The sequence below is a fragment of the Molothrus aeneus genome, chromosome 4 (genome assembly GCF_037042795.1).
Source record: "Molothrus aeneus isolate 106 chromosome 4, BPBGC_Maene_1.0, whole genome shotgun sequence".
Taxonomy (NCBI): Eukaryota; Metazoa; Chordata; class Aves; order Passeriformes; family Icteridae; genus Molothrus; species Molothrus aeneus.
In genome coordinates this window covers 8,166,172-8,454,529 of record NC_089649.1, presented here as the reverse complement: position 1 = coordinate 8,454,529, position 288,358 = coordinate 8,166,172, and the positions used below count along the sequence as shown (strand labels likewise).

General features: G+C 41.9%; 1 protein-coding gene and 1 pseudogene across 1 annotated transcript; one reads left to right on the top strand and one right to left on the bottom strand.

Annotated features, from left to right (window-relative positions):
• Positions 1 to 140,859: 140,859 nt before the first annotated feature.
• LOC136555902 (cyclin-A1 pseudogene) lies at positions 140,860 to 143,221 on the top strand (annotated as a pseudogene).
• A 1,809-nt stretch (positions 143,222 to 145,030) lies between these two features.
• On the bottom strand, positions 145,031 to 272,480 carry FAT4 (FAT atypical cadherin 4). Its single transcript, XM_066548874.1, has 17 exons — positions 267,204 to 272,480; positions 204,202 to 204,333; positions 201,263 to 201,524; positions 199,275 to 199,625; positions 194,297 to 195,219; positions 193,412 to 193,586; positions 179,422 to 179,602; positions 175,880 to 176,130; positions 169,173 to 173,522; positions 164,070 to 164,174; positions 162,195 to 162,502; positions 158,025 to 158,110; positions 156,823 to 157,002; positions 155,726 to 155,850; positions 154,430 to 154,635; positions 149,493 to 149,754; positions 145,031 to 147,443 (listed from the first exon to the last, which is right to left on the bottom strand). The coding sequence occupies exons 1-17, from the start codon at positions 272,478 to 272,480 to the stop codon at positions 145,564 to 145,566; spliced, it is 15,054 nt and encodes a 5,017-aa protein (XP_066404971.1). The 3' UTR covers positions 145,031 to 145,563.
• Positions 272,481 to 288,358: the final 15,878 nt, after the last annotated feature.

Here is a 288,358-nt window from a genome sequence, read left to right as displayed (position 1 = left end):
AATGCCTTTATCCTCACATTTTCAGAAGGAAAATTTGGAGGTCTCTCAATCCTCAAATGGAATTAAATTGATGATTGAAAAACAGAGTTTTCTTTTTAGGGAAGAAGTATTCAGTTTTCTAACCATACACCTATTGGAAACTAAAACTGGAAAAGGCCTCCTATATGTGAGCCTCCTCTTTGGTGCAAAAAGAGAGGCAGCCAAGCTGTGGCCATGGCCTGCCCCTTGGCATCCTGCTGGCTGGCTTTGCAGTGGTGCTTTTGGAAGAGACTGATCATTGCCTGGTGTCTGCCCTGGGGCTCTGTGCTGCCTCAGGCTGCGCATGGGGGATGAATCAAAGTTAAACAGAGCGTCTAGCAGGAGGCAGACCCCACAGTGGAGCTGCTCCTGGCCACCAGTCCCTGCAGTGTGACAGCAGGAGCAGAGGAAGCTTGGGAAGCTGTGAACTGCCCCTCAGAGACCCAAAAACACCTTTATAATAGCTCTGGTTTTCTACCATCCCCTGCTGTGCAGGCTAATGGAGGCTGCTCAAACAAACAGAAATATTTTTATGGGCTGTGAAGTTAGACTTGTGCTACAAGGAGGAGAAATGGGGGAATATTCCAGAAATGGGGAGGTTTCAAGAAGCTGCAGCTGATTATCTGTTCATTATCACATTTTCCAGCGGTTTCTCTCCATAAGTGTGAAAATGTCTGAAGGGTTGTGGTTCTTCCAGCTCCTAGATACTGAAGCTCATGATAAACTGCATGGCTTCTCCCTCACTTTCCCAAATTTTCTCTCCACATTTACACCAGCCAATTTGAGGGCCATTCTTTGTTTGCAGCAAAGACTCTAAAGCTCCAGGTTATGTTTGTGGAGTGCAGCCAGGAATAGAGAGCAAGGAAAGACAACATTCATGCCTGGGAGTTTTTTGCTGTCGAAGTCTTACACAGGCACAAAAATTAAAGTACTGATAGATATTTAATTTTTTTTTTAAAGATGCTGTAAGCATACCAATGGCATTTTATCATCAAAACACAAAGATGTATGTTGCAGCAGTGATATAAAAATGCTGACATATGTAAGAAATCCTTTACTGTTTGTACCAATCCAAAAGTCAAAACTTTTGAAGTTTCTTTATGTTAATACTTAGAGTAGTTGAAATTCAACAGGTTCAGTCACACCAGTGAAAGTGCCGGGTGATTTCTCTTATGCAATTCTAAAACTGATTATTGGAATATAACTAAGCCTCAAAGTGTAGAATGTCTGAGCAGTTGGAGTACATAATGCAGGGTGTGTATATATATAGTCTTTGGCTATATCACTACAGCTTTTTGCAGTTCTGAGATGACAGAAGGAAAAGACTCTGTAAAGCAACCACTGATGAAAAGTCTACATTAACATTACTTGGAACAAATACACAAAAAAAAGAATTTTTAAAAGTGATATGAAGGAGAAGTTAATGCATTTTTTTTTTCCAAGCTAATACATTTTTTTTCCATATACACAACTCTGAGGGATGTCTTTGCTAATCAAAGCTCCTTCCCACTTCTCTCACACACAAAATTCCACTCCTATAACCCTTCATTTGGGCCAGATTGACACTAGATGAATGCAGAATTATCTCTTGAATTTACTGAGAGACAGCAGAACTTGCTGACGGATTGAATCATCTTCACCCAGTCTCGCACCTCTGCGTGGCAGATACTGCTGCAAACTCAAAAATGTTCCTCAGGGTATCCCTTGTGCAAGATGCTGTGCTAAAGGAGCTGAGGAATTAGCACAGGGTGTGTTAGGCAGTACATGGTTGGTGTAGCACACATTTTTCAGACTCTCAGTACTTTTCCCTGTGAGCCTCATGCCACATTACTCGTGTGCTCCTGCTGAGACAGACAGGCTGGGGGATTTTTCCCTCCTCCACCCCCTACCTGGCAAGATATTCTTTGCTGAGCTTTGTGTCATGTGGCATTAGGAGAGCTTTGTTCTCAGAGCTTAATTCTCTTTCTCCAAGTCTGCACTGGGGTGACATTTACAAGCTAATGCACTTGCCCTTTAGGTAGCCCCCAACAGACATCTCACGTCCAGCAGGAATTACAGATCATTTTGCTCTGAGAAGGAGCTTCAGCTGGGCTCAAGGAAATTCAGGAATAAACATGCACCACAAGACTTAGTCCCTTTTTCAGGGAGAGCTGAATCCTTTTTTCAGCAACAGCTTTCTCCATGTATGCAACAGTTCACCTCTTCCTACTAATGTGTATGTTCAACATAGAATTTAGACTTTAGCTGAGGAGTAAAGGGTTTTTTCTGTCTTCTAGTTACAGATTGTGTTTAAAAAGTTTTATAATAAAATTGATAAGATATTTCTGTATGTCAAGGCCAACAACAGGCTCATCCAATCAAGCTTCTGTAAAAAATATTTTAATTTCACTACTAACAACCACTCACTTTCCCCACCTGAGTTCTTTTATACTTCTCTGAACAACATGGTTATAACATGCTACTGGTATTTATTTTGTTTGTACCAGTGTAACTTCCTATTTAAAACAAGAGCCCTTAAATAGCAGTAATTAATGAAAAAATTTCTCACACAAACTTTCACTTGGCTATTCTGACGATATTACTTACATGTATGACATAATGCTTTGTGTCATTAGAAATTAAGAAATGAAAGGGTGAAGCATGTACAATACCATAGCCAGAGAGAAATTCCTAACACTGTTCCCTTCCACATAATGTCATTCCCATAACTAGAAAAACAAAAAAGAAAGAAGTGTTTTATTTTAAAAATATACAGAAATAGGATAGAGGAGTGAATCATTGTACAAACAAATGGAAATGCTTCTTGGGAAATTAAACACTCTGGCTGCATTTGAAACCTGATTGTTTGAAAGAAGAAGCAAACTGTGTTTAACAAATGTTTATCCACAAAGCCATGGTGAGTCTCCTCAAACATGATATTAAATAGCAGGACAGCTATTAAAGATTGATAAATTGCTGTAAGTACATTTTTTTCATTTGAGAGTTTGGATTTATTCCTCCTTGTAAATGTCTCCTAGAGAGATCACTGTAGAATAAGTAGTTTATATCTGATTCTTATAACCCACAATGCACAATGACGACTTGTGATACAACTTACAAGTAACCTCCATATGGAAATCTTCCTTTGATGTTTTCCACTGATTTTTTGCTGAAAAAGCAATTGGAATTTTTTTCCTCTTTTCTGCTGTTACAGTAGAAACTCGACAATAGGTAACTACAGAGATTTTTCCTGCTGTGGAAAATGCACAGCTTCAAAAGAAAATAACAAAGGTCTCATAAAAGTGGTCTGTTCAAATAAATCACTAGATCAAGACCCCATAGCATTTCTAGGTCATTTGTGAATAGCAATGTTAATCAAGCAATATTGAAAAAAAAATAAATTGTTCAACTTAAAGAGAGCCTCCCCAAATACTGGTGCCTCCAGCAGAAAAGACCTGCTACTTCCAGAGCTGTTATGACATTAAAATCCCCTTCCATGATTTGTTGTAGCCACCTATGAGTGGAGTTAGACTGCTGAGGCACAAAGCTGAGCCCTGTCCCGTGACAGATCACTGGTGTAAAGAGGCTCTCTGGCCATGCAGGGATGGATGGCAGCTCACAGCTGAAAATGGACAGCTTGGACAGAGGCACAGCTACTGTGGGAGGAGGACAGGGCTCAGCTGAGCTGCTGGTTAAGATTTAAACACCTAAAAGTTGAACCAGCATGTGCCACATCAGCCTGAGTGTCCCTGAGGCTGGAGTTGCTGTCACCATGCCTGGGAATGTGACTCTGGTTTGCTGAGACCAGGCTCCTGTGAGCAGAGAGGGAGGCAGTGAATGGGGATCTAGGGCTGCTCAGTTTGGTTTATTTTTGTTGGTACCCCGACCTTCCTGAGGTTCTCCTTGCATCTGTGTTTGCTGCTGCTTTTATCAGAGGGTTTAATGTCACAGACTAAGTCAGGAGTAGGCTGCCCAGGGAAATGCTGAAATTGCCATCCCTGGAAATGTTCAAAGGTCCTGTGGATGTGGCACTTTGAGACAGGGTCAGTGGTGAGCACACTGGTGATGAGTGAATGATTGCAATCAATGATCACAGAGGTCTTTAATAACCTTAGTAACTCAATGATTCTGTATTTGTGCATGCTTGGTTTTATAAAGGTGCATTTTTCAATGGAGGTAAGAACTTCTAGTCATGACACAGAGAGTGCTAAAAGTAGCATTAAAGATCTGCTCAGTGTTTACCTCTCAATACTGTCACCTTTGCTAAATTTCTAAATATTTTTCTTTACTGCTGTGTCCAATTCTTTTTCTGGTTCAGTCCTGGTGACCCCAATGGGAAAGAGAACAGGGACAATGTAAGAAAACCTTGTACCCTGACTCAGTTATTCTGATTTATACTCTGTGAAAATGAGTAAGGGATGCAGAACCCTCAAAGGGTGTCATGATGCTTTTGGTGTGACTTTTGGAGAAAGAGGAGACCTAAAGCACAGTACTGATGCGGGTGTTATTTAATGTTGCAAGTATGAGTTTCTGATCAGTTTTATTTGTTTCTATAAAGACAAAAACCCCAGTAACTTCCTAATAATTAGCATTCACTAATTATTTCCTCCATATAAATATAGTGTCCTTCAGAAAGTCTCTGCTCCCACGCTTGAGATGATGACTATTTTCCGCTCTGATAACGCTGCTTCCATTCTCTCACTCATTCATATGCACATGCCATTTGGTATCAGTTTTCCATTTGATGGCACAATAAAAGTCACCTAATTAGGTAACAACAACTTAATGTATTAACTACATCCTTGTAAAACCACGAGAAATTTGCAGGACAGGTTTACTGCTGATGTTTTACTACCGTGTGCTCCCATTTCCTTCAGTTGTGTTTTGACCCTGAGCAGCACTAAAGGTGAAACTCTGATCCACTGTGGAAATCAGTTGTGAACCTGAAATGAATTTAAGAGCCTTGGGATTTCTCATCCAGATCTCCCCAGGGCCATAACAGGAGTAGTTCTCATGAGAAAGCCTGGCTAAAGCAGCCCTCTGTGGGCAGTAATATTTTATACACAGGATGTGTGGATACACTCCTCTTTTAAACAAATTTGGAAGAACAATAGCAGCCTAACTCAAGGACTCAGAATATGGGAAATGCCAGAAAGGAGATTCTCCATATAACTTCATTTCAGCCCCCTGTTATGCTTTGGTAGTCAAACCTGTTGGCTCCTGGGATATTTTTGTTTTCCCTCAGACCTCAGTGAATCACAGGAACTCTGACAGAATGGCAAGTTGTTCAGTATATCACTGAGTGGACTCCAGTGTCCCTCCCATCTCTAATGCTATTTAAACACAGTTGAGAGAACTATTTCTTTCCTCAGATATTGTATCATGGCACTAGTCATTTTTTTCAGTGTATTTATTCTCACAGGACCCATTATTCTCAATTTGCTCTCAGAAGCTGGACACGCAGAATTAAGAATGTCAGGGGTGATAATTTAGGGCGTAGGCTCTGAAATACCTATTCCAAGATATCAAGAGCCTGGTTATTAGAGTTCAACAGCACATGGCAAAAAAAACCCAAAACAACCCAAAACCAAACCAAAACAAAAACAAACAAAACCCCAACAAAACAACAACAAAACCAACCAACCCCCCCCCCAAAAAAAAAAACCAACAAAACCAACCAACCAAAAACCCACCAGCTCTCAATTAACATGTTCAGTGACTTCTGATGTGAATAAGGTCCCTGATACTCTACACTGTATAGCTGAGCTCAGTTGAAATAATTAATATCATACTAGAAGCCAGTTAAAGTAGGATAGAGTGCAGCAGCTGCTGTGTTATTCTTAGTAAATTTTACAATCTGTCTTTTGAGTAAAATGGCAGAAATGAAAGTTTTGTGCAAGCAGATCTGTAGAACCAGACACCTTGTAAATATGTCCTTATAGAGACAGTAATTCTTGAGGAAGAATGAAGCATCAGTAGGAGAGAAAAACCCTCTCAAGAGTTCTCAGTAATTCTTGTGACTCATTATGTCTTCTTGTGGGGATGTTTTGACTCTCTAGAGTGCCTCTCTAGCAATTAGAATGTGTTTCCCTTACCCATCCATTTGTCAAGCTGTTGCGCTTGATGAATATCAGACATGGCATTGGCTGGATATGTGATGGATATCTAAGTGTTGGCAGGTCCTCCTCCAGCACACTGGGATGTGGAGATGGCAACAAAAGTGTTCTATTTGCCTTGGGAGAGGTCAGAGGGGTCAGCCAGGATGCTGATGGGGAAGGACAGTTCTGTGTGAGCTCAGTGTCCTGAGGATGTTCAGCCTTAAATGTGCCTTTTGTGAAGATCCAAGAGCATTTCAGACACCTGCAATGGATACTCTCAGGTCCTAATGTAGGACCACAAGAAAAGATGGATTTTCTAAGGGGTATTGCCTATAAATATCTCTGGTATTTCACATACAATGATATATTTAACATTTAAATGTAAAGTTGTGGGATTTTTTTTTATTTTCTATAAACATTGCAGTGAAGTTTTGGAATGAAAGATCTACAGCAAGAACCGAAAATAAAACAAAATGAACTTTAGTAAAGTACTTTCCCGAGTAATAAAGCCAAGTGAATTACAGAGAATAAACATGTCATAAGTAGCATGAAGTAAATTAGATTATAATAGGATTACTGATATCATTTATGAACAAGAAAAGATTTTTTTTTTATGTTTACCAGAAATACAAGGAAAAGGAATGCAAGAATGAAGACCAAAACCCCAGTCACTGTATAAATATAGTTTAACATTCATTTAACTCTCACACAACTGGATGGTCCCTTGGTTTGCCATTTGGTTTCAGGTCTTCAGCACATCTGAATGCTATTTAGTTGAATGCTGTGCAAGGGTGGGAAGGAGGAGGATTTCAAGGCACTTATAATGAATATGATCTTCATGTTAAAAGAGTTCACTTAAGGGCAGATTGAGTGGGAACCTGAGTCCATTCCCACAGAAATCTCAGCCTACATCCCTCTGACATTAGGAGCAAAGAAGTGACCTGGTAGCCATCCTGCAGAAGTCAAATATACCTGTACACCTTGGATCCTGTTTATCATAACCTCTTTTTATTTTGGGTTACCAGCTCTCCACTTTCTCAGATCTGACATTCTCAGCACAAAGGATGGCATCATAAGGCCTGAAGATGCTGAAGACAGAGTAGCTTCCTTAAAACATAGTTTATCACAGAGGCCTTCAACATGTTACCCCTTCAATCTACTGATAAATTCCTACTGAGTTTTCCCTGAACCTTGAATGTAGTCTGGCCACTCATTTCAGGCATCTGGGTAAAATAAATCTTAAATTGAAAGTTGACCTCATCAGCAAATGTCATTTGTTTACATTGGATCCCATCCGTTCAAGTGGCCTCTCTGTACGTATTAGAGGATGAACAATTAAAGCCTTTGGTTCAGGGAAAGGAAGGGCATTGGAGGTCTCCAGCACTGTGTATCAGATTTTAGCCAAGAAAACTTCTTTAAGCATGTTATTAAATCACAAAAATTACAGATTAATGCTCCACTAAGCAGGCAAAAAAAAAAATGCTGAGCTTGCTTCTGGACTGTTCTCTGATGCAGGGGAAGTAAGGCTGGAGAATGGAGACAATTAATCTTGGGAGTGAAATTTAAGGGAAAATATTTATGTGAAGGACCCTTAAGACACATTTCTCTAGGTCTTTTTTTAACTCCTCCAGAAGTTCTTGTAATACTCAGAAAAGTCTTTAAAAATCATCTTTCTTGTCTTATACAGCTGTAAAATTATTTTGTTCCTCTTGGACTGCATAGAGGAAAAGTGTCTTCAGCATCAATAAGAATTTGATTACAGGGCTATTGTATAAAATTGCCCTTCCCAAACTTCTTTCCATTCAGTGAATTCTCTAATCTTTAGGGAGAAAATAATGCAGATAATCTTACAGGGTACTATTTCTGCTCAGTAGATGAGCTGCAGGATTGGGGTGGTGAATGACCAACACATTTGACAATTACACTGAACGTTTTTTCCACACTGTCACAAGTGAAGTTCCAAAAACCTTAGGACAAGCCTTGGAGCCATGAGGAACTGGCTCCCAACTCAGCCTACAGGTACTCAAACCACTGGGTGGGAATAAATGTCTGCTTGCAGCATTTGGACTTTTATTTGCTGCTGACCATGGCTGAGGAGGCCACCTGTGGAGCTCCTGGAACACGCTGCTGTGGGTAGAAAATGTTAACTGAGCATGGTGATGAGCATGGTTTCACAGCTCACTGGCATTCTGCATTATGAAAATGAAAGAAATTAACATCCCACCAGTCAGAAGTCAAACTTCACAGGGAACAAGTGGGCATGCTGCCTCAGGACACAAGAGACTCTGCTGTAAGACATATGTGATGTCTCTTGAGGACTGGAGAATGACCTTTACACATCAATGAGTTGTGCAAAGAGACATATCCTAGGGGTAGGGCTCATTAGCAGAACAAGGAATTGAACCCAAATCTGATTTGTCTTGCTTTTGATGACTTGCTACGCACAGAAAGCCAACAGAAAAGGGAAGGCTGGAAAATTTAGCTGATTTTCAACCACAAGGACTTGTTCTTCAGGACCATAATGATGGTAAACTTGGCCTCATGTGAGTAGATTTAAACAGCTAAGTACTCACCTCTGAGCTGTCATAAGCTGTTTTGCTTCTGAGCCTCTTCATCTTTGTCATATATAAGTCAGAGAGGTTGTGCAACTATTTCACTACAGGAAAAATAGACATATTCAGATAATCCTATCAAATAATATTGAGAACACCGTTTTTCCTGAAGGCCCTTCTTGTTGTTCTATTATTTCTAGAGTTCCATATTATTGTTCTATCAGATTTCTAAAGTCCATACCTCCTTGGTGTATTCTCATGGCTGCAGATCTTCACAGCACAGACTCCTTCTGCATGCTGTTCTCTCTCAGGTCAGGGCTCATCCAAGGCTCTCCCTGCCTGGCTAACCCGCCCCCTTTTATCCCAGTTATCGTCATTGGTCACAGCTGCAGCCCAATGAAGGATATCGCAGCTGCAGCCCATCAAGGACAACCGGGACCTCTGGGGCAAAGCCTCTATACAGATATTCAAATACATTTCCTCTACTATATTTCCCCCTTTTCTTTTACATGAGTTAACAGTTGTACAGATGTTCAATTACAATACATACATTTCCCCATGGCTCACAGGCCATGTACAACCCCCATATTTTCCCATGACTCACGGGCCATGCACAACCCCCATAGATGCTTGCTCAAAGGCCATAGTCTTTCACAGCTCCCTGACCCAAAGGCTATGTTCTGTCACAGCTTTCAGCTGTCTTATCTTCCACCAAATATCACTACAGCTCTTGGCTGTCTCATCTTCTGCTAACTATCACATCGGGATCACCAATTGTTGTCATTCTATTATTTCTAGAGTCCCATATTGTTGTTATCAGATTTCTAAAGTCCATACCTCCTCAGTGTGTTCTCATGGCTGCAGATCTTGACAGCACAGACTCCTTCTTCTGCATGTTGTTCTCTCTCAGGTCAGGGCTCCTCCAAGGCCTTCCCTGGCTGGCTAACCCACCCCCTTTTATCCCAGTTATCCTCATTGGTCACAGCTAATTAGCAGCCCAATTAGGACATCACAGCTGCAGCCCATCAAAGACAACCAGGACCTCCCAGGGCAAAGCCTCTATACAGATATTCAAATACAATACATTTCCTCTACTACACCTTCTGGTACTGGAATACTTTTGATAGACAATATATTAGTTTATTGTGTAGCCCTGTTAGTCCTTTTAGGCACTGTGGCAGCGAAACAGCTTACTTTCTAAACTTGAAAAAGTGTGTTAAAAAAATTTTATACTTGGTGAAAATGATCACTCAGAACCTGAGTGCAGAGACTGTGCCTTCAGTTTATGTAAGTCACCAGCTACTAAACCATTCTCTTCCCTGTCCAAATGTGCAAGGTCTTCAATAAATAATAACAACTTGCTCTTTGTTCTTCCTAGACTGGTAAAAAAAATTAAAAAAAAAAAATCTTCCAGTCTTTATAAAATAGACACATTGCTGGCAGAAATCCTGACTGTCTTATACTGAACTCTGCTCTAGGACCTAACCTTAAAATGATAAAAAAATAGGAGAAAAAAAGATTTAAAGGTTTCTTTATATCAACTTAAACAAACAAATCCTCATAACTGACTTGTGGAGGAATATGTAAAGGACTCCTGTGCATGTCAACTAGACACAAAATTGCTGTCAGCACTAGACAATCTCCTGGACTTTATACATAATGATGTAGATGTACATGAAAGCCACTTGAAAATCGAAGGAGTTTGAGAACGGTACAGTTTGTCCATATAAATGTAGCTGATGTGAAGCTAAAGCTGAGAATGTACTTTTGGACTGAATCTGTGCTCAAGCTTTCGAAGAAAACAAAAAAAAGCAGTGAAGAGCTTCAGAGAATTATTGTAGTTATTCAAGGCTTGAAGCCAACTCATCTTTAAAGTGGCCTAAAACCTGATCTGTCTCTCATGAGATAAGAGTTTTCAGAACTCTGCTGTGGCTTTTAGATGACATGAAGTCAACTTTTTTAACAGTGAAAGGAATTACCAGGCTGATTACATCTCTAATTAGGACCCAGCACATGGAGGTACCACATGGGATCTCTCTGTCCCTGCACAACCAATTTAATGCACTTAACTGAGCCCCAGTGTGTACCAAACCAAAGAGGAATACAGAATTTAGTGGCTGCAGATTGTCCACAACATTTGTATAATGGCCAGAATTAAGCAGCAAATAACTAAGGCATTATGTGTGTTAAAGCTGCCACAGGCAGATCCTATTTCAGTTTAAGCACTGCTCACATCTCACATGAGCAGGTCTGAGTGTTCTGTGGAAAACTGAAGGTGTGGAGTCCTGGCCCCACAGACACACTGGGAAATTTGCCATTGCTTTAGTGGAGCCTTTATCTCGCCCCAGATCTTGAAAGCATTTGCTAGACACTGTATTTCCCAATGTGTTCTTTGGGGCCAGGCAGCACACTGAAACATTCCACAGCTTTAGCAGGAATAGATAGCTCTTGTGGGGCAGCTGCTCCTTCAGACTCACTGGAACAGCCTGAAGCTCCACCAGAATGGAGCTACAAATGGCTGCTCTGGTAATGGGCAAGATCCATTTTCTGGTGATAAAGATCCATTTTTACCAGGCAGAGTGTACCATACTCTCATGCTTCTCATGTTTTGACTGCTATGAAGAGAGCACTCAGAATGATGATGCAGCTACATGGTTGTAGCTTAAAGGAGGAATGAGTGAGAAATGCCACTTTCTCCTTCACAGAATATCAGAATGGTTTGGGTTAGAAGGGACCTTGAAGATCATGCAGTTCCAAGCCCCCTGCCATGGGCAGGAACACCTCATATGTCTCTACTGGGATAAAGGGGGGCATTCATTTGGTTTTTCTCCTTTTACTCCAAAGGTAGCAATTTATAAATCACAGTTCTTAGCTGAATAACTTATTTTCCTGAATTCTTATAAATAACGTATGAATCGATATGAACAGATAAGTAAAGCAAAAGGAGAATGTAAACCTTACTTCCTCCTTGGCAATTTAGATTTTACAGCTATTTTTACTTAACAATGTGCAGTTCCCTATTTTAACATTGACTGGCATATCCCATTCATCATCAGAACTTTATTACAAACAACACAAATGTCCCTGGATACCTGGGAAAAGTTGTGATCTGTTGGTCCCTTCAGTTCTCCAGCATGAGCAAAAATATACCAAACTCCTCCAATGCTCATGGCAGTGGCTCTTGGAGCAGCTGTTAAACAGCACTTAATTAAAACAAAATACTAACTCTGCTCATCCCCCAACCCTCCATGCCCCTTTTCCCCCTTAGGAAAATTCAGTTAACAGGACAATCAGACACATGAAAAAACTGCCATGCAAAAGCAGCTGCAGCTGCAGAAGGGAATGTAAGTGTGCCTTGCCTGTCAGTCCTGCACAGCCTCAGACTCGATTTATGCACTGACCCTCTGAGTATTATCCAGAGAATCCTACTTTTTTGGGCATCCAGCCTTGATTTCACTTGATTGACAGAATATAGATTTCCAAGATATTCCTGGATCCATGGAGGATCTGTGGCTGCAGCATGTGCAGAGGGAGGGGGAGGTATGAGGTAATTAGAGACAGGGAAAGCCACTTTCTCCTTCCTCATGCCTGTGATGGGATCAGTGAGCACAGCACTGAGATGTTTCTTGTTTCTCCCAAAGCTTCAACTTTCCCCCTCTGTGCATGGGTGTGCATCAGGATTTATGGGTGTCCATGGAGCTCTGCTCCTCTAGAGGAACATGAATTCCCTATTTTTTCTGTCTGCTCAATGTGCACATCTGGGAAGCTTGAGTTTTCTGAGCTGGTGGCTAAGAATGGAAGCAGAGACCAAGGAAATAATGTTAGGAATTGGGAGTGGATTTAAGGAAACACAGACTTGATCTGCTGTGCTCCCACATACCAGTAGTGAGAGAGAGAAATGTGAGAATTATTTGTTGAAAGGAAAAGAGCAGTTTTTAACTATAATTTATTCATTTAAGTCTAATCGTTTTCTGGGTCAGAACACATGCCTTGAGGAAAGTGGGCAAGTTCACACATCTCATGGAGCAATCTTCCAAAGTGCTGGGCAATTCTCTCCTGGGGGTTTCTGCAAGATAAACGTGGGGAAGTTATCAAATCCCTGCCTGGAGACATTTTGAGGCAGGACACCTCAAGAAAAACCCATCATTCTTAAGGTGCACACATGCTGCCAGCGAATTCACTGCTGGAGAAAAGGTCTTAACCCAAATCTCAAAACAGGCCTGAAGGTTTGTCCAACACTTACTCAGGATAACAAATGACTCCTCTGGGAGGGAAATGCTTATCGTAGAATCAAACTCACAGTGTTGTGTGCCAGATTTACTGATCAGCCCTTCTGCTCTCTCAGGTACAGAGGGAAAAGTGTGTGTGAAAGTCTGTTTATAGCCAAACTTGGGAATGCAAGAGATACCACAAGGAAAGTGCTTGATAATGAGATTCATTCTGATAATGAGGTTGTAAATTCAATATATATTTTCTTAATTCACTCTTCATTCCAAAGGAGTCAACTGACCATTCAGAGTTAAAACAACAAACTAGGGGAAAAAATCCCATGATTTTTCATTCAGCATGGCTTAAGACTATTGTTTGAGTTAAAATTTGTGATTTGGGCTGGGTTTTCATTTCTTAATTTCCAACAGGAAGCTGAAAACAACCTCACCCCCATATTGTTACTTTGGCTATGTAACAAACAAAGGACTTGAATTGCTCCATCTTGGTGCTGAAAAATGGGTGTAGGCTCTGATGTTACCACAGGCATCATTTTCAATACTTTCAAAGAAAACAGATCTGGATTTTAGTTGAAACTTGGGTCAATCTGACAAAAGACAGGTAATCTTTGTGGCTTTAATACATACCTTTGGCCTACATTTCAAACAAATATGAGGCAGCTCAAGGTTTGCATTTAAGTGGTTTCATATGTCTCTCAAGTGCAGGTCATTTTCCTCAAATTTCAGTTGAGAGTCTGAGTTTTCTCAATTCTGAAAGTCAAAGTTAAATTTAGGGGTGTGAACCCATCTGGACTAAAACCGAAGGAAATATTGGCACAAAACCTCAGCAAAATGAAACTGCCAAAATTGAAACATCTCTGATATATACATATATATATATATATATATACACACTCAGAAAGAGTTTTTAAAAAGTCAGTGGTTTGTCAGAATAATAATCAATTTAATCTGGTTTATTCAATTTTTGAAGCAAAGGAAGTAAATATAAGTTGCTTGTGGCTTTAGGAATACTTCAACAAATTTAAGGAAAGCAGAAATTAAAAAATTTAAATTTTTGCTAAGGTTTCCTATGCACTAATCAACCTCAGATGAGGTCAGGGAAAATTAAGAAGCATTTGCTCAGGGAATAGAAAGCAGAGAGAAGAGAGGAGAGGAAAGAAAAGGACAAAAGACAGAGGAAAGAAGAAAAGAAGCCTAACTTTAAACAGACTTTCAAATCCATTAAAATACAGGTCATGAATGTCTGAACTGGAAGAATTTTGATGGGCATTGTTAAGTTTGAAGGAATTTTATGTCTTGCATAGGTTAATTTGCTTGTCATTTGAACTGTGAGCTCAACCCATGGAAAACATGAGACCGAACTGGGTTATTAATGTCACGAATTCTTTCTATTTCAAATTTCTTTGTAGGGGTTAGGGAGCATTACCCATAATATAATAATGCATTAAATAATACTATTTATCAACCAATAGTGCTATTTATCAACAACACAGTGGTTGATAAAGTGATCTAAATAACTGTTTAAAACTAAAATGGATTGCAGAGACTGAATAGACTGTCTGATAAAGCAGTGTAGGTAACAAACAGCTCTAACTGAGCTTTTTTACCCAAAAAACCCCCCACCATCCTCCTTGCAGAAATGTCTGTGTTATAATGTGATCATTGTTTCTCTGGCTAATTACTGCTGTCTATGCCAGTGGGAAGCCTTGCTGTAAAGCAGCAGGAGCATGCACCTCCCATCTGCACTGACTATTTAGAGATTGTAGAACAAAAAAAAAAAAAAAAAAAAAAAAAAAAAAAAAAAAAAAAAAAAAAAAAAGCAGGGAAAAAATACCAAACCAACAAATGAAAACAGAGGTCTAAGTTTATTTTTCTAGGAAAAAAAAATCAGTGGAGTACACTGATTTTTTTCTGTGTGCGTGTTGAGTTGCAGTGACACACGAGTCACTGATCATGGGCAGCAGTGCCCATGTGATAACCAATGTGCCTGGTGCCACTCAAAATAGCCCCTCTGAACCCTGGGCCATTTCCAGAATGCTCAAACACAAACATGTTGTAACTCAGGCCATTTTCATCCTATGCTTTAAAAGTTTTGTTCCATTTCAGAGCTGAGCCAGTCACATGAAGTTTACAGATAGGTAGAGGAGAAAGTGAGCAAAACCTCAATGAAGCACAAAGAAAAAATACACACGGGGAAAAATTCAATTCACATCACTGGAAACAGGAATATTTTAGAGATTTAAATGTGTTTGTTAGAACTTGGAAAGATATTTCCACATAGCAACAGAAAGATCACACACTTCTTGCTCTTCAAGCAGCAGCAGAGCTTTCCAATTTTACCTTTGGTATATTTATGGTGTTTGCTCTCTACTGCAGCTCTACAATAGCACTGGCAAAATGGCAAAAATAACTCCTCAGAATGAGCATTTCCCTGAATAGGCTTCATTGCAGTTGGAATTTGAGAGAAACTTTCCATGGAAAAATAGGGGGTGAGACTGAATCCTTTTAAAATGCAAACCCCACAGCAGTGAAATAAAACAAGCTTTAAAGGCTTTAAAATGAAAATGACAGAAAAGCCTGATCATTGAAATATAAACCCTGTTTTTATGTTACTTGTATTCATTAAATTATGTATGAAATATAATTTTGAGGGGAAAACCAAGAAGTTAATAATATTACAAGACCATAGATTCCAAAAGCTGCCAATTAGGGGAGACACAAATCATCAGCTTTACCAATTTATTTTGATCCCTTCCTGCTGACATCAACATAAATGTTGACATAAACTCTGCTGGGAAAAGGAATAGGACACACACAGAAGTACAGAAGTTTAGCAAAATTCCTGAAGACCACAGAACATATTTGTTTTAGAACTTAGCACATTTTTCTTGAGCATGCATTAAAAACATATTTTATAGTTCATTATTAATTCAATCAGCTCACTATTTATTTTTGCAATGGAATCTTCTGCAGTGCTCTTTGTCATAAACTCTACAATTTTCCTGCTTTTTGCTCCATAAGGAAAATGTTACTTTTGAAAAAGTGCTGCAAGTTAATAACAACTAAAAAATCTCTTCAAAGTTTAAAAGTGCTACTTCAAACCTGCTAAAACTTTAAGCAAATCAAGTTTAGCAACCTAGTGATGTTGATAAGAGAAGGGCTGGTTGATTTGATTCTCAGAGGATCATCTTTGAAATCCCACTGTAGGCAAACTTAGAAAAAATTGCCCCATTTTTTTCATTACAATCCCCTAGCTAAAAGCTTAACGTAAATTTTAATGAAATAATTTGTAAAGGCAGAGATAAAGAGAAAATTTGTCCAAGACACTTAGTAATTTGGGCCTTGGTATATTTTTTTCCCCAAAAGTAAGCTATCCTTATTTCATCCCAAGCAGTAAGAAGGAATAACCCTCACAACACTATTTTTTATGATTATCACAGCAGTGAAGAATTGTCATGAATATATATCCTCTTATAAAAAGTCCACTTGCCAGAAGATTAGCACCAGTTTTTGGAATTTAATGCCTGGTCACCCTGCACTAGCAGCATTTTTCAAGGCCAAAATATTTGTCCAACAATTATGGTGTACATAAGCCATACAAGATGACATGTTCCCTGAATATAAGTTCCCTGTTTAAGGGATGAATCAGAATGCAATCAATAAATCAGTTTCCTGTGTAGCTTGGTGAGGTTGGATTAACAGAAGACAATTTTGAAAAGGTAACGGAAAGAGCTGTAGTCCAATACTTGGTGTATGAAGGAGTTTCTAAAGCACAGCAGAAGAAAAAATAGAATAAAAAAGATGGAGAGGAGATGAAATACATATTTATAGCAAAGTGACAAAGAAGAAATTAGATAATTACCAAACAAGAGAAGAACTTGAGAGCCTTGAGAGGCAAGAGTAACAATAGGAAAACTGTAGGAAAGAAAGAAGAAAGTGAAAAATCAGAGTTGGGTTTTTTTTTACTGAAATGCAGAGTGAAAATTGCAGTCCATCTAAATAGAAGAGTACTAAATGTGGCAATAATTCTGATAACAATGAATAAATACCACAGCCACAAGTGTAATTGTCTGTCAGACCCCTGCTGTCGTGCTCAGCCTAGGTTAGATGTCTCAGAAAACTCTTTAAAGCCATGTGAAACTCTATTTGCAGTTAATATACTGATATAGATGTGTGTTTATTTTAAACTGATCAAAAATGCCCTTAAAAAGAAAAGTATCTTTTTAACCTCAGTGCCTGGCTGGCAATGGCACTGTTGTAGCACACGGTGGTGTCTGCTGGTTGCTTTCTCTCCAGCACTAGCAGAAATTATTTCAGGAGTAAGGGCTCTGATCATGCAGTTCCCAGCCTTTCTCCTCTGGCATGGCCCAGAATAATCTAAAAGCTCTAATCCAAACAGCCTGACCACTCAAAGCAAGTGTGCATTTCAGCTCACACTCAAGGAATAGCAGAAATCCATCCATTCACTGCTGGAGGCTTTCAAACACTTTGGGGTGTCCCCCCAGAGATTCTGTAAATAAGCCCTGGAGCTGTGTTTTACATGGAAAATATTATGGAGACTTGCTTTTCACACCAAAGGAAAGAGGCTGGGCTTTATGGGCTCCTGTGGCAGTTGAATTTTACTGAAACACACACATGAATAAAGATATGAAATCTTTAATAAGTCTAATACCCTTAAAATATACTTTTTTCTTCCTTGGTATTTTACTTTCTGCATGTCTTCACAATGGGCAGAAATTATCTCATCCTTAAAACTCTTGTTTGTTTGTGTATGAAAATATTTTAGGCCTATTCCAACAGTATCTCAGCATGTAAAACTGCAAATAAAATCATGTATACCATTTAAATTTGATCAAAAGTGGGAACAGTGTGCTTGAGGATGTGCTGAAAACCTAAATCAACACCAGGCTTTGCCATATTTCTTCTCATTATTTTTAAACCATTTTGCCCCTTTTTCATTTATGATTTTATAAACCATCAGCTCAGATATATGATCAGTTATGGAATTAACCCCAAATCCACTGGTGTGCTTAGCAAAACTGTGTAATTTGAATTAATTTAAGTGGTATTGTAACTCAGTAAGGGTGCAACTAATATTTGTGTCAATTTCTGTGGCTACTGGTAATATAAACCTTGTCATCTTTGTTGGTAGATTATGCTGTTGTATACACAAAAGGAAAGGGAAATACAAATTTTCCCCAAGGGAGCACAAGTAAATCCCCCCTATTTCTGTGTTTTGTTTTTCAAGGTGTTTCTTTAGATGGAGAATATGTTCATTTTCTCAAACCATAATAAGGAAAGTGGGGGGGGAGAAATATACATTTATTATTATTATTATTATTATTATTATTATTATTATTATTATTATTATTATTATTATTATTATTATTATTATTATTATTATTTATTTATTTATTTATTTATTTATTTATATAAATAGGTATAACTGATTTTTAAGAAAGGTATCAAGTATTTATGGCTGACATTCATACACCAAGGCAAAAAAAACCCCACAATAACAACAAAATCAACCCACACCAGTGGCAGATCTCAAATAAGCATTGTACATGAAGATTACCATGTATTTCTAGATTAATCCTCTTGTTTCACTGTGTTTTTGTCCCATGTCCTTTAATCATTCAGGGAATGTAATGCTAAGATTTTTAGGCATCATATTGTTGACATAATCAGATGAAATTATGCTCAAAAATATTAGTGACCTTTCCTTCTTTGATACAAAGAAGATGCTTTTAACAGTTGCATAGGAAGGTGGAATAACTGACAAATAATTGCTGAGAAATGAAATTCAAAGAATACAGAGTTTACAAATCTCCTGCTGAGCTCTCTCTGGGCATCCCAGGGCAGCAACTATAGCAACTTTAAACCATATATTTAATGATATGCAGGAATTTTGGCTGATTTAACCAAGGTAGCTTATTCCATTTTATTTTCTTCTCTAGTGTTGCTTTGTTATCCCACATGCAATGTGTATTTTTCTTCTCCTCCAGCATTTGATATTCCACTTAAAATGAAAAATAAATTAATTCCCACTGTGCCTAATTTTCAAAATGAAATTGAAGAAAAGTGCTCTCATTCCACACCCCCATCACACTAATGGTGACGTTGGGGAATCGCCACAGCAAAAGTTGGGAAGTTTGTGTGGAAAACAGCAAATCCCTTGCCAAGTGTGTGGGGTATGAAGGAATGCTCACAGGTGAGAAGAGCTGAGCAGAGATAACAACTATTTTTCACTGAAGGGATTCTTGCTGCTCCTTCAGCAGGAGAGGATGATCAGCTTAGGTATGGGAAAGCAGGGAGTGGAAAAGTATCTCATATAGCATTCAAACCTAGGCACTTCCTCTTCTTCCCCATCTGTTCTTTTCCACAAGAGGATTCCATTCTCAATTACGAAAAGCAGCTAATATCCAGAAACTGAGCATCTTGATAGAACTCATTAATGTACAGACTTCTATCACACACCCCTGCTTTGTTTCCTCTTTCTCAGCAGAATTCCATTTCAACTGTTTTCCTCTGAATATTATTCATTTTGGTTAGAACCTAGTTACCTTACAAAACTTTCTTTTGTGGAAGACATTTTTGGGTTTGGTCATAGCTGTTATCTTCTTTATGCCTTCCTAGCTTTACTAGAGCATTTTGGACATAGGATTCCAGAGCCTGAAGTTTCACGCTTAAATTCATTCATAAATTTTATTCATGTTTTGGCTTTTTTTTTTTATTTCCTTTTCATAATTTAAAAAATAATTTTTTCCTCACATTTTCCTTTCAGAAAAAAGTATAAAGGATATCTTTGAGCATCTGAGAACCTCTAGAAAATCAGCTTTTATAGCAAGGTGACATCCAAAAAAGCTTTACCTTTTCTATGACTTCTTCCCTCATTCTTGTATTTGCTGGTTTCAATGGATCAACTCTTTCTGCCCCCACAACCTGGGAAAAATATAGACATCAAGTCTCTTCATTGGTTAAAATAGTTCTTCAGGTGGGTCTGTTTTTTGGAGACTCAGCCAAGTGGCATGAATTTAGCAGATTTTCTTCCTAACTTGTAGTGTAATTCCATTTTAAGGAAGTTGTACAGGAAAATTCAGTTGACATCTGCTTTATTAGTACAGCAAAAGAGTTTCAGCTACAGCACTATTAATCCTCACTATCAGGATTAATTTAAGTAATTCCATTAGTTCCTCTATCAAGATACAACTGAAGAGAGACAGAAGCAAAGCATTCATTTTTCCAAGTTTTAAACTGAAGCTTTTTACTGCTGTGATCTTAGCCACTGATCTGACAGCTGCTGATAACCAGCCTGTCATTGAAGCATGCAAAAATTCTGATCTAAATCACAAAATCACAGAAGGGATCAGGCTGGAAGGGAGCCCAGGATGTCCCTGGCCTTCCTGGCCACCAGGGCACTGCTGGCCTAAAAATGGTTGACTAAACCACATATGTGTTGAAAAGTAGCAACTTTTCAACATATAGAAATAGAAATCATTTTTCTGTAAGTAGAAAAATTAGAAATGAAGTAACCTGGAGTTTATCGCTTTTTTTGGGCTGGATTTGAATTTGGAATCCAGATCAGGGAATAATTCAATCTGAGTTTCATTTCATTTGAGCAAAAGTTTCAAGATCAGGAGACAAGATAAACATCTTATGGTTTTTGCCCATCCCTATGTAGTGAAAGATAGCAAACAAACAAAAAAAAAAAAAACCAAACACAAGACAGAACCCCAAGGTCCCCCTTTTAGTTGTCAGATTGCACATTCCAGAATTGTTGGCCCTGTCTGAATTGATCCAGTTGCTTTTTAATGCATCATATTCAAAAGAAATGAGAGAAAAATGGATCTCCCTGCCTTGATAAAATCTCAGAGGCCATTTGTGCCAACTACTGAAGTGCATCTCATCAGGTTTAAATTATTTTATTTTAATCTCTCCAGCTCAGCTTCACAAATAAATCTCTGATTCTTTTATTCTAAAGAAGGAATTGAAAAAAAAAATAAAGAATAGGGGGAAAAAAACCCCAACAACAAAGAATCTCAACAATTCATCCCATAAGGCTCTTTGTCAAAGCTTCTGTGTCCTGTAAACTTATGTAAGAATGGTACACAGTCATCAATTCATAGTCCAGAAGCAAAAAATTAAAAAAAAAACCCAAACCTTGGGAAGGTTTGGAAAAAGACATAATAAACTTAGGACAAAGGAAAAAAAACAACAACTCATGCTAAGTTAAGGGCATTAAAAACCTTTTACTTGATATGATAACTAAATCATGTTATAATTACTATCAGTTAAAGCCTCACATGGTATTTTATCTTCCATGGAGAAAAGTATTCTTTCATTTTATGCTCCCTTTCTTTTTTTTTTAATTTATTTTAATCTCCAAACCATGATCAAAAGCTGTGTATCTGTCAACTTCAAACCATATCTATGAATTAGAATAAGAGAATAGAAGTCATCACCCCTGGGAGTTTTTCAATGAGAAAGAGCAGATCAGAGAAGTAAGATGGGAATACATGCACATACTTTCCAGGATCTCTGGCTTTAAATCTGCATGATAATTTAAATTATTAAATGCACAGAGAGTATTAAATCATGGTGGTTTACTTAGGAGTGTTTTTAACTTTGAATTCATGGGAATACAAGGCCTGATACCTTCGTTTATCTGCAGATGCTGATAATTCTCAAGATGTGCAAGGAAAATGGAATAATTGTTTGATTTTAAAAGAGTCTTTAGCAGTCCATCCTAGTAAATCAATTCTGTGCAGTGAGAGGAAAATGACAGCACTTGAATTTACTTCCCAAATATTCCATTCCAGCTTGGTATCTCAGAAGGGAGGATATTTCAGTGTGGCTTTGCAGATGTAAGTTACTCACATTTTTCATATGTACTTTGTTTGTGGTTGGAAACTTCCTTCCCTAGGAATGGCTAGAAAAGGCCATAAAGAGTTTTCACTGGAAGCTAGACATCCCTAATGTAGCTCTGTGGCTACAAAGAGAACAGAACTTTTTTCTTCAAAAGTTGCCACGTAGATAAAAAGATTTTATGGTAGGTTTTGCTCTTTGGAAAGGTGTGACTGATTTTGAACCTTCCCTTAGGATGTTCAGCACTGAGATTCAACACCCCAGGTTGATTCCCTGGGCAGATTGATTGTGCAGAGGAAAAAAATACCTCTAAAAAGGTTTTCCTCTTCCTTAAAACCAAATCCCAGTTACACCTTAATTCTAATATATCTTCCTGTTTATTATGAGTTAAATTTATGAGAGTAAGAAAATAACAGAGGATTTTCTCTTTTTTTCCTCACAATTTACCCCTATTAAAGCTAAAACCTCCTGATTTTTCACACCTTCTGAAGGAGCTTGATTTAACAGACAGATTGCTATAAAATTTTTTGAACCCAGTAATTCCTCCAAGTAACAGAAGTGATCTTTGAATTATTTTGAGTAGAAAGGTTGAGGCTTGACCACGGACACAGTGAGGGTGGTAGATGGTTTTTTCATTAAATGATAAAAAGTGAAATGCATAAGGAACAGTACTGAAATGCTCCAACATCAGGTAACACTGATATTGTTTTGAAGAAACACAAAGAGGGTTAACAAGCATGTGGCAAAGATATGCGGATTTTTATAAAATTTTTATAAAGAAATCAGGAAAAAATGCTGCAACATTTAAAAAAATTAAACCAATGAATCTTTACAGACAACTGAACCAAACCCTGCCTGCCCATTGTAAAATATAAAATATATATTCATGTTTTAGCAAATTCATGTCTACACTTGCATGCATTATCTGTAGCAGATGTTGCCCGTGTGACTGACCATACTGCTGGTATTTGGCTGGAGTGAACATTCACAAAAGTTTCCTTGTGCCACGTCAGAAATGCCATACATGCACATTTTGAGCTACTCAGAGTAGACAATCAGGGTAATCATGAAATTAAGGTAGAAGGCAGGAAAAAAGTAGTGACTGGGAGAGAAATGTGGGTAATTAAAATGTGGTTATCACTGCAGAGGCCTCCCAGTCAAGCATCTCAAATGTGATCAGATGATGGCTTAGAACTTGCATTGGGTTCATGTTTGCCACCTTCCTTGGGTTGGTGGCTCGTTCAGATCCCTGCCTCTTACAAGGAGTGCATAACTTAAAATGGTATCTCAGTGACAACAGGCTGTGGGCTCAGTAAAAAGCCAAGTGGTAACAGGAGTCTCCTCCAAGCAGTGTCAGGGAAGAACCAAACTCTGGGTGATATCTGGACCAAATATCACTGACTTTGTAAAATAAAAGAGCAGACAAGAAACCAAGTGTGTTGTTCTGAAGTGATGCAGTTGCCTGTAAAAGAGTTACAAGTTTTTCATTATCACGCAGTCATCATCAAAATATGTGCCTTGGCTTGGAAAAGCAGCCCACCAGCAAAATAAATTTTAAAAAAAGGGAAGGGGAGAAAAAAACCCTCTCCATTCCTCAAATTCAGTGTCTTTGTGGTTGTGTCCCTGGCTGTCAACACTTTCCTTCCCTATTGAAAGGCGATTAGAAAAGCAGTGTTCTGCCAGTGCCAGTGGCCTCAAGAGCCTCATTATAGCACAAGGATAACCCCAGGGTGAGCAGAAAGCCTCAGCACAGAGTGGCCATTGAGTCCTTCATAGCCAGGCTAGGCACACATGCTCCAGCCAGGCTTACCAGCAGATGAAGCTCACGTAGCAGCACACAGGCAGAATTAAGAAAAGAATAAGAAATTTGGCAGCTTTAATCAGTTTCTCTACAAAAACAAAGCTGAGCGCAGGCAGCAGAAAGGATCTGGACCCAAATTCACTCCCTGTGTTCCCTTTTTCTTCTGGAAGGGGGGAATTGAGACCCATGAGAGGTGAAAAATGGGAATGAGGATGGACTCACTGGAAGCTTTCCTCATGAGATAATGAAAGGTCTTGTGGTCGTATCTTAACCCCATCCCTTTGGAGGAAAAAAGCTTAGAATGCTTTTATGGTTTTTTACTCTTGGACTAAAAGACTACAGCTGTTTTGAAGCCTGACATAGTTCTAGCATATAATTAATACCATTTCCATTTAACTCACCAGCTAAATCTTAAACAGAAAGCACAAGCTGTGACATATTACTGAAAAGAAGCAATGCACATTGGACAATTGACTTGGTGGTGGCCTTTAATGCTGTGCCCCGTTGGTGGGGTGTCTGTGGTTATCATTTTTCATTGGAGAAATGTCAAACAGTTCATGGGCCTGGCAAACATAACTATCACAGGCAGTCCTGCCTCTGCTGGCTTTCATCTTGTGAAGCAGTTGCATTTCCTGGCAGAGCATCCATGGATTTATAGGCATACATGCAACTTACACTCTGCATACATCCATATCTATTTTTATAGAAATATACATTAGGATATAGATCAGGTCTGGGATATCACAGAACCATGGAATGGTTGGGATTGGAAGGGACCTTAAAGAGGATCCCATTCCAACTCCTCTGCAGTAGGCAGGGACATCTTCCCCTAGACCAGGTTGCTCAGAGCCCCATCCAACCTGGCCTTGGACGCTCCAGGGATTTGTAGTTTATCCCTACTAGACAGCCAAAAAAGAAGTGAATTAGTGTGCTCCAAAACCAGTTATTTTTTACCTCCCTTGGCTACCTGCATTACTGGAAGTCACTGCAGCGTTGCCACACTCTACAAGTGACAGATTCATTGTGAGCACTGGTTCACAAATGTGCAACTTTATGTCTTACACAAATCCGTCTCTATTTGGCAAAATTGTTTCTGTGATCACTTCTGTCTCTCAGTTGTTTGGGGGTTTTTTTGTGTATTAATGGCAAACAGTCATGAAAAGCAAAACAAGCATAAGGAAAATGTTGAGTAAATAGTGCAACTTTTGGGGTTTGTTGTTTCCACAACTCTAGACTACCAAATTTACTGTAAATTGCCCTATGTATTTGAATCACAATTAAGGTTTCTCCAGTGAAAGCTGCTCCTTGCAGAATTCCTGGTTGGTGCAGGTTAGAAGTACCACTTAATGTCATTAATCAATTCTCACTAACACCAAGCAAACAGCTGGCACAGCCTATATCACTGGTAGACAAATTTGTAACTCCTGTGCTGAAAGCAGCAGCAAACCAGAACCTCCCAGGCAAAACAGGAGGGATGAAAAATGCATCAGCAATACCTTCCACCACAGGGAAACCTTAAGAAACCTAATGAGGAAAGTTTGTTGATTCCCACTGTTTCTTTTGGCACTTTTTATTGTGAGTGTACTGTTTGAGAGAGCTTTTCCTCTCCCCAAACCTTTGATGGGGGTATGTCAGCGACTGGAATGGAATCAGCGTGCAAGTGCTGCTCTGAGCCACTGTAACCACATTATGCTCCCCTTATGTTCTTTCCATCAGCCTGCTGCAGTGTGGCTGCTTGGCTTTCAATTGGGATTATTAGTTTTGAAAGCCTTGAAGGTGTTGGGCCTGGCTGGGTTTTAGACAGGGGGTAACACAATACCTGCTCTTTCAAGAATCTGCTATCACTTCTGAAATTGGCAGGTGATGGTATTTATAACTGGGGGGGCACTACAATCCCCCTAAAAACTGATTTTACTTATTCCCTTCTAACTTTCTAAAACCTACCTCTACATCTTTTCTTTAATTTCCAAAGGTGTTCTCAGATTGACTACTGTTGGCTCTACATTATTACTCCCCTCTCCAATAGTTTTTTATTATTTTTCTTACTGGATCTCACACTGTTTTTCATGTTTCTGTCTGGAGAACCTGGCATTATATTTTCCTTTTACTGTTTATAAATTTATACGATTTTTGTTCTGTTGTGCACTATCACGAGGGCTGAGTAAATGTGGTATGCTGAAAATAATGTTGGGATTAGGTAATTAGGGACTTTCCAATATTACCTTCTCTGTTGGGTTCCAATATAAATCTATGTATTGTTTCAAACATGAATTATTTAACATATCCAGACACAAATCCATGTGTAGGGGCTTGAGAATTGTCCCTCTTTACCTCTATGCTGCCACAGCCAGAAAATGCCTCTCTGAACAACCCAGTCCACATAACTGCATTATTTTAAATGTTTATTGGTCTTTAGTGTGAGGCCAATACTGAAACAATGACAAATGTCCTTCAATCTGTTTATGCATGCCTGTTGCACACAACAGAGCTGGCACTGCTGGCTTTGTTTTTTAAGTGGTTGAACTCCTGAGCTCCAAGTGGATGGTTTTGGTTGGTTCTGGGTGCAAGCTGGAGTAGGATTTGAAACAAATGGTTTCCCACAAAGAAATGAATTGAGAAAAGCAGTGTTTGTCAAGGAAGCCCCAACATCTGGGAAAATACACACTGGTTTGCTAGTTTTACTTGAAATGGGGAATTCATAGCTTTTGGGGCTTTTCTCCCTTTGGCAGAAGGCCCAATCACAATTTTTGTGTTGAGAAGTTTCTTATTACATGATAAAAATGTTCAAATTCAGCATAAAATTAATGTGTCATAGAAATATTGCTCGGAAGGGACTTCTGGTCACCATCTACTCCAGCCTTCTCTCCTAAACAGGATTAAAACCAACCTTAAACTGAGTCAGTGGTGGCTTTGTCCAGAAAAGCCTTGTAAACCTCAGAGGAAAGGGTGTGTGTGAGCAGCCACGAGTGGGGACAGGAGATATCACCCACAAAAAAAAACCCCAAAAAAACCCCAAAACCCAACTCAAAACCACCCAACAACTTATAGAACACTATGAGAAAATCAGCCCTTTCCTACAACCTTGTTCTCTCCACCCCCTCAGCCTCTGGGAAATGCTTTTTCTACTGAAAACCACAGATTTTTTCTTCTGGTGTGCCACCATTTTGCCACCAAGAAAAGAATGCAGCAGCAGCACAAAGTGGTTACTACTGTTTTATTAAATAGAGATCTTCATAAATTCCAGCTGCTGACCATGTGTTCCATCTTTTTATGCCCAAACTCACACTCATTTTAAGAAATTCTGAGCACTCATGTGAGTAAATGCTCTTGCAAGGCCCCAGGCTTGATACCTGTGTTGCACATAAACCCTCAATGTGTGGCTTTAGCTTGAAAAGTCTGTTTAGATCTGTTGAACATGCCCCTTCCACTTCATAATTGCTCTATGTTTTTTTTCTCTGAGGATGAATCTGACTTTAGAAACTGATCATTAGACTATTTTACCCAAGCTTTATCTGGCATGGATAATCTGTGGAGATAAAATGAGGAGCTAGAGATTTCAGCCTGTAATCATAGCAATTTGAAGGGGAAGGGATTTTGCCCTGACATCTGTGGCAGTGCAGGATTGGAACTCAGAGGGAATGGTGGAGGGAAAGTAGGGCTTTGTTAAGAAAAGCCATCAAGCTTTTCACAGGGCTTGTGGAGTGATGGTTAAAACCCAGCAGGCATGGCATTAAACCTAATATCTAGCTAGTATTGCTTGTGAATGCTAACAACTGTTATCCCTCAGGAGTCACACAGGAATTTTTTTCCTAGTTAACTTCAGTGGAATTTGGAGGAGATCTTTTGTAAGGGGATTTGATTCATTTATTAGTTTAACATTTCTAAATCCACCTAAAGTCACAAAATCCCGTATTTGGATATTGCCTCCCCCGTGAGAACAGGGAGAGCACTTTGGGAGTTGTGTTGTTTTGACTCCTGTGTTGATATTGGGCTGTAGACAACTGTGATATCTTAAAGGCAACCTGGAGGAAGTGGCAATGAACAACTGAGGTATGAGAGCCTCAGTCTGAGGAGCTGGACTGCAATTCAGAGAAATTGTTGAATCAGAGTGAAACAGATTAAATCAGAGAAACTGTTCATTTTATTCCTCCACCTATTGCTAGGAAAAGAAAGCTTGCTTCAATCTTATCCTTGCACTCACTCAGAGAAGTCATGTGTGTTAGAGGACATCAAAGAAAGAAGGGAGACACTGAGATAGGGAATCATCTGCAGGCCTCCATGGCTGGAGCAGACACAGCCACAAGCAGCTCCAATGCCAAAATAAACTGCTGCTTTTAGTACCCCAAAGAATACAGATGGAATATGAGTGTGTATAAGGAAGGGAAAATGTTGCAACTCTTGTGTAAGCCATTAAATTATTGCTTGCCAGCTTTCTAATTCAGTATCAAACAACCCATATGATCAGAACATGATTAAACCAGACACTCAGTACTAGCAGGGCTTCTAAAAGAAGGGAGATAAAATTAGACTTCTCCTGGGAATAGACAAAAAATTTAGAAAGAAAGCTACATTCATATAAGTGACAACCTGACAGAGAGAATTTGCTGTTTGTCTCATGAAAATTATTTAAAAGTAAGGGCAGTGTTCTTCTTGAAAGTTGCAATACTGACATTGAGAAAGTGTTGGATAGTAAAATGCAGCAAATTTCTCCAGAAAGCTATTTAAAGATCTGCTCCTGTACTACTGATACCTTGTTTATATCCCAAAGACCAAGGCATTGTGGTTAAATTGACCTCTACAAAAGAAATATTGAAATACTTCAGACTGCATAACTTTCAACAGGACTTATTTAGGATAAGGTGGAGTGTTGGTTCTTACAAGGAAAATATATTTCAAGAAGAAAAAAAGAGGTAGAGACACCCTTCTGATTAATACTAGTAGAACTGAAGCTAGGCCAAAGTTCTGTCATTCTGTGATAGTAGCAGGGTTAGACAGGATTGAAATACAATCTTTTCTGAGGAGAAAAACAAAACATTTATACAAAAAGCTGGTTTTGGTTTTCAGTCTTAGAGTGGGGTTTCAAGCAAGGGTATTTTCTGTGCAGCATGACCCTGTTGGTTGTTGGACCCCCAAGGGACAATGTTGTGGGACCCAGGATATTTCTCATTTCTTGTGGAAAGGTGTATCCACCAGCCCTTTTTTGACTCCTAACTGTAGTGGGGCAAGGTCAGCAGTACACAGGGAGCAGGAGAGCAGCACAAAGGCCTGAAGGGAGTGGATTAGGGCATGTCCCAGCCACTCCACGGGGACCAGCTACACTGGGGACTCACCAGTCCTGCTCAATGTACCCAAAGCTTTAAGCAAACTTAGCTCTTAACACTTGCGGAGTAGAAATATTTTAATTAATACTTGAAGGAATTAAATATTCCTTCATTCATTAATTAATTAATGCCTGAAGGAATAGGTAAGATCCCACATAGTGACCAGCCTAGGTGAGGTCAGCTTTGGATAAGGGGTAACAAAGTCCAGCCATTTAAAGCAGCTCCTTCTGCTCCATCCTGAATTATTGCTCTGTTCTGGAAAGGGAGGTGATTTTCTGGCTCTTCAGAGTGGCGAGGTCAGAAGTACAAGGAAAAGAAACAATATCTAACTGCAGTGTAAACTTTTGGCATGTAAACCAGAGCTGAAATAATTTAACGCGGATGCGATGCGAGGGCTTTTCTTCTTCTCATTATTTGCCAGAGAGATTTGTACAATCTGTGACTCTTTGTCTGCCAAAACCATGTGCATCTGTGACAGAAATCACATTGTGTTGTGCCTTTCACATGGACTCACAAATATAACCTTCCTCATTGCTTTTTCCATAATAAAAAATTAAGTTGATCAGTATTTTTTAAAAACCTGAGACAGCCCCATATCTGTTTTCATATTAAAAAAAAAATTGCAGACAGATTTTTTTTTTACAAATGTATTTTTTACTTCTCACCAATTATGTGTGATTTCACTAATTAGCTCTTATTTTTACAGAAGTGCAAAGGAAGCCTCAGTAACTTCTACACCTGTGCTGACTTTTAAGCATGGTTATTTCTGTCCTTTAACTTATAAGCTGAGGTAAATATTTTTGTTTAAAAAAGAGGAGAATCTTAGACAATTTCTAAAATTTTAAGTGTAAATTTCCTAGAGAAATCTATGTCTGAAAAACATACAACTCAACCAAATAGTTTTGGTTTTTTTTAATCAATGAAATAAAGAAACAAAACTAATATGAGGGGATTCCCTTTTCCATATTTCTCCTTTCAAATATGGTTGGACAACAAAACATTACTGTCCTACTTTGCTCCTGTTAAACTAAATCAGAGTTCAGGCTTGTTATCTCTTTGCTTTTATTTCTCTTAAAAACATGAAAGTTTTCAACAACTTGCTTTGGAGACTGAGGTATCTTTTGCATTAATTTTTCAATCTTGAGGCATTGTAAGCATGAGCACCACTGGCATTTGTTTCTCAGACTGAGCTCCCCTTACAGATTTGTGCAAACTTGTTTAGCCTTGAAATGGGAGTGCTAATTTAGCCTGAGTGCTAATTCCTTTTGCTTTCCTGATATGCCCTGAAGAAGAGCCTGATTAATGAACAATTCCTTAGGTCTCTAGAAGGGAAATCCCTCTAAAACAGATCATATCAGAAAACACAGCTAGAACTGCTGTTAACCCCCAGCAAATTCCCCGAGACTTGGCTGACATCCTCACATTCCAAAAATCTTTAAGAAATTTGTTCTCTCTTCCCCTGCAGAGTACTAACTTGTTTAGGAGACCCCTCATATGAACCAGAATAATAAAAACAATAGACAGATCTTTATTTACTGGAAAAACTGAAAAACACAGGAAAAGAGGTGCCAATATAAAAGAAAGCTTAGAAAACATGAAAAAAAAAATTGAAATAAATGTGCATCCTGTTAACCCTCCCTTGTTCTAGAATAACATGATTTCCCTTTGTAGGAATTTTGCTGAGAAAGAAAAGGTTAGTATAGCACAGCTGGGCACTGTATAGGGTTGTGAAGGCTCAGGACTCAGGATGTTTTTAGCTGAACTTAGAACAGGTAATTTCCAAACAGTGATCAGTAAATAATATTAATAAGTACATAAAAACATAGCTTGTTTTATGTATAGTTTAATAAAAACATAGCTTGCATGTGTGTGTTGCTACCAGGGCAGCTTCTAAAATTTTGGGGTTGTCACATATTCTGATTACTGAAGCAAACCCATCATGTCCATGGATCTTTTTGTAAGAAATGACATCTCTGTACAGGGGTTGTTTTTCATCAAAGCTGCACTTTTGTATTGCCATCAATAATGGTACAATTGACTTCAGAATTTCAGGAGACCTTGAAGTGAGGGTTCCTATCTTGCCTCAAAATGGAAATCTCACTCCAGTTACTGAGATTTGGTTTAAAGTTTTGAGAAGATCACCTGGACATCCAAAAGATGCAACAAAATGTGGCTTGACAAGAAAGAGGGAAAGTGTATGAAAACACACACATGTAATTTATACTGGGAGAGGAAATATTCCTGTAGTGCACATAAGACATCTGATTGCATCTTTCAAACTTATTGCACTATCTTAATTTCCAAGATTCTAGCTTGAAGAAACTGGGAGAGGTATCATCATCTTTTTTTATTTATTACTTCTTTAATTGGGAACCACTTCTCTGTTCCTTTTTTAAAGTGATTTAGTGCTCAAATGACAGCAGAGACTAAGCACAGTCTTGAAGAGAAAAGTACTGACAATCAGTTGTTGTTGGCATCATTCTTCCTGCTGTACAGGAGTTTAACTAATGAATCCAGTTCTCCTGCTCTTGGAATAACAAATTCAACTTGAAAAAATTACTGGGGGAACTTACGAGCCAGAGTTACAACATACAAGGCAAAAGACTAGGAGGAATCTAAATGAAGATGGTAATCATTAAATGATCCCTTCTTTGAGGGTTTACATTGGAAAGCCTTAACTGGCTCAGATATTTGAGCCAAGCCCCTTCAGCATAAAACTCTCTGGTGGCTGTGAGGAAGCTGCTGTTTTATCCTGGAGTCCCTTGAGAGAAAGTAGAATGTAAAGCAAAGTGGTTTTTGGTTTGGTTTTTTTTTTTAAATATTCCTGAAGTAAGTTCCATAACAGACCTGAAGAGGTAGCAAAGTTATTGTTCCCACTTGGCAGATTTGGAACCTAAACCACTAAGCAATGAGATCATTTGTGTGAGATCAGGCTGCAAGCAACAGCCCTTGCCATCTTACCGTGGAGCCCTAGCAAACAACTTCAACCCCACAATTATTCTTCAAGGCAAGATGATATCATCCCCTGCTTTATAGCCGGAGAACCCATGCCCAAAAGACTTAGCAGCTTGTTGGAGATAGTACAAAAGTTCTTTGACAGGTTTGGAAACTGAAACCAGATCTGCCAAGCCTCAGTCTGATACCTTAAACACCTGCCCATCCTGGTTCCTGCCCCTTTGTCTGTTACTTGGGCCAACTTTGCCTGATTTGACTCTAAAATATTGACATGCAGAACACAGTCTGTTTCTTGCATTCATTTTAAGGTAAGGAGCAGTAATGTGGCTGGATGGATAGCAGCAGCAAAGGCTGTGACAGTCCAGGGCACAGTTGGCATGAAGAAGCAGAATTTTGGAAGAGGCATGAGATTCCACCAAAGGCGTGTGCTATATACAGCTTCTCTTATCAGACAAGCCTGATTGCTGCTGCAAAAGTGAAAAGGACTTTTGATGTCAAAGAAAATCTCTGTAGCACACCTTGTAGATCTCATCCTACAAGCAAACAAACAAGAAAATCCAGCAAACAAACAAAAAGCCAGAAAGGGGTTCTTGGGTTTGGTTTGTGTGTCTGTCACAGTGAAACAACATGCTGGAGGAAACAATCTCTTTTTCTCCCTCTGCCCACCCTGTCCTCACCCCAGCTTCTCAAAGGTTTTCTGGGAACTTGCCTTCATCGACCAGTCAACAAATGTAGAAAATCATAAAGAAGTTTTAATTGAAAAAAATAAATTATTCACAGCCACTCTGGACTATCTCAATCGAAACAGCAAAGCAGTTCAGTTTATTTAGGGAAGATGGATTGGTGGAGAAAATTGTTATCAAACCACAAAATGACAAACTAGGGACATCCCTGCTAAGAGATTTACTTTCCTAACACAATGGCCTGCACTGCTTGTTCTGGTCTTTATGCTCACAGACCAGTGTGAGAGAGGGTGTGCAAAGTTAGGATAAGGCACTTAAATTCCCTTATAATTCTGGTGCCCGTCAAGTCATCCTTTGTGTATTGCCAGGGAGCTCTCTGCATATTCCCTGTGCCACTGCAGCACCCAGGCTGACCGAGGAGTCGGAATTCTCTGGGCACACCTCCTCCTTTCCTGGTCACATTCCTGGTACTGTAGCAGTGATGAAAAACATCTGCTGAGATTGTTTCCCTAAGACCAGAAAAGACCCACTGAACCATGGCTGAGCTGGATGAATAAACCCTGTTTGTGCAATTGTTTTATAAACTTTCAAAAGCAGTGAAGGATTTTTTTTTTTTGTCGTCTTGCTTAAAAACTGGCAAAACCAAAAGAAAACAAAACAAAAGGAACAAGAAGTGGGTACAAGTGGATGTAATCAGAAATCCCTCTGACTTTTTGATGTGCACCTTTTCTTGCTTTCTGAGATCAGTGAATAGCTATTATTCTGCAAAAAAAGAATACAGTCCCTGGAGGAATGATTTTGGAACTCACTTTATTCTTTTATGGTTTCACATCTGGAATTTGGTGGCCAGCATTTCTTACCAATAAATGAAATGCAACTAATCTTATGAAATGCTGCGGAATTATCATTTTTATTTACTGAATAGTCTCAGTAAAATACTGTGAGTAACAAAATAAAACCTGGGAAAAATTATGTAATTTGAATAGAGCCTATATTGCAATCTGTGGTAAATTCACATCAAGCCTTAATCGAACTTGCAGATTCATTACCAGTTCATCATGGAAAAATACCCCCAAACTCTACAAAGATGTGCTGTCCTTTTACTGCACTTCACAAAATATGTGATGAAAAGCACAGGGTAAAAATATGTTTATGAAACTGCTCCACTTAATCCACATGAGCAACTAATACAAGTATCCATAAAAATGAAGGTCAGAAGAGAATTGTTTCCCAGAGTAATTTGTCTGGCATGAACTGATCCAGGACAACAGATGACTATTCAGTGTGCTGCTTCATGTAAAATTCAACTATTTCCCAAAACATGAGAGGAAAAAAAAAAAAATAAAAACAATATGAGGAAGCAATTGATATTATCATTCCCCCATTGTTCTCTACCCTGCAAACCAAAATAACTCCAAGGACAGTATGAAATGCCCTGATAAAATATCAAGAAGACACAAGCCTCCAAGAAGCATTTTGCTACAAAAAGATAAAAACTAGAAAACATCCAGACTACCACACAGTTTATTTTCCCAGAGACAATTCTGGCACTTAGGAGAATGCCTTTGGTGGCAAGCTTCATTTCATACACTGGCTGTATCAAAAACACACAGGCAAGAAGGAATTCTTCTAAGCCCAGCTGGGCTCTGAACTTACATCAGGATGAGATTTGCCCACAAATATTTCTTCTTTGCCTGTGCCTTGCCTTCCCTGGGAAGGAAACCCAGGAATGCAGGAGGGAGGTGTGGAGCTGGGGTTAGACCTCTAGCATCAGGCAAGACCTCAGGACATCAAGGGACAGGTACCCAGCACGTGCTCCGAATTTGGCACCAGCCTCTCAAAAACAGTCACAGTTGACTCACAAAAACAGAGGATTAGACCATCTTGCTGTAGCACCTCCTTTGGCCCTCAGTTTACCCCTGAAATAATGAACTTTTTGGTCTCTAAAGGGAAAATTAAACAGGTTCCAGGGCAGCTGGGGGAGAGCCAAACCCGAACCTTAAATAGGCACGTGTGATGCCCTCGGTGCAGCAAAGGGTGCGGATGCGCTACGGCCAAAACCACAGAGCCTGCATCCTGCCAGGGCAAGCAGGATTTCTGACAAGATTTATCATTTCTTCTGCTATGATCTAGTCCTGGAGGCATTTCATTTTAATACAAAGTAAGCACTTGTGATGATTAAGGGAAACGTGGAGTTGGATGGCTTTGTTGTTCAGTGGCCAGTCATAACACAAAATCTGCTGCTCAGTGCAGAAATTCCGTGTTCCAGGCTATGTGTGGTTACCGTCTGCTCCAGCATCTGGGCTGATGCAGGGAGCTCTTTGACACAGACCAACAGAGCTGCTCTCTGCCTTCATCAGCTCCCTTCTTGCTGCTGCCACCAGCTCTGCACGTTTCTCTCACAGAAGGGGTTTATTTGCTGGAAGGAAACCAAGAGTTTATCGAGAAAGTTCACATGGGTCACTCCTTGTCTCGGGATCTCTCGCTGGTCAGAGTGACCCAAAGAGATGTTGAAAGTCTCTTTTCCCAGCCCAGTGCTCGAAGAAGGCGTCAGGGCTCTTCAGTTCTCAGTCTCAAGGTTGTTTATTGTTCCTTATCTATAAAATATTTTCTCCTGTCCAGCTGAGGTCCACTCAGCAAGACAGTCCAGGGCACTCTGCCTGCCCCCGGGGCAGTGTTATGTCTTTATACTAAAAACTATGTGTACAATGTTTACAATTGCTTCCCAATACCCATCACCTGTGTTAGACAGTGAGCTTCTACTCTAAACCCATCTAAAAGTGCCAACATCACAGCAGAAGATGGAGGCCAAGAAGAAGAAGGAGGAAGGCTGGACATGCCCAGATCCCTTCATCTTGCCTCCTGAACCCCCATACCAGAAACCCCAAAATCTAATTTTTCACCCCGTGATAACTTCACTATTATTCTACCTAAACTGCTGTGGCTTGCTGTTCTTCACATAAGGTTGGTAATTTGCTCCACGGGTCATAATCAAACCCACAGGTGTTGTGGGCTCTGTGCCAGGGCTTCTGAGCCCCCTGGCAGGGGTCTTGGCCTCTCTGGACAGCCAGAGAGATGTCCTGGGTTCCAACAACTCCTGTCTGTTCAGGGCACAAACTCCTTCAGACGCTGCAGTGGGATTTCACACCTGAGCTCTCTCCAATCTGACCATAAAAATCCTTGCTCCTGCCCTTTTGAGGCTGGTATCCATACATGAAGGGCTCTGTGCTGCTTGTTTAGCCTTCCCCCTAGAGCCGAGGCAAGCTGCAGGACCCACAGTACAGACATCTGATTTAAATAAGAGTCCAGAAAGGAGGCTGGAAAACTGGCACAGCCGTGCACACAACAGCGAGCTCCTCCTAGGCAGGAGACAGGCAATGGCAGTGGTTTCAGCCTGTGCTGCCTAATCAAAAGCAGGGAACAGGGAACGGGAGCGAGCGCTGCTCTGCACGCTGTCCTCTGCACCCCCTCTGCTCCTTTCTGAGCTGGTGCCAGTGGCATGCCCAAACCCACTTAACCAGCAACACTGCCCTGAGCAGTGACATCCCAGTGACTTTTTTCCAGAACAAGTCGGCCCTTGGCTTGTTTCACAACCTCCTAATGACACGTAAATGGCTCCTCTGGCTGTTTCCATTTGTGATGCAGCTGGCAAGAAAAGCCCAGCACAGCACTTGAACAGGGAAGAGGATGATGAAAGGAAACATTTCCCCTTAGCAGTGTAATTAATACCTAATTGGATTCAGAGCTATAATTTCCCTTTGTATAGATGAAAATAAATAAATAAATAAATTAATTAATTAATAATACTTGGGAGCACGTAGGTAGACAGAGGGGAAAAAGAAAGATTTGAGAGGCACTTAAAAAGTAACTTTTAACACTTCTGGGAATTCAAATAGGAATTCACTTCTGGAAAAACAATAGGAGGGATTCCTACAGCTCACAGTTGACAAATGGATTTTTTAGACTGAATTAATGCTCTGCTTTTCTATTCACTGCGTCCGCAGCCTCCAGGAAAAATACAAAAAGGACAGAACTCCAAATTCTGCTATGATAACCCCAACATGATTCTTCTGTTTTTCCCCTGCTTTCCCTTTTATATTTTTAAGGGCTTTTTCATTGTTATTGCTCTGATCTTCCTGCTCTTGGTTTGGATCCCACTCCACAGTTCTTCCTCTTATTTCCCTTCCTGGCATTTTCAATGAAAACACACTCGTTTCTCTGCTGCCACTTTGAAATTAGGAGAGCTGGTTTGGGTTAGCCTGAAATACAGGTGCTCCTGTAAATACAGAATGAAATCCCCCTGAGGTGTTTCAGTCCTTAATTATGCTCCTACCTCCTGCTATCTTCTCCTTACAGGTATTCCTGGGTATGACAAAAAATTCCTACAATACCTGGCAGCGCTGTAATGCAAAAAGGCAACCGATTCCTCAGCTGCCCTGTGGCTGGGTGAAGGTGTTAGGTGCTACCCATGTGCAATAAATGTGAAGTAGTTTGGATAGATCAAATGCACACCATCTGATTTTCCTCTCTGTGGCTGGTGAAGTGATTTAAGCCTTATGTAACACCTTGTTTCATTGAAACGGGAGCTAACACTTTGAGATGGTGATAGATGATAACCTTATACATGTAAATGTACACTTAAAAATAAAACCCCAAACTGTGTGTTTTTATACCATTTCCCCCATGGGAAGAGTTTTCTCTCAGTAAAAGCTTTTCTTATTGAAAAAAAAAAAATTAAAAAGGTATTTGGAAAGCATTGGGTCATTTTTACTTTAGAAATACCTGGCCAGTGAAGGTGTTGATGATGCCCAGGAGTTAAGAAGTATGTGTTAATATCACTGAACTTGCAAGATCCTGCAAGGTACTTTTGTGAGCAGGAGAGGAGCTCAGATTTAAGAAGCAGACAGCCCTGTGTGGGCAGCACTTGGCTGAGATTCATGATGGCGTGGCAGCACCAAGGAACCCCCCTTTTTCCTTCCTGAGTGTGTCCAAATAAACTGTAGGGCTTTGGTTCTCATCTGGCACCGTTAGGGATAGATTTGTCCTTTCTTCTCATTCTTGGAAGCCAAGCTAACACAGACAGGCTGAAGAGATTTCCAGGTTCACTAATGACCTCACAGGAATTGAATAATGAAATCATATCTGCCTCTTTGCTGAAGAGAGACAGCCCAAGCTTACACAGATCTAATTATTGTATTTCTTGAAGATAAATTGCAGCCTTGAAGGCGTCTTGCAATCAGTTATCAGGCAGAGCTCCATGGGCACCAACTTTCATTTTTCTCCAGTACAGTGATGTACTGCCAGTATTTAACAAGGGGCTCCCACTAAAATTTCCCTATTAATGTGTTCTGTACCCTTGTGTCCCTGAGGCACACATTCTTGCAGGGAAAGAAAATAGTAATGAAGAAAATCTATTCATTTATTTTTACATTGCTATTTAAACATTTTCTGAGAGTCACAGCCAAGGAGGAAAATAAAACCACTTGGCAAACAAACCTCTATTATATGTACTTTTGCAGGAAATGTTTATACTTCACATCATTCCTGTTTAAGGGAAGAAAAAAAAAGAAGGAAAATGAAAAAAAAAAAAAAAGCTGGAGCACTTATAAAGTAGTGTTTGACTTGTGGTATCAGAGTTGGTAGCAGCAAAGATATGCAGTTACCTTTCTGTGAAAACTCAGGAGAAGCACTCCTTGAGAAGCACTCTGAGAACTCAGGAAAAGCACCCTTTTAAAAAGTCTGAAAAGCAACAAAACTGGTGTTCTCAAGTGTGGCAAGAACGGCAATTGGCTGGGTGGAGGGGAAAAGGCTCTTCAGGCAACAAAGCAGTCAACACCTGACTGTGCTGAGCAATTCCATCCATTCCAGTGGAGTGGAGCAGCATAGAACCAAGAAACAATAAAAGACTCTGGACCAGTCTGTATTTTTAAATGAAAATAATTCTGCTCTTGATTTCGTACCCGGGCTGGTCGCTAGATAATATAGTTACAAGAGGATGAAAAGAAATAAACTGATTTAACAAGTACCTAAGGGGTGCCACAGCTCCAGTAGTGCTAGAAAACCGCCCCAATATTCCTTTCAGTTTGGCTGCAAAGCCTTAACAAGGCTCTCAAGGAACACCAGGGATTTGCTCCAATGATGTTCACTTTTCTCCTGTTTTTGAACCAAATCTCACTGTGTTTTCAAATTGGCTAATCTTTTCCTTGTATTTGCCTTAACAAGTGACTAGAGATATGTTTTTAAGTTTTAACAGATTGATTCCAAATGTGAAACAATTGCTACTTTATTTTTATTGTTGCTGTAACTGGTAGAAGTGTTAATGTCCTTATACAGATTATGCAGGAAAAAGAAATTTTAATTCTTTTGCGATTAAAAGAAAGATTTCTTTTCTTACTCAGAAGTGAAAAAATACTTATTTCACTTGAAAGTTCAGAGCTTGCATGAACTTTCTTGTTTTTGTTCACGTCTTAATTGACTTTTTCAAAGAACTGATGTGAAAAATATTGGGATGACGTGAGTACTCATCCCAATAATGAGCCCACCTTCCCCACCCCAATAATTAACAAGTAGCCACCCGTTATTAAGCAGACCAAATATTTCAATAAAAGGTCCTGCTGAGCTGTGTCTGCTCTGAAACAGATTTCACATGAAAATTGCAATAATGAGGTTCCCCATAACTGATAAGCAGCCCAATCAAGCCCACTGCACTGGGTTCATAAATCTTAAGCAGAATTTAATTACGAGCAGAGTTTTCCTGACAGAGCCAATAATGGGGCCTTTTCCTCTCGCCTGCTGACTGGTTGTGGTTCCCATGATTCCAGTAAATCTCTGTAGACCTGCCTGCAAGGAAAACAGTTTGAAGTTTAGACATCACTTGAAAGGGAATTTGAGGGAGCTGCAAAAACAATGCCCTGATGATGATGGCTGTTGAACACTGGGGACAGACAGCTGAAAATAAAACACCCAAGCAAGTAATTAGCAAGACCAAATCACTTCCAATTAGGCATCTCAACACCAATTTTATGTGGTCTCAGAGGGCCATTCCCTTTGGAAGAAGATCACCTCTAAAAATGTACCCTTCCCCTCACCCAGAGGAAAATTTGAGCAAGTGGAAGGGTGTAGGAAGAGCAAACTGTGATAAGGTCTTTTCCAGCCTTAACCATTCTATGATTCTGTGTTCTCCTGATCCCATCTGGGGATACTAAGAGCAAGATTTAGTATGTGAGAGAAAAAGTCATGCTGAAATAAATGGGATTAGCCAGTATTTCTTCTTAGCAAAATCATAACTCTGACTGAGTTGGCACTTCTGTATGACTGCTCAAACACAGCAGTGAATTGGCTTCAAAACTTTTGGACTAGGGAGACTGGTAACTGAAGCACTTTGTGGATCAGAAAAAACTCAGAAATGTAGAAATTCAAGTCAGACAACCACTCAATGCTGAGGTCTTTGCCTCTTCTTCTCTGTTAAGTAGGAAATAATGTTGGATGTTACTGATGTCTAACTGAAAAATCCTACACCTACTATCACAGCCAAACCATTAAGTTGTTCCCATGCTATTCAAAGGGAAAAAAACCCCAAGAGACAAGTTCTTCTAAAAGAATTCAGACCCAACAAACCATTTAAATACAGTTTACAGTGAGATACAGCAGAGGTTTTGCTCTTTTCTGTCCTATCACCATGGTTTTAGAGCTACGGGAGTCTGGAAAACAAAGCTCAATGAAAGCAGTAGAAATGCAGCTAAAGATATCTGAAGACTTTGGAAGTTTTACTGTGTATTAGGTTGAAGACTTAAGATTAATCTGTGCCTCTTACAAAAAACAAATATGGTACATTCCATTTTAGCAGCCAGCATATTAGATTTTAGCTGATTTATTGTTGTGCTGCATGGATTTGAGGGAAATCGCTGTGCTGTGGTGTTTCACAGATCAGGCAGGGCACAAGCCAAAATACTTGTTATGAAAGCAATCCTTTGCTAAATTTGCAAATCTTTATAGGCCCTTTGTTGGCAAAAAGCAAATTCAGCCCTACTGGAAGCATTCCTGCTGTACACAAAGGGGCTGGAGCACAAAGGTGCACGCTCTGAACGATGAGCCTTGCACCACAGACCTTCAGCACTCAAAGCTGGTGCATGTCTGACACATACCAAACTCATTTTGGGAACTCATGTTTTACTGGGTGGGATTCCAGTGACCTCAAATGAGCCGTGAAAAAAAAAGCAAACATTATGGAAAGGCTTCCAGTTTCACTAGGAATGTAAATTGTTTACATCTTCCCTTTCAGATCTCCTGACTAACCTATTTGTTTAATAACCAAGCCCCCAATTTTAGCCTCTGTTTGTACTCTCAGAATATGAGTCTCTTTCTTCCCGAAAGCATTAGGACTCTTGTCAATAATTTGAGTATGAATAAGAACAGTGAGGATGCTGGGAGGAAGTTCATGTCATGTGTGTGTGGCTTGGTCTCCACTTTGTAAATTTTACAAAGAATTTTAGTTTCATTTTAATTTCCACAAGCCATTTCCAGGTTATTCCTGAATATGAGGAAAAAGTTATTTTGTATGTCCATTTCAAACTTTTAAAATGTCCCTGGAGTGCTTACCAAGGTGTGGTATGTGCTTGTGCAACCTTCCTACCTTTCATTTTAAGAGCAACTCAAATTCTCTTCAAGATTTTTGTATGGAATAAACATGAAATACAGAAGGAAGGGTTTGTCTTAATGGCTCTTGACAGTTGGCTAAAGGGGAGGCATGTGTTGAATCCATCCACTCATACACCTTTCATCTCCAATGAGACAAACAGAATTTTTTCTAGCAACACCGAACGTTATTAAGATTTCTCCAAAACTTTTGTTGATGGCACAAATTAAAAAAATCCATTGTGAGTTTACTGAGTGTCCTCTCAGCAGTGGAAAAGAAGTCCTGCTGTCTGTGATTTCTGTGGTGGCTATGAATCTGCAGCAATATCTTTGTGCTTTCTGAAGACTAAATGTGCCTTTGGTTTGAGACCGTACTCAAGCCTGAAGCTCTCTGACTTTTGGTGAAAGATGAACATGTAAAGGGAAGAGCATGAAGGACCCAGCTTTTGATAAGAGGGTAAAAAAGGGTTGTGTTGGGCATGTTAAGAGAACATCCAGAGTAAAACTCTCCCAACTTTGTATTTAAATCCTCCAATGTGCACAGGAATGAAAGCATTAACCAATCTACCTTGTGCGATGTTTAACATAAAAATTAACTGCAAAAAGGACCCAAACTCATTGGTGATTGCCATCTTAGACCACAAGCCAGAGCATGCAGCAGCAGGGTGGTATTCCAGCACTCCAGAATGGCATCTCTGGCTCTGCCTTCCCCAGAAAAGGCCACCAAGCTGCCCTCAGTCACACTCTGTGACCAGGCTGGTGTTTGCACACACACGCTCTGCTGCCCCTCTGAGCGTAATGGCAGCAGACAGGCTTAGCTGCTTAATGCCAGCAGATAATTTAGCTGTGTTCATTATTTTGATGTGGTGTTCCAAGTTGTGAAAAGCTCATGACCATCAGAAGGAAATCTCACGACATCAGGAAGAAATTTATGAAGTAAAATGAATTTTAGCACCTGAGCCAAGAAATCAAAATATTAAAACTCTGCACTAAGCAAAACTGTTTTTCTTTTCCCCTAAACAAAAGTATTTTCAGCGTAGCTGTAGGTATTGCAAAAAAAAAAAAAGTGAAAAGGATATGAAATAAATCTGATATGTCATTTTGCAATTTCTTCTAGTTTTGACTGCACAATGAAAAAAATTCCTCTGTCACTTGCCCCATTACATTCATGTGATATCAGAGCCACCTTAAATCATATCTAACACCTGAATTTCCCATAAAGTATAACACTTATATATATGCAAAGGATTTCCTCATCTTTACTTAATTCTGGCCAGCTAGCCATGTTTTCTTCCATGATGAAAACATTTAATCTGTCACAGAGTCATCCAGTTGAATTATAAATGTTTTCTTAAATGGCAGTTCTGTCTTCTTCTTGCTGCTTTGCAAACCACAAATATTTGCAATATGATTCAGAAGCTTTATTTTTTAGTCAGCTTCTGCTACAGTGTTTAACTTTGCCGTTTGCTTTTCAAACATTGTGCCATTATCAGTATGTAAAGCCTCACTGCCATCCTGGCATAATAGGGAATAAAGAATGGACAATCTGATTAATCCAGGCTAAATTCTGTGCAGATTGCAGAAAGCAGTGGTGCAGTAGCTGGCACAAGTGGACATCAGTCTCAGAGGAGATCTCCCCAAGATGTGGTGCATCACTTAACAGGAGGCAACCTGAGACTCATTTGGCAGGGGAAAGCTTATACCAACACTCTCCTGACCCCTCAGCAGATGAAGGAAGACCTTGAGATGTTCACAGCACTGCTTGAGTTCACCTTATAAAGCAAACTCCTCAGGAGCTGAGTCTGGAAATCGACACCCTCCTTCACAGGAGCTTTCCCAGAGCACAGAGAAGTGGTAATAAATTAAAGATGTAACATAGTTTTAAAAGAGAGAGGGAGTTTTAGCTGACAAAGCACAGCATTTTGACCATACAGCTTTGCCTACAGTCACTTGGCACACCACTTAAGTGGGGCAGCACAGCATTTAATTTAAAAAAAAAGCAAGGAGAGAGAGCCACAACCACAATTCTCCGTGCCTGGATGATGCAAATTATTTATATATTCTTTTGTGGAACCTGACATCCTCAGCCTGCAAAGAGAACACTTAACTGACTTGATTTGTTGAAACAGTGTAGTGTTAGTAGAGCATTACATAAATATGAAGCAAGTAGCTCTCCTAAACTGAGTGTATCTTGAAAGAGAGAATTAAACTGAGGATTGCCAATTCCCAGCTGAACTGCAAACCATTTCTCACTTCAGCTGATGAAGTTCAGTTCCATTCCTTACTGTTTCAACCCAGCAGGAAAGAAATGTAATTTCAGACAATAGGAACAAATTCACAGTTGAGGAAAATAAGTATGCAGCATCATGGATGCTCTGCTCTGCCTTTCTAAGTATCCACTAAGATGTGTTGTTCTAAATACAGTGGAACAAATAAAGAGCCCTTCTTGCTTTCTGCCTTCTGAACAGTGGAAGGTCTGGCTTCCACATGTTCCTGTATCACAGTCCACTGGGAAAAACTGTAGGTTGTTTTGTTTGTAGTTTTTGGGTTTTTTTGTGGGACAAAAACTGCACTCCAAAAAGAGTGCTTCAGAAACAGTTATTGTCTCTGTCTGTCTCGAAGAGGTCCAAAAGATGAAATAAAACTTCCATGAGGTGAGCAAGAGCACCTTTTTATTATTGCTCTTGGCAAATTGCCTCTTCCAACCCAACTTGCTGTTTCAAGCATGGGTCCTGCAGACCCTTCCTGAGCTGTGAGCCCTCCCAGTGAGGGTGTTCCCTGCAGCTCTCTGGAAAGCTGGAGTCCTTATAACTGAGAGGAAAAGGCTGTGCCTGCTCAGCCTGCCATTTCACAGGATGCTTTCTGAGTAACGTGTTGGAAGCAGCCCCACAGAGGGAACCCCATTCCCATTGTGCAGGTGAAATCCTTCCCATTTTCCCCCCTCCTCTGATTACACATTTTCTGTCCTGTATCCCTTCTACAACGTCAAGCCCATCCTCCTTACTAAAACCACTCCTCTGATCCTCAGCAAGCTCTGTCATTACCAAATCAATCTTCCTAATCCAAAATAGTTTTCCCAAGCTCATTTTGTGTATCCACAGAATGCTTCCTGATCTCTGCAAAAAGCTGATTTAAAGAACACACAGAGAACAGAGGCATTTTTTCATGAGAAAATTTTGACCATACTTCAAAACCTAAGAAATTTGTTGCCTGACCTTAAGCAATGTCCCTTCCATTACTCACACAGGTTTAGTTTAACAATTCCCAACACTCACCATGACTTTCTCCGTCAAGACTATTTGATTTTGCCCCAGCTGATCATAAGGAGGACTTTGGTGTTTAGTGTCATAGCCTTTGAATTTTCAAGGACGCCTCAGTGTTATTAGCAATTCTGAAGAAATACCTTTTTAGGCAGCAATTTTCTTTGCAGTGTTTCTTAATTTGCTTTATTGGCACCTCTGGTAACTTTATTTCAATTTCTGAACAATGATTTGTGCCACTTCTGGACAATGATTTGTGTAACTTATTTGAGCATTAGATCTCACCCCTAATAAAATGAAAACAATAATTAATTTAATTATTAAATAATTAATGCTAATTAAATAATTATTAATTATTTAATAATTAAATAATTATTTATTTTATTTTATTAGGGGTGAGATCTAATGCTCTCACCTAAATAAAATGCAAATAGAAACATTCCAAGAAATGTTTCTATTTGAAGTGTTGTACATACTGTCTCCATATTAAAAATAAAGAAAGTATTACAAGAAATATTAATTCTTCAAATAAGATTTTGGAAGCCTTAAGAGCATTTAAGAAGTTCAGGGCTCTTAACTGCAGGAAGAATAATTTCAGTTTTATCTCTCCATTCTTTCTAAAGAATGCTGTTTAATTTTTAAGCCTGGGATGCTTCCAAGCATTGGTACCCATTCATTTTGCTGAACTTCCTTCTATGCAGTGTATTCTTTCAGTGGAGACTATGTCAACAGATTTCTGTTGTCCTTACTTTATCCTGCAGAACAGGAAATACTATTTTTTTCCTCTTTTGTATTCTATTCTGAAGGTTTCAGCATTTTAAGCACAGCTTCAATGTTCAATGTGCTGAACCAGTAACAAAGGAGAGATGTTAACATTTTAAATACTGCAGGTTGGGTACAGGAAGATAAAGAGGCTATCAGAGTTTGCAGTGCCTGGTGGACTAAGAGTAATGACTACAACTACAAAAGATAAATTGGGCTCTGTCATAAATGGCCTTGAAATCTGGGGCTGTACACAACTGGTCAAAAGTAATTTCAGGGGGTTGGTGGTTTAAATGCATTAGCAGAATATTCAATGCTGGTTATTTTCTTTATATTTACTGTTCAGTACAGCTAATGCAAAACACTGCTAGAGTCACAGTGGGGGGATTTGGCAGCCAGAGAAACTTGGAGAGTCCAGCAATTACAGCTTAGGAATGTGCCATGCACACAAAAAGAAAAAATGCTGTCCTGTATACACATACAGGAGCATGAACCCAATCAAGAATTACTATTCCATCACCCCCATCTGCTCTGAGCCAGTGTGTTTGTGTTCTAGAGACAGCAGCACTTACTGGATAGTTGGATAGTCTGATAATATTTCCAGCTGATAACCAACACAAAGCTGAACTCTATTCCCTAAATTTCCCAGGTGAATCTATTTTCCATACATCCACCTCTGCCATTCACACAGACCTCATTTCCCATGTCAGTTGAAGACCATCCAGGTGCAGAATTTGCTTGAGTATCAGTACAGGTAATATTTCAGTAAAGTTTTAGGAATTTCCAAGCTAAGTCAAGCTATGCTTGGGTAACAAGGATTGGGCACAAGGTACTTCTGATATTTAGCATCTTTATAAGAAGTGAATGAAAGAAGAAGGTAAAAAATGAGAAAAAGCCCACATATTCTACCTATCATTTGATGGGTATAAAATCTGAATGTCTCCCACAGTTTCTTGAGACCACAGTTTCTTTCAGGAACAGATACTTCACAAGGCGAATAACAACATGAATAAAATTCAAAAAGTCATTTTCCCAGCAGGGAGTGGAAGAACACAATCCAGGAAAGATATTGGCTGTTGAATGATGGCAATGACAGTGATGGTGAAAGCCCTGGATATTGGTACCAGCCTAGAAAAGCATGTGGCACTCACAGCACATTTTGAAAAGAAAACAAAAAATAAATAAATCCAGATAGCAGTGCTGTGAAGGCATGGCCATTTGAAGGATTACCTGTTTGCTGTTAACTTCACAAGCTCAGTGAATCACAGATACATTTTGGGAGTAAGCTCTGCTGCTCTGTCCCACACTTCATCACACCAGTGATGAGAATTTCTTCACTGGCAGCTCTGTGGTACCACCAAAAAAGACATGAGCAATTCAGGATGCCTGAGGACAGTGGTAACAGTTGGGTTGGTGAGACCTGGAGAGGTCATGACTCCCAAAGGGCCTGAGCTTTAACCTCTGACCTTTTTTTTTAATTTTGTATATCTATTCCATCTAGTTGGATGAAAGCACAGCTTGGAACTGCATAGACATTATTTTGGGAATTTTATGCACAGAAGTGGAGAAGCCAAAAAAGAGGGGAAAAGAGCCTAAAAGGGATTTTAACATTTACCAGCATCACACTTTTAAAAGAAATTGTCTGAGTCAATAAAATACATAGATAACCCATGGAAGACAAATAGTTTCCCTGTGGAAGGGGACTTCATTGGCAAGATCATTCTGTGAAAATGCACTAAGAAAAAAATAAACTAAGATACAAAATCTCAACGGGATTACATTAGAAGAGAGCATAATTTACAATTTGCCAGCTGGTAACTGCATGTATGATTTGAAAGATGGTTTCTTATTTGGGAAGTCAGGGCTGCAGAGAATCCATGTATTTATTTAATGCAGAGCCCTCCCCTTTACCTGACCTGCAAGACATGAGACTGCTCAAGGCCCTTCCACCAAAAAAAAAAAAAAAAAATTCTTCTATGAAGTGACACAGAGAACCCAGTTTCTTTTGGATATCATATACCATTCATGTTTCCTGAGCTTTACACTTGGAAATGCTCTCATACAAAAATCACTCACCCTTGAGTGACTGCATGGTGCTGCATGGTGGGGGCTGCTGTAAACCCTGTTCTGTGTCACAGACAAAGCCCACACAGATAAGGGAAAGAGTGCTAATTGTGGAACACTTTGTCTAAATAGCCTGAGAAGTTCCTTTCTCCCTTTCTCATGCACAGCTTTGTCCCCAGTGCATAAGTGCTGATGATTCAATGGATTCTGCATAGTAACTTTGCCACACTCAGAGCAGTGGCAAGAAACACAGGATCAATTTTAATACTTACTGGAAATGCACACTTCACACATTCATTGATTGAAGGATCATAAAGTCTTACAAGAAAAAAAAAATACCCAAACCAGGCTTCTGCTTGTTTTTGCTGGTTTTTTAAAATTGTGCTCAGAAAGTCATCCTTTATTTTAAATTTCAGGTGTATCTTGAGTATATGGGCCAAGATTTGTGCCATTTAACCATGCCTTTAACTATAGGAGGGAAAGTCTGTTGTATAACAGAATAAAGAAGTTGTGTCTTCTCCTCAGGGAAAACGGTGGATGAGCCTGTTCTTGCTGTTCATAAAGTGAGCACAAGACACTGATCTATCTGTGAACAGCTGATTTGGCTGAGAAGGACAGAGAGGATCAAGTAATGTTTTAGATCAGGCTTTCAGGCACTTGGAGAAGGTAACAGGAGGGTTTATTCACTCAGAGAAATCTGTGCTTATTCAAGTAACCGAAAGCATTTAAGGCAGGAATGCCACACAAAAGAGGAACATTAATTAGGCCGATCATAGCACTGTAGATCTATTTTTACAAAGCCCAAACACATTTATACATAGCTGTTCCTTTGAAGCATTTGAAGGCACCATTCCTTTCTTCCTTATCAGTGTAATTGACGTCTTCATTCAACCCCAGCCAGCTGTTGTGCGAATTTTTAATCATTTGATTTCTTTCGGGGAAAGGCTTAGTCTTTTGAACTCTAGGAATAATTATTATTGCAAAGCAGTTTTCCCTTTCCAAAGGGACTGCTTTGGGGTCACCACAGCTTCCAGGCTCTCTGGGCAGGAGAACAATGAGGCTTTGTTGGTGCTGGAACGCTGTCCCTTCCAAGGGGGCTGGCGCTCTTTCTCTCCGCATGTTGAAATGAGTTGTGCCAAATCAAAAGGCTTTAAATTAGCACTTCACTGCTGGCAAAGTGTCTGGAAGTTAATGCTGAATCCTAGGGGGCTAAGAACCTTTTCTATGCCCTTATGCCCAGGTATACCCTTCAGAGTGTAAGGTGGCTTAGGAACCTGAACAATGCACTTATGGTTATTTTCTCTCCTCATTAAACAAAATTTTTAAAAAGAATAGTTTGCAACTTTCAGCTAATCACCAAAAATATTATGTATTATTGCACTTTGTGAGAGAAGAGCAGCTATATTTCTGTGTGGGAAAAGGCTAATTTCCAATGACAGGACCAAGGATTATTATGGAAGAGGGATGGAAACTGCAGGAAAAAAAAGGGAAGTGCTGCTGCCTGTAGTAATCTTGCCAGTAAATGATCCTACTGACTCTCAGACATGTAAATAGATTTAGCAAACCCAAAAAATTCTATAAGCCTGACAATTAGCATAAAAAAATAGGTTTTTAACTTTGTATCTCCATTGCAGGTTCAAAAGCTTGGCATGTAATCTTAAATCATACAGAATCTCTCTTTATCCAATCTCTTAGTAGAAACAATAATTAATTAAAACTTAGAGTTTAAAAGACTCTTCTTGACTCAGTAAACAAGGAAATTTTGTTTTAAAAGTTAGAGGAATCGTATTTTCATGATTTAACTTCACATGAAGATGTGTTTTTACATGACACTTTTATACAAAGCCAGGCAGAATCTGCTTGCAAGAGACCAGAATTGACACCTGCTTTGCTGTGCCCTTTTCTGCTGTAGATTGGAGAACAAATATAGATTAGGGCAGCCTTGAGACTCACTCCTAATTTCAATCCTAGCTCTGATGAGCAGAATTGGCTCACCCAGTGACTGCAGCAGGGCATTTCAGAGCAGAACTTCTAGGATGAGTGACCTCCTCTGATCGGCCAACACCCAGGTCAAAACCTGTTTCATAAGGGTCTGAGTGAGGAGTGAGTGCTGCTCACATCTCTGAAGATCAGCAGAGGTTCCCACACCATGGACAGCTATAGGTAATTGAGAGTGGGGCTGCAGCTGAGCCCATCCCCAATGGGCTGCAGGTGTGAGCAGCATTGAAGGTAAGGAGTGCCCAGGGGCACTGAGCAAGCACCAAAGGGAGCAGAGGGCACACAGGTGCAGGACATCAACAGGAGGGGATAAAAGGCTGGGCTGAAGGACACGAAGGGCAGATGGTTGTAGCTTTCTGAAATGGTGTGGTGTTACTCTGTGTGGGTTGAAGCCTTCTGCAATTGTATGGTCATGCTCAGTGTATCGTGGCCATCTATACTGCAACATGTACTGCAGCAGACAACACCAGCTAAGTCCTAGTCAGCAACACTGGAAAGGAGCCTTGTGGTTTTCTTACTGGTACAGAAGACCTTGTGAAACACATAAATCATGTTTGCATCCCCAGCTGTGCCTTTAAAGGATATGAATAGTGAGCGTGATAACACGGTGGGGTGGAAGGAATGGCTGAGAGGCAGCATCAGAGAAAACACTGCAAGGAGCAACAAAAGGTCACAGAAACCACACGATTCCTTGTGCTCCACAGCTGTCTAGGGAACACATAAGTAGGCTCCTAGAAACTAATTAAATTCAGAAGTGCAGTTTGAAGAACATGGTGTTGGGCCAGAGACAGAGACACTGCTCTCATTCATCAGCGCCCAGCCCAGCCCTGTAAACGTGACTTCAGTGGGGAATTCTGCCATGTCCAGGCACAGATGTCTCTATTTTCCCCTTGGTCAGTTTACCTGACAGTCACAGCTGGTGAAAGGAAGCCCAGTCAAATGCTAATTCCAGTCAGACCCTAGGGAATATGAAGTTGGTGGGATTGCTGGATTGTTGGCTTCTCCACTCTTTTCTGAGTAGAGGGCAGTTACCATTCTCGGGATTCCTCTTCTGTCTTGTAGCACTTTTTTTGTTGTTGTTTGGTTTTTTCTGAAAAGCCTGACCTGCTCTTGTCCTCAACAGCTTCTTGGAGAATGCTATAAACCCCCAGTTACACATCTCCTCTGTGCAGGAATGATAATAACTGCTGTTAAATTTTGCTACCCCGCTGCACAAAACACACCAGCCCTGATGAACTGCAGACATAAAAGTAACTCTCACAATCCCAGAGCTGGACACAAGCAAAAGAACAAAATGGGGTTTTAAAGGGTGAAAGCACTCCCTTGCCTCAGGCTGTGGATTTGTGGAAGCTGGAAGCCCAGGCAAAACTGAGCAGCAGGAGATGGTCTGAGGTGCCTCAGCTGTGGGAGCCAATGTGTTCCTGCTTGTGTGCCTGATCAAGGTTTTTGTGGCCAGACTGCTAATTCATTAGATATTCCTAATTAAAGCTACATATAAATTGACAAAACACAGCATGATTCAAATAAGTCTTTTCCAATGTTTTTTTCCGAGACAAGAGGGTTAAGCCTAAAATACAAGGTAAATTCAGTTCAAAATTTTTTGTAATTTTAAGAGTATTCAAGACCAAAGTTTAAGGTTAGATAATTAATATCATTTTTCAATTTTTTTTTCTGACAAGAATAAAATGGAAAAAAATGGGTTTTGAGCACCTTGGTCAAGTGGAAGGTGTGCCTGCACATGACAGGAGAGTTGGAAAGACATAATCTTTAAGGTTCCTTCCAATTTAAACCATGATTCTATGATAAAAAAGTTTAAACTATGAGTGAGACCTACTATAAAGAAAGACCCAAAACTTCTTCCATGTAAAAACAGCAGCATGTGGACAAATATGGATTTCTCTGCAGGCAGGTTAAAAAGATTATAAAACATTACAGTTATTTTTAGTCAAATAGGGTCCAGGTTTGAGAGACACAAACCCAGCATGACACTGGTTTTATCTCTTGGGCAAGACTCCCTGTACTGACAAATCTTTCTGGCTCCCAGCTGGTTTCTAGGTACCTTCACAGTAGGAGATGGGAATGTGAGCACCCAATTTTTCTTACCAATTCAACAATGATTGATGCTCAAAATAAGCTGTAGGTGCATGGCACATTGTTGTGGTATTTGGTTGGTTTTGGGATGGTTTGAATCCTTAGTGCAGGAGTCACTTGCCTCTCAACTAGGTTCTCAATCTGCACCCTTGAAAGTGGGTACAATCCAAATTTTTGAGAAGAGTCCTAATTTTAAGTAGGTAGGTGAAAAGTGGGAAGGAAATGCTAAATGTCAATGAAATCCAATACCCTGCAAACTGTCTAAAGTAGCACTGATGTACATGTGACATGCTCTAAGGAAAAAAACAATTAAAGGAGAGCAAAGAGGGTGACCCACTAAGGCTCATTTTTATAACCATTGTATAAGATTTCTGTTTGAGACTGAAAGTACATTAAACAGTCATGGTCTGTCAGTGACCTTATATTTAAGAGCAGAGAGGTAATATGGGATTATTGGTAACACATTATTTTACAGGGCATCAATAACCATGTGTAAGAAATTACCATAGAATTACAATGTTATTACATGGTTATTTGTGGCTTTGCCAAATGCAATGTTACTTGATCATCCTTGGATTAATGGGGTGTTGATCGGGTTTGGCCATTTACCTCCATCCTGGGTCATAAACCTGATGTTAGCTGAACTAAGCTCCCAGGCCAGCAGTCCTAGCATTTAACATTTCTTTCCCTCTGCAAAAAAAAAAGTTGCTGTTGGGAGGTCAAATCACAAAAAACTCTGGTACTTAAATGCAGAGGCTTTCAAAAAGGCTTCATCAAGGCCTTTTCAATAAATACATGTTATTTTATATTCCCCACAGTCTGCTAACAGATCTCAAAGTTTGGAGATTCGTATTTTCCCAAACTGTTTGGATTTCTCCGTCAAGAAAGAGCTGCTTGCCACCAACTTTCTCTGCATTGTAAATGGCCCACAGACTCAGAGAATAGAACTGGAGAGGTTTGAAACAACCCTGAAGATCATGGAGTCAAACTAACCCAGCACTGCCAAACCCACAACTAAAGCATGTCCCCAGCATGATGAACGCTTCCAGGGATGGCCATTCCACCATTTCTCTGTTCCATTGCCTGACCACCCTTCCACTGAAGAATTTTTTTTCCTAATATCCAATCTAAACCTCCCCAGCACAGCTTGTAGCTGTTTCCTCTCACCCTGTCCCTTGTTACCTGAGAGGCTGCACCCTCCCTGCAGGTGCATGCAGAGAGTGAGAACATTCCCCTGAGTCTCCTCCAGGCTAAACACCCCCGGGTCCCTCAGCTGCTCTTCACCAGACCTGTGCTCCAGACCCTCCATTTGCTGGTGGATGCTATAAGAAACTGTAGGTGACCCAAAAATTTAGACCAATGCACTGCCTTTGTCTGTTTAGAATTTTTTGAAATAAAATACAATCTGTGGATGTGAGGATTGGGCAGAGAGGCTGACTGTAACCTCTGCACTTTCAATACTGACAGCAACAGGCTTTTCCCTCACTGCATTTCTGTTTTCCTAGTCTTCCTCCTAAGGTTAAGGCACCAGCTATTTCCTTCTCTTTAAATGTAGAGATTAGCTGCAGAGCCCTTTGCTGACCAAGCTTGAGAGAAGCCTAATAGTATCCTACAACAGTCTAGAAAGTTCACTTTGGTGTGGGCTTTCTGTTCCTTATGAGTGAGAGTTTCAAGGAAATTTAAATATTTTAGGGTAGAGGCAGAGCTGAAATTCCTATGTGCTTAGACTGGCTTTATTGCTATCTCTCACAGCAGCAATAAAAATAAAACAATTTCTAAAAAAATGACTGCAATTCTAAAAGCCTGACCTTGTCTTCCACCTCTTTGAGTAATAAGAGAACATATTGTGGTCACAGTGCCTTATGCTCACTTTGTACTCACTGTACAAAGTTGTAAATTGAATATATTGCACAGTCATGGTCATTCATAGCCCTTGTCTGCTGGTCAGCAAGAGTCACCCCATGCCTCACATGACCCTTACTGCAGTCTGACTTGTGAGAAAGCTGTTTTTTGTTTGTTTTTTTTTTAAATCAGAGATGTGCTGTGAAAGAATAAGAAAGGATAAGCAGCAAGAGTTCAGGAACACGGGCACAGTCCTCACAGCTCTGCCACTGATTCCCCCTGCCATCTTGAACAAACTAACTCATAGGTATCTCAATCTTCCCCAAATCCCAAATGCAATAATGGTGCTTCCTGTCTCCATAAGTGACAGAGGGAATTTGTTAATATCTTCAAGCCATTTCAGCCTCTCAGCTGAAAAGTGCTATTCATGCTCAGATTATTATATTTGGAGCTGGGGATAATGGGGATATTCAGCTGTCTGTAACTCAGGTACTTTTTTATTCCTTGCTTGAAATGTAGAGCTCTGAGCTAACTGAACACCTTCCATCAAAGTGACTGTCACTTCTCATATTGATGCAGCTGTAATTCATCATTTCTTTTCCATAATCCTACAAGGAGCCAGAGGGGGTAGAGGAATACCCACAGCCTCCTTCCCTGCTTGCTGCTGTCTCCTCAGCCAGGAGGCTGCTGTGGAGGGCAGGAGCTCTGGTAGGACTGGCAGTGAAAGCTCTCATCACCAGCTCTTGATCAAGCCCTCCTGTAAGGGGACTGTCTGTCAGCAGCTCTGGCAATCCAGTGCCGAAAGTGCTCCTTGCTCTGCAGCCTAATTCAGGAAACAGCTCTTCTTTGGGAGTGTTAACATTGGCATCCACTGCCTCATTCCAGCTCAGACTTTAGCAAATAATTTCTCTTTCCTTTCACCAAATTCATCCACAGTGGAAATTAGAAATATATATTGCCATACTCTTGAAAATTCCTGAATAAATCAAGGGCTGGGTGATTTGAATTTATAACAGCGCTATCCATCACTCCTTGAACTGCATAACACTTATATGTAAATGCTCTGTCTTTCTTCCATCTGAAAGTAGCCTTGGGGATTAAGTACTACTGGGTATAAAATCACCTCACCTTTCCTACCAAAACTATTCACAACATGACAATTTCACCTGCATGAATTTGTCATTCCAGACACAGAATATTTCTACCCATTATTTGCATTGTGCAGATTTTGAGACTGTAACACAAAAGAAAATATGCAGTTTCCACAGCCTCTCACTCCTCCCAGAATTCCCTGTCTTAACGATTTTGGTTTTGAAATTGCAAACCTCAAAATGTTAAGGCACTGATTACTGAAGTCACCTGAGTAAAAGGCACGGGGATTGGAATGTGACCCACGAAGATTTAAACCCCAAATGCAGAAAGTGTTTGATTTTGTATCGCAATTAAAAACAGGAAAAAAATTAAAATAAAAAAAGAAAACAATAGTTTTGTAGTAGAATTCTATCTTGATAATTAGCTGTCAAATATAAAAATTTAAAAAGAAAGGGAAAAAGGCTAAGAGCTTTTTTTTTTGAGATCAAGTAAAATAAAATTTTTTAAAACTGAAACCCTAAATTGTTAGTGTTTAACCAAGCTCCTTAAACATAAATGTGGCCATAAACAACAAAAAAACCTGTTATTCTCCCAGACCCCCTGTGAGGGAAGGACCACCTGCTCTTTGCCATGGTGTAAACTCTAAAATGGCCTCAAAATGGCTCAGCAGACCCTAATTTATATTTAATAATAGCCATGTATTGAGTGCAAAATTCACCAATATTATTGTCAGTAAAACTATAAGCAGAATTATATGCAGAATTAGGGCTCCAGCCTGGATGAAGTCTGTTGAAGTCTCTGCTTATGTTATTTTCTTTTTTGGGGCAAAATCTTCGTCTGGAAAAGGAATTAAAAACTTCATGTCTTGTAATGTAAAAATGGAATAAACATCAGAACATAAGAGGAAATTAAGCAAGAGGAATGCACAGAACTTTGAGTTTTTCATGGAATTCCCTGTAACTTCACATAACAATAATTATACTTCATAATTTTGTAAAGTGATAAATAAATATTTTCCCCAGAAAAAGCAAATATTATCATTTCTTGAACTCTATGCAAAAGAAAGAGGGAAATATCCAAAATGAAAGCCAGACATATTTTATGTTGATTGCAGTAATAAAATCTCAACCTCTGCAACCATCAGAATCAATGTTACTGTAGGGGTCTGACCCAGAATTCACTGGAGTCTAGGGAGAGATTTGTCCTGACTTCAATGGGCTTTGGATTAGGTTCTGCAAGAACAGCCAAACCCTGCAAAAAATTTGTCCTGCCAAGTTCAAAACCAGATCTTTGAATACAAATAAAACTGAACCTCAATATCATCTCTTCTTGCAATAAATTCTTCTAAGTTCATTGGGTAGAAGGAGCTGAGATTTCACAATACCTAAAAGCTCAGTTTCCCACATTCCAGCAGAAATAAAGAAACCTGATGGGGCTTTACTGGTTCCATCTTTTCTGTTCTCCAGGGAATGCTGAAGACAAGGCTCCTCACTGGTTGGTGGAACTCGCTCTCCATTCCCACGTGAAAGTGGGGAGGAACCTCCACCACAATTGCAGTTCTCAGGGTGGGAGAGGGATGAAAAATGCATCCTTCTCTTATTTGGTTTCCTCAGAGATTATGGATATAAATCCCATGCCCAGATGGAAGGGATGCCTTTCCTTTTTTTCTTTTTACCCTCTCCACAACTTCTTGGCTCCCATCTCTGACTTGGAAGTCACTTTTATTTATTTGGGGGAAGGTGTAGGCTGGACAGTTGCAGTCATATTTCATGACTTGAATTGCTCCGGTTTTTTTCCACTCATCATTTCCCTACTGCATCCACTCGTCATTGCAAAGCCAATAAATCCTAAAATTATTCCCTTGGCTCTGTAGCACATTGAATGCACTCAGAGTCCTCCAGGAGAGGACTGGCCAGCCATCACACCTCCCTGACTGCTTGCTCGGCTTCATTCCCATCTGGCATTTGCAGCCCTAGTGCTGCACTGATGGTGCCTTGTGAAGGCTGACCTAGAACAGAGGCTGGATGGAGTTAAAGAATAAAGCAGGGATTAATTAAAAGGCCTTAAGGAATCCACCTTGGGCTGTGCAAGAGCCCAGCCAGGGCTACACCCAAGATGAACCCAAAATGGTCACACAAAATGGAAGAGCAGTCACAGGGTCTCACACTTTTAGAAGTTCTGGTCCATTTGCATATTGGAGTTAATTGTCTAATTATAGCTCTAGCCCAGGAAGTTCCATCCTTCTTGTTTTGCTCTCTTCAGTCCACATTGTTTATGCTCTTAGGCCTGAGATTTGGATCAGTTGCCCTTGGTCCCCAGCTAGAGAAGGAATTGTTTTGTCTACCTGCTCTGTGAAGAGAGCTCACCATCCCTTAATACAGAGCTCAGACCCACACACTAAAACAGCACAGAATCTGAAAAATATAAAAGCTAAAACCTGAGGTATCACTGACACAGCCATGGAGATGGGCTCTGGCATGGCTGGCAGGCCTTCAAATGCAGGCATATTTAAATATTACAGCCCTGATCAATAATGTGGGCCAAGGGATTCTCTGGGGTTTCTTGCTGGTCTCTCTGTTGCTGCTGGTGCAAGGTTTAGGGCTGGGTTGGAAAAATAGTGACCTTCAGCTTTTAATAGCTTTCTCATTAGTTGAAGGCTAATAAATATCATTGCACCACGTAGCTTCTTCTAAACAGCTTTTCCTGTGGTATTCCTCAACCAATAATACTTTAAATTAAATAACATCATGAGAAGTCTGACACCTGGCTCACCATGATATGCAAACAGTTTTCTTTAACCAAAATAGAGATTTCTTCCGTTCCATGTGCCACAGTTAAGCCTGAGCATCATCTGTTCTCTTATCACATATGAAAACCTCTGCAAAGCAGCAAACTGCAACAAAATCTTTCTGTTTTCAGGAGAACCCAATACTCACTTTTCTCCACTTATATCTAACAACATAATGTTTTGATTGTCTCTAAAAATTTAAATATGTGAAGAAATTATGGAAAAGCAACGCTTGGTTTCTTCCCCCTCCTCTTCATTCATTAGACATAGCTAAGACTCATAGCTCACATTCATTCGGAATAAATTCTTTTTTGGGGAAAAAAATGTGTGAGCAGGAGATGATCTAGATAAGGTTTGTGCATCATTTGGTAACAGAAATATGTCAGGAGCATGACAAGTCAGTTTTTGTGGGAAAACCCACTGTCATGATTATTATTTTAGTTGACTTCAGAACCATGTATAAAAAAAAATCCCACACAGGTTCTCTTAAATTTATGTATTGCTGCAGGTCCATAAACCAATAAGATACCTGAATTTAGCAGTCATAATCCCTACATATTTTTCTATGTAATATATGCATATAAATACATACACACATGATTTGGCTGTTATAAACACAGGCCATATTTAAGCTTCCTTTTTGTGTTTCAAGACAGATGGGTTTAAGTCACAGCAACACTAAATATAATGTAAATATAATGCAAATATGATGTAAATATAATGCAAATATAATGTAAATATAATATATAATGTTTCTGTCTGGTTAACATGAACAAATATCTCTGCGTGCAACGTTCATGAGTTGACTTCAATACACTCAGCAGAGCAGCTCAACAATTTTACCAGCTCTGATGTAACACAAATTTAAAATATATGGCCACTTGCTAAAGAGCTACAGAACAGATGACTCTCCCCAGCTAATGTATTCACTGTCAGCTTCCTCCAGTTTAGTTGCCAGCTAGTTTCTCCTATCCATCAAAGATGTTTTCATTACAAATGATTAGCTGCTGAAAACAGAGTGAAAGGGGACATCAATGGTTTTTATTCTAAAATTAGCTGATTTTTTATTTCCACTTATGTGTCATGTGTGTGATTTCACTCACAACTCTTTACTTCCATTTCAAAAGCAGAACCTAGCTATTATGTATAAGCCAAAAAAGGTGGAAATAGTGGGAGAAGAATTCTGATTATGGGCATAGCTCTTTACTTTCCCAATACATCTGTAGTAAATTTCTGTTGCTTCCAAATTGTAATTAAGAACTTTTTCTCCCAAGACCTACACATCTATTAGCAAGCATTAAAAAGCACTGGAGAGTTTTTATATTTTTTTTTTCTGGGCAAATCATTCTTAGGAGAATATATAACCATCAGTTTGAAGACGCTTTTCAGACAATGTTCAGGAGAACACTGAGGTACCCAGGCCTGCTCCTGGCTAAAGCTGCCAATGGTCACTGCCTGAACCCTTGCTCTTCCCTCATTGACTTGCAGACAATTCCTGCAATAGAAAGAAGATAATTTCTACAGGAAAAGCCATTTATTTGGTTAAATTATGCTGTTTGGGGGTGAGTAAGTGGCAGGGAAGTGTTGCACTTTTCAGAAACTCAAGCTTTTTTGTTCAAACAGCCAGAGAAGAGGATCCTCTTGACAGCAGCTTGCTGCTTCCCTGTCTGTGTCAGGCTGGTGCAGTTCTGGTCTATCCTGGCTGCAGCTGCTGCTCAGCACTGCCTCTGACACATGGAAGTAGCTCCATGCAGTAATTTGCACAGAATTAGAAAGGGGAAACTCAAAAAGACAAAGCAGACAGAGATGATGTCCAAATGTTTGGAGAAAGAGAGCTTCTTGTGGGGATTGAACTTTCTGTAACTTGGTTTGCTGCGAAGATTGCTGATTCACTGACTTTTATTATTTTAATATGTCTCTGTAAAACTAACAATTTATTGGGAGCCAAATCTGCTGATAAATTGTCTGATTTATCAGCCTACCTTCATGACACCCTTTTTGCTCTGGCCTTTAGTATTAAATCCCACTTCAGCCTCACCAGCAAAAGCCTTTCCCAAGTTTAAGTGCTGGAGGTACAGAGAGGAAAAGCTTTTTCCTGTTGTTGCTGATACTGCTCAGAGGCTTAGCATGGATTTTTCAGGCTAAGGATTTAATTGCAATGTCTAATCTGGGTTGTCTTTAAGACTTGGATGCTGTTCATTAGACAGATATTTTCTGCTTCTTTTTCCCCAAAACTTAAGCATCACAAAAACAAGGCTGTATAAGGCTGGAGCCTCGAAAACCCTCTCTAGGCAGCTCAGGGGGACACAGCTGCTCCTAGAGGGGACCTTTAAAACCTGAAAACAGGATTGCCAAAGCACTTTGGAACTTCTTCCTGCAATTGTGACAAACAGGAGGATGTGACTGAAAGAGATTGAGAAATTAAAGTTTCAGAACATGAGATGCTTTTACCCCAAACAGCCTGACCAATTAGCAAAGTATAAAACAGTTAAAACTGGTTAAAACAGTTTTGTCTCTATTTCACTCCTTTTTATGCTTCAAATACTTATAAAAAGTGGGAGCAATAATGCTTATAAAAAATGTGACCATTATTGTACATAAAAAAAATGTTGCCTAACACATAAGAGGGCAATTGCATTATTCTGTATGAAGGTGTATTTGGAATTTCCTCCATTTCTTTTAATCATTATTTTATATAACAAAATGCAATAAAACATCTGTTTATTTTTAATTATTTTTTTAATAACAAGAAAAAATTAACTTGATAAACTTATTTCTCTGTCTGGACTGGGAAACTGCATATATTCAAGAATTATTTGGCAGCCAGTAAAATCCCTTGCAGAAAATCACATTTTTTTCTAATTTGCTTCAAAAATCTGATATCAAGTTCTTTCCATAGTTGTTTTATGCAGAGGAACACATCACTAATTCCAGATGAGTCTCACAGGTATTTGTGGCATACTGAGTGTACTTTTAATCAATGGGTATGTACTGAGGTATTTGACATTTCAAATTATCCAAAACACAGGCTTTATTTCCTAACTTTTTTCCAACATAAAGCCCTTTACATCTCTCTTTTGGTGCCCTTTCCCTGACATTTTTCCTCCCACAGTTTCATAGTTTTTTGAAGATGGTGTATCTCTCTGCATTTGAGAGAAAATCACAATTCCTGTGGATTTACTGTGGTATAAATGGTGGGAATGTCAGGTTTAGAGCATCACCATCTCTTCTCAAGCTATTGCCCTTCATCCTCCCTAATACTTTGGAAATTATACTATTTTCTGTGGTTAAGTCCTATCCATGTTCCCTTTTGAGGCAGAAACAAACAAACCCCAGATATCTCTGGTGAAACCTCACAAATTACAACCTTCCAGCCCAAAATGATAACTTAATCTTGCAGGAAACAGCACAGACAGACAGCATTTAAGCTTTGGGGAAATAGTAGCTCGCTGTGGCATGTGAAGCCAGAGCTTCACCCCTTCACATGTCCTGGACCAAAAGATATGGGAAGGGACACAAGGGCTGAATCATTTTGCTTCTGATTTTCACATTGATTGGCACAGAGGGGTCTCAATGCATCTGGCCTCAGATTTTCAGTCTTGAAGAACTCTCTGACATGGAGGTGGGGTTATTTTTCCACTTCCAGTGCAATAAGGATGTTGGATTATAAGAGTGGTGAAGCAGGTGTTGGTAGCAGCTCGAAGAGGCTGCAGCGGGGATCTGTTTGTTCCTATGCCGTGGAGGAGCAGCTTTCTGGTCCTGTTCCTCTGGCTGTTCAAAAACAATGCATCCCAGACCTGAGGGAGGGAAATTGCAGGCATTCAGCCGGCCCTCCCTGGTGCACAATGGCAGGAAGGCGCTGCTATGGTTTCTTTGAGGCCTGCATGACCTGATAGAATTGTGCCAAAGAAATACAGCGAGCGCGCGAGGCAAATCCACATTCAGTACGTGAGCTCTGTGTTAAAGGACACATCATGCTGGAAACATCAGCAGCTGTGCTGTGAAAATGTCTTAAATACTGGTACTAAATGCTGATTAATCCTCACCATCTTCATGCATGAAAGCCATTTACCTTTAGCAAATGACCATTAGTCTTAGGTATTGGTGATTTTTTCTTCCATCATCTGTCATCATACTGAACTACTCTGCCTGCTTCTGAGAGAGCACACACCATGGGCTAAGAGAGATGGGTGTGGTAATCCTGGAGAGGAGAAGGCTCCAGGGAAACCTTCTCCTTGGAGTTCTTGGAGAGGGACTTTTTACAAGGGCCTGGATTGGCAGGACAAAGGGGAATGGCTTTAACCTGACAGACAGCAGGTGTAGATTGGATATTAAGAAGAAATTCTTCATTGTGAGGATGGTGAGGCCCTGGCACAGGCTGCCCAGACAAGATGCCCCATCCCTGGGAACATTCAAGGGCAGGTTGGATGGGGCTCTGAGCAACCTGGTCTAGTGGAAGGGGTCCCTGCCCATGGCAGGGGGTTGGAACTAAACAATCCCTAATGTCCCTCCCTGTAGCCATGATATTTTCTGAAAAATCCCTTTGCCAGGATTTTTTCTCCTGAAAAGCTGAGAGACCTTAGGAACAAAATGTAAACAATGATTATCTGCTGCTGTGGAATTCAACAGGTGCATCTGTGATTGGTCTCATGTGGTTGTTTCTAATTAGTGGCCAATCACAGTCCAGCTGTTTTCGGACTGTCTCAGTCAGTCGCAGGATTTTGTTATCATTCTTTTTCTATTCTTAGCTAGCCTTCTGATGAAATCCTTTCTTCTATTCTTTTAGTATAGTTTTAGTGTATCATTATAATATAATATATATCACAAAATAATAAATCGGCCTTCTGAAACATGGAATCAGATTCTTGTCTCTTCCCATGTCGGTACTGCCTGCAAACTTCCACACCTCCCAGCCCAAACCATCCTATGATTCGTGCTGTCCATTTGAGAGCTCATAACACTTCAGATAACAGATGCAAGAGATTTTGGGGACAGTCAAAAAACATCACTGAAACACCCAGAACAAGACAAATTATTCCAAATCCTTTCAAGTCTCAGCCCCCTGCTCTTTCTGACACTCAGAGACAAATAGTATGTGGTCCTGTAATTAAAATTACTGCAGAGACAAAGCAAACAAAGCCCGGAGCAGATTAAAAACATCTAATCACGACAGAAAAATTGCACCACAGAAGTATGCTAAACAAAACACTTATTATGAATACCTCAAAAAACAATGACAAATGCAAGATTGCAAAGATCAACAATAAAAATTAAATGTAAAAAAACCCTCAAAACAAATGTCTCCTAAATTAATGACAATATTTATAGAACAGATCTAAGCACAGACCTAATATTTAGCTTTATTTAAAATTTGGCTCCCAAGAGAATTAAAAAACCAGCTGGTATTGTTGATCTAATAGCGCCATGTCGTCCCAAGCAGACGGTGTAAGGACTGTGTGAGGTTCAGTGTCAACAAGCCATAGACCCAGAAAGATTGAGCTTACTATTTTATTTTATGTTTAAATGTTGTGCTGCAGCGCGAGTGGAATTAGATGAAATTCTAGAGCAAATATACAGTTTGAACCCTAATTCATTTAGTCAGCTTAAGGAAAGGGAGAAATAAATATCAGCCCACTCAGTACAGCAGGCTGAACTGTACAGTTCAACATCCACAGAGAGCATCAGCTGGCTGGGGAACCCTATCCTGTGGAGTTCACTTTGGTTTTCAGAAGGGACGAAATTAAGAGCAACACAGCAATCCTGATTCAGGTCTCTGTTAGTTACCTAGAGGGCTGAAGCAGTTTGTTGTTTGATTTTTGAAAACCTGACAAAAATCGGGCTGTCTAGGTGTTTGTTTGTGGATTACAATGTCTAACGTGTGGCAATGGAAATATCACTTGGGATCCTTTCTCTTCTAAATAAACATAATTCATCAACAAAAAACAAACTCAGGAAGGCATTTTGACCTGCTGCTGTTGGCCAAAATGATGATTATCTCCAGGGTGACAGCATGCTCTATGAAAGAGGCTGCTCAGTCACAGCCTTGCACTATCTTTGCTGTACATTTATTCAGTGGTCCTGAGGAAATTGTTCTGAGAAAATATCTGGGGCTTGTTCAGCATGAAAAGACCTGGGTGAGAGCAATCTGATCTAGCTGGAGATGTCCCTGCTTATTCCAGTGGGGTAGGACTAGATGACCTCCAGTGGTTCCTTCCAACCCAAACCATTCTGTGGTCAGAGAGAGAACAAATGAGGACTCTGCAATTGCCTGAGGCAGCTTCACAAACTGCCAATACATCCTTATATTTCTAAATTTATTTCTAAATTTACACGCATGCATGTATTAACATGATGCTGCTGACAAACTAAAACCTATTTGTTGCTGCCCAAGCTGATTCCATACTGCACGTACAGAGTTACACAAACCACTCACACATCCAGGAGTCAATGTGGAATGTGTAGGAAGGCAGGAGAGCAGCCAGCTCCCACACCCAGCCCAGCACACATGCAAAAAACACCCAAGGGACTCTTTGATTTGCACATTGCCCAGGCAACAAATACTGAATTAGGGTGACAAATGGGATGAGTGGGTCTGAGTTGTCCCCCCTCCTTCTCATGTTAGGGGAACAAAGCAAAGCACAGCGAGGGCAGCCTCTGCACCACCCCAAATGCCTCCTGCCTGGAAGGATGTTTCTTCCCTCCAGATTTTCCAGCCTGGCCCTTTTCCATCTCACGTGGAACAAATGTCAGAATAATCCTTACACGGAAATCTCTTAACCATGCTCTAAAAATCTGTCTGCACATGGGTGCAAATATCCGATACATGCATCAATCTGGGTGTTCCCTAATCGACAGAAATCTGTGTGTCAATGCTCTTCCCTGCCAAGAGTGCCCAGCCCAACCCTTTGCTACTGCTGTGACACTCTGCCTGCTATCAAAATCTGCCTAACATGCCCCTTTTCCCTCTTTATATTTATTCATACTGAGAGCCCATAATCTTTTACTAAGAAGAATTTTTGTAAGAAATAACAGAAAAGTGCTTCCTAAGCCCATTTTATAGGGAAACTTACTTTTTTGTTTCCAATCATTGCATATCTTTATCCCCTCTGGAATGATTTCTCAGTGATATATGGTGCTAGATGCTCTTTACCATCAGTTTCTTGGCATAGAATTGCACTCAGTCTAGTTCCTGACACATCCGGTTGAACAATAAAGTTTTTGGAAAAATTTGAGCCCTGACACACAGGAGCTGTACATAAATTTCCTTTAAAGTTCCTAATGGTATCTTTTGCATTCAGGAGACCATATAATATCAACAGACTTTTTTTTTACTCTTCTGCCTTCTCCTTTTTTGGACCAGGTCAGCAAGAGGAGCAGAAAACATGGAAAATCTCTAGGTTACATTTCCTATTACCCTTGCAAACCAAAAACTTAAGTTTTTTTGTTATCTGAATGGGGAAATGACCTCTAAAATAGCTTAGAAACCTGGGTTTAGCCTTCATCCTTCAGCTTAAATGTCATGGATTTAGTTCTATTTTAGGAACAGTTGCTGATTCATATAACCTTGGGAATGACTTGAAATTTCACTCTAAGTTATTTTTTCAGGTCTTGTAATAATTTCAGTGTACCTCTATCTAGAATCTGCCATATTTGCTGAAATATGACAGAGAAATTAATTAGGGTAACCCAAGCACTTGACCTTACAGCCCAGGGCAAGCCTCTGAGCCAGATCCAGCTCCCACCTGGAATCATGGAAGACATTCCCACATGACATTTTGCTCTTCTCTGGACAGCTGGCACCATGCCTGTCCCCTGCACACTGAATATTTTTAACATCAAAGGTCTCCTCCTCCTCCTTGTGTTGGACCACGCAGAAGCCTCCATTTGCTACGCACACTTCCAATGCATAATTTAAAAAGGATAAGCTAGCATGTTGCCCCTGAGCTGTAATTAAATCAGCAATTCCTTGTGGAGTTTTCATTAACTAGTAACAGTAGGAACAGTCATAGCCTGAGGTAGTCCTTCCTGCCTGCAGTTTTATTTTGTTTTTCTGCACATCTGCTTCCTATTGTGCTTTTTAGTACTAACACCTTGAGCATGAATGGTTCCCCTAGGCTTTCTGGCTGGCCACCTTGCAATTGTTTTCCTCTTTTAAAAAATAATAGTGAAAAAAAAAAAAAAAAAAGTCCCCTGACCTAAATGATTCAGTTCTCCACAGAGCACTACTGTCTTCACTGAATCTCTTTGATAGGTCATATTTACATAGCTAATCCTTAATGATGGACTTCAGTGTTTTACTTGTGGGTATTGCTGCACATCACACAAGAAATACAACACAAGATTTTACTTTTTTTGATGTATAAACTATAAATTTTCTTGTCTGAGGTCCTCAGTGTGTATAAAGGCAGGAAGGCCCAGCCCTATAAGCTGATTTCCAGAGATCCAGGCTCAGTTCTCTGCCCCAACACAGATTTTACAGGAAAGCAGAATGGTAGAATTTGCCTTTTTCATATGTTTAGGTCTGTATTTCCTGGGAAGGGCTAACCTGAGTTTTGTCACCGGTGACTCAGCAAAGAGAAGATGGAGAGTTTGGTGCTTCCCAGGGCATGCACAGGACCCATCCCTTGGGGCTGGCCAAGAAGGAGATGATGAGCAAGGACACACCTGAGCAGCTTCCTCCAACACTGGTGTCTGCACTGGACTGCAGGGAGGTGTTCAATGTGTTAAATCAATTTCTATCAGAGATTCCCAACCTACTTGACCACCCACACTCTTCAGCAATGTGTAAGAAAATAGTTCTGAATGAAGGTGGGAACATTTCAAGGCAAAACCCTCAGCAATTGCCCAGCAGGAAGATCCTCTGGCTGTCCAAGCTCTTATCAGATGTCCAAATGTTTTTTCTAGCACCAATAAATTGGCTGCTGGGCTTTCTTCATCTTGCTGTTGAGCAGTTTTTCATCATAAGACAGGTTTGTACCCAGGAAAGAGAGTAAGACTTAATAGGGCCTCCAAGCACACTCACTGAACAGTAGTTGTCACCCTAAGAAGTGTTTACATTTTAACTGAGCATTTAATGGAAAAATACAGTGACCTTGTTTAAGTGCTTCTGCACCCATGTGCTGGGAAAAAAAAATATGGCAACTTTGTATGTCCTATCCCTTCTGCAGGCATTTATGGCTTCCTTGTTAAGAAAAAAAAATTAAAATTATCTCAGGTCCCTCCTTACATTTCTAACTTTGGCGGAGTCTGCACTACAGACAGAGAACTTTCAGAACCTGCATAGAGCATTTTATATCACCAACCAAAGCCAAAAATGCTTTGGACTGTTCAGAAACTATTTCTATTTTACAGATATGGTTTTCACACACTTACTACTTAATTGCATTATAAAAGGATTCCTCTTCTGTCAGGGCTGGTTGAAAAGCAGGCAGCACCCAGATGTTCTGCTCTCTGCCAGACTGTGAGTGAAGCAGAGAAGCACTTCACTTCCAGACAGGCACAAATTGCATCTGTCTTGTCTTTGTTTTTATGAGGTCTGCTATATCAAACAGGATATGTCAGAGGCCCCAATTCAAGTACACAACTCACTTTATGCAAATGTTTATGAGCATGACTGAATAGGAATGGCTTTGCTATATTAGGAGCTAGGAAAAGGGAATAGTTCGAAAAGTATATGTCCAAAATAATGAAGATTTAACTGCAGATGGCTCAGCAAAACTCTTGAAAGGAAAACAAAAGTGCAGATAGGAGCAACGTTGTTTATCGATAAAGTTCATGAACTCATTTGTCCTTTAAAGGGAAGCAAAAGAAAAAAAAGGGTCAAAATATATTTATAAGGGGTAGAAAGGGGAAAGCCTTTCACTTTAAGAGCACAGTTGTCAGATTATGTGAAGTTTAACAAACTATGCTCACTCAAAAATGCTTTTCATAAAAGGATGGAGTCTTTCTGACAAAGTGTCTCCTGTAGTAGCTTGTTTCTTTTTCTGTCATAAATTCCTGGTAAATTTAAGGAGGAAAGATCTTACAGATAGTGTGGCTGCCCAATACCAAGGCTTTCAAAATGATGCCAAACCTGCACAGCTTTCAAGGCTCCATTTCCCCTTTGTTTGCCACTTCCTGCACCACTGTCCTCTTCCATCTCCACCAGGTGCCAGAGCTTTGTGCATTCCATGCCAGCAATGCTGTGAGGAGATGGATAAAGCACAGACCCATGGAAGCAGCTCTCAGCTGTTTTATAACTTTTTTGTGGGAAACATTACTTGGTCAAGAAAGAACTTTTCCTTAGCTAAACAGAGAAGGACGACAGGCTGTAAAACAGAATTCAAAATACACCTCACTTTCTAAAAGAATATCTTCTGCTGGTCCCTCCTTCTGTCCAAGGAACAGACAAAGTGCCAAGATTATGAAACCTTTGTTCAGAACACCTTGAGTCTGGCTGGTTTCCATTTGCAAATCACAATAATCTTGCAAAAAAGAAAGGGCTAACAGGCTGAAAATTAGAGCTGGAACCTGCCAGGCAGGGAGTTCTGGTCCCAGTGCTTTGTGAGCACTGATTCAATAGTTCTTCCTTTACTTTCTACTCCATTCCCAATTGCTTACTGCTTCCTCCCATCTGTTTAGCTTTGAAAATTAAACATCACCCATCATGTCTACCAATTTAGCCCTCAACACTTTCTGCCTAACAGGCCATTCCTCAAATTCTCCATGCTTTTGCAAATTCTCCAAAGTTCTTTATCTGACCAACTATTCCAGATTCTTACAAAATATCTTCTAAGAGATATTTGGCCTCTTAAATGCTGCCAGATCTTGTTTATCTGAAGCTATTTTATTTAGTTTGATTTCCAATGCACTTCTTGAAAGCTTTTAGTTACAGAGAGCTCAGAGCTTTTCCCATTATGTTTGGTATTCGAGCCCCCAGGCCTGCAAATAAAAACAATACATGAAGACATATTCAGATGTTTCCAGACTTAAATTCTTGTACAATTTCCTTCAGTTTAGAGCAAAATATTATTTTAAATAGTTTTCTTCCCTAATTTCTTGTATCAACAGCCTGGCTACTCTCTGTTTCCCAACAGTCTAATTTGCTTCATCACTTAAACTTGGTGAGTTACTCATATAATTCTCTATGAAATTAAGTAAAAAGAAACCTGCTCTGTAAATATGGCCCATAATGTGCACCTTGTTCTTCAGGAATCTCACAAACATTAATTATTCTGCATGGACCATACCACGCTGGAGAAACAAAAACATTGTTCCAAGACTTTATTCCCAAGGCTTTCTGATTTTTTTTTGGCATACACAAATCATGTGACAGCTCTGAAGTCCTTCAAAGTCTCTCAAAAAGACATGTTAAAAGAACTGTAAAAAGTGAGGCTTCAGAAAACATCTCATTCCATGTCTTTTCATTTCACTCCTTATTCTTCAACTGAGCATGACATCCTTAAAGGATAAAAACTGAAGATCAACCCCTTTTTCTTCCTCAGACTCTTTTCCAAAAACAGTGTTATAGTGTAAGCAATTTGGGGATGTTGCACATGCTTTCCTTACACTTTCTGCCAGAAAATAAATTTAGAAGTTATAAATAGCACATGTGTATATGAAAAGGAGTTTACCCTATGGGCTTCATGTTATGTACAATTTCAGTCGTTTTCTGTGTTTTGTGTGGGGTAGAAAGCAAGTTCCACACAGCTTATGGTTGATATTCTCAGTTCTGATAATGCATGAGGAAACAGCACTAAATCATTTTTATTTGCTGAAATATCAAAAGGGCCCTAGCTGACATAACATCAGGGAAGAAATGTCGCTCTCTTTTTTTTTCTAAGCCTTCTGATGTTTACATTCTTGTAATGAATTTTCTCACACACTTTATGTGAATAACTTATTGTTTTGAATTCTTTTATAGAGAAGGAAGAATTTGATGGACTGTTGGTTTGTCCAGTGTCATTGGAGAGGTGGCACTGTCACCCTCCAATCCACTGGCACTTTTGGAAATCTATAAACGTTGGAGTCAGAAATTAAACACCCTCTTTTTTACCTTGGAAAGTCCAAGGTAAAAGTCTGCATCGTTTTATTTCATGTCCTAGAATGACAAAGAAAGGCTGTGACTCTCAGTGAGCTGAAAGGTGCCATTTTCATGGAAGGATGGCAGAGATGAGAAACCCTTTGCCTCCCTCACACCGCTTTCATTTCCCTCAGCTGCCTGACAAGGCGCTTTTGTTCAGCTGGATGTGGACGGGGAAAACTTGCAGGCTTGCAAGCTTTCAGCAGGGATCAAGCAGCAGCCAGTGCTCAGCAGCACACACGACTGGATGCTGACCTCAATCGAGCTGCCTCTTCACAGGCAGCCCCCAGAATTTGGCAAGCCCTGCTCGCAGGCGCTAATTAAAAAGGAGCCGAGCCAAATGTGTTTGCACAAATGTCACGGTCACACTTCTGTCTTCACGCTCGTTATGTGATCAGCATCAGAGCTGCTCATTAGAAAGGCTTCTCCAAATGCTCCAGGAACCAGCCCAGTTCTGTTCTGGCAGTTTGGGTGACAGCTACTTCAGCTGTCTGTGCAATTAGGGGATGCACAAACGAGTGGGCGGCTGATTAATTTTCTCCATGCCTGTGGAAGCAACGTTAGCCAGGCACATAAGGGATGCTGAAGGAAAGGGACACTCTCTGTTTATGTATTTCTGTCAGAATGACAGATAACACTTCACAACTGCCATGACAGCTCTTGTCTTGAAAATCAGTCCTTAATTATGTTCCTGGTGCTACAAACAACCTCAGATTGAGGCAATGTGCTGTACAAGAAGAGATCCTTCATGGGGAAGGTATTGAAGATGTTGCTTCAATACCTACCTTGTGAAGACTTGATAGGGGTTAAGGCCCAGCAGGAATGGTCTTGGCTATGCTAAATATGCACACCAGTAAAAGAAAATGCCTCTGGATCTGGTTTAGTAGCAGAAGAGTGGAGGTTCAGGTTGTAAGAAAGGTTTCTTAGGTCCCCCTGCCTGCCCCAGGTAATTTCACCTAACAGATGCAGCGTGAAATAAATGCCTAAATTATAAAGGGCATTATAAAATGCCACATCATTCTTATTTTCAGAATGATTATGACTGGACTTGAATTTTAGTCACAGAAATAATGAATTTCACTTACATTTCTTTACTAGTGTCTGCAACTTCTGCCTTTGTGCAGGGTATGTTGAGCAATTCCATTTTAAAAAAGGTATTTCTGTGAATCACAAAAATCAAACCTTTGTGACAGGCTTGTAAAGAGCTGACACCAAGCTGTGTGAGGAGGCTTGAAACAAGCTCACTTCTTGCCACTGAAAAATGTGGAAAGGTGGATGGGTGACTGGTTGTCCAGTCCCATCTGACACCTCTTACATTAAAGCACATTGCAAGCAAAAACTGTCTTTGGTACCAAGATTTAAAAGCTGAAGGTCAATGTGTTGTACTTTAATCTGTGGGAGATCAGGTCCCAGTTACACCCTGTTTAGAGGAAGCTTGATACACAACCCAAAACTGGAAGCAATACTCATATATGTTAGTATTTAAAAAAAAGAGAGAGAGAGAGAGAGAGAAAACTACATGATAAATGCTTATTTTTGTTACACTAACAGTGCAGACAGTTTCCTGATGGTCCTTGGTCCTTCCAAAGGGGAAAAATTGACTTCTACAACTCATCAATTCTAATTAAGAAACAATTAGGACACTGACCACCAGATAGCTTCAGGAAGAACAAACACACCATCCATCCATCCTTGCATTTAGAACTGCTTATTATTACACCATCAGAGATGGATAATTGACAATTGGAAATAATGGGGGAGACCATAAAGATATGAGTGATGAAAAGACAAAACAGCTCAAGGTTTTGAATTCCTTGCAGTGAATTTTGTGATTCTGTGTATCTCCTGGGCAAAAAAAAATTACTTTGATCTTCACCTGAACCCCATACTTTTGAATAGCCAGATTTTTGAAAAGCTTTCCAGTAAGAGTTTCTGTTGTCTCAAAGTAACCTCAGAATGGATACTTTATGCACCAAAAATGCTTTCTGGTAGAATCTGTGAAGCTACCCTGAAGAGTAGACATCCACAAGGAGTTTGTACAAACTGGCTGAAACAACTGCCAGTAAAACTGAAAGCAAATGAGATCACTCTGCCTTCTGTATATGGCACTTCTTTTATAGAACCCTTATTTTGGATGCTCCTTGGAGACTCAAAATACATTTTATAGGCTCCTGCTCTCCATCCTTCTTTTGTGAAGTCCTGCACCACAAAACCACATGAACAGGCTTCAGAAAAACACGCAGAGCCGACATGAACAAGCCTCCTTTCCAAGAAGCGCTCAGTAATTAGGAGTGCACGGACCATGGGAACGATGACTGAGATTGCAAAGGACCATCATGGAGAGACCCAAACGGTGTGGATGGGAACCAGGTCAGGATGTAACACATTCCTAGCACTGAAAGCAATGGCTTGTTGGATCTGAAACCTGTAATAAACCCAGCGCCGACTGTTGCAGCAGACTCCAATCTGGAGCAATACATTTATCTTAAATAAATACCTTGTGTGGGAGGGGGCAATTCATGTGTTTTGCTTATTTTTCCAAGGCAGCTGTTGTTAGACAGAGACTCACAGTGCCCTGAGAAGTATCCTGGTGCAAAAATATTTTGTAGGTGAAGAGGTCAAAAGTGGGGTGCCCTTTAACAGAGGAGGGCTCAGTTTATCAAGTGACCCTGCAATTTGTCAAAGTGACATCGTTACCCCACTACATCTGTTTAAAACCCTGTCATACTGCATATAACACATCTACATGCAGTGATTTTTTCCCCCAGTATTTTGTACTGTATGTCCATGTTTATAAACTTAAAGACAGACTCACAAGGAGGACTCTGCTCTTTTCCTGTTTCATTCTCTATAATCCCTTTCATCAAGCACACAACAGGCACCGGCAATGTTTGTGTATATATCCAGCTGGAACATCAAGAAATTAAGTAAATTGATTGTTATTTCACAGTATTCTTAGATTGCCTGAGGCCATACACGTTTCTCCTGGTTTGTATTAAAGCATCTGTGTCCACAAGCATAACTGGAACTGAGATTCTCCTTTTGGTTCTTTGTTTCAGGCCTCCAAGACTGAGAAGCCAATTTTCTCCATAAAATATCTCAGATCATCACAGAATGGGTTGAAAGGGACCTTGAAGATCACCTAGTTCCAACCCCCTTGCCATGGGCAGAGACACCTTCTGCTGGACCAGGTTGCTCAGAGCTCCATCCAATTTTGCCTTAAACACTTCCAGGATGTGCAGTTGTGGATTGATAATGCCAGTTTAACCCCAGGACATTCCAAGAGATGGAATTTTGAGAGGAAAATGGGTGCTCCTCTTCCAGCTCTTAATCATTATTCTGACTTGCTGAATGTGCTTTTCTTTTACAAAGCAATTGGACAATAATGATAAGAAAATACCAGATGCCACTGAGTCATATAAAACCCACTAACCCAAAGAAACATTGGAAGACATTATTTTCATTCCATCTGATTAAAGGGTGAACTTTTAGATGTGATCTGCACAGAGAAATGTCGTCGCTGCCCAGACTATCATAGACAAATGTGATAGTTTGCTTCAGAAATCTGAACCAAGCAGAGCTCTCTGAGAGGACATTTTGGCCTTTAAATAAATGTAATTTTTGTATTGATGATAACTAGGCCCAGTACTGACATGAGCTCCCAGACACTGCTAGACAATAGGAAAGTACAGGAAATCCGTAAGTCGGATCTCTCTCCTTGGGGGATACACTTTGTCTGACCTGGAAACCACACACTCAGCCCTGTCCAAAAAGGAAAATATTAGTCACTGGTAGGTGGGCTCTGAACCCTACCTTGCAGGAGCCTGATGACAGCCTGTCAAGGATGGCTCCTTGTCTAGAGGGACTTGGCTTCAAAACAAAATATTACAGTGGGAACATTACCATTTGATCTCCCTCATACTTTCTGTCTAAAAGCAAGACCACATACTCAGGCAGGACGCAGAACTGGCATCAGTGGAAGCAACATTCCCCCCTTTAACCATTAGTATGTGACTGCAAATTTGATGATCCTCTTAGTAATCTATATCTCATCACATTCTCATTAACATTGAACCTGAGAAATCAGGAAATAATAACTGGCCATGAAATTACTGTGAACTCCTAAGTGCTTTGCATTTGTAGTGTCTACTTTGTCTCTTCCAAGCTTCCTCTTAATGGAGAAGAAAATCCATCAATACATTAACTGGATCAGCACAGTCCCCAGATTTTTTCACTTTGACTGTGTTTGGGTAACATCATTTGGAGTTAATAAAAATAGTTATTCTCTAAATTTCTGGTTATCTCTGTATGCTGGGTACATACCAGCGGCCTCAAGAACTTCCAGTATCACTGCTTGAGTTTCATTGTGCAAAAGAAGCACTCAAACTATTTTTAAGTAGTTTTTTTCACTGCACAAGGTTTCTCAGCTCCTCACCTATATTTCCCAGCTATTCCCTCTGCTCATACACATTCTCCATCCCACAGCAGAGTAGTCCCAACTCTGCATAGCCAAGCAAACAGGCCATTGGGGTCAGAATAATGTGCAAGAGAATTGAATTGCAGAGACAGCAGTGAAAGCTCCAGCACAAAGGAGCTGTGACAAGCAGTGCTGTCTCCTGTGACACCCCTCCTTCTGAGGTCACTCACCCATGACCTACCTGTGTGGCATCCAAAGGCATGGATAAAATAAAGTTATATAAGTTAATAAAGTTAATTACCAGCCCATGTCCCCGTACAAGTGGCTCCTTATCCAAAATTCTCTCATCGAGCAGGGTTAAGACAACTACTGAGACCTTAAAATGGCAACTTGGGTTTCTCCTCTGAGATGTTCATGGATTTTATAGCAGTTTTCAGCCACCACTTCTCCTTTACTGGAGCTTTCCTGTTTCTCACTGCTGGCTTTCACACTTTCTCCTGTGCTTTGGCCCACGAGCTCTTTTAAAGGGACTGAATAACGTTTCCCACATGACAAATTGGCAGCACTGGATCATTATTATTCTTTAGGTTAAACAAACAGTTTGGGTAGGGAACAGGTCTAGGTTAGCCGAGGTAACAAGAGGAAGGAACAGAGCTGCTGCTGAGCCCAGACACTTGGTGGGTGGCATTTGCTTGATTCCCTGTTGCTGCCCCAAATTGCACGGAATTGGCAACCCAAGTGTTTTGCAATCAGGAATCAGGACCAAAATTCTGTGCAGTTTTGGCACCAAGGCCACAAGTTAGAGTTTGGTTTGTTGGTTTTTTGTGTTTGTTTTGGTTTTTTTTATTGCTTTCCTCCTTAGATAGGACATCTAGCAATTTACTGTTGCTTTTTACTTTTCTTTCTTAAGCGGATCTGCTTTTCCCACAAACATTTGGCTTTGCAAGTCAAGGCCTGGGTAGAAACACCCAGTGCAGAGGACCTGTGATGCCACCAAATGTCTCAAGCTGCTCTGAAGGGGACTTTCCACTTGCACCTTGGATAGATCTCCATGGAAAGATGAGGCATTGGCTTGTTTTCAGGACTGCTCTGATCTCACCATCTGCTTTATTGGGGGAATCTCACAGGATTTATCCCAGTTATTGCTTTGCACAGGGACAAGCTAATAAAAGGTACAGCTTTCATATTAAGCAAATCTTGGTGTGTGGTATGAGACCTGCTGCAGTGTCTGGACCAGAAGGCAAAATTTCACCATAGTCAAGTTTTTCCAAGCGACAGGTAAGTCCCTTGGTGACTGCAAGGAGGAATGGTTGAATTTCATTGTTTGTACAGAAGCCCATACCCACACTTTCAAAGTAAACCAACCTAGATCTCCACAGGGTCTCTCAGACTATTTACTTTTAAACTCCTGGAAAATTTGGGGTGGTAGTTTAATTGACTTGTTACCTTACTCTCCTGGCAGCTCCTTCAGTACCTTGCTCACCTTTGCAGCACTATAGTGCTGCAAAAAGGAAAACTGGAAAGAAAAGAGGAAAAAAAAAGAAAAATTAAAATCCCATAAAGATAACACAATAAATGTTGCATCAGCAGTTTTCTGAAAGGATTTTGTTGTTATCAAAACTGGCAGACATTAAACAGACAGTCTCAGAATAATTGATATGGGCAAGGGGGTGAGCATTTAGTCTCCCGTTAGGCCAGCCACCTGTGCAAACAGCACTTCCAACTTCTATTTCAGCTGCTGGCTCCTGAACAGTCAATTATTTAGGGCTTTCCTGAGATTTCAGTGGTGGAGAAAAAAAATATCCAGGCCTGTGTTTGAAAGGTAGCTTTATCAGCATAGCTCAGTGGTGCAGTTCCAGCCGGCCTTTGTTCCTCTGTAGGTGACCGCAGGTTGCAGCCAGACCACTCTCTTTTGTTTAACTTTTGGGGAGCAGTGATAGCACCATTCATAATGTTCCCATGTTCCTCCTGCCCTGCACAGGCCTTTCTACCTGCAGGAGAACAGGATGGATTCAGTGAGACACAGAGAGTTCTATCCCTTCCTTTCCTCCCAAGAAGAGATAAAACATTCCTGAATAACTTATGGGTGGTTTCAGCGATGACTAAATACCATAGAAAATAAACTACTTGGAAAGACCTTTTCCTGTAGCTGAAGCTTTCCTGAGCCATCCTTCAACAATGCACAATTAAAGAGTGAAAAAAGATGAACAGGTTTATCTCGCTCATCTGGATTAGACATTGGTGTACATTATAAATATTTTTAGGTAAGGCTAATAATAACAAAAATAATAAGGAAAAAAAGACAGACTAAAAGGAGCTATATTGTCTCCTGTTTTGGAGAGAAGTAGATTTAGTAACTGCTAAATTATACATTGGTTAACCTGGTTGATGATTTCCTAAGTGTCTGTTGTAAGGTTTCTTGTACACATGGTAAAGGAGCATATTTGATTTCAGAAACCTTTGATGATCTACATCATGCCTTGTTCTGCACTCCCATGGGGATTTCAGAAGAAACTGTGCTACTTTTATTTAATGAAATGAACCCTTTTGCACAAACATAAAATAATTCATGTGGGAAAACACATTCCTAGAGTGATGTATAAAATGTTTGGCTCTGATCTGCTCATTAACACCCAGGAACAAGGTTTAACAGTCAGTGCTGACAGCTCAGTTTTCAGTAGCGCTCAGGAGATGAAACATCAAATCATCAAATACTCTCATGCAGGCAAATATTTTTCCCTCTGTATTCTTCTCCTTCAAGGATTGTTTACAAGTCATGTATTTGTAATTCTACCTTCACATTTTTATTTGTGAGCTGCTCCAAATTCTTCAAGCTGTTCAAACACTGATGCCCGGGACCCACCAGTGCTTGTTTCCTTCCCATTTTATTTGCCCAGTAAGGCGCATGCACAGCCCCTTTATGTCCTACAAGGTTAATATTTTCTTGCCAAGTTTTTGACTGCAATCTCAAGGTTGCCTTAATGAGTGTTTTGGGATCAAAATTGATGCCAGTTTTGACCAGCCAGCATCCTATTACCTTTCCACTATATTCCTTAGCAGATTATTCGCAGCTCACTTAACAAAACAGATTTATCATTTTGTCTTTCTGTTAGGCTCCATATCCTATTCCTTATTTCATCCTGCTATTCCCAGTTACATTTCTGTAAAAGGGCTATGTGCCATGTTCTTCTGGCAATGGGGCATTTACAAGTTTGGTTTTAAGCATCTCCTGTTATCCCCAATGAAAGAGATTGCACTGCATTGTGCAAGCACAGAGTTTAAACAATAATGCAAAGTTTAAGCATCTTTTAGCCACCTGAAATTTGCTTGGTTTTCTTCACTGAAGTGTTTTCCCTTTGAAGCACTGAATCCCTGCCAGCCTAAGGAGGTTTCTGCACCCACAGCACCCTGGGTGCATTTCCCAGTCTCCAGGAGTCCCACCCAGAGCTCTGCTGGGATGTCCTCCTCACTCCTGGAGATCTTACAGATTCCTACATAAACAGTGCACACAAAAGCTGTGTAGTTCTCCAGCTTTCCAAACTGTTCCCCCCTTCAGGAGGTCTGTGCTTCCCACTGTGGCTGCTCTTCCTGAGGCCATCAGGCCCAAGTGAAGTGCTGATGGACACACAGCCCGGCCAAAGAGCTGTGAAACACCACCAGGGAGTTCAGCTCTGCCTTTCTGCTTAAAGTCAGCACAGTTGTTTTCAATAGGCAAGGAAAACATCAGCTGAAATATCTGTTTTCTGCTAAGAGAGTAAACTAAGATAAAACTTTGCCAGCAAAACTAACCATTATCCACAAAGGTAAAGGGAGGTCAAAGAACACTGCTTTTGTTTGCTTCATATGTCTTTTTTGGGGGGGGGAATTGGAACATCAGGAAAATGCTAAAATATCCACAAAGCCCAGTGTTAATAGGCATTTGGCATTCATCCTGCATCAGCTGGACTTGTAATCACCAAAGAGATTTACATGGGCCAATCTGCCTTGCTTTGGTCATCATCAATCTTAATACAGGGTGCTGGTTTCTAAAAAGTGTCACTCATCCCTAAAGTCCATGGTTCTAGGAAAAATCACTGTAAGATGAAGATTGGAAATGCTAATTTAAAAAAAAAATCACCACAGCAATGAGATTCAGGCTCATTTCTATTCTTCATCTCATCACTGCTATTGCCCCTCATAAAAGAAGAGATATTTTAATCACTTTATTGCTAATGTTTCTGCGGTGCTTTGAGTTTGTCTGGTGGGTAAACAAGTACTCCCCTGTTCACTCCCTGATGTTTTTGTGAGGGCCTTTTTATACACTGATGTATGTTGTAAACTTAACACAGCCTGGCCCATTCTAAACTGTATAGTGAAAATACCATGGGCCCATTTCAGAGGTTACCAAGTGGAAAGTACAGCTTTACAGCAGATTTTATCTTACACTCTACCTCTTTTTTTTTACCCTCTCTTAAAATTTTATTTTAATTTCTAGCCTTTGTGTCCCTTTATTGATTTTAGAAGGCATGGTGTGTCTACACCTCCCTCTCACTCAAAACTCACTTTCATGAAGGTCCAAAATAATGTTTGCCATCATACAGTTTTGTTTTCCTTTCTACCACCAAAACAATTACAAAAAAAAAATAAAATTAAAGCCTGATGAGCCAGCTTTGCATCTGCCTTGTCAACGGCAAAACCGGGAAATTTGTATCAGTGATTCATACAATTTTCCTATTACTGGAAAATAAAATGGTCAAAAGGATGAGAAAGAAGGTTCACATGTGGAAAGATTAATTTCTATATGTACCAAAGTGTTTGATTACACAAAATTGCAGATATGCTGCTCCATATAACACTGGCAGATGATAAAAGCTTGTGTTTGATGCAGTAAATGGGACCCTTCATCTCAGGTGTACAAGACTTCCAGCCCTTTTTCCAAAAAATGGAATGGAGGACCTTAAAGGACCTTTGGGATATTTGCTCTCAAGCTCTTCATGTCTTATGTGAATGCTGACTGGGAACTAATGTTCCCAATTCAATCAGAGTCCTCCTCAGAGGACTCCAAGTGCATGTGCAGAAGCCTTTGTGTCTCCAATAATTATACAGAGAGACCAGGCATTTAAATTAGACTCTGAGAATAAGACTTCATGGAAATCCTTAGCTCCCAGATAAATATCACAAAAGAAACAGATTTCTACCCACCTCCCCCACCACCCCAGCTGCAAAATTTGTTAATTCATCTTCTTCCATTTGTGAGGCAGGACTCACTCTTCCAGCCTCACACACATTCCTCTGCCACATCAAGAGAAAAAGACATTAGAAGCAATGTTCTGTCATGATTTCCTGTGAAAGATATTTTAATTGGATTGAATTGTCACAGTGTATTTGCTGTGTCCCCACTCTGCAATGGGGTAGCTAGAGTTAATAAAATAAGCAATCATTTTCTGCATCCTCATCTGCCATCTGGGCATTGCTAGGGTCAGTAATTCCCTGTACCAGTGGAAGCACAGATGGATTTGGGGAATTAGGGCTTCACACAGATTGTGATGTAGATTCCCTGGAAATGGGAGCTTTTGTTTTTAAACAAATTAAGTACCTCCTCCTCTGCTTGGTTACAAAGGCCCTTTCCCAATATCCAATCACATATCCCTGTAATCCTTTTGTTATTGCAGCCTCAGTAACTACCTCACAGGGAGAAATTAAAGCCAACCTCTGCCTAGAAATGGGGGGCAGCTTCACCAGCTCACCCAGACACAGGCTGGGAGCCTTTTGTGCACTGTCTCACTTGACACAAGACTCCCTAAAGGATCACAGATGCAGAATTTGCACTATTTTTGCCTTTCTCCCATTACTTCCTCATCATTTGCCCCACTTTGCCTCCTTCCCTGAGTCTCTGGAAAGCGCTCACGCCTGGGAAGGGCTTTTGGAGCAAGGTAACCACGACAGAAAAGGAATCCTTTGCCAACCCTCCAGCAGGCAGCTGTTTGTGCCATCAGTCCTGCTTGGACACCAAACTCCTTCCAATGGGCTTTTCCTCCATGTCTCTTTACCATGGAGCTCCTGAGTCCAGGGAATGTCACAGGGCACGTTGTGTTTTTAAGGAGCTGACTTCAGCCAGTGTGTGATGTTTGCATGGTGGTTTCCAGAAAACACATGGAACAGAAAATTAGCCATATTTATCCTGATGATTTAGAGTTGCTATTAAATTCTACTTCCATTCTAATGAATGCTGAAAAAAAAGGTCAGCTTTTTTTTTTTTTCCTAATTGTTATTTATGACATCCATGGAACAGAAAGTAAGCCCACTAGACCAGAAACAATCTCATAGTCTTCATTCAAGTTACATGCTTAATAGCCAAAATGTATTAAAGCCATTAGAAAGCTCAGTAAACTGTTTTTACAGTAAGCTAAAAAAGGTTACAGTCCCCAAAGTTTGTCTTGTTTAAACTACATTCATCACCAGTTTGGAGACAAACATGCATTTAGACACTTTGTCTGGCTGCAGAAGTATTTTCCAGCATCTATTATTTTCTGTCAGCTGACAGCACTGAATCTTCCAAGTATTGAATTTAATGCTGAAAGTAGAAACACTATTCCTGCTTTGCTTTTGCTGTCCCAGGGCACCCTCCAGGCTCCAGCCTTGCTGCTAATCCTGGTCTGGGATTCCAGCTGGTGTCCTGGGCAGTGCTGGGGCCCCAGGGAAGGGAAGGTGGCCACCTCACATGGTTCCCTCCACCCCTGCTTTTCTAAATAACACTGGTCTACTGCCCCAGCTGGTTCCTCCATTGGCATAAAAGTAAATTTAATTTTCACCAGGCCCCAGTGAGGCAAGGAGGTGAGCAAAGAGGTCACCTGAGATGTTCTGGCCTTGAGCTCTGCTGGCATTCAGATCTGGGTGAACATTGTTATGGTGATCCAATTGCAACTGATGGAAGTTAAAGGCTGCAAATTATTTAACCCTACTGCTTGATCTATTCCTAGAAATCTTATTCAGTATTCTGGGAAGCAGGTTTGGGGTTTTTGTTTTCCCTTTTATGCTTTTCCATTACCTGCTGAGTAAGGAAAGCATTACAGTAATGTCAAATTCCTTGCATTCTTTCTATTGCAGAAGGCTCAGAGAAAAGTCACCAAAGGTTTTTAAGAAAAGAATCCTGAAAAATACCTGTAAAGCAGAACTCCAATCTTCAGCAATGGGAAAAGAAAATTTTTTGTTACTGCTGCTATATTTGAAATGTTTTTGTGTAACTGAAAGCCCTTGATTGAGAATGCAAGGCTGAAATTCTGGTTATCCTGACAGACATCCCCTTTAAGAGGTGGGGAAGCATACCTATACAGGCATTCCCAAAGAGGGGTGTTTAAGGTGATGGCAAACTGGAAATTTAAAGCATGGTACCTCTCTTGTTTGTGCAGCAACTGTGACTGAATCTTCTTCATGAGAGCTCCCTGCTGAGGCTGAGAACTGTTTTTACTTGAGAAATGAGCCTGCTTTGTCCTTCCTTGCCCAGCAGCAGGAGATGAGGTGTGGGGCCCAGGGGACAGGGTGCCCTGCCATCACAGACGAATCCCCTGGCTCCACATTCAGCGCCTCTTTCTCAGGACCCCACCTGTTTGGGGGTGGCATTCACATTTCTCTGAACAGAGACAGACATCATTCTCTCTCACAGGATTTTTCCTGGAGAAGCACAGAGAGAAGAAGATAAAACAATTCTTATCTCTCCTTGCTGCTCCTGTTGTTTTTGCACATGTAAAATGTGTTAGGAAGATTGTTTACCTGAAGTGATTTTCAATTGGATTCTACTAAGGATTGTTTTATTTCCTTAGCCAGTTGGGTCAAAGCTGAGACCTGACTGTCTGGAGACAGTCATGGATTTTGCTTTAGTAAGTATCTTTTGTACAGTGTAATATTAATGTAATATAATGTAGTTTTAATAAAGCACTTGCTCAGCATTCTGAATCAACAGAGACAGATACCAATCATTCCCTGCATCAGGGGCTCCCTGCATGCTATACTTGGGGCAGAAGGAACTTTCCCACCAGACATGGGGAAAGATTTCTGGCTTTTGGGTTTCTCTACAGCACAAGGGTGGAAGAAAACCCTGCAGAGGATCCCTGTAGCCACCCAGTCACCCTCCCTGCGGGCCTTTGCCTGCAGAGTCACGTTTTGCACTTTGGGCACTAACATACAGGCTGACTGAAGTCTGTAGTCTTGACACAGAATATTTGACAGATGCACAATGGTGTGTTTTACAAGCCTGTGCAAGGTGATCTTTTGATCTCTCCTTAGCCTAAGGAGCAAATATTTAGGTATGAAAACCCACTGACTCCTCAACCATACCACCTCCAGCAACCTAATGCTGTGAGCACAAATACCCCAGGCACTTACCCTTCATGAGCCTTGGAGCAATTTGAAAACATCACCTACACAGTTTTTCCAATTTTCACAAAGAGTTTGAACCCAAAAAAAGAGGCCAGGGGATCGTTACTAAAAACTAGAACAGGCGGCGCTTTATGTAATGGCAAGGTAAACGGCGCCTCTGCTCTTCAGCTGCAGGGTAACTGCTGCCTGCTCAGGCTCAGGAGAAATGTTTAAAGCCAACTTGCATGAACATCTCGTGGTTTTAAAAGGCACACATGCAGTACTTTCATTTGCTCTACAGCAACATGGCTGTTTTAGCATGATCTCCTGTGCTTCAGTGGCAACCCCAGCGGAGAAGCACTGCAGGTTTAAAAACAGTCTTCAATGTGGAAGGCAAATTCACATGGAATCCGTTTCAAACACCGAAATAGGATGCCTTTTACACTTTTTTGTGTGGAAGGAATTTTGATTCTAAGGGATTAGGGTGCAGCAAATATATTAATCAACTCAACCATTTGATTGGGCTCCTCACATGATCACCAAGTGTGCTTTCTCTATGAATAATAACAGAAAAAAAACTTTTAAAGTGAACAGTGTATCTAGCATAGACCTCAGGATATGAAGTCTGTTTCCCCAGTTTTAAGGTGCAATGAATTTCCCTTTTCTCTTTGGAAATTTTTTAATAATTTGTCTTTCCCCCTCTCCCACTAAGTTAACTTGATTTGAAAACTCCTAATATCCTCTCTTTTTTCACAATGATGCCCAAAAAATTGCAGGAGTTATTCCTAACTACTCAGAGCCCTCAAATGATTTCTATTTGATTCCTGTAAGCAGTTTCAGCTCACATTTTTTACTGTGTAAATATTATTTACTTTATTATATCACATTATTTACTGTGTAAATATCCACCCTTTCAGTCAGAGCAGAGGGAAAACAGTGCAAGTAGAAATTATGTTTGAGGACTGTATGGTTTTCTCTACTACCAAAGGAGCAAAGAGAAACAAGAACTGCAACTTTTTGATGCTCATGGATCATTCAAATGCTTCAATATTTTGTTTCAGACCAGGTTCACTACACGCTGATCCAGTCTAACAATGAACTGGAAAAGGAAGGCATATTAATCATATGCCTTGTTTCAGCTTAAAAACTACTTGATTTAATATGAAAAATCCACAGAGAGAGGCCCATGCTTTCAGAAACAGCATCTAATTTTAGATTTACATGGGTATAATTTAGCAGATTTTAACCAGGAATTGTAGCATTTGAATGCAGAGTCACAATTCATTTACCTCCTCTATGCCCACAAACACTCTTTGTCTGCTACAAACACTTGATTTTTGACCTAAGTGTAGAGGCAGGATGGTGTTTGGGAGGTGAACTGATAATTTTTTCAGTCTTTTCACCCAGCTGACGTGGGTAACATTTCAAGATGATACAGATGACCTCTTCAGTGAACTGCGGGAAGTTTTTTTTCAGGTTAGGTTTCAGATACTGTGTGAAATGCTGGTCTGGAGCCATTTTCTGTATCTGACACAGCTCAAGCCCATGAAGAAAGGTCAAGTAACTTGCCCTAAAGTGACAGAGTGACTGAGTGGCTCCTAGACCTCTGCTCCCAGCTCCTAGACCTCCCGTGCTCCTCAGCCACCTCACACAGAAATTGAACAGCCTCCACCTAAAGTGTTACTGCCTCAAGTCATGTCTTGCTGAAACCATGTCTGGAGGGGGAATCAGTATCTGAAGGTGTAGAAAAGCATGACTTTTGCCCTCATCAACAAGCCTGCAAATGCCTGGTTTCCCCCTCTTTTCCTGCTGTCCCACCTGGTCCAACATCCACCAGTGCATCTCCCCTCGCTGGCAGCCTGCCCCTGCATCAGCACCTTTCCAAAGAGGGCAGATTGCAAAACACACTTCTGCTGAGGGGCTTATTTATTTCTCCTCAGCCATAACCCCCTGGCTCATTTAATAGCCCAAGTATCTGGGATGGAGCCCAAATCTTTGTGGCTGGATTCTGTTCTCTGTCCCTTAGGGCAATTCAGTCCTCCCAGCAGTGTGAGCTTGAGACCCCTCTGTAGTGTTCCCTGCTTGATCCAAGCAAGGACACTGAAAATGAAAGAAAAAACCCAGTCTGTCTAACCTAGCTTGTGTTCCCAGCAAAATATTGCTGCTTTGTTTTTAAAAATGCTCTTAAAAGACCTGCAGATATAAAATAAAGCAGTGAGCTATGCAGCCCCAGACTTGAAGTGTGTTAGACAGGTTGGCCACAGGGCTCCCATCGACTTTAATGGGAGTTTTGATATAAGATCTATTTGCAGGGTATTGGTAATCTGTACATTCACTGCCACTAGAGAAAGTTTTAGAGAAGTAAAATGTCTTGGGGGGGTTCAAGCTAATGGAAAAACTCTGTGATGTCATGACAGCATGGCTCAGATCTTATTTTACTCTTGAGTGTCTGAGTGGATTGGTGATGCCATGATTCCAGAGCTCTGGTATGAAGTTTTACATGCTGTCTTATTTCCACATGTCTGAAGAGTCCTGAAGTTTCCCCCTGCAGTATATCACAAGTCTTTGTAAATATGAGGATACAAGAGAAAAATTTTTTCTTCTTTCTGAAGGTAAAATGCTATACTCACTTTTTAAATTAAAGCTTTCTTTGAGGGGATTTTAACTTTTAATACTGGATTGCCACACATAGATAGAGGCTGTTATTTTTCTAACCCCACTGAATATTTAGCATTCCACCAGAGGTATTTTTTTTTATTGGCTTGTGCCATAAATCTCAGTGTCATGGGTCTTTTGTGCATACTAAAAAGTTAAAGAGGTTCACCAACTCAGCAAAACCATGCATAACTGCAAAGCTACAAAAACAGATTGTTTCTGAGATTTTAGGAAGAAAAATTAATGCCCAGAACTGTGGCTTGATGGGATAAATCTGCAAGGAAACAACTGCATTAGCAGTGAATATTTATAAGTGATTGGGTATGCCTGTTAGAATGATCCTTTGGAAGCCAAATACATTGCAGTACATGTCTTTTTCTCTCAAGGGATTTGTATCTTAATTTTGGACTGGACACTTCAGTGTGTGAGTGGATCAGCTCAAAGAGCACGTCACTTCTCTCACTGAGAACATTTCAGCAGCACCACTGCTCTTCCTAGTGCCCTCACTGCCTCTGATTTTGGAGATGCTACAAAAGCAGTAAGTTTTTCTGCCAGTACCCTTAAAAGAGAGGGGAATCAGCGAGTGAACTGAATTTAGAAATCACTTCAAGCAGTCTGTCACTCCCAGATGATTATGAAGAGGTTGCTGTACAAGGAAGGCAGGCAGCTATACCATGTCAGTCTAGATTGCATAAGAGACAACAGAGGTAGCTGAAATCTGATAGTGTGTGAAAAAAGAGCTGCTAGATTTATTCAAAATGTGGAGCAAAGTGGCTACACAAAAGTAGGGAGAATAATTTTAACAGATGGTTCTTCAGGAAGGCTCAGAAAAGAGAAGGTCACAAATACCAGAGTGGGAGATGCCCGAGAGATAAACAGATTAAATGGAAAGAGAATATGGATTTTGCTGCTCTATATAAAAAGCAGTGACAAAATATTCTGTGTCATGCAGGAGGGGTGAACAAAAAAAAGGCAGATGTCAAAAGGGATCAGCTGGGGAGAGCAGAGTCTGTTCTAAACACTTGAGAGAAAATAAAAACCAATAATTTTGGTTTATATGTCTGTGTCTAAACTGATATAAGGAGCAGACTTCTCCAAGATTCTGTTCACTGATTATCTGGACAGGAGACCCGGCCAACATGTACTGCGCTGAGGCTCCTTTTTGGCCAGCACTCCTGCACTTAGTTCCATGGAAACTATGGAACGGACAGGTAGGAGGAAAAGACCTCAAGTGCACATCCAGATCCCATCCCAGCAGAGATCTGGGATGTGTCCAGGAGCTGCACTTGGAGCCAGAAGCTGGGGAGCACTGACTGCCAAATCCCCCAATGTTCGCATCGCCTTAGCAGAGCGCGGGAGGATCGTGAAACCATCACTGTGCTGCAGCTGTGAGAGAGGAAAATGCTCTCCTGGGATGGAGCAGGGCAGGGATTTCCAGTGGAGATAAGGAAGCATTAATGCCTTAGAAGGCCCTTGTCTGGCACAGTGTGCTTAGTGTCCTCCACTTTGGAGGAAAACTGGCTTGTGCAGGAAGATGTGGAGTCAGGAGCTGCCTGGGGAAAGGAGAGACTCACAGTGAATAAATCAGGGAAAGACAGAGCTGGGTGGTTTAGTTTCCCCATAAAGGAGAAATAATCACTATATTTTGACACTTGGGGACATAAATGGCAGCTAATTCCCATCCACTTACTCCTCAGAGCTTTCCACCTTTGCCCATCTGGAGGGTGACAGCATCACCATCAGTGCCACAGCTGCTGCTAAGGTGGAGGAAAACTTTAAGTTTTCCCCAGGTGGAAGCATTGCTGTTTGTCCAGAATAGCTGTGCTGTTCAGGCCCATGTTGCTTGCTCTCTCCATAAATTCAGCTACTTGACTGTGGTTTTGGTTTTAATTTTTTTTCTGGCACATGGCATTTGGTCCCACAACACACCCAGTGGCTCAGGCCAAGAATGACACTTAATTTTCGAGCAGCCTTATTGATGGTATCATAGCTAATATAAATTATACTGAAATATTTAAAATAGTTCATTCTTTTGCCCAAAAATAGTACATGAAGGACTCTGTATTTTCTTTTAATCATTTTCATTCAACAGATAAACACTTTGCAAACAATTGTTTCTAATGCAAAGTCAAGGCAGGTATTAGATAGCAGGGGTTATTAAATATTTGAGTTTGGGAACACTGAAACACCAAGAAATGCTATTTTTTCACTCAAAAAAAAAAAAAAAAGAGGCAAACTAGCCAAAACCACCCCTCTCTAATGAGCCTGACAAGAGGTAGACACTTTTGAGAAGGAGGCACATCTGGGGCAAGATCATCAACTTGGGCACCCAGCCCAGACTCACTCGGGGGCCACCAAATTTGCCCATCTGCGCATACGCTCTGTGAAGCATTTGCTCTGCACAGAGAGCCTCCAGCACAGAAACCACCATCCAAATTCCACTTAAATCCTCAAAACACAGCCCAAAAACACACTTAAGTGACACAGATCCATGTGCAAACCCTTTGTGGGGGAGTAAACTGGGTCGTTTTTCAAGCATTGACACCTGTGTGCGCAGCTGATAGATTCTCACACCTGGCTAAACAGATGATTGGACTTGCACCTGGAAAATCCATTTTAGAAATGATTTTTGCATGTATAAACTGATGTTACAGCCTCTATAGGAGTTTCAGCTTAGAAAAGACCATGTGCAAGGCTGATAATTGAGGTAAACGTTGCCTCTCAATGCAGAGAACAAAAGAGAAAAAAAATGGGGATAAGAAGGAGAACTCTTATCCTGTGCTCCTCAACTATTATTTAAAAAAATAACCACCTGGAAGCATGTTTTCCCTCCTTAATTCCATCAATACTTGAAAACCACTTAAGGCTACAGCCTAGCACAGGAATGTATTAACTTCTCTGTCTTTTCCAGGCTTTGCCAAACTTTTTAAAGTCTTTGCACCCTACAGTTTTGTATCTCAGGTTTCTCAGTCTGAGTGGAGCAGACAAAGTTACAAGCACTCTGGTCCCTTGCATCCTTCCTCTGACTGAGCAGCCCCAATTCTCCCCCCCCCAGATCAATGAGCAAAAGTCAAAAGGAGGGCTAGGCAGCAGCCCTGAGGCTTGCCTTCCCTGCTGCTGCTGGCAGCAGAGGGCTGTGATGGGATACACAGGCACATCCCCAAAGGGGCTGAGCTGCTGGGATGGAAAATTAATCTCACAAACACCAATCCCAAAGATCCTAACTTAACAATTATCATCCATGTGCTGTGCCCATGGGCCCCTGGTGAGGAGCTATGCCTGCTCCAAACTTGGATCAGAGCAGACAGAAAATCCTCCTCCTATTTTGGAGCCATTTTTTGTCACGGGCATATTTTATGAAAAATCCTTCTGCTAGGATGTTGTCTTACATATCAAGGATTTTCTTATCATTATAGTGCAAGGAATCCATATCACCAGAGTTTCATACCTCTTTAATGTTTCTCACAGGCAGCTCCTCTAAGCACTGACTGTCCCTGGTCCTTGCAGCAGCCAACTGACTCCAGCTCCCACCAATCCACTCTTTTATAGCACTGTTCTTATTGGCTACAGGTGTGGCTCCAGAGCCCACCAATCCACTCTTTTATAGCACTGCTCTTATTGGCTGCAGGTGTGGCTCCAGAGCCCACCAATCCACTCTTTTATAGCACTGCTCTTATTGGCTGCAGGTGTGGCTCCAGAGCCCACCAATCCACTCTTTTATAGCACTGCTCTTATTGGCTACAGGTGTGGCTCCAGAGCCCACCAATCCACTCTTTTATACCACTGCTCTTATTGGCTACAGGTGTGTGGCCTGTTAACATCACACCTGCTCCTGATCTTCAGTAATTGGTTCAGCTGCAACTCTTTGGGGGATAAGATTACATTCTATACCACCTTCATTTACCCATACTGTATCCCCCTGCATTAGGATCTTTTCTCCTGAGAAGCTGAGAGACCTCAGAAACAAAATGCAAACAATAATTATCTGCTGCTGTGGAATGAAACAGGTGCATCCTTGATTGGTCTCATTAGTTGTTTTTAATTAATGGCCAATCACAGTCCAGCTGTCTCAGACTCTGGTCAAACACAAGATTTTATTATCATTCCTTTCCTTTCAAGCCTCCTGATGAAATTCTTTCTTCTATTCTTTTGGTATACTTTTAGTATATAATTTTCTTTTGTTATAGTACATATTATAAAATAATAAATCAGCCTTCTGAAACACGTAGTCAAGATTGTCATCTCTTCCCTCATCCTGGGCTCCCTGTGAACACCACCACAATTCTTTTCCTCACCTTCAATATAAATTTAATTTATATTTTCATCTGTCAACAATACAGTGCAGATAATACCACAGGCCTCCAGGTCTTGCACTGAGTAACTTTTGATCTTGAAAACACTACCCAAAACGTGCTGCTGGAGCAATGCCTGGAAACAGCCCATGCAGGAGGTCCTTCTTCCAAATAAAGAAGAAAGAAGGAAAGTCAGAAGAAAGACTCTATGTGTTTCTGCCATTGCTGTAAGAACAGCAGGAATTAAACAGAAATGAAACAGAGCAGTCAAAGGCTATGGGAGAGGAGAATAAATAGGCAAAGGAGGCATAGGAGGAGAATAAATAAAACAGACAAGGAGCACCGGGATTGCCTGGAAAGGCGGCAAGAAGCGCCAAGAATAATTGGTGAGTGAGACTATGCCACACTGGAGAGCCATCAGCATCCAGCACCTTGCTCAGCAAGCTAGGAAATGCCTGGGTGCAGGCATCAGTTTGGAAATGCTGATGGAATTTTGCTCCAGCAAGACAAACCAGGAGTGACCCGTTAGGTGTGAGAATTGGCAGCCCAGGCGCACGGAAAATGCGGAGCTGGTGGAGGCCGCGCATGGAACAGAAGTTTCTCTGCAGCGCCAATCAATCATTTCACACCTTTGTCACTTTGTGCTGCCCACAGAGCTTTGGTGGGATATTCCAGCTAAATATACATTTACAGGAAAATGTGATGCCACGTTCAGCGATGGCTCACTTGGGTCGGAATAGGTCCCGCGTTTCCAAGCTCTTCCATCCAGTTACTTCCCAAAATAACTGATCACAACAAGGGATGAAATAGCAGAGTAGCTGGTAGAAGTGAAAGAACACAGAAGAAGAAAAAGAAACATCCTTTGTCATTTCTCTGTCCAGGAAAATGGATAGAGCCACACCTGTGAGCCTGATGTCCAGATTCTTAGAGGCAGCAAGAAGTACAGTGAAAGACTGCAAGAAAGAGATGGAAAGGAGTTTGATTCCTTTCATTTCACTACCTGAAATCATTGTACAGATCTGTGGTTTGAAGAAAAGCAGGAAAACAAAGGAACCACCATATCCAGGTCTGATACAAAAACAAAATATGTATTGCTCTGAAAAGGAGTAATGCTAATTGTGTGTCATGCAAGTAAGCATTGCACTCAAAACTACCTATCTGCCATTCATTACTGTGTCAAAATTGCTGATTTCTGGAGCAGTGCTTCCTGTCAGTCCTGAGATGCATCCAGAAATTTCAAAGTAAAGCTGAGTTTATTTTCTCTAGTGAGTGCAGCAGACTAAATTAAGTCTCCAGTGGATTTGCAGGAGAATAGCTTACTCAACATCTGTAAGTGGCTTTGCTGGTATTCAGAAGAATTAGAATCATCTCCTCTGCTTTTCAGCAAAATCCACAAGGCTATAGGGGAATAAATGTCACACCTCCCTCCCCCAAAAGCCAGCAGCAGACTTTGAGCAAAACCCAGGAGCAAATCTGCTGACAAAAATCTCAATAAAGCTCAGGATGTTTACATTTGTAACCAGATTTTTGTCTGAAAACAGTAGTTACACTTCACTGAGGTGCACTCTCCATGCCCTATCCCATGGACACTGAGCTTTCCACACGAGAGCTGCACCACATCTGCATCAACTCAGACCTGATTCCTCTCTGGGGCAGGGGAGACCATCACAGTCTTGCCCAAACAGCCCCTCATTCTGAGGGATTTTATGACTCCATAGTCTCAGTGTTTGCTTTATGTAAAGAGAGGAGCAGCACTGGCTTTGCCAATGACACCAGGCAGGAGGCTGGGAACATTTTTCTCCCACCCTTTTTTACCCTTCCCCAGTACCTCACTGGGTTTTGGCATCAGAGAATCAAACTGCATCATCAGCTTATTCCACCTGACCCCTTGAGTTCTAAAAGTTCACAAACACAGAGGGCTGCTGAAGTTTTCCCAGCTTAGCATCTGTGCCCATCAGCTCCTGTGTTTCTCTGTCATAAAGTTATTAAAACTGTGTGTTTTGGTTCTGTGGATATATTACTTGGATGTTTTTCAAAGCCTTAATCTTGGGGGTTTTTTTTGAGACCTTAAAATGTTAGAGAGTTTGGGTTAATCTTTTTGCTTTTCATATTCTCATCATTTTGGTGCACTAAAAACAAAGTATAAATAACTGGCTTTACTCCTATCTGCTCTGCCTAAAGTTTTGATAACTTAAATGCAGGCAAATTCTTCTTTGAAGCCAATTAAACTAAAGACATTTGTAAAGAACAGGACGTGAAGTGGAAAAAACCAGATATCATATATAAAATAATGTAGGATTCCATTCCTTTTACCACAATAATACCCTTGAAGGGTTTGCTTTCACAAATAATTCAAGTCCAGTGAAAGTGATCTAAGTCAGCTGAAATCAGAGGAGCAGCCCTGAACTTTGATTCACTGTTTTGCTCAAGTAGTTTAAACTTTCAGCGACGTGTGATTTAATAAAGACAAAATGGAACTGTCTACCCTAGCTGCTACCAAGTAATTTAATACACCCTCTTCTCAGCTGCAGATAAACAGAAAATACCATGACAGGGCTACATCAGCTATGGAAATATTCACTTGAGAAGGAAACTGATCTTGGAAGTCCTTCTAAAACAAAGTGAGTGCTGTAGCTGCCATGAGCTCATCCTGAGCAGCTGCAGGGCCAGGAGGAGGTGCAGGATCAGCAGTGGGGACCTGGGGACACCGCCAGGACACAGTGGCAGTGCCAGGACACTGAGCTGTGTGACAGGGCTGGCATGCCAGCCAGGAGGGTGCCACCACTTCCACTGGAAGGGTCTATGGCTTAAGCATGCAGCTCAAAACATAGGAGGAGAATAAATAAAACAGTATAAGAGCTGAAGGAGCTGAAATAGTAATATTTAGATATTTCTGAATTATTGATATGCAGCTTATCCCTCTGTGTTTATTTGAAGCTCAGCAGGCTGCTAAAGAGCAAACTGACATGCCTTATTCCCAGGTTATATACCCAAGGCTGGCTTACATGGCAGATGTGGTGCCTCTCAGTCCTTCTGCCCAGTCAGCTACAGGCTGGCCTGGAATAAATACAATTTTTCCTTCTTCAGTGCTGGTATGGCTTTCAGAGGTGCACAACAGTTATTTCTGTGCCTTTTCCATGACTGCCACTTCAGGGAGTTATAAGTTTATATTTGATATTCTAGGTATAAAACACTGCCTTCTTGCCTACCCACTGTTAGAAATCAGACCTTAGGTGTTAATAATAAAAGAGCCAACACCTTGGGGCAAAGCAGACATTAACAGGAATAAGACATGAACTTTCTAGGAATTTTCAATTTGAAAATGCCAGCAGTAACAGAGGGACTGTTAAATACACCACACTTTCTCCCTTGCTGCTGCTTTTACTCAAAGAGAAATTCTAGAGGAATATGGAGAAATGACATTTATTTTTAGCTTTTGAAAATTAAATTTGCATGCTAGTTATAAAAATGTGCATACACAGGCATTTTGGTCAGCAACTCCAATGATCAGTCATTTTATATTTCATTCAAAAGCATACCTTCCATATCAGAAATATTAAAAGCAAGAAATAAATTATTATTTTTATTCTGGACTCAGTGAAATTAATTGATTGATTCTGATGGACTTATGGTTGGTACAGGAAACATCAGAATCAACCATTAATTTTTATTTCTTTTTCAGAATATACCTTTATTGAACAGAACAGAATTTACCTTTATTGGCAAAACTACATATCTATAGTCATTTATTAAAAAATGTCAGAACTCATGAGGCAATTCCTAGGAAATAGCATAGGAGAGATGAGAGCTCTTCAAAGGATGGCTAAAAATAGCAAGTGAGCAATCCCAACTTAAAAATTGTACAGAAGATTCTTCAAAGGACAGCGTTATGAAAGGTTTCTCCTAAATGACCAGAAGCAAGACCTGGCCATTAAGATTGCAGTTATTAGTGCTGAGATAATTAGCTCCTAGAAAACTTCTTGGAGTGTATGTAACTTCCTTTCTTCTAAGGAGAAATAACATTATTTCCTCTCAGAAATTAACTTCATTTGCCTTCTTTACATGAGGGCCAAAGTAAATATACAGGAAACCTTGGGGCCGAATAATATTTCATATTTCAAAAGAATACAAAAGCAAAAAAGGACCCCTATACTTTAATGGGCTTTTTTTACATTTAAGACCATGCAATTCATCATGTTCTCCTTGTGGAGGAAGAGGTTCCAGCTAAGCAGAGGGGGTAGAAGTTGCAGAACCATATTTACTATTGCTTCTTCTAGAAGACATATTCAAAGATATTCTTCAGCCCTGAGGTTAAATTAAAACCTCCCTTTCATTAAAGGGCTGAGTCAGCAAGAAAGAAAAGAAGTTTTACTTGGTTATTAGGACAGTACCTGGGATAGAGAAATTCCTGCTCAGCCTCAATCCCTATTTTAAGTTCAGTTTGTCCCTTTTACCCACGAAATGTGGAAGATATGTTGGCACATATTTGCACACCCAATCAGGCACGATAATTTAAGGAAACGAGGTTGCAAATACTTGCAAGGTGAAATCAGAACAGCAGCCTCTAAAACCAAAGTACATCTGGATTGCAGAGGTTTAAAGGACTGTTGAGCAGTCAAGTCTGCTTTTGGAAGGCTGGGATTTCAGGATTGGCTACTAAGGCATGGTTTTATCTGGATGCACACATCTCTCTACCTGGAAATGATACTTCAGCACCTAGGTGTTAAGCTGGCACTCAAACCTTAAGAGAGACATTGTATTTGAGTCCTTTATTTAATTCTCCTTCTGTGAGGATATTTCTGCATTTCAATCCCTCTAGGGCTGGCTCACCCAGAGTTTATTTATTATTGCCCTCTAATATCTCTGCCTGGAGAAGGTTGTCCAAGTCCCTGTCTCTGGCACACCCCACTTCCCTGCAGTTCAGGAGGCTGAAATCAGGGAGAAACTTTTTGCCTGGATGTCACCAGAGAACAAGTGAAAAATGATGTAGCTGTCAAGGAGGAGGAAAGGCAAAAACACTGTGGGAAGAGGAGCTGATTCAAACTTCAGAGTGGTGAGCAATGCAAGGCAATCAGCCTGGCCACTCTGCTTTTCCTATGGTGAGCCCCACATGGTGCTTGAGACTCTTCAGAGCAAGAACAAGCCTCAGTTTGTCCTTAATTTTCATTTCTCACCTCTCTCATATCTTTTAAAATCTATATTTATAATGTTTTTGTAAAGGGTGAGAGCAAGGAATAGGCAACCAATTGATCATTAATCTCCCATCTTAGTGTCAGGAAGGAAAACAGTCTTTTGACAGAGTTAATTTAATTATTTTTATGGGAGATTTAAATATTATTAAGAGCATTATTTAGTAACAGGAAATCCCCAGGAGTGGAGGCACTGCAAGGCAAAACTAAGACTTTTTTCACATGAACATTCCTGACCCTATCTGAACAGGACTTGCACAGCCATTGCCCTTCACTTCCAGGGACAAAAACCACACCAATATGAAGGAAAAGAGAATGGAAAAGTGCTTGGAAACAAAGCAGCAGAAAGTGGACCATGTTACAAGTTTTTCTGCCTGAAATTAAGTTAATTTGCTTCAGCTGGGTGAATGCATGGGCTCGTTTGTGTGGGTCTTCCAGGTGCTACAACTCCTGTCCAAAAGCTCAGGTGCCTGTTGAGGTTCACCTGTGTGCTGAAGACAACAAAGAATCTGCAAATTCTGGGTTTCTGGGAGTCCTGGAAATGCAGAAGCGATGACATCCTCCAGTCTGCCAAGGGAGTCTTGCCATGGACACCCATACCTACATCCTCTGGACATTTGGACAGTGAGGATGAAGAGTGTGGGGAAGGCACGAGGGCAGTGGGGAGGCACATCTGCATCCTGTGAGGATCTGGTGGCCAAGCACTGAAAAGCAGAGCCATAAAACAGGGAGTAACGTGCATGAACAAACCCTTCTGGAGGAACAAAGAAACCTCTGCCTGGAATCTGGCCCTTCTGACAAATCTTTAATCCATAATGCTTGCCTCAGCCCCGTTCCAGAGCTGGGTTTATTGACCTCAAATTCTAGGCACATGCGAGAGCGTTTAAGAGAGGCATGTGCTTCATGTCACACTTATCTTTCAGAGCAGGAAAAGGAGGACAATTGGTTTTCCTCCATGGTTCAGTTTCAGCCAAAACCTGAAAGGAATAACAGGCTAGTCTCGAGGTCTGCGCCTTTAGGCAGCTTTTACGCTAGATAAAATTCAAACCAGAAACTGTCCTACCATAGAAACAAATGCAGAAAGATAAAAACTTTGTAGCTGAAGGTGGAAAATGAGGGTAATATACTGGATTTTCCTGTAGCTGTTTGAGTATCAGTAGGAAAGACATGAACAGAAAGAAATTGAGCTGTAACATTTGGATCTGGATCGGCTGCACTGAAAGTTTTGATTTGGGCCCTGAAATTCTGAGTTGTTAATAAAGGATGTTTTGAGACTGAGAAAATCTCACACTGAAAGAATGTGAGATCAGGTCAGTGGGGGAACATTTCCTCACATGGCACAAAAGGTTGAATCTGGAGGCATTAACCAGTTCAAACACAGAGCTGAAGTGGGGCTGCAGTAACATCAAAGCCAAATGTGTCCCCTTCAAAACCAGTTGCCCTGCAGAAGCTTTCTGTTTGCTATTTTAATATGAAGAAACTGAGCTGAAATCCAGAGCTGTGATGTTTGGTTTATCAATTTTCTCTGCTTTACTCAACCTCATATGTCAGGAATCTCAGAGCATCACCAGGAGTACAGATGTCAGCAGTTGGCAGCCAGTGATTTCTGGCTGCTCAGAGGTCATTTTTCTCTTGGATTCCCCCTGTGAAAGGTTTCAAATTCACCATTAAACAATATCACATTTCATGCCTGCTTGCTACTTCAGGTCCAGGAACTAAATTTCTTCTGAACAGTGTAACAGTAAAAGCCAGTTCTTTTTTTGATGTTGGATGTTTCTAGCTATGACTGCAGTGCCATAAACTGTTTGTACCTGTGATCACATCACACATTGTAAAATAGCCAACACACACTTCTATCCACAAATGCATCAGAAAAAGGAAAAAAAATGCAACAACATGGTTAATTTCTTATCAAAATAGGAGAAAAATTAAAAAATATTTACTGATTTTAGGTTTCATTTCACCACAGTGTTTTGTGGTGATTTTATTTTTGCTAGCAAACACAGAGGGTTGCTGGATATTCTCAACGAAATATTTTTCATCCCTGTATTATCACTTCATTACATTTATGTACTTGGAGCTTAGCTTGATGGGCAGGATTGAAGAGCAATAATGGTACTCTCTGCTCCACATCTCAACTTAGCTATAAAGTTGGGACATTCTGGATTTGAAGGGAGTGAATCTGGTCTTTGAGAAAAAAAACAAAAGGAAAGTTGGGCCAAAAAAATAGTTATTTTGCTACACATTGACTAATTTGCAAAAGATGAGCAGTTCATGCCAAAGACATGGAAAGAAAAATCCCTCAGAAAGTTGAAAGGTCTTGCTTGTGCTGCTTTAAGGCAAGAACATGTACAAAAATTGTTAAAATTTGTTTTACAAAGGAAAAAGTAAATCATGCTTCTAGCAGAAGATCTACTGCCTTTCCTAAAGCACTGCTACTGGAAAATCCAACCTTTTTTGAGAAGATGCATGTCAGTACCACAAAACCAAGAAATATAAAATAAAAATATATACATTAAGATACACATTAAGTAGGTGTGTGTGTCTAAATATCAGGAATGACCCTCAGCTCCTGATATAAAGTTCTTTTCACTCTGAAAATTAACTCTGAAATTGGTAACTGTGTTAACAAACATGCATTGAGTGTACCAGAGGTCTGTGATGTCACCCAGACAGAAATGGAATGGACACTTTTCATCTGTTCTGGAGGCATGTTGTAAAAGAGCCACATAATAATTGTTAATTTTTTAATTTTTTTTCAAAAGGTGGGATAACCCACAGTCACTTCTCTGACATTTAACCAATGAGTTCACCATGCAGCTGAACTTGATAGTATGGGTCGAAGAGCTGATCATCTGAGTTATTATTGCTGATGAGCATATTCTGCAATCAACAGTAATTAATCAGTTTCATTAAGAGAGTTAGTATACAGTTAGTTAGTATACAGTGGGTTTCACCTCCAATAAATCAAGCTGTATGAAAGCATAAACAGGCAAGAGAATGTTTACAGATGGAAACTCTGACCTAAGGCTTTAAACAGCCTCAGACCACCGGGGTTTTGTCCTCTTGGGGCTCACGTGCCCCATGCAAAGAGTTCCCTGCATGGCACTTGGGACTCCAAAGGCAAATCCCAGGCAGAGCCCCTCGGGTCAGGAATCTCTAGCCAGGAGGATGACATTCCACCTGGCAATCATGTGCCTCATGTCAGCAATGAGCAAAATTTTGGACTCCAAAGGGCCGTGATGCTCAGTAGGTGCAGCGGTTACACAGACAATGCCCACAATTCATTTCTCAGCAGCAGCACTCATGCCAGCAAATGTTTTCAACTGAAACAACGACAAAAAAAGCAATGGAGCATTTTTTCCTACAGCTATTTTTTGGGTATTAGGGATGAATGGAGGAGGAAAATTAGGGTAAGGCCTGTAGCAATCAGCTAAACTGAGCTGCTGAAGTCAGAATAGACATTATTGCAGTGGGGAAAGAGCTTCCATCCAAGCAACACAAAACCAGTTTGCAATTTAAGGAACACAAAATGCACAAAAGAGCAACAAAATGTGATGATTTACACTATTATTTGTTTCCTCAACTTCCTTTGCAGGGGAACAATTAATCCCCCTGCAGGAAATGACAAGCTCAGCATATCAGACCTTAAACATTGCATTAATGGGAAGAGAGAGGGAAGAAGAGGTGAGGCAAAGATGATGTGTCCATTTGCAACTTTACTTCAATATGCCACCAGTGCATTTTAAGAAGGTATATATTTGCATTTCTCACTGGAGAATGGCTCATGCAGCAAGTTTCAAGACACAGTACCATCACGACAAATCAAATATACAAATACATAAGTGTAAAATAAAATAAAACAAAATAAAATGAACTATATATTTCAAATATTGTCAGAAAGAAAAGGAATGGAAATTCCACAGATAACAGGCTCTCTCATGGCAAAGTGAAAGTATTCTATATTCATTCATGACGTAGTGAGTGATTCTATATGATCTTATGTTTTCTCAATGGGCCTTCTAACATAATCTGTATTACACAGGCTTTCTAATAATCATCTATATTATCATATACTCTAATAATAATGTATGGGCTTTCTAATAATCACCTGTTTTATTAATTCATTGTAGAATCATTCCATGATTCCATAATATGTTTTCTCAATGGGCCTTTCAGCCCGTTAATGCAAATTTTCACATCAAGCGTCTCACCGCGCTGCCGAGTTCACAAAAACCATTCCCACCAATTTTGGCTTAGGGTGGAAGCTGACCCAGGCTTGTTGGATGAGCAGCACTCCAGGAGGGCATGGCTGCATCCAGGGGAGCCTCCATGGGCTCTTGGAGCAGAGTGACACCAGCCATCACCTCCCTGCCTGCCCACACACACCTGGCTGCAGTGCCAGAGGCTGTCCAAATCACCAGCTAATTATTTTCCCCCTGGCCCATTTGTAGAAACATAGATAGGTGATTACAGGGCCAGTTAAAGCTGTTTGTATGGCTTTCATGACTTTGGTTTTTGATGGAAATGGTATATTCTGTCGTTTCGGCCGAGAAAGCTCAAACATTTACTTTGGACAGAAATCATAAAGAGTCAGAGCTGCCTCTGAAATGCAACAAAGATAAACATTATTTTATGGTAATTAATTGATAAGGCAGATTAAAAAAAGTTTAAAACAAAACAAAAAACAAAAGTCTTGCAAGCCTGAGGTAATTTTTACTCATTTCTCTGCCATGAATTACCTCTTTATCCTTTGCACAGAGAGAGAGAAAAAGGATTCTTTTTGGTCTCTGGCACAACACACATGTTATAAACACTACTTTTTTATAGTCTCTTTAGCTCATTAAGGTATCAGAAGTCTCCCTCAGCTTCCTTCTGTGTAGGATGCTGGGCACTGTTGGACATGGGGTGCTTGGCAGAGGATTCAAGTGTTTTACTTGCCAAACCTCCAGTGCCAAGTTTGCCTTTGAAGTCTTTGCCTACTTGCCCAAGGACCACTCTGTCCCGTGGTAATCCCATTTCCAACCAAAAAGCTTAACCATGAAAAGGTTCTTTGACCCATCTAATTCTTGGAGGCAGAGATTTTGTAGGGATATGTCAAGGAAAAATAGTCCCCAACAAGTTTTTGATTAATCTGATACCTGTGTCGGGGAATGGGTGGGTTGCAGCTCTTCCAGCAGCTGTGGAAAACAGTTCTAAATCAGTCACTGACATGAATTCCTTTGCTCCTGCTGATCTGAAAAAGGAGAGAGAGCCAGGCTCAGAGCTACACCCTAGAAAAATCTAGCAAGACATCCATCATAGGGAGGCATCTTTCTGCAGTCATGACAGAGCATTGAAATGATGATCTTGTGATCACGCTCAGTGGACAAATACGGATTAAAATTTCGAAATTTATTTTTTCTCTTTTTCAAGAAAAATCTTTTATGTTAACAACAAATATTTGAATACTAGAAATGAGTAGTGGTGCTTCATACTTTGTCAAAAGCTGGGGGAAAGCAGTTGGTCTTTGCATGTACTGTGAAGACATCCAGGAAGACAAGGCTCTTGAAAAGGTTTGTGCTTGAAACTCAACAGGAAACCCTTTGGTGATCTGTACTAGGGACTAAAACACCAAAATGTTGCCTGAACAAAGCTCACATGCCAGCTCATTCCAAGGAAATTCATGTCAGGTGTGTCTACTGACTCACCCACGTTAAGAATGGGTTGGTTTGTGCTGGAGATCTGGGTCACTGCTCATGTCAGACCCAAGGGATTGCAGTCTAGGAAGAGTAGACTGCAGTTATCCAAGGGAAAAGAAAGAAATTGCTATCCTGTGGGACCATCTGAAAGCCCTTAAACAGCATAATTGAACTTTTAACTAAAAACTGTTAAACTGAATTTATGAACTGATTATTCCTTCTCTATTCTGGCCTTCCACAGAAATTTTACCTGTTCTCCTTTAATCATCTCTACTTCTTTTTTCTATTGACCCCCTTTCAATTCCTTATAAAGCCATTTCATTCTTTTTTTTTTTAATTTTTCCAAATGCTTTAGAGCCCATTCTTTCTGCAACATACAAGCCTGGTTTGATTTACTGAATATGAATATCCACTTATTTTTATGCTTCTGGATAATCTCATGCTGAAGCTTACTAAGATCCACCCTGTTGCTGTGCGAGATTGTTGCACCTTTATTTATGATTTTTACTTTCACAGGATTTGAAGGCCAAAAAATCACATTTGTAAGAAAAAGGAGTTATTCAGAATTCCTGAACAATGGAGGGTAAAGGTTCCACTGTTTCAAATCAGGAGATTTCCCTTGAATAAGCAATGTGCACTGCACCTCGAGAGAGTTTGCCATGATTTTTTCCCCCAGGTGTTGAGTGTGGAGCCTTTGGGTATTTGCTTTTTGAACATACTCTGCCTCTAAAAATTTCTCTTTTAAAGACTGAAACCTAAAGCTCCTGCTGTCCTGACCACTGTCTTTCAGAACAGAGCAAGCATTAGCAAACTTCTCTTTAAAGTTTTATGTCAGTGAAACCTGAAGACATTGATTTAAATCATATTCATGGGAAAGACGTATTGCAAAAGGAATTTCACCAAATTAAAGGCCAAACGTTAATAAAAGTCACATGAAACTGCATGAATTGAGAACATTTTGTTCTCCCATTCATAGATGGGATAACAGAAAGAAATTTTCAATAATAATAGAAAAATAAAGGTTAAAATAAAAAAGTCAGATGTTTTGTTTGCTCCAACATTTGTGCATAGATTGATGCACACATTTATATGAAAGCATGACTACCTATGTATATACATCTATATATATCTATACATAGTGTCCTTAAAAGCTATGGGGAAGCTGCACTATAATAATTATGTTTCTCATGTAGCAGTTAACCTTTTTGTGTTTCACAGACAGTTAAACATGCAGTTACTTCTCAGTCATCACATTAACATCACTGTTCCTTCAGAGCTTTTTCTCTGGCTCCATACACTTCATGCTCTAGATACTGCAGCTCCCAGTACTTACAAATGATTTACACAGATTACACACTGCTTCATTTATGTATAAAAATTATACAAATGCACTGGAGTACGAATTGGCAAAACAGAGTCAGCTTTATGCAGTACATTTTCCAGTTTCCATCGTATTTTCCTAATTCTGTCAAGTTAATTCATGAAATGTTAGACACTTGACTTTAAAACAGGCTCTGATTGTTGCTTCAAGAGCATTACAATGAATGTTATTTGTTCCCCTTCATTATTATGCATTTGTAAACTCCAATAGTCATGTTCCACCACAGGAAAATAGTTCCCTACCATAGGAGAACCCTGGTTCTTCCCCTCAAATCTGTTTGTTTTCCTTCATGAAGACAAGCCTCATAAAACTTAACCATAAGATGGCACCAAGACATACCATGGAATTTCTGACACTGATCCCGATACACCTATTTGTTCTCCAGTCAAATGTTTTGTACCAATCCTTCCCTACTTTTCCATTTCACCCCCTACCAGACTGGGTTTTATATTGCTGCCAGATGGTATTTCAGTTTAAATCACTGAACTAGCCAAAGATTTGACCATCCAGGTCATGCTGAAAAATACTGGAGGCTTTGGTTTGCTGGGATAAATAATCACTGAGAGCTGCACCCCAGAATGCAAAGCAACAACCAGCAAAGGCCTTGGCAGCTGCCAGCCCTGAAAAGAAAAAAAAAAAAAAAATTGGAAGCCTATCCAAACTATTGTTAACAGAATCTGAATATTTTCCAGCTTTTCCTGAGCAATTATAATAAAACTGAATGTTCTCCTGAGTGATTATTATAGAACTGACACGTCCCTGGGTATTTCTACCCCCTCTTTCTCCTCTGGTACAGCCAGGAGCAGCAGGATGCTCACCTGGCCACCAAAGCACCACACCTGAACACCATCAGGACCAGAATATTCCTCTTTTCTCCAAAAGTTTGGCATTTCCTGGCTGCTAAAGACCAGTGAAGCTCAGGGCTGGCGGTTTCACTGCAGCTTTTGCCCCTTTTTGTCATTAGCTGCCCTCTCCATTGGTCATTACCCCTTAATGATGTGCAGTGGCTCCATCTGTGAAAAGCACCCTGGGTGCATTTTAAAGCACTACAGGAGTATTTCAATGAAAACATTAACAATGACCTTTCTTTCTCTCCCTCTCTAATGGGTGCTGTATGCTATTTGCACTTTTAGAGCAAAGGCTATTTCAACTTTTTTCCATTATATAATTCTCCCCCCGCCCCCCCTGCCAATGGTTTATAACTATGCAATAAAAATTCACTCAGTTTGAATCTTGGCAAACAAGGTTTTAAGTTGGAAAAAATGTCACTAAAGCCAAGTTGGAGTTTAAAGAGTGTAAAATATGAAGGGGACTGAATTTTCTTAAATACATTTTTGTGCTTACACAAATGAAAAACAGACTAATTTTTTATATTTATTGAACTTTGATTGCCATACACAATCAAAGGGTTGTGTTGTTGAGGGTGTTTTGGTCCAAAAATACAGGCATGTTAGGTACATTATTTATTGTCAGGCTATGAAAAGGAGAAAGGTGGTACCTAGGAAAGAAAAATAATCATATGAATAATTAACTTAAGCTTGAAATAAAGCTCATAACATGAGGATTGTCTACTTACTTAAGTAATGAGGCAAAGCATTCATTTAAATGAAATGCAAACTATCTACCAGTCTCAAAAACTCTGGGGCCCATTTTAATGCACCATGGATGATGCATCATATTTTTATCTGATTTTTATTCATCACTAGGATGCCTTCAAGGAATCTACTGGAAGAAAATGCACTTTTGAGAGTGGTGACACAGATTGAAAACCTCCAAGAGCTCAGGATGAGTGCAGCAGAACAGTCAGAACAGCGCTGTGACTAAAAGGAAACCTGAAATACTACATGCTGCTCACAAAACCTTCCTTTGTTGTGACTAAACAAACCCCTTATCGATGCCATGAAAGGCAGATTAATTATTTTCTCATTTTGGTCTCAGTGAGGGAAGGTGCTGTTACCAGAAAAGCATCTCAGAGTGCCCAGAATTTTGTCATTCAGCTGTGTGAAACAGGTGAAGGATGTTTTCAAAGCCAAGTAGATAAAAAAGAGTCTCGCCAGTTTGAAAGCACATGAAAGGTGTCTCATTTGATGTCCTTACACAGTGTTCTATGGACTTTTCTTGTTTCAGCACAAGGAGCTATGAGCTCTGGAATCATACCTGAAAGGATTTTAGCAGCAATCATTGTAAAAAAAGTGCCAGAGCAAGGCTTCATTAGAGATGAAAAAATTATAAAGTGTTTATTTCTATTAATAACCTTCATATACGGAAATAAACGTGCCTGAGAAGGAAGATGAGGAGGAAGGAAACAGGAGCAGAAAGCCAAGATCCAATAGTGAAAGGTCCCATACTGAGCTCCAGAAATATTTCTCTTGTGAAAGATGCTCTGACCTCTCCTCTGAGTGCAACAAATTCTCCTCTGCCCAGTCAAATGCCAAAGACATAAAAGATTCCTCACCAATTTCTTGCCTTTATCAACTAGTTCTATATGGATATGGTAATTATATGATCCCTTCAATCAAAATACCTCAGACTTGGGAAGCTGAAAAAGACTTCCTCAATGCAGTTTTATTATGTATTTCCTCCCCAAACCAGTGTCCTTGTAGAATTGAAAACTAGTGCTTAATGGTTAGAATAAAGGTCCAAGAGTCACAGTTTCTGATTTTTATTGCTAATGATTCCACACAGTTGTTCTCTGGCTTTGGCAAGTCATTTAATTAGCTTCTCCTGATTTCTAACATTACATTGATGTAAGATGTATGATATATCTAATATATATTATGAAGCATGTATTATACACTTTAATAGCATAAACAAACACACAAGGTAGACACTGTAAAAAATGCTGAAGACCTTTAGTAGAAGTGCATAAATGACATATTTAACAGCCATAATTTCAATAGCTCATCCCTGTATTTAAATGCATTTTGTGCCATGGAGAACAGAGAATTAAAGGAGTACAGTAACATTTCTCAAGAGCTGTAATCTCACCTAGAGATCTCATAGGTTTGGTTTAGTGTTGCACCAAGAATAAACTGGTGGAATAGTCTGTGCTTCTCTTCAGAGATTAATATTCATGAGAAACTAAGAAATGTATTCCATTTTGTGCTGTTTCCCACAACAGTCTGACACAAAATATATTAGGAGAACTTTGGCAGGCATCTGATATAATAAAATATTTGGTTTACAAAGCAGAAAGTGTGCCCTGCGCTCTTCCATAAATCTACTATAATAGGCACTTGTGGCAAAAAATACATTTCTGAACACACAGAAAACACAGATTACAGCATAATCATGATGTAATTGGTTGAAAGCCACCAGGGCTGTTTTCTGCTGCGAGCCATATAAAAGCTTTCTGACTATTTTAAGTTCAGGGCAGAATGAAGTGAGAGGAAGCCTCCGCAGATTTGACTTTGCTGGAAGTCACATGAGCAAATGAAATGAGATCAACTTGTAAAGCACAGGCAAGCTGTGGCTGGAAAGATTTCCTCATGGCTGCTGTGTTTGTAAGCTCAGAGGAGAGCTAAAGTCATGTAGACCATTGCTGTGGAGTCAGTGAGCACACCCTCCTTGTTTTCTACCACGTTTTCTACCCTTACATCAAGTCAATGAGGTATACATGGGGCTCCTTCACTCACCAGCACAGCAAAGGTCAGCCTGAAATGTCCAAAATGCCAATGCACGAGTTCCCAACGAGTTCCTGCACATCTGGCTGTTTCTGTGAGCAAACAGGGGGATTTTTTTTCCAGGAAGAAGTATTGGAAATCACTCACAAATGTGCTGCATTGATCCAAAACATTTATAATCATTTGACTTTGGGTTTTGGGCACATGATTCACATTTGCACTTGCACACAGGCAGACAGATCCTCCCCGTCTCTCTCTCTCTCATGCTTCCCTATAAAAGCAGTTGCTATTTCCTGACTGGCTTCCTTCCAAATTTGTGAACTAATTTAATTTGGCACCTTTTAACTCGTTCCATTATGCCCACCACAAACCTTGCCTAGGAAAAAAAAGAGAGAGAAAAAACCCATGGGATCAAAGAAAGGAGGTGGACAGGGAAGAAAACTGAATGACCAGGGAACTGAATGACTCTTGGCTAAGAGTGTCAATGCTGGTGTATAAAACAGATGGAACCACCACCAAAATTGGGCATCCTCTGTGCCAGGTGCTTCTGTGAAGCCAAAGGTGAGCTGGGAGTGATAAACTCTGCAAGTTTCCCAGTCTGAGCCCAATGTGACATTACTGATTTAGAGCCCCAAATCAGCATCTGCACAAAAGTTTCTCCAGAGCTGCCTCCAACCTGTCCAAGCAGGTTAATGTGGGGTGGATAAATCCCCAGCAGGACACTGCACATGCCATTGCAGGATACTGCCAGACTCCTGCGTGAATGGGTGGGAAACCCTGGGACTTCCTGGAGATTTCCCAGGTGCTGTGGGGAGGCAGAGGCACCCCCAGCTCTCTGCCAGGTGACAGCATCTCCCCTGGGAGCAGTGAGGAAAGGACAAGCAAAGTGTGACTGTCACAGCTGGGCTCTGGTGCTGGTGTGGAGTCAGCACAGCTGTGTGTGCTCCCCTCCCCACAGCCCAGCTGGGGAGTGAAATGTCCCAGCACCACCAGCATCAGGAAATGTGTGTGTTCCTGCACTGAGCAGACACTGTGCTCCTTCCCCAGGAGCTCTCAGAGCAGTCCTTCAAAAGGTGTAAGACATTTGGTAACTGGTATGAACAGTACCGTTTTTTTCCCCCTGCTACCAGGAGGAAAATAACTCAGCTTCTAAGTCTGGACCGTGTAAAAGCACCTCAAGAGAAAGACTCAGAATTCCTAAATTAGATCAACCCAACTGCATCCTCTCCAGCTAGTGAAGGATCATGCAGCAGATGTACAGTTTCTGTGGCACATCCAGAGATCCATTAATCACCTCCAGGGCTGCTGACACCAGCTCCTTCCCTGGGCAGCCTGTTCCAATGCTTGGCAACCCTTTCAGTGAAGAGGTTTTCCCTAATATCCAATCTCAACCTTCCTGGTGCAGTTAGAGGCTGTTTCCTCTTGTCACTTGTTACTTGGAGGAAGAGCCTGGTCCTCTCCTCCTCTCAGAGAAGTCTGGATCCTAATTAAAAGGACCATATTTGATTTCTCAGAGCTACCAGAGCTCTGCACTGAGTCTTCTGCACAGTTAATGATTTTGGGGTCAGGAGTGGTGTTACTTTAGGGTGCCACATGACAAATTCAGGATTTTCAGCTGAAGTGGCAAAAGTAACTGATCCACCCAGCAGAAAGTGAGGCTCACATGAAATTAATCACCAGGACGAGGCTGGGAAGGTGTGCATGGCTGCAGAGGGGGTAACAAGTGCTCTGGTGTCCTGCAATGAGATTATCTTGTGTAAACATTCACTTGGGATTCCTCTCTGCATGTTATCACTGTTAGTCCTGTCAGAAGCAGTGTCTGAGCCACTACAGTGATGTTACACAGGACTTGCACATTTTCACAGTTCCAAAAATCCCCCTTTTTCCCACAAGGACAACTCCCAAAGGAACTGAGATTGTTGTCACAGTAGACCAGTAAGAACCCTAAACCAAACTCCCCAAATTGCTGCTGCCTTGTAACCAGAATTTCCCAGCATTGCCTATCAACATTGGGGATGGAAAAACATGAAAGTTTTTTTTTTCTTTTTCTTCTCCATATGGTGCTAAAGAAAGCTGGGAATGGTCCCACCTCACCTGCTGAGCATACAGCCATCTCACCTCCCATCTGCATCAGCCTGACAAGCCTGTTTATCCTTCTTAAAATGAGGTTCTGTGCTGTGAATTATTTTTATGAATTCAGACTAACAGACAGGAGAGGCAAAACGTCTCAGGAAAGACAAGGCAGCCTATCTGAGAACATATTTTCCTGTTCAGAATATTGGAGAGTTGGAGCACTTTAGTGACAGTAGGAGTACAGGAAAATAGTTTTCCACTCAGGAGAAAATAAATGAAGCTGCCAGTCAAATACAATACTGACACCACAATAACTAAAAGCTAAAGCTTTGCTAATTGTCGACTGTATTTTTTCAAAATCTTGATTAAGCTTTATTCTCAGATCATCATCCACTGAATCCTAAGCCTGTGTAGGTTGTATAAGAAGGGAATTTCATACCCACTTGCAGGAAAACAAAAACAAGTGGAAATCTCACGACATGTGGGCTGCCTCACTAACAAAGATGTACAAATCATATCTTTTTCATTGTCTATCTGTAAATTTTAAACTCACTTAAAAGAGATCCTCTTTAGGGAAGTCATCTGAAGCTTGCATAATTCTCTGATTTGCTTTCATCTGGAATGCCTGTCTGGAAAACAGACTAAATAGAAGCTCAGTAGAACCTCTAAATAATGTGTTGGTTGGATACACTTGTTGGATAACTTTGCTAATTAACCTCACTGACACTTTTGTCAGAAGAGTTATCTCTTTCTTACCTACACTGAAATCCCTCTGCTTTAGCACCATTCTTAAACTTGGAAAAGAAACCCCAATTCTAAAATTTCTCTTCAATAAAGCAAAACCCACATATGTCTTAGGCATCTTTTCTAGTCACCAGCTCACCGTTGTCTGAATCCACTGTAACCAAATATTTCCATTAACCCAGTGGTCCTAGTTTAAGTGTCATTATTAGGAAAACTCTGATTTTTGTCCTTGGGAGGAAATTTTAGAAACTAAATAATTACAAAAAATATACTGTTAAATATGTTACTACAGCACTATCACCTAAAAATTTCAAATTGTATCTTGCACAGCTGTGATATATAGAGGCACCTCCTGATAAATTTGTTAGAGGTTATTAATAATCATAACTGAATGCCCATCTGTACTGAAGTACACAAGCCAGACAACATTCTCCTTTCCCTCCACTTGCCAATGCCTTTTCCATACCTTGTCTCCAAAGGAAAGCCTCCACACACAGTATCTTCGTATTGCTGTGTGACTAATGAACCCTTTCTGCCAATGTTCACATGTAAATAAATCTAAACTAGATTTCACACATGTATGTCTCTCTTTGAAATGAAAACTGAAATTTATTCCTCTCCACTTTATGTTAAAACTGGCTTATTTTTTTTAATTTTTTTTGTTGTGTCTAGAAACATCTCTGCTTGAAACATTCAAAGCACAAGGCTGTTTTCAATAGATTGACAGAGGCTTTGGGGGGAAGTCTCTGCCTTTGCTGAAGCCTGGTAGGGCTGGCAAAAGAAATTAGGAGCAGCTGCAAAAACTACTAATGCAAAAACAGGCAAACATCCTAAAATATAAGTCCAATACCCCCTCAACTTGTTGAAGTTGAGAAGAGGCAGGAATTTACCCTCACCTCCTCCAGACCAGCTCTGAGAAAGGTGTGAGGGCATCACAGTCACACAGACACAAGGGAGATGGGATTCAGGAGGTTATAAAAGGGAAGCATGATCACTTTTCTCTCTAGCCTGAGCACAGTCTCAAGGTGTTTGGTTACAGCAAAAAACGTGCCAAATCATCACAGGGAACAGACTATGATGAGAGCCATAAATCTATTTAGATTAACTGAGTTTTTCACCATTTGGCTTCAAGTAGAAGAGCTAAATATTTTTTTGCAACTAATCTGTTTTGACTCTATGAAAAACATTTTCATTGCAATGAAGTTATTAAAGTCTTAGCACTTACTGTTTTGTAGTTAATATAGGAACTTTTTTCTACCTGCCTGCTAGTTTCTCTGCAATAAATTTCTCTGCACAGGTTGGCTCTTCACTCTACTTCTCTTATTACTTCATTTAAGAGAATGATTTATTTTAAACCCCAAACCAAACACAGGATCGAAGAGTAGAGGTTAAGAAATGAAATAAAAAGAAAACAGACCTTCACCTTTCATTATGCTTGTCTTAAGTATCCGCTTTATTAAACTTACTCAGTGTTTAAGTCTGGTTTATTAAAAACCATCAATGTTTAGCTTATGCTATTTTTGAAGCAGTCTGCACTGTGTAGTGTTTAATAGGCTGCCCCAAATCAGATTTTTTTGCTGTTGTTGTTTGAAAAGCAAACACAGAATGCTCCAAGATATCCATTTGTAAATGCAGTTAGCAGTCACAAAAGCTTGACCAATATCATATCATTAATTTTATAAACCAAAACCTGAAGTGTGTTTATTACATCTTGTAGGGCTACTCATTAAAGATATAATCTGATTCCCTATTGGAAATCTCAGCACAGATTGACACATCAGTGTTTAACCAGGCTCTTTACCCATATGAAAATCTCTTTACACTCTCAAGAACATGCAAAGAATCACTTGTCAATAGGAACCTGATTTTGTGTTCCACCCCTCAAATCTCAGCTGATGCATCAAGAATCACTTAGAATCAGCTGCACTTTACTATTTATAATATATATAAAATATAATTATGTATTTATTGTACCTGGTGCAATCAGTAGGAGCCCTGTTAAGGATTTAGATGAGAGGACAGTTGATATTTAGATTATCGATATCTAGTGAATTTAGAAGCAGGATCCAGTTGAAGACACTACATTTAAAATGTTACCTCTGAGCCATTGCACCCATGATGTCCCCAGGGAATTCTGTCAAAATAAGGGACGAGATTTTGCTTATCAAGTGTTATTAGCAGTGTAATTGTATCATCTGCATTGTACCATCATCAGAAACTGAGAATTTGGTATGAATCATGTGCATGTCTTCTCTGGTATTTTTTTTCCCTCTATTTCTTTGTATGACACAGTTTGGAAAGCTACAGCAAGAAACATCTCCATCCAGCTGGGAAAGTCCCATTTTCTCTGGTCCTTTTTAAATTGAGAAGACTGCTTAACACATGATAAGAGCAGCTCTGTATGATACAAGCAAAGTCAGTCACAGCTGAAACCTGTACCAGCTCCTCCTGCCCTGACACAAGTCCCTCTTCAGCCACAAGAGAGGGCCACCAGTGTCACCAAGGACAGCATGGTCCATGTCCAGGCAAGGCCATGATGCCCTGTCCTTTCCTGTAAGGAATGAAGCACATTGAAAGCACATTTCCACGCTGAAAGGCCGTTTCCAGCACCCTGTAAAAATATATCGGCGTTTGGCGAAAGCAAACAAAAAGCCCCAAACTTTGCTCCGTGTCAGAATGAAAAGTGGACATTTTTAAATTCCCAGTAGATAAGGCCGTGTTTGAGCAAACCCAAATTGCTGGACCTCACAAGTTGCCACACAGCAGAGCTGTTGTTGCCCTTCAGTCAGCTCTAATTTTGAATTAATTGAATGAGTTTTTGCCACAGACGTTTCTGCGAACAGCCTCGAACTACAGAGTCACAGCCAAACATCTTCATTTAAAAAGCTGCTCCTGCCTCTAAACTCAGACATATTGCACACTCCTTTGGAATGCCCTGGAAAGCAGGTAAATAACTCAAAATTTGTCTAGCACCTTATAGAAATAACAGTGAAGGGAAATAAATGCAAGAGAGAGAGAGAAGACATAAAACAAAGCTAGAGGAGGTTCCCATATAAGGTCACCAGAAGAGTTGAGAGGGTTGTTTTTCTTCTCCCTAATAGAGGAGCCTAAATTTAATTTCTCTTCTCATTTTCTACTTTACTCTGCTCTTTTCCTCACAATCTCCATCCTACTCCTCCTCCTTTCTTCTCCTCCAGTCTGAAATTCCATTCCCAGCCATATGTTTCTCATTGTGATCCACCTTCCATTTTTGGTCATACAGCAGAATGTGGTTTGAAGATCCAAGAAAGTCAGAGCGTGTTGACACAAGGACATTGGATTCTAGGTTTTGTCAACACTGAGCTGAAGAGCTTTGGGCCTTGAATCAATTTTAGCCTCCTTGACCAAGGAAACCCTGCAGAGAGTCAGACAAAGATCAACGAGAACAGATTTCCGAGTGAACAGAGCCATATAAGTATATCTTGCATTACAGGGGAGTGGTTTTTATTTTCCTTATGATCTGCCCTTGCTCCAATATTAAAGTCAAACACTACTCAATTTTGCTTGGCATGCAGCTTTTTTTGCAGTGAGACCTAAAGTTTTCTTGTAGGTGATATCCAGTAATGAGAATCCTAAGACAAACTTGAATTTCAAACATCAGATGAATTCCTTCTAGAAACTGAGATAAATAATAAACCCAAAACTACTCCAAGGTCTCACTGTGATCTATTCCAAAAGCAAGTGATGAAGAGTCACAGTCTTTTCCCAGATGACCTGGGGGATTTCCTGCTAAATTGCTGTGCTCCCAGACGTCTGGGCACGTGAAGTGGGTCCACCAGCTAAAAGTCCGTTCCCGACCTTGGGCTTCAACTAAAAACATGTGTATAAGGCTGGGTAATGGAAGAGAGCGTAAGGGAAGGAGAATTAAACTGATGTTGACATTATTTGAAATGTGCTTTAATTCATGCTCTGCCAGATAGCTGAAGATTAATCTCAAACTGTTTATTTTAATGTATCATATTTCTGACTTGCAGCTAGCTATCAGCTGGTGTAATATAAGCTTTAATTTTGGCACCATCGAGTCGTCATTGTGTTTACATTTTCACTCACACTTTCTTTGGTTATATCATAAGCAATTTCATGATTTAATGGCACTTACTTTCCTGAATAAGAACTGGTTTAGCTAATTTTTTGGTGATGGAAGAGAGACTTTTTACAAACTACCTATTTTCTTTGTGTAGTTGCTTGTAACAACGAGGTCTTGAAAGATCCCTTAGTTACACTGCCATTTCTGAGGGAAAATGAAAATGAAACAGAGGAGAATCTGTTTTTAAATTCTGGATTGAAGATCAGGCTGATCTGGAAAATCAGAAAAGTTTTAGTCATTTTTCTAGCTACCACTCCAAACTCCACATTGAAAATATCACTGCTTCACTGAGCTCAAACAGAGCTATATTGTAATCCAGAAATAACCAGGGAAATGCTGTCAATATAAAATCATAGGAACTAGAAAAAACAACTAGGTATTTTGCTGAGCAGAGTTACTCTAGCACAACCCAGTCTGGGAAAGAGCTTGGATTAATTGATTGGATCCAAATATTTTTAACCACTTAAAAATGTGGCTTCTTTAAATTAATGTAAAGTTGGACAGGCAGACACTTGCAGATCCTGTTGGCCATGGACAGGAAGTGCTCCCTGGATGTGCAGTCAAGAGCTGCATCCCCATCTTCCTCAGGACAGGACTGGGTTCTTGCTCCTGCCAAAGGACAAGCCCAGCTCCATACTAAATTTACAGCTGCTAGTCTGGTTTTAGGATCTGTGGCAGGTTTCCAAGATGACATAGTGGGGTGCTCAGATGCCTCCAATGAGCAGCAGTGACATGTCTGAGAGGAATTTTTATAAAACACATGGATGTAAAGCTCAGGGATTCATGTTTTACACGAAGCAGCGCTGTCTGAAGAGTCAGCCTTTATAATTGAGTAATGCCAAACAGTCCCAAGTTATGCTCCAAGCATTACAACTTGCAAAACACTGCAGGACCTCACAAGTGTGGAGACACACAAGCAGGAGGCAAAATACATCATGACTTCTAGCCAGATTTCTTGGCTTGGGAAAATTTCCCAGCGACAGAAAGTTGCTCTGATTCTGGACCACGCTAGAGAAATTCAAGTAGGAACCATACATCTCAAAGAGGCATAAAACTGTGAAAGCAAAGACAAGATTTTTGCACCTATATCTGCAGATTTTGTCCTCCTGGGATTTGCATATAGCCTCTCTGGGAGAAAATGAACTGTGGAGGGGTAGCAAAAACAGAGAATGAGAAATTATAAAGAAGGCAATAAAAAGAGAAGAATAGGAGACGACTCCTAGACCTCACACAGCCTCTGTTAAACAATGGGGAGCAAATCTTCCAGGAATTCAGTAAGACCTGAGAAGAAATAGAGGGACTGCTGGAACAAATGGCTGCTGGCTCCAGTTCCACTCAATGACCTTGACTGTGCACATTAGAGCTAGCTGTTACATCAGGCACTGAAATAGAGAACAGACCATAAAAAACTCTGAACATTTCCTCCCATAAGATTCCTTTGTTATAGGACTCTTTTGTAGCATTTAGTAATAATTTCCTCTCTGACAAATGTTCTTGTGCAAATTATAATGCCATTATGCTCTGATGTGAGCTTTTCCCTCGTTTCTTAGTTAATTTGTCTTTATGGAAGTTCTTCAGCTGCCAGCCAGTACTGGAAAGTTATTAATTCCAAGTGACTTTAATAATGCATGGGAGCTGACGAGAAGTTTAGCAAACTCCCCAAATATTTCTTTACCAACATTTAACTGAATATTCTATTTGCCCTCTAATTTCTTCACCTGGATCTCTGCCATGGCTCATGGTTTTATTCAGCTCTGACAAAGGTGGGTTGCCAGTATGAAGCACAGGAAAGATGGGGAGCAAATCATCTCTCTATCCCCCCTTTACATGGTAGGTTGATCATGGAGTTTCTGTAAAACCTCCTCTCTGTTCCTTTCTGCAGAAAATGCAAATTTTGTTGCACACAGAGCAGAGCCAGGAGGTCAGACAGGGCAAGTGAGAAACAGAGTTGCTCTGACTATTCCTTCCTGAGTGGCTTTTCCACCAAGGCAAAGGTGCTTCAAGGCAGCATGGACTTATTGCTCAACCATTAATCCTCTTCTGACTGTCCACATTTTCTTCCCCTACACTCAGGCATGTCCAGAAGCTCTAACACACCCCCTAAGCTGCACTTTAGTGGTGCCTAAACCTTCATAAATTATTATTCTCTCTGCTCCCCTAGCAAGTTAGCTTCACTGACTTGTGCTCAGTCCCATTAAAAACTTGGCAAAAGATGGAAAATGACTGATGCACCAGAAAGATTGACCTTGGGAACTCATCTAATGCTCACACAAAAAGGTGGTAAAAAGATGTTTATAAAGTAATTTGTAGGAAACTCAGATTGCAGGAGGAGGCACATTTTTGCTTTAGTGACATTCAGTACCTGGCAGCCACTCCAGTGATCAAGAAGAAAGATACTCTCTTGTCCTGAGCAACCTCAGAGGAACCCCACAAATGGGAGCTTACTCATACTAAAGAATTTTTCTGGGGAAGGGAATCTTTCAACCTTTTGTAAGTTTCCAAAAGGATTCTTCTGACTGGCTGTGAAAATCAGCATGATCTCTCTTCTGTTTAGCTTTGTTCAAGTTTAACACAAACAGCTTAAATTCTGTGTGGTTACTGGAACAAAATATACTGCCAAGGACTGAAACTATTAAATCTTTTCTTTTATCTGTTCCTCATGGATATCACATGCCCAGACAAATTAGATTGTTCATAACAGTCTGAGCTTAATAATATTTTCCCCATTAAAAGGGAAATCCTTGTGATAACATATGCAGAGATGAACCTCTCCAAAGTGATTTTATAGGGTTGGGTTTTTTTTTTTTTCTCAATGAGGCTCATGAAACAGATTCATAAAGCTGAATACTTTCAGTGCTGCAAGACACAGGCATTTGCAGTGATGCTGTGTTTGGAAACTTGCTCATGGGCTTCATGATGTATCTTCTTTTTAAGAAGCTAATTACACCATTGGGACAGTTTTGGTAAAATTCAGGTAAAAATACAGTATCTAAATGATGAGTTTTGATGAGGAAACCAGGAAGGAAGAGGGAGGAAACTGAAATGAGAAAGTTTGAAATAAAACTGGTGCAAGCCACTGAAAAACATTACGAGAAGTTCATATGGAATACCAAAAGCTCAAAGTTTGCCTCTCAGCTGAATTACAGCTCAGCCTGACTGACTAAAGACACCTTCTGCACACAATTACTCCTTGACTACTGTTTGTAAGACATTAACACATCTTGAAAACATAAAGGAAAAATAATTGCCTTTAACTTTATTTTTCTATTAAACAAGCTTACTATTCAGATTCTTTTTAATACCCATCACCCCGGCCAAGCAGCTTGTTTGTTTTTGCTGTGTTATTTGTGCAGACATGAAAGCCATCATACAGCCTCACAAAAAGCTATTGCCCTTGACCATGTCACACCACAGCTGAGTAAGAGCCTGACACACTGATCTCTTCATTCCTTGCTCCAAACTGTGATAAGAAAGGAACATCTTGCTGTTTCTCTTTTTGTCCCAGAAAAAAGTCCTGCCATCTAACCTGCTCTCTGTTGGCAACCCAAGAGTGGGACAGACATCTTCCTAGCAGGAGAGCTGTCTTTTTTAACAATGAACAATCAAAGTGCAAATCTGACTGCTCTGAACCCCCAGCCAAACAGAAAGTCTGTCTATGCTATTTTCTGTGTTAATAAGAGAATTCAGGCAAAGCTCAAATGTATTTGCAAGTAGCCTGAAACCTTGTGTCACCCAAGGCTTGCCTGTCATAGTGGTGTCAGCTCTTGTGCTTGGGTTCCTCTGAATTTTATCATGTCATTGCAGTGCCAGAAAATCATTCCAGCATGCTGAGCCATCCCTCCATGAGGTCAGGGCAAAAAAAAAAAAAAAATTGGGTTTGGCCACCCAGATGAGGGAGGGATGCAGCAAATCTGCTGATGGGGAAGAGACAAAACAGCCCCATCTTACCCCAAATCACACCAGCATCTGGAGCCCTGCCTGTGCTAAACATATTTTGACACATTTTGAAAACCTGAGCTCTTTGATATTTTGAAAACCTGCATTTCAATGGTGAAGCTGCTGACTTGGATCATCTTAGACTGAGCTTTAGGATATGTGGAGCAGAGAGAATATCTGCTGCCCTTGTTTAATTTTGTAGCATTTGGGTTTTTTGTATTAAAGCTTTAACTTTATAGAGCTTAACATTTATAACTTGATATTTATAGGGTGTTTCTTTAACATTTCTTAAAGGCCACCTAGATTTGCTTGCATAAATTAGTATGAAACTCATTAGCCTTTCTTAAAATGGTGAAAAAAATCAAAGAGTTAAATTGCATGAAATAACAATTTAAGTTACTACCCTCCCACAGAATTACACTTTCCTAAAGAAAAGGAATTTCCTAATTCCTTTTGAGAAAAACTAGTAAGAACAGCAAAAGATATTGATGTAAATAGTTCAACAGCAGCAGTATTGTTGCAGCTGTAAGAGTCCAAAGGCACAGGAATCACTAGTAAGAAGATGCAATATTTTTTATTAGACTGACTGACACAGCTTGAAAACACTGGAGAACAATGGGCAAAGCTGAGAAGAAAAGGAAACCCCAGAAATGCCGTAAATCAAACATGGATGTCCCCATGCCACACCTTCAGACAGAGCTCCACTGGGGCTTCCAACACCATAAGGTTTCACCCCTGCTGGGTTCAGACACTGCACAGAACATGGGACAGCAGCTAAATACAGCTGTACCTGGGCATGCTTATCAGCTGGAAAGAAACATATTGGCATGTCTGTCAGAGGAGGTTATACATCACCAGAGGCAGGACAATGAGCTCCAGGGAACAGGCTAAGAGATGCCACTCAACGTGATTTGTTCTCCTGGAATTTTATTTATGACTGCTGCACTTAAAAGCACACTGAAGTGCTGGCCAAAGCAAGACTTAAATTTAAATTTGGATTAACCCTGACTGAAGTTTATCCTGAAGAGGATGAATTTGTATTTATATCCAAGGCTCAAGTAAACTGTTTTCTCTCTCATCCTATTACTGCACTTGAGCCACGTGGAAAAAAAAAATGACATTTACTCCCCTACTAAGGAAGGAAAAAGATTTGCAATGATTTACAATCAGAAAGTCCTGTAAACTTGTAATGAAATGTAGGTGCTTATTACTGACATAAAATTTAAAACCTGAAACTGAGATAAAAAACAGTTATGGGCATATCCAACAGCTCAAGCAGTTTGTACATTAAATCAAGTTGGCATGCTGCAAAACAGTGGCCAAAATCAGGATTCACTGTGGAAGAAAAATGTGATGAGGGACCCCTAGTCCATCAATTCTGTCTAACATTACAAAGAATCTATCTTTGAGCTCAGTTGGCCTTTCCTTCCTATGCATGACTCCAGCAGGACTCAGCTTCCAGCTCCCAGGAGTTTTCCAGTCAGTTCCACATATGTAAACCTAACCACTTACAGGATCAAATCAGAAGAGTGTAAACATAAAAACCCCGTTTTTCAGTCAGTCACATATTCAAAAAATCTGTTCATTTCACTGTCTCTACATGTATACACAGACTCAAAAACCCTGCCCCACTCAACAAAATGATACAGGCACAGATCCACTGGAGCTTCTATATCCCTGCCTTTAGTTCTGGCAAAGATGACAGAAGAAACAGAAGAAGATAAAAGAGCATTCTCCTTTCCAAGAGCCAAATGAAAGAAATACCTCTGAATTCCAGGATTAATTTAACCCTAATTGTTTGAAATGCTCTTCCCAAGCATCACGTTGTCCCCAGAGAAACAAAGGGAATTGGGATGCTGCCCTGAAGCACAATTGTTTTTCAGTTTACAAAACCAGAAGTTATTGAATGCAATTGAATGTGTAACTGGTCACCAGGAAGACAATGGAAACCTAAAACCAGGCTAGAAATGGGGGATTCAGCTGGGAATTCACCAACCACCCATTTCCATACAAGAAGGGTGGCTTCAGAAAGGCTTTTACTAGAATATAGGCTGGATTTGGCCTCAGTGTAAAGAATTCTTTTAAAAACATATTCCTACACTTCTTGTTGAATCTGTGAAGACTGTGTTGAATAAGAGCAGTGCTCAGGAATTTACCATACCTTTAGGAATACCAGGTGCTAAAAAGTATTAAGACCAAGGCATCTTTTCAGACTATTTTACACCATGAGTGCTGAGAAATGGTAGAATATTAAGTTTCTGATTCTTTTTATAGTTTTGGTTTTGTTTGTGGGTTTTTTTGTGTTTTTTTGAGCTGAACAGAGAGAATAGAAAAAAATATTGTTAGAGATGAAAATAAAACATTTCCCTCTGACCAAGAATATTCAAGCAGCAAATCTGATTGAAGAATTTAGATTCACATTTATTTTGTGTGTTGCAGTGGCCACTCCATGGAAGAAAAATGAGTTTTGTGTTTTGTCAGATCATCACAAGTTTTGAAATTCTTCTCAAAAAGGAGCGTGTCACAATAAGAAATTTTGTTCTTTTCTCTCCCTTGTCTTAAAAACCTTAAGTAAATCACAAATTTTCTTCTTTTATTATAGCCTTCCCCTATGTCAAGGGAGGGAAAACAACAAAGTATAAACAAAAAAAATCTTTTTGTAGACACAGGTGGGTTTATGTTTCAGCTGCAATAGACATTAATGTAGTTTCTGTGGAGCCACATATTAGCAGAACTTTTTTAGCAGTCTTTTCTGTCAAATAGCTACAGCTGTAGCAACTTCAGGTTTTATTGTTCATGACTATGCAAAATATGACTGACCATCCGATAAATCTTCCCTTCTAAACTTGTGAGTTACAAAAGAAATGGTTTAACTCTGTTACCTTCCTCTGTCCTACTGAATGTGTTGTAAAATGCTTAAAAATGAATTACTGTGTAAATTCTCAAGCTGAAGTTTTTATGTAAATAGTCCACACACAATTTATAGCATTCTTGTTTGTGTAACATTCTAGCTTATTGGCATTTGTCCTATGAATATACTGTTTTGGAAATTAGGCACTAGGGTTATAAAACATTGTTTTCCCAATACACCATTTCAAGAAAAAAGAAATAATAAAAATCAGCCTTGAAAGGCTTGTCTGGTAAAATATTTTAAATTTAAAGATCAGGGTGAATATGTACTTTCATGAGGTAAGGACAGAGTAGCTCATTATTAGAATACAGACCTCTGCAATTGTTCACGTGGCTTTGGGACAGGAATGGATATCACTTATACCACAGAGACCTTGGAAGTGCTGACCAGCTCATACTGACAGCAAGAATAGCCATGGCCTGAATAAACAGATTCCAAGGCAGAAAAATGGGTGGTATTGAAGGAAGCATCCTCAGGGTGCTCTCTGTGAGAAGCAAAAAGCTTCTTCATTTGACATAATGACAATTTTTTTGTTTGTTGTTTAATCCCTCAATCATTCTTTCTTTGTGTTCCCTCAAGTGTATCCCAGGCCCCAGAGAGATGGAAAATACCAGCAGACAGCCACACCTTCACTCAGGAGGAGAAAGTTGAAAGGGGGAAAAAAAAGAGAAGTGCTTATACTAACTCAAACCTGGACAAAAAGTGATAAGAATGAAATAATTCCATATACACAGAATAACAGGGACTCCTTTTTGTTCTGTAAGGTTGAGATTTGGCCACAGACTCCAACTGGACTGACAAGAGGTAATGTTTTATCTTCCCAGTATATTAAAAACACATGTATCAGACTTAAAAGCACACAAATCAACTCCAAAAACAAGCTAAATAATGGATGAAAAAGAAGTAAATGAAGGAGAACAGTACAACAAAGGCTAAAATAATTTTACAGTAATTATAAGGGTCATGGCTATATAAAAATAATTTTTCAAAGTCATATCAATCTCATGATTATGAATACAAAGTTTAAAAATATCAATGATGTAGTATCTATAATTTCCATTTGTTGGCTGTTTATTATCTTGCTTTTGACTTCTGCTTTAAGAGCTCAGTATAGTCTTGATCATGCAGCAACAACAGCAAAATAAGCAGAGAGGCTTTCTCATTCTTTGCTGGTTCCCTCCCATCTCTGCCCTCCACTGGAGATGGAAGATGACAATTTGGATAAGGTGTTTTCCCCCAGAGAATATAAACTTCACCACAACACCAGAGAACCCTATCAAACAATGAAACCATTTTCCAGATCCTCACTGATGCCACGGAACTTAAACAACCCAGGCAGAACCTGAGTGCTGCCTCAAGAGGGTTCCTAAACCCCTTTGGCTCCACCACCATCTGCACGAGGCTGGGAGGGGGCAGGGTTCAATCAGGAGTGCAGCAGCCATGGGGCTGGCATTGCAAAGGCATCCAGGCCCCAGGCTTCCTTCAATCACCTTTTCCCCCTCCAAATCTAAGCCTTGTGTCTTGAACTTCCCAAGTCCTGACACTGCATTTTCCACATCCCATGGCCTGCTGTGGGCTCTTCACACAATTGCTTACCTGGGGTTGGTGAGGGAGAGCTGCCAGCAGGAATTCTCCCAAAAGAGAATTCCATGATCTTGTAATGAATTAATGGATTATTACAGACAGGCATAGCAGGGAGAGTGGGGTTTAGATCATTACCCCAGAATAGCAATTTGTGTTTCCTCCCAGGTTTCACACTGCAGTTGAGAAAGAAAACCTTGAAAACACCAACAGATTACACGTAAACAAGGAAGACTTGGAAAATCAAGTTGACTCCCCTTGACAGAATAACAGCCTGCTTCTGATCCCAATAGTGAGGGAAAAATGTTTCTTCTTGCACCCCAAATCAGCATTTCTTTGGGATTAGGTCTGCAGTTTAGGGAAGAACTTTCAGTTTTGATCCCAGCCTAGCCTAGCCTGCTGCATCCATTTGCTGCATTCAAAATGGATGGTACTTGGTGCTCTTAAACATTTTCTCAGACTTCTCCAGTTTCTATTGGTCAACCATTTAATGCATCATTACTGGCTGGGATTTGGCATCCATCTGATATTTTGAGTGGTGAAACATTAACTCTACCTCCTGAGCAAACCAGAGCCATCAGTGTCCCCAGCACTAAATTACTCTAGGAAGTCAATTTAAAGTATCACCATCAGATCCCTTTTTGCAGTCTACCATATCCATAAATTCCCATTCATCCCTGGATCTCCTGGATTTCCTCCTACACTGTGACCATCACTTCCCACCACTTTCAGGGTGGCCCTGTGCCTGTAGCATGGAGCAATTGCCATGGAGGATTCATCCCTGGATCTCCTAGATTTTGTCTTACACTGTGACCATCACTTCCCACCACTTTCAGTGTGCCTGTAGCATGGAGTAATTGGCATGGAGCATTCATCCCTGGATTTTCTCCTACACTGTGACCATCACCTCCCACCACTTTCAGTGTGGCCCTGTGCCTGTAGCAAGGAGCAATCGGCTCTCAGCTTTGGGAAGAAATTATCTCCTGCTCTGAGATAATCCTCACCTTGAGCTAAGCCTGACCTACTGTGGCCTGACTTTCTTGTTTCTGCCTTCACCTTCCTGAGTAAAACACATTCTTCAGCTCTACAATACTCTTTATAATTATCAAGAAATGAATATCTTTATAAATATCTTTATATTTAGAATGGTTTGGGTTGGAAGGGACCTTAAAGGTCGTCTCATTGCACATCCCTGCCCTGGGCAGGGATACCAGGCCAGGTTCCACAGGGCCCCATCCAGCCTGGCCTTGGATACTGCCAGGGCTGGGGCATGCACAGCTTCTCTGGGCATTCTTTCAGTTGTGCACTTGGAAGAAGGACTGGCTTTACAAACCCCTCCTCAGCAGGCTGAGGATGAGGCAGGGGAGGAAGGCAGGCATGGCACAGCACAGCTTTCTGCTCCCCTGTTACAGACAGCTGCTCAAAGGCTCCAGCCTGAAAAAGAGAGCCACAAATTGGTTTTTCTCTCTATCAAAGTCAGCTGTTCTCACTGAATCCAGACTGCATGGCCTTATGCTCTTGGTGAGTTTTCTGACTGATGTGATGAGGCAATGGGGTGCCTTCTCTGTTCACCTCTCAGAGCCTCACGTCTGAATAAGCAAACTGAAGGCGGCTTCATTCTTCCCAGACATCAGACAAAATGATATCACCTCCAGCCCATGGATAAACAGATTTCTTCCATCTTCTCAGAAATTAATCAGCATCAGCAAACACTTAATTTCCTTCCTCTAGAAAAGCCCTCTATCTCAGACTATGCTATTTGCAAGAGGAAAGGCAGCCAAACATTTTCTTGGGTTTAGTTTTTTGTGCTATTTTGGCTGCCCAAAGGGTATCTGGATGGTTTGCTCTCTCCCAGCTCAGGAGCAGCAGCTCTGGCAAGCAGCACAGCCCTCAGCAGCAGATTAGACACAGCCAGTGCTCCTGCTACAGCAGCACTTTGCTGCCTCCCTGGCCTGATTCCTCAAGGTGATGGCTTTGGGGACAGTGTCTGATGGGCTCCTAAACCCCTGCCCCAGAGATTCCAGTGCAGAGCCTCATCAGCACCTCTGTTTGAGTTGATAAAGACACACCAACCTTGATTAAAAACAACCTTAGCTTACTTAAGTCAGACACCATGAAAGATGACATTTATGCTCCCCTTCAAATACCCCCATGTCCAAGTTACAGAGGTAAAACTGCTCTTATCTTAGGCTGCTATTAAAAAAAAATTTAAAAAACAAAAAAAAAAACCCACAAAAACACAAACCTGCAAAAAAAAAGAAGCCAAAAGGAATTCTTGAAGAGAAGAAAGAAATGAGGAGCAAAAGTGCTGGAGTTCAAGAAAATCCCTAAAGTAGAAATAAGCAAGAGACAAATATACATAAGGAAGAAATAATAATAATAATTTAGCAGTGATAATAATAATAATAACATTATAAGGCCTCATTCTTTATAAAACCTTAAGCATGAGGACCTTTCTAGGTCCTCCTGGCTCAGCTTCAGCATTTCCATGGAGGTGCAGCTTTTTGACACTTCTCAGAAGAGCCACTGTCCTTCATCCCCCCCTCCCCTCCCATGCTGATGGGCTGCAGGTGGCTCTTCTCCCTGCAACAGGCTCTTGTCCAAGGGGAATCTTCCTGGGAAGCACTCATTTTTTAACCCTCCCATTGCCAGATCCTTCTGCAAAGGAATTTTTACCCACCACTTTCCTTAGAAGCCACGTACAGCACTTAAAGGGGAGGCAGAAACTGCAGTCAAGCACTTTTCTGTGTTTGTGCTGCTCTCCTCAGCAGCTAGGCCAGAAAATGATAAAATTACCAAAAAGAATTGGCTTTTAGCTGAAAGGGGGTGGGTTTAGATTAGATATTAGGAAGAAATTGTTTATTGTGAGGTGCTGGAACAGTTTGTCCAGAGAAGCTGGGGATGCCTCACCCCTGGAAGCATTCAAAGCCAAGGTTAGAACAGCAGGGTCTGCTCCCTTGGGACACTCAGGGATGGCAGGGTCCAGCTGCTGGAGGTGTCAGCAGGAGTTATTTCTGCCCACCCCTAACCTTATGGACTGGTGAGAAATTGAGCCATGCCACGTATCACCATCACTTGGGCATATCTGAGCAGGGCTCAGAACCCTTTATTCCTTAAGGTGCAAAGCTGTTTCCATCCTGTTACAATTCCTAGGTTTGGGCTGGCTCCTACAGGGGTGAATAAAGCCAAGGTATTTTTAATTTAGAGAAATAAGGCAGCTGTGCCCACTTTCCCTTTCCTTAATTAACTGAGGAGCTCCCATCCAGCTTATGAAACACCTAGACAAATTTATTCTTCTCCTTTCCTGATTCTGGAAACAGCCTTTTTGGTAACACCCAGCACTTCAAATGTGGTTCCTCACAGTCAGCAGCAATGGTACAATTGATGACAAGTAATCAAGAGTCAGCTGAACATGTACATCACCAGGCATCTCAGGTCATGCACCCCAACATTCTTCCCATAAATTCAGCAGCAAAAGCTTATCTGACAGCAGTGCTATCACACTGAGCCACTGGAAATCAGAATAGAACAAGGCCCTTCTGCTTTAAATGAAATTAATTATACCACCAGAGGATGGAGTGCAGCTCCACAAGGAGGAGAGAAAAGGCAATTCAATCCTGTAAGCCAGTGATTTTTAAATTTTTTTTTCATATTATTCAAAATTCATAGGGAGAACTATGCTGAAACAGCAGTTCCTGACTGGACATAAGAGAAAATCAGTGTGTGTTCTTTAGGACTGGAGCTGACTGGTCATGCTTGTGAGCATCATTTCAAATATATTTGGAATTTAGGCCTGGAGTCTTGGCTAAGTACAAACCAATGCAATTTACAGTCTCTGAAAATCAAATGAAATTTTCAAAACTCTACTCAGGGTGGGTTAATATTGTCTTCTATATCAAGAGTTCTATCATCATTATAGTGCAAGGAATCCATATCACCAGAGTTCCATACCTCCTCCATGTTTCTCACAGGCAGCTCCTCTAAGCACTGACTGCTCCTGGTCCTTGCAGCAGCCAACTGACTCCAGCTGCCACCAATCCACTCTTTTATAGCACTGCTCTTATTGGCTACAGGTGTGGCTCCAGAGCCCACCAATCCACTCTTTTATAGCACTGCTCTTATTGGCTACAGGTGTGGCTCCAGAGCCCACCAATCCACTCTTTTATAGCACTGCTCTTATTGGCTACAGGTGTGTGGCCTGTTAACATCACACCTGCTCCTGATCTTCAGTAATTGGTTCAGCTGCAACTCATTGGGGGATACAATTACATTCTATACCACCTTCATTTACCCATACTGTATCCCCCTACAGGTTCAAAGTCCACAGTGATTTTTTTTTAAATAAAAGAAGTGTTTGCTTTTACAGAAGCGGGCTCTTGGCAATGGTATTTCTCTGCAGGTTTGGCATGTGTTTAGTCTGAAGTAATTTCGGGGATCATGCAGCCCACAGCAAAGTCCCTGTCACTTGTTTGCACCTTTGCTGTGCTGTACAAGTGCTCCAGGGCAAATGCAGAAGGAGGGTTCATGAAAATCAGTGTTTCTTTGAGGGGTCTGCTCAGGCTGTGGCATTCATTCCTAATAAAAACCCCAATGCCTTTGAAATTTTAGGGAATGACACCAAACTCTGGGAACTTTGGCTAGAGCTGATTCTTCGTGTAGATTCCTCCCACTCTTGTCCAAATCTGGAGAGTGGGAGAAACATCTGAAATATAAGCAGAGAAATTTCCACATTCATTCAGAGTAGTGATCCACTTTATCCTTTCTCTCAGAAGAGAGATCTCAAAAGGAGAATAAAAGTGGAAAAAAGGTCCCCATGGAAAACACTGTGAATAGCTGGTTTGTCTCACAAAGCATGAAGATCTCTTGCTCTTTTTCTCCTTTCATTCCCACAGCACAGTTTAATCCTGCACATTACAGATAGGAATTTAAATAAATGTCTCAGTTCCTGTTAGATCCTTTATGTTGGGTAATGACTTCTGAGAATGACATTCACACATTTCTTACAACCTGCCAATACACATAAGAGTGTGCTTGTGTGTGCATATTTTCTAAGTTTTTAAAGTGCTGTCATTGTGTTCTGTAGATTCTGTCAAATAAGCCAAGAGAAACAGAAATAGCAGCAACCAACTATTTAAGGACAGAATAAGAAAATACACCATTGATATATAAATCTGGGAAAAGGGGGGAAAGGATTTCTAGTTTTATGCTGCCATTTTCAGAGCCATACACCTTGGAGGGAATATAAATATTAATACCATTCTTTCAGCAGTAAAGTATCTCTACCATTGCTCTGGTGACTGATCAGCCACCCCTTCTCCCTGCACTCTTTTAAAACTTGGGTACAGTTTTGGACACAGCCAGAGCTACAGAAAATTACCTGCATTTACTTTTCACCTCTCAAATTCTGAAGAAGAGGAGTAGAAATTTAGCTGGGTTCTTTCTCAACACCCAGATCTCTATTTCTGAATAGATATCCCTGGCTGGAGAGAATTCTTGCCTGCTATTCCTGAGCAGTGGCACATCAGCATATTATCACTTTTAAAGTATTTCAAGGCCTACTTTCTCTAAGGCTTTTGGGGGATTGTGACTGAAAAATCCTTTGCCAGGTTAAATATTTGTGTTTGGCTTTGTGAGGCCAGAGACCCAATTTGCTAATGTTTTATACTGATCCAACTCCCATAATCAAACAGAGATTAGATTAGGACACTCTCACAGAAATATCACAAAAATTTTCTGGTGCTCTATTTTCTTCTGTTATCTTCTGTTATCTTTGAGGATCACTTTTCCCATACAAATGAGAGCTACCAAAAAAAAAAAAAAAAAAAAAAAAAAAAGAAAACCCAAAACCACCCCACTTGAATTTGATGTGCTTGAATAATTCCTATAGAATGAGCATCTATCAGAGAGCTCTGATGGGACTGGCAACAGTCACTGCTCTCCTCCCACTGGGAAGTTAATGCCAGATGAAAACTTCTCCTTATCCAAAACTCAGATGTTCAGTTAAATCATTACATATGTACTTTATATTACCTATTACACACGACACAAAATATTCGCCTGATTTTAATTAGACCGACGTTATTTGACCATCAGGGGGGAAGCAGAATGAGATCAGAGGACAAAAAAAGAACAGGTAGCATTTGAGCAATATCAGAGTGGGGCTGTGCTGTGGCTAAACTGTCTGTCACACTGTAAAGGTGCACCCTTCATATTTGCCAGTAATTTTTACATTAAATTTACTTGCTATAAAGAAGCAACAGTTTAAAAAAAGAAAAAAAAAAAAACAAAAAACCCAAAAACCAAACTACTAAAATGGAGCTGGACATGCTCCATAAAGATATATTGATAACCCAACCTTATGACAGCCCATCCCACAGTGTGGGGAGGTCCCATGGCCTGGCTTTGCCAAAATCAATGGGCTTACTAAAGTCACAGCAGGGGAAAAATTTGCCACATCCTTTTTCTAATTGCCAGGTGTTCAAACCATCCAGCAGCAACTTTGTTTCTGGAATCAGGCAGTGGTTATTGAAATTTATTAAGATATTTTTATGTTGTGAATTAATTACTTTTTCAGTGTCTTCCATGAGGGAAGAACCTTTCTTTTTGTTTGCACTGCTCCAGTGCCTTGTCTTCCAAACCAGGAGGACACAGCTAGGATGAATTTACTTGACAGTAAGCAATTTTCAGTGGAATCTCAGCCTATTCTGAAGTTGACAAGCACAGAGACTTTCATCCAACGATTGCCAAATTTATCTCACGCAATAATTGCAAAATTCTGATTTTCAATTTCCAGAAAAATATGTTCCCAGATCTTCCTGTGTACTTCAGTGATTCCTCCTAGACTGGATGTAGGATGTGTAGGAAGTGCTTTCCTTTTTCCCTACAGGTCACAGTCACTTTTATTCTGTTTAAAATTGAAGTGATGACCTGCAATTAAGTGCTAAACAATAAAGGATTATTTTTGTTGGGCTTGAGATCCACAGATAATTGTTTTACACCAATCTGTGGAAAGCCTTAATGGAAGATGAGCTGACTGGGAAGGAAGTGCATCAGCATGAGGAGAATTTGGGCTGTTGACAGCTTTCGTCTCTTCTCCCCTCCTTTCTCACTCCTCTTCCACTTGCTTTAAAGCTCCTTCTGCAGAAGATCATTAACTGATGTTAATGGGTTGGGTCACAATTTAAAAAAAACCCTGAAAACTTCACTTTGTCTGTTTGTTTAGTTGGTTTTTCTTCTCAGAAGAGTGCTCAGCTGAAAATGCATTCGACACTATTAGCAGAAATTCCATCTGCCTTCCTAGCAAATCCACTTTATTATTTGTGAAATGGCCCCCAAACACCTCATTACACAATATCCTTGATCCCATTGCAAAGTAGGTATTCAAAAGCAGGGACTCTCCACAGGATTAAAGTAATATTGGAGACATAAGGAGTTGGTATCCAAATCCATCTGTAACCCTCCAGCACCAGAGCCCCTCCGCCAGGGACAGCCAGACCAAACCCTAGCTCCGATTTCCTGCCTTTGTTTCTTCACTCCTTTTTAGGCTGTAAGTCATCAGGTGATGTTTCTCATGCCTAATTTTGATGGACAAAGCCAAGAAAAAAGGCTCTTCTTTCCTATTCTGGAAAGAGAAACAGAGCAGGGAGAGCACTCGGGGCTGTAGAATTTGCAGGGCAGCCCCAACGAAGGGGAGAGAAAGATGCATCTGGCTCCATCTTACCAGAAGGCTAATTAATTACTTGATTACACCATATTATTCTATACTATATTACACTGTATTACATTGCATCTAAACTGAACCTTCCAAGCACTCAGCTCTGCACACACCTGCCCAGAATCTCACGACTCTCAGCCCACAGTCCCGACACACACACACACAAAACCCCATCACTGCGGGTAAACAGTCTCCACCTTGCATTCTACTTTGGCACAACAAATAAGATAAGAATTGTCTTTCCCTTCTCTGATGTTCAGAGAATGTGAAACCCCAGCAATATTCTCGGGAAGATCTGTGCCTTGCTTTCCTCTGTGAGGAGAAACGTGGCGGCACGAGGTCATGGCGCGTACGGGGAGCAGCTGGATCGCACACGCTAAGGGCAGGCTGAGAGTGAGCTCATGCAGCTGAGCCCGGGGAAAGGCAGCTCTGAGGCTGCCCAAAATGCCACTGCAAATAAACCCTCCTCTCCAGGCCCAGCTGAAGCACAGCTGTGTGCATGGAGAACTGCGGCAGAAATACAGGAATACAAGGGAAAGCACCAAAATGGGTGAGTTTGGTCCTGAAATCACCGCAGCACCTCTGCATTCCCCCTCTGGGGCAAGGCAGCTCAGCACTGCATCCAGATCTATTGCACATAAAACCAAATAGCTGTACATTTACCTATGGGTAAAACCTTCCAGTGATTTGTCAAAGGTTTAGGGTTTACATTTGTTTATAGAAATGGGTAAATGCTGGGAAGTTGGAAATTCTTTCCAGTCTTATCTGAAACATCATGAACTTCCTTAAAAGGTAAGTTTGGGACTATACTTTCATGATGGATTCCTGGGACTCTGAAGATCTTATTCTGCTTGGAAAGGTCCAACAGCCTTCAGGCTTTACTGAAACATAGCTTTTCTCATTGTATTTAGAACTATTTTCAGTAAGTTCAAGTAATTTCAAGTAATGCTGTCGTGCCAGAATCTTAAATAACTGCAAATGGTCAAGAAGTAAACCCATGCTTGTTCAGTGTAAATGTACAGGTCATTCATAGGTAAATGTACAGTTATTTGGTTTTATAACATGTCTGCCTATTTAGCAAAAGCAGATTTTCAAAATAAAATAATAACTTTTGGTATTCTGATTTTCAAACATCTGTCACTTCTTATTTCCTTCAAATTACCTGTTTTCTTCTGATGACATTGAATGAGCACAAATTGAATGAGCAAAACAGCACAAATTTTACCTGTAGCCTAACGAAAGGTTTTTGAATTACAGCCATAGCTCCACTGCTGTAACTCTATTTTTATTTCACTCATAATTTTTAGATCAGATTCTGCTCCTGAGCATGTCTGAGATAGCACAGCCTGAGATAGAACTACAGAGGAACAGATTTAAACCCAGGAAAGCCCACACTGAAAATCTGGCTGCCAGCTGAGAGATTTTGGAGCTGCCAGGCTTGCTGTGACACACTGACTCTATCAGGTTACAGTTCTTCTGCCTCCTCAGATTCTGCTGATTTTCTCTCTGATTAAAATGCAATCAGTGTAACTGAGGTATCAGAAAAAAAACAAGAAAAAAAATAAGGAATGGCAAAACCTCAGTAATGTTTGGTCATGTTTAGCTGGAACTGACTGAGAGGAGTCAATGCATCACTGCAGTGTAAATGCTGTAGGGAGAAAGAAACATTGTAGGGAGAAACTGAGCTTCTGTCACTTTAAATGTAATTAATGATGAGCCCAAGCTTGGCTGCTGAGTGAAGGTGCCATTTGGAGGAATGGCAGGAAGGGCTTGCAGAAGCAGCAGAGCAGTTTGTGCAGGACAGATCGACTGAAACAAGTACAAACAACCACGGCAGTGCTGGCCTTCAGCACCTTCATCACAAACTATTCAGCAGCAAACTGCATTTCGCTGAATGAGCAGCTTTTCTGGTGGGTAGAAGACCTCTCCAAGGACGGATGAATTCTGCTGATGGACCTTCCTCACCTCTGTGGAAAAGGCATTGTGTGCTTGATGGTGATGCCCAGCAAACCAGGGGGGTTTGGGATGATGCAAAATGTGTGAGTGGGCAGGGTACCATGGTGGTGCTGGATGGTGCTGCCAGGCAGCCCAGCAGAGCACAGCATTTTCCAGGCTGTTTTCACAGGATGCCACACAACTGTACCCAAAAAAAAAGGTTTCAATACCTCTTGCATCTGATTCTGAGCTCAGCTATCTGAGCCTCAATCAGAAATAACTCCCATGAAGCCAATTTAAAACTAATGAGAACAGAGACTCGAGCTGAGTTCTCCCTCTGCCTTATTTTCTGCCAATTACTGCCTTCTGTTGGGGCATATTTTTCCTTATGAGGCTACAAGCCTGAGGTGGATTTCATACACCAGCACTGCTGGGTTCTGTCTCTGTCCCTGAGAGCACCAGTGTGGGGCTCTGCAGCCATGGCCCCACCACTCCTGCCCCCTGCACCAAGGTGCTCTCAGCCAGGGGACACCTGAAAATCGATACCACCTCACACCATCCAGATAACTCAGCCTAAGAAGAAAACCTGCAGACACATGTTCCAAAGCACTGAGGTCTGGGTAGGCAGGAGGTTGTTGCCTTCACTCAGTGCCAATGTCAGTTTTTGTCTCTCTGAAAAGGATTTTTTTCACTTCTGTTTGCGTTTTAAGACTCTAGAAATGCAAGGAACTTTGGGGTGATTTTAGCTTGATCATCTCCCTCCCGCCCGAAAAATGCAACCAAGCGTTCTGTGACCTGAAATGATGCCAACAGATGCAACATGGGTTTAAAAAATAAGAAAAGGACATAGGAGAGGAGAAAGTCACAAAAAACAAGGGAAAATGGGAAAGAAAGGGACCATCTGAAAACAAACTGCAGTTTGTTAGTTCCTCAAGAGACAAAAACAGCTTCAGCAAATGCTATTTTGGATGGTTCAGTGCTGTTTTCTCTCACCGGCATTTTGTGGAATGACTCTGGCAGAGTTTTACTGGTCAGGCTGTCAATATATACAATGCTAATACAATAATAAACATCCAGAGTCATGACTCCAGAGCCAGGCTGTTGATAGAGGAAAGCTTTGGAAACACAATGGTGTACTGAGGGTAGTCCCCCTTCCCCCCAGTCCCAGCAAGCTTATTTATTTTTTCAGGGTCTTCTTATCATGGAATATTAAAAACAACCCTTCCCCTCCAAATAAAAGAACCACCCAGCAGCACAAAGAGGAGTGTTCTTGTAAAGACAATGTGCAGATAGCAAGAATAATATTGCTATTTTTTCCTGCTTTAAGGCTGAGTGTTTGCTCCCACTTAATCCATAATAAGCCTGCCTTTATTTCAATGAACTCATTCACCATGTAAATGCCAGCAGACTCTTCCAACAGTATTTATGGAAATAAGCCACTTTGACAGTGCTCTGCTACACTTCCTGTTAGTATGAGAGCAAACTTAAAGCAATTAGGTCTTGATAACTCTGGAATCACTGGATGCCGAGTTAGGTTTTTTTGATTTTATAGAAGAAAAAGCTTAGCCAGGAACAATATAATGGGTAAGCCATGGAAGGTCCCTGCTTGATGCACAAAGCTGTGGATGCCCCACCCCTGGAAGTGTCCAAGGCCAGCTTGGATGGAGCTCTGAGCAGCCTGGTCTGGTGAATGCCATCCCTTCTCATGGCAGGGAGCTGGAATGAGATGATCTTTAGGGTCCCTTCCAACCCAAACCCTCCTGTGATTCTTTGCAGGGCCCACGTGGACAGAGCACGGGGTTCACGTGGGGCTGCACTGAGAGGGTCACATTTTAGTTTGGCTGTCCCTGCATCAGCACTTTGGTAAGTGCTACATGTTCCCTGAAGTTTTTCCTAGGTTTACAGCTTCTGGCTATATTTGATCATCCATATATAGAGCACATAAACTGCTCAAAGAAGTGTGATATTAACACAGGGGGAAAAGCCATCCCACGCCAGGAAAGACTGAACAACAAAATGTAGATCAACTACCCCAGCTCTTTGCAGACTGTGGAACTAGGAAATGGGCCTAAATGCTACTCACATATCACTGCTTATATCCATGATTTGGAGGATAATTCTTTAATTTGAGGAGAAACCAGAAGGATATCCCAAAAGGGCCCCATAGCCTGAGTTCTTCTGGACAAGACTTGCTCTGGCAAAGGCTGCTACATCCTCCTGATGCATTACTAAGATGAGACTCAAGTGAGAAAGCTTTTTTTAAGTGTCAGGAACTAGTCATTCCCTTTGCTTTGGGAAAGGAGTTTTCAGCAAGAATGTGGCACTTTTTAAATAGGGAGAGGAGAGGAGGAGAGGAAAAACCACAGCTGGTGTCCTCAGAGAAAAAAAAACCAAACCAGAGAGTGGCAAGTCTGCAATGGGGAACTCCTTAAAAGAGTCTTTCATGTGGTTCTGCATCAGACAAACTCATTTACTGAGCTATTTCAGCATTTTTGGTTAGTGGGTGACCAGGTCATTATGGTGTAAAACATAGCTTATATATATGTTTCTCTTTGTTCTTTATTCTTGACCCCAAATCCCCACGGGCCCTGGGGAAAGCTAATTAGAAATATTGATGAAGGTTACTGCAGTAGTTTTTTGCAGAACTTGAGGAGGGGAAAGCTTCAGTGCTATAAGCTGCATCCCACTGCTTAACCCATTACCATTTCTCATGTGCTATGAACTTTTGCAGGTTCTCTTATCCCAGGGAGGATGTCTCAGCACCTATATTCACCTGTAAACACTGTCAGGGGAATGCATCTCTGTTTTCTGTGCCCAGGAGCCTGGCTTTGTGATGGGGGTTAGAGCTGCCACCCACTGCAAAGCCCCCCAGCCCCTGCAGCACACCCCAGAGAGGCAGACCCCAGAGAGGTAGAGCAAGGTTTCCACTGCTTTACCTGATTATTCACTGATTATTCCACTAACCAGCCCCTGCTTTACCAAGGTCTGCCTGTGATTATTCCACTGGTTTGTGGAATAATCACAGGCAGACCTTGGTAAAGCAGGGGCTGGTTAGTGGAATAATCAGAATTTCCATTAAGGTAAAAGGCAATGGTATCTGGGTTTTTTAAGAAAACAAAAAACACAAGTTCTCCTCTGCCTGCTTTGCACGTGCATGTTGCCTTCACACACACAAACCTGGAGCACAGCCTTTGACTGAGCTCTTTTTATTGCAGCTGCTCATGGAGGAATAGCACCAAATGAAAAGCAGCACTCAAAGCCACCCATCAGCCTGCTCTGCAGGGCTGAGAGTCCAAAGGAGACATTTGCTAAGCGTGGTGTGTCTTTCAGCACAGGCCTGGTGGAAACACTCAAACCAGGATCAGGCACTGCCATAAACACGTGTTCCTTACAGCGTCCCAGGACAAGCAGCATGTTTGCTGTCACTCCCAATGCTTGAAGTCCTTCCACAGGCACCATTTTTGGGACTCAGAGAACTCATGACTTCAGGGACACTGTGTGGTGTCTTGTACTGAAGGAGATCCCCACGGAGTCTGGGTGTTACCTTTAATATTATTACCTTTATTTATAATAGTAATATTATTACTATTAATATACCATTAATATATAATAGTAATATTATTACTATTACCTTTAATATTATTACCTTTATTTCTGTGGTGAGCAAGTAGGTTTGGAGTGCTAGTGCAATATGGCCAGCTGAAGAGCTGCAAGGTGATCCCTGAGCCCCAGGAGCACCCAGTCACCCTCTGAAGGGCCATTTCCTCCCTAGAACTACCAGAAATGAGGAATAAAGAGGAAGGAATTTGTCCCACCGCAGCCACTCCCAGGGCAGCAATCCTCAGCGATGTATGGAGTGGAAAATATGTCAGAGCAGTTCAGCAGGAACCAAAAAAAAAAAAAAATCATGATGAAGAGAAGGGTGGCTGAGTGACAAAAGAGTCATGAAACAAACATCCAACCACAAATAATTTGTTGGTTTCACTGGTTCCCATTCTCCTGCTGACATGGCATGTTTTCCCCCAGTGACTGTGCTTGCCCTATCAGACTGAGGCCTGGCAAACCTGGGGCTGCTTGCTCCAGAACAAAAATGAACATAATCCATAGGCAAATCCTTGTGTGTCCCTCGTGTCTGCACGTGAGATCAGCACAACCAAGGAAAAGGGACCCCAGGATGAAGTAAGAAGATGAAACAGAGGAGATCTGTGTGATGGTTGACCATCTTAGCACCCAATCCGGCCTGGAAGAGAGGGAAGCACAAGGAAAGGCTCATGCTGGAAGCTGCAAACACCCTGGTGCTTTCTCAAAGGTGGACAGGGATTTCTCTCCTCCATGTGTGTTCTGTCAGTATGGAAGGTCATCTGCAAGTCATGAGTCACCCTCCCAATCACTTCTGAGTCCTCAAAAAGCAGAGGAAAGAGCCCACTAGAACCAAAAAGAAAGTAAAGCACAATAGAGCAGTTAAGATCCTAAAGGGCCACTTGGAAGGAACCTTAAAAGTCTTGTTCCACAGCACCCTTAAGAGTTTAGGAAAACATAAAGGACCCCTTGAAAACATTGGGTTGGTTGCCTGCTGCTTTTTGTTTAGGAATCGCCAATCAGCCGTCACAGGAAAGATACACAGGCTCTTGGACACTTCCCTAACAGTTCTCATTTTAGGTAATGTAAATAACATTTTTTACATTAACATCTTATTTATGTAGGATCTTCTGTCTCAGCAGATGTCCTACAGCTGTAGGTGTATAAAATACAAAGCAGGGCTGGGGGCACTGGGGGAGGATTGATCTCTTGCCTGTACTCAGGCAGCTCAGGAGGCAATCCAGTGGTGCCATGGAAGTGTTATCAGCCAATATCACACGAGCTGGATATCAGGCCACAGCTGACTAAAACTCAGTTTGTCTCATCCCTTGATGCCCCACATATAATCTTTTTAAGTCAAAGATGTAGAAGTGGTATCCTTTTAGAGAAGCCATTTCTATTTTTAGGTAGAAGTAGGTGGAATAGAATCACAGGAGAGTTTGGGTTGGAAGGGGCCTTGAAGCCCAACTCATTCCAACCTCCACCTTCCCCTATCCCAGTCTGCTCAAAGCCTCATCCAGGCTGGCCTTGGACACTTCCAGGGCTGGGGCAGCCACAGCTGCTCTGGGCACCCTGTGCCAGGGCCTCACCACCCTCACAGGGGAGAATTTTTTCAACTAATGCATATTTCCCCCGCTGCAACTACTCACAGATGTCTGTGGAGCTGTGCTGCTGTCCTTAAGTAACCGCAGAGCACCAGCTCCTCAGCTGCTACAGACCAGCCAAGTGCCCCTGCTTTCAGCAAAAAGAGGCCAGATTTGCACCAGAACTTAAAAACCCTTCAGAGCAAAAAAACCACCATGAGGTAGTAGCTAGACCCAGGAATCTGCACTATTTAATCCTATTTAAACCATTTCTCAAAGGCAGATTTTAGCTTCCCAACCTGTTGCTTGTTGCTGAGGAACCCCACAGTTCTGCCCCTTGCCTTTGTTTTCCAGGCACTGTAAAGTCTGCAGATTTGTTTTCCACAAAGTGAATGTCTCCTGCCAAAGGGCAGGGAAGTGCTGATCAGACAAGTTGGAAAAGGTTCTCTTAGTTGTCATACCACAGCTTTTCTCTTGTCACTGACATTTTCCAGATTAAAAACTCTCAGTGCTCTACAAGATTCATTTGTAAGTGTAAAAAAACCACCAAAAAACCCCATTTCAAAACATTTGCTACAGAGAAACCCTATTAAAAATCCAGGACATGGTGTACTGCATGAGCAGAACTGTTAGATATGTACATGCCTGGCTATTTCATGGATGGAAAAAGAAAAATTGACCCAATTACAGACCTGTCATACTCCACTTCTCTCTTCAGAGTATTGAATGTCACTTAAACCAAAGCAAACAGCCAAACTCATTTCCCATGACAAACATCCAGGGACATCTTAAAATCAAAACAGGAGCAACCAAAATGAGAAGGCAGAGGAAACTTTGACAAAGCTTCAGAACCTCGTCAGATGCAATTATTCAATGAGTGCACTCAAATCAATGAAAAAGAAGGGCCCCCTTTGCCAGAGAAGGCATTGAAAAGTTTCAAGGTGATGGTATTTGCAGCATTAGCTTCATAAAAAGCTGCCCTTGGTTTTAATGCTAAGAACAAGTGAATAAAACCAACCCTGAGAAAACAAATGGAATACAGAACAACAACAACAGAATTTCTGGTAGCAGCAAAAAAAAGGATCAAAATGAACACAATATAATATCCCTCATAATAAACTCCCACCTCACTGTAATTAAAAACTTCAATCAAAAATCAGTTCTGTAGAAGTAACAACAATATTTCTTACCTCTTTCATGCAACTCAAGCTGCAATCTAGTTTGGAGAAAAAAATGGATCAAATCCCTAAACATAACAGGATTAGAAAAGCTCCAAGTGACACCCATAGCTAGGGCATGATTTGCCCCAGCTGGAAAGAATTTCCTAATAAACCTCAGGCTACAAGTTTCAAGCATCACTGGCACTTACTAGGAATGACCTCCCTCAGGAGCAGTAGAGAGCAATTGTCATCCTCAGGGACCTATTTGTTCCATCAGGATCTCTCTCCTACTTGTGCTTTGAGTGATTGGATGGTGCTGTAAATGCAGCCAGGGCACTGGAGACTCTGTGGGTAATTTTAATAGAAGTGTATTTGACATGGATAAAATAATCTGGTTACTTGGATTTTCTGTGGCATTTCTGGGAAGCCAGAGTTTAATGCAATTCCATAAAACAATTGTTGAAATGTTGGGGTGCTCCAGTAGATTAGATACACAAATTTTTGGCTTTCAAAGGATTGCATTCTTACACCCTGCTACCTTTGAGTGCTTTCAGCTTTGATTAAATCTCAAAAAAGTCCCCTTAGTTTCCAGCCTATTTTGCCTATATAGACTCAAAAGCAGATATACATGAAAGTATATAGATTCAAAACCAGAACAGGAGTTAGATGAAACCATTCAGGGGTGATGCTGTGGATGTCCCAACCCTGGAAGCCAGGTTGGATGGGGCTAGAAGCAGCCTGGTCTACTGTAAAGTGTCCCTGCCCATCGCAGGGGGGTTGGAACTGGGTGATTTTTAAGGCCCCTCCTAAACTAAAGCTTTTGCTGTCCTTTTTCCTGGTGGCAGTAACAGGCTCAGACTGAAATATCAATTTCCCCTCACAAAAGCATTTTCTCCCTTGTAAAAGAGCATTTAGGCAGAAATTCACAGGCAGTTAGGAATGTTGTCCTGGCAGTATCAAAAGCCATGGCTGCCTTGGGACACCAGCGTGCTCCAAGCATTCCAAGGCTGAGGGTGGGTTTTCTTTATCAGAACTCGCTGCTCTTTCTCCAAACGAGCAGGCTGCCCCTGGCAGGAGCTCAGAATAACATGTCATGTTATTCACAGCCCCTCCTGCAAAGCAGGGAGGCGTCACCCTCACAGCAAAGGCATTCCCTGCCACACGGGGTTACGCAGCTCCCAGTTCTAATGATTGTGATAAATTCTACAGGTGTAAAAAAAAAAAAAAATATATATATATATATATATATAAAACATTATTCATTTTCCTTTTTGACATGCTTAACATCAGTTATTTTAAAGAGAGACAAACCATTCCAGCTCTCCCTTAGCTTTCTACGAACTACAAGGAATTCTTGTAAAATGATGCTGTCACATAGTTTCTCTGCCAAGGTTTAACAAATTGTTTTAATAAAGGCATGCATTATTGAAAAAGAGCTGTATTTTAAAGGAAATTACAATGCTTATTTGTAAGGATTCTAGATTATTGCACCAAAATGTGCTTTTTGAATGATTCATCAATATCCATTCCTCATCCCCTATGTTCTTCTATATTAATGTTTGTTTTCTATATTAATGTTTATCTCTTATTCCCTAATTTGCTGTTCTAGCTAATTGCACAAGATATGCAAGGAGAAACACTAATTACTAAATCAGACTCTGGCTTTTAAAAGGCTCAGGGGAAATAAACCAACAAATGGGAAGACAGGGACCTGTTTATTTTCCCTGTTCCCTGTCTGACGGGCTGCACAAAGAGTCACAGGGCTTTAGGGGAACACACGGAATCACAGGGAACAGTGGCTTGGGTTTTTATGGCTTGGGGCAGGCAGGTTGCTGATCTGTTTTCCAAACCTGGAGTCCTGGCAGGGAATTTGCAGGGCATCAATTGCCATGTGGAATGAACATCCACAGGTGTGCCTTGCCACACATACGTGTCACAGAATCACTCAGCCTGGAAAAGACTTCCAAGATCACAGAGTCCAACCACTGACCCAGCACTGCCAAGTCCACCACTAAACCACCTCCCCAGGTGACACATCCTTGTCTGAGCATTTCCAGGGATGATGATTCCACCACTTCCCTCCAAAGCCTGTTCCAATGTCTGCTCCACTTTGTTCTCCCGACCGATGACACCACCTGTGAGTTACCCAAGATACCACACATCATCCTTGGGGCTCACCCTACAAAGACTGAAATGGTTTTAACCCCTTTGCTGTTGATTTGTCCCGACTGACACCAACTTTCTGATGTGGGGCTTTCATCTTTATTTTCTTCCAGCTGACACTGTTTGGTGACTCCCTGAAAATGCTCCCTCTGAGAGGACATAAATTAAAGTTAAATGAATGTAGTTTAGCATTGCTGTTTCCCAGAGGTTAGGAGGAGCCATTTCCACTCATTCTCCATCTCTTGCCAGGTGTAAAAGAGGAAGGAAAGCAACGCCTTGCTGGACCCTCACTTTGCCCCACACTGGAAGCAGAGGCATGGGAAGATTGTGGAAGATCAGGATGAAGCCAAGCTCCAAGCAGGCACAGTGTGATCCCTACGGATGCCAATGGAATGCTGACATTTGAGTGCCTCAGGGCACCATGCAGGGTCTTCCCTTTGAGGGTTCTCATCAGAAAATGGGCTTGGTGCAAGCCACTTCTGAAAACTGAAAAAAAGCTGTTTAACATTTCTGAAAATACTTCCTGACAGGTGGAGTGTCTTCTTCTTCCCCACCAGTAAATGACAACTCAGAAGAATAGATATTGATCATTCATGTGGGGAATTACTTTTATTTTTTTTTGTACATGCTCACAAATTAAATACATGCGGCCCTAAAATTGAAGAGCGAGTCTCTTGAGGATTTACTTTGTGAAGCCCAGAGATAAAGGTCCTTTAAACTCAAAGTGCAACTTAGAAAGACTCTACTCACTGCTCATCCTTTCAATACAGGATGATGAAACCTCAAAGCCACTGGAAAAAGGCTGTAAAAATTACTAAGAATCCAACCATATTTTATTGATGGAAAAAGCTCTTGTAAGATGGCTGAATGTGAGGTTTATGCAAAATGTAGAAAAGGTCAGATGAGTGTAAATATCTAAATTTAAAAAAAGACAAGTTGTGGTGTTGACAACCTAAACACAAGCTGTAAGTCATCCTCATTAAGTGCTCTTTATAGAAAACCAAAGTGAGTAGATTGGGATGAACAAAGCACTAATTTCACAGAGCAGAGGCAAGGATGGTGGAATTAATACATAGATGGTCATAGAAAAGGCTAAAATGGTGAACAGTGAAATGCTAGGATGATAAAGCAGAGAGATCAACATTTGCACTTTCTTCCCTCAATCCTACTTAATAAAATAGCAACTTATTCCCTTCATCATCTTCTCCTAATTGTCCTTCCCAATTTCAAAGGATCCATAATTACAAGTCTCTTCTAGAATCCAGTTAAGAAAATACCATTTACACATCCTAACACTGAAAGGAGAATAATACTATTACTTGAATTTTCAGCTTCAAAATCACAGTGTACAATAAAAACAGAGTACTCTCAAAGAGCTTCCACCACATGTAATTTACCTTATGAACACTGGCAGCTCGAATCCTTTGGCTGGCTCCATCTCCTGCTTTTGAAGACATCAGTGAGATCCTGCACCTCCTTCCAGCCCCAAGCCTTCTCATCCCCAGACTGGAGTCGTGTGGCTGCAGCTGGATTTTGCACTGCTAACCGATACTCCCTGACACAGGTTGTGGTCGGCAGCACAGACTCACAGTCTGATCCTGATGGGGGATGTTTTCACCAAAACGCGGGACTTTTCATTACTTTTCAGTGTTGCGCGCTTTACTTTTAATTTCGTGGTTTTGAAGTTACAAAACGTTGATGAAAAATGCTGAGAAGTCTTGGATTGGATAAATCTAGATTTCAGTCCTTTTATTCCTTTATTCATCTACCACAAATCATGGCATTTTTGTATTTTCCTTTTCATATTTTCCTTTTCATATGTTCCTTTTCATTCTCTAAACAAGAGAATGCCAAGTAAATCTACCATTTCTCTGTCCGTTTTCATCAAATTAGTAGCATCATCAGGAGAAAACATCTCCACCTGAGCTGGCAAAGACCCTTCTAGCATTTTACCAGCAGAAAGACAGGTCAGAGACAAATTGCTGACAAGAGATGTGTTTGGGGGCTCCTGTGCACCACAGCGAGCAGTGCAGACTGTTTTTCTTTCCACATATTTATGGCTTACAATATGTCCCAGCTCTTGAAACAGGACCGTGTAGCTGTGATGATGAACCAGGGGAATTGTGCAGCTCACTCCCTCACAACTGCTAACTGTGGATGATTGCTCCACACGATTCACTTGGAACCCTTTGCTGATCCTCATCATTAAAGAATTATAAAAAAAGGGCAGGAATGGATCGTATGTTTAAGTGTCAAAAACATCTCCACGCCTCTCAGAAACAGGGAAACAAGGAAACTAGTAAAATACACATTTGTCTGCCGTAAAGCGTCAAAATTTAGAGGAGCGCGCTACCCGTGAGGGGAGAGAGCTCGAGGTCTCGAGATACCGCGAGGTCTCAAGATATCGCGATGTTACGCTAGGCAGAACCCCTCTCCTTTTACCGTGACTGACCGTTACCCCCTGTTACAGATGACCCTGCCTAACCGTTAATAAAGGCCAGGTACTGTCCACCACATTGGTGCGTGCATTGGGGCTGGCGGGGCGGCGCGCCGCGGGTTGAGCCGCCGGGCTCCCAACCGGCCGCGCCTACGCAGGGCCGGCGGGCAGCCTGGGCGGCGCAGGGCGGCCGGACCCTTCCGTGGGCCGGTGGCGAGCGGAGCCGGGCAGTGCGGTACCGACGTCGGGGCGATGCATCGCACCGGAGAGAAGAGCCGTGCGGGGCGGCGGGAGTCCTGCCCCGCCGCCCTCCGCAGCAGCGGCGGCCGGGCCGTGCTGGGGGTGCTGACGGAGAACGAGCAGCAGCAGCAGCGGCCCGGCGGCCAGGGTGCTGCTGTTATCAAGCGATGCTCTGGCTTTGAAAACACCGTCACTTCACGTAGAAAAGATGAAGTGCCCAATTGCATCAAAGCAAGGTTTTGCTATCTACATAGATGATTCAGAAGATCAAGAAAACTACAGCTGCCAAGTGTCTGAAGAGCTGGAATTAAGCCACTGTGAACTGGGTACCAGTATTCATCACAGCTGGATCTGAGTTCAGGCTCTCCTATGGTAGTGGAAGATGTTGCAACTCTGGCTGTGGGAGAGTATGCAGAAGACATTTATCAGTACCTCCAAGAGGCAGAAGTAAGATTTAGGCCCAAGCCCTACTACATGAAGAAGCAGCCAGATATCACAACAGGAATGCATGCTATCCTGGTAGACTGGTTGGAGTAAGTAGGGGAAGAGTATAAACTTTGGACAGAGACTTTGTACTTGGCAGTGAACTTCCTGGAGAGGTTTCTTTCCTGCATGTCTGCTCTCAGAGGGAAGTTACAGCTTGTGGCAACAGCAGCAATTCTTCTGGCTGCGAAGTATGAAGAGACCTACCCACCAGATGTGGATGAATTTGTCTATATAACAGATGATACCTACACAAAGAAGCAGCTGCTAAGAATGGAACACTTGCTTCTCAGAGTGCTGGGTTTTGACCGAACAGCCCCGACCATCAACCAGTTCCTCCTTCAGTATATTCAGAGATGTGGAATCTGTATGAGGACAGAGAACCTTGCAAGGTATCTTGCAGAGCTGAGTCTCCTTCAAGTTGATCCTCTTTCTGGAGTACGTTCCTTCACAAATTGCTGCAGCAGCCTACTGTTTGGCAAACTATACAGTGAACAGATCTTTCTGGCCAGAAGAACACCTTAACATCGTGACACTGGGCCACCCGAGCACTTGAGGAAGGCCCACAGGTCATAATTAAAAATGAACTAGGGGAATGGGAACAGGGTTGGAGACTGGTACTCACAGGGCGAGGGTACGCAGCCATTAAGAAAAATAGTAAAATCAAAAGGTGCCTGCTTAAGTCGATAAAACCGGACCTTCAGGGCAAAAACTAATGAAATTTGTAAAGTTTGTTTTGCAGGACTGAATCCTCAGACACCCCCGCGGCCCGTATACCCTGCTTCCTAAAGGCTGTGACGAATCATCAAGCAGCCCGATGGCAGACCATACCAGGGTCGTGAAAGAACTCAGTGACCAAACTAAAGGAGCGGCTGGCACAGAGAAGGACGGGGGGGAAAAACAGCTCAGCAAAAATGTTAAGAGGTATCCATCAAGTAGAGTTCGAGCTCTGGCCAGGTTCTGGCTCTACTTGGATAGAATGCCAAGTAACCCAGAGTTTTTCCCTGCATCAAAGGATCAGAGGGCGATTTGGAGGGAACATAAGTCCAGACATGAACTCTCCAAATCCTCTCTAGTTTTAAGATCAAACAGGTCGCAGACTCTGGGAGAATAATTCGGTCCTAGGAGGTGAACTAAAAAACTGAGGAGGTCCTACAAAGATATTCAAAGTCATGGTTCAGTCAGCCCCCATGACTGATCGCCTTACATTTTAAACAATCAATTTTAAACAAGTTTGTGTTGTTTTTTTAGAAAAAAACAGTTAGAGATAGTTAGCTTTTCGTTTGTTAAACATTTGCAGTTACAAGTTTATTGCAGTTGTGTTATATTGGTCAAGTTAACTGCATTTTGCCAGTTACACACGTTTCCTACTTGTCAGTTTTGTTTTATGTTTTTAGCTGGTCATAAAAGGGGGGGAAATGTGGGGAGATATCGCGAGGTCTCAAGATATCGCGATGTTACGCAGAACCCCTCCCCTTTTATTGTTACTGACCGTTACCCCCTGTTATAAAAGACCCTCCCTATCCATTAATAAAGGCCAGTTACCGTCCACCACATTGGTGTGTGCGTGTGCTTGGCCCCTGTGGCAGAGGCGCCGCCACTGAACCGTCCTCGACCCGGGACGCCACGCCCCAAGCGGTGGCAACAGCCCGGGTAAATTGTAAACTGTGCTAAAGTTATGACATGTACTTTGTGTAAGTCCACGCTGCGTATTATTCCCCTTTAGCAAAACTTTTTGATAAATTCAGAATGCTTAACAGGCATAATACAGCCCTCAATATGTTTGGTGTTACATTTAAAAGCTTTCATTTGCTAAAGTTTTCATGTGTTATTAAAATCATTGCTTGGATGTGGTACAATTTGTATTAAAGGATAATATTCAAACTAAACATACAGCTTTTTAACAGATGTTTAATTACAGCAGCTCCTCAAACTCTGAAATCACTTGTGGAACTCATGTTATTTCAGATGAAACTACTTACATGCCAATAAGGGCTACTTTGGCCCATTATCTTCTCACTTTTGTGGGGCATGATGAAGTTGGGAGCACTTTTAGCTGGATCCTAATTGCCAGTTGTGAGACAAAATAATCTCTAAACCAAACATGATATACATAACCCCCCTTGAATTGCTGTCCTTTTTCTAAGTTCTTTACACTTACCACAAATTCAAAGTGTAACCTCAGAACTCACCTCCTGCCTGCAGCCTCAACTTTTTCACTCTCTGCATTCTCCAAGAAGTTGTCCAAGTCTGATTTATCCCTTTGTAAGTATAAAAGAATGCAGTTATTTATTGTTCAGCTGCTGCTTTATGACAGAAAGACCTTGTTCTCACACTCCTCGCTGTCTGTGCACTGGAAAGCTCCAGCTTGGAGCAGAGGTGGAAATCGTGGTTAACAAATGTGAAACCATTGCTGCTAATAAAACCTTATGGACTAAAATACAGGTTTTATCATTTTATTAGAAATATGAAAGCAGATTTTGTACTTTTTGACATTATCTTATGCTCAACAACCTCATAATACCCTTCTCCATCTTTCTGAGATATGTACTTGCTTCTTAAAGCCTGTTTTCTGATTAGAAAGTTTATATAGCTTAAAAACCTTGTAACTTAAAAGGTTTCCAATAACACACACTAAAGATTTTAAATAAATATTTTAATTCTATTATTGGCATTTACAGGTAGAAAGCATACAGTATGTTACAATTTTATCAAAATGTGAAAAATATGGATGTTACATAAGTAACAATGTAAAAAAAGTATTTTTCTTACCTTCCCTGAAAGTAAGAAAACTATTCAGCATAGGAAAATATTGATATAAAAAACACAGCTTAGGTAAAAAAAAAAAAATTGAAGTTTTTACACAGTACAACAGATTCATCAGATCTGCATGAAGACGTAAGGACTTTGTGAGATTCTATTTCACCTACAACTTTAGGGAACTGGGGGCAACTGGTAAGCTACATTAATGAATCTACAAGTAGTTTTCCCTCATATCTGCTCCAAAATGCTAGAGTGCAGTAATTTTCTATACAATAAATAATTCTTCAAAGTTTCCACCGTAGAAAATCATAGAATGCAGAAAATGCCACTCCAAGGTCACAGAGGCTAGGCAGTGCTTTAATAATAATTATGATAATACTTATTATAGTGCTTTATAATGTCGAAGCACTTCAGAAGAGTTAACTGTTTAGCCCTCACAACACCCCTGTGAGGCAGGGAACCGCGGGTTCTTCCTACCTTTCCATGGTTCAGGTGGGAAAATGGAATCAGGGGACAAGCACAGGCTGCAGCAGCAGCAGCAGCACAGCCAAGAGATGTGGGAATGGGCAGGTCTGTCCCTCGATGCTGTGAGCCAGGGGGCTGGGCTGGGCTGACAAATGACCATCAGGAATCACTGAGGGGGGGCAGGAAGGGACCAGGATTAAGTAAGCATCCCCAAAAATATTTCATAGAGATTCAGAAGCTCTCACACAACTTTGTCCAAAAAAAAAACTAAAAAACAAACAAGCGCAAACAAACAAAACAAAACAAACAAAAAAAAAAAAAAAGAAAAAAAGAAAGAAACCTGAAATGAAAAAATAAAGAAACTGAAAAGGAGAAAAAAAAAAACAAACTCCTAAAGTGCTGACTGGCTTGAGCTGCTTCTAGCACCTCTTGTATGGAATAAGACTTAGAGCAAGCACTGTTGCCAGTAATTATTCAAGCTGATTTATTCCATAAAGTCACATGTGAGCAACTGCAGGATATGGTAACTACATTTTCTGAGACACCTCACCACTGTAGTTCCTTCATTCACCATCTTACTTCCATGCACTTCTTAAGGAAAATGGAATCCTCAGTACTCTTGCATCGTGGAACATGTTAGTAGCTGGAGACAATATGCACATCCTTCACAATTGAAACAAAAAATTAGTTCATTTTCAGAACAAAGCATTATTAATTTAAGAACCACGAACCAAACAATGGTAAATAGGAAAACCCTTTCCAAAGGCTGCATGCCGAATATCTGGTTTGCAAATACAATGCATGCAGGAGAAATAAATTCATCCAAGCATAATTAAATTAAAAATGTCTCCAGTCTCTTTCAGCAGCATAATGGTTATTATTTTTAAAGTCTCCTCCAACCAGACTGGCCTGGGGATCAGATGCTGACCTTGGCTTTTCTACAACCATATAATGGTTTGAGCAGTCCCCGTGGCTTTGCACTGTGGCAGTACCAGGAGACAAAGCCTATACATACTGTTCTGCTTCCCCCTCCTTGGAAACAGCCTTGGCCGTACCACCTTTGCTGTCTTCACTCGCTGCTGCTGCTGCTGCTGCTGTTTTTTCAGGAAGCGATGCCAAATCTTTGAAAACATCCACATAATGCCCAAAGCCCGGGCCCCAGTTCAAGAGGTTGTCCCAGTTGAAGCTTCCTGCCTGCTGGCCCAGCTTCCCGGGCAGGGAGCTCTCCCCGGGCGCGGCGCCCGCTGCCTGTGCCCCCACGGGCCCGCCCTCGCCACGCCGCCCCGGGTACCGCCGCGGCTTCAGCCTCGAGCCGTAGTTGTCCTCGTCATCCGCGTCCGACTCGTTCACCTGGGACAACTTGGGCATCCTGGAGGTGTAGGCCACGGGCTTGTCGCGGTCGTACTCCATCTCGGAGCAGGTGAAGGACTCGTGCGAGTCGCTGTCGGAGGAGGACTCGGGCGCGGGAATGCCGTCGGCCGGGTTCCTGGTCCGGGACAGAGGCCTCCTGCAGTCCTCCTCGGAAGAGGAGCGGCCGTGGTCCGCGCTGCAGATGCTGGGGTTCCTGGGGCGGGGGGTGTTCAGTCTCTCCACCTCTTCGATGGACAGCCCCACCGGGGGAGACGTCTCCAGCGGGATCTGCCCGATGGGCTGCTTCAGGCGGCTTCCCGGGCGGGAGCTGTGGCCCGTCATGGTCTGTGGGCTCTTGCTTCTCCTGCCCAGCCGAGTGGCGTAGTTGAAGATGCCGGGCTGGCAAACGTCACCATGCATCTCCAGCGGGCTCCCTTCCCTGATGGCGAGGTGCAGCTCCCTGGCTGGGCTGTGCCTGTAGAACGTCGAGGATTTGGAGAAGGGTGCGGGGCTGTGCCGAGACAGGGGGTTGGGAGTGGGGCACGCCGAGTGGCTCAGGGATGTTGTCCTCAAGCCCTGCCCGTAGGCAGGCTGGTAGGTCAGGCTGCTGGCTCCCAGGGGCATGGGGGACTGCCGGGCAAAGCCCAGCGGGCTGTGCCTCTGGATGGAGAACTTGGGAGTGTGGCTGCGGAACTGCTTGTAGTGCTGGATGATGTCGGCGTCAGAGGGGGCGATGCTGCTGGCGTTGTCGATGTCGTAGTGCTCGATCTCGGGCTCGGGGGAGGCCAGCGGGGCGCTGGGGATGGTCTCCGTGGCGTGCGGGATGTCCGTCTCATCGTAGATGAGGTAAGGGTTTTCCCTTTCGATGATGTCGGGTTTTGGGTTCCCCTCGGGCTGCTTCCTTACAGTCATGTCATCACCGTAGGGCGGGATGTTGTCAGGGTCATCGAACGCCACATTCTCGCTCCCTTTCTTCTTCTTCTGCTTCGTTTTCTTCTCCTCTTTCGGCCCCTTTGACTTCTTCCCCCGGCACTGGTTGCAGAGGATGAGGCTGAGCACCAGCAGCGCCAGGACCGTGGCGCAGCTGCCCACGATGGCCGGCACGGCCCAGAGCGGCAGGGACAGCTCGGCGGGGTGCGGGGACGGCAGGCACACGTGGCCACCACTGACACCCGCCCTGCACTCGTGGCCGGGGGCACACAGCACGCCCAGGCAGGCCACCACGGTCTCGCACGTCCGTCCCGCGTAGGCCTCGGGGCAGCTGCAGGTGAAGCCGGCGTGGGGCCCCGGCTCGCAGCTGCCCCCGTTGAGGCAGGGGCTGGAGGCGCAGGCCCCCGGGGGCACGCACTGGTAGGCGAACCAGCGGTTGATGCACATCAGCTCGCCCCAGCAGGGATTGCTGGCGCACACGTCGGGGCCGCGGCAGCCCGTCTTCACCGAGGGGTCTGTTCTGGAGAGCGTGGCCAGGCTGTGCTTGCCGGAGAAGGGAAGGGTCTCCCCGCCGTACTTGATGTAGGAAATGCAGCCGTTGAAGCCTGAGAGAGGGACAAAGAGGGACAGAGTTGTTGGGAGCTGAATGTTGAGCGTTCACTGTCAACAGCGCAGTATATACTCACTGTACATACTCAGTACATACTCCACTGTTCACTAAATGAGCCAAGAATTCACATGGTTACCATAGGGAAACATCCATTCTAACAGCACTTAACGTCTTTAAATTGAGTTTGAATAAATACAATGTCTGATGACTGAAATATAGGATATTCAATATATTCAGTATATTCAATATACTGAAATGCTTTTGTCTCCTGATTTTCCCACTTCTCTAAAACTTCTTATCATTTCCCACAGAGAATCCCGTGGGCACCTGCCTTGGCTGTGCTAGCACCAAGCATTATTTGAGTTTGCCTAACGTGCTTCAACTAAGCCTCTTGTCCCCTAAATTCATGGCAATGCTTTTGTTTCTCTGAGTCTTGAGGGGCCTTTTCCCAAACTTCCCATACTTTGGTTGCAGTGCTACCCTACAACAAATTTTAGTGCTATGAGAGCCCAGGAGATGGAATTGTCCCAAGGCTGTGCAGCGGTTGAGTGAGGTCACAGGAAAATCCAGTCTTTTGCCAGCCTAATAATCCTCTGTGTTCCCCTGAATAAATCCTTTCTGGAAGGGTTTTGAGGTAGTGCAACCTTATGGTGATCTCTGCTTGGAGCTGTGGCAAAATGGTACACAGAGATGGATACCACTCTGTCATGAAACAGCAAATATACTTGAGTGGTATGAGATGCTATTAAAGGTTTAGAATCCTCAGGGTTGAAGATTCAGGTTCAGTTGGGAGCACAAGCAAAAGTGATGATCACCTTGCTGCACGCATGCTGGTTCCTTGTAGTACTGATGTGATAAACAACTTGTCACATCTGCCTGGATTTGGAAATGTTACTGGACACAGCAACTTCACAGCCCTGTCACCTTGAGTGTTGTCTGCCTTGAACAGCAGTGCAGATATTTTTGACTCTGAGTTCATGCAGAGTTTTATACCAGAGCCTTATAAATCCTTGGTATGTCGTACCCAATGTAATCCAATATTAAAATAAAATAAAATCATATGAATAAGGGATTTTGGACTGTGTGTCTGCTTAATGGAAGCCAGACATTCCTAATTTGTCTGCCACAGCATTGGGCAGTGGTGAGAGGTTAGTGTCCTCAATTTTCCTTGTTCCAGCTTTCCTAAAGCCTCTGCTTTTTCCATGCACATGCTGCTTATAAAACATACATGTAAAAAGGGTAAAGGTCAGCACAGCATCCACAAGCTTTTGTACCACATTTCATACATATTCACAATACACAAGTGTAAAGTGTGAATTTACTCCACTCAAAAATACTTTATCTGGTCACAAGTCATGAAGCCAGGAAGATTTTTCAATATAGAAATATGTGAAAAATACATCTGTATTGTCTGGACAATCTCATGTTTTGCAGCTAAAAATCACTTCCATCTTTACCTAGCACTTGGGAAATGATATCAAATATGTGTTATCTACTTCTTTTGCCAGGGTTTGAGACAGTTACTTTAACTCTTAAGGGAGACTGATTTGCTCCTTAACAGCTAGACATCAGTAAGAGGGTGTTTCCTTATTGTCCTTGCTCAGAAATAAATCTCATTCTTAATCTGACAGCAGGATAAAGCAGCAGGACCTTGGAATTGCAGAAAATATTTTAATCATATAAATAACAGGGTAAATCCTGCGGTACTTACCAAATCCCTACAAAGTTTTTGTTTAGCATTTTTGCCCAAATGAAAGATTTGCCTTGATTTTCCAGGTTATGATTCAGGTGAAGAATACATCCTTTCTTCTCCATAGGGGTAACAAAAATACAGCAATTGATGCACAGACAAGCAACTCCCCTGTCTCAAAAAAGCCCTGCAGATGGAGTGTCTGCTTGTGGAAACAAGAAGCCTGCAGTGTGTACTAAAGGAACAAAATCTTTAATCCTTACTCATTCAATTTGCATTTTTTCTAGCAAAGGATGGACGTACACTAATAACTAATAAAGAATTACAGTACTTGGGGAGAAAAAAAAAAATTACCTGCAGCTGTGCTCTTGAAAGGCTGGCTGGATGGAATTCCTCCCAGAGAAATGGTGAGGACGTTGAGGCCACCGAAGTCTTGGGTGGCATGGAGAATGTCCCTGCTGTGGGTCCTGTCCACCGACAGGATGGTGGCAGAGCCGTTCTTCTCCAGGAGGACCGAGTGCCACTGGCCATCTGCAGCATACACCTCAGGGATGTTCCTTTCCACTTTCCCAGCAACTCCAGCATCAGATATGTAGTGCACCTTCCCACCTTTTATCTGCTCAGAAGAACACATGACATGTAATTTTAAAATGGTGCCGCATAACTCCTAGGCACGCATAACCACTCTGATGTACACTCACAGCTACAGCAACACGTGGCTTTGGTGTAATAGAAAGCTAGGGTGGGGATATTTTTCCCCAAATAATTGCTTTGTACTAAAAAGGCATCAATTATTTAGCATGAAAAATTTGGCCAGAGCTAAACACATCACGTTGTAGAAACTTTGGCAGAAAACGTGCATCTTTGAGCTGCCATCCATTCAACTCCTGGCTAATCCTACTGAGCAGCCAGCTATAGGTCATGCACATGACACACACTTTAACCAGAGAAAGAATATTTTTTTCTCCTTCTTCAAGGCAAGTGTGGAAAATGCTTAGCAGAGCGAACAGATGTTGTCCTCGCCCAAGAAAATTGCATCCAGTTTTTATTACGACACAGTAGGAATGCATAAGGCATGGCAGGGCTTGAGCAAGAGCCCCATTTCATATCTGCTTTTTCTGCTAATTGGTATTTTGCAGGAAACTTTTGTGGTATTTCAGAAAACTTTCTGAAGAGTTGCAAAGCGCGTGATTTTGTGAGAATTTTCAAGTAATACTTTCTTGAGCAAACTGCTTTAAAAATTGTGAACAGCCAGGGGAAAAAGGAAGAATATTATGGCTTTTTCTCTTAATAATGATGCCTCACAATTCTACCAAATCATGAGATGCGGGATTTCAAACCTCTTACTATGATCCCAAAATGAGATCAGTGCAAATTCTGCACTTAAGATGTAGGAGCTTAAAAAGAATCCCAACATCCAACCCTGCCAGTTTCTCAAATATTGCATAAATTTGGGTATGCTGGCTGACCTCCTAAGGGCATACAGAACTGCGCAAACTCACAGAGCATGGCTCTGAGACTTGCTGCAGGTTTCCTTTGGTGCTCTGCATTTTTGGTCACATATTCCTGCATGCTTGGTCACACATATTAAATGGAACAACTGCTCTCTGTCCCACGTTCCCCACTGCAGCTCGGTCAGCCCGAGATCCGTACCCCGAGCGTGCGGGACGTGCGCAGGCAGAGTCCAGGAAAGGTCACAGCCCCAGGTTTGCTGGAAACTCTCAAAGCCTTGCATCCTTTGTTCCAGGAAAAATAAGGTTCACCTGGGAAGAACTGTGAGGTGACACACTGGCTACAAGAATGCTGCTCTCCTTTCCAGAAACTGTTAAATGTTCTGGATTTGCTTCTCTGGTGATGCAAGCTGAGGACTTTGTTCAGACACTCCAGCTTTAATAAGGCACTAAGACCACGCTCATGTCTTGGCAGCTGCCTGAATGAATGCATCTAGCACGTTTTCCATTTGGATGGAGGACACAACAATGGTTAATATGTGCATCCACTTCATTTCCAAAGGCAGTAATTTAGACTTTTTGAAAATGTATTGTTTGATAAAGCTCATCTCGCAGACAGGATGCTTTTGTTACTGATAAAACACAAGTGGCATGTGTCTAAACTATTGCACAGCCCAAGGAAAATCACAGTGTTACAAATGCAGCCCACAGACTGTTGAAACATATTAAACAGCGTTTCTCACAATAACTTATAAAAAGCTTGACTGAGCTGAATGTATACATATATTTATGTCTACAACCTGTATTGGTTTGTTACGTCTTATTCTGTCTTTTATGCCCCATAAAATACTGGGCATAAAGACTAAAATACTGCCTTGTATTTTAGTCTTTATGCAAAGAGAAAGGAATACAACATGCTAGACAACACTCTCCAAACTTAAGGGGAGACTGAGCACAGAAGTAAAATTTTTAATTTCACCTTAGAAAAGACCTGTAGAATTATTTACCTGTCAGTAACTGATATTTTCCATTATAATTCATGATTCTTTATCTGTATTTCTGTTTCTTTAAAATTGCATGCGACTAATGCTAAAAGACTCATAAATAACATACTAGGGGCATTTGGAAAAGAAAATTTCCAGAGACAAGACTGGTCCATGACTGCTTCACCCAGGAAAAGATACGGAATGGTGCCTTGAAGCAGAACACATTTGTAAATTTGAAACAAAGGATGAAGTTGACAGCATTGAGTAACACAAATTTCTGGGTTTTATTTAAATGGCTGAGCAACTGAGAAGTAGAATGTAATGAAAAGAATGAACCACTAAAGCAAGCATATTCCTAACTACAGGGCTGATTCAACTTTACTAGTATTCCAAGTCTCATTTGCTGAACAAATTGGGTTTTGTCTTAAAACTAGCTATTGAATGAGAGGTCATTTAAAAGGGTTATGTTCTGATTAGTTCCTGCAACATGATATATGCACAGAACCATGGAATGGTTTTCATTGGAAGTGATCTTAAAGATCATCCAGTACCAATCCCTCTGCCACGGGCAGGGACACTTTTCTCTATCCCAGGTTGCTCAGAGACCCATCCAACCTGGTCTTGAGCACTTCTAGGGATGGGGTAGCCACAAATTCTTTGGGCAACCCGTGCCAATGCCCAACCACACCTCACACAGGTGTATTTTAGCTAGTATAGCTAAAAATGTAAAGTATAATCCACAGCCTCTACCTGTACAATTCAGAAACTGTAGAGCTCCATTTAGGCTAATTTAATCTGACTGCAGATGAGATTTCTAGGTAAAGCAGGACAAGACAGGCAATTTCACCTTTAACCCGCTCTATTTATCCCATTATCTCTAACTGAATTACTTGCAATGTGCACTTGTAGGAAAATAAACTGTGACAAAGAGTTCTAGTAATAAGGAATGCCTCACCCTCTGTGTTGTAGTGGATTTTGGAGGAAGCATTTTCCATCTGAATTTGACAATTATTTAATGTAATCTGGAAACAGTTGCATCTTTCCTGGATTGAGGATCCCTTTAAATGATAAAGTCCCCTCGCGGGTTCTTAGCAGGGAGTTTACATCCATCATTTAGTGAACCAACTGCTCACAATCTGATATATTACCACTTCTCTAGTTTTACCCCAATCCCAGCCACACCAAAACCAATTAGCTACAAGAGGAAAAATGTGAAGGCATGGACGTAGCCACAGGACTCTTAGCTTTTCCCTAGCATGGTCTGATATTAAAAACACATGGCAGGTTTTCTCTGAATGCTAATACTTTGGATAACAGGCATATTAAAAGACACAAAAATCAAGTTATAAAATTGTCTGTCATGAAAACTGACAAGAATTTTCAAGACAGGTCCCTAAAGCCCAACTTCTGCACCAGGAGTGGATGGAGATGACATGGAGACCTTTGCTAGGTTGGCTTCCTTGGCACCTCAGGCTACCTCTGAGGGGAATACTCATGGTGGCACCTACTCTGGGAGTGAGGAGCAGTGCAGAGGCCATACTGCACTAGCCACAGTTAAATTACGGCAGTTTTACTAACTAGCATTGCCTGAGAAGTGCTTGGCAACCGGCACGGCTCTCCTTCCTCAAACTCCTGCATCTGGTACTAGGCAAACCTCTGCTCTCTTCCCCTGCACAGCTGGGGCTGGGACTTGACACCCTCTGCTTGCTTGTATAACTTCACCAATATTAACAATAACAAGAGTGTTTGCATAAACACAGCACCAGTGCTTTAGCCAGGAAAGGCAACTCTCTCTCTTTTTTTAAATAAAGCTTGGAGAACTCACCTAGCAAATTCTGCTAGGGGGGGAAAAAAGGTTTTTTCTCTCCAGAAGTTCAAAAATAATGAGATCTTATCTGCTAATACAAGCTAGGCAGAAACTTCCTATGAAATGATGTGGTAAAAGCATATGCCAGGGAAGCAGTGCAGACTTGCTTCTTAAATGCAGCTGGTGTGTCAGGAAAGCTTTGTAACTCTGACCAGGCAGGTGGAGGATATCCACGGGGCTGAAGCTTAGAAAGTGTGAATTTCTGTATGAATTTCTCTAAAAGTCAGGGAAGAAAAAGCTGGAAAGCCTTGCAGCAGTCAAGGAAACTTGGAGCTTACACCAACCCAATAAAGGGGCTTGCCAGCATCACTGCTGTACTCATTTAGAGTTATGAGTAAATGGACTGAGTCATCGCCAGGAACCAAACCATCGCTTTCTCTTGAGAAAGGTAACTTCTGCAGCAATAAGCTCTTTGAGGAAAGAAAAAACAGCAAAAAAGCCCCAAAACAGTGTGGCATTTGAAGCACTAATTCGGCTATGTATGCCAAAATAATTTGATATTGACATTGGTCTGTGAGTAACCTCATGAATTTGAGTTATCCCTCACTTCCTAGTTTGATAAGCTTGAGCCATGTTGGTAGGAATTAATGAAAACTTTTTGGCAATCCTTTGCTAGCTTAAGGAGGGTCTGGGTTCAAGACTCAAAAAAATCAGAAGATAAAAGGCCAATAACAAAATGATTTGTTCTGTAAAGTGTAATGATGATAATAACCATGGCAATGAGCACCATTCTCGTCACCTTAAAACAGTCACTATTTGGAGTCTAGACAAAACTGATTAGATATAAAACCATCAAGATCTTCTGATACCTTGGCAAACAGGAAGGGAATTGTTGAGAAGATGAATGATACTGGAGCAGTGCCTAGTCTCAGCTAAAGACCTAATATTTCATAAAGGAAACAGAAAGAGTAATGGAAAAACTTGATTTTGATCACTCTACACGAGGCAGTCCAACCAAACCAAACCGGGCCTTAGCTGCAATCTCACCTTCACGGTGGTGAAGTTGCTGCTCTCCTGGACGTGGAGCAGAACGCCGCTCTCGCTCCTCGTCATGAACTTCACCTCCAGGCGCTCCACGCCCGGCCGGCCCCGGGCCCCGAGCCTCAGCAGGTAGTCCCGCTTCTTGTTGGGGCTCATGTGGTAGTCGAGCCGCCCCTTGCCTTCCAGGGACAAGGCCGTGTCAGCCGTGATATCTGGGACAAGCACAGGGAAGCGGTGAGCACGCAGCCCCAGCCATCATCTGCCTCGGAGCAGGGATCAAGTTCAGAGCGGGTCAAGGGCAGGGGGGAGCAGGAGTGAATGGCAATTGCAGCCCCTCTATTCCTTGGCTTCCCCCAGAATGTGTGTTTGAGAGTGGGAGTGTGCGAGTAATTTACTGCTGCTATCAGTCAAGAGTAAATTAAAACTCGCTAGGGAACAAGTGAGGGAGTAGGGAAAAAAAATTTGGCTCTCAGAACTGTAATTCCTTCCCAGGGATGTTACTGTTTCCATTACTGCATCGGGGTTTCATGATATATTGAACTCTAAGCTCTTCAGGGCAGAGATAATGACTTTCTATTTGTTATGGCTTAAAAAAAAAAGTGAATAAAGAGGCAGAGCATTGACTACCAAATGCTGTTAAAATTATGGCTAAATTCTTTTGTAAACTGGTGCAATAAAAGCATATAAATCAGCTAAACAATAATGGGACATGTAAAAAAACAAAGCCCAGTCATTATACTACAACTACACGGAAATAAATCACTTTGCTCTCCTGAACAATCCCATATTGATTTACAGGGCTACTCCTATGAGAGTTAATCACCCCCGAGCGTAAATGTCTTGTTTTCATTTACATTTACAATATTTTCTTGCATATAATCCACAGTCAATTTGATGAAAAGGACTTTAGTTTGGAGAAGCCATAAGCACATGAACTCAATGTTTACGTGAAGGGGTTTTCGCTTACCCTCTTACCTCCCCATAGCAGGCAAATCCCTCCTATGGGATCCCTTTATTTTAGTTACGGATTATATGTTATTGGGAAGCAGGACTTTAAATGAGTGCAAGTTACCTGAAACGTGATATACAGACCAGAAAACATTATGTATTCAGGTTGTTGCCATTTTTAGCTCACCAAAGAGCAACAGTCCATTGTGGACTTTTAAACTACTTAAGAGGCAACATGCTGCTTATTTTCGTTATTTTATAAAATTCATTATCACATGGCCCTGAAACCCCTTAACAGCCTCTGGTTGAGCCACAGTCAGGTGTATGTTAAAGACAGTGAAAGCTCCTTCTCACATTTTTCACAGTGCCTTCCTGTGAGTCCATCCTTGCACTGACACTGCTGCCACGACCACTGATCGACACAAGTGCCACCGTGCTGGCAGGGGCTGCTCGTGCAAGCGCCTTCCAGTCTGGGACACCTGAAAGAAATCAGAAAAGCAGATGCTGAAAAAGGTGCACACAAATAAGCAGACCAAATGTGCTGGGAATTGTCATCTGTTTAAATGGTACTCCCTTTCTTCCCCTCAGAGATGCTAAAATGGCTCTTCTCCCCATCCCTGGAAGTGTCCAAGGCCAGGTTGGATGGCTTGCAGCAACCTGGTCTAGCAGAAGCCCCATGGCAGGGTCGTTGGAACTGAATGACCTTTAAGGTCCCTTCCAATCCAAACCATTCTGTAATTCTAAGGATCTCTGAAGACAGCTCAAGTTTCTAAGCAGATCGGAATTTTCAGCATCAATTTATAGCAGTCTTACAAAAGAGGAAGGAATTCAGAGACAGCCAAACTCCTACTATCTGTGATGCAAGAGAGAAGAAACCTTTTCAGGCATTTTTTTATGCTGCAGACTGCCAGGGTCTTTGTATTACAATGATCAGTGCAAACATGGGGGCTGAGAGAGGAAGTGTGAATGAGGAAATCTGGATGGAAGACTGACATTATTGCTACAACTGCGACTTCAAATACTGAGATAGAAAAAACAATAGAATCAGATAGTTCATCATTTCTGAAAGAGCACTCAGAGGATATGAGGGAAATTCGGTGATACTTGAGAGGCAAAGTGAGAGAACAGACGTGGTGGATTAAGAGGATATAAAAGGGAGTAGAGGGCTAGCAAACAGTATGAGTACAGCCAAAACCAGGTGGAATTTATAAAGAAATCCAAGAACATGGGCGACTCAATTTCAGCCCACAAAGCTACTTGAATAATCACTAACAATAGAAATGTAATGATGCTGCTTTTGTTTTTAAGACTCTGTAATCTTTAGTGAACCTTTAATCCAAATTCACTTTCTTCCTACTTTTTACAGTAGGTTCTACAGTCTTTTTTTTCCTAACAAGAAATTTCCTTTATTGCAAACGGGGTTCATTTGATCCCATATATAGCAGACGTACTGATCTAGGATTCCTTGGGCGGCCAAAGCCTGGCTGGGCTCCAGGGGACGTCCATTGACTGCAAACTCCATTATGCAGCCCACAAAATCATGGCTTTCCACCTGCCCTCTCCTCTGAAGGATGGGCTCTATGGACCTGATGCCACCAACAGTAACTCGATTTGGTTGTACATCGAGAGTCCTGTGAAAGAGAAAAATGACTAATCAGTACCAGACATCAGGATGGTGATGACAGCACAGGAACTGCAACCATCAGTTACAGCCTGTGGCTAAAATTCCTCTTCCCAAATTGGTATTTCACATTTAGAAGGGGACACAGAAATTAACATCACTTGAACTAACAGTTATAGTGGGCACGACTCTAAATTCACACTCAGTTTGCATGTCAAAATTTCTATTCACTTGACTGAGCAGTGTGCTTGAGAGCACAACAAATAAGGTTTTTTACCCAACTATAATTGAGATTGTAGGTGATACTTAAACAGCAGGAAGATGGACTCATTGTTTTTCAAAGATGTAACACATCTGCTAGCAGGGAAACCCTGTGTGGCAGGAAACATTGTGATTATTTTAAGGAATTAGCCAAAGTGATTGGGATTAAAGTTACTGTTATCTCCAAAAATTTGAGCCCAAGACTACTGAGCTAGTTACAGTAAACACCAGAAATAAAGTTTGATTTCTTTACTGGACACTGTTTATGAACTCAAAACTGTAACAGAAAACACCTGAAAACAATGTCAAAGTAATTACTGTTAATATTTTTGTAATGACAGCACTAATCAGATGATTTTATTTCCGATGTCTTTATGAGCAATGAGAGGTGCAGTTTAAATAAACACATGACCCCAAATCATTAGGCAATAGATGTTATCCTCATTTGTACCACAGTGCAAACTACTCATGGCCATGCATTTCCTGACTGCCACCAGAGCCGGGGGACAAAGATGGTGTAGAGAACTGGGGATTTCTGAGCAAACTCCTTGTTATCATCCAGTTCCATGCAGAAATATAGCCTGACCTAGCAAGCAGCAACACACGCAGAAAATTTAATTTGCTTCCGCAAAGATGAAAGAAAATGACTCTTGGGAGCCTTATCATTATTCCAACTTTCTCTGACTTTACAGGGAGATTTCTTCTTAACTTATTAAAAAAAAAAACCCACCCAAACCCCAAGCTAACCCCACAAAATGAAGACATATTTACCAGTCAGTCGAAACTGCAACGTTGCTAACAGTGCAGTAGCCTGGCTCCTGGTCCTCAGAGCAGGAATCCACCGTCAGGGATGCTGCCTGCAAAAGGCACACACACAAACATGCTGAGTATTACAAGGCTTTAGTCCCCAGCCATGTGAACTATTTATGTTTAGGTGTATTGTATCAAGGACTTGGCCAGAAAGCCCTTGATATAGTACTATATATATAAAATATAATCCCAAGTGACATCATGACTTTTATGTCACGATGTCACTTGGGACTGCAGAGTGCTTCAGAGCCACTGCTCAGCTCCACAGTCTGCCAGCACAGTGTGGACACCACCAAGGTGTGGATACAGAGAGGGAGCCAATTGTCTGCTTCATACAGAGATGGAGTTAAACACCACAATTTTTCACATTTGGGCAGGGTTTCTTTCATATTTGTTTGCTTTACTCCTGGACACTGAAGTTACTTTGGTTCATACCATATCCTACTCCTGACATGGTTCAGATAATCTGAGCAAAAAGCTGCCCCTTCCAATCACAAAGGGAGTTCCTTCAGGGGCTTTACTATGATATTAAACATATTGAAATTGATAAAAAGCACGTTACAAAAGCTGGGAGTACATACATTGAGATTACCAGTTTAAAAAAAATGACCCTGGGATTAGAAACACTGAGATGACTAGTTAAAAATAATAACCAACCACTCAATAAAACTCAAAAAGTAACCAAATGGACCTGCTTAAGGTAACCCCTTGACTAAGAGGTCATGAGGGATCTCAACTTTGATAATGGAGGAGCATCTGGACACCTAGAGTGGGACCAAGCTGATGGCATTACCACTACTCACAGCCGTCTTGCTCTTTAATTATTGTTTTACTATTACTATTTTTACCCCCAAGCCATCACATCCTAGACAACAATGTTGCCTCAGCCTGGTCTAGTGGAAGGTATCTGTGCCCACGACAGGGGGGTTGGAACCAGATGATCTTTAAGGTTCTTTCCAACCCAAACTATTCTGTGATTCTGAGACTACCCATCTAACTTATTTACACTAAAGTTACTCATGGCACTTCTATTTGTAATCTATAAAAGTCTAACCAAAGCTGTCACTAAAATCATGAAACAACTCCTGCTGATTTGAAAAGGAGTTTTTATTTTATTCCTTATTTAGCAAAGAATTGTCCCCACAGTGATTTATTAATAACAGATGCGCTGAAAAAAAGAAATCCCAACCAACCCTGAAGGTTAGTTATTCCTTAAAACAAATTTTCAGAAAAATAAACAATCTCCACGTTGTACATCTCCTCATGTTTCAGCAAGATGTGTGGTAGAGTTTTACAGCAAATTTAAATCAAATGCCACCTTTAAAAATGCCTGGCTTTATCTTTTGGTTTAGATTGCTCTATGGGAGCTGAGCAAGCAGCACTGGCTATCAGTACAGCATTACTCTGCAGAGATTTTTTCTACTGCCTGCAAATAAGTTTGGTAACAACAGCCTGTTGAAATCCCCACAGATTGGCCATGCTAGCTCCAAATACATGCTGCAAGCTGACACACTGTATTGACCAAATAAAATCAGAGCTCCTAGCCCTAAATCATGCCCTACAGTACGATTAAATTGTTCAATCTGCTATTTGTAATGGAAGCTTATCTTGAATTTCTTTCCATACAAATGAGCAAAGTGCTTCTCCCAAGAAATGTCAGTCTGCAGTTCCAAAGCAGATTATAGCCTTGTGTAAATGAAACAATTCAGAGAAAGAATAATAAGCTGGCTGCTCTGTATGCCACCACATGCATACATATTTTTCCTTCAGAACATCAACAACAAAAACTGAAATGAGTTTTTTTGTTCTTAGCTCAATCAGCATAATCTCCCTAACTTACATTGCTATGTGCTCTGCAAGCCAAGCTCCAGCCCCAGCTGAAGGGCTGGATATTTGAGAATATATTTTACTTGGAACAGAGTTCATACAATTTATTTTCTAATGTTAGTCAAATGTTCCTGCTTGTTACTTAAGCATTACTCTACAGTTACCTTGCCACATTATGAGCCTTTCTATCCTGTCACTTTGCAATAGCTCAGGACTGACAACTTAATGATTTTACCAGTTTCCGATAAAATCCCACTGTGCTGTAGGAAATGACAGATTTGGAATCCTAAAGGGGGCCTATTTTATACAGTTTTGGACACCTGGGAGACATTTTTCCTGTAGCAGAAATATCTAAGACAAAGGCGATTCTCTTCACATGCTGTTTGTAAACAGCTGACATTACTGAATAGGTTTAAACATTTAAAACAAACAAACAAAAAAATCATACAAAGGTATAGGTTGTCTTAAATATTTGCTTTTAGCCTGATGCATTCATGGCTGAAATTTCTATAAATAGCCCTTTTTATGTTCTCTCTTCTTCTATAGTCTTCTGGCACACTGACAAGTAAAACATTTTCTTTCTCTGTTTTTTCTTTCTTCAGTGTACTTCATTTATTTGTTGCAACTTTTACTCTGTGTCCTTACACTTTGCCATTTACATCTTATTTATGGAAGTAACATTCTACTTTAGTTACTAAAATGGGAATATGGTGCATGTCAAGATTAAAGTGCACCTTCAGGCTTTACCATTAGGAAGCTGTGATGTAAATTATTAAATTTGCAAGACGCAAATTGAATATCTGGTATCAAAGCTCATTAAACCAAACTCATTGCTCAACATCGCAATTATCCTTCATCTTATTTGGATATGTAAGTCATAAAAACACACACAAATTGTATTTGCAAAACCAGCTGAAGACTGGATTTCACAGAACCATAGAATCCTTAATGTTGGAAAAGATCTTCAAGAGTCTAACCACTAAGCCAGCACTGTCAAGGCCACCATTAAACCGTGTCCCCAGGCGCCACATATACACATCTTTTTAATACCTCCAGGGATGGTGACTCCACCACTTCCCTGGGCAGCCTTTTCCAGGCATTGACAACCCTTTTGGGGAAGAACTCTTTACTAATATTCGATCTAAACCTCCCCTGCTGCAACTTGAGGCCATTTCCTCTTCTCCTGTTGCTTGTAACTTGGGAGAAGAGAGGAAGACCCAGAATAAACGGAGATATCGGGTATTGCACTACAAATGGAAATGGAGTTAAGGGCTCAAGAGCAAGGACTAGAAGGGAGCACAGAAGAGTTTATTGCTTTTATTCCCTCCATCACTTCTAGCTTGACATACACAAACCAAAATGGGGAACCCCACTGTATATTACTGCTCTATGACTTTAATTCCAAACATGAATTCCACGTATGCTGGCCATGCCTGCCTGAAAAGGGAACTGTTGGGCAATAGTTACTGATTATGGATGGCAAATAGATTTGGTTTCATTTCTAACTCAAACACTGTGGAGTCAAAAAACTTGGCTTGGATTCAAAGAGCACTTGGTTTATGTTCTGCTTTGGAAATATTATTAAAAAATGAGAGGAGAGGAATAGAAAACATTTACTGGAGAAAGAAATGAAGGCAGGAGAGGGGTCAGAGTGCCAGGCATATGGTAATCCGTTGTCCCAGTTTTGGCAGAATTCCTCACCTCAGATGCATTCTGGGGGACAGAGAGAGAAGTAACTTCCCTCCTTCCCCTCAAAAAACTCTCTTGATGTAGAATGTAACCTTTTAACTCTTTACATGTATGCTACAGAGGAAAACCAGGCTCCCAGTCTGAGGAGATTGGAAAAATCTCTGAATTAGCCCAAGGAGGTCATGGATGCCTAGAATTTTAAGTCTGTCCACTTGGATTTTCTAAATGTTGAGAAAAATGATTTTGAGGCTTTTTGCAATTACTGCGGTTAATTAGCATTCCCTGATAATCACCCTGTAATCTACAGCAGTTAATTAGCCCCGTGCGTAGTCATCTATGTCATTAATTATTCCTGGCTCTCATTTTTCACACTGAGGGTTTGGGGGCACTTTGCACATGTTTTTTTCATTATACTTTATCATCATCATACTAAACAAACCACCACAGGGCTCTGAGTCACTTGGAGTGAGGCAGAAACGAAGGAGGTTTTTCCCAAAGTTGGAGTTTCTGCTAGCAAACGCGGCGTCGCTAATTCCGCGTTCCTCTGAGTTCCCCTGGAAGCCAGAGTGATTTGGCTGAACTGGCCTTAAAATCCCCATTTTTAGCCCTTCTTACCATTCCAGCCCTGCGTGCGATGGCGGTGTGGAACTGTCCATCAGACACCTTCTTAGCCGTGGTGAGCTTGTAGGTGCCACTGCCCAGGTTGTAGGAGAACCTCAGCTGGCCTTCCGCGATCTCCAGCGCCAGGAATTCCGCCCGCTCCCCGGTCTGGTTGTCGTGGTTGTACAGCAGCAAGGCGTTACTCTTGATGGTGGCAAACTTTATGTAGATGTAATTGTTGTTGGGGTCCAGGCTGGGGAACTCCATGTAGGACAGCTCTTCAAACCCGTAACTGTTGAGCTCGCAGTGATTCCCAAAAACACCTGAAAAACGAAAAGCAAAGTCTGGAATCGGGGAGTTTTGTCCTCACCGTGCCTCCTCCCAGGAGTGAAGTATGGATGTGCTCTCCACATGGCTGTGGAACCACTAATGTTCAATTAAAATCACACAACCAACAGAAGAATGCTATTAGCCACAGCTGGGGGCTGAGGTACATTATATTTAAACTTTAAAATCGAATTACAAAGGACAGATGCATCTATTGAAAAGCACTTTGCCCAGCTCTGTGGCTTCTTCGGAAAACACCAAACCAAGCCAGCTTGACAGCTCTGTCAGGACATGGCTGTTAATTATCATCAGGCATTTATTAATCCAGCTATGGAAATAAATGTGCAAGTTGAGTTTATTTTTCGCTCTGCGGCTGTTATCTGAACTGTTTCTCACTGGGTGGTTCATTTTTTATACTTATTAAATAAGCATATGTGTGATTAAGATATTATGTCTCCTCATGTCAGTAAAAACTGATATTCATATTTTGGTGCATTCTATATACTTCTTTTCAGAGCTCTGTCACATAATTTCCCTTGATTTTTCTTTTACTGCATCAACAGTGGGAAAAAACCCTGATTTAATTTATGAATATTAGTTACATTTACAATGGGAAATTAATTAACCCTGAGGAAATGTACAATAAAGGAAATAAAAGGGAATAGACAAATTATTCCACATGCTAATAGAAATACATATTCAGCACTAGTTACAAATGCATATTGAGAACTATACTTTTGTGAGAGGGTTTTCAGCAGCCTTGAAATCCAGATGATTTCTGGACATTTCTGTTTTTTTTTTATTAATTTGTTACATTTACTTTCATACTTTTCCATATGAACAATGGCAATTCTGGATTAATCTGCATTCAGAATCAAGCTTGCAGCAATCGTGTCATGATGCCTTAAAATATCCGTGTTGTTCTATGTTTTTATTGGGTCCATTCCACAAACCAAATCTGGGATAATTAAATTCTAAAAATTATGAAACTATTTTGGCACTACTATATGCTTCTCTGATGTAAAATACTGATGTTATTTACAGTGGTCTTACTCTTCAGCTCCACTAAAAGGGCCTGTTATTCATCAGGAGAGCTTTGTTATCACCACACTTCCTCCTTCAGACTGAACTTTGGATACTCTGGGTGGTGAAGGTGCTTCAGCCCTGATCCAGCTGTGTTTAAGTTTCATCTTTAGGAAGCCAATAGTCTTGATTTAAGTACTTCAAGCATCCATTCTTACTTTTGGACAGTTATCTCTATCTATCTATCTATCTGTTCAGAAATATTCTTTCTAATTTTTAGGCACTGAGTTGTTTGGCTGGGTCTTATGTTTTTCTATGAGAGATAAAGGACCTGCTACTAGGAATGACAAATATGTACTTGTAGTGACCACATCACTTTTTAATTTTCTTCTGAAGAAAAATGAGTTCCTTGAACCTCTAAATACATGCATTTTTTCCAGACCTGGAATCATTTTCAAGCCAGAAATTATTTATGCAGGTAAAAATAAATAGAAATATGAGTAGGGCAAGGGGAGATGAAGAGGAGAGAAGGGTACTCACCAAAGGGACAGTGGCAGAAATACCCCTCCAGCCCACTTTGGCAGGACCCACCATTGAAACAGGGGTTGCACTCACAGTAGTTGACAGTGGAGTCACACGTTTTCCCTGTGACAAAAGCAATTTCCAGGTCAGGGAAATAGGAAAGTCAGGCTGGAGTTGTAGGTAATGAGGTCATGAACCAATGCTAAACACATAGCCAGGAGAGAGGGTGCCAGGGACCAGCTCTGGGATGGAGAGAGGACTCACAGACAGGATTCTGAGCTGCTCCCAGCCCTGCCATAGGCATAATCTGTGGCCTAGAGAAAACAAGTCTACTTTTCAAGTCTCTCTTTGTGATTAGAGGTGCTGGTGGACTGCTGTTTTAATTGAAATTTTTTATTAATTGGTGTCTTTCAAAGAGAGGTCATGCAATTAAAGGCAATGCTGAAATAAAGAACTGTAAAAATGTGTCTTTTGTTCTCCCTGTTGAGTGCAATATACTCAGGAGCGCAAAGGAGATACAGACAGCCCTTGCTGGACCCTGCACAAGCAGGTCAGGCTGAACAGAGGCTGCTATTGTACATTATATGATTTTTCTTATTTTTCCTCATCAATTACAACCTCCTTCCTGACTTGGAGAGACCACAGTCCTCTGGAGCTAAAACAAGCTGCCCTGGATACAGTCCTTCTCTAAGCAGACATTGTCACATGTGGTAAATATTATTCCCCAGAGAACAAACTGAAATCACATAATTCATTTCAGCAAGGAAGGGAACCAAGAGAAAAAGTGAAGATTTTAACAGACACCAAATACAGACACGCGTATTCTATGTATGAAACTAAAGTTTTCTTGGCATGGAAACATTAACTAGAAAAATATTGGTCTTCATTTCTAATGTTTTCAATGCTTGGCTTTGATGAGTTTAGCAACACTTCCACTACATCCCACTCTTGGAACCTGTCTTCCTGTCGGCAGCAGTGCCAGCCTACACTGACTGTGCTCAGCAAAAACTTCAAAGTGTTGTTGTGCTTGTCCTCCCTGTTTCGCTGCAAAAACTCACAAAAGCAGCCACAGTCTTCCAGACTTCTCCTAAACTTCATCTCAGCCAGGCTGTATGCACAAAGCAAGGGCTGGGATTGTCTTAATGCTTCTTTCTGCATCAATAATTAATTATTTTACTTCTTACACCATATGTGTACGTTTAAGTTAAAAGTACATGAGCCTGCACAGAGGGTGTCCATTCTTGTATGTCACATATATCTTGTAATTTTACATCTCCCAGGACAGGAATGCACCAATCCTTAGAGGCTGCTGGTGCAACTAAAAACTGTAGCAAACCAGCACTTTGCTTTACAAACTTTGGAGTTTAACAACTTGAGTCGCCTAAGACTCAAGAAAACCTCTTGTTTTTCACCCCTCTTCCACTTTTTTTTTTGTTTAACCTACAGTTTGCAAGCAGCTCTTGCATGTGAGCAGCAGCTCTCCATGTGTGACTGCAAGTAGGGTGGAAATGGAGCGCTGGAGGATTCCTGCGGTTAATACGTCACTTGTAGATGCACCATAAATCCAGGAAACTTTTCCAGTGTCTGAATCTAATTATGCTTTGGGGGTATTTATTTATGTTTTATTCTCTAATGGGCATGACTGCAGGATGAGCTAACTTTTTATGTGAGATTTTGCTGTTTTCTTTGTTTTCAATTTATGGTCTGTAGTAGAGGTCTTTGACTCGTGAAGGAGAGCACATAGGAGGAGTGAGACAGATATGCTTAAAATAGCTCAGTGATGCTGCTCAGTTTTCACAAAAATCAAGTGCAGCTAAAAAGGCTTACTCAGATTTTTGCAGTTCAATCTAACTAAATACTCTTCTTTTTCCCAGCTAACATTAAAGCTGGCACGTTTGCTGACTCAGCAAGATAATATGGATATTTATTTCAGCTGCACTTACTTTAACCAATGAACAAAAGCATCTTCTTTATGCTCAACTGTTGTTTGAAGAGCTTTTGAAACCAATAGAGGTGTGTTTAGAATAAGAGAATTATGGAATCATAGAACAGTTTGGGTTGGAAAGGGACTTAAAAACCATCTTGTTCCAACCCCCTACCATGGGAAGGGACATCTTCCACGAGACCAAGTTGCTCAAAGTCCCATCCAAATTAGGCCTAGATGAAAACTGAAGTTAGCTGAGTTTATAGATCAATTCTAGGCTGAAATTCTGAAAGATGCAAGGTATTAATTTCTTCATCAGAAAGATCTTTTTCTGAAGACCGTGAAAATGAGGAGAATGCTGGATAATTGGTAACAGACAGCATTCAACATTTATCATTCATCACCTCCAGCTGATGCTATCACAGGCAGGGGCTTATGCAAAAATCTAAGTTCCTCAGACTTTTTTTTTTTTTTTGTTAATTGAAAAATGTAACAGGAACAGATACCAGCTGAATGTTCTTCAGTTAAGATTTCAGCTGATTTGGGAGTTTTAGTTTTTGTGGTTCTCTGTGTCCATGTTATAAAGTGGTTGTTCAAGCATTCTAATCTTGCATTTGAAACAACTTCACAACCATACATTCCTTCATCTTAATGAATCCTGGAAAACAGGAAATGAAGGGTTCAAAGGAAGGGCAGACAACTACTGTAAATCACCAAGCATATTCCCTCCAGAAAGCGATTATTTTAAAAACAAAACCTGTTCATCATTAAGAGATATAATTATAACAGATTGTTCAGACCCTAATGATGTTGCTCTGAGGTAATCAGTCTTTATAATCCTATCCAGTGAAAAAAAATGACATTACCTTTTGCAGTATGATGAAGTGAAATGCAGCTGACAAAACACAATAAATCAAGGAAAAGTAAGACTCTTAGTTTTCAGGTACACCATTATAAAGGTCCACAGCTCATGTACTCTAATTTACAGTGAACAGAGAGTCTGTCCCAGAAAATTCTAATTTCTACTTGCATGCACTACCATGTAAATGTTATTTTTTTTACCAAGCATGTAAATTCAATTATGAGACTGTATTTTCATTCCAGCATATAGAAGCAAAACTATGTATATGGGGAACTGAATTAGAAATCCACTATTTTGAATGCCTCTTTTTTGTTGCTGTTGAGGCACTCAAGGTTTAGATTCATGAAACAGTTTGAGGCTTTATTTTTACATCTACTGTGGCTATCTTTAATCACATATGAATGCAAATTAAGAGCCCAAGCAGCTGTGCTCTCTTTCTGTTGGCAGTATAATAATGACATAATAGCCTCTATGTCAAGCATTCTCAAACAATCAGTACACTGACATTTGTTTGCAGAACCTATTGAATATTTAATTTGAAGAATTTCAAATATGCTTTTGCAGACACAAAATGTCTAAATATACTGTGTGATAACTGTGATCTTATCTAATAAGCTCTGTTGATATTAAACTCCAAAGATATTTTGTCTTTTAATTACAATGGTGCCATTTGTTTTCTGTCTTGATCAATTAATCTCAGGACACTTTAATATCTCTTGATTCTGCAATGGCCAACTGATTAAACAACATCTGACTCCCAAATAGAAATGTCTGCCTCAGTGGCAGTCTATTTTAAGGTTATTTGTGTTGACAAGGAGTTTAAGAAAGCTCCTATCAGATGCCACATTTAATTCATGGCATGATAGAAATCTGACACTTCAAACTCTAAGAGTCTCTCATCACATTCTCTTAGCAAAAATACTCTTTTTTTTTTTTAACTTGTCACATGCAGTGCTTGATTTTTAGCTGACATAAGGGTTGAACATTAATGTATGAATTTAATACCAGAAGAAATCAGCAGGATGCTTCATAAATGTTTCAAATTACAGTCTAGAGGCATACACTGTAGTTTGCTGTTAATCAAGTGTTTTGCTTCACTGCAGCAGCAAACACATGCCCACGTACTCTCTGGTGCTAATGACCTCAAGAGTTACAGGGCATAGGTGCTCTAGAATTATTTTGCCATGCTCCTGGCAAAATAATTTGATATGCTAATACAACATGAAATAAAATCCTGGATTAGTAACTTAATTAGAACTGCTTGTCAATTAACAGCACTTGCTCCTGACCTGAGGCTCAGGAGCACATTTGTGAGGTTCATGCAGAAGATCTCATCAGTGTCCTTGATACTGCACTGAATATGTATCCCCTGCTGCAGCTGTGATTTAAATTAACTAATTAAACCTTTACTTTGAAATTAACTTTCTCCTCCATTCTCTCCTGCACAGACCTGCTACAAGTAAAAAACCCAGAGGATCCCTTGATCCCTCTGTGGGTTACAGGTGAGTTGTGGTGGTGGCAAGTCCCACACCAGAATGGACACTGCTGTGCTGAGCAGGGCTGCCCTGGGGCTTCTTCAATGCAGAAATACTCCTTAGAAAAGGCACTGAAAGCTTTAACTAATCTCTTCTGGTTAGATTTTTTTTTTCTGATTTCTAAGAAAAGTGGCTATAAGGACTGGATAAAATTGCTCAGACCTTCCTTAAATATCCTACTCACAGCAGAAGCACAGATTAGTTTGCTTTTCTGGGTTACAATGCTGCTGTGTTTGAATGTGTAATAAATATCAGAGAAAAAATACTCAGAAGGGGTAGGAATGCTGCAGACATTTCTGCGCTTAATGAAAAAAATAAATTACAAAGGAACAAAATACAGAACAGAGGGGTTGACCATTTTGCCTGAATTCTGTTTTTTTTTCCCATATTCTTCATCTGTTTTCTGTCCTGCAAGTAATTTGGGGCAGAGGCGGATTTTCTTGCTTGGCACACTTCTAGCAGACTTGAAACGCTCCCACAATATGCATAACAATAACATGTACGGAAAAATCATACTGAAGCATTGGAAATGGTTCTCACACGCTTAAAAAATCTGAATAGCCCTTGCAAAAATCTTTCTGTTCTAATGCAAATCAGGTAAGTGAGATTTACCTTGGGAGAGAGCTAAAATAAAATAATATTGCAGGCACCTGGGTATTCTGAGCTTTCACACTATTAAAACCTTAGTTTGCATGACCTCTTCATCCATGGGGATGCTTCTATTCAGACAGTTTTGGGCTAAGAAGGCACTCTTGCCATCGTTTCTGGACACTAAGGTATATAGAGGAGCAAATGCATACCTGTGTACCCGGTTTTACAAACGCAGTTGAAGCTTCCTGGGAAGTTCTGGCAGGCAGCACCGTTTTTGCAGGGGTTGGAAAGGCACTCGTTGACGTCCCTCTCGCAGGCCATGCCGGTGAAGCCCTCAGGGCAGCTGCAGGAGAAGCCCCCCACCAGGTTGTGGCAGGTGCCGTCGTTGTGGCAGGGCGACGGGAGGCACTCGTCGATGTCGGTCTCGCACAGGCTCCCCTCGTAGCCCGGCAGGCACCGGCACACGAAGGGCCGCAGTGGCTCGTTGGCCACCACGATGACGGGGACGCTCTCGTGGGTCCTCAGGGTGGGACTCACTGCCAGCCTCCTCAAGCAGCTCCCCCCATTCTGGCAGGGGCTCTGCAGGCACCAGTCGTGGTCTACGGCCTCGACCCGCACGCCGCTCTGGCGGAAGAGGACGTCCCTGATGCTCTCGAAGAAGGTGGCCACGCCGCTGGGGTTCACGTACTGGTTGTTGCCGCGCTTGACGGCCGCCATCAGGAAGGTGTGGTTGCTGTCCTCAGAGAGGCCGTAGAGCTGGATGGCCGTGCCCAGCCCCGTCAGCTGGGAGCTGGCGATGCGCAGGAAGTGCAGGTAGTGGTTGGTGAGGAAGTCGCGCACGCCGTGGGCGCTCAGGCGGAGGAGGACGCTGTTGTCGATGGTGGCGTTGCTGAAGCCCGCAAAGAAGACGCGGACGCTGCTAGTGACGGCTCCGTGCAGCCCGTCGTTGCTGAGGACCCCCAGGTCAAACGTGCCGTCCGTGGACCTGGCCTGCGAGTGCAGCTCACAGGTGCTCCCGGGAATGCTGAAAAGGCTGGTGACTCCTGAGATGAGGGAGCACTGGAAGCTGTCTAGCACGTCCGGATCCTGCGGCTTTACGTTGCCCAAAATTCCACCTGGGAAGAGGTTGCCATAATAATGAACAAAGATTTCTACCGTTCTGGGCTGAGACGGGTTGTCGTTTTGGTCTATTACCTTGATCTGCACAGTTCCTGTGGAAGACATCTGAGGAATGCCAGAGTCTCTGGTAATCACCGAGAGGTAGAAATCGCTGATTTGCTCCCTGTCAATCTCCCTTGTCGTTGTCAGGACTCCAGCGGTGCTGAGGCTGAAGTAGCTGGTGGCAGGGCCAGTGCTGAGCAAGTAATACGTGAAAGGACCTTGGTTGGGAGGGAGATCGGGATCCGACGACTGCAGCGTCATCACCAGAGTTCCTGCGCGGTTGTTCTCCAGGACTTCTCCTTGGCTGGTGGACAAGGTAGGGCCGTTGTCGTTGATGTCTTCCAAAGTTACCACCAGAGAGGCACTTCCTGTCGCAGAGGGCGTTCCCGAATCGATGGCCAGCACAGAGAGGTTGTAGACAGGCAGCGTTTCTCGATCCAGCTCTGCAGTGACCGTCACCTGTCCCGTCTGTGGGTTGATGGAAAAGGCGCTGTTCTCGTTGCCAGACCCAATGAAATAGGAGAACCTGCTCCAGCTGGGGACAGAATCCGAATCAAAGGCGCTGACGAACGTGACGTGGGTGCCTGGAGGAACACCCTCGCTGATCCGTATATTGTAGGCTCCCAAGGTAAAAACGGGAGGATCGTTGGCATCCAGGATTGTGATATTAACAGTTACTTCATCTATATCTGCGCCACGAATGCTCCCCAAATTTTTTGCAAGGACTTTCAAAGAGATTCGCTCTTCTTTTTCTCTATCAAGAGGTCCTGAAACGTAGATCTGGCCGCTTTTCTCGTCTACCTGGAAGCCCTTCTTTCTGCTGTTGCCAAAGATGAGGTAGTGGACTTCTCCATCAATGCCCATATCACGATCACTTGCAAAAACTTCACCTACAACAGTACCTTTGGGGGCTGCCTCTGAAACCTCAAAATAATAAAGCTTGGACACAAAACGGGGCACATATTCATTTGTCCCTTCCAACTGGATGTTGACAGTAGCAAAGCTGCACCTCTCTTCATCTGGAACATTAAAAGCCTTTACTGTTAGATGGTAACTCTGCTTTGTTTCATAGTCTAAAAATCCCTGGGTGGTGATGGTTCCCGTGTTGGGGTCGATGACAAAGAGGTCGCTGTCTGAGGACTGGATGGCATACGCAATCACAGCGTTAGATCCAGAGTCAGCATCGGTGGCGTTTAAACAAATAACAGTTGTCCCACTGGGGGCATTTTCTAGCACGGTGGGAAAGTACTCCTCAGGGCTGAATGCTGGGGAGTTGTCATTGACATCAATGACATTAACAGTGACACTGCAGTAGCCTGTTCGGGACACCCATCCTCCATCCGTGGCAGTAACAACCAGGTCGTGCTTTTGCTGTAACTCAAAATCAAGTGGTTTGGCTAGTGTCAGTGTACCAGTGGTGGTATTAATAGCAAAGACTCCAGCTTCATTTCCAGAGGAAATATTGTAGCTGATTAATCCGTTCATGGCAGCATCTCTGTCTCGTGCTGAAACCGTCCTGACCACCGCTCCAACAGAGTAGCTCTCTGGGATAGTAACGCTCATGCGGCTCTGGGAAAACTCGGGTGTATGGTAATTCTCTTCTGTCACTACTATTTCAACAGCTACCTCGGATGAGAGTGGGGGATTACCCTTGTCCTTGGCTTTCACTTTAAACAGGAAGTTTTTGTTCAAATCAGCCATTAGTGAAGATGACACAGAAATCCAGCCTGTACTCCTGTCCAGTCTGAATTTATTAGTTTTGCTCTCATCAGAGACAAAGTATTCCACTTCAGAATTCAAGCCAAAGTCCTTGTCATCCACCGCAGTAACTTTAATCAAATTTGTGCCAACCCTCACATTCTTAGTGACAGGAGTGAAATATTTAGGGGTGAGGAAGAGCGGTGCGTTGTCATTGCTGTCTACCACGTTTATGGTGACAGTGGTCTCACTCACCAACGGGGGACTGCCCCGGTCTGATGATGTCACGATGAAGCTGTGCCTGTTGATGTTGACATTGCTGGAGCCACTGGAGTTTTGGTACCTTAAGTACTGCTTGTTGAAAATCTCTCCCGTGGTTGCGTTAATGCGGAAGAACTCGGACTGGGATTTTATGAAGTAGAAGACTTGACCATTGGACCCTTCATCTGGATCGGTGGCTGAAACCTGGGTGACCTTTAGCCCAATCCCAGGAAGCTCGGGACACTCCAGGTAATAGGATGGTTTTGTAAATCGTGGGGCATTGTCATTGACATCTGTGACAAATATGGTGACGTCTGTGCTCACTGTCCAGCCCGAGTCATGCGCAGAGACCCTGATCCTGTAGCGGTCAGTGTCCTCCCTGTTCAGGGGTCTGCTGATGGTGATGTCCCCAGTGCTGGGATTTATGGCAAACGGGAGACTCGTATCCCTTATGGAGTACCTGCTGACTGCATTCACCCCTATGTCCTCATCTGATGTTGTGACTCGCGTTACTGTAAAACCCAGAGGAGCATTTTCAGGCACAGAAGCACTGAATATCTGTGAAAACCTTGGAGCATTGTCATTTTCATCTAAAATATTAATGATAACTTTGACAGTTGTGCTCTGGAGCGGAGTGCCTTTATCTGAAGCTTTTATGGTTAGCGTGTACTGAGACAGTTTCTCCCTGTCCAAGGGCCGGACGCTTCTGATCTCACCAGTGGCTCGATTGATACTGAAACTGTTTTCGGTATTGCCCTCAATTATTTCATAATTGAGCTGTCCATTCAGACCACTATCCCTGTCAACAGCAGCCACAGTCAGTATCTTCCGTGGGGACAGGTTCTCCGCTATTTCTGCAATGAAGGGATCTTGCTCAAACTCCGGCACGTTATCGTTGACGTCAATCACCGATACTTCCAATTTCTTGTAGGAGGAAAAGGGGGGAAAGCCTGTGTCTCTGGCCTCAATCCACACCACGTACTTCTGCACGGCCTCGAAATCTAAAGCCCGCCCGACAGAAAGCTGTCCCGTCACCTGGTCCACCAGGAAGGTGCTGCCCAGATTACCGCTGGCAATGTAGTAGGACAAGGAGCCTCCTCTGGCTGAAGACCCAGAGATGGTGGTGACAAGTGTCCCGACTGCCTGGTTTTCAGGGAATGTGAAGGTCTCCTGCTCTGCCTGAACGCGAGGAAATTGGGCTTTGTCCACAAACCTCACGGTGACAGTGGTGGAGTCTGTCTTGGGGTACCGGCCGCCATCCCTCACGTGAACGGAAATGGTGACTTCGGACTCTCCCGCCAGTGGTTTTGCAGCCAGGATTGCCCCCCTTGCTGGATCAATGTGGAATTTCTCAGAGTTCTTCCCCACGAGGGAATAATGGAGCTCGGCGTTGGAGCCGGCATCTGCGTCGGTGACAGTCACCGCAAACACGAATGAGCCTGAAATGCAGAACAAAGCTAGGTCAATCCTTTAATGCATGCACTGACTGTGAGAAACATCATGCCAGCCTTTCAGTCTGAAGCACATCCTGGAGCAGCATGCTCTTCCTCACACTGCCCTAAAAATGAACTGCTTTTGTCACAAAAAAAGTGAGTTCAGCAAGGGGCAGGTGAGTCTACAAGACATGCACGGAGCCAAAAAATGTTGAGCTGAAAAATAGGACACTGCATTTAGAGAGATGGACATACAGAACCGGGAAACAGACCGGCAGCCTTTCAGAGGCCTAGCATCCTGCCTCTAGAACATTCACACAACAAAAGCCATAAACCCAGTAAGACTGAATGCTATTTTGATTTTTAAAATTTGATTTAAAATTTGATTTTTAAAATTTTAAAATTTTATCCACGAAAAAAACTTCACTCTGGAATTCAAGGACTATTAAGGTTACATTAGTGAACAGGCAACATCCACGGATATTTACCCTACACCTACACATTGTCCCTTGCAATCCCTTCTCTTCCTGCTCCCCAGGTGCTCCTTCTTTCTCCCCACTAGTCCCTTACTTCTAATTTTCTAAGAGTATTCCAAGGACAGGAACTAAGAGGACTGCATTTTTAAAAGCACATTGGTAAAATAGGAATACAAAACTATTGCACACTAGTACAATAACATGATTACACTCAGACTTTTCAGGTCTTTTGAATTTATGGTTCGCAATAAGCCTCACTGTATGTGCACCATTTGCATTATCCTCTACATTTGCACACTTGCAAGGAGAACCCAGGGTGTTCTTCCTCACCAGATATTACAGATCTAAAGCATGATATGTCTTTCAAATTTGACACTGTCCAACGAATTTGCAGAACACTGTTGATGTTTTACTGTTACTAAAATTTAGAAAACACCCAGTTTTATATAAAAATCATGCTGTTTTCAACCTCTTAAGGGAAAATCATTTAGAGGCAGGAATGACTTTGACAGCATCCCTTAAAATTATACTTCATGTCACTATTTGTCATGTGCAGTGATTTGTACTCCAGGGGCAGGAATATTTAGACAAGAACAGTATTCAAACCCTTGTGAGAAATGGGACAGGATGAAATGAAGATTTTTTTGTGCTTCAGTTAATGCAAAAAATATTAATATTATTACTAGTTCCTCTTTTTAAGCTCGATTAAAAAATAACAAAAAGAAAAGGAAGTTGTAAATAAGAAAAGTGGATACATCCCTAGGTTTTTGCTAAGTTTAAAACAGAGTAAACATAGCTTAGGTTTCTAGTTATAAGAGATTTCATACAAAAAGCAACCAAAAAAGGTATTACCAGAAAACATCAGGTCAACCTATGTGTACCCCTTGTGAAAAGAATTTGAAGAAACATCCCAAAAACAACCAGGCAAAGGCACTAGTCTGATTACACGATGTTTCACCAATGCAATAATAAAACAATTTCATAATGTTGTTCTGGAAACAGAAGAACTGTAAACAAATTCATTCTTCCATAAAAAGGAGAAGTATTTGCAATTGTTTAAAATTAAGAGACAAAATCCAAGACATGGAAATAATCTTTTTTTTCTGTTAAAAGAAAATTTGTTTTGCAAACCATTTGTCATGGAATCCTCTCCGTAGGCATCACATATCCATGTATGTGTGTGTATGTGAAAACATGGAACATGAGCTGAACCAGACATTAACTCCTGTGTTGAGTGAAGTAACTTTAATTTGGGTGTAGGCTCAAAGGAAGATTGCTGCTTGATTACTTTTATTTTATTTTACTTCACCACTTGGCTCAAGGAAAGGCAACATAATTAACATCTGACATAGACATAGCATTTTTGGAAGAGGCTGTCAAAACCCTGTTTAGGAATTGCTCAGAGGAGACTTTCAGAAATAAAAACAGGCCATTGTCTTCCTAACCCTAGCAAAATAATAACTTTTTTGAGTGGGTGATCATTTACCGTACATGTACTTTATGTAACTACACGAACATAACTGAATTCGGATGGGAGGAACCCAATAGAAAAAACCTGCTAAACTGTGGATGGTGACTTGAGGTTTGTTATTCCTCATTCCCATGCAGCACAAAGATAATCCCAGGAAAACAGCTGCAGAGAAACATCTCAGAAACATTTCTGTGGCACAGCTGAGCATTTCATTAAGATGTTGACCAGAGAAGCTGTGAATGTGTTCAGAATCCCCAGAAGCATTCACAGGCCAGGCTGAGATGGGACTTTGAGCAACCTGATTTAGAGGTAGATGTCCCTGCCCATGGCAGGTGGGTTGCTACTAGATGATCCTTAATGTCCCTTCCAACCCAAACCATCCCATGATTCCCTGTCTGTGGCAGTGCCAGGGTTACCTGCAGAGGTGGGCGATGGCACGTGGGTGACGTAGGGGTGGTGCTGGAACTTGGGTGGGTTGTCATTCACATCAGCCACGGCCACCAGCACGCTGGTGGAGCTGGACAGAGCCCTGGGGAAGCCCCCATCGCTGGCCACCACCACCAGGGTGTAGTTCTCCCTCGCCTCCCGGTCCAGGAGGGCGCTGGTGATGATCTGGCCCGTAGAAGGGTTGATGGTGAATTGGGAATTGCCGCCCCTAAGCCTGTAGCTGCGGGAGAGGAAAAGCAAGGGAGAAAAATTGGATTAGTATTTCAAAAGGCAGCCTGCTGCATTAAGATAATAACCGTTTTCTACACTCTTCAGACCACCATGCTGATGGGTATCAACACAGACTGTCACATTTTCATCTGACTCTCCATCTGTCTTCACTGTTTGACTTTTTCAAATTTCAAGGCCTGTCATAATCACATTTCTGGGGATTTCCAAGCATAGCTGTTTAACACAGATTTCCAATACATAAGCTGACTGAGCCTTTGACTATTTGAAAGATACCACTGGACATACTCTCAAAACTGCTACTGGAGGCATCCTCTAGTGCTGATTTCCCTGGGCTAATGCATTAACTCTTGCTCCAAAAGGCTGATGTACCTCTTAACTGAACCTGCAGAATAAAGTTAGAAAATACAAAAGTACTTTTTGAAATAAAAATGATGACAGCTTTACAAAATAAAATGAACATTTAACATCCATATTGTTTCCTGATACTTAGTTTTGCTGTTCAAGATTTCAATGGAAATTTATAGCAATTCATAGCAAATTAGTAACCACAGAGCTCTGTTAACAGAGACTAATTGTGACCAGAGTTTAACCCTCAAACTGGTGGGTGTGTTTGTGTGTGCACACATCCCCACATGATCTGATAAGAACTGACTGTGTGCTCACTACAGGTGTGTGTTAGGGGCTACCTCTGACTTCCTACCACAGTTTGTCCCCCCTTTTGGAATGCTTATCTAGCTTGTGTTCATACAGCAGGAATCTCAAAAATGTATTTTTAAACTTACTTGGTTAGTATTACATTTTTTCAGAATTCAGATAATAGGTTTTTGAGAAAACAATGGAAACAAAAAATGACTCAAATGACAATTCTCATATGCAATATCATGACCCAACACAGCTGTGGTTAGCACTGCTCCTCTGCTACAGCACAGCAGCACTTTTCTGAGGTATGATTCTATGAAAGACTCAGAATAAAGTGGTTTAAATGAAAGAGATTAATATTCCTATCTTCACCTCTTTAAGACCAGAACAGGTTATGACAGCAGTAATAACACAGCCCAGAAGCTGCACTGAGAGGGCTGAGAGCCAGCCTGGGTAATAAGCTGTGGCAACTTCTCCTGCTCAGTCATTAATCTCTGCACAACGCCACGAGCATGCTTTAATTGCTTAATTATGATATAATGTGATGGCCATATGCAATTATTCTCCAGCCATAGCAATGTGCACCTAGAATAGAAAGAATGTGCACAAAGCCTAAAGCACCATTTAGATCTCCCTAAACAGCAGCACCAGGCACATTTCATCTGTGATTTGCAGTGATTTAACCCTGAGTGGGGTATTGCAGAGACAGAAACTTTCTTTTCTGTGTTTCCACATGTTAGCACTGGAAAGATACTATGATTTTTTTTCTTCTTTTTAGAAGGAAATAATAAAGACATATTACATTTGTCATAAGATATTCTGAATTGTACCTGCATGCAAACCAACTGGACAGTGTACATGTGCCTCAACATAACTGCAAAAAAATCCAAACTCAACCCCAAAAAACTGAGCAAAACCAAAAACCCCTTGAAACTCTAATGGTGGCAAGTGGCATAAAAGGAATTTGATCCAAACACTTAAAATGTGACCTTTTGACTCCTATGTCTACTGTCTTTAACAACAGGACTGCTCAAGTGTGCATTGCCATTTACAACCCATCACCCTCCTTTAATGACTTCACAGGTTATCACCAGAAACAGGAGAACAAGAGTTAGCACGTATGGGCAGGTGATGGCTTTGCAGAAACTTAAACACTTCTTTCAAAACACAGCACGTTTTTTGACTTTGCATGAAAATGTTAGCCAAGGATCTTAAATATGCCTATTGGAAACCAAAGATTTAATTTTGAACCGATTCTAACAAGACAGAAAAGGAGTTCTGAGTCCTCAGGACCTCTGACAAGACGACCATACATGTTCTGCTCTTTCTGGCTTTCACCAGTTTTGTAATACCAGCCATACTTCGGGATCTACTTTAAATGCTGAATCTGGACAAATTCTGTCCAAGAAAAACAAAGTCTGTTCCTGAGCCTGAAGAGTGTAAAACAAAACCTGAAAACAATGTTTTAATAGCTACTTATGAAGGGGAAAAATATTTTTATCAACTAATTCTATGATGCAGTACTGAGTGAATGACAAAGACTAATGGCAGAGATATTAAAGCAATTTAACCACACTAAAGAGCACTCTGATAATTTCTGATTACAGGACACAATCATTACAGTCATTCATGCTTTGCATGGAATTCGGTTTTTTTATAAAGGAACTTGCCAGAAATAGTTTCTTAGACTATGAGTGAACAGAATTAAAAGCTTGATTGTTCCACAATTTAACAAATGGTAACTTTGGATGATTTTCAAATATCTAAAGATGTCTAGATGTCAAGCTTCTATTTCTGGCTTGTAGCTAGTTGGAAAGAAAATATTTCAGTATTTTGTAGACAGTGTTTTGCCACAACGTAGTTCTGCTTTATATTACTTCCTTTTAAAAAAAGTAGCACAGTGGTATTCTTATGCTGTTTGAAGAAGGAACTGAGGTGAACTAACAAAGGTAAACAAGGAAGCTACTTTTATATCCTGCTTTGTGAATTTGGAAAGAGTGACGTTTGCAGCCACAACAGTAAAACGTGGTAAGATCAAGAACTAATATAAATTTGCTTTGCATTCCATTGGCAATGTATCTGTCCTCAGTGGATAATCTTGAGCTTGTCACTGCCACTCAGCATCTTCATTACTCTTGTCTGTGGAACTGGGAACAGCCAGTGTGCAACCCAGTGCCCAGTTAAGTTTCATCAACTGAGCCCTATGCAGAACTGCCAAATTCCAACTTTTTACTGGTTTTCTGAATGGCATAAGCTTTGTGATTTACCTTGGGTAATTTTCATGCTAAACTGAAGACATTAATTGACCAAAGCTTTACTCAAGGAGCACATTTGCTTTCAGAGAAAATTGCTCACTACACGAAAAGGTGTGAATGCAGCAGCAAGGCAGCTGCAAATTAATCTAGCTTACTTTTCACTCAGTAGAAAAATAACTCCACAACTCTATTTGTCCTCAATATAACTCTAAAAGCCTAAAAGCAACAAAAAGACAGATTTGCCCAAGTAATTTAGTTGCACACACAATGCCATTCTATTTTTTGTCTTACAGCTTTAGGGCATGCCGGTGATGGACACTGGGGAAAAAGAAATCTTCAGGCAGGATATGAGGCAGTGTTACATGGAGCAACAGTAATCGACCTACCTAATAACAGCATTTGTAGAAGCATCAGCATCCGAGGAGTTTACGAGCAAAATATCCGTCCCCGTGGGAGCATCCTCCGGAACAGTGGCAAAGTACATGTTAAAGGCAAACGTGGGGACATTGTCATTGACATCATCCACTGTGACAGCAATGGTTCCAGTGCCAGTGAGGGCAGGGGATCCTGTGGGAAAAGGGGGGGTACAAAGTGCTAGAGGTTACAAACACCAGCATGCTAATCGGAGCTCTGCCAGCCCCGATTTGGAGCCGAGTGCTTGAGCGTGTCACAGTTCACAGAGCAAGGAAGCCAGCTCAACACAGAGGACAGGGTCAGGTTTGTTTCAAAGTCATCTTGACATAAAGTACAAGTTGTGAAAGACACACACAAAAAAACATTATTATTTTTCTTGCTCCATCTAATTCCAGAAATATTTTGTAATACAAGCTCAGTGGAAAAAGATGGTCTTGGAACTGCTCAGAAAGCCTTCCTGTAACAATTAGGACCAATTTGAAGATGTGGTTGACTTTCCTATTCCTCTGCAAGAAGACCTTCAAAGGTGGCATGCTGACAGATGTGAAGATTCCAGCCCTCAATTTATTCACCCGCAGAACAAATAGAGTGGGAACAGTGGCAAAACCCAGCTTTCCGCGTGGCTTTTCCACTGCCGGTCGCACCCTGACCTGGGGAGACCTTCTGGGAGCGGGTGAGACGGTTGCAGTGAGTCTCCAGCCCTGCTGAGACTCACTCTCTCCATAGAAGCAACCATCTATAGCAGCAAATAATGCTCGCTCCAATGGGATACTGGCTTACGGGAAATCAGACTGAACTGATTTAACCCAGGGATTCCATCCTCCTTGTTATTCTAAAACTTAACTCTGATGAGCAGCAAGGAGCATGAAATAGCATGTTTATTCATGTGCAGTCTCTCAGTGTTTGTCCTCTTTGGCTTTTCCTTTGTCAAATCCAAAAAAAGACAATGAAGACTTTTACAAGTTCATGTTAGCTTTTTCAGTCCATTCATTACACTTCTTTTCAGCCAAGAATCAGCAAGACATCTCCTGCTAACTAAATTCTTCCCCTGGAGGAAAAGAATCATTTCTTTCTTTGAGTACATAGGAAGGAGAAGGAAAAAGTGATAGCAGAGCATGAAACACTTAAGTTAGGGCCGCTTTTACTCAAAAGGCAGATGACAACCATGCCTGTTTTACCCAAGATTGCATTGCTTTCCCCTTCCATCTCAGATTCTCCAATTCAGCATTTGCTGGACTGGGATAAAGCGAGGATAATGAAATGCTTTGGGCTGGAGATTGGTGGAGTCCTTGCTGCAAGGCAGGCATATTACACGGAGCTGTCACTTGATGGAACGCAGGCCGCCCCGCGTGACCGCCCCAGTCCTTCCAGCCCGGCCGAGGATTGGGTCACTGCTATCCAAGGTTATTGCTGCAGCTCAACCTCGGGGCTGGGAAGGAGGCAGGCTCTGCTCTTGGGGCTCATCTGCTCCTGGCAAGGGCTCCAAACACAAAGTTCTTACATAAAAGGAGATATAGCAACCCATTTTCCCACGTGTTAACCCTTGAAGGCTGAAGAAGCGAGGCGGGAAGAAGCCGGGAGCAGCCTCAGCACGGGCAGGAGGATTTTTCACCACAAAATGCTTTGCAGTAACGTGGTTAATGCCCAAATGGGCTGAATGACAGAGCTTCCAATTGAAAGGTGTTATAAATCTCACAAGGCTGGGCTTGGAGGCTGCTGATCAGAGGGGAAGGATCACAACTCCGAGGAAAGAACGTGGCAAGCCAAGGAGTATAGATTTCACATCACACAATAGAGGCCTTTCTCTGCTCTGCTCTGAGGTAATTCACTCTGCCAATTAATACGCTTTCAGCCAGGAAGGTTACATTAAGGCAATAAGTCTGACTCATTTTTTAGCCTTTTTTTTTTTAACTCACGATTTTGTCATTTAGCCAAACACATATAGATAGAAAAGCCTGCAAAAGTGTTCTTGATTGCTGAAATATTGCCTGTGAAGTGTTTATTATTGCTGCATTAAAGGAAAGAGAGTCCTCAGCGGCGTTTGCTGCGTGTGTCATCAAGCTCTGGCCTTCCAAACGCATTTTATTGACATTCATCTCGCAGCTAATGAAATGAAAGGTTGAAAGTTGTAAAGTTTCGCAGCTGATTAAACAATTTATATATAATTCAGAAATTAATCTTGGGTAAGTCACGTTCAAAGAGCATCAGTAATGCAATTCAGCCTGGAAAAGAAAGCTAACTCACAGCTAAAACCTGAAACTCGCTGTTTCAAATGTATTTGCCAAGACAAAGCCAAGGCCAGAAAATGCACACTGTGGGTTTAGTCACAAAAATGAACAGAGGTGGCAGTGCCTTTAGATCCCAACCTTTGCCTCATGTCCCAATCCCTCATTCTCCAGTTCCCCTTCCTCCCTGGAAGTGTCTGCAAGGCACCATGCAGCGCAGTGTGGGCTCATTTGTGTCAGCCTCAGGGAAGGGACTTCACCAGCCAAGGCTGAGCACCACACCAACACAATTAGCTGGGGTAACATAAGGAACCCAGACCTCATCAACGTTGGCTTGTGGCTGCAGAGTGCTCACAGAGACATCCCAGAAGTCCCATTTTAATTCAGCTGTTTGTAACATCCCAAGTTATTACTCCTCAGCTGTAAACCCCAAACCTTTCTCATCTTACTTGGATGGAAAAACTCACGTATTTACATTGGTTTCCTGTCTGTGTAGTTATCCAGATATGGGGTTTTTTTCCCCTCTAAGTAAAATATCACGTCCACAAATTTAATCCTTTATTCTATCACACCGAAAGACAAAGTTGCAATTTCACAGAGAGTCCTCAAAGCTTTTACTCATTCAAAATTAAATGACTAGCTCACATTTCTGCAGTTACTGAGAAATATAAGAAGAGGAAATTACAAATGAAGTAATTTCATATGGAAAAGAAATAGCTTGGGGCCAAATTCTACCGTCCTCAGTGAACTTCCAGTGAAAGCTGTGCTTGCATAAGGACCACAGAATTTGGCCCTTGGTAATAAGCAGGTTTCATAAAATGTACATATCATATTTGTGGTGAGAGAAGTAGTTTCCACAGTCAGGCTGAGTTCCCAGATTTCTTAGTTTTGCTTCAATAGCAATTCTTCCCCAAGTCACTTAATTCTTATTATGGTAGAGCATCACCCCTATTTTAATATTTTGCATAAATAACTGCAGTAAATTTAGTGTAAGTTCTGCAATATTAGCCAAACACACAAGATGACCCCAAACCATTCTTAATAAACCAGCCATGTTACAGCCTATGTAAAATTGCTGTACACAGCCACACAAGCCTCTGAGTACTTTTAAAAACAGCCCTGAGGGCTAAAGCCACAAAGAAACATACACTTTTCCCTTAGTGAACTTGCATTAAAAATTTCTATGATTTTTCATGATAGCCTGAACTATTTTTCAGCAGAAGCAGCAAGTATTTCTTTGTCAGACACTCCTCATTTACAGCATTTCTCTAGCGGTTTTTTTCCCCAAATCCCAAAATACTACATTCTCACAGTCTTACAATATCCAAGTTGGAAAAAGAGTTTTCTAGAAGGATGAAGGAGTGAAGGAACCAAATGATGAATAACGAAAGAACATAAAATTGACTATGTGAACTAAACGGGAGAGATTGAATTGTCTGTTCCCGTTCAGTGAGCATCACATCTTTAAAATTTATAAGATGGTGCCATTCATATATTGTTGTCATTATAATTGTGAATTTCCCATCTCTGTGGGCTGAGGTCTGTTTCTGTGAACTGCACAGTTTACTTCCTAGGTGGCAGCTGTACATATACACTAAGCAGACAGTCCCACAAACGTCCACACACGTCATTGTTGAAATAGAGATTAACCTGGGATAGTGTCAAAACAGCAACGCTGAGTTCAGGGGGAAAATTGCTTCCCACGGATGCCCTTCCAAAAATTTCAGCTTTTTTGCTTACATCTGCAAGTAAACATGTGTCTGGGGATGAAGAGAAGGAGCAGAGCTTGGGAGCCTGTGGTGGAGGATGAGTTACAGAGAGAGGTTATGAGAGGCCACCTTGGGCTGGGCCAGCACTGGGCTGTGGCTCCCCTCTCTGCATGGGACACCAGAGAAGTGACATAAAAAACAGCCCTGGGGAATGTGGGTCAGGCAGGCAGCAGCATGGGACAGGATGCCTCTTGTCCCAGCAAGATGGAACTGGGACTGGCAAAGAGCTACGAGCAGGTTTTCTGCTCCATTCTCCCATGCTTGCTTGAGGCTGATCACCACAAAAAATATGATGATAACTGTAATTTTTTTAAAGTTGTAAGAAGCACTCTCAATTTTTTCCTCTCCCTGTTTAGGAGAGATGGGATGAAAAATATTGGCTCTGTGCAGTAATTCAAACAAAAGAAAGGAAACAGAATACAGGAAGGTGATGGTGGGGAGAAATACCATTTAACCTGACAACCTCTGCTTTTCAAACACTGCATAACCAGCACAGAGAGGTCAATACACCTTTCTGGATGAACTCATCATAATCCACTCATTGCCCTCATTTGTGCTGATGCTTCAAGGACAGAAGGTCACCCACAAGGGAGGCACCTAAAGACTGTTTTCACTTCTGCCTTGGTCTGTCCATGCAGCCTTGGAAGAAGAGAGCACCATGCCCCATGAGCTTGTCCCTTGTTCTGGGGAATGGGGAAGGTGAGCTCTTTGGGCTCCCTGGAATCCCCCAAAATATGTGGCAGTGTCTGCTCTGGTACATGTTCAGCTCTCCACACCACATCTGGGTGACTGGGGAATGATCAGAGCACTTAGTGCACTGGAGCAGCAAAAAAAAGCCATGAAAGGAAACTTGCAAAGCCATTTAGGTTCTTCAAGAAAGCTCAGGAAAAGATGATGCTATTGGAAATTATCTCGGCTGCGTGGTGCTGTTTGGCTCACAGCAAAAATTAGAAATAGGAGAATGTGTCCAGCACACCATCCACATATTGTTTGAAGCCTTAATGGTTTCTAGGTCCTGTCTGCACCATGCTTAGCACAGCAGATAGTGAAACCATCATTCCTTTCAGAAACCAGGACCTCAGAAGTTTTTGCCAGCATTAAAATATCAAAATCATGTGCTAGAAAACTAACAATAAACTTAAGCAAAAACCCCACAGATACTTTTCACTAAAATGAAAAAAAAAGGTATTAAAATTAAATAAAACGAATCTAAATGACTAATCAAGACTCATCCTGCAAGCAGTTTACCATGTTTTGTGGTAAATTAAACACATCATTATCCTGAAAATTGGAAAGCGATTTCACAGAAATGGAATTTTTGCCTCAGTGAAACGTGTTGCTTTGCAACAAAGCGGATTTCACTTCTCCAGTCAAACACTCAGTGAATGAGTCCCAGGACTAGGAGTTGTATGTGTTATCACAGAGAATTAACTTTTTCACTCAAGTAAACAAGGCCTTTCTCACAATAAAGTGGCCAATCTTTCTAAATGCATTTAAATGCAGACGGAGTGTGCTGAGCCTCACTCAGCTGGTGAGTTTTAAAATAAACACAGAGCTACATTAAGTGAAAATGCAACTAGCCTGCATTACACTTTGCATTTCTAGTGCACACGAGGCTTGATTTGGAACATGGATGAATTGAACTAATTTTGCAAGAACACAGAAGAAACCGCATCTGTGAAATGAGAAAAAGTAGTCCTTTCTACATGATTGTACCACAAATATTTGTCCTGGCTGGGTATGTTGACTGTGCTTTGTTTTCTTCTTACTCAATTTTTCACCACAGGCTGTCATGCTAAGTCTTAAAAAAACTGATGAACCTAGATTATTTTGAGACAAAAGCTGAAATAAGTGGCTAATAAAAGATATTAAACAGTTAGAAGCAATCCGTACTCTCAATCAGTTCAGTGGGTGACTGAATGAGACATGCAGGAAACTCAAGATTTTCAAATTTTCTGAGTGTGTCAAATTTGAGTTTATCTCATAGTTAGGTACAAAGCAGCACTTGATCCCAAAGCTAATTTAGCAGAACTAGAACTTCAAAAACCAAGGGAATTGACTGATAGTTGGACAGATCTGTACTTTTGCAAGGATTATCTAATAAGGAAAAAACCCAGGGAACTTCTGTACTACATCAGGTAATAGAAAAGTGAATATCAACCCTCATCTAGCAGCCTAAATAAGCTGGGAGAAAACAGAGCTAAATCTGAGAACATAAAAAGTGAAAACAAAACAGTAAATTATTGACTAGACCAGAGCCCAACCTTGTTCAAGCAACAACACGTCCAGCCACACTTAGGCTGGTGCATGTGCATGAACACAGAAACTCACACCTGTTCTGAGAGTGCAAAAGAAAACTCTGTCCCAAAACAGTGATACACAATGGGATCTCTCATCTGGTCTTATCCACGTGAGTTTTAAATATGGGTTCCAAAATTCCTGACTGACTGCACCCTATGAATTCATTAAGCTTTGGAGCTTCAGGACAGGGGCAACTTCACATTGCAAAAAATGTAATATGCTGTTGAAAGAACAGGAATTGCAGGCACACAGAGAGGCATTTTTAAAGCCTCTGGTGTATATACACATTTCCCTATCCCTGTTTTCTTCCTCTGATCAGGAGCAGTTTCCTGCAGCTGTTAGCCCAGAGAGGTTAAAGAAAAAAAAAAAAAAAAAAGCTGGAGCACTGTTACAGGCCTACAGGAACACAGACACAGACTGAGAAAAAACACTCATGCAATAAAGTATAATATATATTTAGCACAGCTTCAAGATGTTCCACAATCTCACACGTACATACTGCACGTTTCTTAGCCAGAAATGCATTTTTTTCCAGAGCAAGAAGTTGCCTTTACCAAATGTTTCAAAATAAGAACAATTAAGGAAAATTCTGAACTTAATGGTCATAAAAATCATGGCACATGACAGGTTGTAAGGGTGCAAGGAAGAAATTGCTCCCTGTGAGGGTGGCAGGGCCCTGGCACAGGGAAGCTGTGGCTGCCCCATCCCTGGAAGTGTCCCAGGCCAGTTTGGATGGGGCTTGGAGTGACCTGGTCTAATGGAAGGTGCCCCTGACTATGGCAGCAGGTTGCATTCAATGAGATTTAAGGTCCCTTCCAGCCCAAATCGTTTTATGATCTCCCTGTGCCTGCAAAAAGCAAGAGGTGCTGGAGGAGTGGGCATGGCCATGTGTCCCACCCAAGGCCTCTGTGGCACAAGTGAGATTGAAAGAAAGTGGAACTGCAACTCAGGAGAAAGGCAGAGCCATTAAAAAAACAAACTTGCTTAAAACCACCAAATTACTCCTCCTTGTTATAAGTTATTGCTGTAAACAGAAAAAACAGAGAAGCTGGCTCCTGCAGGAGCTGCTGACAAAGGTAATTTTTGACAGCTTGTGACTCCTGAATATCCCACAGCGAAATTCCTGCAATGCACAATTTTGAATTACTCTTTAAAAACACCCTGTATAAATAGAGAAGATTAACCAGCAGGCTAAGTGTTCAGGCCATATGTGCATGTTTTACTTGTTTTATCCTTGCAATTAAGGCTTCCTGAAATCGTAGCTTTGTATTTGAAGATTGAGCTAGCAGACTTACAATTTATAAGGTGTAATGTTTAATTTAAAAAACTGTTTAAGATCACCAAGGCTGGAAAAATCTTAGTATTTCTCAAAGGCTGATAAACTGCTTAACAACTACTCCAAGTACTCTTCTGCAAAACAGATTACATTCACAGATCTCATTAGCAGATATGAAATAGAATTTCACAGGCAAGTGATGTAAGCAGTAGAACAATTGAAAATTAAGTTTGATGTAGAAGTTCCAAACTAATCAGAGCAAGGTAGATGAACGAAGAGGTAAGGGAAGAAGTGCAACAGCTTGCAAACTGAAGACCAGACAATTCTAACTTGAAAATTTTAAAATATTCAACATTATATTCTAGCTTGTTTTCCAGTTGAAATAAATTAACTTGGATTTTTTTTTAAGAGCTATACCTGCTTTTTTCTCCCCAAAACTAGTTTGAGTTGGTTTGAAAATGAAGTGCTATGCATTATTTTAATCTGACTGAAAATCTTTCATTGTTTTCACAGATATTTCAGCTTGAGCTGGCCAGCCTGAGCCCATTGCCAGCCTGAATATAAGTTTCTCCTGCACCCTACCCCAGAGGAACTTATATACTTGGATTTAGCCCAGAGACTCTTGCTGGACTATTTAGAAAACAGTGATCCAATAATGGAGTTTTAAGCCCAAAAAGAGGACTAAATGCCTCAAATGCCATTCAGGGGCTGTATTGTGCACCTTGGGGGTGATTCTCTGAGGGGATGGGCTAAAGCCCTCATCTCCTTTGGGGAGGAAACATGTCACATCCCACAGCCACTGACATGTTCTCTTCCCTGACAATAACTCCTCAGGGGATGTTGGACTGACTCTGCCACAAGCACTCTTCCTAAACAGCTTTTGGAGCTTTTGTCCTCCAGGGAAAATGTCAAAGTGCTAACAGTTTCTAGGCTCTGTGATAGGGCAAGACCCTGCTATTAGAGTGCCACAACCACAAAATGCCACTCTCAATTCTCTTGTCTCCTGATTTTAGAGGATGGTAAGACAACATGAACTCACTGATGAGTGTCACCATCTCAGTTCTCCCAAGGTGCCATTTAGAAATAAATTTAAAAATCAGGCAGGACTACTGCACAGTTTTAGTATCAGTATTAAAAGAGCAAAAATAATAAAGCCAAAGTGAAAGAGAAAACCACTAAAACTAGGCTAGAGCAGACAGCAGTGACACAAGGAAGAGCTTCCATGAGTACAAGGAAATAAATGGAGCTGGGACAGAACCCAAAATTCATTTTGAAACAGCTGTGCCATAAAACAAGGCCACAGAAGAGAGCAATCCTTCTGTCAACTGCTGAGCACCAAGGTGAGCAAACATCAGCTTCATTTAGCTCACCAAAGCCTCAGCAATGGGTGTTTTCAGACATTGCACATAAAACCTGGCAAACAGACCATCTCTAGCTGAAATAAGTGAGTTGCTTGTTTGTTTTGACAGCACCAAAATTTTAAAATAGCTAAATTTGTTGCAAAAGTAATATTCATTTTTTCAGGCAACATCTTTTCACACTGCAGGTCCTGTGTTAGGTAGAAATACAGTGTCTGCTAAGGAAACAGGATGAGTAAAAATGTCTTTAAGTCTAGCCAGTTAAATCTCACACAATGTTGAGTCTTAAGACTTTCTAAACATTACTAGAAAATACAGCTGTCCTTTTTGTTGTTGGGAAATATCTTGAAATGTGTTAAAAAACCGACACAACTGCACTGTCATCTTTCATTTGATTTTAGGATTGAAGGGAACCAAAAGCCAAGCTCAGAAGAGAATTCCTGAGAAGGATATAACCTCTCTGCTTGGTCTCCCTCCTGCATTCTTGAAGGAAAGAATGCATAAGTTGGGGACCAACATTTCCTAAAGGAAAAACATATGGTTGTTTTTCATCCAGGCCAGGGATGTACAGAAAGAACAGCTAACTAAATATAATAACCAGTTCACCGATTCATTTCTTTCAGGACTATTTATCGAAATCAGTAAATAGGTTATTTAAGCAAATGAAATTAAAAACAACCCAAATCACAGGAACACAGCTTCTAATTAGAAACATCATGATTTGATTTTGGTTATATTATGGCAATGTGCCATTCTGACCGACCTAATCAAGAGATGGTGGCCGCAGTTTATTTAAACAGTAGTCCTTGGCAGTGAGCAGGTTTCCAGATGTGCTACTCCACATCCCTGCAATCAATAAATAAAGGGAGGAGGACTGTTGGAATGCTAACATTTGTCCAGAAAATTGCTCAAAAAGTTAAAGACACGGATGATAAAAGCAGCTGCACCAGTTCTTGTCACGCTGCCAGAGTGGAATGTTTACCTAGTGCCGCATCCCCATCAGATGGGGTGAAAAAAAAAAAAAGGCAGAAAGTCTCTTTTCCCAACCATTTTGCCATGAAGAAAGGTACAGCAAAGCAGATCAGATTTATGTGGTAGAAGCAGACCCGTGAAGACACATTCAAATAGTTGTGTGTAGGTTTCTTGGCGTTTATGTTGGCAGACATTCTGGGGCAGCGTCTGCAATCTAAACACTATCCTGTTCTTCCACAGTCCATCACTTGGCCTGTCGCTGGATTTATAATTCATGCACTCTGGTCTTACAGCTTGAGCTGCAAGAGGGTCTCTCAGTTGGGATGGCTGAGCTTTGGGGTTGAATTATGTTCTCTTTCTCGACCAAAGCCACAGGTGTACAGCTCTGGAAGATGCTGAATGTTCCCAGTGATGGATGCTCTGCGTGTCCTCACAAATCACCCCTGCCTAGAGCAGCGGCCGAGTATCCAGCGCCCAGCCGCAGCGAGAGCACGGTGCAAGTGCAGAAGTGAGGGAAGAGTGATGATAAACCAAGGTAGGAATCAAAGCCCTTTGTGCAGCCTGCCGTGTGGAAACTGGGCACGAGGCAGGCTGCACGGACACAAATCACTGAGCCGAGCGCCAGAAGTCCTTCTGTCCATCCTTTCCCTCCCCGAGCACGCAGGGAAGACTCTCCACCAACCCATGATGCACCCTGAGGAGCGGGTGGAGGATTAGCAGCCAAGGCCAAGGAATAGCTGGGCCAGAGCCAGGACAGTGCATAGATTATGACTGACTTCCCTGGGCCTGAGGGAAGCCCTTGCTTGGGAAAGCACTTCTTCAACAACTGCCCAGAATTCCACTGCTGGGGCATGTGGTCCCACTGGTGGTCCCCCACCTGACCTGTCCCCAGTGCTTATGAGCAGCTCAGCTCTTCATAACTCGCAAGTCTTACATGTCCAGGGCTAAGATCTGCTCTGGGAGAGCACTCCTGTGTGCAGTGGAAGAGCACACAGATCCCTGAGGTTACAGGCACTGTATCCTATGCAGCCCTGCTGGCTCCATACTTTACCATGTCCTAATCCTTCCCTTGCTGTTATACTCAGCGTACCTGCTGCCAAAACATGCTGTAAATCTATAGAGGTGCATAGGATGGACACCTCGAGATAAAAATAATGAAAAATTACAAGTCATCCTTCTTCCAGCAGCTTCCCTTACACAGGCTAAGGTAACACAGCAAGAATCCACAGTCACAACTTGATGAAGTGAAAATAAACGCAAGAAAAATCAAGAAATCCTTGATTATGGATAAGGAGACCAGGAAGACAGCCAAAACTAAATTGGGATTCCATTAGTTCTTATGTCTAAGGGTGCTTCTAAGTATGTATTGTGTCTGCTTCCTGGAAAGAACAGGAAGAGTTGGCATAGACTTCTTTAGGAGCAGGATATAATCTCTGAATGTTTTAAACCAGTCAGTGCAGCCTATAAAAATTGAGATGCAGACACAAAGAAAAATGGGAAGAGGGCTGGACAGACAGTATTTTGCTCTTGATGGACTTTTCCTGAGTTAACTGTATCTGGATGTGTACCATGATTTTTATCTGTAAAAAAAACCCCAAACCTTAAATCAGATGCACCATATACGGCAAGACTCTTCTGTGGGCTGCTAAAGACTACTCGAAAGACTGTTTGTTACAGCTAATAAAAGCCAACCTCAAAGTGCAAAGGATAATACCTTTTCCTTGACTCATTTTAAAATACAATATGGATGTGGACAATTTCAGACAAGTCCGCTTTTTACAACACTTTGTGAGGCACTGCTTCCCTACCTGTTTTGCATGAGTATTTCTGCATGAATGGTCTGTATGCAAAGTCCTTCTTACTAGGAATTGTCAAACAAACACAAACTAAGAGACTCAATAGAAATGGTTATGTTAGGCAAAGAGCTGGACATGCCTGTGAGAGTTTCTTTTATAAACATTTAGCATCTGCTCAAGAACATAAATACTCCAAATGCTTGTATTATCCATTTCAAGATTGTGTCATTCCCACCTTTTTTGCTAGTGTGGCAGGAAATACATCATTTAATGAAACAAGCACTGACTTGCAGCAGCCAGTGTGGTAACACCTGGATATCTACTGTGCCTATGGTTCCCATCCCACTTGCATGAAATCAAGTTAAGTTCTGCCACTGATTTCTACTGAAGACTTCCACTTTCCTGTGATTTAGATACATCATGACTAGCATAGTTTTCAATGTATTCTTTGCTGGTATGAATTCAGAACAAGTCTTCAGTGCAACCATAAGATGACAGCTAATGTTATTCACCAGCCTGGTTGAAAATTATCCCAAATGACACCAGCTGTGGATTAGTCAGGTTGCAAACTGAAGCACAGCAGAGCAGTTACATTTAGCTTGAAGTTACTACTGAACAGCTGCTGCTGAACACACTTGCTAGAACATTTTAACACTGGCAGGAGGGCGTGGGAACTTGTGAGTTAGCTTTACAAGAACATAGCAAATTTAAAAAGGAAGTTTCAAAGTGTTTAATCAGTGCGATATCTACATGTTTAAACACAGGAACTCATAAAACATGCTGCTGTTCTTGTCAGCCACTTATGGAAAAGGTACCATGCACAGTTCACATATTAACATCTCCCTGGATTACCTGAAACTCAGAGATCTCCCAACACAGGTAAATATTTTCATTTGGGATTGCTGGATTCAACTGTTGGTTAAATCTCCTGGATTGTGTGGGGTTTTAGGAATCAGAGGCCAGGTAAAGCCTGTGCTCTAGTCAAACTCTTGGTTACACACCATGCTAGGCGTGGGGTACAGCTGAGTTCTGCTCCCCTCGCTCTTCCGAGAAGGACAATCAATAATTGTTGGCTGCACAACACCACTTTTATCAGTTCAATCTTTGGGTGTTTTGCTCAGTACAGCCCTCACTGACTTCTGCCAGCTTGGACTGAGAGACCAAAGAGACATCAAGACAAATCCAGCCTCAGCTTCTGAAGGAACATAAGGACATCCAAGCCCAAGAGAGTCCAAGTCACAAGTGAGCAGTCTGAGGCTACAGAGTAATAGAATGCCAGTGTAAAAACCATAAAGCACACAGTTACCTCTAGCCAAAGTACAAGACAAATGATACCTCAAGCCTTAAAATTGTGTTTTTCAGCTTCAGCTGTGCTCAGAGAGTGGAATACCTGAGCACTGCTGCAATAGGAAAATACAAGCCATAGCTGTTGTCACTGGCACAAGATACTGCACACAGCATGGCAGAAAACAAAACTGTATTTACTTGTCAACAAGTCAGCTCTGCTTCTATTTTTACTGCTAGAAATCAGAAACAAGTTCTGCAGTAAATTAAATCCATCAAACCATGGGAGACCAGAGATCAGTCCAAAGTATGATGCAGGATGTCTTTGTTAATAATACTCATACCAAAATCTGAAACCAAAATTTTGGGCTTGGACACCTCAAGTGAAAGTGCAATTAATCTTCATAACAAGACTTCACATCCTGTTTTAAATGAAAGAACTTGGAATACATTTGGTATTGTGGTGGAAAGATATGACTGGATGCTGAGCAAAGCAGAATATTAAAATATTGAAATGCAAATTCTTATTTCTTTTCAGGGCTAAGATTTCAGTAAGATTAACTGAGTAGTCCATGGTTGTTTTCTGCCCACTGATGTGACCTCTGCACATTATTTGTGATGCCAACATTATACAGTGTCCTACTGCTGTTTAAATAGGTTTTTTGTAGTCAGAATGCACGAAGTTCTTATTACCTAGGTAGAACCACTTATTACTGCAGGGCAAAAATCCACCTACCTAAATTTGTAGTGAGCATTACCAACAGCAAACAACTGGACCTAGGAATAAAATTCTGATTCCCAGAAACCAAATTCCCTTTGACATCAGGCGAGCCCAGCTCTCCCCGCGGAGATCCCCGTTCAACACAGCTACCCGACCTCCACCCACCAAAGTTTCAGACCACCACAAAACCATTTATTTTCTGCCCAGAACGCGATGTTCCCCACGGGAGCTCAGCGGAAGAGGAGCTCTGCGTGCCTCACCTGCGTCAGCAGCTGTGACCAGCAGCAGGTACTGCTCCTTGGCCTCCCGGTCCAGGCTGCGCTCCAGGCGCAGCTCTCCGCTGCCCGACAGGGTGAAGGCCCCCTCCTCATTGCCAGCCACCAGCACGTAGGTCAGCTTGCTGTTCAGCCCCTGGTCGTCATCCCTTGCCACGACCTACACAAGCAATGCACGCAGAACAGGAATCAAAGACTGTAACATTATATTGGGATAGAGGAAGCGTTCTCTGTGATAATAATCCAAATTAACGGGTTGCATTAATGCAAATGCTACAAGTATAGATTAGCTGGAATTGGAAACAAAAATACTTAACACCGTGGTGGTGGATTTAAAAGCGTAGTCTGAAAATACTAAATGGTTGATTATTTATTTTTCTCAAGTGTAAATACAGTAAGACTGTGTTGGGGCTCAGTGAAAACCTGGTATAAGCTAAGCTGTGTATGAGAGCAAGCACTGCATGTCCTGCTGTCAGATTCCATTTCACTCTCTCTCAATATTTGGCACACGGCATCATCCCATATAGGCAACGATGAGATTGAGAGATTTGTTGTATGGAAGTTGAGAATGAGATGAGAGGATAGAGCAGACTCTCAAAGTCCCAGTGGAGGTGTGAGGATAGGCAGGGAAAACACACACAGAACTCCAAAGAATAATATTAACTTTTGGTAACAAAAAACCCACCCATACACACAAAAAGGAAAACAAGCCAACAAAGACTGCAAATTCAATTAAAGCCAAGAGGCAACTTCTGCACTGTTTTGCCCCTTTTTAGTTTTGAAGGAAGGACACTGTGTATTAATACCATGTAGGCATGCCAGTAATGGTCAGAGACACACATTTATTGCTGAATAAATGTATGTACCCACCTGAAGGATAACTTTTGGGAGTGTCTCCAAATTCTCAGGGACATTCACAGAGTAGGGGGAAAGCTCAAACGTGGGAATGAAATCATTGACATCCTTCAGGACAATACTGACTGTCGTGGTATCAGTCCTGGGGCTGCTCCCACGGTCAGATGACTGAACAGTCAGCGTGTAGGAGGGCTTCTTCTCTCTGTCCAAAGGCTTGGCCACAGTGATCACCCCCGTCACAGAATCGATCCGAAACTCATTGCTGGCATCCCCGCCCACGATGGCGTAGCGGACCTGCCCGTTTGTCCCCTCATCTCCATCAGCAGCCAACACCTGGATTAAATCCGTCCCTGTCAAGGTATTTTCCGCCACCTCCACTTTGTAAAGCTTCTGGGCAAAGAGCGGGCTGTTGTCATTAATGTCCAGGACGATGACCACCACATCCGCAGATGAAGAAAGCGACGGCTGGCCCTTGTCTGTGGCTACCACGGTCAAGGTGTAGTTGGCCACAGCTTCTCTGTCGAGCTCCCCAGTGAGCCTCACCTCCCCATCAATGGTGCCAATGCTGAACTTGTTTCCTGGAGGCGGGAGCAGGCTGTACTCAATGTAGCTGTTGGGGCCACTGTCGGGGTCCGTGGCCTGTGCTCTGAACACCACCGTGTCTATGGGCGTGTTCTCCGGCACGTAGGTCAGCCTGGGCGAGATGAAGCTCGGAGGGCTGTCGTTCACGTCCAGCAGGATGATGGACACTTGGGCTGTGCTGGTGTACCTGGAGGCTGGCAGGGGGGCCATGTCGTGGACTTGCACCACGAGGCTGTAGAAGGACTGGCTCTCCCGATCCAGGGGCTGCCGGATGCTCAGCACCCCGTGGCTGTCGATGCCGAACTGCCCCGCGCTGTCCCCGGAGGCGATGCTGAAGGACAGCTGAGAGTTGGGACCTGGTTGGGGAGGGAGAAGAAAGGTAGATAACATGATTTCATCCCACGGGTACCCCCTAAGTATCAATATTTCTGGCCTCATTTCCACAGGAAATTTTCCTTCATTTTCCCGCAGAAATAAGGACTGTACAACCATGTTGAGTGTTCAACCTCCTCACCACCATTTTTTGAATCCATCTGCTAATTTCAGCCAAAGTTTCACAGTGCAGCAGAAGCCTTGAAATTATTATTTTCTGACAAGATAACATACATGAAAGAGAGAGGGAGGATGTTAATTGGAGAGGCCACAGAGGGAACAATTGGCAGTGTTCATCTCTGCTTTTCATTCAGCAGGAGCTCCACGGTGGCACACCAAGTAATTTTTCCCCATCTACAAAGGTTAGGGATAAAGGATTTGAAGGGTTTTCCTTCAGAAACCAAGACTCAGTTGTTCTCTGCTCACTGAACATCTGGTTTCCTCCGTTCTTCCCAGTTCAACTAAGCAACGTTATTATTAATGTAATTATTTCATGAATTTTTCCACTCAATTAAAAAAGCCACAAGCAGAAACTCCCAAGCCTAGCTGGAGCAAGCCAAGAGTGAATACTGGGGAAAGGTATGCCTCCCATATATGGCATGGTATTCCAAAATATCAAATGAACAGCCCTCACTCATCTCATGATCAAAACATAACCAGCAATTATGGTCAGGGGAGAGATTTATCATTCCAGTAAGGGAAATGCATCCTGAACCTGGGACAGGGCTGTGAAATATCCTTAAATATTATTTGTGGGAAAAAATGTGGGCTACTGTGTCAATTCTAGAGTTCACTCTAAACAACTAATTATTGGGAACATCCAAATGCGGAAAAAGTTCTCTCCTCCATCTATCTTACCCCTATTTTAATTAATTTCAAAAGCTGCTCTTGCTTTGCGTATTCAAGACTGTGTTTAGGATTAGTAAATTAACCAACCATTAGCTACTAATTTACCTCTCAAACTAGCTTGTTCATGCAAAGAAAGCTGCCCACTTCACTGATTGCTGTGCATTTTGTCATTTTTACTCCAAAGCTCTTTTCTCTCTGAGTGAATTGCTTTGATAATAGAATTATCCCTACATTAGATTTATTAATCTCTGCTGTTTATTATGGTCAGACTTGAGAAATCTAGTTTTTTGAGTCTTTCCCCCAGTGGCTACTGTAATTGGCATCTTTCCCTCTCTCTTTTTTCCTGTAGGAGTCAAATTATAAAATGAATAGAACCAAACATGAAAGACAGAATATTTGAATGCAATTAAAGAAATTAATACATTTATCTGCCAGATATTAGTGTTTCTCCATTACTTTGATCAAGTGAAGGACGGTGAGAGTTTAATGCTACTCTGCTTTTTGTTCAGTTGTATTTTCAAATGACCAATTATATGTATGAAAGCCTTGACTTCAGTAAAGTACTTTTTTGGAGATGGGAAGGGCTTGGGCCCTGCAAAAGAAAATAACTTTAAAAAATACTCTATTTCCCCCTCTCCCCTCCAGTGTTTTCTATGGTGCTTATTCCTAAGAAAAACTTAGTTTGTTATTCCTCATCTCGCCTCCATGAACATTTCATTCTTTGTCCTGTATTCTCATAGGTCTCCATGCTGCTAATACTTATATAAATTAAACTATGAAACAGAAGAATTGCCTAAATATCAGTGGAGCCAGGAAGGGCACTTAATGAACTATTCTCTATTTTAAACACAGCATGCCAAGCTGGCATTGTGCACCTCGTCCATCCCCCCTTCCAAGGCTTGGAGCTGGGCTTTTCTTAGGGAGAATGTAGGGACATCCTCTTTGCTGAACCTTAGGTTTATTTAATCTGAGGGTTCATCTGATAAAACTCTGAAAGGACAGACATGGAGTCACCAATTTCATGATAACGTTCTTCTAAAGGGTTTTGTTTCTGTTTTTATTTATTTACTAATATGACTAAAAAAAAAAAAAAACCAACAAAACTGCTTCCCCCCTGCCATTCTATAAATACCTGTAGAATTCAGCTGGGAAATTACACCAGCTTTGCCTGGAGGAATACCTAACCAAAATTTTAACAAACTGACAAACATGCATCTGAGATTTTTCCTGTTAATTCTTTGTTAAAAAAATAAAATCTGAGTTTCAAAATTAATAAGTTTATGGTAACTGAGTTTTGAGTATATATAATTAAATATCCAAGAGCTGTAGCTGATATTTGCTATGGACCTGTATATGAAATAGTCCAAGCGGAGATAAACAGCTGCTGTTTCCCAAGGAGTGTGCTGAACAAGAAAATGAAAATTGAAGCATTTTCACTATCACCATGTTTCTGTCTTTTACCAGTGTTTATCCTAAAACAACAGCCACACCTCATTATAAAACAATGTCTTTTCAGAGCTCTTTCAAACTATAGGATCATGTAACATAAATAATCAACAAAACTATATTTGTATTGAGTGCATTATCTGTGAGCACATGGAGAAGAGTATAATACCAGCACTAGCTATTTCTGTGCTCTAGATGAACATAAGACAACACAAGATAACAAGTTTGGGCTTGAAACAGAAACAACAATCGATCATAACATTTGCTTAAGTTACAGTCCTATGGGAGAACTCAACCTGGCATGCTCTTGGAATGATATTTCTGCCCTATTAATTTTAAATCCAGCCTGCTAGTAAAGCAAGCGTGCCAGAAAATATAAAAGGCAAGATATCTGACTTCTCATTGCATTGCTCCTCAAGTACTCATTTTCCTGCTTGATAGCTGAGCATGTGATTAATGTGAGCTGATATGTCAGTGCTATGGTATCGCTCCCATCCACTGTGCACAGATGGAAATTAATGTATGAGGTGCAAGAGAAAAGGAAAACAGACTCATAACGGCAAAGTGAAATTAACTTCCAAAAAGGTTTGAAACCAAGTGCTGTAGTCCTGAAGGGAAAATAAGATATGAAAGAGGAGATAGACACAAACCCATTTATCTACAAGTCTGGAGGAACAATCCCTTCCCCAGGTATGCAGGATACAAAAGCAAGCTCCTCCTCCAACTTGTTTAGTTTACATAAAATAAAAGCCTTAACAAGTGTGGTGAAAGAGAAATTCATGCAAAAACAACCAGTACCACAAAGTTATGACTTCTCATTTGTTGGCTTATCTTATGGAATCTCTTCTCCCTTCGTCAGCTCGATCTCAAAACCAGTTACAAAATTTTTACCATGGAAAGTTCCATCCATCAGCGTAAAATTTCTCTCCCCACAAAAATCTTGGGAGTCCAACTACTCAGCATTTCCTGAGGAAAAACTGCTTTGCTGAGCAACCTTGACAGGTTCAGTCAATTTAGGTACACAAAGAGGGATTCCCTGAAGCAGGTAGGTGCTTTGTCCTCGAAGCACATTTCAGTGAGAGACACTTCCACGGGCTCCACTGAGCCCCTGTCAAGTCGAGAGGAGACAAGGTTGCTCAACATGTCACAAAAATAACCTTCACCTGTAAAGTCACTGTGAGTTGTGAGGAGTTTTGCATTAAGTTACACAGGGTAATGTCTGTGGACACTTCAGAAAATGCAGTACACGATGGAATGTTGTTTATGCATTTTAAGGTCATATTCTATAATTCTTCTTGTTTGGGCACAAACTGTATGGCAAAATGGTTAAGCAAGCTATAAAAATTGTACCTTTTACACTCAACACATTAACACCCACTAGATCCCATAAATAATCTCAATATTAAAGCTTATTTCAATGGGAAATTTTCCCAAGATCTCTTCCAATGTGTTTTTTAACCTCCAATATCAACAACCTGTATGATAGACTTCCCGACAGACTTAAAAGTTACAGTGCATTAAAGATCACTGCAGATAACATCTGATATTACCACAACCCTCTTCAGAATTCACAACAAACTTTCAGAAAAAAAGCTTGGCAGACTGAGGTCTAATTTAAATGTGAATTTAAGCACACGAGAGCAGCAACTTATGGGTAGCCCTTTTTCGAGTAAGTCTTGCAACACGTTGCTGAGGTGAAGCACAGATTTAGGAGCACAGGCACGGAATGTCAGGGAACTCCTACCGTCATCGGCGTCGGTGACGCTGAAGTTGAGGATGGCGGATCCCGGGGGCAGGTTCTCCATCAGGGAAGTGCTGTAGGAGGCCATGCCAAACACGGGCGGGTTGTCGTTGACGTCCAGGATGTTGAAGTACACCCTGATGGCCGTGGACTGGCCTCCCCCATCCTCAGCACGGACGGTGAGGATGTAATACTGCTGGGCTTCGTAGTCCAGGGCCCGGGTGAGGTTGAAGACCCCGGTGACGGGATTCAGGAAGAAGATTCCCTCCTCATCATCCTCGCTTATGGTGTACGTGATCTCCCCGTTGACGCCCGAGTCGTCGTCGGTGGCAAGAATGGCTGCCACCAAGGAACCTGCGTGGCACAACAGCAGAGCACCATCAGGCACTTGCAACAGGCAAGGGCCAGCTCAGCATCAAGCAGATCAACAGATGAGAGATCCCCTCCCAGAGAAACTGAAGCCTCAACACTGTCTGACTAACTACTGAAAAAAGTTTTTCAAGCTGGAAGAGACATCATATTCTTGCTTTTACTCAAAGAAATGGCCAGGAATGGTTTTTGTCTTTATGCAGACTAGATATCAACAGGAGCAAAAATACCTTTTGTCCTGCAAGGCATTGCCTTCCTATGACTCAAAGGACCCTCCCTTTTCCGCAGACAATCACAAGTTCTGGAACCTTCTAGACATTTCTTTCCAAACGCAGAACCCAATATGTGAGTACAAACCGCACAACCAGCTCTGTTTTTTGAAACAGTGCCTTTGTAGGGTAACTGTGGTTAGAAAACTAGAAACCCTATAGGGGTCTGTTCTCTGCTGTTTTCTGAAATTCAACACCCTGTGAGTTTGTGCCAGTGTTTTCATTTCTGCATAGCTGACCTATCTGACTAGAGTTTGGAAATCAAGTGTCACTTTTTAGTACTTCGAACAGTAATTATAATTAAGATCAGCTCATTTCCAAGAAAAGAAATCATTAGGTTTCCTTTCCCTGCAACCAGATGAACTACGTGCAGCACAGTTAACTACTTTCAAGCAACATGATAATGAAAACTGCTTAAATCATCAGAAAAAAGAAGAGTGCTGTAAACCCCTTTAATCCAGCTGGATATGCTGGTACCTTTCACACCCACTTGATGATCTCAAGCCTTAGTGTTTCTTTAACTGCAAGGGGAATGGGGATTACTCTCTGGGATACAAAGTGGAACCTCAAAAGGGAAACCTCATGGTCCTTCCCCACTGGATGAGCCTGCCAGCTGCTCCCAGACTTCTGGAGAACAGAGCAGGAGAAGATGCAGTACTTTAATACAAAATCAGCCTACTTCTTCCTTCAGCATCCATCACTGCTGAGCTGGGTATAAAGCACTAATGTACACTCTGTAAACAATTAATGAGAGAAGTCTTATTTTAATGTGGAGGGAATTAGACTTGCCTTTTCCAGGGTTATTCCTGCTGAAACAGACTAAGACTCAGGGCTCTGAGAGAAAAAAGCATAGCTGGGGATCAGCAATCAAAGCACTCTGTGCTATACAGACATCTCAATTACTTCCAGACCAGATTCCTGAGGCACAGCTGATTGCACTGTAATTCTCTAATGCGAAACACCACCAAATTTTGGGACACGGACTGTGGGGCAGAGTGCAAAAGTTGGGAGGCTTGGGGTAACCTTAGTTGAAGACTCCCATGCTTATGAAAAGCCTAATAAAAGCTTAAAAGCTAGTACTACACAATTTGCATCTCCTTGGTTTATTAATGTTTTAGAATAATCTTCTAAGATGCTACTGGCAGATACTGCTTTTGTACTGTATAAAATCTTGGAAGCAATACTCATTTCTCACCTGGAGGCGTGTAATAGAGCCCAGTATTTGAAAACTTTTTTGATCTAAATACTTCTTAGGTTACAGCTCCCCTTTGAAGCATCAAAAGGCGCTCTTGCATCCGAAACCAGCTTTAAATGAAGAAAACAACCACACGAGTATTTCCACGTCCTGTTTACCTGGAGTGGCATCTTCTGGGATGTCAAAGGAGTACACTGGCTTGGAGAACTTGGGGATGTGGTCGTTGACGTCGCTGACGGTGATGTTGATCCTCACATCCGAGGACTGCAGGCCGTCGTCGGCGCGCACCAGCAGGGAGTACTTGGAGCGGCGCTCGCGGTCCAGGCGCCGGGTGGCGATCAGCTCCCCTGACTCGGGGTCAATGTGGAAGCTATCGTCTGCACCACTGATGATGGTGTATGTCACCAGGGCATTGGCTCCCTAAGCCAGAACAGAAGTCGTCAGATCGCCTCGCTCGCCAGGAAAACCACATCATAACTCGCAGTGAGACAAGGATCGTTCCAGGAACGGCGCTCGGGGATTATTTTTCAGAACGGTTTCCTTTAATAAACAGCCTTCCTGCCCAGTCCCTGCTTCAGCCCCACATGCACACAGTTTTTATTTATGAGATGTGAAATGATGAGGTTACCCAGATACTTTGTGCTCCACTCTTCATCCAATCAATACCAAAAACTCTGTTACCTGTTTTAGTTTCAAACCAGCATCAACTGAGCAGTGTGACTTCTTAAAACAAGAAGAAACATTGATCCTTATTATCTTGGGAGGTTAAATTAAATCCCTGCCAGTGGGATCAGCTCTGCTTTTCTTGCTCTCTGGAGATGGGATGGAGGGAGCAGGAGAAGAAGGGAGGGAGGCATGGAAGCAGGGAGGACCTGGGGCAGCCATGTAGCAGCACTTCCAGCCACAGCTCGTGGTCAGGAGAAACTCATGGAGTCCGTGCTTGCAGCAGCCCCTCAAAGGTCAGTTTCTGCATGGAAATCTATTTACCCATGTAAATAAAAAAGCCCCAGAGTGACAAATCACACATCATTAACATCACAGCTCTGATCTCTTGGGTTGTGCTGCAAGTCAAAAGCATTTGTTTTTGGGTCACAAAATTTCATTTATTCTTGGGGGAAAAAAAAGAAGCATTCATGTGGACTTTGAGCATTTTGGTTGAAAGGAAAATTAAGGAAAAGTAATGTTACAAAGAAAAAATGTCATATACTTCTTTTTACAAGACAGGCTTAAGGACACTGAAGGTTTGGTAGCCTCTAACATCTGATACAGTACTCTAAACCCTGTGTGCTGATGGTGCCTGGAAATGCAAGCAGATATTTACTGTGCCCTTCTCTGGTGCCAGGCCAGAGCTCAGGTTTGACAGCTGAAACCTGCTGCTGATGTGCCAGTAGCTTTCTGCAATGAACAGCAGATCAAAGAGATAAGGTGGAAAGGAATTCTAGGGCTGTTTCAAATACTCCTGCCTAAAAAAGCAAATTAACAGGGATAAACACCTGCTTGTATTTGTGAGAGGAGAGACAAGCGTTAGTTACCTGGCCTTACCAGAGTGCCCCGTGCCAAACTTTCTCTCTGGGGTGCTCTTTCAAAGAGTCAGACTGAGCTAACTGATAAAAGCAAACTTAGAAAGAAAACAGGCTTCTGCAGGTGCAGTGCTCCATCTGTGTGCTCAGGTGTGCCAAGGGGATGTCACAGGCTTTCCTCCAATTGTGTGGCTTAGCCATCACATCTCATGGGAATTTTCAGAGTGATCACATTCTTCACCCCACGTTTGACCAGCCAGAGTCCTTCTAACAGAGTGCAGCTAAAACCACAGCCATGTGTGATACTGGTTTATTCTCTGCCCTCAATATAAACCCTCCCCCTTCAAAAAGCAAGGGGGAATAAAAAGGTATCTCAGCCCAAAGCTGCACATCACTAGGAAAACTTGGACTCTTTGTATAGAGTTTGAGTTACAAATGTTCTGGCAGGGAAATGGAAATCATTCCTTTTGATAAAAACACTGACTGACTTCTCTCTAAGGTAACAAATCACTTCCCACTGGATGTGGGAATGTGATTATTCAGAAGGAGTAAGAGATACGGGGCAGTTCAGGAATGGTTAAAAAGAGGCTGGAGCACTATTACTATAATCTTAGATATATTTGCCATACCACACCACAGAGTGGTAGCTCAGTATTTACCACTTCCTAAAAGAAAGACAAGCAGCTAGAGTTGTTGTTACACAAGTGCACCTTTCCAAAATCCTGGGTTTTGTCTGTGTATCAGGCTACTACTGGAAAATAAAGGGAAAACCAAAATATTTACAACACATTTGCACCATTGCCGGGGGTGTTCCCGTGGTTCCCTCTGTAGTAGTAAGATTAAGTACACCAATTAACAATCACAGGAAGATTAACCAAGCAAACACAAAAAAGGCCAGCAATAAAATTCTCCTAAGGAGGTTGAATCACCCTATTATTGGAAAACAAGAACTGCTTGCTGTTGTCAAGTGTAACTCTGTATTTTAATGACAACACAAACTTTTTGCATGATTATTTTGACTTTTTAGTTGTTTTCCTCATGGAAAGAAACAGTTCAAGCAAACAAAATTAATGTGATTAACATTTTTATAACTTAAGTTTCTAAAGCAAATGAATGTATCAATAGCATGGTAGTTTCTTCATAGTACCTTAGTTGCAGCATTATCATAATAATGAATCTCAGAGGGCAAAACTCTTTTGCAAACCAATTCATGTACAGAGCACACATTTTATCATTAATTCTTTTCTCCAGTTTTTGGTAAAATAAAACCTTGTTTTGGAAGGGATAATATTGATCTTTGTTAGGTCTAGTCAAAGGGAAAGCAGGCATTATCAGAGTTTCACTTTTCTCCAAGGCTTATCTCAGATTAATTTTATTGCACACCTTGGAACTGGGCTCAACTACAACACCTTGGTTCCAAAGTTAGCTTAGAGCTCCACAATGCTGGACACAACTTTGCAAATGACTGCCATGATTCCTAAGGCCAAGCTCACACAAAGGGATGAAGAAAACAGGTAAAACCATGTCCAGAATTGCACTTTTAGCACCAACATTCAAAACTGAAATCGTGCTCCTACCTCATCAGCATCCATGGCTGTCAGCTGCAGTATTTTAGATCCATCCCCTATGTTCTCCTCTACAGTCAGGTCAAGCATGTCTGTGGGGAATATTGGTGGGTTGTCATTGATATCCTGAAGTGTTATTTCTACCTGTAAAGAGGAACAGGAAAAAAACTGGAATGAGCACTGGACATGGATTGAACCTGAACATTAAAATAATTCTGAAAGAAATCAGGTAAATTGCTCTTAATCACATGAATTAGCACATTCCCAAATCACACCAACAATAGGAAAAGCTCGTCCGGATATTAAAATTCCACATTGTTATAAAATACTCCTAGGAAAACCTCTAACACAAATAAAGTTAATTTGACTTGTTGATAGCAACTGATTTTAAATGGTCCTAGCCTAGTTTATACTGGAAGAGATCCACTGATAGACTGTCATTGTAATCCTCAAAGTCAGCCCCTGGAGAGGAACTGCCAAGTGCCGGGGCAGGAGATCGTTCAACCATTAAATGCTGCCTGACATAAAGATGAGGTGGTGTAAAATTCTCTCTGAAATGTTTATATATTGGCAACTCTCCGTTCCGAGAGGGGGAAAAAACACCCTTGCACTTAATATATTTTATAACAAATAATCTGCTTTTCTCTCTCTCTCAAAACTCTCCTCTAATTGCAAACATAAACGTTGCTTCAGGAGCACCCACTAGCATCTACTCTCCTCGACTATCCAAAACTCAACAAACGTTCTTTTCACATGCCATATTTGTATGCCTTTCCAAGTAAGAATGATAGTTCCTGAAAGGTTGTTTTGTGATCTTTATCCCTAGTTTTTCATAAGCAAGATTGCTGCCCTGCTGATGCTAATTCAAAAAGATGCAGAGCTACATTTACTCTTGTTGCTAGGTCTGGAATGTAATATACCAAAATAGAAAAAGAAGACACAGCTGTTTTATATTTATCATGGAAAAAAAAAGTATGGTTTTGGACCCAAAATAATAAACAGTCACCAAACTCTGAAGGCCCACTAAGGAGAAAATTAGTAGCTGAAAGAACTGAGGAACAGAGACAGGTAAAAGGCAAAGGTATGGGTGACTTAAAGAAGGTACCTGGACTGACAGACAAAATCTTATTTATGCTACAGTATCTGCTGTCCTTATCCACAAAGACTCTCCAGGCACTCAGTTGAAAACATATGGATTGGGCTGCTCTGGATATAACCAACACAGGCATTTCTGGTGATGCAAAGTCTATGATTCCTGCTGTTTCTAGTCCCCTGTCATAACATTTTCTTCTCTGTTCTGTTTTCATAGGGACCACCAATTGCCAAACTGTTCTGACTTGATCACCAGGATGATCCCAAACACAGAGGAAATATTATATTAATATTAGTGTAATATTAATATAATAGTATATGTGCTGGAAGTGGAGACCGAACAAGGGTCTTTTACAGAAGGCTGTTATTTATTTATCCCCTATTTAATCCCTTTGGAGACTCAAAAATGGAACACTAAGCAATTCACAGCCTGAGACAGATCAACCCAGAAGGTTTTACTGTTAAATTTATATCCCTGACAGCAGAAGGAGTTCTGAGCAGAGCATTGTGAGCTGTGATTGACAGCCACCTCACCAGACACAAACTTTCGAAGAAGCCAGCCTAGGTTGGTTTTCAAGGAGACTAGGTGACAATTAATCACAGAAACGGGAGGGATGTGGTAGAAATGACAGATGAAGGATTTTGCCAGCCCTCCTTGCCCATGGAACTGGCACAGCACACTCCTGCTTTCCTCCCCAAAGTGCAGCATTTCCCCAGACAGGGCTTCAAGGTAAAGCAGCTGCACAGCTCTGCAATTCATCTACTCCTACCATACATGTCATTCACAGCTAATGTTTCAGCTGCAAGTGACATTTCACCACCAGAACCCATTTTCATGATGAGAAATTGCCCTTTGTACAAATGATATGAAAAATATGTGACAGCTTCTGGGGGGTTTGGGGTAGGAGCTGTGCATTGCCTACAGCTTGAATAATGTGAAATAGTGAGGATCCAAGAACACAGATGGCTAAGGGTTGGGGGGACAAATAAGTTAATTATAAAATCAGATTCCAGAGAAGTGAAAAAAAGAAGAATAAAAGAGGTAATTTTATTCTGAAAAATCAGTTCAAAAGCAAACAAAGAAGCTGCATTTTATACTGAAGATGTGCTTTAGATAGTGGAAAAATAAGGAATTCTCAAATAAGGATCAGAATTTTTTAGAAAAGAATGCAGCATTTTAAAAGAGCATTTACACCATTATTTATTACTTATCCACAAGGCTCAGATAATGTGTATTGCTTCCTAATTCACCATTGGCTAAGTCCAATTAGCATCTGTGTCTGAAGCTATCTTTTTACTTCTGCTAGAATTTACTACTTCAGCTTCCAAACAGAACTGCAGACCTGGGGAGTCAGATCCTTGGATGCAACCACTTGCAGAAATTTCACTGAAGTAAGCATAGAATCACAGAATGGTGTGGGCTGCAAGGGACCCAAAAGATGATGCAGCTCCACCCACCCTGCCAGGGATGAGGACGCCACTCACTAGACCAGGTTCCTCAGGGCTCATCCAGCCTGGTCTAAGGCATCTATGAAAAAAGGTTTGAGAAAAAACTTCACATTTTCCCTAAAAAAAAAAACAGTCTGTTGCATTTCATTTAAGAGAGGATCTCATACATCCTGAATGAGATCGGATGTAAACTGAATATCCAGGAGCTCACAAATTAATTTCACTTTGAAATTATTCCATAAATTCCAACATGAAGCAGAAGTCCACAGGAGAACCACAACCACAAAGTCTCCCATTGCCACAGGGCACTGGAAGATGGCAAAGTATCTTATCACACCTTCACTGGAGAAGAAAAAGAAAAGACAAAATTCCACAAAGCTTTAATCAAAGATCTAAACTAAACCTTTTCCCAACCAACTGCTTCTTTCTAATCCCACTTCACATTTGCATGAAGAAATTGATGTGTGTCACTTTAGGAAATACATGGTTTGATTATTTATCCTGAGGCACTAATTAAAAATTAAGTGTAATTCTGCCCTGGACTCAACAAAGGCAAGACAAGGTGGCCATGGTGGTGTCACCAGCTGTTTGCACCACAGGACTCACATTCCAAAGGGTCCCACAGATGATGTCCTGATCTCAGCACACAGGATTCTCCCAGCTCACACTGGTGGCAAACCACCCACCAGCAACAGCAGCAGGTACAAGAACAAATATCCAGGAAAGCAAAGGCCTTGTAACCTCAAATACACCACAGGACGGAACACAAGGGAGCTGAAGGGATTTCTCCAAACCTTGGAAGGAAGGAACCTTCCTACATGCCAGTAGGACTGCAGGAAGCAACGTGCCCAGGCTACACAGAAAGTGATAATTGCCACCTCCCTGTCCAAATCTATCCAAAATGAGGAATATTCTTGCCTGACCTCAAACCCATCACTCAGCACAAATCCAGGATGCAAAGGCAGACACAAACCAAGCACCTCACAGCACTCCAAGTACTGCACTATGCAACAAAAATTTCTGCTGCTTTCCATCTGACAAATCCTCAATTCATATTTGTACCAACAGCAAGTTTAATACGGGACCCAAAAGATCTTCCTGCCCCTCAGAGGACTCAAATATTATAAAACACGGAAACAGCAAAGATAGTTAAGCATCTTTGCACCTTTTTTATTCTCTAACTTCCCCTCTCCTGTGGTGCAGGCACTGATGGATAGGGGCTTAGCTCCTCTGAACAGCCTTGAATGTCTGCAGAAGCCATGAGAGCACAAATAGTTACAGACTCTCCTAAATCTGTTAAGACTGTGATGGAAAACTGATTAATAGATTCATAATATTGTCTTGCTTTTGTTGTTCAAGGGAAAATGAAAAAAAAATCAGAAAACTTTGGTCAATCCACATACACATCCACAAAATCACTCTACTTTTGTACAAATTCTAGTACAGTGCTTTTTCTTCTCACATTTAATACGTGTAGAAAAAAAGACTGAAAATCAAAGCTTTCCCTCAGAGCTTATTCTTCAGACAAATACACATTGTTTATTTACCAACCCTTGTAAAATAAACACAGTAATTTTACATATCAATTTCCACGCAAACCATCTTTGTGTGGGTTTTTTTATTAGTTTTAATTTGTGTGCTTGTTTTATGTTTGACTCAAGCTAAGATGCAAAAACAGAGGCGTACAACAAACCACAGAGATCTGCAATATAGAAAGCCAAACAATACCACAAATTTCCCTGTGCATGAATCAAATTTCTCCTTCACAGGCTTAATAACATTCTCACAATAACTCCCTGCCCCTGCCACAGTTACAGATGGCCAGCCCATCCTCATCTGTGACAATTTGATTGCTGCAGCCTGTTGTCACAGACATTTTAAAAGCAGAGGAAGTATTAATTGCCTTGATCTTGTTAGGATTCTTATTTGCTGTTCAAATTAGCCTCTTGTGTTTTTGGGGTTTTTTTTTCTCCCTAAACAAATTCAGAACAGATTGAGGCAGGGCAGCACTCACCTCCAACAGTTCTGCCACAATTTACTCTGAATGTAGATGTTAGAAAAATAGTGCTTTCTCCATTCAGATAAACCTCAGCTGTTAACAGATATAGGAATCATATCAAAACCTCAAATTTTAAAGGACACTGATCTATGAAAGAATTTGAGACAAACTGTTCTTCAGCTTATTTAAAATAATTTGTTGAATTAAGCTGCTAAAAGATGAAGCTTCAATTCTCAGAGCAGAAAAACCAATTCCACTTCAAAAATACCAGGTAACTATTACTGAACAGGCTAGACAAGTTCCACGCTCAACATAAAAAGCTTAAAATGAGAGTTCTATTCTGGAAAAAGAAATTATGTTAGTGGCTGGGTTTATGAGCTACAAAGGTATGTAAAATAAAACATACCCTGCAAGGCAATGTGCCAGATTCTAACCAATCATAACACCTTCCATAAACCAATGGGTTCACTTGGCCAGATCCCATCCTTCTGTTTTACTACAGTTATTAACATTTATTCCAAACTCAGGAGGGTTTACAGACAGAACAGCTCTCTGAAGTTCTTCCACCTATCAAATGACGATGAGAAGAGGAAAAAAGATGACACAGGAAACATGAATGAGCTCACGTGGCAGCAGCAAGTTTCCCTGGGAGTCCCCAAAGAGCAATTCTTGCTTGGAGCCACGCTATCCATGGCACAGAGTGGATCAGAGATCTATAGATAGAACACGAGCTGAGGGAGGAGGGAGCAACTCCCAGATGCCTCACGCCTTCCATGCCTCTTCAAAAGCTACAACTATTTGATTAAAGATCAAACAGAGTGCAGAGGCAACAGCTTTTCTTTCCATTTATATGGTGTTGAGTCATTCTTCTTCCCTTTGCTGGCTGCCTCTCTCAGGAGATAGCCTCTAGTAATCCATGAGCAGCATCCCCACAAATCACCCTGGAGACTTTTGTTTATGCCTAAGCCATCAGATGATCCTTCATCTTAAAACAAAATTAAGGAGCTTTTTCTTCTTTGCTGGAGAACACAGCAGCACATTATCAATTTGAACTGAATAAAAGTGAAAGGATTTTATTTCCCCCTCCCTTGGTAAATATTCTAAGTAATATCATTCATGATGATAAAAGGAAAGAATACAACTATTAATTCACCCCATCCATGTAACTGACTGAAGAACCTGGCCAACACTACTCTTTTTTTTTTCCTTGTCTTCATCAGTTCATTCTTCTTCATCCAAACAATGATTCTCTAATCCTTGAAAACACACATGGCATGGGTAGATTCCTTTTTTAAATTGATGTGAGGAATCAGACTGGCCACTCACACCAGTGAAGGTGTGGTTACACTCAGTGCTGGAGGAGCAGTGCATGGGTGCTTCCTCCAAACTGGAGAGCCAAGGGAATGGGGACATAAAGGATCAGAGTACAATGCATGTCTGGGAATACATATTGAGGAAAAAAAGAAGAAAAATCCTCTTTAAATAAATATATAAATATATATAAATAAATATAAAACCCCATAGCTCATCTTGAACCATTTTCCCACCTTGCTCTAAATCACTGGGAAACAGTAAGTTTGAGGGTAAAAGAAATAAACACTCATGCTTTGAAATTACTTGAATACCCAATGATAGCAGAGCTCAGGAAGGTGAAAAACCTGAACTACTGATCATGCACATTTACAATTTCACAACAAGATGGAAAGCCCATTTATAAAGGAAATATCTTGGGACAAGGCAATAGCTGAGGCTGAATGAGGCATCTGAATATCCCATTTTCCAGGAGGCAAACAATCCCAGTGCATGCTAGCACAATAAAAATCACATTAGTCTATTGTGCTGCAGGCCAGCAAACCTGTTAAATAGAAATGTAATGTTGTTAAGAACCCCACTATTAACAGGGGGAAGATTGCAGCTGGGGAGAAAATGTGGGGGAAAAGTGCTAAAAAGGCACTGTTTGGGAAAAAAAAGGAATTTAAAAAGCCAGGTTTAAAACACTTAATTCTGATGTCTGAGGTCAAGCTTGATGAAACACAGGATGTGAAAGCTGTCCTAGGCCCCACCACTGCCCACTTCAGTTGCCCCAAAGCAAATAAAACATCAACCCTGTATACAAGACAGCAGTAATTTAGAATAGGGATTATAGAAATATCTCCTTTTACCTCACAGAATCAGGAATTACTATTGATTATCAGCCTTGAAATTGTTTGGAAACCTAGGGCTCAATGCACTTTGGAAAGATGCTTTGCTTTGTCCATTAAACAAACATGCGTGGATCCTTATAAATATTATTATGATTAACATGCAGTGCTGGAATTTTCCAAGTAATTTTAATCTGTGGGGTCCAATTCCAGCATTTTAACACTGCAGAACCCTGCTGGATTTAATATCCTGTTATGTAAAGTTTAGTAGGGTGACTTGATGTTTTTTAATCAAGACACTTTTATAAAGCATCATTATAAAATTCTGGGAGATCAGAGTGATCAAATTCCACTGGAATTTAATGGACATTATCAGGAAAATCCTAGAATGACAGAATAATTGGCTTAGAAAGGACCCCTCAAGAGCAGGCTCTCTGCAATGAGCAGGGACATCTTCACCTAGACCAGGTTGCCCAGAGCCCCATCCAACCTGGCCCTGAATGTTCCCAGGGATGGGACATCCACCACCTGTCTGTGCCACTGTTTCACCACCCTCACCGTGGAAAATTTCTTCCTCATACCTAAATCAGGTGTAAATCTGCTTTCATCATCGTCATTTAAAATAAAAATTCAAAAAGAAGCTACTTCCCTCTGTTGTCCCTAGGAAATATTGATCCTAGTGCTGTAAAAAAAAGGTGATATAGTTGTTTCATTTTCTCTCCCTTTTTTTTTCCCCCCTATCTGTTAAGGTGACCACTGGGACTTGCGCTGCCTGGAGTCTTGATTAAATGTTTCACTGCATCCAGAACACTTCATCATGCAGCATAGCCAAAATCTATTATGGCTTGCAAGTGACTCATACTTGAGCTATGAGAAAACCATAATAAAGAGCATTTTACATAAAAATGCCCAAAAGGTTGGTAATTCAATCTTGATTCTAAGTAGTATGCAAGGTCTCTGCGTCCAGCCTGTGCAGACAATAAGGCATTGTCTGGAAATGTGTTACCTACTGTGGTTACAGCTAACTTTTTTTGCCAAAGTCCAGATGAAAGACACTGAAAAGAAACAATCTTGTCCCAGAAGAAGGCCACCAGCCAGGACAAGACACTAACACATTTCCAACACAAAAGATTAAAAATAAAGTTTTCCTAAAGGCAAAGCAAGCAATGCTAAAATTCTAATTCTTTCTGAAATCAGTATTTTAAGGTAATTTAAGCACTACATCATTTTCTGCTCCCTTAAAAGAGACATGGTCTCACATGCAGCAGAGGGAATTAAAACTGGATTAGGGAAAGCACTACTCAAACCTTGGCAAATTTAACACAGTTACAGCAGGCTGACTTTAAAGCACACATGAAAACATAGAGAATCATAAACGTGGAAACACAGTATGATCCAGCTTCCCAGCAAATGAGAGATAAACATCAAATTGGTACAAGGGACAGAACCGGTAAGAAATGCCACCAGCAGAGCAGTTATCTTCCCCCTTCCCTCACCACCAGAACCATAATGAAATACAGGTTATTTTGTCAGGACTGGTTAATGAGTAACAGGTATAGCTCAGTCAATATTCACACAGATTTAAAACCAGATTGATTGTAGGGATGAGTTGCCTTGAACTCTATTTCAGCAGCACTAATTAGCACACCAGGACCTCTCCCAGGCCTGCCCAGGAACTGCAACCCAGTGGCACCAAGGCAGAGCTGGGCTGGCACTGAGGACCTTGAAAAACTCCTCCACCCACCCATCCTTTCCATGGATGCTGGATATGCACACACACATGGCCCTACAGCATTTCCCCAGATAAAAGGGGTGACTTTCTCATAAAGACATTGCTTCTTCTGCACCTAGTACCACCTCTGGTCACAAACTCACCTCCAAATACCTGCCAAACCAACACAAACACTTGGCAAAACCTTGCTAGTGAGGGTTTTTTGGGGTTTTTTTTGGATTTTTTGTTTTCTTAAAGCAGTATACATTTGGGACCCATTTGGCTTATAACTTTGCATTTAATTAAATTAGTTCTACTGCCATGTAATAAGAAATGGATTGAATCAGTAAGAACATTTCAGTCTGTGCCAGAAAATAAAAAAAAAAAAAAAAGGATAAAGTCAGAAAATGCAAGCATTAGAAGTTCAAGAATGGGAATGTCACACCTCTAAATTAAATAAATCACCTAATTAAACTTACAGGTGTGACATTTAAGACACATGCAGTCATCAGGACGATGTGACAAATCCATCCCATCACTGAAGGCTGCCCAAACAGCAAATGAAAAGCTCTTCACTCAGAGCCATGGCAGAAAAAGCACTGCTACAGACACTAAGACACTATATTCCCTTGCACTCACAGAAAACAATCTGATATTTGAGATCTATTTAAGATACAGGACTGAATGCTGACTGATGTTCTGCAATTTTGAGGGTTTCATATGTGGCACCTTCCTCAGAAGAATCCCTCGAAGAACCTAAATAGCCTTTAGCCAATAAAACACACAAGTCCAACGTGTTACCTTCCTGTTTCACATTTACAAGTACAAAGCCATTTTATAGAAATGACTAAAGGTTTCCCCCCCACCCACAGCACTGCTAGCAGGGAACTGTCAGGGCTAGAAATTCCAAATATTTCTGCATCCTCCTACAAATTTCAGGCAAATGCCTCCCTCACCATATTGCTCTTTTGCAGACTACAGGCTTGTGCAGCAGCTTCACATCTGGTGTCAGGGAGGGCCCCTTCCCTCCCCTGTGGCCACAGGCCACTTGAGGCCAGAACAGCTTTATTTCTGTGGCCACAGCTGGACCTTTTCATGTGGCTGCCCTCAGCAGAGCCAGCTGGCAAAACTGAGGCTACAGTGGCAGGGTCAAGAACTTCAACCCACTGGGCACACCAGCCCTCCCTTATTCAGAATTTTTATTTGGGTAGCTGGACCTTCAGGCATATCTTTCTTTCCCCATTTATCTTTTTGGTCCACCATGGCCACGGAACCTTTAGTACAATTATAGAGAATATCCCACACGAGTGCAGCAGCCTAGGGTTGCTGCACTGTTGGACCAACTCTTATACCTGGACTAAAAAACAAAGTCCTACATGCCTCCAAAACCTAGTTTTTCCCCCCAAATAAATTTAACATGTCTACATTATCTCTTCTTGAAATAATTGCTGTTTCTGGTGATGAGGTTTTGCAATAAAGCCCTTGTTGAAGCTGAATAAAAACCTCTATATTAGTCCTTGACCAAACCATGAAGATTCAAGTTCGCATATAACTAAAAGCTTTCATCTCCAAAAGTTCTAAATTCTAAATAAATAAATTCTAAATAGCTGAATAACACATTTCTTCTGGCCCAGGAATGTGAAAGGTGGATGAAACTCCACTTACAGAGTTCTTCATGTCAGCTAAGAATTTTTGTTTCCCTCACTTACCTTTTGAGTTTTCTTACTCAGCTGTTGTACCTTGGATTTGACACAGCAAATTTAGAAAATCAAGCATTAAATACTAATTAAATGGTCTTTAAAAAGACCTTTTGAAACATGTCATTTCAGCATATCTGTAAATACACACATGGCCTTGTGCACTGAAGAAAAATCGAGTAAAAAACCCCAGAGTTTCACAGAATTAGCTGGAACAGTGGGCTTATGTGGGATTCTTACAGTCATCTTCCTTAATAAAAAATATGAAGTGTTTTATTTGAGCATAAATTCAGATACTTTACTTTCATTGGTTCCTAAACATCCCCTACATCTTCCCTAGATGCAGCACCTACATCAAACTATGCAGTTAAGCTCTCTGGCTGCTACAATCAATAATGAGAACTTTTAATAGCCCAGATCCGGACATATTCCTATATTGCATCTCTCTCCCCCAGCACCCTGATTTTGCACCACAGCCAATCTCTCACTGACTTTCTGTATTTATTTATTTGCTTTATTATGGATAGCCCTGAGCAAGCCCTGATGACTGGGTCAGAAGCATCACCAGCAGCTGACAACTGTAACAAACCAAAGCCTCCTTTCAATCAAGCAAAAACTTTTGAGTTCTGATAATCGTAGTAAACCTCTTTTAGAGGGGAAAAAAGAAAGAAGAAAGAAAGAAATACACTGGCACTTGTGCATATCTTAATTTCAGTGTGGCAGGATGCAGATATACCACAAGAGAATGGTTCCCATGGTATTTCCAGCCTAGGAGAAACCAAAGAACCTCTTCATGCTCGGGTCCCTGTCTGATGTCCTGACTGAAGTGACTCAGCTATTCCTTGTGCTATAGAACTTGGGTTTTAAAGTTATTATTCTGATTGTGCCAGATCTTTGATCCTTTTGGAAGTTCACCACCACTGGTCATTACTACAAGTCTCTGGATATTTAAAATGTATGGGAGGAATTTGAGAAGAGCTGAGAATCACCAGTTCCCTTCTGAGGAACACAGAAAAAAAAAAACCAGAAGAGAAAAAAACCAACAAAACAAACCAAATCAGAATAAATGTTCAAGTGTAACCATAAAAGATTCAGAAATTCTTAACAGACTTCAAGAATCCCTAAATACACAACTAAAAGATATAATTCCGTCTTTTGAAGATTGAGTTAAGGTTCAATTTCCTTGTGTTTTCCCCTTGTTTCACTTCCTTTGATTTGTGTCTTCAGTAGGGTGTCTATGATGTGGCAGTGGATTATTTTTTCTTTTTTTTAGAGCACATTTTTCCCTAAAGATCTTGTAGGTTGCAACAGTCTCAGTGTTTCTGGTTTTAACTGAATTAAGGAGTGCTGTGTACTGAATGTACAAACTGGCCCACGACCCATGTGGAACAGATTAGGCAATGATCATTCATTGTATGCTCACAATTGAAGCATTTCAATAGTTTTATAGACAATTGAGAAAAAAGAAAAAGTATTTTGAGGACAAAATTTGAATGGCTTACAGTTAAATGATTACAATATAATATATTACAGGGCAGGAAAAGAGAGTAGGCAAAATTTAATACCAAAAAAAACCAACAAAAGTCACACATTAACTCTTAGCAAGAAAATTACAGCAACAAACCTGGGCATCACGGAGAGGTCTAAAAAACAATGCTGAAGGGTTTTGTTTCCTGGTTTTTTGTACCATTCACACCCCCCTCCCTGCCAAGATTCCTCAATCTCAGCCTGGTTTGATCCTTCCATGAGGTGTGACTCCTTATTTTATTTTCCTAAGTGTAATACAGAAAAATGGTAGAGCAAAATTTTTCTGTAAAAAAAGTATTTTTTAGGTACAAGTGTAATAAAGGTTTTTGAGAAAGTCATCAAGCAGTTGAATGAAGGAAAATAAGGCAGGCAAAGACTTCTGAATAATTTAAAAAATGGCAACAACTCAAATGCCTCCGCTAGCTCTTCATGGTAACAGAGACAACAACGTAATTACCAACATAATTTCATCATGAACAGCTGGTGATAGGGAAACAGGGACAGCATCATGCCCCAAAGACATCAATGGTGTGCTTTACATGGGATTTGTTTCTCTTACAAGTAATGGCACAGGAAGCAGGGATGCAGACGTTCTGTTTAAAAGCATTCTAAAGCTGAAAATACCCACACCTATCTAGAAACATGCTGCTTGAAATGTCAGCATTTGTGAGAAATGAATAATGGCAATTTCTGCATTTATCAACAGCTGCCTTCTACAAACTTCCAGCAGACTTTCTCCAACATGATGAAAGGCATCTTTGTAATAATAAAATACCGTGGTATCACCGAGAACAAAGGGAGGTACGAAACCTCTTGCAGGAAATCTCAGCCCCCAAAAACTGAAGTGTAAGCTGAAGTCACTCCTTCAGTCTTTCCAATGACCAAACTACAGTACAGAAAAGCAGGAGCTGTTATTTACCTTTCCTTCATGCTTTATGAATCACTGACACACTCCCAGTTGTGTGCCATTTGCTGACATGTCATATTTTGTCTCAAAATGATGAATTTTGTTCAAAAGAATGAATTACTGGTGTATTTAACACATCTTCTGATAACTATTAATTGTGCATTTTCCCAAATATATTTCTTACACAGACATCACCAAACAACTTCTTGAAGCCCAGTCAGTCACAGATGCCCTACAAGCAGGCAATTCCCTGCCATGAGATGATATGCAAAATGCAATATTTGCAATATGCTTCAGGGAGAAAATTACAGGCTATGAGTACAGTAATTCAGGTTAAAACAACAACAGTAAAAAGAAACGAAAGGGAAATATTTGTAATAATGCTAACTGATGGCTGGAATCACATTTTGTTCTCAGTTACCCTAAAACAAATCCCAAGAGACTCCAGCAAGGTTAATGTCTTTCTTTGCATGGACTGAGGTACTTGGCAAACACTGCTGAGTGAATTAAAACTAGCCTACAAAACAAGCAAGTTAGAAGGGTTAATTGAAATCTCTCTTTGAGCAGCAATGCAAACCCCTCAAATCTGTCAAAATTAATGAGAAAAGCCAGAAGAAACATTATGGTTCTGTCTAGACTGCCAGAACCTACAGTCTGCCTTGCATTAATAAATGCTATAGAAAAAAGAAAAGAAAACTCTGCTGTGAGGGTGGTGGGGCCCTGGCACAGGCTGCCCAGAGAAGCTGTGGATGCTCCATCCCTGGAAGTGCCCAAGGCCAGGCTGGACTGGGCTTGGGGCAGCCTGGCACAGTGGAAGGTGTCCCTGCCCATGATCTTCATGGTCCCTTCCAACCCAAACCATTCTGGGACTCACTTTATGTCCAGCTCTGCCATCCTGGTGTACCAAAGCACGGGGAAACCTTTTATTTCTGTGGGTTTGATATCCAAGTGAAGCTTGGATGGCAGAGCAGCTCCAAATGGCCCTGTTGTGACAATGTCTGAGCTTCAGAGCCACCTCTCCTCCCCAGATCCATCCTGCCCACAAAGCTCTCCCTGCAGACTGGCCCTGACCCACCCCAGGCTGAGCAAAACCCCCTTTCATTTCCCCCACAATCGATCAACTTCAGAGAGCAACACAATTGAGGCCTTTGATAATTATACCCTGTGTCAGCCCTACAGCTTCTCCCATCTTAGCCCTTAGAGAAAAACAAGCAAAAGCCAAAAAAAAAAAAAAAAAAAAAAAACAAAAAACCCAAAATACTCTCACAAAGAAAAACCTCACAAAGCAGAATAAGCCTCCCAATAGGACTTTGTAAGCCCAGACCAACAGCACAGCTTGGAGGGACAAAAACCAAGCAGAGGAGACTCTGAATGTGCCAGAGGGGCCCAAATGCTCTGACATTCCCCTTCAGTGTTTTGGGGTCTTGAGGTCTCCTGGACATTGCCATTCCCAGGAGACACGAGCACCTGTTGGCACCTATGGTCAATCCCTACCTGCTGCCTCAAGCCATTCCTTCTTTTTCAGGCTGATGAACGTGTGCCTAATAAGCAGCAGAAATGCAAACAGGACCTCCAAGACAGTTTTCTACTGTCCTAAAGTAGTTTGACAGTTATGAAGACATCCTTCTTCCATTTATGTTAGACAAAATTATTTTCTAGCAGCCGCTTGTAAAGTGCCACAGACATCAGACCAGCATTAAAAAGCAACTTACAAAGCACACTGTCTCTATTTTCTTTGCACAGAAGGTCATTAAAAATATTCAAGTAGCTTCAAAATCATATTTTTTCACGGCTTTTCAGCACACCCACAATGAACATTAAACTTTTAGTTTTTGGGCTTAGCATATGTTGGTTTTTTTATTAACTTTGCAGTTTGCAGGTTTAGAAAGTGTGCCGCAAATCATGATCATTAGTATTTGTGGCTCTTTAATTTAATATACAGCTACAACATTATAAATACATTGCTGAACTAATAAAATCATCACAAAACAACAAAGAACATCAAATTCTGCACTAATTTTTATACTACATGGCATTCAGCTCACCAGTACTTTCTAATCAAGCTTCCTGTACCACATTTATATCATTGCAGCTCATCAAATTTTCTAATTTATGTACAAGGACAGCTCAACTCCTCTGGTTTTTGGGTACATTCATGTATGCATCTTATTAAGACTAACTCAATTAACACCACATATTTGATAATCAGTTTGACAAATAATAGCACCAGACTGCACGGAAACAGAGCAGCACTTTAATTTTATTTTTTTTTTTTAAATTCTTCTGAACTTGAGCTTATTTCCTGGTATTGAAATCATAATTAACTTACATCAAAAATCCTGCTGCTGTAAATCCTACTGACTTCAGTAACCATGCCAGAAAGGGGTCCATTATGTGAGTCATCTGCTACAAAACAGAAAACAGCAACCATGCAACAGAATAATGCCAAATGAAAAGATTTATGTTACTCTGACCACACGCCCCTTCGAGTTGTGTAACTCTGCACAATGCCTAAGATACCATCTTCTTTCTCTCCAATGTGATCAAGGAAAGGTGCCTAACCATTTCAATTGATGTGTTTTTCTTCCTGTGGGCCTAAAAAGCAGCTTATTTGTACAACTCAGGCACCACAGCAACGAAAGTTGTGTGTGTCTCATTTGGCACAGGGCCAGGTAATGCTTGCTGAGTGCCAAATGCTCCAGTAACCTAGATAATTTACACAGAGATGACGCACAGGAGAAAAAAAAATCAGGTTATTACTGCATTTACTACCAGATACAGCTTTAAATTTCACTGTGTGCAGGGCTGTGCTTTAGAGTGAGCCATCCTCCCTAGACACTTTTGGAAAACACACTTGGCACTTAGAGAGTGCAGTTTAAAAAGAGGGAGGAAAAAAAAAAGAGGTAAATTTAGAAACAAGAATTAATGAGTACATCTGTAATTCTGTAATTACGGCATCTGCTCTTAAGCCTTTGCATCTGCTTGTGTACAGCTGCTCAGCACTGTCAACAATAACCTGAAACCCATGACCAGATAGCATCTCACAACTTCAAGCCAAGCAAAAAAAAAAAAAAAAAAAAAAACCCAAAACAAAACAAACAAAAAAAACCCAACAAAACCCAAAAAATTAGATTCACATAGTGCATATGAACACACTGATGTGACTAAGCTAATGATCCACTCATGGACAAAAGCTCAACTTTAAAACTCTGTGTGTAGGGTTTTATGGTTTCAAATACAAAAAGGTTTGCGTGTAACTTAAGAGCTGCCTTCCAGGAATTAGCAAAAGGAATAATCTCCATGGGAGAGGCTTCATCATAAGAATTCATTGTCTGGCAATTGTGTTTCACAAACAAAGACTTTAATAAAAATGTTCTGTTAAATGTATTTTAGTAGAAATCTCCTCAAAAGAAAATTATCAGGACAAGAAAGCACTACATTTTAAAAGAGTGCTGTCAGCATCAACCCTCCCTGATATTTTAGGAAGAAGGTTTCTGAAGGTGTCACACTAATACTTAGTTCAGAGGGAATTCAAAATGGGACATACAAAGCCACTGAATATCCTCAAAGCCTACAAAAAGTCTCAGAAAGATGACTTCAAATACAAGGCAAAAGAAAATTCAATATTTAATAGAGACCACCTCTTCATTTTCTGTTTCTAGCACTGTGCAGAGCTGCACCCTCTGGGAATGGCTGCTCGCTCTCCAAGTGTCCACTGGGATTATTCCAGTCCTGGCAAACAAGGTTTTTATCTCACTTTCATTCTCAGTCCTGCCAAATGCATGAGAACCAAGTGGAAGAGGTCCAAATATTTTTGTAGATGAGCAATTTGGTCTATCTGTGCTTTACTGTCCTGCTGAAGCAGCAGTGACACACACATTTGGGTGCAATTTCCAACAAGACCCCTTGTTGGGTCTCCTCCATTGTCTGTAGCTGCACAAACAGCTAAAAATGGGTTGAGTTACCATGATGATGGGTGCATTCACATGAAAGTATGAACTGAATATGAATAATTTATGAAGAGCCTGAGATTAGTTTCCTTGGCAGAGTATTCACCTAGTGGTGCTGTGGGACTGGAAAGGTCTGACACTTCCTTAGGGAGAGGAGAAGAACAGGTCACCTGAGCTATCATTCCCAACATCACCCACAGTTCATCCCCTCCTGTACTCATTACTGGGGCAGTGGTGGTGCCACAAAGCACAGTTTTCCAAAACCTTATTTCTTTTCCTTAACCTTGCTACTTTGATTCCCCTGCTGTTAGTATCTGTCTCTCTCTCTGTATCTAAGTAGACAAACCAGGGAAGGCTGTCTTCTAACCACTGAAAAATTAACTCCCCCAGGCTTCCCTCACCAGCCCTATTCTCCAACTGCAGTCTTCTCAGAGCTTTTATTGCTCTTGTGTGCATGCTTCCATATCCTTCCTGAGCAGGCAGGCAGCACTGTGGGTTGTCACTGCCATGTTTTCTGAAAAATCCTCTTGGCCCAGGATTCTTTCCCTGGGAAGCCCCAGAAAAAAAAAAAAAAAAAAAAAAACCAAAAAAAAAAAAAAACCAAAAAAAAAACCCCAATAATTATCTCATTTGCATTTCCTGTGTTTTGCTGCTCTGGAATGTGGTTGGGGATTGTTTATCCAACATGTGAATTGTTTTGATTTAATGGCCAATCACAGTCAGGCTGTGTCAGGACTCTGAGGCAACAGTCACGAGTTTTTCATCAGTGTCTTGTTAAGCCTTCTGTAAGTATCCTTTCTCTATTCTTTAGTATAGTTTTAGTATAGCATTCTTGAATATAATATAATAAAATAATAAATGAGCCTTCTAAGAACATGGAGTCAGATTCATCATTTCCTCCCTTCGTCGGGGGACCCCAAAATACCCCCAAAAATACCCCCAAAAATACAGTGGGTGAGGCACAGTGAATATATTCTGATGTTTCACAAGCAACCTTCCAACCTGACAGGGGAGATAGGAGCTGTTTAACAGGCCTCTTCTGGAGGGCAGGTACCTCCCAGAGTTGTGCTCCACACCAGGATTGCTCCTCAAGGAGAAGTGAGGGAGGTAAGGAGGAAGGATTACCTGCTCATCCCAGCAAAAGGGTTTGTGCATGCTTTTCTTCCTAGAGGAACACAAAAGGAGAGAAACACCCCCCAGACAGCCAAGGAAAGGGTTCACAGGCACCTAGGAGACCAGCAGGAGATAAAACCCAGCCAACTGTGTACAGCAGACCTAATTTCCTGCAGCCAGGGAGCAACAAACACTTGCCACAGGGGAAGAGCCACAGATGTCACATCCCTCTATAACAAGGGGTCTTCCCATCTGAACACAGGCCAGTGATGTGCCCCAGATGTAGGCTAGGCCAGCCACACGTATGGCATGGGGAAAAAGCCTTCTGTGCTGCTGCTCACAGGCTCACCTTGGCTACAAACCCTGGATCAGGTGCCAGTGCAGGAATCCAGCAGCTGTGGGGAATTGATGGTGGAAGTACAACTGACACAGAAGAAAGCTGCAGGCATCTGCCCTTCGTGTCCTTCAGGCCAGCCTTTGATCCCCTCCTGTTGATGCCCTGCACCTGTGTGCCCTCTGCTCCCTTTGGTGCTTGCTCAGTGCCCCTGGGCACTCCTTACCTTCAATGCTGCTCACACCTGCAGCCCATTGGGGTTGAGGTTTGTCCACAGTCCCACCCCACTTACCACAAACTCTGTGCCTACAGCAACCATGAAGCACTCACAAGATGAAGCTACAAAAAGAAAACCCAGAGTCCCATTTCACCCTGTCTGCAAATGAAGACAATGCCCCTCTTCTGAGAGGACATGAACATTCCCAGGTGAAAAGCACTAACAGGACCACTGATCTGCCTCTCCATGTATTGCCATTTTCAAATCAATTCACCACTAAATCTTTCAGTTCAAGTTTATACACCTTCCTCAGGTACACCCTTCTGCTCCCTTCCTTAGGAGCTCTGAACCTTTTTAAAGTACATGAAAGATGGTGAGGAGTTCAGCTCCCAAAGTGTTACCCCCTCTCAAATGGCACAGATGACGCATAAATCCCTATAAATTATACACATAGGGTCACAACTCCCTTCAAGGAAGCCACGCACTGAAGGGTTAAACACACAAACTGCAGATCCTGTCTAATTCCTCTTAACCCCTGTAGCCCATTGGGGATGAGGCTTGGCCACAGCCCCACCCCAATTACCACAAACTGTCTGCCTACCTGGAATCAAGGGAAAACACCCAGAAAAGAGGAGCAATGATGACTACAGTCATTGAACATGACCCACAAACTGATATCGAAAGAGAGGAGATTCAGTCTCAAAAATGAAGATGGGGAGAAATTGTACTAAAACAGCTCTAAAGCATCAAAAAGAAAGGTAATAAGCTGTCTAAAATCCAAAGGACTTTCACAGTAAAAAACCAACTTAGGTTAGCACCTAGGAGGAAATGCTGCAGCACTGGGAGGAAGGAGAGTCTAGGAAGAAGCAGAAGTCACTGTCAGGAACACTGAAGGCACGTGAGCTCCTGCCTCTGTGCTGGAAAATGAGTGGATTCCTCGCAACCTTCTCTCTGTTGCTACCACAGCAGTTTAGGAAGCAGTTTAGGTGAACAGTGACTGCCAGCGTTGGGTAAGAGCTGGCAGAGACCTCAGTGAGAGAGCAGGATAACCCAAGTGCAGCTTCAGACTGCAGCTCAGCACCGTCCATTGTGTGCAGGACACTTCCCTGAAATCCCTTTTAAATGATGCCCAGTGCAAGCCTTTTTTCAGGTATAGGGGAGTATCACCATCACCACCACCACCAACAAAAGCCAGGCCTTCATACAGAAACCATCTGCATTTGATTTGCTCTTCCTGCTGCTCTGCACATCACCACCACAATTACAAACAGAAGTATTTGGCTCCCTGCCTTGCCCTTTTATTGCTTTACTATGCTTCACTGCCAATCCTTATGGCAACAGAACTTGCAAAGTCATGGACTCTTATAAAAATCTTATAATACTAAAACCCTGTACAGAGAGGTTTCTCCTACTCTTGGACACCGTGGAGTTTCCAGGTATTGTTTTTGCTCTCATATCATTTTATATTTAATATAATAGCCAGAAATATGAGTCAACAATAGTAAGTTGAAGATTTTTCTTTTTTTTTTCCCCCAATCTTAGGTATTTCCTTTCTGCTTTCCTCAGTGCACTCTGCTCTGATTTTATTTGTACTGCAAACTCCTTGGGGCAGAGGCAGTCTGTGCAGTACATTCTAAATCTGAGCTTACAGAAGGTAGAATGATGAATTGTGATCCCTGCTAGCAAGTACTGAACCCTTCCCTCATCATTTGACCAAAGTGTTGTCCAGCAGGCTGAGCCCACTGCAGTAAAATGTGTTCCTACAGCCACAGTCTGAAAAAAAAAAATTACTGTATTTATCAAGAAGCAACAGAGTTTGCATTGGTTCCTGTTCCTGCAATCTTTCTTTAACTCAAAGAAGCAACACAGAATCAGCAAGATAGCAAATACATGGATTCAGCTTCTTCCTCTCAGGCCAACATGGCAATCATTTCACTTGGTTTGGAATCTGAAAGTTAAAAGATGTTCCCCCAGGTGTGTGCATTAGCAATACAGCACAAGTTTGAACTTGTGTAAAATTAAATCATCTGCTGTTCCACAAGGTGGAAATCATCAAGGTAGCTCCACAAACTAACTGGCCACTAGGTTTACAGGGATCAAGTGGATCTGTGCAGCACTGGAATGCTATTTCTGATGGCTTATAATTATGGGATGCTGGCAGAAGGAAAGATCTGGTAATTTTCAATAAGTTTCCCATGAAGTCACAAGTTTGAAGTGTTTCTCACAGCATTAGACACGTCCCAGGAACTCACCTGCTTTGAAACAAAAGGGCTGCAGCCTGTGAGCTGCCTGCAATGGATTGCTGAGTGCAACGTGATGGGAGGAATAATAATAATAACAGTTCAACAGATTAGAAGCACCTTCAGGGTGGGAGGGTAGACTAGGTCAACAGAAAAGAGCAATAAAAATTGAAAATTCTCCTTAATTTTGCATTAGTGCTGCAAAATGAAAAAGGCTGCCTTGTGCTGCATTCAAATTCTGTGCCATGCAGTGTTTACTTTCCAAAAACTGTATCTAAATTGTTGAAAAGCTAGACTTCATAGCAAGAAAGGTTTTTTTTTGGGGGGGGGGGGGGAAATCTAATCCTTATGCACAAAACTATTTAAAACTATTTAAAAGATTTTAAATAAATAAGACAAAAATCTACATCTAAGAGACACCTGTAAGAATTTATGTATTCCTCACGTTTTTTATTCAAGTTAAACTCGAATAATGAGGAAGCAGCCATTTAATAAAAAAGGGCAAGTCTCAAACAGGCAAAAACAGTTTGGAGGGCTCTCACACAGATTTTTCACTGTGAAAAACAGTGAGATTCAGGTGGGACCCCAACAAATAGGAATGCTGTTTCTGGGAAAGGAAAAGTCCTCATTTCCAGTCTGATGGCCCAGAGCCCAAGAGCAGTGCTTGTCACCAGGACCCACCAACACCCAGCACTGCCTTTTTCCAGCCCAAACAGCCAACTTGTTTTTCTCTGCAAGCCTGCTTTTTACAGCCCTGAGAGCTGCTCGTGCCCATCACCTGAAGGCTCTGAAGAGAAAAGCAAGGTAGGTAAATGCTGCCATCTACACATGGCCAACTGAAGGCAGCTGTGCCAGGCTTGGAAGGGAAAATGCAGGGAAGCACTGCTCTGCTGCCCTGCACAAGGGTTTAACCAGGCTCTTGATCGAGCTCAAACCAGCACTGCAGGCAGGAGGCACATCCTGGACAACTTAAATCCCATCAGAAAAGCTAAATATTATGTAAATCTGCAGGCATGAAGCACACTAAGTTTGGATTTGTGACTACTGTGTCAAAAGAGGCCCATCAGTGAATTATCGCTTTCTTCTCCTGACCCACATGCACAGATTACAATCTGCAACATCTCAGCTGTCAATTAGACATTTATGTGACACTCACAATATATTTTAAAATAACATTTCATACAGCAGCTGTGTTTACAGAAGGAAATATTTTTATAGCACTCTTAATAACAAATGTCTCCCCTTTCTGCAAGGCTGTCCTTCACTCTAATTACCCCTTTCACTCTCTTGATGAAATCTGTCTCTGGTAGACATATTATCATCTGTAAAATTCAGAGAACATTAATCATCTATTTTGGCATGCCACCTGTAAAGGACATTAGGATTTCAAGCTTCAGTTACATCATGTGACAAAACATTCACAAAAATACAAACCATTACCCAAGACTGAAATTCTTAACCCTATTTAGGTGACAGAATGTGATGGAAGACAGCTTCTTGAACTTCTAATCAAAGAAACACACCAAAATAAAATTTAAAATAATAACTTTTTAAATGTTAAGAACAATAACCTGATATTAACAATAGTATTATCTCAGGTTTGGTTGGGGTTTTTTCTTCGTGGGGTTTAAACCTATTTGCCATCTTTGCCTAATATATGCATACATACCTGAAGGTATTTTCAAAATATGTGTTTTAAAAGCAATATTGACACTATGATCTACACACTGGTCTAATATTCTTATACCAAAAAGACAGCAAAAGATGAAAGCTCTCCCACCCTTAGACATCACAGATTTGATAAGAAACTTCATGCTACCTAAATAAAACCTATGGCTTTCTCAGCCTTTACTTAACAACAACAGCTTCTCAATGTGCATTATTTATTTATTTAACCCCACTTTGACTTCTTTGGGTGATGTATTCTCCTGCCCAAGTGTTACAGTGGTACATGAATATTTATATTTTAACAACCCTTGGTGTCTTTTACACTAAAGAAGATGCTCTGAGAAAGGCAGTCAGCTAACCAGGTTCTGCCCAGGTTTTTGAAATGATGAATTTCTGTTGTGCCTCCCACAATGCTGTAAAAGCCAACCTCTTGTACTCATGCACAGATGCAGCAGCTGAAGAACCGTGAACTCAAATCAAAAGAAATATTTTTGCGAAGCTTTCATTATGGCCAAAAAAAAAAAATTCAGAAAGAACCCAGGGGTCAGAAAAACACTGCCCTTCCTGAGCCTGTGAAACACATCCTCCTGACTGAAAAAGGGATGCACATCAAGAAAGCAGCAGTGGATAAGGAATGAACCTGAAACCTCAGCTCAGTATTGTTTTTGGCAGGCCCTGCTCTTGCCAGAACAATGCAGTGCCCTGGGCTGCATGGGCCTTAACAGAGTAACCCAGGTAAGCATTTGCTAGAGAAGCACAAGTGGCTGGAAACAAGCCATTCCTTCTTTTTCAATCTACTGGAAAAGAGGGGAAAAAAACATCTTGTCTTTATTTGTTTTAAACCCACCTAGAAAGTTCATAGGACTCACAGTTATTAACAGGGAGAAAGGTAACCCTCTACAAAAAAACCTCCTGCAATTGACTGCAATTCATTTGTAAACACCTTAATTGATTTTCCAGCTTAGAATACATCTGTTCCTATTTTAGGGCACTGCAGCTTGAATTGCAATTTATTAATTGTACGATACCATGGCTTGGCCTAAACTTTGAGTACATCTGAGTTATTCAACCCTGCTAGGATTAGCAGTCCTCAAAGCAATGCCAAGGCCTTCTGTCCTGCATTACAAACACAAAAGAAGTAAGACTGGAAAAATCTGGAAATCAGCTGGCTGGTTCATCCCCATGCCCAAAGAGAGGATCAACTGTACCTGTGGTATCCCAGACAGGCACTTCTGTAAGCACTCTGAGAAATATATATACTAAGAACTGTTTTATAAACTCCCTGGACATGTCTTTACAAAGCATCAGTAGCTTTGCCATTAAAAAGTTGTCCAACTGACTAAGCAATCCCTCCCTTGATGCTCCAAGCCCAAAATAACATTTATTTTGCTGTCCAATAAAGAGATGGAGCTCCAGGAGCCATTCCCTCATTGCTTTTACTGCTATGCAGCAGCATGAGAATGCTCATACTTAGTCAGACCCAAAGTTCCCCTGCTCAGGCCTTCACCAGTGCAGTAAGAAGAGCCCACCTTCAATTCCATACATTCATTCTACTTTTTATAGAAACGATTTTTTTGCATTCCCTATCATTTTGTGAAAGAATTTATGAAAAGCACACATAGAAAAGTTTTTTTTAAGAAAAATGTATCATACTGCTGGGGTTTGGGTTTGTTTGGACATGGCAGGGCTGGGTTAATGGTTGGACTCTGTGATCTCAGAGGTCTCTTTCAACTGAAATGATTTTGTGATTCTGTAATTCTGAGTGAAAAGGCAAGTGTAAAACCATGGAAATAAAAAAACCCACTGGGACATATATAAGAATAAATCCCCCCACACTTCCCAGCTCCCAACCATTTTCAGGTCAAGGATTTCTTGAGCAGGATGTGGTTTCTATACATTGTCCAAGGTTCCCTTGAACCCATCTTGACTTGCAGCACACACAATGCTTTTTGGCAGGGAGCTCTACTGTGCAGCTCCATCAATTGTGCAGAGAACCACCTCCTTCCAGCTCTTCTGGAGACTAAAGGGGTTTCCAGCTTCTTAGATCACTTTTTTTTTCTTTAAAATGACACAGCATGTGCTGTTTCAAGTGCTGCTCTGATCAATCAAGTAGTCCTACTCTCATCTTGATTTCCCTCAAGACCCAGCAAAAGGATTTTGGAAACAGGATCAATGCCTCAGCAGCATTTACTAACTGAACACTGGATTAGGGTAAAGTAAACTCTCCCTGGATCTAAGGAATTGAACAAATGGATCTGCCAGGTGTACAACTGTTCAGTTCCTTGCTGTTTCTGGCAATAGGGGCCCTGCATCCAACTTGGGCAGAGAGGCCGAGCTACCAGCAGTGAGCAGCACCAGGAGGGACACTGCCAAACACTGCCCTTGAGCAGAACCCCAAAGCCAAACCCTTCTTCTCAGGGCAGAAAAAGGAAAAGAAATGAGAAGTGACAAAGCCAATTGTGGTTGCCTCGTTATTTACAGAGTGGTCTTTCAATTGCAAAAGCGGCTGTGGAAATCCAGTCCCAAAGCTCAGAGTTTTCTTTAACATCTGCACAGGTGGGTATGCTCATATAATGCTTTTTGTGCTACCTCAAAAAGTAACTTAAGTCACAAATTACAGTGGTTTTCTGTTGCAAATGTCCATTTTTCTCTCCCCACACAGGATATTGGTAAGACAGAAGCACTTAGGAAGAGAACCACCTTCACAGCTCACTCACACAAAAATGCCACAGATTAATCTCCAGCTTCTACATTAAACAAACAGGAAAGGTTAAAAGAAAAACCAGCCAGTGCTGGAAGCTTATAGATGATGCTAGAATTCTGCTCTTTGGGTCCTACTTCTCTCACTTCTGAGCTCTCCTGCTGGTGAAACAAGATCAGCTTTTCAATAAAAAACAGCTGGCCAAAGCTAAACCAAGTCATGACAAATCATATTCATACAACCAACATCATTTTTAAAGGAGAAAAATAAAATCTACCTCTCCAATATCAGTATCTGGAGGTCTTCCTTCAAACTACTGTGTTTAAGAGTATTATGGGTAAAGTACCAACACTGAATAAAGTCACCTTTCTGCCAGTGGCTGGCAACAGCAAAGGCCACGGTGATGTCAATTTGTGGCTTCAGGTCTTTAGTTTCCTGCTTCTGCTAAATGAAAGGGAGTCATGTAAAAACACAGACTATAACAGGTCACCATGTTTTGCAGCAGGTACTCAATGCCAGAGGTCTTGCACTAGATTTTCCATGTTTTTATAAGCAGATTCTTCACACAAACGAGTCTGTACCTGGATCTCACCTTGTTCTAACCTATTATGAGACTGCCCATAAGGAAAACAATTGGCATGAATAAAACTAGGCAGGGTTTTCCTACTTGTGCTGGAGGTAAATGGCTAGTTAGAGAAGAGTAGATATCCCAGGGACACATTTTAATAAGCAGAGGAGCCCTGTAGCCTGTGAAAGCCAGGGATAGGCTGGATGTCAAGGTGGTCTCTCTGGCCTTTCTGCCTGATGCTACTCCTTGTCTGATCCCCTCCTCATGGCCATGGGAGATGGGCTCCTGGGCAGCAGCAGACCCCAGAAAACCACAGATAAATTCAGGAGGAGCAGCTGACAAGCTCAGAGCCCACTTGGTCCTTGTGGAGATTCATGGGAGAGCTATGAATGAGATACACCAGGGAAGCTCCTCCAAAATCCAAAACTCAACACTTAGGAGAACAAACAGCTGCTTCCAGAAGATACTTAAAAGCAGCTAGCACAGAAATCACACATTAAAAAATCTATGGAGCTGGTAATTAACTTCACAGGGAATGAATACTATAAAGGCCACTGTCTGCATCCAACTTCTGAGCATTGTGCAATCCATGCTGGACAAGTGCTCCTGGAAAACAATGCCCTTGCTGCCTGAGCTGCTCAGATAACCTGTGCACTCCTAGCAGCCCGTGCCTATCTGCACTGTACACTCAGCAGTGGCCTCAGAAACAAAGCAGACTGCTGAATAAAACAGCAAGGTGCAAAGGGTGAGTTTGTCCAAGCACACCACTGCTTTTATTTTATCTGCACAAAGGCAACTCTGAGACCAAAAATGGCTCCTGCCCCCAGCACTGCCAGGGCTTTTTGAAGTTACTGCTCTGTGTCTCCAGCCATCTATCTGAGCACTTTTCAGTAACCTTTACTTCTGCTGAATAATTCAACACAGTAAAGATTTGCTATTGGCAATTCCTAATCAAAAGGAAAAAACTAAAGCTTGCATTTGGTTTATTAAAACTCCCAGAGGGGGAAAAAGGATAATATATCTCTCCTCTTTGACCTTATTTGGGACTTTGCTTTGGGAACTGGCAGGAGGAAACTCAAAGCTGTCCAAAGTTTTGATTATGGGGAAAACAACTGACGAAATTGCAGGCCTAAGAGTTAAGGCAACAGTGACAAATAAGAGTTGGTGACATTGCTGATGACAACCCACTCTGAAAGCCCTGGCAGGATGGCAAGGACCGCATGGACAAAGAGAGCTCACACTGCCCAGGTTTGAAAGGACACAACGGACTTGAAGGAAAAGATATTTAATTTTTGTGCATGACTGTAAACTCAATGAAAATCTTTCTGCTTTAAATCCTGCCTGGAGGCCAGGCCAGGCTCCAGTGTGCTGAAAGAACCTGACCAGCTCATGGCTCTGATCTCACCCACCAAAGACAACTCAGACAGTCGTTTGGCATCATCATTTTCCTTTTCAATACCTAAAATTATTCATCTGCTGCTTCAGGTCTATCAGGAGAACACCACCACGAGGCAGGATGGCACCAGAGCCCTCCAAAACCACACAGCATCAATCTCCCCCCAGGTGCAGCCTGGCATGGAGCTGCAGTGACATCATGCAACCTGGAGCTTCACAGAGAGCATAAAATCTAAAACAGAAGCTGTAATAGGATACATTTCCATTTGCTATCCCTCCACATTTAATACAGGGAATATTATCCTCCTATCCTATGGCAAATTCACTAGTCTGGGTTTTTTTTTTCATTCTTGATCTTCATCCATCGAGCAAAATGCCCTCAGTGATGACAGTACAGCTCTTGGTAAAGGAATGATGTGTTAGCTTGTGCTCCCTCTGCTGCTCCTGCAGCAGCACAGCAAAGCACAGCTGGATCCCACCTAAAGATCCCTGGGGCTTCTGCTCTTTGATTCAGTCCATTTCACTGTTTTTTCTGCACTTTTTTAACAGGGGAGATTTTAAAACAGAGCACTGAAGTGCACAAACATGTAGGGTTTTAAACAAAGTGATCTCTGAGATGACAGATCCAGGTGGGACTCCCAAGTCCCTTGGGATCTCAAAGTGGCCCTGCTGCACAGGACTGGGGGATCTCCTGTCAGGGGGATGCAGAGCCATTTGAAGGGTGTGTGAAGGAGCAGCAGCCACAAACCCCTCATCCCCCAGGCTGCTATGATGTGATTTGTTTTTCTAAAATGTGCCAGGGTGGCACATTGCTAAGGTGGCAGTGACAGGCAGCCCGACTTTCTGCCTTTGCCAAGGTCATCACCCCTGCAGGGCCACTGCATCTCTGGGACAGCGGGGAGGGAAGAGTGAGCATGAAACTTTGGTAGACAAAGGCGACCATAAAACTAACTGTGGCTGTCCATTAAAATGTAAAGGCTGGCAACAAAGTGTAAGAAGAGAAACACATGTCCAGGATTACCTCATCTCGCTCGAGCCAGGTACAAGCCAAGCCTTTGAGGAGACGGTTTGGTCATCGATGGTTAAGCACATCCTTGGTTTTACAGCTTGAACACCACCAATTAAAACAAGTGGCACTAACTAATCACCACCAGCATCACTCAGACTCACAGGAAGACTTAGATCAGGAACATTTTTTCCCCTTCACTCACAGTATTTTATCTAGAAGTGCCCAATTGTGTCAACTGTCATAAAGAAACTAATTTTAGGAGGAACACTGAGAAGGAAACAGGAAGCATGTCCCTGATGCAGAAAGGCTGTGCAAGCACACACACACAGGTTCACTGGCTTGAAAACTTGCATCCTGACTGTCTTGGCAAGCTCAACAATATAAATAGCATAGGTCTAGTATTTCTACACATGTATTTTTGCTTGGTGTGGGGAAAACACTTCCCTCAGTATCTAGGATTTTAGGATTGCAGGTTGGATAACATGCATTTTTTCCATGTTTGCTTGTGTTTTTTTTTAATTAACTCTAACAATTCTGACTAATAACTCATAATTCATGAGGTGCTGTCATGCTAGATGAGGTAGGAGAGAACCTGTTCTTGCTGCAAGGGAGTGGAGAATGACAACCAATCCTACTGCCACTGTCACCATGAGCCTTATTCAAGTAGAAGCAGCCAAAAAGCCATAAAAATGGTCAAAGTTACAGAGCTAAGCCAGCCAACAGCAAGGAGCATCCACCGCACATTAAAATAAGCAGGAAAAAACTGAGATGCAAACTATCCACCACAAAATGTGAAATTCACTTTATCCATCTTCCTTTCCTGGAGAGAAATTGTGCTGACAGAAAAGGCTGGAGGTTGTGCCTGAAGTTTTTAAACTGGATGCTGTGGCCTTGCACTGACCCAGTGATGCTTTATATTTTTTAAATGGAAGTGCATATAAATAATTTCGTTAGAAATCTATTTGGCAGACAAAAACAAGGGAAGGAAGCCTATCATTTACTGACCATAACTTTAAAAAAGAGAGGGTGTGTGAATGTATGCTTCTTTGATAAATCTTCCTCCCAAGTATACACCCATATCAGCATTTCCTCCTCCTGCCGATTTCAGAACAAAAATGTGCAGTCTAAGTGAACTTCTATTTAATGCCACAAAAAACCCTATCATTCAGTGGTTAACAAAGAGCACTCGGAATTTGTTTTTCTAAAAGACAGCTAACCAATCCCTGTAATTCAAAAAGACTTTTTCTCATCAAAGCACCACAGGAACACTGAGGAAACATTTCAGAGCTCAGCATCCAAGATGTGGGCATTATGTGCGACACAAAAGTATTCTGGAAGACTCAAGGCTCTGGTATGACACTCTATGATTCAACTTCTTGGCACACTCCCCCTTCCACCATCATCTGAAAACCATCTGAGATAACCTCTAAAGAAGATCTGGGCAACGGTCTCCCTTTCCTTTTTCCCAACAGAGAACTGTAATCTGCTCTTTGATTTCCTTCATAAAACAGGACTACAAAGGAACAGCAAGAGGAAAAAAGGCCTGTTTGAAAACAAGGCAGCCAGACATGCAGCCAGAGCTTCTCATCCAAGCTTGAGGGACTCTCCTAGCTGGCTGCTGCCACATCTCCCTGCGGATGGCCACGGCTTCCGTCTGCTTTTGCCATCACCTCCACCTTCTGGCTTGGACAATAGCAACAGGTGCAACAACACCACCACACAAACAGGACAGTCCTTGGAATGGACATATTTTCTGGTGCAGGGGCTTAAGTGATAGCACAGAAGTGAGTGCTTGATGGATATCACAGCCCAAAGCCACAGGATGACATGCAGCCTCCTCCCCACACAACAATCCACCCGGCTCTTTGACCATGATATTTGGTAAATGCAGCCAAAATATCACACTCAGGGCTTGGCAGTGAACATAGGAAAAAGAGTTGGGGTGTAGGAATAGGCTGCTGCAGGCTGCCAAACACAAACACAGCCTTCAGCTGTTCCCCTGTTTTCCCACTTCAGGGTAACTGAGTAAAATGTCACCTGTTGTCCCCAGTCTCCCCGACGGAAGCATCTCTGACAGAAAGACCAGACAGAACAACAGCTGGGGAGGAGCCCACAGCCTTTCACCTTTAGGTGACCATCTGGAGACACCAAACAGGTATCAGATCACTGGAAACCACCCCCTCTGACACATGGAGACAGGGATCAGCCACAGCACACCAGTCCTTAAATCCCAGGAGGCATTACAGCTTACAGGGAACTCTTTTGTACTTGGGAGAAGAGCAGAAGACAATGTGTGTTTGCATATTTTCCATAATTCAATTGGCTGGTTTCTGTAGGTGGTTTGTTGCCTCATTCCATCATCCCTGATGTGGACACAGCAGGAACATCTGCAATCCAGGCGGTGAGGGCTGGGAGTGGAGAGAAGGGCTGGAAACACAAATATGAACTCATGCTTTGCAATTAAAAAGATAGATGATACCAACTTCACTCCTATATGAAAAAGACTGGTTATTACTAAAAACTTTTTCCTGTCAATCTGAATTTATTACTTCATATTTACTTTTGAACTATCATATTTCCAAAGGATATCTCACAAAAAAACCTTGCCAAATATTTTCTGTCTTGGATTCTTGAAAGAACACACTTCTGTGCTTTCCAAACTACAATCCCCCCTTAAAAATAGCACATAGTGACCCACAGAGAGGAAAGGTGCTATTGTCCTTAAAATTGAAGACATGTGATCCAAGGCTCTGACATCTAGAGGGGGAGAGGACTGGCACAAGCATAAAGAGGACAGTAATTTATCATATTTTTGATAATACAGCATCAGATGGAGTAACGACACAGGGGCCTGACCTCTCATTCCAAGCATATATCTAAGCTTGGCAAGAGGAATATGTGTCCTGTTGTATTGTCCTGCTGATGGAGCTCAGCTTCACATAGGAGCTCCCCACTCCTATTTTTGGCAGCCTCCAGCAAGTCATCCTGATTTTTCATTTTTGTAAGTGTGCTGTCAGGAAACAAAAATAAGCCAAAAGCTCAAGTGCCAGATTCTGTGGAGCAACATGTGGGAAGCCAGCTCTGGTCAGACCACATCTCACTCTGGCCTTCCAGGACTCAAAGGGAACTTGCAAGGAAACAGGGACAGACTTTTAGCAGGGCTCATTGTGCCAGAACATGCAGCAATGGGTTTAAACTAAAGAAGGGTAGATTTAGACATAAGGAAGAAGTTGCTCATGATGAGGGCAGGTGAGGCACTGGTACAGGTTGCCCAGAGAGGTGGAAACATTCCATCCCTGGGAATATTCAAGGCCAGGCTGTATGGGGCTTTGAGCAGCCTGGTGCTCTGGAAGGTGCCCCTGTTCACTGCAGGGCAGGCTGGCAACATGACCTTCAAAAAGCCTTTCAAACTCAATCCATTCCACGATTTTCCACGAGCTCATCTTGTGGGAATGGCTGAACTCACTCCACTTTAACCCCACCAAGCTTACTTTACTTCAGAGTACCTATAACTCTCCCAGGAACCCATTTATGCTTCTTATTGATTTTATAACCCAAGCTTTGTTGTTTGATTGGGTTGGTTTGTTTTTGTTTTTTTTTTCCTTTTTGAAGAAGCAGCAGTTCTGGCAGGCCTTTTGCTGTTTTTCATTATCTATTTCCAGTAAAGGCACATTTCTGGCTGGGCACAGCTCACCCAGCATACAGCTGTCAGCAGGGCCCAGCTACCCAGGAGGGTGACAGGGGTAACCCCAGTGCTGGGACCTCTTTTTGTGAACAGTCTGCCACAAGGCTGCCTTTTCCCCACTGAGCTGCTTAAAATAACTTTTCTCAATTGATATGGGGGGGAGCAAAGACTAAATGACTTCAAAAGAAACTAATACTGGTAGATGAAAGGAAATAATCCTATGGATAGGTGAAGGAACTGGCTGTTTCTTTGATTTCTGCAAGGAAGGAGGTCCCTAGCTCCATCACTTCATTAACAGCTGAGATTTAACAGTGTCTAAAGGCCTCCAGAGCCCATTCACACCCATCCCACAACAAACTCAGTGGGAAATGACAACCTCCCCAAGAGGAAGGTACATGCCTTTCAAAACCCAAGAGGCAAACAATATCCACAGGCTACAAGCCCTCTGTCTTCTACCGTTTATATTTTATTTATCATGCTTCCAAATCCCAGCTGCAAAGCTGAAGAGAGAGAAATGTGGTTTCTCATTAGCAAAAGCAGTACAATCTACAAGAAGGAGCTGTAAAATAATGTCCTACATACCTGTGTGGAAAACCCCTGGGATACCACATAAACTAGGATTGGCTGGTATTTTTCATTTAGCTAAATATGAATATGAGTTTTCCTGCTCCATCTCAGTTGTACCCTTTTGTTTCACCATCCCAAATTCATTCCTGCCTCCAAATTCTTTCCCCCTGGGGAAAGGTTATAAACTTAATCCTGGAGTTTGCTTCACACATCATTTGCAGCTTGTCAATGGGCTTTTGAATGTCGCTGTGTGCAGGATAACATTAGCTGGGGGAAGGGTCTAGAGAGTTTATTTTGTTAATGGAAAGAAGAATGATAGGACTGAAAACAAGTTTTTTGTTTTCTTTTGTTTTTTGGTGTTTTTTTTTTAATCAAGCTAATAAACTTTTTAGTATTTTTTCCCCTGCAATATAATTAAGTAAAAAAGTTTTTTTTGGTTCACTCTTAGTCAATTTTTCTGTTACTGCTTTCTACCTGTGGGACAGAATGAAAGCCATTTGTCAAATTCTAGCTTTTTCTCCCTTTTTGACTCAGTCACAAGGTAGGTTTTTCTTCAGAACAAGTTACCTCATGACTCAATTCATGTATCAAAACTGATACATTAGCAATACAGTCTGCAGATACAATTTGCCATACTAGGGGGAAAAAACCTGGCAGCAGTTCCCTGATATCCCAGACTATAGGCAAATCACTGGGCTTAAGAAACAAATTTTTGCCTAAACTGGTGGCTAGTTACGTGACTTGGGTTTTTTTTCTTTTATAATTTGTCATTACTGAGAGCATTTGTGTGCCTTAACAGTTTGTACTGTTAAGAAATCTCAAGAGCAAACTGCTCTCCACAAACATTGACTGCTTAAAGCTGTAATTTCTCCTAACATCACACACACTTCCTATCAAACAAATGGGAATTTTTCTGGCACTCTCTCAGGAAACACCTTCCTTTAGGGGGAGTTAAAAAAAACTAGAAGTTATCTTAATGCCCTTACTCCATGTAATTTCAGGAAGCTCACATCACATCACACAGACCAACACCAGAGCGAGTGGCATTCGATAAAGCCTGAGGGGCAGGATTACAGTGACTTGTTAAACATCAGGCCTGCTTGAGCCTTGAGGCTGACTCCTGCTCTCAGGACCACAAGGAGCTGCTCAATTTACAGGAATTCCTCAGTGGGATTTGCCCAATGGCCTGTGGTCAGCTGCTCTTCTCTGCCCCCAGTGCTCCCAGGCTGGGTACCAGCCTCAGGGATGCAGGGACGCCACTGCTGGTCACCTCCAAGGCTGATGGACAGGGGGAACAGAGCAACCCTCACCCCCAGACAGCCCTGCCCAAGGAAGGAGCTGTAAGCCACACAAGGAATGCAAGCATGATCTGAAATCCCATTAAAATGGATCCTCTAGCTATCATCCTTCCCTCCCCCAAAGCCGTGGCATTGCTAAAGATTACACATACAAGTTCTTGTCTTTGATTCCCTCAAGCAAGGCCAAATTATCCAGTAATTGGTATTTTCAGTTCACTGCTGGCTAAAACAGACAGGGAAGATCCAGGCCATGCAGAGGAGAGGGTATGGAAGCAGCACTACTGTGTGTGCTGGCAGGAGCACCACCACAGCACCCGCCTCATCTCCCAAATAACTCAAAGAGACACTGACCAGGAGCTTTTTATCCTCTTGGGGAGCACAGCACCCGCCCAGGAGAGCGTGTGGGACACAGCACAGCCCAAAGCACTGCACAGTGCAGGCAGCCAGGCTGCTCCTCTCCGGATGCCACGGCGTCAATCGCAGGAAGCAGCTGCAACACAGGCAGCCCTTGGACAAAGCAGCCCCGCTCCTGCCTGGGAGCCAGTGCCAATTTTAGATGGCTTCCCTTCACAGGAATCATGAGACATGAGAATTGTGCTGGGCAAGACCTAAAAGCTGCTTGGATTTGTAAGGAAAGCCGCAGTGGGCCATTGCTCAGCCATCCCCAGCGCCTTTGGCGCTGCCGCGGCCAGACCTGCAGCATCCACCCAAAACACACAGTGCGTCAGACTGCCCTGCACTGCTGTGGGCCCTCTAAAGGGCAATTTACACATCCAAGCCTTTCTGGGAAGGAAATTGGGGCAAGACACAGTTTGTCAGCTTTCCCTTGTCCACTTTTGAGAAAATGTATTTCCCATGGAATCAATGTGTGTGTGGTTAAAGACAAGCTCTGCAACCACTGCGTTAGGACCATTTCACATGGAATTATGTACAAGCCTGACAGTGATTCATTTTAGTCCTGAAAATGAACAGGATGCAATTAGAGCAACACTGTACACCTATGAGGTGGCTTTTGCAGCTAGAACAGAAATTCCCCGTCCATACTGGACCCCACTCCCCTGGTGTGCAAGCACTGTCAGTAAAAAAGCCAGCAGGAATTTAAAATTATACAAACCTTGGGGATGGCACTGGAGTGAGACTCAGAAGACTCACTTTGGTGTGCCTGTGTCCCCCCATGCTGCTGCCTCTCTTGCCTTGTGAATGATAAGGATTTCTGGATCATAACCTGTATTGTTTTTCATAGGTGGAAAGATCTATCCCCACTGCCAGTTTGCTTCCCAAAGATTGCAACAAAGCCCAGCCACTCAAACAGGCTGTCCCATGCTAACTAACACTGCCAGGGAGAGTTTGTCTCTTCTTCTTCAAGAGGTAACACTAACAACTCAATCCAATTAACACAGCACAAAGCAGGAGTCTGTAATTCCAGGGTGGATGGGTTCTAATGCCTCCTATGGCTTTAGAGAAAGGAAAGTTTGCACTAGATTAAAGAAAATACTCAACATTCATTTTTGCTTATCGTGGAGCAAAGCAGCATACAGGAATGCATGAGCCAGCAGAGGCCAAAAGCAGGGATGATGTCTATCCCTTGTGCATAACATCTTTGCCTGCTTTAAAAGAATGTTATGTTTCTCAATGATATCACTAAATTACTGTCTTGTTTTCCATTTGAAAGATACTGCAGTCCTTAAGCAATCACTCTGACCAGCTGCCAAGCCACTTAATCACTTACATGCACTGGAAATAAAAGCTGTCTAACTTACAAGAACTGCATCAGCTCAGTTGCCTGTCCCAAATAGCAAGGAGCAATGTGTTGTGCCTTTATTCCAATAATGCACAGAGGAAAAAAGTTGAGAAACTACACAGAGAGAATCAGCTTGTTCATCACGATCGTGAAATCCTAATTGCAACCAACAGCGATGGGATTTTTACTGACTTCAGAAAAATTACAGTTCTGCAATAGCCAACCACACAACCACCAAAAACAAAGTGCCAGGAAACTTGGGAAAACTATTAGTAATAAAAGCTGAAGATAGAGAATAGATCTACTTGAGGCCTAGCATAATACAAACAATGAGAGTGATAAATCAGAGATTCCACCCTTTCAGTGCGCAAGAGGTTAGAAAAGGGTAGAAATACAAAATACCCAGGACTTGCAAAAAGTCAGAAAGCACAGGGTGGACAAAGGCCAGCAGTGAGGTCTGGAGCCTGGGGATGGCAATAAAAACACTCTCACTTTTTTGTAGTGGGACAGAAATGAAGGTGTGACAAATAATTGGAAATCGTGTTAACTAGGAATTACTTCCCACCCTAACTGTCCTGTTGGAATAATTTCACTAAACATACACAATGGGTTGGATCAGAAATTTTTCATTCCACTTCAGACAAAAGGGCTACAACTTAAGAAATATGCTGGGTGACAGCCACACAGTGTTATGAAACAGCTTGTTATGAAAATGGCAGTTGCCTACAGAAATACAAAATCTTCACAAATTAATTTTTCACTTTTTGTGCCTTCAGTTCTTTTCAGCTATTACTATGTTTTATGCAGCATCACTGCATCACATTTGTCTATCTACAGCATGCAGCACCACAATTTGTCATCTTAGTACATTAGCTTTGGATTCAACGAAAGCAGATTTTCTTTCTTTTTTTTGCTTGAATGAACAGCAATAACGCACAGCTTTCTCTGAACACTCAAACATCATCTTCTCCTGACCTGATGTTCCTTTTCCAGTCAATTCTTCTCGTGAGTTTAGAGAGGCACTGAGCTGCCAGGAAGGAAGGAGGCAGCTGTAGGAATGCTGCAAGCAGAGGGAGTGACCTGAGAGCATGGGCATGGCTGCTGGCCCACAAATCAGCTAAAAATGGATAATCTGCTGGACGTGGTGATGAAGATTACAGATCAGACCAATTACAGCTGGGAGCTGCTCCCCAGGAGTAATTGATTAAGGCACCTCAGGTCTAAGCTGAGGACAGCATTTGATCAGCAGGTGCTGTGGAGATCCCATGGAATCCAGGTTTGCTCACAGCGCTCCAGATGGAAAATACCCATTAAGGTAAATACCTCCAGCAGGCAGAAGGCACTTGCTGCCAGAGTCCTGTTCCTGTGGTGCCCACACAGCTGCCTTGAGCTTTCAGTGCACCAGGGCCTCCTGATAGCTGACCCTTCTCCTTCCTTTGCATCCTTTCACCCCCACCACATCCCAAGCACATCCCTGCTCCCAGCCAGACTGAGGAGCTCACAAGGCACAGCAATGTTCCAGCACTCACAGCTGCCACTTTGTCAAACACAGAACATTCATTAAAGCTCAGGAGCCCACATTCCTGTTGGATTTTCACAATGCCATTTACGCCTATTAAATTATCCATAAAACACTTTCATTTACCCAAACCAATTCCCTACCCTCTGCTGCCTGCCTTTCCCTTTTTTTGTTGTTGTTTTTTGTTTGGTTTTTTTTAACCACCATTAAAACCAAGACAGTATCTGACAAATAAATGTTTTTCCACAGCACCATCCTCAAAGCAATTATTCTGCTGCAGAGATGCAGTCAGGAAGAATAAACCTCCCCGTGGTCTCTTTGGGATGGCAGGAACTGAGCGAAGTCCCCAGAAAGCCAATCTTTCAGCTCCCATTCTTCCCACACACATCTCCAATCATCTACTGCATTTCTTCTGCTCATTTGACTTCTAAAGCTCAAGCAAAGCGGGGATTCAGATAAAAGGCAGCGCTAGCAAAGAAAAAAGAAACAACTCAGCCACTTCCTATAGTGATCTTTGTGCAGCACTAACCCCAGGGTTTTTTGGATGCTGGGCAGTGTGGGTTGGTTTGCTTTCAGCCAGCATCAAAAACCATGGACTTTGCCTTGGATTGCTGTTCTGTGCCTTTGCAGAGAAGAGCTCCAATTGAGAGCAACTCTGTAAATTAAGGGCTGCATGTCTGAAAGGAGCCCAGCTCTCTAAAGGGAAATTCAGCTGATGGACTTCACAAGACTTAAAAGAACTTAAAGAATACCTTCACAAGACCAGCTAATTAATGTCAAAACATTTTTTTAAAAAGCCAAAAATAAAGTAAGAAGTATTGCTTATTAAAGGAGGTAGTACTTCTCAGAGGAACATCACACACACACCTAAACAAAACAAACAGCTTTCATATGTTTGCATACCTTGATACATATTCACAAGCCCACTACAGGCAATTCAAAAGAATTAATGAGAATTTGCCTGTAAGATCAGGCTATGAAGATGTACTTAACTGCATTGTCATCTGTGAAGTCATACTCAGTGAAACCATGCTAAATTATCTCAAAAGTACAGAGAAATATTTAAAAAAAACCCAACAACCAATAATTTGTTTGTGAGTCAGGAAAAAGCTACTATCAGACAGCTCCTACCTCCCTGCCTTTCCTTTGGCCTCAGAGACTGGAAGGAAAAGTCCAGCCATCACCTCTTGTCACCCTGCTCTCCAGGAGCACACAACTAGCAGATCTCATTGCCTCACAGTTTCTTCATTATTTTTGGGTAAGGAAATTATTATTTCTCAGGTTTTTTTCCAGCTTCCAATCAGTTTCCCAGCTCTAAATGACCTGAATTAACTGAATGAAGAAATTTCTGACACAGCCAACAAGGCTTTTGCTGCCAAAACTTGGTTAAGTGGTGAAAACCAAAAAAAAAAGAGAAAAAAGGAAATGGTTCTGAGATTTTAGGTGGTGGTTTTTCAGCATGCAGTGGTGAAACCTTCACAACTGGGTCACACAACCAGGTGTGGAACTCTGAGCAAGGAGAGGGGTTTGTTTAGCTGCTCCAAAGGGTATCAACATTTTGGAGCCCAAAATAAAGCCTGGTGCCAAGGTAAAAGCCTAAAAGAGTGGAGACAGTCCTGTCTTAGGAAACATTTAAGGGCCAAACTTGTTTGTTTTGACTCTTTTCATGCTTCCTTTACCTGCAAAACCACACACAAATTTAATTTGCCTTTAAGTTACTGTAATAGCTTGTGAGATTAGGCTTTAATGAATTGCAACTTCACTTGAAGTGTGGACTTCTTAAGGGGAAAAAAAAAATATTTATTTCTAATAACAATCTTGTATCCCACAAGTAACACTCAAAAGGGACCAAAACCTTCCAGAGGAAAAAGTTGGAAAAACCACTGCAAGGGGGAAACTTGGCTGGGGATAGAGCTGCTGGCAGGCAGCGAGGGTGGGAAATAATGGCAGAGGTAGAGGGAGGGACGAGAAAGACACGGGATTAATGGGATAAAAGGAGACAAATGACGACTCGAGGTCCTGCAAGCTGTGACCGTTTTGGGAATGAGCATGCAGGGTGAAGGGAGGAGGAGGAGGGAAAAGTCTGGGACGTGCTGGCAGAGGCAGGAGGGTCACAAGGAGCACAGGACAGGGCGTGCATTTTTGCCTCTGAGGAGAGGGGGTGACAAGACTGGATGAATATCCATGTGTCCACATCCAGGACCTGGGAAGGGGAATAGACGGACTGGCGTATTTACACGAGCTCACCTCAGCATTCAGATTATTTCTAACACAGAGTACAAGCAAAGCAGGTGTCAGATGAAAGAAATATTGAAAATAATAATTAAAAAACACCTTTAGTTATTGTTCTTAGCTTGCAGAACTTACTAAGAAATCTTGGCAAGCACACCTGGCTTCCCAGATTTCTTTGGCATGAGCTGCTCCTCAGCAGTGAGAAGGTGTGAAAGGGCTGGCTGAGCACCCTCTCTACCCTTCCACAGCACGCAGGGAGGGACAGGCACAACCTCTCCAGCTCCCTTCACAGCAGACTATTCCTCACTGAAGGGCAGCCCCTTTCATTATACTGATATTTCTCCACCACAGCTCAGTGAGTCCAAGCACAGCACACACCCAGCACCAAGGGGCAGCAGCCCCTCACTCAGCCTGGGACACTGCAGCTACTGTTCCCTCTCTCTGGGCTTTGTTTTCCATCTTCCCTTGTTTTTCCCCACCAAGCCATCCCTGCTCCCTCAGCCCCCCTCCCCAAAGCCCAGCTGTCAATACCCCCTCGCTCCGCTCCTGGAGATGCGAGCGCTCCGGAGTCAATCTTCCCATGAAAATCAAAAGTCAATGACCTGCCCTTCCCTGTTCCTTAAGAACCAACAAAAAAAAAAAAAAAAGAAAGAAGAAAAAAGCCATAATTTTTCTTCCTCTCAGTTCTCACGTGTTAATGTTCACTCGAGTTGTTAGGCAATACAAAATGCATTAATTCCTCCAAAGTGAGTTCCCCATGAAAGATTTAATTGTTGCTGATTAGGCATAGTTTTCTCCTTCGCCACCCCCCCTTCTTTTGGGGTTGCTGAAAAAAAGAAGAGCAGAATGCAAAGATATTTTTCACTCAAAGACTACGTTAGCCCTATTATCTAATCAAGTGGAAAGGCCTTCGTCTGTCCTGGCCCTGCCAAAAAACAAGTGAGGCAATAAAAACCTTTAAGATTTTTCTCTATCCTTTGTTATCCCAAAAGACCCAAGTTTAGTCAATTGCTGTCACATCACTAGAAAGAGAGAGGAGGAAAACAGAAAAGAAAGAGAAAAGACACTGCTGTAGCTGTTTTAAAAATAGGGGTGCTTTCCATAACCCATGAAGAAGCCTGGTACACAAAATTGCACAGTAACTTTCAAAAGATTTGCATTTAAAAGATTGAATACAGGTCGCTTCCCTGTGACCATAGAAACATTAGAAAAGGTGGAAAATTCAGTCTACTGAACTTCAAATGACTTTATTAAAGTGTCACTAATCAGAACCCAAGGACACAAGGTTTTAGTGTTTGGGCTAACAACGTGAATAACCCTCAAAAGTCAAATGACCTTCTAAGAGCATTACGTTTAAAAAAAGCCACTTGTCAACAGCAAGTTAAGTAAGAAAAACTTGATTGCCTCTAAGAAATGAGTAATCCCATGCAGCTCACAAGAACACAACTGAACTATGTCTCTAGAAGCAGGCTCATATTAGACAAAAATCCCCAAAGCTTTATATTATGTGGACAACCAAGCATTTGCTTTCATTCGAGACAGTTTAAGACAAACTTTGAATGAAATATATGAAATATTATTTTGAAGTTAATATCCCCATGCAATGAAACAGGGATGAGAACAAGGTTCATTAGGAAACAGTGTCATATCAGCAGTGCCAAAACACAGGTAGACACTGAAAAAACCACTGAAAATAAGTTACATCCACATGACATCTGTCACTAATCAGAAGGCTACCTCAGTCACAGCTCAGTTAATGTATTTATTCACCCAAGGCACCATCACTTCTATCCAACAAGCATCACCTCCAGTTTAGTTCTGTCTCCAGAGTTACAGCAGGTGTTCTGTGCCTAAAACTTGCTGTTCCTCTCCATACAACCCCCTGCAGCTCTGGGCAGCTCCCCTGGTTCATGCAGCAAGGATTCCCCTCATAGGCATCATCCTTTTGAATCTTAATCCCTGCAATCTTTATTCCTTTTTTGCTTATTCAAGTATTTGCTTTGTCTTTTATACCAGTTCAAAAATCCTTCGGGTGTAGGAACTACCTGCTAAAAACAATCACTAGTAATAGGAAAGTATCCTGTAATATGGACTGAACAGTTTCAAAGTTAAGATTATTCTTCAGAGCCAAGCAGAGAGCTTTCAGAACTGAGTAAGATCATCTAGAAGGCAGTGAAAATTTATTTTGCTTATTCTAGTGTCTTCATAGTGCTCCAAAACAGTGCAGTAGAAACACTACCCACACAGATGGTTCTTTTCAGCAGCAAGGTTATATTCTTGTTATGTGGGCTCTTTAGCTACACTGAGCAGCAAATCAGCACAATACTTAACTGATAGACTCCCAGTCTTGGGCAATCCTGTAGCTAAAAGGAGTATTTCAAAGTCAAATGGATAGAAAACTTCCTTCAGACATGACCATGGGCAGCAGGCACTGGGGCTCTGTGATTTTAGGGAGCAGGTCCCAGCAAATAGGGCAGACACAGGGGTTTTAAGTGCTGGTGTAGATCACTTCCCTACAGGCTCTGCTGCTAGGTGACTTACCCCTCAAACTAGAGGGAAAAAACTGGCAGCACCTACTCCAAACCTGCCAAACAGAAACATGCAAAGCTCATTAATCTGAACCAACAGGTGACTAACATTTCTGACACGTTTTGGGCGAGCTGTCACGGCACAGACTGAGTAATCCCCTTAGCGCGACAGAGCCCACACTGGGACTCCAGCCCAGCATTGTGGACCTGCACCAGAAGGTTATCCTTCCCTACAGTGGCCTTTCTCTGCTTCCCTGGTAATTTTCCTGAGCTATGGCACAAAGCTGTGAGGAGACCATCATAAGGAACATTCAGGAGTTACCCATACATTACCCTTAGGAAGATACACCATCTTTTTCGAGGCACAGCAACACAAACTCCAGTGCCAGCCATAAAAATATTTCAAATGTGATGATATAATGATGATACCCATTTCTACCCATGCCTGTGATCCTCCACACTGGATCCAAACTCCATTTGGATTGAGATGTTTATCCACAAAGAAATGATATCTCAAAAAGTAACCTGTCAACGTTGAAGCCTGTGAGGAAAGGTAAAATTCCTTCTCCTCAGCACACACATTTGTTTAGCTGACACAGGAGCACACAAACATCACAGACCCAAATGCAATGCTCTCACAGAGGTTCAGCTCTCACAAATGCATGAAACAGTTTTTTAGTTTCTTCCACCCAACATGCATGTTCTTATCCTGGCAGGAATGCCCATCGAACCCTGGTGAAGGGAGCAGTTTAATTAAAAAAAGAAACAAAAGAAAAGACTCTTAATACATTAATCCAAATGCAGACAATTCCATGTACTCTGTCTTGCATTTTACTGGAGTGGCTGGATTCAGTGTCGACACAGAGCTCCATTGCCTTGCAGGCAAAACTCAGTAGGTGCACAAACTTTTAATAAGATATTATGCCATATTAATAAAGGGAATTGAGGTGGTTTTATTACTACTAATAATTGCCATAGCAATTCTTTTAAAGTTTCACTGCCAGTAATCCTTTACCCTAGCAATTAAAGAAGCCTTAAATATCAAATTAGCTATCATACACAACTTCTCCAAAATTAATCCTCTGTATTGCAGACAAAACAATTGGTAGTTAAACAAGTGTTAAATAACTACAACATAACATGTAGCTCCAAGCTACTTACTTAAATGTCAGTGAACAAAGGTGGATGCTTTTCAATTGACTCACACAAGTAATCTCACTGGAGATAAAAGCTCTTTAAACATGATTATTTTATTAGATCACTTCTTTCACGGGTTTACTTGATGAATATCCTTGATTTGAAATGTTTGGTAATTAGCCTGGTCAAGGACAGTGATGCATTCATTACTACCCCTTACTCAACAAGAGCTATTTTTAGTATAAAAAGGCTAGATAAAATAAATAAATATATAAACAAATATTTGCTCTGAAAGGGTAGCATTTATCTCGTAAAATCTCAAAGTAAAATAAACAGATATTAAGATATTACACCAGTTTAATGATACAAGTGCTAATTCTAAATTCAGACCAAAGTAGAATGTCTGTTATGGGATTAAATGACAGGAATGAAACAATAAAAGCACAACATTATCACAGGAAAAACACTGTACTTGTTATTGCAACTCAAATGTGCCTTTGATTAACGTAGAGAAGCTCTGCAGTTCCAAACCCTTGATTTTGTAAGATTTACAGTGTAGGCACAAATCCTTATTCATGCCAATGGAAGATCAGGCAGAACTTCCAGGAGCAACAGATTATTTCCCTGCTTGCAGTAGAGGCCAGATGTGACACCAAAGGTGGGAGATGTCTGTAGCCCCACATTTCTCCTCACAGAGAAAAGCAAGGCACGATTCCTCCCAAGAATATTTCTGGGTTTCACATTCTCTGAACCTCAGAGAAAGGAAAAACAATTCTCATCTTATTTGCTGTGCCTGTGTTCATGCCAAAGTAGAATGCAACATGGAGACTGTTTAGCCAAAGTGATGGGGTTTTGTGTGTGTGTCAGGACTGTGGGCTGAGAGTCACGAGATTCTGGGCAGGTGTGCAGGGTTGAGTGCTTGGCAGAGTCAGTTCAGATGCAATGTAATATAGTGTAATATAATATAGAATAATATAGTATAAAAAAGTATTCAATTATCCTTCTGATAAGATGGAGTCAGATGCCGCCTCATCATTCTCTCCCTTCATAAGGGGTGAATCCTATAGGTGTCTACCTGAGACCAGCAAATGTCCAAGAAAAAAAAAATGCTGAACTGATTTGGCTGAATGTGGGGGGGGGGGGCTCTGAGCACCCTGGTCTAGCAGAAAGTGTCCCTGTGGGAGTTAAACTAGATGGTCTTTAGGATCCCTTGTCCCCAAACCATTCCATGACTCCAACCCATAAAAATCCTTGGTTAATTACTTGTCTTTGCAGCAGCCAAACGCTCAGCTCTTTTTTTTTGCCTTTGCTCTTTCCGTGTCAGCAGGACAGTCCCACTGTGGCCACTGCAGGCCCAGCAGCAGAGCCCTGAATGCAGCACACAAAGGGAGAACAGCTAAAGCACATAATCCCTGCGGAACAGAGGCGGCCCAGGGAAGGAGAGACCTTTCTGCTCCGCCTGGAAGGAACCGCAGGGATGCCCCGCGCCGCTCGCTTACCAAAGAGATGCCAGGCAAGTTTTTCTAAGAAAAGAAGCCTGGTTCTTAAAAAAATTGCACTGCTTCAGCAGTAAGCTCACAATGAAAAGAGAATTCTCATTTGCATCAGCTTGAAACGTCCGTGTTCTGGCGCTACAAAGCCTATGGCTGATAAAGTACTCTTTCTCCTTAGCAATAATTGTAGGGAAAACGCAAAGATCTGGCAAGATATTTGCTTCTGAAATACTTCTCTATTACCATGGAGAATTTGGAATATCCACCACTGCACTGGAACAAAATGAAGATAAAGGAGTTTGAATGCTACTATTATTGTTAGGATTTCTTTCTTCTTTTTTTAAAGGCTCTGTGGATTTCAAAGGGGCAAGAATTAATCACAGAAATAAATCAAATACCGCTGCCAGTAACAGAGCAGCAAGAAGTGTTAAACAAAAACAATAAATACAAATGATCACTCACTCAAACACACACATAGATAAGCAACATTTGGAAATTAACAATGGAGTGTAAGTCCCGTGGGTGCCACCAATGACAGAGAAAACCAGACCACAATTTCAAGAAAAAAAGTATAGTACCTGCATTTTACAGTAAAGGTATTTAAATGGATCAGAGGCTCCATCTCTTTCCCTGGGGAAGGTGACACATTCCATTTCCTTGCCCTGACCTCATCTCCCCAGCTCTCCTACAGGAGGGTCTCTACACTCTGCAAGAGGACATTTACACCAACCAAGGGTGTTTGTCTGCTCTGCTGCCAGAGCCCTCCATGCCTGGGGAAAAACCCTTTGCAAGCAGCCAAGTGCTCATCCTCAATGACCACTGGGGCTGTGGAAAACCCTGACTTGTCCTGGATGCAGCCACATTCCTTCATTCCACTCATTCCTGGAATCCATTACCCTCCCAGGATGAGAGAGGTGTTGCACCACTAACTAAATCTTTAGATAACTTTCTTATTTTTTGCCAGCTTTGTTGCAAGGCACAGGTAAAACCCAACCACTTCAACATTTCTGGCTTCAAAAGAATAGCTGCTAAACACAGAAGTTATGTTGTTAAAAATTAAAACATGAGTTTCTCTTTGATTAAAGAGAAATGTTAACACTGCAATGTGCAATTATGAAAAAAGATATAAAGACAGAGAACAGAATTTTATAGACAAAACAAGAATAGATGAAGGCTCAGTATAAAGAATATTCTAAAGAAAATGGGTTATTCTGCAGCTCCAGTTATGTCAAGGATATATACACCGTATGGCGGCCCTTCCCATTGAGGAAAGGTCCAGCCTAGCAGAGGAATCCCTTCCCACCTCAAAACAGCCACACAAGAAAGGAACCAAGTCCCAGGAGACTGTCCAGATGCTCCAAACCTGTTGAATGCTTTCATACCAATGTCCAGTGCAGAGCATTTTCAGAAAATAGAGCCACTGTCATCATTAAAAATTAATGCAAACCAGCCTGGAGCAGAATTTACATTCCTCAAAAGACAGTAAATCCTCAGGACAAGAGACCACCAGACCATCCCATCAGCATGTCACCATCCCACCAATGTTTTCAAAATCCAGGGGAGCCAGACAAAACCTATCAGCCTGTAACACAAACAATCCCTCAGAAGTATATATTAGGCTCAGATTGAAACTGTAAATCTTTCTGAGGAGATTTTCACACATTCTAAAGAGACCTAATGCCATCCTCTGTCATGATAAAATGGAATTTCCAATGCTTAGGGAGTGCACAAGCTGGCAAGTGGGAAACTACCACTAGCTGAGCTTAATATGTAGAGGGGAAAATGACTTTTAGGGCACTTATTAGATGAGAACACTGAGCTGGAAGCTGCTGATGGGCATTGACTGTGTAAGCCTCCAATGGCATATTTATAAAGTAGTTCAACAGAGGATATATCTTTCAAAACATATAAATTAAAGCCTGGTGTAACTTTCACCTAAATCTATACATAACATCTGTTAAATGGATTCAAGACTGCCACTACATTACATAAACTCTTGTTCTTGTAAAGCTGTGGTGAATCACACAGCTATATCCTACTATTCTGCTTCACATGACTGGGGGGAGAGAAGGGAAGGGAAGGAGGAGAAGGGAAGGGAAGGAGGAGAAGGGAAGCAAAAATTGTAGTGTCCCACACATGTTGGTATCTCCAAAACCCTGGAAATTGTGCAGGATTCATTCAGGAGCTACATAATTACACTTTTCAGCAAGATGCAATCATTGCTGGTGGCAACCAACACCATGGAATTACAAGTGGAATATGATAGCCATTGTCACTTGTGTTGGACAAGGTTACAATTCCCTTACTTCTAGGACAAAGTTCTCCTCTCCCCAGATGACAGAAAAATCTCACATTGGAAAGGGCACATCTCAAGCCTTGTTACTTTTCACCAAGCACTTAGAAATGTCAAGCTAGAGCAACATCATTTGGCTTAGAATTGGTAAAAATTTATCAAATCCCTGGTTTGCAATTCCAGCAGAGCAAAACACAAAAAGAAGTGTTGCTAAATCGTTCAAGGTAGGTGTTACTTAACCTGAAATCCACAGATTGTGACAGCTTTTCTCTCCCAAAACCATCAAATGTCCTGGAGCACACATGATTGTATTAAGATCTTGATAGCTATCACATGGAAATTAATGTTTCTGGCTACATTTAGTATATTGTGAAATATTTGCCTGTGTTTTTATTGTGCACAACAACAACAACTCCAACTGTGCCTCTTCTACATTCTTTTATAACCGTTTTATATGCTCAGTGGGGGGACAGAAAAAGAATTTAGTTAATCATTAAGCTTTTTCTTTCCAAAAGCAAGCCATGCTGACTGTCCCAATTAATCAACGTCTCTGGAAGTTGCAAAGGAAATTTAATGCACTGTTTCTGCTTCAGAATCCTTTACTCTAAACACCAGCCTTCTGGTTTTCAAATGAAGAAATACACACACAGCTGAAGGAATGAAGAAATACACACACAGCTACTTGCTGTAATCATAATAAAATTGATTTTGGAGTGGTGGTAAAAGGTATATTTCAGCCCACTAAATGCAATTCTTTCATTCCAATACAAGTTTCTGAAATGAAAATTAAAAAAAAAATATGAGTAAACTGAATTTCTTATGGGGAGATTGCCACCTAAACATGATTAAGTATTTCTGAACCACTGAATTTCACACCCTTCCATCTGCAGGTGAAGCTGGAGCCTCAGAAAGGTGGACCTGTCACCACCAATCTGCTCTCTAGCATTCCAGAAGGATTTCCTGGTTGCTATTCCCAGTAGAAACAGAAACCTGTATCTACTGTGGGATCTACTACTGAAATTTAGCCAAAGCCCAAATATAGTGGCTTACTTTAAGCAAGGCACACAGCTCCCTGTGTGGACAACAAGTCCCTACATAAGTCAGGCAAAACAGCCAATTTTTGTCTTTTTAAAACTATGCCACAACAGAATGCCTCTAAATTAATACTCAATTATTTGCAATTCTATGAGAAGGGAGCAATGCATTTGTATTCTGGAGTTTGACTTCTCAGCCCAGGCTCCCACAAAACTGCTCCCCATCAAGCTGCCCTGCAGCAAAACTTATCCCCAGTTCTTGTCCTTGGAGCACTGTGCTACCACCATTGTTTTCTATTGCTTTTCACAGAGCTCCAGCCATGTAAAGTGCCTAACTATGGGCTGCAGAATGTCTTGATTTCTTTATTTCCGTGGCAAGGGCCAAGCTTTTTGTTATGTGTTTAGTGTTTACCCCGTGTCACTTTCAATATAGATTTTAATTTCCACAAATAGAAGGTCCTTCTCATGTACTCAGGGCCTTATTTTCTGCTTGGTTATACCAATGTAAATTAAGAGCAATTGAACTAAATAAAACAGAGTTACAGCAAAGGAAAATTAGCATAACAGAAAGGAAAGCCAGTCCACTGTTTAGTAATAATTTCTTTCATATACTCCAGATTCTCATGCTCATACATCCATTAGAGAGCCAAAGCTGTAATAACAATGTTATATTTTCACAGGAAAAAAAAATGTAGCATTTTCTCACTCACACAAAGGGGCTTTTTTTTTTTAAGAAGAGGGAATGTAGCTGGACTGCATTTATTTTTCTATTTGTACAGTGGTAGCCACAATTAATAATCATAATATTAGGGTGCATTTTTAGAAGAGACTGTTTGTACATGTGAGACCTCATGGCATCAGAAAAGCACGCTCATTTTTATGGCACTAAATCTCAGAAGGTAAGACTGTCTCCTTCCATCAGTTCTGAGCAGTTTTACTGTTGTAAACTGTATTTCCATGGGTGTTTTAAAAACAGATACACATGGGGTGATCAAGGAAGGACAAAAAGAGTATCTAGAAGACAACAGACCAAATTAGCCCTGATTTGGATGAAGCTTAGTTACATCATTAGGAATATGACTTCACAATTACATTTTTAATACCTTAGTTTCTATGAAAAACAACTGTGGCATTTCAACTTAATGCCTGCAAATTGAAAAAAAAAAGATATCCAAAATTAAACTTATTTGCCCTAGTGTGAAGTCTCCTGTACCATTTTTCTTCCATGCTCACTGGGAAGAACACCTTGGAGATTTCCAGCTACACTACCACCATCACTCACAAGACAAAGATCTTAGGGTTCTCTAAAGGAATTGCCTCTCTAAAGATTTTGCTTTAAAGAGGGGAAAAAAGGCCTTGCTTCTACTCCCTTCTCCTCAGCCTTGCCCTGATGGATGGTGTTGGTCATGGGTGGAACAGCTCTGACAGACTTGGAACAGCCACCACGTCTGGTGGCAGTGATTTATTTCTGCAAGCAGCTCTAAAGTTCAGACATGACACTTCCAGATAGCAGTGACCAGTTAATTTCTAGAACAATAAATAACAAATGCTAAGAAGAACTGGGCTTTGCCCAGATTTAGACTCTGTGGGACTTGTTATTCCTTAACACATTCCTGTCCTGCGGTGGCCTGGCTTTCACCAGGCAGAGCTGGGCACCTCCTTCTTGGAGGTCAGGACATTTATGTGTACATGGGTGTCTTCTGTAGATACACACATGCACCTCATGTTTACACACAGCTATCATAAAGCATGGCAATAAATAAATAATCACAGTGATAAATCACCTGGGGGTCCAGGAGACACAAAGGGGCCATGTAAGAGGAGAGCTGGTTGTGAGCAGAGGCAGCCACGCGCTTCCAAGGCACCTCAGTCCAATTTTTAGGAGCTACTTTAGGCAGTGGATGGGGATTTTTCTATTAGCAGATAAGAACTGAAGGCTGGACAGCATGACATAAATCCCTGAAGATCCATTATTGTTCATTTGTTACAGAAACCTAAAAGGAGGGCTTAGCTCCAGCCTTTGGCGTCCTACTGAGGAGTATTGAATTTACTCAACTCCTTTCCTAGGCTGTAAAATGGATCAAAATAAACAAATCATACAATGCAGTTGTCTTCCTCCCCTCTTACCCGTCCCTCACACACAAACTCAAAACAGTGCTGAGGAGAAAGAATTTAAAAAAAAAACCAAACCAACACAATAAGAGACACCTTTATCAGCCTCAGCCATCTGTGTTCCTTTAGTCTGATCCAAGCATTTTGGCAGGCGTGTGTGCAGCTTGCTCCTACCCCATATCATCCTGCCCTGCAAGAAAACGTCCCCTCCCTCTTCCTCCCCTCTCTGCTGCTGCAGGTCAGGCAATGTTCTGAGGTTTTTAATTCCAGAACTTGAAATAACAAGGTATTGGTGCATATGTTTAATTAATTACAATCTCAACACAAACACTTAACCTTGTTTGAGGAACTGCAACCCCACTTGGTAGCTTGGCCCAAAAAACAAACAGATGTCAAAAAACCCACACAACTTTCCGTGCTGACCACAGGAATTACCTGGAGTTTAGAAATGTACAGGTAGAAATAAAATAAAATAGGCTAATTACTCAAAAGTTTAAAATGCAGGAGCTAAAGGCACTGCTAAAGAAAGAAAACGGTGGTAAGAAAACCACCACCACCATAAATTAGTTTCCAGACAATCTGACATGACCCTACTGGGGTTAAAAATCTGGATTTTCATTAATGTGTTCACTGAAATCATAAAGGCTCAAATTCTTTCCTCAAAGCAAGTAGGCATAAAAACATTTATCAGGCAACTTTCAAAGGGACTAGAATCATGCTCAGGAAAAAAAAAAGTCATTTAAATACACTCAGAAATGCAGGTCTCAAAAGATTAAGAGTACAATCAACTACTAAATTTGCCTTCTGTTTCTAAACAGCCTTGTAATAGCAACATGTCTTCAATATTTCAGGAAGCATGACACTTTGACAGATTAAAAAGAAATGTTGCATTGAAAAGAATAAAGAATGAAAATGGGGAAAGCACCAGGAACCCTGAAGTGTAATATTATAGAATAAAACCCCTATGGAAAATTCAAGCTTTAAACACATCTACTACAAAAGTACAGCACAGCTCTGGCATCTTATTTATTCCTCTGAACTACTTCAGGAGAATTCTCTTAATTTATCAAAAATGATCCAGAAAGGAGTTGACATGAAAAGCACTCAGCTCAGCTCTCTCCAAGGAACAATTCTCTCCTAGTACACTCGGAGGGAAACAGAATCACTTATTTCCCCATGCACAGTGCCCATGGCAAACATAAAACCCTCCAGCTTAAAGTAGTGGTTTTCTGTCCTAATATACACACATGCCATACATGATGGGAACTTGGATTTTTTCCCTCCCCAAATGCTTCAGGATGCTGCAGATCAAATTCCTGTTTTGAAAGCCAATTAGCACTGAAATTACACAGAGCCACACTCTCTAGTGTTGGATACTACTTAAATTAATTTGGTACAGGTAGGATATAAATTCTGTTCATAGCCTAGAGAAAGGACTACACATCTGGGTAGGTGAAACATCATATACATGTTCTTGGAACTAATAGTCTTCTCCTAGATTGGCCCAAAAAACAAACTGATGTCAAAAGACCCACAAAACTTTCAGTGCTGAAAAGTGTGTGTTATTATAAAATTACATGTTTGCCTTAAAACCCAAAGAGGACTAGGTATGGAGCACTTGTTTAAAACATTACATTAATGTTCTTATTTCTGTTTTAGACAAAAAAAAAATCTTCAAAAGGCTTCAGAAGCATTAAAATTCAAACAAACTATCTCCAAAGAAATCCTTGAGGAAAATACTTACAATGATTTTATAACCAAAACTAACACTCATGAGCCTAACTCATTGGGTTGAAAGTTGTCTTCTGTTAATTTCTGCTTCAGCAGTAGATGAAAACCTTGCATCAGCAGCAGCATCAGGGCAGAGTTATGGCCCAGCCCAGAGCAGCTCCACAGGTGACACGTGGCAGAAAGGCCCTGGCAGGACAGCACAGCCTGCTCCCAAAGGCAGGACACTCACATGGGTGCTGCTGCTCCAGCTCTGCTCTCCAGGAGAGAGCACAGGAAGGAGCTGTGAGGCCCCATCCGGTGATGGAGGCCTCCAAAAGCAGCTGCTGTCCTAACCCAGCTCATAAATCCCCTCTTGGTTCCCCATCAGCAACAGAGACAGCCAAGCTCTGTACTCTTAAGATGCCCCATAAAAGAGAGATCCAACTAAGGGCCTGGAAGGGAGTCAGAAGTAACTTGTAAAACACAAAGGCTCCAGCTCATCAGTTTTATCAGTGCCATTCATAAACAATTTAATAAGAAGGAGATGACATGAGGGCTGGAGCACCTCTTGTGTCAGGTCAGGCTGACAGAGCTGGGTTGTTCAGCCTGGAGAAGAGTGCAGGGGGACTTCAGAGCACCTAAAGGGTCTACGAGAGAGCTGGAGAGAGACTGCTTACAAGGCTCAATATATGGCTCACATATATAAGGCTCACAAACCTATTCCCATTCATTTCACTTAAACATCCATGAGAAAACCCTGTCTTCGCGTTTCAGCTCTATTAGAGAATCCAAACCAGCTTCACAGAGCTCTTGGGAGTCATATTATCCTCACAGGGGCACTGCAGGGAACCCAAACTTGCCCATGGGATGATGCCACCCTTGGGACAGAGCGTAGAGGGCGGGAAGGTGATGAACTGCAACAAGATGCTCTTCTCCAAAAGGAGCCCCCAAAGCTCCTTCCACCTGTCTGAGCCTCAGAGCTGCTGAGTGCCTTTCTGTCTGTAGCCCTGGATGGCTGCATTAATTGCAGCAGAACCCTTGCACCCTTATTTAAGGCCAAGATCACTTAGTGAGACTGTGTCAACACAAGCCACAGCCTACCTACCATCAGCATGCATGTGTGATGGCTACAGACACAAAATGCTGAGGCAAACTCTTGTTTCCATTACTTTCTGCATAGCTGTTGGCACATAAATTACCACTTCATAACAGGCCCTTTGAAATTCTTTTGCATTAACTAATGCAGCTCGATGTATTTTTACAGTGTGATCATGGCTATCAGTTTCCATCTGTTCTACTGTCCTTTTGGAATGTTTTCCCTGTGAGGAAGTAAACAAAAATAGAGCACTGTAAAAACAAACCTGCCTGACAGTCTAGACTGAGGGTCTAATTAAAAATAAGATTTATTAGAATAGAGAGAAACGTCTCAGTAAAACAAAGACACAGTTTCTCTAACGTATCTGCTATTATTCTTGGCAAAGCCCAGTCAGGCTATAAATTCACTGAAACAAATCAGTATGGCACTGATGCACCACTCTGATCTAGCACTGCTTTTCCAGACTTGGGGGACATGTGAGGAAAACTCTTTGTTTCACTTCAATTTCAGTCCCCATAAATTCCTTTTTTTAACTGGGACAGGAGTGTGCTAGGGCTTGTCTCCACAGAGTAAGAAACCAAACTGAGTTACCAGCAGTGCTGCTCCCTAGTCTAGACACAGTTAAAACAAACTGTACCAGCAGAACTATGTCATGCCAGGGGCTTGCTTTGATATAAATTAAATGGACACCTTGCTCCTGGAGGGGTGAGGAGGGGCAACTAAAACTTGGAGAGACTCAGAACATGGAAACTGCTGCTGGTCAAAAGGGAATGAGCATCCTTTGGTGAGGTGCAGCCTCAGAGAAACTGCACAAGAGTCAGCACAAGAACAACAGCAAAGGTCCCAGACACCACCACCAACACAGCCCTGCCCCAGTAAAAACACAGGTGAGAACTGGGGATACCAAAAGGGCAAAGCAAGCTTTGGAGACCAACTTCTGGAGCAAATGGGCAGCCACTCATTGCTTCACCTAACACGGAAAGAACACTGCACTCCCTCAGCCCTGGGGATATCATTTTACATGGAAAAGGACTCACTTATTAACATCTATAGGACCCAAGAACCATTTGGAGATTCGTATGAAGAATTTAACACTTAGCAAAAATAAGCACATGAAAACTTTGCCCTGTTTTTTTGGCTATAATTTCTAGTGTTTGCACTAGAGACACATGAAAAATACTATTTTCCATAATAAAGAATGTTGTTTTTAGAAGTCTAGTGATTTTTAACATAAAAATTATTAGGTGACCTCACATGCAAAAATGCCCAAAGGCTGCTAAAATAGCAAAGAAATGAGAAATTCTAGATATTAAGAACATGTAGCAAGACAGATTCATTAAAGAAATTAGAAAGGATGAAAAAAGAGCCAACTTTGAACCAAAACACACAAATTGGTTTTGAATTGTTTTCCACATAAGGAACATTCATCTCCCACTCTAGTTCAAGGACAGCTTAGAGATCCTTTTTCAGATCATGCAAATGACAGCAGTAACTTAAATAATTACACATTTCTTAGAACCAGCAATATCAGTTTTAGGAAGAGAAAAAAAAAAGTGTCTTTGGAGCTGGGACAAGGCAGCAGATTTTCATTGTTTACTCTAACATTTCATAAGCAGTTTCCTTTTTCAGGCAACAATTGATGTGCCATGTATCGTTAAAGAACGAACCAATTTATAAATAGCATGAATACAAGGAGAACCCCATTGTTCTGATTTGCGCTGGTAAATATGAGACATGCCAGATAAGACTTCTCTGAAGTGGGTTTCTAATTCCCTTACTAAATTTAAAGCCTTGCATTAGCCAGCTGGGCTGGAGAAGCAGCACCTTCAGTGTCTGGCCCCACCAGGCCACCCCTGTTCCTCTCTCAGTGGGATGGTGAATGACACCACAGCCCTGGAGCAGAACCCAGCTCCAGGCTGCAGGAGTGACACAGAGCTAGCTCAGCCACAGGACACAGCCTGGGCTGGGACAAAAAGCTCCACAGCAGCTCCTCACACCGTGCAACCCTAGGTTTATGGCAAGGGCTGCAGTTCCTGCTGAGTCAAGGCAAACCCTCCTGTGATTGTCTTTCCAGCAGGCCAGGGCCATTCACTCTGCCTCTCTTCATTAAGGTCCAGATTTTAACCAAGCATTGTCTGAAATCCCCACATCTTACCTGAATAAGGAAAAAACACATCCCAGCTTGGAGGTCCAAGATGCCCAACAATGTCAATCTGTCACAGCTGAGACAGCCACAATACACAGAGTATCACCAGACAATTCCAGAAGGCTTCAGACCACACAGAGTAACACCACAACACTTCAGAAGGCTGCAGGTATCTACCCTTCTTGTCCTTCAGCCCAGCCTTTTGTTCCCTCCTGTTGATGCCCTGCACCTGTGTGCCCTCTGCTCCCTTTGGTGCTTGCTCAGTGCCCCTGGGCACTCCTTACCTTCAATGCTGCTCACCTGTTCTGCACAGCTGTAGCCAATGAGGGGTGAGGCTTGGCCACAGCCCCACCCCAATTCCCACAAACTGTGTGCCTACCACTGCTCTGCCAAAATCCTGCCATCTTCCCATATCACTTTGCTCCTTGTGCTCTCAGGATTTTTCTTTTCAATACCCTTTTACCACACTTCTTTTGGCCTTTAGGAAGCCCTTCAGTCATAAAGAATTCAAAAGTTTTGTGACTTTTAACAAAGCAAAAATTTGGCCCTGGAACATTTGCACACAAAAGGATCTGTTCTACAGCATTATGGATTAAAAGTTTTCTTATAACTCCCATCTACTGTCCAAACCAAGATGCATCATCTTATTTGCCACCTACTATCTTTCTGGAATCCAGTATTGTAACCATGAACACACATGGGGAAAGGCCTAAACTCCAGTGTTACCCTAATTACTTGTGGTTATTAATCATAGATTAGCTTTTGAGCTTCAGCATTGCCCAGAGCTACAAACAAGTTGTCCTGGTTTGAAAGACTTTAAAGAGGTGGGAACTCTGAAATGGGTAACCTCCCCTTGATTCCAACCAATCCCTTTCTACCAATAAGGAACAAGTGAACGGATATATGCGATAAGATATCATTGAAAAAAAAAAAACAAAAACAAACAAACAAAAAAAACCAAACAACCAAAAAACCCACCAAAAAACCCCAGCAACAGCAACAAACTGACCTGGGAATAAGAAAACATTGAAAACTAAAAACACCCCATAGGCAAATGCAGTGATCCTCAGGAGTTTTTGACACATATTAAATTGTTAAAAAAATAACAAAAGATTGACCAAAACATTGTTTCCAATTTTTGGAATTATGTCAGATGCAAAGAGCACTGAACTCAAAGCTTCTTTTTAACCAAAGGGCTCTGAATTAGAGTATAAGTAAAAACCTGCTTTGACTTCAGTTTCATGTTCTTTTGTACATTTAAGCTAATCAACAACCACAATTCTTTGATAATGACAGTTAGGAATGACTGATTTTTAGGAAACATCTGTGTCCCTTCCTAAACACACCACAGTAAAAGAGCTACTTTTCAACTTGGTCTAACTGGACAATTGTTTGAGAAAATTCAGCGATACAGGCCCAACATCGAATTCCCTTAACATGAGAGGCCTACAAATAAGCAAAGGCCTCAGACCTGACAAGTTCCACTGGGTTTTATGGGGGGACCAATCATCACTGATGACCTGTACTAAGACCTAGGCCTACTCAACCCATCCATCTGCTGATGGACCTGTTCCCATTTCTGCTCTTCCACTACAGCCGTGCCTGACATGGACAGAGTCCCTGCCAGCGCCCACAAGGACACCTTCCCTAAGGGAGGGGAATGGAGCCCGCAGAGATTCCTGATTGTGACACCAGAGGGACTGGAGTGACATCACCACCCAGGCCTGAGGTACATAGGTTGTGGTGCATCAACACACCTTGCAGTTGAGGAGTGGATCGCTGAGAAGGAGCTTGCCCAAGGCTACTGAGCCAGTTTTGGTGCCTCTGAGGCAGTTCATAGGCGTTTCTCTTGACTCAAGGAAAGATCGGTACATTTTGTCAGGAGGATAAAGGCCTGCAGTGCTGCGGCACACATACAACAGGCATTCCTCCATACCCACGATGGCGCAGCAGAGAGCTGCTGAGAAGCGTCCTCCTGGGAAGGAGCGAGGTGAGAGCCAAGTCTCCCTCCCCACAGCTCCCCATGGCTGGCAGAGGGGCAGCAGCCAAGAGCAGCAGAAAGGGGAAGCAGGAGCTCTGCAGAATCAGCCCAGAGTGGAGGCCCTCCTCTGACGGGCCAGGCTGGGCTGTGGCCTCTGGCACTTCCAGGCCCTTAAGGCAACCCAGCAGGGCCTTGGGGACAATGCTGCAGGGACATTTCCCGAGTGCTGTGAGGTGCTCACACCACCTCCCCTCTCTCTCTCTCTCTCTCCCCAATGCACTCTGTGTCACCGGGCAGAGGCAGACACAAAGAGAAGCGGCCGCCTCTCCGTACAGCCCAGGCTGGAGCAGACCCACCGCCGCTCATGGAGACAGCGGGCCCAAGACTCGGGCAGCCAGATGGGAAAACCCATCCGGCTCAACCGTGTGCCCCTGCTGCGTGCTGCGATCAGCCGCCCCAGCCCCAGCACCACCACTAAGGAGGTGCCAAGGCTGTCCCAGGCCATGGGGCTGACCCAGGCCATGGGGCTGGTCAGCAGCAGCAGCCGCGGCCGCAGCTTCCCCTGCCAAAAGCGGGCCCTGAAGCGCGGCCGCCCACAGGGAGCCAGAGAGCCGCAGGCACCCGAGAGCCCGCTGGCAAAGCGCCGCAGGATGGAGCATGTGGCAGCCCAGAGCGCTGGGACCAGCAGCCAGGTGGCAGTGCAGCTGTTCCAGGACACTCCGCCACCCAGGAGCCGAGCAGTTCTGTACATGCCACCCTGGATCTTGCCCCGCTCCCAGGCGGGGCCGATTCGTACCAGGCAGATCTGGCAGCAGCAGCGGCGAGAGAAGAAGCCCTACAGTCGGCCCGAAAACCAGAGCAGGACCAGACAAGCACCAACCCCTGGTGCTCACCCCCGTCACCCCTAAAAACAAAGTTTTCTCTTTGTTTCAACTGGGAGATTCCACATTCCTTTTTCCAGTCATCTGCAGCTGATGTCCACACAGGGCCCTCAGCTCAGTGAGACACTCCAGCACGTGTGTGCCCTCAAACACCCAACCCGTCCCACGGCAACACCCAGTGTCATGATGTCCCATGGCCTGGAGATACCGGCCCTGCTTCTGCCAGGGGAAAAACAGAACGCTGCAAAAGGGCCAAGGAGATTTTGCAAGCATTCCTGGCTCAGGCGGCCTCAAGCAGGAGGGCACAGCTCTACCTGCTGCAGGTGCCCAGGAGGGAAAATCATGGATGCATCAGGATTATTCTTCTCCCAACACAGCCCAGGCACATTTCAATCTACCACTGCTGCCACTGAGGTTGCACATACCAGCCTGGAGAGTAACTGGGCTAGTACAGCTCATGCTGAGAAGGCAAAACTAAGCCCAGCCCCTCCTCAGTAAAAATACACAGCATCTGAAAAAAAATAGGCAGCACCCTCCTGTCCTCTGCAAATGGGACAAAAAGTTTAAAAAGTATAAAAAAATTAAACAGGTTTTGGAGAAGATACAGGTCAGACTGCGTGAGGCTGGAAAAGACTGTACCAGTTCTCAGAGGAAAATTAGTAGGAAATCCCTTCTTTCTGCTATTAAAATCTCAGGCTGTTGCCATCAGACACTCAAGCCACAAGAAAAGTGCTTCAGCACCAGCATCCAACTGAGCACCTGCTTGATCCACCTCAGTGGAAAGACATCACTTTGCAAGCAGAATTCCTCCTCTGAGTTACACACAACATATTTTTTCCAACTGGAAGTGCTACTGGGTTTTGTTACCCAGCATTTAATATTAAATTGTGTAAGTATTTGAAATGAAAAGGGAATGAAAACTCACAGTATTTAAAGAAAATTGGCTGCAAAACTCCAATATTTGCACCATTCTAAAAAGGGAACCAAGGTACCACAAGTCCTAAATGACTCATCACTAGAGCTCTCTCAAACAAGGAATAAAGCCTAAGAGGTAAATGAACAGATAGATTTGAATTTTATTGGGCATTAATACAGCTTGACAAAGGATTAGGTTGTTTGCAAAACACCTTTACTTTGATTCAGAGATTAGTTTGGGTTTTCCTTCAAATTCCAGAGAGCTGGCAACAGATCTCTGGGTGGTGTCCACAGGCCAGGGCAGTCAGGGCAAGGCAAGGGCCAACAGCTCATGGGAAGCAGCAGAAAAAAGCACCATGGAATGGGCTGAAGGTGGGATGGGAACAGGATGGAGGGACCTCTGCTCCCACCTGAGCTGGCCTGTGGGTGGAACTGTGATGAATAAACATCCACTTGAACCCAAAGGGAATTCTGCACTCCTATCTGGGGTCCCCAGCATAAGAACATGGACCCACTGGAGTGACTCCAGAGAAGGGTCACAGCAATGATCCAAGGGCTGGATCTTCTGCTATGGAGATGGGCTGAGAGACCTGGGCTTGTTCAGCCTGGAGAAGAGAAGGCTCCAGGGAGACATCAAAGCGCCTCTCAGTGCCTAAAGGGCACCAACCTTCTCAAACCCTGCCATGGTTACCCACTCCAGTCCTGGAATGTTCCACTGCCTCAGAAACTGGACATGGCTGCTTGTCACAGCACATGTCACAGCTGAGACAGCCACAACACACAGAGTTCCACCACACAATTTCAGAAGGTTTTAAGCATTTTCCAATCCACAGGAACACCTTTCCTCATCAGAAGGCTTCTGGTGCCTGCCCACACAGAGTAACACCACAGCACTTCAGAAGGCTGCAAGCATCTGCCCTTCTTGTCCTTCAGGCCAGCCTTTGATCCCCTCCTGTTGATGCCCTGCACCTGTGTGCCCTCTGCTCCCTTTGGTGCTTGGTCAGTGCCCCTGGGCACTCCTTACCTTCAATGCTGCTCACACCTGCAGCCCATTGGGGTTGAGGTTTGTCCACAGTCCCACCCCAATTACCACAAACTCTGTGCCTACAGCAACCATGAAGCACTCACAAGATGAAGCTACAAAAAGAAAACCCAGAGTCCCATTTCACCCTGTCTGCAAATGAAGACAATGCCCCTCTTCTGAGAGGACATGAACATTCCCAGGTGAAAAGCACTAACAGGACCACTGATCTGCCTCTCCATGTATTGCCATTTTCAAATCAATTCACCACTAAATCTTTCAGTTCAAGTTTATACACCTTCCTCAGGTACACCCTTCTGCTCCCTTCCTTAGGAGCTCTGAACCTTTTTAAAGTACATGAAAGATGGTGAGGAGTTCAGCTCCCAAAGTGTTACCCCCTCTCAAATGGCACAGATGATGCATAAATCCCTATAAATTATACACATAGGGTCACAACTCCCTTCAAGGAAGCCACGCACTGAAGGGTTAAACACACAAACTGCAGATCCTGTCTAATTCCTCTCAATCCCTGGTTACACAGCACAGAAGATGAGGTATTGTCCCTGGGTTCCTATTATTGCTGCCAGACACAAAGCAGGGTACAACACAGGGCACCCAAAATATCCCACAGCATGCAGTGCTTGTCTGGGTAGGCAGGGCTGAGGGGAGTCATGAGGTGTGCAAAGGATGCCAGCAGGCATTAGCCCTTCTATATTAAATACAAAATCATGGTGGTGAAACCCTCAGCCCTGCCCAAAAGGTTAAAAGAGGACTTATTTATGTTGGAAAACCAAGAGAAAGGAGTTTAGCAGCTGCTGAAGGGTTTTTTCCCCAGCGGAAACATTAAAATAGGTATGGAATGGCAAACTGAAGGGACCCCTTCAAGACACCTACATTATTCTTTTTCACCTGAGATCAACAGTGATGATTGTATTAACCTAATGATTAACAGGGGGAAAAGCTGAGACTGATGACCAAACACATTCACACAATGTCAAATCATCTGGTCTGTCACTGTAGATTACAAAGAGGATAAAAAATCCAAAATAAAATTTAAAACAACCTTTCAGATTCAACCACTACCATCCAAAATTACATCATCTAGCTGTAAAATACACTGGAAGAAGCACTTGACTTTTCCTTAGAATCTCAAATATTTGGTATTTGAAGAAAGCGTTACCTCACTACTTGCATTTTCCTGACACACACCCCACCAGCACTTTTCTTTCCATATAGTAACAACAAACACGGAAACATACACAAGATAAAAAGCTAGTGATGAAAACATAAACCACAAATTGTAAACAAACATTTTGTTTCCTAAACTTTTGTTGTTACTTTACTGAAATTAACAGAACCCTTCCATTTCAAGGCATGTCAGCTGCTCTGGGTTTAGCAAGGATTCCCCACAGTCCTGCCATTGCAAAGTTCTGCCCTTGGACACTCTGTTCACAAAGCACCTACAGGGGATGGATGAGAAATACTGAAAAGATACTTCCTTCTTCAGTTAGGGCACTAGGTGGATCTTTTCCATATATTTGGTATTATTTTAGAAGGTAAATAAATTAGTGACAGAATTTGGGGGGGGGGGGGGGGGAAATCAAACCACTTCCCAAGGACAAGGATTAATTCACTTCTCGAGCAAGTGGTTTCACGCAAGCCTGCTCTTCTTTTATACTGCCTGCTGGCCAGACAAAGCCTAGTCACTGTTTCAAAACTGTAAATATCTCTATTTCACCCCAGGTGCCTGTCACCCAAACCCACTGCTGCAGTCTGTATTAGACAAAAGATCCATTAACTTCCTTACTCCCGCTGCTCTCCTCGCCAATCTCACTCTGCACGTTTAGCACTGGGCAGCTCCCCGTGCTCAGTGGTTCTCTCACATGCCACACTGCAATTAAAATGATTTCTGTCATCAGGGCAGAGAGCATGGCAGGCAATGAAGAATAATCACATAGACATTGTTAAGACTATCCTATTACTGGTTTTCCCTTTTCTTTAACCATACCAAGACACAAAACCCAACACTCTTCATTAGAGAAGAAAGAAAATACACAATATACTCATGTTTCCCCCCCCCAAAAAAAAAAAAACCAAACCAAAACCAACAAACAAAATCAAATAGAAAACAATATATAAATATATGAAACAAAAGTTGTGTTGCTTATCCAGCACCCACTGACAGTCAGCTTGCACCCAGAATATCACTGTAGCAGTTCTTGTGCTGGACAGCAAAACGCCTTCCAGAGAAATTCCATCAGTTAAGAGGAAGACTGCATATGGTTATGGTTTTGAAAGCTGAAAGCTGATTACAATTTATAATACATTTATAAAGAACCACAGTAAGCTAATTACATTTGGGAGAAGGCACATTTTAGAGGCTATAAAGATACAAGCAGTAATAGGACATTCTAACTCCCAATTATGCCTCTAAGTGTTCTTTACAGAATAAAGCATTTGCTTGTGATTTCAGAAGTGGTTTGCATTCAACAATGTAAAACTTGTTTGAAGTCTCAATGGTTGTTCTCTTCCCTGCTCAGCAAATACTCATGTTAAATGCTTTTACAACATGTAAGAATACTGCAGCCAAAGGGCTGGGTCTCCTACGAGTCCTTCCCCAGCCAACAAACTCTTTGCTCAAACTCAGAGCTGAAGGGTCGTGCTCCAAATGCCCAATGACAACGGCCTGATCCTCAAAACAACTTCCATCGAGACAAAATGTGACACAATAGTAAGGTAAAAATTATAAAGGTGTATCTTTTACACATTGTTAGCAGAGGTACAAAGCCCTGCACATCAGGAATATTCTCATAAAAACAGCATGAATTACTGAAACCAGCAGCACTGCTAAACAGGTCTTCTTCCAGTACTCTACTGTTGGTCAAAACATCACCATCAGTAGCACATTGCACACACAGCAGGATGGGATCACACCTCTGAGATGGAACAGTGCTCAAAATCCCTGACAATCACTTCAGAGAGGATCTGTCACTGTATAGGGGAGCAACATCACACACAGATATACTTAACCTGCAGAAGAAACAACCAAAGCAGCTATGAGGAGAAAAAAATCCACAGCTGTCAAGTAAGAATTGGAAATACCACTTTTGCTAAGATCAAACAAAAAAAAAACCCCAAACCTGCAAACCACCACAGTATCAAAACTAACGCTTCATTCCAGGAGGAAGTGTGGCTGGGGGATCTGTAGGGCTGGGCAGCACTGAGGGGTATGTTCAGCCAGAGAGGGAAATGGTTAAACCACTATACACCACCACCATCCTCTCCTGGCTGGCCCACTCAGCAGTGCCAGCCCCAAATTCCCAGGAATGGCAAGTCAAAGGCCATGGTGAAGTGCAGAAGGCAGCTCTAGGAGATGCTGCAACTTAAAGCAAACACAAAACTCATTCTCACATCAGACTTTTCAGTATTACCACAGAAGACAGCAGGAGCAGTGTGAATGATCAGCTCTGTGACTGAAAACAGAGCAAATACAACACTTGTACTTCACAGATGATGTTCCAAACCTGGTTTCCACCCATTGCTTTTCAAGCTAGTCAGGCAGAAAACCTTTAAAGACTCTTCAGTCAAGGCAAATGGCTTTGTGATAGGGAAGTTTCCGACTAAAATGTTACATTTTTACCACCTGTCACATCCAGGAAGAGAAACAAAACCATTTTCATACTCATCAGTGAGTTAGGTAGAAAAGCAGCCAAAATTGGAGGTGTGTGAGGAGACCTGTCATCTGAGGGACTTAGCCAGGCAGGGATGGCAAGAACGTCCATGACATGAGCTGCTCAGAGCCCATGCTCATGCCCAACACTGGCACCACAACTTCAGTGAAAAACCAACCATAATCCTGGAATTAGACAGGAATAACAAGACAAATAATTACTGAATAAACCTTTACCTCAGCTCGCTGCGTGCGGGGCAAAACTGACGACTTCTCAATGGCATAAACATCCACCAGGTAGAGCCGTGCTCCTTGCTCCCTGTCCAGGATGGCAGCGGTCTGGATGACGCCGGTGTGGCGCCCGATGGTGAAGAGGCGCCCGAGGCTCCTGTCCTCGCACCGAACAGACACGATGTAATATTCCACCTGCGCCTCCGCGCCCCGCGGGCTCGCCGCCTCCAGGGAGATCACGTTCGTCCCGATGGGCTCGCCCTCCTTCAGGATGGTGATGTATTTTGGCTGAGTGAAAACAGGCCCATCAACCCCCTGCAGAATTATAGTCATCTCAGTGGTGGATTTTCTCCTTTCGGGGCCCAGGTCGGTGGCAGAAACGATGAGGTTGTAGATGAGCTGAGAAGGCACCAAGGCTGAGGCCACTCTCAAATCTCCGCTGTAGCGGTCCACGATGAAGGTTTCGGTGTCTCCATTGACTATCTCATACTCCACCTCCCCATTGGCACCCTCGTCAGGATCTGCAGCGATAATGGTGGTCAGGATGGAGCCGATCACCACCGAGGGGTCGGCTGCGAGGGCGTTCTGCGACACGAACACGGGCACGTTGTCGTTCTGATCCGTCACCAGGATGGTCACGTTCTTGAGGGCAAAGCGCCTGGACTCCACGGGAACGGCCTGGTCGGTGGCTTTGACCGTCAGCTCAAAGAGATTGGCAAACTCCCGATCGATTTCAGCGTTGGTAAATATCGTCCCTCTCACCTCGTCGATACGGAAGTGATTGCCCCTCGGCATCTGCTGGATGATTGCATACGTTAGCTGCCCGTTAATATCCGCGTCTGGATCGTGAGCAGTCACAGAAAGGACAGAGCTGCCCACAGGAACGTTCTCAACAATTGACTTAAATATGTCTCCCGGAGGAAAATGAGGAGGGTTATCATTGAAATCCCTGACGTGTATGACCACTGACATGGTAGAGGATCGCGGGGGCCTCCCTTGGTCTTTTGCCGTTATGTTTAGCTTATACAGAGATTGTGTCTCAAAGTCCAGTTTCTTGGCAAGGAAAATACTCCCAGTGTTGGGACTGATGCTAAAGGTCCCATGATTGTTTGTCCCTGTAATGCTGTAGTGGAGGTCAGCGTTGTCACCTGAATCAGAATCAGTGGCAGTGACAGACGACACAAGCTCACCAACCCTCATATTTTCCAAGACATCCACTAACAGGGTTGATTTAGGGAAGGAAGGGCTGTTGTCATTTTCATCCAACACATCAATGCTCAACATGCAAGTTGAACTTAGGGGAACGGCTCCAGAGTCTACTGCTTGGATGACAAGGGAATACGATGCAGTAGCCTCGTAATCTAGTCTGCCTACTAAGGTCACTTGGCCTGTGCTGCTGTCTATTACAAAGTGATTTTCTTCATTTCCCTTGATTACAGAATACTGAATCAACCCATTAACCCCTTCATCAACATCTGAGGCAGAAACTCGCAGCACTTGTGTCAGATTTGCTGCCAATTCTGATATAGTAGCTTGGTAAAGATCTTTCAAAAACTTGGGGGCGTTATCATTGATGTCTTTCATGTAGATCTGTACAGTTGCCTGATCTTTCAGAGGCTTTGGCAACCCCTGATCTGTGGCTATTACTGTAAGGCTAAATACTGCAGCTCCCCTCTGCCTCATGAGAGCTTCTCTGTCAAACTGATGAGTGCTCCTGATTTCCCCAGTTACTGTGTTCAGCTCAAAATCTGGCTGCATATGTTCAAATGAATACCTGACCTCACCGTTCGGCCCAAAGTCTTTATCTATAGCATTTATTTTACCCACGTACGACCCACCTCTCTGTTCCTCTTCAAAATAAAACACATAGTTGGTACTGTTGAACAGGGGCCTGTTATCATTTACATCCTCCAGAATCACAGTAACATTCACAGTAGCATTGAGTGGTTCTACTGCTCTATCAGAGGCAACAACCAGTAAAACATATCTTTCCTGAAGCTCACGGTCCAGTTCACTTTTTATATACAGCTGGCCATCTGGGAATATGCCAAAGGCATCCCCAGCATTTCCTTCAATTATACTGTAAGCTATTTCACCGTTCACTCCCGAGTCTTTGTCAGAAGCCTGTACTTTAAAGAACCTGGAATTCACAGGCTCTGACTCCAAAATAGTAATTTCATAGGAAAGCTGGTCAAATACAGGCGGGTTATCATTCACATCATGGACAGAGACAGTCAGGATAAAGGTGGAAGACAGCTGAGGCACCCCCATATCCGAGGCCAGGATTTCGACCTGGTAAGACCCAGCATTTATGTCAAGCGGCCCCGTTAAGCTTATAGCACCAGTTTGTTCATTGATTGAGAACAAGCCCTTTGGGTTTTGCTTAAGGCTGTAAAGGACCATGCCATTAACACCTTCATCAGGATCAAGGGCTTTGGCCTGGAATATGGTATGCCCAGCTTTCCAGTTCTCAACAACATTTACACTTTCCACCACTTGAATGAAGTGTGGAGAATTGTCATTTAAGTCTTTGACAGTTATATTGACCACGGCATCGCCAGTTATCGCCCCACCCCTAGCAACCACCTTCAGCTGGTAAAATGCTTGCTCCTCCCTGTCAATGATACTGGCTGTGGTGATCTGCCCAGTCACCCTGTTGATGGCAAACACGCCCCTCTGGTCACCCGTGGTAATGAGGTAACTGATGTTGGTGTTGAGGTCCATGGTGGAAGCAAAAACAGTACCTACATGGTAACCCAGGGCAACGTTTTCAAAGACAACAAAACTGTACGTGCCCTGGCTGAAAACAGGGGGGTTGTCCTGGGTGTCCAAGACAGTGATGGTGACGATGGCTTGGTTCTGAGACTGAAGATGGCCACCGTCAGTGGCCACAATCTGCAACTGGTAAGCAGTTTTCTCCTCCCTGTCCAGGGCTATTTTTGTTGTGATGACCCCCGTCTGCCCATGGACCTGAAACCTGGAGGTATCTCCAGCTGAGATGCTGTACTTGACTGTCCCATTGGGGCCCAGATCGGGGTCCGTGGCAGACACGGTGGTCACATAGGTTCCAGCTGGCTCGTTCTCTTGGATGTGGGCAAAATACTGAATGGGGTAAAACACGGGGCTATTGTCATTCACATCCAGGATGGTCACGTTAACTCGGGCTACAGAAGAAAGGGGAGGAGAGCCCAAATCAGTGGCCAAGACCTGCAAGGAGAAGTGAGACTGCTCCTCCCGGTCCAGCTGTGAGACGGTGCTGAGCTTGCCTGAAACCGGGTCCAGGCGAAACATCTGGCGAGGGGTTACAGAGGAGGGGCCAACTGCTGCCAGTGCTGGCTCAGCTTCCTGCAGGGAGAAGCGGACAGTCCCATTGTCCCCCAGGTCCCCATCAGTGGCACTCAGGACAAGCAGCTCAGTTCCTGATGGGGAGTTTTCAGCCAGGGACACCTGGTAACCCTCAGGCTGACTGAAGCGAGGCTTGTTGTCATTGACATCCAGGACGGTCACCATCAGCTGTGCGTAGGAGAACTTGGGCTGCACACCCTGGTCACGGGCGCTGATGTTGAGCACCACCTGAGAAGCAGTCTCCCGGTCCAGCCTGCTGGAGCTGGATGTGCCCGTGGCAGTGCCACCCTCGGGGACAGCCGTGGTGACCAGCCCGCTGTGCTCGCTGATGCAGAACCAGCCCAGCTCGTTGCCCGAGACGATGCTGTACTTGAGGTTGGCGTTGAGGCCCGAGTCACGGTCCGTGGCGCTGAGGCCCCGCACGTAGCTGCCCGGGGGCACGTCCTCGCTGATGTTCACGCTGTACACCGACTGCCCGAATACGGGGGGATGGTCGTTGATGTCATTCACAAAGATCACCAGGCTGGCCACCGAGGAGCGGCTCACGGGAGCTGCCACCGCTCCCTCTGGGGTGAAGACGGACGTGGGGGAGCCTGGAGGCGGCGGTGGGGCCCCGTAGTTATCCGCCACCGCCACGGTAAGGTTATAGGCCGGGATGCGCTCCCGGTCCAGCGCGGCCGCTACCTTGATGAGGCTGAGGTTGGGTACCTTGCTGCTGTGCACCTCGAAGTGCCGCTGCTCGTTTCCCGCCAGGATGGACACGGAGATGTTCCCGTTGGCCGCTGGAGAGTCGGCATCGCTCACCGTCAGCAGGGCCACCACCGTGCCGGGGGCCGCGTTCTCATCCACGGAGGCGAACCGGGAGGTGGCCGGGAAGTAGCGGAACTTGACCCGGGGCTCGTTGTCGTTGACGTCGAGCAGGCGGATGAGGGCCTCGGCCCGGCCGCTCAGCGCCGGCACCCCGCGGTCCATGGCCTGCACCGTCAGCGAGTACTGCTGCCGCACCTCGTAGTCCAAGCGCTCACGGATGCGGATCACCCCGCTCTCGGGGTCCACCTCGAAGGGGAGGCTGCCAGCCCCGTCCCCAGCCCCGCTGCCATCGCCTCCTTCGAGGCGGTAGCGGATGTCAGCGTTGGTGCCCTCATCGGCATCGGCCGCAGTCACCTGGAGAACGCTGGCCCCGACGGGCGCGTCCTCAGGCACTCGTGCCTGGTAAAGAGTCTGGCTGAAGATGGGGGGGTTGTCATTGATATCCTGGACGGTGACATTGACCTGAAGGTACCCTCGCCGACGGGGCTCGCCCTTGTCCTCCACCTGCACCAACAGCTGGTAGGTGGGGGTGGCCTCCCGGTCCAGCCCTCCGCGGGAAACCAGGTGCAGGAAGGCGCCCTCACCGCTGGGGTTGAGGGTGATGTTCAGGCGGAAGCGACCCTCCTCGTTGCCGGCCACGATCCGATAGGAGCCGTGGTCCACGCCATTGGTGCCACTGTCGGCGTCGGTGGCAGTGTCCAGGATGAGCTGGCGCCCGCTGCCCGTGTCCTCCTTGAAAGTCACCACGATGGAGGGGTCGGGGAAGACGGGCGCGTTGTCGTTGAGGTCGAGCACCAGGACGCGCACCTCGCTGGGGTAGGTGGGCTGGCTGGAGAGCACCACCAGGTCCACCACGTCGCTGGCCAGGCTCTCGCGGTCGATGGTGGCGCGGGTGTGCAGGGCGCCCGAGGTGGCGTTGATGGCGAAGAGCTCGTGGTGCTCGCTCAGGCGGTAGGTGAAGCCGGGCCGGGTGGCGATGGTGCCCACCCAAGTGCCGGGCGGCTGCTCCTCCAGCACCCGGAACACCTGGCGCGGCTCCGCGGCGGCGGCGCTCCCCAGCGGCGGCAGCAGCGGCAGCAGCAGCGACAGCAGCAGCGGCGGCCCGCGGGCGGCGGGGGGGCGGCCCATGGCGACCCGGGGGCGCAGCGCCCTGAGGGGGCGGCCCGGCGCCGCCGCTTGCCCCGCTCCCGCTGCCCCCTCACGGCACCCGCGGACGCTGCGCTCCGGACGCGGACGGCAGCGGAGCAGGCGGCGCGCCGCCCTCACGGGACGCTCGGGCTCCCGCTCTGCCTGTGCCGCCGCTCCTCCCGCCGCCGCTCCGGGGCTGAGGGGCGGCCGGGGGCGCCGCGCCTCATCGCCGCTCAGCAGCCGCAGCCGCTACCGCCGGGGCCCCCGTGGCCCGCCGCTCCCGCGCGGTGCCCGCCGCCCCGCCGGCATGCCCGGGCGCACGGCGGCCGAGCCGGTCCGTGATCCGCCAACGCCCGGACCCAACTTTGCCCGGCGCTCATGGATCCCGGCCCTCTTGACGGCCGGGCCGGCTCCCCCCACGGCCGCCCATTGGCCGCCGGGCCGCGCCGCCCCGCCCCGGCCCGCCCCCCGCACCTGAGGGGCCGCCCCGGCGGGAGCGGGACGGGCGCGGAGCGGGGGGAGGTCCCGGGAGCGGGGCGCGGGCCCCCCGGGACGCTGCCGCCCGGAGTGGGCAGCGAGCCGGGAGCCGGGCGGAGCGGAGCGGGTCGGGCTGCCCCGCGAACCGGGGACCGGGCTGCGGCGGGCGCCTCGCACTTGGGAGGCAGCTCTGGAGGGAACTTGCGGGTCCCGTTATCCCGGGAAGATGCGGCGCTGGCAGCGCCTCCCGCGGGCCGGCAGCGCCCTCTGCCGCTCCGCCCGGCGCGGCGCCCGGCAGCATCACCGGGATGCCGGAGCATCCCACGGGAACCTCGGTGCCCACCGAAAAGCCCAAATCCTTCCTCCACCCCAAAAAGTCTGCAAAAAACCCGAGGAGCATCCTTTTCCCTGCGGCGGCGCAGGCAGCAAAAGTTTTAATTTTGTGTGAGTTCTTTAAATACAAGCAGCTGTGGTAAACACAAATCTATAGATGGCAATTAAAGTCTCAAAGGTAAATTTAGCAATTAGAGTGACAGGGTAAATCCAGCATAGCCTCACAAGGGATCAGCAAATTGCAGAGTTTATTTATCTCTGTGAGTTAAAGAACCTGGTAGTGTATTTTCCAGCATGGAAAAGTCGGAAAAATGAGAAAAGAAATGGGAAAAAAAACTAGGGGAGTGTAGAAGGACGTGGTGCCAAAGGCAGTTTGTTCCCCGCTAGTACCCTGGATATGATTAAAGAAAGGGAGGTCAAATGACCATTAGCAGCAATCTTGACTGGAAACAGTAAGAAAGAACGGGTGGTTCTTGTTCTGTATTGTCATCTAACACGAAGAGCTACCTCGGGCCAGTAATTCCTGCAAATCCCTCTAGGGATGGATCCTCACACCCGCGATCAGCCCCGACCCCGTGGACACAGCGCCTCTCCCTGCACGGCACTGCTGTACTCTGCCTGTATTTCGCTTTTCATTGCTCAGCGTCTACTACCGACCTGGAGAAGGGCTTTGGTGCCTCGCAGCGCTCTGCCTTTCCTAGCTGCACTAGTTCAGGGGGAGGTGAGTCATCCGCGGCCTGTTCTTGGTGTGAACACCTCCTCCTCTCCTGCGGGGAGCTGGGGGATAAATCCATGGGACAGCTGAGCAGGGCTCATCCCGCTGCCGGGATCCGCAGCGCTGCCTGCCGCGCTCTGCTCCGGTTCTTTGATATTTAACTCCACCTACAGGTCTGCATCGACCCTCGCCTGCAGCCAGCAGCTCGCTGCGTGCTCTCGAAAGGTGCTTTTCTCTATCACAAAAATGCTCGCGTCTTATGAGGCAGAAAAATCCAACAGTGATTCACAAAGAAATAAGATTATATGGGCTGGAGGGGGATGATTACCAACATAAGATAGCACTGAGAACATAGGATAGCATCTTCACTAGAACAAGTCTTCAAGCATTCATCACGTCCCAGTCACTGGAGTTTTTTCCTCACTACATGGAATTTTTGACCTCCAAGTCCAAAACACAGCACAGAGAAACATTCTGCCCCTGAAAGGGGCATTGGTTCTTTCCCCAGTTCTGATTGGAATTACTAACCACCTATATTTCATGTGGAACAGGCATAATCTTGTCCTGACATTGTTCAAGCTCTTCTGTGCCCATAAGTTTTTGTGCTTCCCTCTGGGTACTTCTCTCAAATGTCAAAATAAGAAATGCTGCTGCAAAAGTATGGAAATTCAAATATATGAAAGCAAAACATCAGCATTTTAAATATTGTACATCAGAGGTAAGCAAAATGGCTAAAATTCTGGGCAAGAGAGAATATCCAGAAAACAGGAGGATATCTAGACAATAGGTTTTAAAGCACCATTTTTTGCTACTCTAGAGAGTCAAGTAATGTCTGTCAGTATTATATCCCAGAAATATCATCTGTTCCCCTTGCATTATATTAAAATAAAATTATACATTGCAAAGTTTTGCAACACATGAGAATGAATCAAACAAAATCTATTTGCCAGTTTACAGGCCCTGTAATTTAATATTTGCACTTATATCTATGATCTGTTATGATAGATGTTAAGTATCTCAGAATTTCTTCAAAAGCATAATTCGCTTAAGCCTTTTGTACCTGTAGATATAAAACTGTTTTTCTAGATGAGTCATTCACAAAAGAAAAAAGAACACCCTTTAAATTCCTGAAGTGCTTCAATATATCAAAATTCCATTCCTTAGGATTCAGAAAGTTACTTTTTTAAGTCCAAATGTTTATGAAAAGTTATACAAATTTTTACAGACAATTTTCAGTTACAAAAATAATTGGAGGCAATTTTTTAAAAATTATTTTCGCATTACAACTGTATTTTAACTGTGAGCTGTCTCAAATGTAGTCAAACTTAGAAGACGTTGTAAAACCAACTGTGCTTTGTTAAAAGTTATTTTAATGGCTAAGAAAAATCCCATTAAAGCTGAAGCAGCTTTGGGAGGTGTTAAGCAATACCTTATTATAAGGTCTGTGGATGTCAGTGGAATTACTCTGGTGGTTCATCAGCATAAGTGTGGCTTGAGTTTTGACCCCTTTTAGATTAACACAAATTCATTTCAACAGAGTTAAGACTGTGCTAAGAAGCACTCTACCACTCTTAACTTGCAGGAATGGAAATAAAGTGAAGAATAGGTCATTTTTGCACTTTTTGTCTTGCCTCCAGCTCTGCTGATAACACCTCCCAACACTTCATCAGCTTTTCACCTCCAGATATGGGAGAAGCAATCTAATCCCAACACTGTCCAGCTCATGCTCCACTGCAAACTCTTAATAACGACCTCAGTGTCCATTGTCAACAGATCAACACATCTGGCTGTCACATTTAATGTGCTTCCAGCGCTGCTTTGGCCTAAAGTGGGCCATGATGCTGCTGAAATGTTGTGCTGGAAGGCACAGACAGCACAGAAGCAGAGGGCTGATGGATGAAGTGAAAAGCATTGCAGGGAAGAAAAAGTTTCTAAGCAATTTTTGTTCCTTGGGTAAGTCTAATGAAAATTGAACGCATACCTATTATCTCGCACAGCCCTCTGAGGTCTCAGGGTTGCAATTGGATATCACAACAGGGAGAGAATTTTATTCTGCAGCCAGAACAGGAACTGGTTATGAATTTAGCAGATCTGGCAGGTAGGTTTCTGTGTTTTCTATCTGATGAGCTGAAGGTAAGAGCACAAAGGCTCTGTCTGATGCACCATGCTCCTGAATGATGCAAGACTGGGCATTCTCATTATTCCTTGGAGGCAGCTGGAGTCCTGCCCACACTTGCATCATTGCAGTTTAGTCAATGATCTTAAAGGTCTTTTCCAACCCAAATGATTCTGTGATCATCTACAGACCCCAACTTCATTGAAGTCTTCATTGATGTGAGACATTTCTTTCTTAAAAGGGTGCAGGGTGTGTTTGATGAATGAGTGAATTTGTTTTTCTTTGGTTCTCTTACTGAGAACCAAAGAAAACCATTTTTAACACCACTTTGTATTTCAGCCAGGGACAGATAGAGTAGAAAACACCTTTGTTCCACCAGTTTCTCCTGTGCTGCTCCAGGAGTAAAAACATTACTGTAACATTTTTCTCAGGATGCAGTTTAGCAGTTCTTGAGGCAGAAAAATGTTGATTTAAATCAATAGGTGTTGAACCCTACCTTTTCATTATTAGATAGACAACACACCATGAGTCCTGCTGTTGTTTTGAGGACTGAACATGGCATATCAGTCAAGTTTCACTTGCTCTGACACTAAACAATTCAGATTGGGGTAGTCAGAATGTGTCACTGAGCATCACATCCTCCCAGACAGGGACAGCAGCATCTGACTTTTAGAGCCTGATTCAAGTCTCAGTTCCCATCCCAGTCACGCTAATGAGAGCTGAATTGGCCTTTTGATATTTATTACTTAATAGACTCGCTGTGCTTGGAAAAAGAACATTAAAGTGTTTTTTCCAGCCATGTTTTATAGCCTAGAAATGTACTGGTCTGAACTCAGTAGTTTAATTTTTCAACACCTGCTCTGCAACACCATGTTTTCTTTTTCCTTTAACAGCTAGAGCACCCCACAGTGCTTTTAACTGCATATTGTGGCTTTTTTCTTTTTTAATTAAGGTTTGGGGTTTTTTTAAGAGCTCACGGCTTGGCTGCTGGTAAAACCCTGCTGAACTCAGCAGTTACCACATTTTAAAAGGTTTTGAAAAATATCCTCTACAGTTCAAGTGTTAAATTCAGCATTATTTGACTCCAAGTCAGATTCCCATCAAATGAATGAACAAAACCCATCACTCCTGAACAGAAAAAGAAAGTTAAAAGTTCCTGTAAAAATCCCTACCACATAAAAAGTGGAAATCCTGCAGTTCAAAGCCAAAACTGTAATGATCTCTGGCACTTAAGGATAACTTAAATGACCAGGAGAAAGAAAGAGAATCTCAAAGCAAGTGCTTGGTTTTGGTTCATTTTGTTTGAAGTGCTCTGATTTCCCTGTCACAAGATGCAAAATCCTAAATTGCAACAAAGGGCTTGCTTGTATAATTCTCTTTTCTATTGTCACAGTAAAACTTCCACTGATCAAATCAAGAGTTTGAAAAGTAACTGGGAAATACTGAAATATGTGGAATGCACACAAATTGTTATGGCTTGGAAAGCCACAAATTGAAAGAGTAAATAAAAAAATAATAAAAAAAAGCTTTAATAGTATTTTGTCTATAATATGCTACTTAGTCATTAAAAAAACCAAAAGCAGTGCTGTCAGCTATTTTAGCTGGTTTATTAAGATGATTTTTAAGACTGTAATTTCCTGGGAGCCCACAAGATGGTAGAGTTCAGCTGAGGAGAGAATCTAGCCTGACTCTTTTGCCTGGACCATGAGCTCATAGTTGCTAACTAGTTAAAAGTGCCAATTTTGCTATGTCCCAGAAACTCAAACAATTTTGACCTTTTTCTTTTTTTTTTTCGTAATCTGTTTAAACATTTGGAAAGCTTTTCTTTTCTGGCTTAGTCTTTGTTTTCTGTTTGAAGGAATGCACCTCATTACTCCTTCAAGCATCTGTATTCCATACTCTTGATGGAGTTTAGTAATGGGATGCAATTACTGACAGCAAGACACTGGGAAAATAAACTATTTGTCTGGAATCCAGAAAATCTGAAACACATCATCATGCAACTACACACAGTCACTGTGAAGCTGCTGGGCACTCACTCAGTCTTCATTAAACCAAGCAACCTAAAATCTCTAAAACCTAAACCTCTTAAAGTCTCTAAATCAGAAATACCACCTATTATCCAGTAAAACAGCTCAGCAAATCTACAAATCTGGAAGCTAAATCTGTTCATTGCAGCCCAACAGCTTTACTGGTAGTCACCCTGATGCTAAGTGGGGCTTTACTGACTCTCTTGTCATGATGCCAGTTGCTCAAGGAAGAGACATAAAGTACCTGTAACATCTCAAGTGCAGTTTTTGAAGAAGTAAGGCCATGAATGTCCAAATTACTTGGCTCTCAGAATAATAAAATTTTGGTATGAACGTGGTTACAGTGGCAGCTTACTTCAGCGTGGATAGATTAGAGGATAAAGGAAGAAAAGCTGGGGAAAAGTCTACTTAGAAAGAATTTAAGTAAGAGACAGTATCTGCATAATATTCAGAAATGTGTACTCTCTATAGGGGAAAAAAAAAAAAGCTCAACAACCTCCCTCAAGTCTTTTAAAAAATATGAAGAAAAATTATGAAGCATTCAAGGGCAAACAGCACACAGGCACTGTACTGAGCAGTGGAGATGTAAGTAGGCCTTATACTACATAACCTTAAAGTAAATTATTATATTTCATGACTGATCTAAGAAAAGAGATCTCACATTTAAATCAGTCTCAGAATACCACAGAACAAGTTTATTATGTCATTACTTTTACTAGCATATGGTGATCTATTAGGAAGACTTTTTGATATGCCAAGGAAAAACCTTGGAGCCTTTAGGCTGTGCAGAAGGTGAAATACATAATGTTTTATGTTAATTAAACTTTTAGTCTTTCACTGATTAAGGAACTAAGGTAGAACTTTATTTTTACAAAAATTGCCAGTAATGTAAAAATTCCAACACATTATGAAGGGACCCCAAGGGTAAGTCACAGTCACTTTATATCACTACTTAATGTCATCCTGAAAAGTACTTTCATTACTCTGAGGTGAAATATAGCACAGTAAATGCTGAATGAGAATTGTCAGTGAGAGCTGGGGCTCACATCAGGTGACAATAAATGAGGAATGATTACTTATGGCTGGAATGCCCCATGCTGGGGAGGCTAAGTCCTCAGCAAAAGAACCAAATATAAAATATTTACACATAAATATTTTTTAATATAAATATAAATAATATTTATAAAGATAGATATAAAATTTATATATAAATACCAAAATTAAAGGTTAACCCAGAGATGGGCCAAAAAAGAACTTTCTCTTGAAATTTGTTTTGGTGGTGGTTAGAGGGCTGGAGCAACCTGGGTCAAATACAGCAAGAGTTGAACCCTCCCCAGAACAGAGAGCAAAGTCCCTCCAAAACTCTTTGATGTCCCAGGTTTCAGGTTGCTAGAAACTTTAATAATAAACCTCTTTGGTATGCATAATTTCACATAGATATTTGTGTGTGTGTGTATGTCTGGGAATGAAATAGCAATAGGAAGAGGGAAAAAAAAGGGAGAATGAACCCAGCAGGTGTTTCTTTTACACCTCTTCAATATTTGAAATGGTCTTTGACTGGGAACCACTACAATTTCTGCCATGATTTTCCTTAGAGAATGCCTCATTTACAGACTGCAGTGTATGCTCTGCATTATTTCAGAATAGAGTCCTTGAATATGCTGAGTTGGAAGGGTCCAGCAGGATCATTGGGGCCAATAAATTCTGTCTGGAAATTTTTGCTGTAGTACACAATCACTTATATTAGCAAAGGATGAGGGGGTATTTATATATTTATTTATTTATTTTTATGCAAGCCTCATTTGAGACTAAGCTGCTTCACTTTCTTGAGGAGTCATTATCCCTATGGAAAAGCCACTGTCCGTTCCATTTGACCCATTCCTCTGTTTTACAGCTGACTGCTTCCATTTCATTTGGAGGTAACAAGGATTTACCACCCTCCCTCCCCACTTAAAATGTTTCTGTCAATGTTTCTGGTTTTGTGACCCTAATGAAAAGCTGAAAGCTGCTCCCTAGTCACCATTCCAGGGCATGGCAGGAAAGGGGCACAACAGGTTTCAGCCACTTCATGGTAATAAAAATAACCAATATAACTCTACAAACTACCATAACTAATTCCTTCACACAAAATGCACTGAATGCAGAGACCCCAGAGCAGGAGAGCATCTACTTGGCCATGAGGAGGCACTGCAGGTTTCTAAAACTGATTATTTCAGACAATTTCTATTTCTGCTCTGACAGGAGTGTTCTTTCACCTTGAGAGCATTTATTAGCCAAACTCTCCTAATAATCTGTTCTATAAATCCTGTTATGAAGTTAATCCAGTGTGCAACCTTAACTAAACAGTTATTTGCTCTTAAAATTCTTGTCTTTATAATCCAAGCCACATTTTGGAGCAGATATTTAAAAAGACACTAAATATTAGGAAACCTCGTATTTTCACACTGAAATAAACATTTCCATTGCTCCAGTTTTGGTGTCTTTTGAAACCATCATGTTTATATCCCAGTGTTATTGTGAACCAGATTGGTTTGAAGGTTTATGTTTAAATAAGAAGCATCATTAGGCTTTCAGAAAGGCAGCTTTATCTGTGTGTTTATAACCAAACCTTTCTCCCTATCTGGATTTCTGTTCTGCTGGGGGTGCCCCTGCCAGCCCAGCTCAGGTTTGCAGACAACAAGGTTGGTACCCCAGCAAGGGGAACACATCCAAACATTAACTGACTTATCTTCTACCTAAAATTGTCCTTTATAATTCCCCTGACAGAGCACTAACCTTAAAATAGGAGGCAAAACCTGGAAGGGATGCAGAAGACCTGTGAAGGCAGAGAAGCTTTTGGTTTAGCAGTTTCCTGGTCCTTGCCAAGGAGGAGACCAGCATGCTGCAGACCTGGCGGCCTTGCTGCAGCATGAGCCAAGCCTTGACCAGATTTCTCTACATGGAAATGTGGGTGTTGGGGAGAGGGATGGAAGTCTGCTGGGGCAGAGAACCAGCAGCAGAGCCATGGTAATGAGGTAATTCCCTTCCTTGCCCTGCAGTTTCTCAGCATTGAACTCTTCCTGCTGCAGGTCATGTTTCCTTAAAATTCACCAAAACTGACTTGACTTCTCCTAATGTCTGTCCTTTTCCATGCTCCATCAGGAGTGTGCAGCAGTAATTGTGCTGGGGTGGTGTCAGAGGGAGCTGCTGTGTTTATGTTTAGGGTAAATGACTTTGGCACATCACTGCTCACAGGAGAACTGGTCTTGGCTGCAGTCTGTGCCTATGGACTTTCTCAGGCTGTTGCAAACCTGGACTTGTATGTAGAGAGTTGTACTGGGTTTGACAGTTTAGAAATGTTGTCAAATCATTTCCTAATATTGTGCTTTTTTGTTCCTTTTTTAAAGTACATGCCAAGGGGTTACATCTTGGCAGGTCAGATTTTTCTCTGTGGCAGGAAGCGTCGCACACCAGCATCTCAAATTGAAGGTGGTACATATTTCCCACAGCACACTTTTCCTTAGTGTTACCTCTACTCATCACAGCTTTCCAAAGCACTGCCAAAATCCCTGTGTTAAAAACACCCACCTACTCTTTGGCACTCCCTCCTGCAGCACAAGGGAGGGCACAGGCAGGCAGCATGGATGCAGGGAAGGAGAACCAGAGCTAATCTTTCTGTTTGCCTGGAAACCTGAAATCGTTGGTGGGCATTTCCCAGGGAAATAAAAGTAATTTCATAGATGTATGGATGTCTGTTTCTGTGGAATGATGTGTGCACAAGGAAGCACATACAGCAATTAGCACTAAGAGCTATTAATACACAGCCCTGGGTCAGAATAATTTCAACAGAAAGATTTTTTTTTTTTCAACAGAAAGTTCTCATAAAAAGGTGCCTGCAATTGAATCTTTTTAATTCATCTTCCTTTATCTTTCCTCTCTCAGTGTTTACCTTGTTCATTGAGATCTTGAGCCATGAAGAGCAGGGACTGAACTCACTCCACATTTGAACCACCCATACCACAGTGGCATCCCTCCATGCTGGAAGTCCTTTTCTTAAGTAAAATCCTGGGAAAAAAAAAAAATAGTGAAAATACCTTGAAAAAATATTCTGCCCCACTTGCCCAACTCTAGCTAAACAACAGAAAAAAAGAAGAAACCAGAATTTTTTATAAGGAGCTCTTGGGGTCATATCATTGTGAATCAAGTTTTATACATCATTTCCTGTGAAATTTGAAGAATAAAACCCAAGGACTTATTCAGCTTCTTATTCTGTTGTCTTAGATCTGGCTTCCTACCAAAAGAGGTTTACAACAAAGATGTTAGTGCTGTATTTCAGATCCAAGTGCCAATATCAGTATTTTTCAGAAAATAAAACTTCATTGTTAACCAAATTTATTTAAAAACAAATCAGCGGGATCTCTTTGTAATTATGTATGTGCCTAGCTATTTGCAAAATCTTTTCTTTATCTGTAATCCTTCAGAGGATGTAGTAGAAAAGGGCCAGTTCCTCTGAGTTTCCCCCCTGCTCAGAGTCTCAAAGGGTTTAATTGTCTGCACAGATGTTGGTCTCAGCAGGGTACAGTAGCTCTCTGTTATTTTTTAAAAGGGGGAAGAAAAAAAGTTAAAGATTTTGCGAAAACTAATACGCTAAGTATTTTCTTGGAGCATCTATGTCTATCCCTTTTGGCTGTCTCTGAGCATATGAAAAGATGGACTATATTTCCAAGCAGCTCTGGACACAAAGCCAGCCTTCTGTGTCCCCCGTGTCCCCCCATCCTGCCTGCCCTGCCCAGCCCAGCCCCAGGGCTGCCCCTGACCCCCAGCCCTGTGCCCATGTCTGCCCTGTGCCTGGGGATGCTGGAAACAGCTCTGGGATGCTTTGCCTTCGTGCAGGTGTAGTCTCCCTGCTCTAAGAGGGGGCTGCATTAGGTGGATTTGCATGATATTTGCATGTCTTTTCTAAAAGAAGTTGTGTATGCCCCACCCCTGGAAGTGTTCGAGGCCAGGCTGGATGGGGCTCTGAGCAACCTGGGATAGTGGGAAGTGTCCCTGCCCAAAGGGTTTGGAGCTAGAAGGTCTTTTAGGCCCCTTCCAAACCAAACTGTTCTATGACTGATCATTTTTTAAAAGTGCAAATTGTACTGTAAGGAAGTATCTTATTTCTGTTACGCATGCATGACAGTACCTTGAACAAAGTGAGAATGACCATCTCTCAAATGAGTAAGAATGAAAACTGCTAATGAAATTATTCTCTCAATTCATCCTACTTAACACATTTTTTTAAATTTAATTTTTAACACTTTATAAACATAATTTTGCTTTCATGCTTTCTCTTAAATTTAATACATATTGTGATTGGAAGTCATCTGCTATTATGTTTTGATTGTGTCAAAAATGAACACTCTTGTTAGTTCTACCACAGTTATCTGAAGCTCATTTACCACAATCTCCTTGTTTTTCAAAATAATTGCATCCCCAGAAAGCTATTAATTGCATTTAAAAGCACTGCCATTAGCCAAGGCCTTAATTATGCAAACATATTCAGTGTCCCCATGATGCTTGGATAATCAAGGTGGCACTGTCTAAACAGCAGCCGTGTGCTTAGGTCTTTCTGCCCTTGGCTGAATAATCTTCCCTGCACCTGTTGTGCACCACAAAAATAATAGGATGTCTTATGAAATAATAAAAAAAACCCTAAAAGATGGCTCCCTAAAATAATATTCAATTTTTTCCATCAGCAAAGGACATGATCCGAGATATCGATCGATTATTAGTAGGATTTTTAACAGCAGAAGGAATGTTAGCTCTCCTTGGCTAGTCTGTTTTCTTTCAAATGCCTGTTTAGAGATCAATTATTTAAAAAAAAAGAAAAGGAAAAGGTCCTCCAGTTATTTGGATCAATATCCAACAAATCATCGGCAGAAGGGAATCCCCATAAGGCACAATTAAATTCTGCAGCAGACAAATTCCAGGCACACCAGCTTTCTCACCACTGTCAGATGGGATATTCTGGAGGATATGCTGACTAAATGTAGAAAAATAATAATTCATAATTGATTCCTAGAACAATAGTTACAATCCTTGATTAGGATCATCCCATTATCTTTGGATTATAGCAGTTTGAGGTAGAGCAAACTGACTCTTTTTTCACAAGGAATTGCTGCCTTATTCCACGTGCATTTCTTCCTCCCCAAATAAATGTATGGCATAAACATGAAATGCTGCAAATGGAGCTGGTATTTTGCTCTGGGATGGTTGCTGCAGGTGGGTTTGGGTGCATGAGGTGGACAAGACACCCTCTGCACTGAAGCAGGTGCCCATATTTTCAGGAATGCTGCCAAGGCTTATCCTGCCCTGCTCTCACGGGAGGTACCGCTGGGAGCCCATGCTGCCTGGCTGCTCCTGCATCCCTTTGTTCCTGAACAAAGGAGCCTCAAGGTAAAAGCAGCCCAGATCCTTGCTCTGTTATCAGCATTGATTACAAAATCAGTTCATGCTACTGAGCAAATGCTCTATAAATTGCTTTCACTGAGGTGCCTCCTGTTTATCCTCCACCTGTGCTGTTCACTCATTTCCTGTGATGTTTGTGCTCAGCACCCTCAATATATCTCGATTTCTTTCAGTTTCCCAGGCTGGTGTGTTTCCTTAGAACCTTGCTAATGTCACCTGATAAGGCTGCTCTTTCAAAAACCAGACATCAGTGATCACTACATGCCCTGTGGACTGTGTGTTGGATGTGCAGAGCAGCACCCTGCTCATGTGCCCTGTCCTTCCCAGCTTCACTTCAGTGCCTGCAGCGCAGCCACACTTTCACTCTCTTACAGAGCTCTCTTCTCTCTGTTTCTGCTAACTGGACATCAGTGCATTGCTTTCCCATTCAAGGTTAACACTATCCAGCCAAATTTCACCTTGGATCCTGTTACTCTTTGGAATTCTGCACCACAAAAATGAAACGCCCTGTTCTATTCACTGCTGGCTCAGAGTTACCCAGTGTTTTAGAGCAGAGCTTTGTCATCATTCCTCCTAGAGCCTAAAATGATTTCTGAAAGCTTGCTGCACGTCCACTTCAGACAACACTTTGCTCATCATAGCCTGGAGAGCATCTCTCTATCCTTGCTCAGTGGATTCCTGGCAAAACTAAATTTCTTTCTATCCTCTAAAGAACATCACATTTTACCTTCCTATTACAAATTGTGTGATTCAGATGATGAGAGAAAGATCTCACCATTGTTTATACTGACAGTGTTTTCTCCCTCCTTGGGCAAACCTGATTTTCCTAATTAATAAGATGTTGTCAGTGCTGCATGGAAGCATGGGAACCTGTGAAAAATTTTATAGAATTGGCTCTTACACACTTAGGAATATCAAGTGCTTTTCAAGATAATAGCATCTGGTACCTGAACTTGGAACACAAATTATACTTGGTAATAGAGGAGGTAAGGGTAAAATAAAATCAATGTCTGTGCTGTGAACAAAGAAGAATCTGAGTGTTCCATTTTTTTTTAAATTTAGTGGAATACTAGAGATTATTTGAGCATGAATTTCACTGGCATATTTTCCTATCATTTTTTAGGTGGAGAAAATCTCATTTTATGCAAATTCATCTGTTTCCAAGCATTTCCCATGTATCCAAGTATTGTAAATGAGAATAAAAATATATAGATAGGATTTATCAAGCCAGAAGCTTACCATAAAATGCTGTATACATTCATATGTGAAATATACATACAAGAGTTTCAACAGACTGAAAGATGCCTAAGGAGATAAAATGTTCATCTCACGTCTACTGGATCAAAGTCAATCTTGGCTTGATTTGAATTATTGGAAAAATTCCCAGGATTTCACCTTGCAAGTGTGTCCAGTAGGTCCTTCTAATGGCCAAAACATATTTGTAAGCCAATAAATCAGCTAGTATTAAATTTCCTTGCTAATTAATCAGCAAGAAGGATGCTTTACCCTATTTCATGCAAACACTGGACAAAATTTGCAGTACTTTAGTTCATATACCATAGGTAGAAATGAGATGTAGCCTGGAGTGTGTCTTGCTCCACCTCCTCAGCAGGGGCACTGAAGGACAGAACTATCTTTGGATGGGATCAAGCACTTGTAATCAGAGTTGCCCTGATCCTTTGAGCTGTCCATGTCATCTAAAACCTTCAGTGATGTTCATTCCGTGATGATTTTCACACTGCCCATGATGAGTTAGTGAGAGATAAGGATAAAATTAAGCCAGTTTTATCAGTCTTGCAGAGACTGATGCATTAAATTTATTTATGGCCAGTGAAGACAGGCAAAAGCCTGTCATTAAAGAGCACAGACTCATAGAACCATTCAGGTTGGGAAAGACCTCTAAGATCTTTGAGTTCAACCATTAGCCCATCACCACCACGTGCACCACTAAATCATGTCCCCAAGGGCCTCACCCAGACTCCTTTTGAACAATTCCAGGGATGGTGATTTCATCACCTCCCTGGGTAGCCTGTTCCAATGCCTGAGCGCCCTCTCAGGGAAGAAATTGCTCCTATAATCTAATCTAAACCTCCCCTGGCACAGCTGGAGGCTATTTGGGAAACTCTGGGCCTGACAAAATCCTCTCCTGAGTCTTCAGGGTTCATTCTCTGTGTCCATAGCAGCAATGGTGGGGCACATTTTGGATTCAGGAAGAGTTGGAAGTGGAAATGCAAGGAGTTGGCTGCTGTCACAGCAGTTTCAGCTGGGTAATGTCTCTCCTACAGCCAGAGACTGCAGTAGCATGTGTTTACCCAGAGAACTCTTCAATAATGTATGGTAGGCTGAGGAGCACATCATAATTCTGTCAGGATGGAAAGAGCAGCAGAGAGGGGCTGCTTTAACATCCAAATTGGCTCAGGAACCTCTGCTGCGAGGGCTTCCCAGTGTGGCATCACTGTCACAGCAAGCCTTCCATTTCGGACCCATTAACACTCCCTAAGAAGGAATAAAAGATGATAAAAGCTGAGTTTTCAACAAAAAAGGAGCTCAATTCATCTGCAGCAGTTCATAAAGCTCCATAATAATAGAATAGAAGCTGCAAGGATGAAAAAAAAAAAAAAGTTTTTTTCCAGAGACAGCTGTAGCTATCCCTGGCTGCAGTTTGGCCCCTCTGGCTGCCTTGGTGAGGCAGGGACACAGTGTGTGCTCTGTCACTGCAGAGGGAAATGTCCACCCTGGTCAGCACAGGCTGTGCCACTCACCAGCCAGGAGCTGAAAGGTTCCATCTCAGCTACAAACCTCTCCTCTAAATAATGCGTTCTGTGTCCCAGGGATCGGATTAAAAGTAAAGGATGCGATTAAAGGATTTTCTCTCTCTTTTCTCTTTTTGCTGTGTCTGAGTGCAGAAACTGCCATTGAAAAAATCCCTCAGGGACAGAGAGGAAAGAAATGTCTAAATGTTATAATACCTGTTCTCCTTGACTTATTTTTTTGGTCATAAAACCATAGCAACATATAACTCACTTCTATCTCTCTGTTTGTCAAGTGTCAAGCGAACTGGAGCTACTGAGGTGCAACTGGTGGCTAGCAAGGATGTTTTCCCCAGCCATGTCTTCATTAATTTATTTATTTATGACAAGGAAACATATGCATGCCTGCAAATTTTATAATTTTAAAACTGAAAATTATTTTGGTTCCACAGAGGCAGTGAACTGTCCTCATCCTGCAATTTGACACTTGAAGAAGCTTCCTGTGAATTCTTTCATTTTCATTTCATTTTCTTCTCATTTTTGGCCATAATGTGTGCCCATGGGTGCATATCACAGAGGGGGAGGGATTCAGGGAGAGGGCTCTTGATGGCAGGGGAGAGAAAGAGGGTGGAAAAGGAGTTAGAACAAATATGGACATAACACTGGATATTAGGCAAGGGCAGGATATAGCCCAAAGAATGTGGGTGTAGTCTCAACTGTAGCACTTGATAATTATTGATAAAACTGAAGGATACGAGATATTTTAGCTTGGCTAGCAGGTCTTTCAAACTCTGCTTATAAGATTCAACATAAAAAGCTCTAGGGTAGAGACTGACTATCTGTGTGTCTGTATATTGAAGGCACTTGTCTGTACAACACTTTTAATCCAGTTGTAGGTTGATTTTTTTTTAATGGCTTTATTTTGTGCTTGTACATTTTAAAGAACTTGAGACATATAGGGTGACTAGAAAATTTCAAAGGAATGTTTGCATTTAAACCTAAATATAAATATTTTGAAGTGAAAGTGC

What these genes read in the sequence shown, in the direction of transcription:
- FAT4 (XM_066548874.1), bottom strand. Translation starts at nt 272,480, where the DNA reads ATGGGCCGCCCCCCCGCCGCCCGCGGGCCGCCGCTGCTGCTGTCGCTG. An exon ending in TCCCAAAAGTTATCCTTCAG is followed by an intron (nt 193,587 to 194,296) that starts GTGGGTACATAC and finishes TTGCTTGTGTAG; the next exon opens with GTCGTGGCAAGGGATGACGA. An exon ending in TTTCTGCCACTGTCCCTTTG is followed by an intron (nt 162,503 to 164,069) that starts GTGAGTACCCTT and finishes TTCGTTTTTCAG; the next exon opens with GTGTTTTTGGGAATCACTGC.